The sequence below is a fragment of the Zootoca vivipara genome, chromosome 8 (genome assembly GCF_965207765.1).
Source record: "Zootoca vivipara chromosome 8, rZooViv2.hap1.1, whole genome shotgun sequence".
NCBI classification, from domain to species: Eukaryota; Metazoa; Chordata; class Lepidosauria; order Squamata; family Lacertidae; genus Zootoca; species Zootoca vivipara.
In genome coordinates, this window is record NC_142591.1 from 51,997,001 (window position 1) to 52,285,358 (window position 288,358).

General features: G+C 40.1%; 1 protein-coding gene across 4 annotated transcripts; it reads right to left on the reverse strand.

Moving 5' to 3' along the window:
* Positions 1-11,309: 11,309 nt before the first annotated feature.
* On the reverse strand, positions 11,310-208,323 carry TOX (thymocyte selection associated high mobility group box). Of its 4 annotated transcripts, XM_088675561.1 has the most exons (11): positions 207,427-207,548; positions 106,480-106,622; positions 103,322-103,387; positions 86,360-86,602; positions 56,986-57,024; positions 52,758-53,036; positions 46,594-46,824; positions 29,449-29,529; positions 22,414-22,800; positions 15,539-15,690; positions 11,310-14,317 (listed from the first exon to the last, which is right to left on the reverse strand). In XM_088675561.1, exons 2-11 carry the CDS (start codon positions 106,483-106,485, stop codon positions 14,281-14,283), a joined length of 1,521 nt encoding a protein of 506 aa, XP_088531687.1. In that variant the 5' UTR covers positions 106,486-106,622; positions 207,427-207,548; the 3' UTR covers positions 11,310-14,280. The 4 variants fall into 4 exon arrangements, with proteins under 4 accessions (XP_088531687.1, XP_034981529.2, XP_034981531.2 ...); XM_035125638.3 differs by lacking the exon at positions 106,480-106,622 and having other exon boundaries at positions 207,427-208,307; XM_035125640.3 differs by lacking the exons at positions 106,480-106,622; positions 207,427-207,548 and adding an exon at positions 196,560-201,190.
* Positions 208,324-288,358: the final 80,035 nt, after the last annotated feature.

The window sequence follows — 288,358 nt, forward strand, 5'->3', positions numbered from 1 at the left end:
CTACTTTCCTGCTCCATGTATGGAAGCTGACCAGATTGGTGCTGCCACAGTACCTGCGGGCAACAGGCAAGCTTAGAGGGCGCAAGCCCAGACCACATGACACACACTCCAAGATCTTGTCACCCCTCAGCAGCTGCTGCCTGAGGCACCTGCATCACACTGCCTAATGGAAGGATTTGTATGAGAAGCCTATGGGTTAAGTTTCATATGAAGGGTACTGGGTGAGAGTGGAAAACTTCCATTTCCCAAACATAGCCCTAAGCTCCACTGCATTAGAACAGATTTGATTTTAGCTTCATGCCTATAGGCTGCTTAAATACTCATGAACTAAATAAGAACATAGCTCAGGCAGAATAGAAGAGAGTGTCGTGGCAATAAGTCAGCACACCTGCTACCTCTGATTCAAAATCTACTTACCCTGGGAATAAGGCACAATGAATTCGATAGAACTTACTTCTGAGTAGACATGGTTGGGATAAAAGCTGAATTCCGTGTTTCACTTGCTTGTCTTCCAAGGCACAGCCTTGATCTGTTTGCCTGGTTTTTCCTGAGAAAGCAAACTTCTGAAATCAAACATCCATTGGTATTGAGAGGATTCTAACTTTGAAGTGACTTCTCATATATAATTGTGGGGTGTGGTTTCTGTCCTATAAGCCAGATCAGTGACAGAGTTGACCCTTGCTTGCTTGACCCAACATAGTTACTCTTAATGGAATAAATGTAACACCCTCTCCAGTTTTAATGTAACACACATTAAAATCAAGATTAGAGTTATCTACTCTACTATCTAGACTACTAATTCACCATATGAAACACAGTTTAAATCAGAAATTACTTAGGAGCTGCATAATTTATGTTGATCGGTTTTCAAATATATCCTTTTTCATAATACAAAACGAAGCATAACTAATATGAAGACAATCCACATGACTGAACATAAGTGATATTGATTGTAATAATAATGTACAGCAAAAGGAAACTGCCCTGGTGCGTATCTATTCTATTTCCCCACCAGATGCTTTAGTTTATTCCAACCAAGTTTTGTCTAGCATAGGTTCCATCAAACAAAAAAGTTTCCACACACCTGCATCACTTAAGAGTTGATATCCAGGCTGTAATGCCATTAGGCAGGGTGAAGTGATTCACTTCCTGGCATTAAATTGGGTTGAAAATAAAGGGCAGCAAATATCAGTTGTGAAACATCAGGCATGCACATGCTAGTGCCCATTTTGATCTACCAACTCCCACAGTGCAATCCAGTGCATGTGGACTCAGAAGTAAGCTGCACTGATTTCAGTGGGACCATCCCTGGCTATTGGCCATGCTTGCTAAGTGATGCTTGCTGGAGTTGTAGTTCAGCAGCATCTGGAGGGCTAAAAGTTCCCCACATCTGGGCAAGAGGCTTTCTAGCCCTGTACTAACTTAGTAAGTAAAGCTATGTTATGTGGGATGAAGCATTTTGTCTTGGTACAGTAACAAATCTATCCTATTTTGTTTTTTTGTTTTAAAATGCCGGTTTCCTTGTAAGTTTTTGGGACTCCTAGGATATCTGTTGCAGAGCAGGATTTAGAGTCAGCTTACAGAGCCTCTTAAGTTATTAAATTCTAGGATACAAAGGCAGATACAGAGGAAGCCACTAGGAGGCATCTGGTTTTAAAAATAGCAGCCCCTTCTAGGAAACTGATAGCCAGCTATGATATCCAAATAACCTAACATTCATATTTGAAATATTGTAAAAGTCCTGGCACATCCATGCACAGAGCACCAACAATGTCTTCTGTATTTTGAGTGCAGGCAGCAGGAAATGTTGCTACTCTATTCCCACATTGCTTGTTTCCTTTTGGCATTTAGAGTTCTGTTGTTGTTGTTGTTTAGTCATTTAGTTGTGTCTGACTCTTCGTGACCCCATGGACCAGAGCACGCCAGGCACTCCTGTCTTCCACCGCCTCCCGCAGTTTGGTCAAACTCATGTTCATAGCTTCAAGAACACTGTCCAACCATCTCGTCCTCTGTCGTCCCCTTCTCCTAGTGCCCTCAATCTTTCCCAACATCAGGGTCTTTTCCAAGGATTCTTCTCTTCTCATGAGGTGGCCAAAGTATTGGAGCCTCAGCTTCCATCTTTCCCAGCATCAGAGTTCTGTAGTTGCAGCTATTAAAATCCCAACTATAAAGTTCTAAATCACTGCCATGGCTTTTGTTAGTTCTTTCTACTGATGAACTTTGAAATTTAGTAATAGCAACCTCATCATGATCATTTTTCCCTTTGGAGAATTTAATACAAAAAAGCATGCTGATGCAGGGGACTTGGCTGGTGGTCATGGGGATTTTCTTCTCAGAGGCTCCTGTTCTAAGCCCATTGAGAAAACCCAGTTTCCCCTATAACCTACTCAAAGCCCTGGGAACAGTTCAATTTAGAAAATGAATAAATGCAATTTGCCGATTTCCCAAAGAAAACTGGCACCATCATGCATGCACAAGTTGTCATTGGGGCTAGCCTGGAAAATGTGCATATGTGGCACATTCTGGCAGGGTCTGAGTTGCCGCTCACTTGGTGATGCTCCTGCCATAGCTTTGACTGCACACATCACAGTTACTACCATTCTGTCTGCGAGGAGACAGATCCCTATGGCAGTTGCCTTTCAGACCTGTACATCTGAAATCCACTTTAATCCGAAGGCACCTCTGATGGTGGAGAGAGAGGTGAGACTCCCAATAATGCTTACCAGAATCGGGAAGCAGTTGCACATGTATTCATTGTACTCTATCTGATTTTAAAACATTTAATTGCATCTGTAATCACATCCGTAATGACAAATTCAGCCTGTGTGTGTGTGTGTGTGTGTGTGTGTGTGTGTGTGAAGACTGTTGAGTTATAACAGCTACAGTAGTGTAATATCACCAGGAATAGAAAAGTTGGTCCCATGTGGTGAATCCTCTGGCCTTGGTGTTTTTGAGCTCCTGCAGAACACAGTTGAACACCCATAAAAGCCATACTTTTGCTTTTCATGGCAGCTACCCAATAGGCTACCTTGTCAAGAAAGGACTCAGAGATGTTAGAAGTTCCCTTAGGAGTAATTAGGTTTCCCCAAGCAGTCTTTCCCCCAGCTTTCATTCACTGATCAAATCCTTCCCAGAAATGACACATTTTTATTATTATTATAGCAACAAATGAAGAACTTGCCTCATTATGCTTGACAGAGCAGATACTAACTTATTCTGAAGCAGAAATGATCATAACAAAACTGCAAACATGTAAGAGAGAGAGAGAGAGAGAGAGAGAGAGAGAGAGAGAGAGAGAGAGAGAGAGAGAGGAGTGTAAGACACATAAATCAAAATGTACAAAGACATTTTAATGCCCTTTTAAAAAGCATAAATTTCCTTTTAGAGTCCCCGTCTGTTACAGAAGCCTATTATCTGATGACAGGTATGATGATTAACATAATAGACACTAGTAAAATTTTCTCCAACTTCTTTGAAAATGTTAACTTACAGCTTCAAGCAAAATGTGTTTTTTAAAAACTGGATTTTGTTTCTGGTATGGGACCATTTGCCCAAATGAAGTTAACAGATTTGTATCTAAACCATCTGTTGGTGCAAACGTATTAGAATGTGAAGTCACGTATAGGAAGCCTCAGAGACATCTTCTGACTGCTATACATAAAAGAAAAAGAAAAAGGATGCTCTGTCTTTCCCCTTGTCTGTCTAAGGTCCAGCTCACCAGAGAGCCAATTCAGACCAATTACCTTGTCTTTGTCAACAAAGATACTCTAGTTTCCAGAGTTCTCTGGGCATAGAGGTTAAGGTCCCAGAAAGACAAAATAATAAACAAATTCATTTCGAGAATCAGAGTTGTGTGCTTTGCTGGGAGGATATGTTTGAGAAAGGTTATTTCCTTTTAGATAAACCTCCACAGGGAATTACACTCACAGCAACATCCACTTTTGCTTTCTTTTTAAATGCAAAATCCAAATGGAACACTCTAAAAATAAAGAAGCTAAAGCAAATAAGGTAATGACCCGCAACTACAATTCTTTGAGTTGCAGGGTGTCCACTTTGGATATAAAAATCTTGAATATATAGTCCAACTTTGGACTAAAGTAGATGTGATGTTTTGTCATGATAGTTTGGTCTTGCATAGTTGCTTTTTCATTAACCAATGGCTGGCATGGTGCGGGGGGTGAGGAGGGTGGGCGGGCATCACCAACAAACTGGATTGCTCCATGGTCCTGACTGGAATCAGATTCCCCCCTCCTCCCTCCCTGTACAGACACACTTGCAACTTGTAATCAAAAGAAATCTCCCATTGCAAACAATATGGATGGGAAGTGAGGGGTTGATTCCATTTGGGACTATAGCAAGGGCAAAAGTTCAAAGCTTTCTGCCTCCAACTCATAGTCCAGATCCAGCGATTGGCTCTGCATCACTGTTTTGCTTTAACCAAACTATGTGACCAATCACATAGCATGTCCAGAAGCATGTTGGGTGAATGTGGAAGGGGAAGTGAGCTGTGCAGTCTTGTTTTGTCTCTGACATCTTGTACAGCAACTACTGCCATCCACTAGTGTTCATGCATAGGTAAAAGGTAAAGGGACCCCTCCAATAGGTCCAGTCGTGACCGGCTCTGGGGTTGCAGCACTCCTCTCGCTCTATTGGCTGAGGGAGCCAGCATACAGCTTCCAGGTCATGTGGCCAGCATGACAAAGCCACTTCTGGTGAACCAGAGCAGCGCACGGAAACGCCGTTTACCTTCCCGCCGGAGCGATACCTATTTATCTACTTGCACTATTTATCTACTTGCACTGGGACCGAGCAACGGGAGCTCACCCCGTCACAGGGATTCGAACCACTGACCTTCTGATCAGCAAGCCCTAGGCTCTGTGGTTTAACCCACAGCACCACCTGCGTCCCAGTGTTCATGCATACATACAGCAAATACTTATCATAGGATCATTAGTGGTCAGTTTGGATTTCTTACTTTGTGAATTGTTGCACAGAGACAGTGTTTGAATTATGGGGTGCAAGGTATGGTGAGGGGCTTTAGTGAAAGCCATAATTTCCACCCAATTGAGTCTAATGAATGGGACACCGTAGACTTCCAAAACAATGTAGTAGGTAAAAGATCTCGTAACAGGGCCAGGGTACCCCCCCAAAAAATAATAATTCATGGAGACATGATAATGCTTGGGTGTTGATATCTCAGCTATATTACAAATATATACAAGGGGAAATGTCTCAGTGCTGCAGAAGCAGTCATCCAAGGTAAACACATCAACTGTACATCTTTCTTTTATGAAAATTAAAATCATTATCATCTTTTGACATGAAAGGATTTTGCTCCATGACTGCAATTATCAAAATGTCCATGTCTGATGCATTCATCTGCCAGGCAATCTGGAGAACATTGGCCCTCTAAGGGTTACAACATTACAATTGTTCTTTGCAAATAAAATTCACATCTGTTCTGACAACTTATTTCAGCCTGATGCAACTTGAAAAGGTCGAGATTAATCCCAGAAAATCAGACTTCTATTGGAAAGGCCAAATCAACTTTAATTGTAGCACATTGCTATTTATATTGACATTTAGCCACAGTGGAGCATTATTCTTTTCATTGCTAATGTTTGTTTTACTCCAGAATCTCTGTGATTGCTTATATTTGATGCTAAACTGTGCTTTATGTTGCATAACTTAAGCAGCTTATATAGTTTAAGGTTAGTTTTACTGACCGAGGATATTCCATGCATATGTTTAAGAAAGATCTGTGCCTGGCTTTTATATGCTGTGTGCTGGCAATACATTACCCACCTGTGTTTAACTTTGCCAATAGAGTGTACAGCAGATCAGTATGTTCTGAGAAAGCACAAGGTATATATGAATAGGAGTCCAAATACCATGAAACTAGTTCCATAAGTCTAAGGGGCTTTAGATTTGTTTTCCCCCCCCTTGTCCGTGGGCAATCTGCTTTAGAAACTGGGGAGCAGTATGATCCTATTTACTTGGAAGTACCATAAGTCCCCAAATTGGTGAGGCTTAATTGCAGGTAATAAGGCTGCACAATAGGGACGCAGGTGGCGCTGCGGTCTAAATCACAGAACGTAAGGCTTCCCATTCAGAAGGTCGGCAGTTTGAATCCCCACGATGGGGTGAGCTCCCGTTGCTTGGTCCCTGCTCCTGCCAACCTAGCAGTTCGAAAGCACATCAAGTGCAAGTAGATAAATAGGTACCGCTCCGGCGGGAAGGTAAACGGCGTTTCTGTGTGCTGCTCTGGTTCGCCAGAAGTGGCTTAGTCATGCTGGCCACATGACCCGGAAAAACTTTCTGCAGACAAATGTCAGCTCTCTCGGCCAGTAAAGTGAGATGAGCGCCGCAACCCCAGAGTCATCTGCGACTGGACCTAATGGTCAGGGGTCCCTTTACCTTTAAGGCTGCACAGGATTGCAGTCTGAATTTCAAAAGCAGATTGTGAGTGTGCCAAAAAGAACAAAGAAAGTGTCAAAAAATTCACTAGGTTTTCTCAAGTCCATTGCATGAATATAAGCAGCTCCCTGAATCTCAAACTATATGTTGTTATTGCTTTAAGCCCTTTGCATGAAACAGTTACTCGCTGTGGTTTTTCTGACTTTTTAAGGAAAGAAACAGCACAACCACATTCAGCAGAGGGAACCTGAGTTTCAAATACCATCCTAACCACCTACTGGCTTCCGGTACTTGTTATCAGCTTAGCCATGAACTGAAAGTTAAACTTTCGGTCAAATAAAAGACTCTCAGTTGGCTATACCTTGCTGTTTAGCCTGGAGAACAAGAATACTCAAAATGGTGTAAGGGTGCTTTAAGTAACAGCTGGCAAGCAACCACGTCTGAGCCTTATACTCTGATATGACATGCACTTGCAGGAATGTTGCCAAATGCAGTTGCTAGACAGCCTTAACAAATCAATTCTAATCTTAGCAAGTCAATATTAATCTTTGCCAAATTAATATTTGCGTTGACAGCCCACCAGGACAATTATGCTTGGTTTCAATGTAAATTTGAATTAAACGATGAACCTTTTGTTCTGGAATAGACTGGAGCTACATACATTTGGGAGCCAATGTGGTGTAATGGCTTGAGTGTCGGACTAGGACCTGGGAGACCAGGATTCAAATCCTCATTGAACCATGAAACTTACTGGGTGACCTTGGGCCAGATACTGCCTCTGAGCCTAACCTACCTCACAGGGTCACTGTGGAGATTAAATGAGGAGGAGAAACCATGTACACCAAACTGAGCTTCTTAAAGAAAAAGATGAGCTATAAACATAACAAATACATAATAAATGCATGTTCCTTTATGCTCTGCCTCACGTTTGCTGGTTCATCTTTTAATTTTCTAAACCACTTTTAAAATGTAGCATATCATGAATGAATTGATGTTCCAAGTATGAAATCCTTAGCAAAATGTGATCACCAGTTAATATCAATTTGTATGAACATAAAAAGTGTGACGCGGGTGGTGCTGTGGGTTAAGCCACAGAACCTAGGGCTTGCCGATCAGAAGGTCGGCGGTTCGAATCCCCATGATGGGGTGAGCTCCTGTTGCTCGGTTCCTGCTCTTGCCAACCTAGCAGTTTGAAAGCATGAAGTGCAAGTAGATAAATAGGTACCGCTCTGGCAGGAAGGTAAACGGTGTTTACGTGCGCTGCTCTGGTTGGCCAGAAGCGGCTTAGTCATGCTGGCCACATGACCCGGAAGCTGTACACTGGCTCCCTCGGCCAGTAAAGCGAGATGAGCACCGCAACCCCAGAGTCATCCACGACTGGACCTAATGATCAGGGGTCATAGAATCATAGAATCGTAGAGTTGGAAGAGACCACAAGGGCCATCCAGTCCAACCCCCTACCAAGCAGGAAACACCATCAAAGCATTCTTGACATATGGCTGTCAAGCCTCTGCTTAAAGACCTCCAAAGAAGGAGACTCCACCACACTCCTTGGTAGCAAATTCCACTGTCAAACAGCTCTTACTGTCAGGAAGTTCTTTCTAATGTTTAGGTGGAATCTTCTTTCTTGAAGTTTGAATCCATTGCTCCGTATCCGCTTCTCTGGAGCAGCAGAAAACAATCTTTCTCCCTCCTCCATATGACATCCTTTCATATATTTGAACATGGCTATCATATCACCCCTTAACCTTCTCTTCTCCAGGCTAAACATACCCAGCTCCCTAAGCCGTTCCTCATAAGGCATCGTTTCCAGGCCTTTGACCATTTTGGTTGCCCTCTTCTGGACACGTTCCAGCTTGTCAGTATCCTTCTTGAACTGTGGTGCCCAGAACTGGACTGTGGTGCCCAGAACTTGAATAATAATAATAATAATAATAATAATAATAATAATAATAATTTATTATTTATACCCCGCCCATCTGGCCGGGTTCCCCCAGCCACTCTGGGCGGCTTCCAAAAAAACAGAAATTCTAAAATACAGAAATCCATCAGACATTAAAAGCTTCCCTAAACAGGGCTGCCTTGAGATTCCTTCTAAAGGTCTGGTAATTGTTCTCTTTGACCTCTAGTGGGAGGGCATTCCACAGGGTGGGTGCCACTACCGAGAAGGCCCTCTGCCTGGTTCCCTGTAACTTGGCTTCTCGTAATGAGGGAACCGCCAGAAGGCCCTCGGAGCTGGACCTCAGTGTCCAGGCAGAACGATGGGGGTGGAGACGCTCCTTCAGGTATACCGGACCGAGGCCGTTTACCTTTACCTTTATCTAAAAAGTGGTGGGTTTCTTTTCATTTAGCAACAACCTTGACAGAATTCCAAAATGCCAACAGTAAAGTTTGGAATTTTTCTACTTGTATAAAAGGACTACATTTCACTTATGATTTAGCATGCCTGAAAATAGAAAAATAACCCTGCCAAGGAGGATACACTGTGCCATGTGTAGTGATAAGAGGATTACGTGTGTTTCTTTGCCAGAAGTCCTGTAACATTATACCAGTGCTCTAAGATAAGTGATGAACCTTGATGAAATCCTTTGCCAGCACTGGATAAATGTTTTCCTGGTTCCTATGCATTCCTGCCCATGTTTGCCTTTGGTGAAATCAACCACATGCGCTGCTTCACACCTAGCAGGATACTGCATGAAAAAACCCAAAGTCCCAAGTTGTCACTGTTGATGACAAACATTTTCATCTTTCCTTACAAATGTTCTGTTCTAGTGTCATTAATCTGGAAAGGCCATGCAAATTCAGTACCCAATGCTACACCTATAATGCATGTCAAAGAAAGAGACCCAACATGCAGTGGCGTAGCAAGGTCAGCTGGTACCCGGTACGGAAAATTTCTTGTCTGCCCCCCCTCCACATTGTTTTTTTTTTTGCCTGCAAAAATGGTTTGACTTAATTTCATATTCTCTTACAAAGGAATGTGGATTCTGCGCCTCTGATAACAAGTAGGCGACTGTGGACAGATACTTAAATCTATAGGATGGATTGTGTTTTGGCTTGTGTTATTTTATTTATATTTTTTGTTTATTTTATGTTTAAAAAATTATTTTAGAAAACAACCTGCAAAGTGGTTTACCAAAACAAAAAACACCACAGCAGTAAAATCAAGAAAAATTAACAACCCTACTTTAAAACATTTGTTATTGTTTAGTCGTGTCCGACTCTTCGTGACCCCATGGACCAGAGCACGCCAGGCACTCCTGTCTTCCACTGCCTCCCACATTACTTCAACTTCCTAAGCAGCTGGGTATGCTTGCCTAAACAAGAATGCTTTTAGCAGGTGCCTGAAAAGAGTACAGCAAAGGCACATGCTTTCTTGCAATAGGCGGGGAGTTCCAAAGTGCAGGTGCTGCTACACTAAACAAAGCAGTACAGATATTATGTGGAACCTGTAGTAGTGCTTGAAGCTACTGAAGGGGAGGTTTTATTTATTGTGATTACACCATGCTCTGTATTATCTGAAAAGGAAAACATTTATTTAAAAAGTAGGACTGCACAGCAGCAATCTACTTGCCTGCGAGTCTCATCGTGATCAGTGGGACTTATTCCCGAGCCACCGATGCATAATATTGGCTGCAATCCTATGCACCCCTTGCATCCAACTTGTACCTAAAAATCTGCACAAACCTGCACCACAGAATTGTAGAGTTGGAAGGGACCCCTGAGGGTCATCCAGCCTCTAAGACCTCCAAGGAAGGAGAGGTGACCTCCTCCCAAGGGAGTTCTTTCCACTGTCAAACAGCTCTGCCTGCCAGAAAGCTCTTCCTGATGTTTTGACAGCTCGGGGGAAGCTTGGGAGTTGCAGGCAGGTGGCGCCCCATTGCCCCACACTCCCAGGCTGCTTCCTGGGGTGGGGGAAAACCTCCCAAGCCTCCCTCGAGCTGTCCAAATGAAGGGGAAAGGCCTCTGGCAAAGCAGTGCGGCTCCCCACCTCTCATCAGGAAGCAGCACAGGAGCTGCCATTTTGTCAGCCCCCCTCAGTAAAGACACCCAGGGCGGCCTGCACCCCCTTCCTACGTCACTAACAACATGTGACTTAATACTTGCTCCATAATCTTTAACCTTTTCTATATGGTTAAAACAGACATGCAAGAAAGGTAGGGAATGATGCAGGCTGGGATTGGAGGCCTTAAAAATGAAAATGACTTCAAACGGGAAATCTGGAAAGGTTGCTAGCCTCTTGTATAATTTGTGGACATCTTTCATATAACTAAACTATTCTCAGAGTTGCATTTTGCAGTTTGAAATATATGTTTTAGTCTTCCACCTATCATTCAAAATATTTTACCAGTGATGCTATATTTAACATGCAAAATGCTTTAAATGTATGGTGCTTTCCAGAAAGGATATCCTGAGCTTGATAACATGGGTATGGCTGCAATCTTATACTCACCTCTGGCTACATAAACTTATACTTTGCTTCCAGGTACATAAACTCAGTTATGGGTAGATAAATATAAGATTGCACTGTATATAAATCATATTTAAAAGTGGTTGCTGTGCAAATATGCACTAAGTCGGACATTTAAGTGAGTTTTCAGGATCCTATTATAATTGCTCTAGGCAAGTAAATACTGTAGCTACTCTCATTTTCAAGACTGCAATTTTGATCTCTAGGCTGAACATTTGCCGGTACAGTAATAACGTGAAATAGCACATTGCACTAATCAGGCCAAGTTTCCACAGAATGTGTGTTAGGGAACAACCACTCATGCAGTTATGTAATGTGCATTTGCTCTGTGGAAACATGACTAAAATACCTCCAAGCAGTGCAAAGGGGTGAGGTTTTAACCTCCAGTGTATACTTGAACAGCAACACCACCACACAGAAGTTCTTTAATTATGACATACGTTTTATTGACATTAATATTTGCTTCTAGTTTGAACCTTGGTTGGCTACTGAAATTAATAAATGGTATTCTGTGACAGCACAGCCTCTCTAGCAAAGATATTGATAACACAGCACTCTCCCATCAAATCCTGGTAAAGCTGATTCCCGTAACTGCCAACTGCTTCTCTCTTTGTAGAATTATTCTGAGTGGGAAATGAAATTTTACTATAACAGAATTTAATAGGAAATATTATCTAATTGTTAGTGCTGGTTTATTTCTAAAACACTCAACATAAAGACAATAAAACCATGAATGTAATTGTGACTTCCTATATGGATTCAAGACAAGAAAATTAGAACTCAGCTATAGCCATTTGAATAATCACATCTGATCTGCATTATTTATTAGTTATTACATGCTCAAGTGATTCAAGTTTGTACATTGCCTAATTTCATTTCAAAGCAAACATAATGTCCTTTTCAGGCATTTTACATCTTTTTCTTTTGGATTGGATTAACACAATATCTCTATTTCATATATGAAATAGAAGCCAGATGAATCGCAATTTAACCAGTACAAGTTTGCCACCCTGAGCATCCCTTAAGATGAGAATACTAGATTTTCCCAAACAGGAGATATGAATTGCCTGGCAGAGCTTGTAGCCAAGAGTAAGTGGACAAAAGGAAACAGGAATTACACCAGCTTGCTCAAAACATAATTTGATCCTCTGTTTGGATGGGGAGAAGGAGAACTCTTAAGGAAACAAAGATAGGATCCAAAAAATTAAGAGTGCTACCTTCAATGTCAATTGGAGGCTGATTGGTTAACTCTGTCTCTGGCATAGTCAATATACAGATGGGAGAACTGGCCATAGCTGCCAAGTTATCCCTTTTTTACAGGGATTTTCCCTTATGCTGAATAGGCTTCCTCGCGAGAAAAGTGAAAACTTGGCAGCTATGGAACTGGCAGTGTTTGACACACCTACAACATCCCTTATTCATTATTCATCCCTTCCTAAGTAGGCCCATTTCCATTTGGAGGACCATGGATGGATTCATCTCAGAATGGGTTATTCATAACTATTCATGTTCTAAACCAAGGGGTAGCCAACGTGGTTCCTCCAGATAGTGTTGGACTACAACTTTCATCCTCCCCAATGTGACTAATAGTCAGGATTTATGGGAACTGTGGTCCAATATTATCTGGAGGGTACCATGTTGGACTTCCCTTAATCTAAGTGGTAAAAATACTCAGTTTTGGCCTCTCTTAATCACTATTCTACTCTTGGGCCATTCAGTGGTTACTGAAGAATTTAGCCCTGTTCTTGCTACTTCCTACTCATAAAAATTATGACATAGCCCTTTTTGCCTTCATAACTGAAGTATTTTTGGTAACTTTACATTTTGGTTTCTTTTTTCCATTATAATTCACCTTTGTTTTTTGGGGCAAATGTTCTCTGAATGCCAAAGGCATCCATTTAAAACAGTGGCACTGCTCCAGTTGCCCCAATACATTATATGGAGCTGCATTCATGTAGGGGCTTCTTTGCTGTCGTCTGTAGGCACAGGAATGAGCTGTGCATGTAACACCATTCCTACCTATGTGCAGAAAGCTTCCCTTCATAGAAGAGAATGGGGAAGTCCCTGTGCACATCAGACTTTTGACGTACTCTATATCACCTTATCTAGTCTTCACTAATGTGATCTAGGTAACTTGTGACTAGAGATACAGGGAAGTTTGTTAAGGATTTAGCTCCCCCTCCCTCTACTTATTTAAATTTTGGTCACAGATCAACTTAGGAAGTATAGAATAAATGTTGATTACCTTCATTTTCTGCCATGAAAAGCTGGTTTGGCTTTATTCATATCACTGTAAAAACTAAACTAAAAGTATTCACACCAGCAGCAAATACATTGATGCCAACAAAAGTAGTTTAAAAAAATCTTCTTTAAGATGCTAACAAATTTACTTACAAACACCTATATTTATTATTTCATAAATAGGCGCAACAGCTTCCATAAAAAAGATTAAATACAGACACAGTATGAAGAAACAATAATACATAGCCGTATGTAAAGGTTATAATTTAGATGTTTCCAATCTGTTTCAGCATCTAATAAAATATCAAGAAAGCATTTGGCCGTTTTATACATAAGAGGACGTAAATGACGTTTACTAACCATTACACATAAAGTGATAAAAAAGCAGTTTTAGGCAGTACAAAATAAATGTGTTTGCTCTTTTCCCAACACTAAACTTTTTTTTTTTGTATAACTAATGACAGAAAGCCAATTTCTGTTTAATTAAATTCATTTGGGAATAATTTCCCTTTTTTCTTTCAAAGAGTTTGAAAATATAGAACTATTAGTCAGTTGCTTAAAAATGAAGTAAAAATATGAATGTTTGCCAATTTAACCCCCTTTGTGAAATCAATAAACTGGAATGAGCCAGTTTCAAATTACAATTAGCTACAAAAACATTCACATTTTATACTCTAGGAGAGTGTAACATAGATGCTATTTACAAACTTGCTATGACTGCTACATCAAGCCATTTAAAAAGTCTTTAGTAGTTTCATATAAACACCCATTATGAAAACCAATGGAAAATCCAGGACTTTTATCCAAGACATCTACAGTTGCTAAGGCAGTTACTAGCGCAGCACTTCACAGCAAAAATAAAAACCAACATAAAATCTGAATGGTCCAAGCCTCCTTCCTAAATGAAAGAAGAAAAGCAACGTCCATTTAAAGGATGCTGAAGGAGAAAGAAAAAGAAACAAGGGGGTGGAGGAAGGAGCAAGACTATTTTCCCCCAGAGTGAATGACCCACCAGCTTAAATAGTCCTAAGTGCTTAGCAACTTATATTTTCTAAATAAATGCAGAACTGCCTTGACTGCATATAGCAATCTGGGATGAAAAGACTTCCCTGCATTCCTCAGTGGAAAGAAGAGGCGCTTTCCCAAACTGTTCAGGTAAGGTACAAAGCTTTGTCCCTCTGCATGGCCCTGTTGAGAAAGAATTTGGGGGGCGGGGAGAGAAAAGAGAATTACATTTAGTGTTGACATTCAAAACCACATGTTAAGCCTTGAGATCAGTGTTTTGATATCTTAAGCAGGCCAGAAGTGTTAGCAAAGTCCCCCAGTTCCGGGCCAAAGACAGGCATGCAATTCCAGCCAAGGCTCCAGGGAGCACCGCAGCCAAGCAGGGAGTAAGCCTATGCCCCTTTATAAACCAACGTATCTGACTGCCTCTTCCCACCAGAAGTCTTTGAACATAAATGCTCTGAACACAAAGCATCTTTGCTTGGCTGTGCACATGAAAACAGAAAAGCACAGGCTCTTTCTAATGCTGGGGAAACTGTGGCTCTCCACATGTTGTTTGGACTATCACTCCCATCACCCCTGACCAATGGCCACCCTGTCTGGGGTTGATGGGAAAAGCACCCTGGTCTGTATTTGGACCTGTGGGAGAGAGCATCGTCCAACAACTTCTAGAGGGCTACAGGTTCCCCATCACTGTATTAGACACATTTAATATTCTTCCTTATTTAAGCAAGCTGACCAATATCCCAGACACCCCATCACTTTAGAAGCAATGTGGTACAGAGGCAGGTGGCTGCTGAGAGGAGGAAAGGGCCATGAACCCCACCCTATTTGTAGATCTCCATTTATTGGATAAGGAGTGTGTAGTCTGTGACCACTAGGAGAAGTGCAGAGAGAAGAAACACTATGGTGCATCTGCAGCAGCACGACTGTATGCCTTCATCTGCCCCAGCTGCAACAAAACATGTCTCTCCCATATTGGTTTCTACAGCCACTGTAACCTTCCAACAGGTTGACTTCATCCCCAAATGTGCACTCCTTCATTGTCTCCTGAGACAGACAGCTGCCAACAAGGTAATATTCTCTTCTGTTTACTGTAGTGGTTGGACACAATTTTCCATTTCTCTCATTGATTTCAGTGGAGGGTGAGTTTTATTTGCAATTAATTATGTGCAGTACTGCAGCCCTTGTTCTCTTAAATAACAGTCTCCCTAATATTGGTCTGATGTAAAGCAAGCCACTGCTTGTTTATTATTATTTTCACTAGACATCTGTTAGTAACCAAAGGCATCAGAACCCTGTAATCTGAGCTAAATGATAAATATAAAAATAGATACCACAATTGTTGCCCAGCTTTTGTCATAAATATTACTCAACACAAGGTGGCATTCACTGGCTGCTCACCCATTACTGCAGTAATCATTATTCCAGTCCACACTCTGTGCTGGGGGATTTCTGCACCCTGAACGAACATACTCCATCGCTTGGGTAACAACTTGTGCAGCTGTAGATGTTGGGTTGATAATATTCTGGTAATCAGGCTGGAGAGTAAAACCCTAAAAAAAAAAGGGGGGGGGAGAATTCAAAATAAGGTTTGCAGATCGAAGTTAACCTCTTAACTGAAAGTTCTGACAAAGTACCATGTTGTACTTCTACATTTTCAAACTTGAAAAAAAAGAAAAGAAAATAGAAGGATGCTTGTGCTTTTCCAAAAGGAAAAAAAAACACACACATTCTTTTAATTGGTTGAGAAGAAATGCTAGATAACACACTGCAATAGTGCAGAACTCGGAGACAAAGAACAGAGACATTTTAAAGCCATGAAAAACAACTCATTCAACACGGGAAAATAAAAGAAAGGTCTGTGTGTTTCTTACAGCTCGTATTTCGATTCAACCCAAGGATACACTATTAGTTAATTCCAAGAATATGCAACAGAATCTTTTTGAAGGATGCAGGCAGCAGGTGGCTGAGTGTTTTATTAGACTACACCTATTCACAATTATTGTTCTCAAACCCCTTTTATTTGGTTCAGTCACAAAAGGACCATCTGCTCCTTCTTTTATTTGCACTTCTCTCTCAACTACACAAAAATTCAACTAAGGCTTTTTAACAGTTGTTGGACTAATGTAGCAAAAGCAGCATAAAAACCCAACTTGCTGTTGTTTTCAGCCAAGAGTGAGAATGCCTAAATGCTGTTTGCCAAAATCAGCAGAGTACATCAGATTTTCAAGAATGGTATGTATTGATTTGCAGTACAGTATTTAGCTTAAATATACAGAGAACATTGCTGAAAGGTCAGAAGCACTTTTTGCGCAGAAACACTATTATACACCCACCAATTCTGACTAGAAGAGAACAGAGATGAACCTCCTGATGACATCAGAAAGTGGCACACTAACTAAAATAAAGGTTTCATTTTGCTATGTAGAGCCTATCTGGTTGAAATGGTACTTTTTATGACCCTTGTTTGCATTTGGCAAATACAATAAATGCCTAGTTCAAACCGAGAGTTTAACATATAAATGGAGAGTTATTAGAACACTTTTTCTTTTTCTTTTGAAATCCTATTATTTAAGCCTGTGTGATGTAGTGGTTAGGGGAGATGGGAGACCAGGGCACAAATTCCCACTGGGTGACCTTGGGTCAGTCACTGTCTCTCACACTAGCCTACCTCACAGGGTGGTTGCGAGGATAAATTGGGAAGAATTATGTGCAGCCCTTTGAGCTCCTTGGAGACAAAGTTGAAATATAAATATAAACATAAATAAAAATGAGTTCATTATTAACAAACCTGTATCCACTTTTCTACCATAAGATGAAATCTAATGTTGCTACCTAAAATATAAGATTGGTGCAAATGTAATTGTGGCTCCTAAGTGATCTTCAGAAACCGTCGCTGAGAACTAGCACTCCCATTTCACAGGTCCTCAGTTCCCTTGAGCAAATTCTCTCTTAAATAGTTCACTGGCACTAAAGTCAAAGTAACATCATGGCTATTTATTTATTTAAATTATTTTTAGTTCCACCCTTCGTCCAATGATCTTAAGGCAGGTTATACTTCTGTTAAAATCACAGTCAATAAAACAGAAAGTGAAAAGAGCAGATGAAAGCAATGATAAAATCAGCATAACTGAAAACCCCAAAGGAACATCTCATTAGAAGCTCCCTTTTTGTCTGACCTGGGTGGCAGTGGCTCTCAAGGGTTTCAGACAGGGAATCTTTCTTAGCCCTACCTGCAGATGCTGGGGACTGAATCAGGGACCACCCGGATACAAAACAGATGTTCTACCACTGAGCTATGGCCCTTTTCACTGCAGTGCCAGACTAAAATGCCTGAAAGGATTTGTGAAACAGATATTTGTTTACTTGGCGCTGGAATGCTAACAAAACCAGCACCCGTTGTGCTTCCAGGAAGAGGGTATTTCACAACCATCGTGGAAAAGGCCCTATCTCATGTCACCACATGGTGTATCTTCCTTTGGTGGGACTCTAATGGTGGCACCTGATAAAGCAGGCTGATAGAGGGAGAAACATGCCTTCAGATATTTGGGTCCCAATGCATTTAGAGCTCTACATGTTAGCACCAGCAGCTTAAAATCAGCTCAGAAACGTATAGGCAGGCAATAAAGATCTTTCAGTATTGGTGTTACATGGTCACAGACCACACTCTGCCAGACGTATTCTGCCCTAATTGAAGTTTCCAGGTCATTTTTTAACGATATCCCCATGTAAAACACATTACATTAATCCAGATGGAAGGTTACCAGAGCATGAGTCACTGTGACTACGTTATCTATATTCAGGAAATACCATAGCTGTTAACCAGATTTTCCATTTGACCAGTCTTTGAGATTGCTATCTGAAGTGGGTCTCAGAAAACTATGTTTCTGAAGTTTTCAGAATACAAATCTGCCTATCTCATAATGCTCTAATGTCTTGCAAATTGAATGTAATTTGTCTGAGAAGTCCACTTGCAATTCAAAATGTAAAATGAAATTCTCCACATACACAAAAAACTGGTTACAGGTAGGTAGCCGTGTTGGTCTGGATCGAAGTAAAATAAAAAAATTCCTTCAGTAGCACCTTAAAGACCAACTAAGTTTTTATTTTGGTATGAGCTTTCGTGTGCATGCACACTTCTTCAGATACGAAAAAACTGCTTTCAGTTTATGTCTAAACCCTGAGCACTAAGTACTGCTCAGGCAGAGCTAAGCATCGTCTCTAAAGGATTATTTTTTAGGATTCAGCGTGGAGGGCTATGACCTCAACGAAGTACATGGAAGCTCCCCCAATCCTAATGACCTATAGATACCCCTTCTCTCTCTAGCCTCTATTTTCTCCATCTTTTAAGCTTATGGTGAGACCAACAGGTCCTTGCTGGTCCAGAACCCTGTTTCTCACAATAGCCAAGCAGAGGACTCAGCACATATAATCTGATTGCAACACTTGCCTTTCACCCAAAGCTCCAGTACTTCCCCATGATTGCCCATAGTACAGGAAAAAACACCCTTTGCTCGCTTTGTCTAAAATGTCACTAGTGCACAGGATTTCAATTAGGACTTACACATGCAGAAGATACAGCCTAAATCAGAATACTATGCTGTGCCTGCTTTGTTGACTTGTCTACAAGCTTCTCCATGCTCATTTATAAGCTTCAACCCTCAAACAAACAACTGTCTCACTAAATTGTGATTTTAGTATTCTTAAGTCAAAGCATGTACTAAAGCTGACAATGCAAATGGAGCCTATATTTCGTATAGTATAGCTCCTTCAGCTGTCAAGTGTGTGATTTGATGTTTATATTGGAAGTGCTTTGGAACTGTCTAATTTGAGGCTTATATTGGAACTGTCAGCTCTGATTAGTGGCTTTTATTGAATTTCGACTAATGGCTCTTACTTTCGTTTGTTTTTCCTATGTACAAAAGCAGTCACAGTTATGGATACTGATTGAAAACAACAAGGAACAAAATATGTCATACCATAATTAATAGTTCTTTGAACCTTGGGTTATCAGGATTCCTTATTAATGAAGGCTCCCTTCTCCCCTGTTACAAGCCAACAGAACAGATGTAGGAGCTTCCCACAACCCAGGAAATCATGTTGCTGTTCTAATATTTGCCCAAAAGGTTTAAGCCAAAGCTAACAAAATATAACTGAAGAGTTTTAGAATTGCAAAGCTAACAAAAGGCCAAGTTTCTTGGCTACTGTTTCAAGCAGTCTATAATATTCACTGGACGCTTGTGCCACTCTGATGCAGAATGGCTTAAATAGAATTTTATGTAAGGGTTTTGCAAACAACAATGCAATAAAAAATATCAGAAAATGGATGCTCTGTGGGCTAATGAGACAATGCCAAATGTTTTGCTTTGTAATGCTCAAGATAAAATCAGCAACTGTTTTGCAACATGCCTCAAATTTTAAGTTTTATTTTCTTGCGCCAGATTGAAATAAAAATAGGGGACTTGATAAAGATTAATTTGATGTCAGACGGGACATTTGCTCTTTAATTAGATTTCTGTATCCCTAGCTGGGTTTTTTGTGTGCGACTGTAGCAAGTACTAAAAAGCCTGCAGCAGAACCTAAAGTGCGATCCTCATCTCTACACTTTACCGGGAACTAATTTCATTTCCTGCCTGTCTGGAGAGGTATTTTCAACAGGCATCAATGTTTTTGTCTTCACAACTGATTTATTCATCAATCTCAATGTGATGTTTTTTAAAACCTTTAAATTGCATCCAAATCCTAAAGCATCTGTTTATTACACAAGGAAATTGAAAATATGTCTGTGTGATATCATACAAAGATTTCCCCTTAAGGTTATAAGGACAGTTGACAGATATTAATGATTCCCTCTCCCCATGCCTGTTAGCCACATTCAGAAACATGGTACGTGGGGGAAATAGAGGGCGGGGGAAAGAAAGAGTGGCCAAAAAAAAAAAGCATGCCAGAGAACTGACGGGATAAAAACAGTTCGGAAGAAGTAAAGCTGCAATGTCTGAAAAGGCTACCCATGTGATCACATTGCAACGGAAGTGATAAAAATAAAGAACGGCATTGTAGGCCTTCTATCGTGGCAACATAGAAAAACAATAGATTAGTAGGTCAGTACTCCTATCTCTAGTTCAACACAGCCTTCCCCAAGCTGGTGACTTCTAGATGGTTTGAAACCACACGTTCCCTCATCCCTGACCAAGCTGGCTGGGGCTAATGGTGGAAGTTACGGACCAAAAAATATCTAGAGGCCACCAGCTTGGGGAAGGCTGGTGTGACAGAACAGGAGAGTGAACATCACACTAGCACTATGAGGATAGAGGTATGTATATGTGATAGTTACCTCTCATGTAATAAATGACAAAAAACCTGTATGAAACAAGTCTTTCACATGACAGGCAGGCAGTCAATATTCTAGGAAGTTAATCAGAGTGCTCGCAAATCTTTGCAAACACACAGTAGACATTCAGTAGGTAGACTTTGGGTTCCTTATACATGACTTTTGTTCTGTTTTATTGAAAACAGCAATGGAATTTCATTGGGGCTGTTGATTCATTTTACGTATCTCTCTCTCATTTTAGGAGTATCTGCGTTACCAAAAACCAGACAGTTTTACACACATAATGGCAACAATGTTTCTGTTACCATGTTCTCTGGAAGATGTGGGGAAATGGTGTGGGTTGTTGTTTTTTAATTAAAAAAAAGAATTGTAGTGCTTTTTGTTTTCAGTGTGAACACAAAATTCCTGTATAAATGTCTTGTTAGCCCATGAAAATCAAAAGAAATGTGACTAATTTAGCTAGACTTTATTTAGGTCGCATTTTTCTAATGAAGCTCATGATTTAGAAGGTAATATCTGACAGGTGACCTGTGCGAAACTTCTGAGAGGGGCAATGAATCTAAGTGAATGAGCAACATAATGGATTCATTATAACATACATAAGTTAAAGCACATTGGGGGAAAATAATTGGGGAAACTTTCATATGTTGAGAATCTAAATTAACTGACACCGCTTAGGAAAAAGCTCTGGTCACCTGAGTGCACACTAAATGAAAACATCTGAATAATGCCTAGCACTGAGGGCAGGGTCACAAAAGTCCACAAACAAGATGCTACTGATTTCATATTGCAATATAAATTGATGGTATGCCTCTTATAACCTGTCTTTTAATGTTCCAAAAACAGTATCTCAGAAAGAAGAGACTAAGAGAATATCAAGTGTGGTTCTTTCATTTTGGGGCTGAGGAACAAGTACTTTGATATTCTGGTTGACATAACACAATGTAGAATAAGGCCCATCTGAACTCTGCTATTCATTTCCCTCTGACTTGATGCTTTCCAGAAGTTTTGAATTTCAGCTCCCATCAGCCTCAGCTTGCACAGCCAATGGTCAGAGATATGGGAGTTGTAAGCTTAGGGGAAGACTCCTCTTAAGTGCTGTTGATGAATAAAAAGAATAAAACACAGTACTGGGATTCAGAATGATTAATGGTATGAATTATGGCTCTAATTGCCACAACATTTCTCTCCTTTGTTTGCATAAGTTCTAATAGCATTCACACACACACCAGAAATGGACAGGGGGAGCAAGTGCTCAGAACCTCCTGGCATCTCCCTACTTCTATATGGAATGAACTACAGTGGTACCTCGGTTTAAGTACACAATTGGTTCCGGAAGTCTGTACTTAACCTGAAGCGTACTTAACCTGAAGCGAATTTTTCCACTGAAAGTAAAGGAAAGTGAATTAATCCGTTCCAGACGGGTCCGCAGAGTACTTAAACTGAAAGTACTCAAACCAAAGCGTACTTAAACCGAGGTATGACTGTAGTTCACTTGTTGCTATCACAAAGGAAGTAGCATAGTTGTGGGACATCAGAAAGTCCCAGGTTCTTGGCATCTCCAGCCAAGGAACTGCTAGTCACAGTGAGCAATATTTGGGTAGACAAACCTTAAACCTATGGTCTGACTCAGGCTAAAGCAGCTTCCTGTGTTCAACAAGGCTACGAAGTGGCCTCAAGCTTGGAAGAAGATAGGTTCACATATAATAACCAGCTGAGCTTCTGCTTTGCTCATGCTAGCCTGCAAGTTGTCTACACACGTGTGACTTTTTATATGGTTAGAGAACAGGAACCACCTGGTTTTCCTCCATAGGAAGAAGCAGATTTCTGGGGATCATAACTCGCAGCTGCAATATGAAACCTGGAACTCTGAGCCAATGCAAAAATGGGAAGTAACACAAATATTAATGCATCATCAGAGATTAAAAACATAAGTAGGACTTACTTGTTGCATTGTAGGTGAATGTAAAGCAGACTGGACCTGCATTGGTAGCTGGTTCCCAATGGACTGCTGCATTGTAAGTGGCTGGTGTTGTTGTATACTGAGGTGCGGGTGAAGAGGAGGACTCATCTGAAGGGATGGAGGTGGAGACACAGCCATATTGGCTATGGAAACAGTCACTGGCATTTGGCTGTTAGGCTTAGGTGCTATATTCCTAGGAATATTGGGATGTATGGCTGTTATGTGATGATTCATTCCTCCTTGTTGGTGGTAATGGGAATTTAGATACAATGCCGAATGAGGCTGTGTAGATCCATGGAATACTGACTGCTTTGTGTTCATCATCTGAGGTTGCTGGGATACCTTAACATCCACAGGTTCATTGTAGCTCTGTTCAGAAAAAAAAAAAACACCAGACAATACTTAAAGGCTGTTAGTGCTGTTAGCATGATAGCCAAAGTGACTGAATGCATGACATGGTTACGAATGTACAAAGGCCCCTGCTGAATCAGAGCAAAGGGCTGTTTAGTCCATCATTCTGTTCTCACAGAGGCTAAGCAGATGCTTATGGAAAGACTAAAGCAGGGCATGTCTGCAACAAGCTCTTAGTTTGTTCTGCTCGCCCAAATATAAATAATAAAAGACACAGCATTGGAAACCTAAAGGCAAGTCAAAACAAGAAGTTGTACATGACCTTGAAAATAAGAGCCAGGAATTAGAGAAACATTTTCCTGTCATGAATATGTCCAGCTATGTAACATACCACTTACTGACTTGCATCCTTAATATTTTCTCTCTCCCCCTGACCTCACTGGTTTCCTCCTACTATCTCTTGCCTCTGCATTCACTTTCATTCTCATTGAGTTGAAGTCTTTGGGCTCACCCACATTTCTGCTTGTGCCAAGCCTAGAAAGCGCAGGTCCGAGCAGTTTTATGCTTGAGCCACACCTTCTAGACATGGTTCTGAGCAGCTTCCCCCTCTCAAACCCCCTCTTTAGTGATAGATCAAACAAATGGCAATATGGGGAAAACTGGAATTGCTGTTTGCTCTGACTGATCACTAAAGAACAGTTTTCCCTGGGAGAAAGCAGTGGGATAGGAGGCATGGCCAAGTCCTTACTGTTGTTTCTACAGTTCTATAGCTGTTTTGCATATGATTCCTTGCTCATTCCAGATGCCCATTGAGAGGTATTGAGTGGTAGATGGAAATGAGAGAAAGGGTGGGACAAGAGCAGATGAAGTGCCTAGGTGAGCATCTCCTCCAAAGTATGGCCAAGGACACTGAGCAAGGAGGGGCACATGGCTTTTATTATTATTACTTCAAAAAGAAAAGTAATGAACAGCTGTTCAGTAACTATCACATCACTATTTGTGAATGACATTGTGATACTGACAACACTACTGTTTGTAGACCACTTAGAGGTTCTACTTACAATCAAGCGATATATAAATTTTGTTAAATAAAACAACCGAGTCTTGTGTTTAGAGGCTTTTCTGCAGCTACACAGAAGATCCTTCTATAGCAGTGTTTCTCAACCGCTGTTACGCGGCACACTAGTGTGCCGTGAGACGCTGGCTGGTGTGCCGCGACGTGCGGTGACGAGAAGGGCGATTTGCATTGTCTCGTGCCTGGCGGCCGCCAATAAGCAGCACTGACCCGCCGGAAAGCAATATTTCTCCTCCTCTTTCCCAAAGCTCAGTGCAAACGAGCCTGGCGGCCGCCAATGCACAGCACTGACCCACCGGAAAGCAATATTTGGCAAGTGTTTCTTACAGTCATAATTATAATATAGGGCGGCACAGAGTTAATTTTTTAAACTTTTTTAATGGTGGTGTGCCTCGTGATTTTTTTCACGGAACAAGTGTGCCGTGGCCCAAAAAAGGTTGAGAAACACTGTTCTATAGATCTCAAGCAGGATGAAGCAGACTCATGACCGAATGCATGTGAAACTTATATGGGACGTGGGACCTGTGGCCTTCCAGGTGTTGTGAGACTCCAACTCCATTGAGCCCAAGAAGATGGGAGTTGCACTCCTCATCTCTGCCCTGGAGAGAAGTCTATGCAAGGTCTCAGAAATTACCTGCAGCAGGCTCAGCTCTACTAATTCTAGGTCATCAACCCAATATACATTCTCCAGCAACATTTTTTAAATGAAACTTTTTGGAACAATCAGTGGATAACTGTGTTTCCTAATAACTTCCATATAACATATATATATATTTAAAAGTTTATTTACATCAGTTTTCCCCACAGTCATTTCATCAGAGCTGACTTATAAACTAGATGTGCTCACATAAATGCAGCAAAGAGCAAGAGATTAACTCCCCCAGGGCTTGCCAGTGGATATGTACCTGAATAATAATTCATCTCTTAGGGAGAAGTTGAATGAATAACTAGTGGAAGGTGAAACATGCCAGGAAAAAAAGAGAGAGAGATAAAATGTTCCTTTGAAAGAAGGCAGTACTATGTCAAAACAAGAGTTGGAAGATGCATATATGCCCTTATTCTATAACCTCCATGTCACATTTCTTCCATTTACAAGTCAAAATAAGTTTAACGTTACTCCAGGCACTCTGGGGTCACTGGAGCCTGTGAAGAACCATTTGTATTCCTTTTGATGTATGCACCATCACCACCAATCAGCCAATATGCACATTACAGAAATTGGTTCATTATGCGCAATGATATACAATGAAAAAGATGATAACTTCATTTGCCCAAGTCAAGCTGTAGTAATGATGGCAACAAAAATGTATTTTCTCCAGTAAACTGAGCAAAATTAAATGGAAATGATAAAGGGAATTCAATTCTCGGCGCATAGGTAAGAATATGCGTTCCACCTGCACCCAATGTGAGATACTACTCCACTTGCACACAGAAAACCCAAACACAAGGCAATAGGTTTAAAATGTAGCTCTCTCTTTTATTATTATTATTATAGTGCCATAAAAGAAATGTTGAACCTTACTGAGGGGGAGTCATTTTCTTTCTCAATGTGAAGGGTTTTAACATTCTCTAAAGCTCTCTTAAACTGGGTGGGGATTGACTAATAGCAGGGGTCAGCAACCTTTTTCAGCCATGGGCCAGTCCACCGTCCCTCAAACCATGTAGTGGGACGGACTATATTTTGGAGAGGAAAGAAAGAACGAATTCCTATGCCCCACAAATAACCCAGAGATGCATTTTAAATAAAAGGACACATTCTACTCATGTAAAAACACGCGGATTCCCAGACTGTCCATGGGCCGGATTGAGAAGGCGATTGGGCCGCATCTGGCCCACAGGCCTTAGGTTGCCTACCCCTGACTAATAGCATTGTTTCACTGTTCTGGTGTTATGTACCCCACTAGGGTGGGGAACCATCTTCAGCCTTCAGCCTCAGAACTGCATTCCCTCAAATGCAACCTTATTGGTGGGGTGGGGGCATGCACTTGTGGTGGGTGTGGCAAAATAGGTGTGGTCAGACACACGCCACTCTCCATACAGGCAAGCACGAGTAATTATCACATTCTAGCCAGGTAAAAACACTAGAGGAGGAAACAGGTGAGGTTCAGTGAAGAGTGCGGTTTGGCAGAGGCATGGCCTGGGCAGAGTCTCAGGGGCTAGAGCAGGCACCCCCAAACTCAGCCCTCCAGATGTTTTGAGACTACAATTCCCATAATCCCTGACCACTGGTCCTGCAAGCTAGGGAACATGGGAGTTATAGGCCAAAAACATCTGGAGGGCTAAGGTTGAGGAAGCCTGGGCTAGAGATAGAGAATTACCAGCCTGCCTGGTTGGGTTGGAGGTTAATTGTTCCCTGTGTGTTGTGGGAAGTTGGACTAGATGACCCCTGGGGTCCCTTCTAATGCAACAATTCTATGATCCTAGACCCCTGCCTCTTTAGGCTGCAGCCAGCAGTGCAGGGTTGGAGAAAAAGCAGGGAGTGGTGGCAGAGAGGAGATGGGGCGAAGAATTCAGAGTACCAGAGCTGGGAAGTGACAGATTAAGGATGCTGGGACCCAGGCATTGGAAGTGCAACATCAGTGATGGTGTGAGGACGTTTGTTTGAAAGCTGAAAGGTTTTACCGGCTTAAGGGGAAAGACTTCAGTGATTTGGAAAGTGAGACTTGTTACTAAATTTGGAAAGAAAGACCTGTCTGATTTATTTGTTCTCTGTCTTCCAAAGACAGTCTAAAATTTGTAAAGTGTTTAAAACATCTATGCCAAGTCCTAGGATATTGGAATTGTAGACATGGACAAGCAGGCAGCTCTGGTGAAAGGGCAATCATAATAACAAAGTGCAAGACTTAATTAATTCATATTCTTTAGGGGACATATAATAATATTTGCTTATATTTTTAGCCATCTAAATACTGTTATGATAATACCCTTTATTCAGGTTTCAATGGGGATTTTTATGTGTCTGCACATTTGAATAATGATAGGGTTTTACAAGGAATGAAATTATCTCCATACATGCTTTTATAAACACTGGTTGAGTTATATTTTTACCTGTTTATATCTCAGATCATCTCATATATCTATTTTCTTTTATTCATAATAATATATGTAGTCTCTTATGTAAATATTTGAATAAACAGATTATAATATTTTTAAAAGAGACTTGATGCCAGATGAAGTATGGACTTAACCAGAACTATGGACTTAACATCATCCTGCACCTGAGTCCCAAAGTAGCCCCCTAACTAGGGTTGCCAGACTCAATAGAGGACAGGACTTCTGTGCCTTTAATTGCCCTGTCCTCTATTGAGTCTGGCAACCCTACCCCTAACAAATGTAGCTGTTCTCCAAAGGAGGAAAGGTACTGCCTAAATCGTTCATGAAATGAATGTTACATGTTAGATACTCTATTTGATTGCATATAGAAGGGGCCCCAGTTTGATCTAAATAGCACGTTATCTTTTGAAATAAAATAAGGCATGTTTTAGGGATGCGGGTGGCGCAGTGGTCTAAACCACAGAGCCTAGCCCTAGGGCTTGCTGATAGGAAGGTTGGCAGTTCGAATCCCCGCGACGGGGTGAGCTCCCGTTGTTCGGTCCCAGCTCCTGCCCACCTAGCAGTTCGAAAGCACGTCAAGTGCAAGTAGATAAATAGGTACCCCTCTGGTGGGAAGGTAAACAGCGTTTCTGTGCGCTGCTCTGGTTTGCCAGAAGCGGCTTAGTCATGCTGGCCACATGACCCGGAAGCTGTACGCCAGCTCTCTTGGCCAATAAAGCAAGATGTGCGCCGCAACCCCAGAGTCGTCTGTGACTGGACCTACCGGCAATGGTCAGTGGTACCTTTAAAGCATGTTTTATATGCTAAGCTTCTAGAGCTGCCTCCATAAAATACTTTATAAATATCGACTCATCAGGTAAACTAACATATCTACTATCAGCCTGAACACAAAAATGCCATGTTAAGCAATAAAAGTGCTTGCTTTTTAAAAATTCAAAATTGTAATTCACAGCATTTTAAATAAGGCTATACAATTTGCTATACAAACTACTAGCAAAAGTAGTAAAAGTTGCAACTAAGGGCAATGCAAAAGCTTAGTCAGTATTATAAATAATATCATAATCTGAATAGCATTATAAAAAAAAGCTTTGTAATGTGATTTTTTACTTTATATATTTATTTCCACACACATCAAACAGCTTGACTGTAGCCCCATTAATTTCAATAATTCTAAGGCAGGAGTGGGGAATAGGCTTTGAGAAAAGCTCTAGCAAACATTGTAATATATTTAATGGAGACTAATGTACATTTGTATCATCAATTCCAAGTGAAGAGTGGTCACCTTTTGGCAACTGGTAATCCTAACAAATAAAATAAAGTAAATCTAGAGTATTGAAACATCAAATTTTAGACTCATCAGCATGAAAACACTTCTCATTTCAAGCCACTGTAATTGAATACATAGGACTTTCAAATATGTTATTAAGACTTGCTGCACCAGCATACGGATGCTTACAATGGGTTTCAGAAACAGCTACATAAGTGCTCCATCACAAGTACACATTATTCCAATATTACCAGAAGATGCCATGTTGGTTTTAGGATCAGACTTGCATAGATAAAGGATAACATATAGGTACATTTATTGGGGGGGGGGGGAGAGAAAAAGAAGAGAGAGAGGAGAAAAATGGATTGGATCCAAACTGGAAACACAGCTTCTCTTCTACACCACTCCTCCTCTATATACCCTCTGTACCCCGACTCCTGAAGGTCAAAATAAAAATTCCTTCCAGTAGCACCTTAGAGACCAACTAAGTTTGTCATAGGTATGAGCTTTCATGTGCATGCACACTGTGTATCTGAAGAAGTGTGCATGCACATGAAAGCTCATACCTATGACAAACTTAGTTGATCTCTAAGGTGCTACTGGAAGGATTTTTTTATTTTTATTTTGACTGCGTCACACCAACACGGCTACCTTCCTGAAGGTCAAGGAACCCTTTGGAACAGCACTGGAAAAGGCACAGAGGGCTGCAGCAGGAGGGAGGTATTGGCAGAAACTGAAGGGTGGAAAAGCTACATTGCCTTTGCAAAAGTGGCTTTTCCATTAGTACAAGGCACTAATCCAAGCCCATGCCATGTACAACTAGTCCATATGTCACCTACAAGGTGGTGAGTATGTTGTGCAAGTACATACAAACTACTGGAAATCAAAACAGCCAGTTTCTGGTTGCGGTACAACTTTCCATTCGCAGACGTAAGATTTATCAGTAGTCAATTTTATCTTTCATTTGCGGTCCTGCTCATGCCTCTAAGCTATGGAAATGCAGGGTGAAATTGGGGTAGGGTTTGTCATCTAGCATAAACAAACAGCTGTTTGTGTTAAGCAGCAATTCCCAGAATTAACTTAAAAGCTTAGAGAAGCAATAATTGTTTTTTACATATTACGCAGATGGACAATAAAAAAATATGGCTGGAACACCTATAATCCATCCAATGCATATTTACTTACTTATTTATTATTAAGGTTTACACCCGACCGATAAAAAACAACTTATCAGGGTGACTTTCAATATTAAATATTAAAAAGATGTTACCTTGGATACAAGGCTTGCTCTGTATGCAGCTAACTGCTTCAGATATTCCTTCTTAGCAGCTTCAGTTTTCTTTTTATACACCTGAAAAAGAAGGAAGAGTGGCAAATCAGCAACTAGGCTTGTTGGGCTATAAATTCAAACATCATAACCTGCAATATTTACACAGCAGCAGCAAACTTCCCTATTCTCTCTATCTTTCTTACCTTGTAAACTTTTGCTTGTTTGTTAACTAAGCAAGCAAGATAGCAGTTGAAATGTGAAAAACATTGTTCAACACTATGAACATGACAAAAACACAATGATCCAATTAAAAAATAAAGCTAAAAAATGAATGGAGAGTGAATAATTGTAGTTGTTTTTAATGTGGTTGATCAAAGCTACTATGTTTTGAGAATCTTTTATTACATTAGGATGAACATAATGTTCTCATATATCTTTGATGTATATTACATTATATATGCTTTTGTAGTTCGCCTTGAGACGTTTTATATTGTAAATGACAAATAAATGCAGTAAGCATAATAATACACAATTAGGAGTAGTTTGGTTTACTCAAACTCCGCTTTTATGTTACTGCCATCTTGTAGAAGCTCCTGGAAATGTTTCCTGCATGGGAGGGGCTCTATGGAGTGGCAAGAATCACTTGAGCTGATCTACAGTTCACTCTGATCACTTGGGGCATGTATGTTTTCATGCCACAGATTCCTGGCAGTGGCTGGCACCGGTATATGGGCAAGACTTCCCCATATAACCTGCCACCGTGAAGTATTTCCAGCAATTACTATGTGGTGGTCATAATGAAAGAACCTGTCTTGGGTTGACCTAAATTAAACAAGTCAGATCCTGAGGATGTCATATAGAGGAGGGTGAAAGGTTGTTTTCTGCTGCTCCAGAGAAGCGGACACGGAGCAATGGATTCAAACTACAAGAAAGAAGATTCCACCTAAACATAAGGAAGAACTTCCTGACAGTAAGAGCTGTTTGACAGTGGAATTTGCTACCAAGGAGTGTGGTGGAGTCTCCTTCTTTGGGGGTGTTTAAGCAGAGGCTTGACAGCCATCTGTCAAGAATGCTTTGATGGTGTTTCCTGCTTGGCAGGGGGTTGGACTGGATGGCCTTTGTGGTCTCTTCCAACTCTATGATTCTATGATTCTATGAACCACACTTTTAGTCCTACATAAATTTCTGGGACAGATTAGTCATGACTAAATGAAGTCCTATTGATCTCAAGGGGACTAATGTGTGACCAACTTGGTCTGGATCCCATCCAATGAGATTGGGTATGAAATGTTGACTTGCAAAGGCATAGAGGGCAAAGTTCACTATATCTCTGCAAGTCAGAACAGAACTAGCTGCCCTAAGAAATAATTTGCATGGCCATTTTGAGATGCTAATTAAAAAGTGGCAAGATTATCACCTGAGGTACTCACTCATCTCCACAGAGTGAGTACTGCGCTCATGTAATAAGGAAGCCATGTCTGTTGATCTATGGTAGCTATTTTGCATCATAAGTCACCTGTCTTATAAAAATAGCAATAGGAGCTGCTAATGTTAGAATGAGAAATGTCTCCAATTTAATTACAAGCTTGCAAATCATAATACTGAAGTTATCTGTGCCAATTTATGTTGGAACTTAGTCATGGCTATCTCCTGGTTGATTTTCATTTATTGGCATTATCAATATGTAGGACCTACAACAAACTGTTACAGTGTACAGAGCTCCCAATCCGTGATTCAGCCAGCCAGCAATGCCCTCCACCAAACTCCATTCCACTCCTCCTCCCATCCATTCCTGTTTTTCTTCCACAACAGACAGACAGCATTCTACGGCCAATGAGCTTTTTATTGTACTTTTGTAAATGTTTGTGTTTCTCAGAAACTCCCTATAGTGTAAGGATGTTGCCATTTTGGCTATATGTTAGAACATTCACCTCTGAATGTCAGAAATAGAGTGAACTATTAATTATTATTAATATTTACTATTTCTACTAATATTACCATTTATGCATTACCTTCAGTGAACACAGATTCTTACAGTTACATGGGCAAAAAAGACAAACCCCTGTCCCTAAGAAGCTTACAATCCCAAAGAGATAATAGGGCAAAAAGCAGAATGAAGGAACAAGATGCAGGCATAGAGACAGAAGGATGTGGGCAAATGAAGCTACCTGTACTTTATTTCAGTTGGGAATGAGAATTAAAGGAACAGGATACTTCATGTGGAAAAGATGGAGTCGGACAAAGGATGTGGAAGAAGGGACGTTATCCTGCTTACCTCTACTGTATTTGTTACTGGAAATAAAGCAACAGAGCCCTTTCTACATCGTTTGGGGCAGGTATAAAAACCTACCTATTGACACTTCCAGCTACACATCTCAATATTCTCTAATTATTGCCAATTGTTTTGAATTTGATGGGAACAGTGAACTGTTGTTGGGATTCATCTATCTCATGAGACAATGGAGTGTGCCTATTGGGATGAAGGGAAACCACTGTGTTAGCAGCATCGAAGTGAGCTCCCTGGGATGCAAGCCTGAGAAATGTGTATGGAGGTCCTGGGCTGTTCAGATGCCAAGACACACATCCTCTTAGCCTCGCTGATGTGGTCCAAAGGAGCACAATCATTTTGTGTGTCCAAAATAAGCTCATTGGAAGAAGGGAGGCAGTTTCATGATCTCCACAAATATAGTGTTCCCTACTCATGTTTTAGAGTAAGCACAATTACTGTAATATTAAATTGATCCCTTCTGATATTCTTATTCCATATTAATTTAATCTAGTGCATGCATACACAGAACCAGAGAACTAAAGAACGTGGATAAAGAAAGCTCAAGAGATCCAGCACTTAGCAGACACTCATGATGCAGAGAGTTTCTTTAAAGCCACAAAGACCATCTATGGGTCAATAAATCATGGCATATGCCCCCTATGCTCAACAGATGGTACTACACTTCTAAAAGATAAGCTATTTCACAAGCTGGAAAAAACATTAACAGCACCTCCTTAACCGCAACTCCCCCATAGCTGCTGAAGTCCTCTCACAAATTCCGAAAAAACAAATTAGAGATGAGCTTGCAGTATCTCCAGATCTGGGAGAGTTGTGTACAGCTATTAACCAAATGAAAAACAACAAAGCTAGTGGCCCTGATGGGATGCTTGCCGAAGTGGGCAGAATTAAACGTACACAACAACTTCACAAGCTCATCAGAGAAATCTGGGAGAGAGTCAATCCCAGCAGACTTTAGGGATGCAAAAATTATCAATCTATTTTTTTGTTTTTTTTAAAGGTGATAGAACGGATTGTGGAAACTATTAAGGCATCTATTTATTAGCTGCAGACAGCAAAATTATTGCAAGGATCTTAGCAAACCATCTTCTAACAATATCTGAGGCTACCCTTCCTGAATCCCAAAATGATTTTCAACCTTCTAGGGGGAACAGTGGACATGATTTTCACCGCTCAACAGCTTCAAATAAAATGCAGAAAGCAAAACCACCCCCTGTATATGATGTTTATTGACCTGACTAGGGCCTTCAACACTAAATCATAATGCCCTGTGGACTGTCCTTCTGAAATTTGGCTGCCCAGATAAATTTGTGAACATCCTTCAGCTCCTCCATGATAATATGACAGCAACAATCAAAGATAACAATGGCTCTCAAAGCAAACCATTCACAGTGGGATCAGGTGTTAAACAGTGTTGTGTTATCACCTCAACTCTATTTATTATTTTCATTGCCATGATCCTATACTTTGTCGAAGGGAAACTCCCCACCAGACTAGAAATCATATATCAAACAGAAGGAAAGCTCTTTAATCTGCGTAGGCTGAAACCAAAGAGTAAGGTGACTATAACTTCCATCATAGAGCTTCAATATGTTGTTGACAACGTAGTGTGTGCACACTCAGAGGATGATCTCCAAACCATCCTAAATATCTTCACAGAAGCTTACGAAAAGCTTTGGCCTATCTCTCAACATCCCAAAAACCAAAGTGCTGCACCAACAAGCACAAAACAAGCCCTCTGCAGCATCACAAATCCAACTCAATGGTGTAACGTTGGAAAGTGTCAATCACTTCTCCTACCTGGGCAGTTATCTTTACACAAGGGCCAACATTGATGCTGAAATCCAGCATCGCCTGAGCTCTGAGAGTGCAGCTTTCTCCCAATTAAAATGCAGAGTGTTTGAGGACTGGGACATTTGCAGGGAAACCAAAATGCTTGTTTACAAAGCTATTGTACTACCAACCTTACTGTATGCTTCTGAAACATGGACCACTTATAAATGCCATCTCCAACTCCTCAAAAGATTCCATCAATGGTGTCTCCAAAAACTTTTTACATATCACTTGGGATGGCAGCCAAACTAATGTTAGTGTACTGGAAGAAGCAAAGATCACCAGTGTTGAAGCAATGCTTCTTCAACATCAACTTCATTGGACTGACCATGTTGTTCAGATGCCAGATTATTGTCTTCCAAAGCAACTACTATATTCCGAACTTAAAAAAGGAAACCGTAATGCTGGTGGTCAACAAAAATGGTACAAAGACTCTCTCAAGGCAAATAAACACTGACAATTGGGAAACACTGGCCTGTGAGCACTCCAATTGGAGAACAGCCTTTATAAAAGGTGTCATGGACTTTGAAAATGCTCAAACTAAGGACAAAAGGGAGAAACGTGCTAAGAGAAAGACATGTCTGGCAAACCGTGGAAGGACCTGCGGATCCAGAATTGGCTTCTACGGTCACTTACTGTTAAGGCCGTGTTCATGGAAGACAACCTTACTTGGCTACGAGTGATCACCAAAGAAGAACACATACATACTCCTAAGTACGGTAGATTTCTAAACTGCAAAATTATTTGTGAAGTGGTGCCACATTATTCCTATGAAATGTGCTTTATTTTATTCCATCAAAGCTGTGTTTTCAAGAGCATGCAGGTCCCTCTGATCTCTGCTGGGAAAACCCAGAGGTTGCTTAAAAGGATTAAAGATTTTGCATCCCAGGGAAACATAAGATCATAATGGAGAAACAGGCATCCTAGGATACTAAAGCTGTAAATATCAAGAGAGGAATAAATATAATAGATTGGTTCTAGCTGTGCAACGGCGTGTGTGCATTCTTTTGCAATTTCTTCAGATTACAAAGCTGAGCTCATTTTGTTTCAGAAAGGATTTATAACAAGTTGCGTTTCTGAGTTGATTGTTTGTGGTTATTGCTAAAACGTATTGTTTGTTTCAAGGAAATGAAACACCCGTTAGCTGACAGGTTTTTCCCCTCCCCAGCAGCTAAAATTAAATTTGCCTGACCTGAAAGAAGAGGCAAGAATGCAAATTGCACTCTCTGTTTGAATACATCTGCATAATTGTGTTATTTCATTTTCCAAACAAAAAATAGAGCCCAATAAGAATAAAAGATCACAGAGATTTATTCCTGGCATTTCTCATTTTGTAAGTCCAATTAATGGTATTTCTATAGAGCTTTTTATGCAAGCATGATTATGGCACCCTATCATACAAACATAGTGCCATTTCCCCTATCCAGTCATGCACAGTCTTAGGTGCTAAGCATTTCTAAGCACCTTCTGGGTTTCTTTTAAGATTGTGGTGCAATAAAACTAGTCTTATACTTTAAACAGTGCAACTATGACAGGAAAATACTATGACTAAAGTGGAATAATCCTGTAGACACATGGTAGGCTCAAGTCCCAAGATTCAAATATCATGTGAAAACTCACATTTCACCACACAGTGGCTTCTTTATTTTGATACTGGTGCAACATTCACAATAAAGGGCTATTGTATTAACTGTGCAGAGTTCAGTTTTGATTGTACTTCCATGTGGTTTTGAATTGAAGAAAGTTAAAAAAAACCTGTTGGGTATCAGGGGCCTGACAGTAACTGCATTAGAAATTAATCATGACAAGCCATCTCCATTTAGCTATATCCATGTACTGCAAGCATTAATAAAACATAAAGACAAGAGAATACCAAAGGCTGATCTAGTCCACAATCCCATTTCCCACAATGGCCACTCAGATACTCATGGAATGCCCAACAGCAGGACATGAGCACTATATCGCTTTGCAACTGCAGTTTCCCTGCAACTGGTATACATTGGCATACTGCCTCTAATGCTAATGGTAATATATAGCTGCCACATCACGTAGCCCTGTTTGAAAGCAGCTTAGTTTGGTGGCCATTACTTCATCTTCTGGAAGAAAATTAATAATGAGCTGTGTAGAGGAGTACTTCACTGTATACAGTTCTTTTAAAATGTGACTCGTGGTCTATCCTACTTCATTGATTTAGTTAGATCTTGCTACAGAACCATACAAATAATTGATTTCACAAGTGTTTTCTTGTCTTTAAGCAACTATGATGGACAGATCCAAACTAAGTTAGCTGAACTTAGATCCAACTAGTTTCAATGGGAATTACGACTTTCCCCATTGATTTCAGCTAACTTAGCCTGGATCAAACCTCAAATCTGTACAGCAAAAATGAATGTTAGAAGTTAGAAATGAATAGTTAATTTTTTTGGATTACGTTCTGAAAAGGCTCAATTTAAATATAAACTTGGGTGCTTTAATTAGTGTAACAACTAATTAGCTGTTAAAGTTGCTGAGGAAATACATGAACCAGAAGATTTAGATCACTAGTAGTTTGAATCATGATCCATACTGTTCTGATTTAATCCAATTCACCTTAACCCTCTCCAAACAATTCCTGTCTGGAGCATATTTCCTCTTGGCAGTATAAGCCATGTTATCCATGGATACAACTGTAGAATCAACTGCGTTTAGGGCTTACAAGCACTAGGCCATTTTCTAGCACCCAGGTAAAGGTGAATTGAAGAATTTCTAGTGTTATGTCTGAGCTGTAGGTGGGAACTGGTTGGGTTTATAGGCCCATCAAAGGGTAGGTTTGTACAACCAATATTGACTAGAATACAAGTCTGAATGGGAATGCAGTCTGTTGGCAGCAAAAGCCAGATCTTCACCTTTCTCACCAGCCTCAGCATGCCCCATACACTGCAGGCAGCTGGAGACACAAGATGGGTGGCAATTGCGGCACATAAAATACTTATGAAAGACAGCGTGTTCCACCCATATTCTTTTTGCAGATGCCAAATATTACAGCCCTTTAGGCATAAATTGTAGATTAAGAGACTTGCAGGTGAGAGATAATATTCACAACTGCATTTTATCAATGTGAGAATGCCTACTTCCACTTTTAGAGAGGCCAAGCACAACCATGCCCCATTAGGGTTGTAAAAAATAGAGAATTGGAAAGACAACTAGTTAAGGGCAACCCAAACACTTGTTGTTCTTTTCTTACTACATATGGAGTTCAAGCAGCCTCCTGTTTTTGTTTATCATATTACTCAGAAGCATGAAAGTGAACACATAAGTTATTTGTGTGCTAGGCTAGATGTTTTGCTTTTAATATTTAGTTGTAAGTCAGTTTGGGTTGCCTTGGGCAAGATAAAGTGACTAACTACTACACTACTATTGCTACTACTGTACTACTAATTTTAACTAATATAAAATGTAGCTCCTAGTCATTCCCCATGCTGCAAGTGAGAAGGATTGGGTTTTTTGGGTGTGTGTATATAAAATCATGAAGGAAAATCTGTTGAATCCTGTAGTTCTTCACTACAACTACTCAGGCTTTCTGGAAGGCCTAAAATCTCCCTGTCACTCCCTCTTGACCTTTCTCTGAGTTGTTTTTGTGGAGGAATTCTGTTATGTAGCTTCGGGCTAACACTCTTAAATCAAGGAGGTAGAACAGGCATCCCCAAACTGTGGCCCTCCAGATGTTTTAGCCTACAACTCCCATGATCCCTTGCTAACAGGACCAGTGGTCGGGGAAGATGGGAATTGTAGTCCAAAACATCTGGAGGGCCAAAGTTTGGGGATGCCTGAGGTAGAACCTGTGCTCCTCCAAATTTTGTTTCACTCTTAACTGTCATCAGCAGTAGCTGACATGGTCAATGGTCAGGGGTGAAGGGAGTGGTAGCCCAGCAACATCTGAAGGGCCACAGGTTTCCCATTAGTGTTGTTGATTGTTAGGATTTGATATCTATATTCTATTTCTTGGATAAACTGGGCGCTACATACAAACTATAACCACATGCACTGCAACCATATACACCATAATCACATGCTCACACATTATCTGCTGCCCCTCCCAGTAGATAATAAAAAAAACCTACTTTTGCTTCCCTCCCACCCCCAGCCTAATTTTTTTTGTGTGTGTTTAATTATTCTGGAAAGTTCAGCTAGGGAGGAAGAATTAATCCTTCCCATCTTTAATCTTCAAGGATATTGGTGGGGGGAGGGGGGCGCAGGCAGGGAAGCTTTCAACTGGAGCCAATGGAAGGCTTTTTGAAGCCTCACTGCAGCAGCAGAGAGACATTTTAAGGGGATATAGCTGAAAAGGGAAGGGTTAACACCCAGCAGCAACCCTGTGCTGATACGCCTCCACCCCCGAACCATAATAAGCTTTGTATTTTATTTTTTATTTTTTTAAGCCTCATTATGGTGAGCCTGAGAATTAAGGCCTGGTGAAATGGAATATGAAGGCTCTCCATGGGATCTCACCAGGACTCTCATGGGAAATTAAGCTGCAACAAACTTTTTAAAAAATTATATTGATGTTCATGGTAAGTATGTTAAGACAAATCACGTTTCACTTATTGGTTCATACAATTTAACCATGCTTACTGCACTCGGTGCAGCTACTAAAAGTAGAGTCAGTGGTGGTGCTTCAAATGTGAGTTGACTAATGAACCTGATGGAGATTGATGGAGAAATTGCACAGCAGTCTCATAAAGAGCTGAATTCTCCACACGTCTATTCAACACAGAAATTTAATGGGACAATTTGGCTCTTACTCGAGCAACAACATGACTTTTGGGCTTCTTAAATACAGAGACTGTGTTTAAGGAAAGTCATCCAGGACAATACTATCTTTCTTGTAACCTTTTACTCCACTACTACATTCAAATTCAGAGGGTTTGGGCAAGCTTTCAAAGACAGATAGCAGCCCCTCATGCCGTGGCATTCTTGAGGGTTGTCCAAGTGCTAAGAGTGGGTTTTCATGGGGCTGCAAAGGAAAGGGAGACATTTGGGGTAGGAAAGCCCATTCAATGAACTGAGCTCCATTCAGCTTATGGAACTGAAGATCTAGGCTAGAGTTTCCAGGCAGTGTCCCATCAAGGCAATGTTTAGATCCAGGCCAGCAATCTTGCTCAATCATGCTTTGAGACTTATGTAGATAATTAATATGCTCTATATTGGATATATTATGATCAATAAACTAGAAGGTATTGAGCCTAAATATTATACTTGCTGCATGATATTACCGTATTGAAGGAACATATTAAGAAGTCAATACATAATTTTAAAAGGGGGATAAATGCTCATTTTTTGGGACCCAGGTGGCGCTGTGGCTTGCTGATCAGAAGGTCGGCGGTTCGAATCCCTGTGACGGGGTGAGCTCCCGTTGCTTGGTCCCAGCTCCTGCCAACCTAGCAGTTCGAAAGCACATCAAAATGCAAGTAGATAAATAGGAACCGCTACAGCGGGAAGGTAAACGGCGTTTCCATGTGCTGCTCTGGTTTGCCAGAAGCGGCTTTGTCATGCTGGCCACATGACCTGGAAGCTATACGCCGGCTCCCTTGGCCAATAACGCGAGATGAGTGCGCAACCCCAGAGTCGGTCACGACTGGACCTAATGGTCAGGGGTCCCTTTACCTTTACCTTTAAATGCTCATTTTAATAAACACATTGCTTCATAGCAAGAATCAGCAAGTCGTTTGTTGATAGCACCAGGATTTTGCATCAATGGTGTTGGGGTGTAGGAAGTTTCAGACAGCCTAAACCAGGGGTCCCCAGACTTACCGGGCTTCGGGCCGGTGCCCGTCGCGCCGACCGCGCGGCGGGCCGGAGGGTAGGGGAGTGCGCGCCTGTGCGCATGCGCACGCGCACACGGTCGGAAGAAAATCGCCGAAAATCGCTTGTGCGCATGCGTATGGGCCTCCCCCGACCCGGAAGTGCATCGGAAATGACCTCTTCTGGGTCGGGAGAGGCCCCTACGCATGCACACAAAGGATTTTCGGCGATTTTTTGCCGATTTTGAAGATCGCCACCGCACCGCACACCGTAAGAGCGGGTGGCGGCAGCGGGCGGCGGGGGTCGTCGCGGGCCGGATTGGGAGGCCAATTGGGCCGCATCCGGCCCGGGGCCCGTAGTTTGGGGACCCCTGGCCTAAACATAACATACTTAATAATAATAGTTTATTATTTATACCCTACCCATCTGCCTGGGTTTCCCCAGCCACTCTGGGTGGCTCCCAACCAAATATTAAAAACACAAAACAGCATTAAACATTAAAAACTTCCCTAAACTTAAATGTGTCATCTTTCATGGAAACTTATTACAGGTGGAAAGAGTTTACTGTACTTTGATAGACACCTGAAAGAAATATGAAAACCAATCTCAAATGCAATTGTGCAAAATTGCTGATAATTTTCAGTCTATGAATCCTCTTGTAGATGTTGAAATCTGACTCCCACAGAAATTATTAGGAACATCACACAGGACCCAGTGGGAACCAATTAGTTTGCATAGAAGACTTCAGTGTTGTTATTTAGGTAAATATGCTAGTATCTCACCATCAGTTGACATATTTTATCAAGCTACTTGGGTTGCAGTTCATTAAGCACAGTTGCATCCAAAAGAATAGAAAGCAATGAAGGAACCAAATATCTAAAGCAAAGCAGTATGGCTGTTTTTGTATCTAAATGAATGGAATTTAAAAAGTGGTTTATTAAACTATTTTATCAGAAAGAGTTCTTCTTGAAACAAAATATAAACAAATGATACAGCTTCCTCTTGCCCAATTTTCTGTGATTGCCTCTTCCCACTGCAACCTCTCATGCTAGGTACTTCCCAATGTATGGACAAGAGGGATGCAAGGCTTTCCAGGGCTGGGGTATGCTGGCTTGGGAGGGAGGGAGGGAGAAAACATATCGCTCAAACAGATTTCAATTCGCACGGTGTTTGGACACAACTCATTCTTATTTCCTGTGTGAGTGTCTGAAAAGATATATTGATTTCATTCTATGAGCAATAAAAATAATAATTAAACGTGTTGATGATGAATAAAAAATGAATAAATGTCCTGGAAATGAATATTCATAGTTAAAACTATGGCTGTTGTGTCAGTGTCTGGCAGGTTTTTACTAACACTATGTTTTACTGTAGTTTATTTTGGTGCTGGTTCTTAGGCTTTTAGTATTCTGACATTGGTATTCTTAAATGGTTTTGCTTACAACTTAGCCTCTGCACACCATTATATTTCCTTGGTCTTTCAGGCTCAATCCAGATGACAGTTTTCTTGGTCCTGTTTTGCTGTCTGAGCCTTAACGGTATTGCTTAGAGGAATCGTCCTGTGAATTTATGTATGTCTGAGCATCAGTAGCAAGCTTTGGGAAGCTTGATCCAACACAAGGTAGCCTTAGCTCTGGTCATAAACCTTAAGGTTGTTTTTTTAATAATTGAATTTCCATGATATTTAAAAATGAAATGGATTAAATATATTAACATTTTAAAGAATACTATAAAATACAATGGAATAATAATATATTAAAATATTAAAAACTATTTTAAAATAGTACTTAAAAATTCTGCTATATGTGTTATTTACCTGCATGTGTGGGAGCGGGGCTGCAGAGACAGGTGTTGTGAGGCAGGGAACAGATTGTTTGTGCCGAAAGACTGGTGACCCCTCATCTAACCAATGCACCACACTGTCATATCCCGAAACGAAAGGAGTAAGCAATACAGATAGCCTCCCCCAGAAGGTCAAAATATCTATTTTCAGCACTTTTAAAATAATGCTGTACCTCTGGCCACATTTGACACATTCATAGACCACATCAGGTAAACCATATGACAAATTTCAAGTCATTGACTCAACAGGTTATCATTGTTACAAAATATAGAATAATATATAGAAAACCAATGAATGGGGTTTACCCACCCCCCCTACTGTACTTGCTTCAACTAAAGGTGCATCCCTGTACCCCTTAATTACCATCCATCAATATGAGCATGTTTCCAGGTTGCATGTGTTTACGCAATATGAGAAATGTTTAGTAGCCATGTTTCAGACCCTTGTAAGCTTTTAGTTAGTTTGGTAAAGAAGAAGCAGACAGCAATACAAACGTTGACGGTATCATCAAAATGCTTTTGATTTCCTTAAGTATTGGCAGGATAAAATCTGAGTTTCATCCAATGATACAGAATAAGCTGCAGCATTTGTCTAGTGGGTGTTTGAACACCAGCGAGGAGTAAATGATTTGATTTTGTGGGCTCAGAGGATTTGTCAGCTGCCTCAGAAGTATAATTCCAGCTCTTCATATCCCTGCTGCTTCTAATTTAGCAGGACAGGCTCATAATTGAAGCAAATTAACTATTTACACTTGCCACTTCTACCAGGGGGAAAGAGGACATATCAGCAGGAAAGACTGAGTGGGAAATTAAATCCTTCCCACTTGTGTCAGATCTGCCCTTATATAAACACATTAACAGTAATTTCATGAGGCGTCAAACATAGGAATAAATACTGAGGGATAAAATAATGAGGTGTTGCTATTGAGCTGAACTGTTGCAGCTAATATTACTGAGAACAAATTATGCAGCCTGTAAGAAAGCATATGTTACAGCACTCCCAACAGTTCCCTGGCATGTCTTATCTGATCATTAAGCAGTGGGTCCCTAGGAACACAGACTGGTCTTTCTCCTACAAGGTCCAAGTACAAGGTTTAAATAAACATACACGTGCAAATGCACATATATTGGGGACCAGGCCATTCCTGCTTTGACTCAACTGACAACAGTGGCATTACAAATAAGAGGTGAACTTTGCACAGCATACTTTGGAGTGGCCATGCAGTTCCATTTTTAGCATAATGGCATGTTTTAGTGAGCTCTTTTGGCTGAAGCCATGAAGTCAGTTATATTAATGTAAACAAGAACATTTTGTTTGTAATTTGTTCATTCTATTATAGCTTCACTGGGTCTCCAATTAGGAATTTAAGTTTCATTTTACATTTACATCTGGTTTGGATTTAAGTTGTTGATTTTTTTCTTAGACTCCAAGAATGGGGAAGAAAAATTACCTACACTGCCTTTTAACTCAGATTTCTGTCTGAAAGCCAAGGAAAGCTCCATTTATCACAATACTTTTAACTCTTAATTGCCACGTGCATGTTTTGCACGAGCAGAGAAAAATGGCCAGTGTAAGTTTATTTACAAAGAAACCAAAGGGGCACGCCAAGTGATGTGGAGGGGGAACAGAAGGCAACATTCCTAACCCAAACCACAAGTGGCTAAAAGATTCAGTGGCAGAGCTTAGTACCAATGTCATAAATATTTGAAGGCACAGCTGAAAAGAAAGATAGGGATAAAGTGGTGGCAAGATGCCCTAAGCCAGCCTTGTCTTGCTCAGAGATGTAAATGGAAGATGCTAACACCATAAGAGTTGCAAGCAATATTTCTTTCACAAATAATGTGGGAAGTTTTTATTTTATTTCATTTGTTTAAAGTATCTTTAGGCAACTTTCCTGGGGAAAATGCCTGTCTGAACCAGTGTATAAATAAAACAAAAGATTAAAAACCATAGAAAATGTCAAACACTGCAAATCAACACTTGAGTTTAAAAAATACAGAACTGGGGAGAACATAACTAAGTCAGACTGTCACTCAGCTAACAAACACCATGCCTGGAAGGCCAGTTGGAAAAGATTCCTCTTCAGGGCCTTCAGAAAAGCCTGTGGCATAGAGATTTGGTGCAGGTCCAATAAGGAGGAGTTCCATAGTCATGGTGCCACCACAGAACCTTTCTCTTGTGGCCACCCACTTTACTGACCATGGGGATGGGCACAGCAGGATAGTCTACCAAACAGGTCATAAGATGTGGACAAGGAAATATGAGTGCAGGCAGTCAAATAAACAGCTTGCAAGGAAACAGCTTAGGCCCTTAAAGGTCAAAGCCCATTGAATTGGTTTAGAAACCCACTAGTAACTAGTGCAGCTGATATAATAAAGTTGTCGAATAGTACTCAGGCAGCTACATTCTGGACAAGCCGAAGTTTCTGAACCACTTTCAAAGGCAGCCCCCAAGTACTGTAGAGCACTATGCAGTAGTCTAGCCTGGACAGGACCAAAACATGGATTGTGGTGACAAGTAATTATTGCCATATGGAAGCCCATCCAAAGGACCTGCAGTGCCCCTTTGTTCAATCCTAGACTGGCCCATTAACAAAAATACTGCTGATCAACTTTGTATATTCCATGCTTAAATGATATAAGATTCTTCCCAGATCCTACATCCAGCAAGGATATACAAAGGCCACTCACATCTTAGTCTTGACAGATTGTCTATTCCGAAGGAACATATATTTCTGGAAAAGTTTTGAGGCTTCTTGAAGTTCCATGATTCTATCATTTTAATGTTGGCCTTGGAGGCCACAATTTATTTTGCACCTGAGCTTGTCTGAACACAGCATGTACTTTAGAACCCTGAAGCAAGCAGCCACTCACATGATGCTGAAATATAATATATTCACATATTGTAGAAGAATTCCTGTATTGAAATGGACAAATAGTCCATTCAACCCAGCATGTTACTTCAAGCAATAGACATTGCTGTATACATTAGAGTATTGAAGGGGGGGGGGAATCCCTCCTTAATGCACCTGGACAAGCTATCCATTGTCCCAGTGTTTGGCCCACTAGCCAATTTAGTTGTCCTTATAAGCCACACATAAATAATAAAGATGGCTAGAAGAAGAATAACCTTTCTTGACAGATTCCTAGGGCAACATCTTGTTTTGTTGAAGATAATGCCAAAGTGGTCACTGTCTTGAATTAGGCTTGAAGGTTTAAGACTTACATGACAATAGGTAGCAACTTTTCAGAGGGTTGTACTATGTGTTCTTTAATGGAATACACATTGGTTTCTCTGCAATTCACAAAGAGAAACTGCCAAAGCCAAGTGATTAACACAGCTTTCCTTTAATAATTTGCATGCTCCCATATGCTAGTCAAATAAACACAGCTGGAAAATGAGAAACCCCTGGATGTTTCCGTCAATTAATGTAACATGCCTGGCAAATACTCAAAAGAAAATAATTGTATGCAACCATTTCTGTGTAAATTCTAAACAAGGGACAAATTTGTTCATCTCAGCTGACTGGCTGCTTGTTGTGAATTCCCTATAATGGGACAGGAGAAGGGGTTTTTTGTTTTGTTTTTAAGGGGTGGGGGGGGGAGTGTATTCCTAGTAGTTATTGGGCTTCCACCACCTTCTGTCTTTTCAGATTGCAAGATCTCTGTTAACTCTCCCTAGGGGAACTAATGTGGGGGGTAGCCATGGCCTGAGGATGGGGCAGCACTGTATGGTGGTGGTAGTGGAGGGGAATTAATTATTTCTGTGCATGGTAACAGGGCCCTTCTCTTGTTGCATTGGGAAGTTCTCAGGAACCTGTGGCCCTATGAGTGGTGCTGGATTACAGCTCCCATCATCCCTGACCGATGGGTCAAGCTGGCTGGGTCTCATGGAAATTGGCATCCAACAACATTTACAATCATTTATAGGCTGCCCTTCACCATGCATCCTCAAGTCGGGTTCCATTCAGCTTAAAACAACAAGCAAGCCACACAGTACACAGCAAAACTCAACTAAAATTTAAACCAGGCACCCCCAAACTGTGGCCCTCCAGATGTTTTGGCCTACAACTCCCATGATCCCTAGCTAACAGGGCCAGTGGTCAGGGATGATAGGAATTGTAGTCCAAAACATCTGGAGGGCCGAAGTTTGGGGTGCCTGATTTAAACTGTGCCAAAAAGCAAGCAGAACCAACAGCAACAGTGCAGAGGGAATACTGTAGTTAAATAGCAGACATGTGGTCAAGAAATGCATTTTTCTTCTGTATATGGAAGATATTGTATGTGTATATATATATATATATTAGGAGTCTAGAAATTGTTGTATTCCTTATCATTTGATTTCACAGGTCTCATTTATAGATTCCCCTCACCATTCACTTGACGAAAGCCCCACAGTGGTTGGAAGAGACAATCAGGAGGAATATAAAGAAGTGCTGAGAGTTCCTTTTTGCATTTGCGTTAAAATAATGCACCCCCCCATCTGAAATCGCAGACTTTCACTTCTCTTTTCCACAGAAGGGCTGCATTACAAAGGTAGCTGCTAATTCTTTCAAGCCCAAGACATGTCCTGGGCCCTTCTAGACATCTTTTTATTATACAATAATTCCACAGTTATTGCAAAGTAATCCAGATATCTTTTATTAAAGGTTTCCTTTGTGATGAGGAAATCACACTTTCCTACCACTTAAACAGAAACACATTGTCATTTGGGAAATGCAATTTTCTCAAACAATAGCCATTCCAAATACTGTCTGGAATGGGGCTGCATGTGTATCATGGGTGCCTATTACTTCTCTCACACAACATATAGGTATGTTAAAAACAGAATAACATTTTGCACATCAGTGTGCTACAGCAATCATATTCTGCTGGAGCCAGAAGAATATCAGATACTACTGGGAAGGGCTTCCTTTGATGGACCACTGGCACTGGCTAAAAGGGAATACTGTACAGGCTCTCCTATAAAAGAGTAAAGTGCATGGCCAGTCATATGGAAGGAACGCACAGGCACTCCTTTGGTATGATCCTGCGGGAATTTTCAAACCAGCAAAGAAGGATACGCTAGAAGAGGCAAGTCCTGAAAAGATCAACAGATCAGAATCAACTTCTAAGGTGGAATGTGCCTGGGATGAGCACCAAAATTCCAGCTGTTTGGTAATATCTGTGCCAAAGCTCTCCTAATATAACAGCAACTGAATCTAGGCCCAGAGCTTGTGCAACCACAACAACACTGTCAAGATATAGGCAAGGATGCTAATGCAGCTGATCCAGTTTTCCTCTAGCAAGTTTTCCTCTTGTGACTCATATTCTGATGTGGAATCAAAGAAATACAGTAGCCATTAGACCCATCTCTAATGGAAAGTTAAACCAACAATATATGTATATGTGTATTGCTGTACCTGTTTTTGTTCTTCTCCCAAGCCATCCCACATGGAAGCGACAATTTTAGAAACTTCGCCAAAGGTAGCATTTGGGTTTTGGCCTTTGATGGCAGCTTGAGTATCTCGGAAAAATAATGCATAGGCAGAAACAGGTTTCTGTGGCTCATTAGGGTCCTTCTTCTTCTTCTTTTTGGGAGTTTTGGGCTTCTTTCCCATATCGGAGGCAGGTCTTTTTTCTGCCCCATTGATCTGCAAAGAAAGCAAAGACTATATTACAATACAAACTATCACGATCGTAGAGCAAACTACCCGTAAACCCCCATTTCTCAACCAATATGCAATTGGGGTTCTGCTGCTTGAAATTATATTTTAATTATAGTGCTTTTCATAATCCAGATTGTTGGCATCTTACATGATTTCATCTATAAAATGCATTTTAGATACGTTTGGTTATGTAATCTTATTTTCATAATTTTATTATACATTTACAGTTTGCTTTCATTTCATTGGTGCATCTAAGTTCTGGCTAAACTTTTCATCTTTTTCAAGTCTTACTGCTAATGGCATGACATCACTGTAAAGTGTTTCATAACACATTATATACTGGCTTATAGTTCAACCACTGGGGCAATCCATGTGCAGTAAAAGTTACATTCTCTCTTATGGAGATTTCTTCCTTCCCTCTTTAGTACTGGCAGCAATTGTATGCATGCTTAAAAAAAAACCCTAATAAATCAATGTGTCTTCCTCCTGATGGGATTGGACATGAATTGTATATGATTGCAATTCAGCTGTATCAAAAAAGATGAAACCTAGACAAGAATTTCAAAAAGAATGGGGGAAATGCAGATAATACTTTACCAAACAGTGACCCAAAATATACACCTGGACTTGTTTCGATTAATTTCTACAGGAGACTTTGCAGTTTTTTAAGTCATAATTAGGAAAAATTGTAATAATCATATATAAAAGAAACAGTATACAAGAAGTAAATAAGGAGGTCATTTACAGGTTAAAGGAAGTCTTTTATTTTTATGTTATGTTTTCTTTGTGTAAGGGGATAGGAGTTTAATTTCGATAATTAAATTGTCAACGGTGGTAGGTTTGTTTGTATGTATGAGTTGTTGTGGACTATGTTGTAAATAAAGTTAAAAAACAAAAAACAAAAAAACATGAAACTATTATTGAAATCTTGTTTGTGTAACAGTATCTGAAGTTGGATACTTAAAAGAATCTCTATTACGTGGCTGCTGATCAACATAACTGTATGGCCAGGGGTATCATTTTTTATCACTTTGCCTTTCAAGGTCAAATGTCTATTGTGCTTTCCCCTGGAGGTTCAGTTGCCAGACAAGAGAACAGAAAACAGCTTTATTAAAACTTTGATACTGGTGCTGGGGTAAGATAATTCCAACAATTCATTAAGAAGCACAATGTTATTTATGTTCTAAATGCCACCACCACTGAAGCCAAGAAAGAATCACAGAACAAGTATAAAGATGGTATTGCTGACAAATAGGAGAAATCTTCCATATAATTCTTCTTCAGATCTTCAAATATCAAAGGTTTAGTGAGAAGCTTTTGAATTTTCCAAAAACATTTCATCAGACTGGATATTAAGGGAAGTAATGTGTGGGGTCGAGGGGGAATGGGAGAGAGAGAAAAAGAAAGAAAGCAAAAAGCTGACTTAGACCATAAAGTCTGCAATGGCTGCAGTCTTAAAATGGTTGTCACTGTAGCCAATATTAAGCAGGCCCTGTGAACTGCAAGCTAAGAAGCTGGGGCACACAGTTTTGTTGCTTCCAGTTTGCTTCACTCTGGGGGAGGCATCATATCTGAACCTGGGATTGTGGTTTGTTGCTGTCTAAAAAAGCAATAACCATAAACTGTCAACAAATATGAGTTAAGTTTGGCGGGCGATCATGACTGGATAGAAGCAAGTCATGATCCTGAGTTTGGACTAAGCGCTCCCCCCCCCTGGTTTGTTTACCTGCTTGCATCAGAGGGGGAATGAAATGGAAGTGAGCAAGCTGCACTGTATGCACAATATGGATTATTAAACCAAATCTGTTTGCCTACCATTACCAAAAAGTGGGAGAAACCTGAGGAAAAAGAGCAAGGCTCATTAAGCTTAAAATTTGTGGTTTAAATCTTCCGTCTTATGCTGCAAATTGATTACTTATGTAATAGCTGTTTCTGGTCTAATAGCAGCATTGTAGTGGAAAATATGCAAGCCTGACAATCTATCTGATGTGGTAGCTTTTCACTTGCTGGAACGTTTTGGCCTGGGTAAGTACCTTTTTCAGCCCTTAGACTCATAAGAACATGAGAAACCTGTTGCCTAAGGCTCATCTAATCCAACATTCTGTTCCTACACTGGCCAAACAGATGTCCATAGGAAGCCCCATAAGCAGGTCATGAGTGCAACAGCACTCTCTGCACTTGTGCTCACCAGCAACTGATATTCAGAGGCATGCTGCCATCCAGAGTGCAGGTAGAACATAGCCGCCTTACCTAGTTGTCACTGACAGCTTTATCTTCCATGAATTTGTCTAATCCTTTTGGTCAGTCCAAATTGGTGGCCATTACTACACCTTGGGGTTGCATATTCCATAGACATTGTCTGTCCCCACCTTATCCTCTAGCACTGTGGGAAGCAGCATTGGTGATGTAGTGGTGGCCTCACTAGGCTGGAGCGAGTTGGGGTTGCTCCCTAAATACCAAAGCACTAGAGTGCTTTCACAGTTGTCAGGCTGCCATTTCCCCATGCACAGCTCTGAAGCGTTTCCCCTGCTGGACTGGTCATGTTCACACGGCAACACATTATCATGCCAGAAATACAGCACTAAGGGGAAATTCAACTTCTTCAAAAGTATTGGGCTACAGTTATAACTTACTGCTTAGCCTTGTGAGTAACTTTTAATGTTCACAAAAGGTTAAGTATGGAAACTGTTATTTGGCAAATTGAACATCTCTGAAGGAGTTTAAATGATCCATTGGCTCTGACTTGTTTCTCTACCACGCTGCAGAGTGAATATTCCTTGGGGAAATTCTCTTCTTTCTTTTCTTTTTTCTTTTTACAACGTGGAAATTAAAAAGAATTCCACAACTAATAACCTTGAAAATAATGGGGATGATGTTCAACCTTATGCTTACAACCATCTAGCAGTTACACAGACTTTTCTGCTAACCACCAAAACAGAGACAGATGGGAAATAATTAAAAAAAATCCTCATACTTATTCTGCTAAGCATAGACTTGTGCTTCAAAATCCCTAGAGGTGTAGTTAGCTCATGGTAATCCACCTCCTGTCAGGCCTTATTGCTTAATTATAGTGATGTATTTAACTTATTTATCACAAGAAAGCAATAGTCTCTCATTTTAAAAATGTGTGTATTAACCATGTTGCACAAATAATAGATCACAAGGATATATCGTAGAGGATTTAAGACTATCAAATAAGGCACATTGTTGATATCTAAATGTCCCCTGAGAAGTTAAGGAACGCCTATAAGCATATTTAAAATAAACTGCAATAGTTCCAAGGCCTTTAATGGCAGTAAGAGAGCTGTTTCGTTCACACTATCTCGCAGTAATCACCATAGTTTAAAATAGATTTTAATCAAGTACCATCTGCATAATAGACTGAACAAACAACATAAAATTCTACTTATAACTTACCATATAAAGTAAAAATGGTAAAGCCTCTGCTACATAAACAGAATAGGCTGCAGTAGTACTTTAGTGATCATGTTTCAGTTAGTTAACATTTGCTGTTTACAGTCCTCTCATTATTCTCTGTTCTCTAAATTCCATGAAATCCTTTCATAAGTGAAATTCAAACAACCATGCAACACACAGTCATCTGTCTAGTTAGGAATACGGATAATTGTGTCACAATTATAAATAGCAAAACCAGAAATATACATGTTTAATGAACCAATAGGATGAATTGTTACATTTAACTGGGAGGCAGTACTCATTCAGAACACTTAAGTGCTCAAAATAAATGGGAAGGAAATGGGAAAAGTAACATTAAATAACCGCAAAGGTACATGGAAATGGCAACTGCAAAGTTCTAGTTATTGCCAAGTCCTAAAGCAGGGGTCAGCAACGTTTTTCAGCAGGGGGCTGGTCCACTGTTCCTCATACCTTGTGGGGGAATATATTTTGAAAAAAAGAAGAAGAATGAATCCCTATGCCGCACAATTAACTCAGAGATGCATTTTAAATAAAAGCACACATTCTACTCATGTAAAACACCAGGCAGATCCCACAAATAACCCAGAGATGCATTTTAAATAAAAGGACACATTCTACTCATGTAAAAGCATGCTGATTCCTGGACAGTCTGCGGGCCGGATTTAGAAGGCGATTGAGCCGGATCTGGCCCCAGGGCCTTAGGTTGCCTACCCATGTCCTAAAACTTCATCCATCACTAACGAAAATGAATGCGGCAGAATTCTTTCTTCTAAGCTAAGGACTGTGCTTCTAGGGAAAATCACCCAAAAGGGAAATTTGCACAAAATTGGGCTTGTATCCAGCCTTCCATAATTATCAGCATTTGAGTCTCTCTTTATGTGTGTGAAATTTAATTTGTGAAAAAGTTACAATTCTTTGTTTCAGACATTGATCCAGAGATCCTTCCCTGCAACTGGCTCCATGTTTTCTTCTTAGCATGATTCAAGGGTTTGGCTTTTATCTATCTATTCCTACATAAGCGCTACTTACTCCTATTTTTGCTTATAGGCATTTTGTGGTGAGTCAAGCAGGCCTGCCTGAGCAGGGCATTCCATAAGCTTAGTGCCATGACTGTGAAGGCCTTTCCCCCTTGTGATCTAAAACATAAACCAGGCATTGGTTTATTGCTGGTCCCTACAGCAAGAGAAGCACTCTCACTATGTGCCACATGTCTGCCACATTTCCATTTCACACTCAAAGTTTGAATCTTTATATTTTCCTTAAAAATACTATTTTGTTGTTTGAGTTGTGGCTCCTGCAGCTAATCAGAAGCCGTGGAAGCCCCGTTTGGGTTCCAAAAGAACATTTGCAAACCGGAACAATCACTTCTCGGTTTGCGGCATTCGGGAGCCAAAACGTCTGAGTTGCAGGGCATTTGGGATCCAAGGTACGACTGTACTAGTTCTACTTGGGCACCATTTGTGGATGTGATCTCTTTAGTGCAAGGATGTTTGCGAGGTGACCAGCATGATTACTAGTATTTCAGTACTAGAATGGCGTCTTTCATGTTTTACTTTATGTGCACTGCATCAAATAGCTTCAAATGTCCCTCCTTTCCATGCTAACTGGAGTAGAATGACTGTCAACTATTAGCAGGGCCATCTCAGTAGTGGCACCATCCTAATGGAATGGGGGTCCACGAAGTGCCCAACACTGTTTGCCTTCAGCATTAGTCAACAGCCCAGCTTTTCAAGAAGGACCCTGGAACCAGAAAGTTTTTATTTGTAATGGCTTTCTGCTGCTGCAATGGTGGTTATTCACCTTTTAAATAATTTTGGCTGTTTTCTTCTGCTTCTATTCTGTTTATCAGACTATTCTCTTTTGCTTTTGTGTGTTTTTTGATTTATTGGTTTGCAGTTTCATATTTACTGTTTTAATGCTTTAATTATTTCTTGTAAGCTTAAGATAAAGTGCTGTGCATATGTGTATCTATATCTATATATTTAACCAGTGAATTAACTCTACTAGATTATAAGAAAACAAATTATTATTACCATAGTATGAAATAATCAATCTCAAAGAAAAGAAAAAAATAAGTGAAGATGTTTCATTATTAAACAAAACTAAGAAATTATTCAGCAGAAGTAGAGGGAGCTCAACATAAAGCAGAATCCGGCCCAACATGCAAACATTTTGGCAGAAACTACATATAAAGCATTGAACTGGCTTCTGCTTATGGATTTAACTTGCAAATTACCTTTCCCATGTTAAAATGAATACTAAAAAAATTCAAAGGCATAAAATATGAAAGAAAACATGATTTCTGTGGAAATTATGTCCTGTGCATACTTCTCTGTTTAGGCAGAATTATTCAGAGTGCAGTGAAACTTAATTTCTTAAATACCTGATTATTTTGCAGCTTCAATAATTCACTTGACCTTACACTGTGATGTTCTGCAAGTTGCAAACCTTGAAAAACAAAACTATGTTGCTAGTCATACCTTTGAAGTATCATCTCCTTCATCTTCATGAACTGAACTGGATGGTGAAGGAGTTGCAGACTTGCTTCCAGGAGGAGATGGGGAGTTATGTGGAACATTGTTTCCACCCATGTTCAAACCAAGCTGAGCACTTAGTTGTGACTGGTTAATGGTTGTCAGCTGACCATGTTGCAGCATTCCAGGCTGCCTCATATCTCCAGGTTGAAGCCTTGGTCTCATGGCTGCTATCTGGGGGTGGGAACTATACTGAGCTCCTTCTGTATTCCGTAATTCTTGCATCTAAAAGAAAAAGGAGAATTTGTAAAGTGAGAGTGTATCATCATTATACCACTGTTGAAAGTGTTCTGTCTCATTAGGAGTTTGAAAATATTTTGCTTAACCTTTAAAACAACATTGCAGCATTTAAGAACAACAGTGTTTAACAGCTCAGTGCTTAAGGAAATTCTAATGACTTCAGTGAAGAATATCCCTTCACCTATCATGCCTTGAAAAACACTCCAAGCACAGAAAAATTATGAGCTGCAATTGTATAATTAGATTTAAATATTAACATTTCCTAAATCAATGGGGTTTCAATATGAGGCCAGCAGAATTCTTCAGTAGATGGGGTTGTAGTTCTAATATACCTAAAAACTGCCTGAGGAACTATTGTGATTTCAGAAATGCTATCATTGAACTGATAAACCATAAATGAATGCAAAGAGCTTTAAAGTTCTGAACCCAACAAATTAATCCATTGCGTTATTTGTGTCGCTGCTTTTAATCTTAATGGACTTCTGATTTTGTTTTTTAATTCAAGCAATGATTCCAAACTTTACTGAGATGAGGAGTAATCAATGAAAAATGAAGTGCTTTACTTCTCCAAAAGACAAATATACTTGTCCATGGATATCCCACAATGTCCTACTGTAATTCGCTGGCACAACTGACTTCTGAGCATACAGCAGGCCCTCCTCTCCTGTCACCTCCAGAGCAGATTGGGGGCACGCAGGGGAAGAAAGGAAACAAGTCCTGTTGTACCAGTGAAGCCCTGCTGGCACAGCACTGGAGGAGATCAAATGATCAAATTGGTGATGTAAGTGATGATAGATGTGCTTCTGTGTTTGACTATATGAGGATGAAAGACTGTAAATTGTAGACGTATTTTCAAGTGTTGCACAATACAGAACAGTTAATGAAGGGGCACAGTCTGGAAGTCTGCCCAACATATATAGCAGAAAGTAGTAATGTCAGTCTAATTGGTGCAAATAATTAAATTTTCTCTCAGATTTATTTTTATCATAACATTTAAATTCCAGGAAGTTTACATATTTGGTTATGAAAACACAGGCCCAGTTAAGCTGTGAAAGAACCACATTTCCTGCATGAGAATGAGGCATGGAGAGCTTTGGGCTTGTTTACTCCCCTCTGTTTATTTATGCACCAGAAGCTAACCACAGTTCCCTATGATGTCTGAGTTTGGGAAAGTGAGTTTTGTTTAAAACATGAATTGAGAACAAGCCAGGGTCTATAACCATGATTTTACCTTTGTTTGACCTTAGCTCATAGATCTAGCAAATCACAGTTCCCCAAGTTTGAACATCATGAGGAAATGTGGATAGTTTAAAAACAAAAGCATTAAATTTCATCTGAAAGAAAGGATGAGGGAAGGAAGACGGAATAAAGAGGGTGAAATAGGGAGCCTGAGGTTCACTGTGGTTCAGCATCCAAGCAGGAAACATTTCTTCCAGCTACGTCTGAACTAGGTTGGACACAAACATGCTTGCATCTCTTACAAACCATACAACCCTTAGAGATCATTATATAACTATTGACAACAGGTAGGGTATTTATTATAATATTGTAATATTTCCATCAAGAACCAAGGACTTGACTATCATTTATGAAATGCTATGGAGATTAGGTTTTGATCTGCTTTATTTAAATTTTTTTTTGGCATGCACATAGATTGCAACACATTCATGCCAGCTGTATCTAGAAGTAACAGAACATGCACTGTTGTTTTATTTTTCACCCAAACATTTTAATGTGGAATATTGCAGTACGAATTATCTCTTTCAACAGGCTTTGTACAGATTTGTGTAATAAAATTTCTGGCACGTGTAGAATTTATACTTAGGGAGGGGGGAAGGAAAGAGGAGAGGGGGAAATCAATGTATACTGTCAACCAATGGCTTACATTTGAATCTTGAAAAACATTTTGTGATTGTTACTGGCACTTTAATCTCTTCTTTCAAACACCAGCTCCATCCTAGTCAAACATATTAGCCTTGAAAGCTATCATTATCTCTGCCTCTAGCAGACAATCTATATCTGAACAGTTGTACACATAAAACTCTAACTACTTCTTGGCTGTATCGCTTCTGATCCAGCTGTTTTGCTGAATAGCAGTTGGTGAATGAAGAACTAGAATATGGGCAGCCCTGAGGCCTTATTTGCTAATGTTAGTCACCAGCTGCTGCTTTCTGTGGTGTTAGCAGGAAAGGCCTGGAAGTGTGCCAGATGCAGCAAGAACAAGGAGAAGTGAGGCATCTCTGAAGCCCTTCCATTTAGCCCTGCCTGTTATCGTTTGACCCTGAATGCTGGAGAGAGTTTTCCTCAAGGCTACTGAAATGCATTGCATGAGTTAAAGTGTGACTAGAGCTTATACTGTACAATTACTCAACAAAGTATTCCCTCCCTCCAGCACTTATCTACAGGGCCTTTCCGATACATTGCAGTGGTACATTATCTTAGCATTTTTTTAAAAAATGAAATGAGGCAAAGTTAGAGCTGAGTATTGTTAAAATGGATAGCTGAAATTGTAATCTACACATTAATATCACCATATCCTGTTTCCTGCAGTTCCAAAACAATACAGGTAGAGAATGTGTTTGTGTGGAACTTCAGGCCCCAGGCATCTCTATCTGGCCACCTCTCCAGCCACAACTCCTTCTCTCAGGCCATTCTCCCTGTGGGCCCTGCCTTGCATTCTTACGTGGCATTTCTGGCTGGCTGGAATGTGTCTATGAACACTGATAATACTTCTTCTTTTCCTGGGTGAAGGGCAGTCTGTGTGCAGGTAGAAAGAAGCCTACTGTACAAAGGTAAAATTAGCAGTCTTTTATCCAGCCACTTTCGCTTATTGCCCTACCCACCACTAGCACCTAGTCTGAAAACTAACCATGGCTGGTATCTGTGCAGTTGAAACACAGCACCATAGTGAACTAGAAGGAAAAAGGAGCTTGCATGTACAAAGGCAGAAGAAGAGGAAGACCACATTGTGCAAGAAATGAGTAAGACAGCTATTGGGGCAGCGAGTGAGGCAGTTTGTTAATAGGTTCAACCTAGTGATCAAATATGGAAATAAATACTGGCAGCAAATTTCTATGGCAGAATTTGTTTGGGGCTGCAGCCAGCTGTTATTAATTTACAGAAATATGTGAAAATGTCTTATACGGAGTTGGGTCAATGGTCAACCTAATTCAGTATAGTCAACACTGACCTATCTACCACTGGGCCTTTGCCCGACCAATTGTTCCCATTGCACAAACTGACTGAATCAAGAAAGCACAGAACTACACAAGGATCCATTTCAGATAAGTATGAATGGTGAATAACTATGGCTTTAATGACACTAGTTATTAGCGCACAGAACAACCAAATTTGTTCTTTTGATTTAGATCACAGTAATCATGCTTACATGAATAATAATACCTTGATTCCAAAGAAAATGGCTTTCCCACCCCTTCTTCCTTACTGCACATCTCTGCAAATGCTCAAATGCAACTGCCAATTGTTGGGAGACATTCTTGAACAATGTGAGATGTAGTGTTGAGCTTCAATGGAAGGAGAAAATTGGTGGAAATTTGGGAGTACATCTTGTGTGAATTCAGGTACCTTTCCATTTCCACAAGGCATCCGAGTTAGAGGTGGGTAATGTTTGGGGCAATTTGTCAGGAACCTCACATCAATTGTGTGTGGGACAAAAATGGCTGTTGGTGAGGCTACAACTAAAAATGGGCAGAGCAACACTTTTTCAACACCTTCTTTCTAACTTTTCTTCTCTACCCAGCAGCTGCCAGGGAGGAACACTTGCAGAGGGCTTCTGAATTTGGTCAAGGACCACATAAAATAAGGCTGAGGGCCACAGGTTGACCACCCCTGCTATACATGCTAGCTGAAGCAAGATGAAAATTAACCCCAAAGCCAAAGGAAAAGACAGATGTAATATAAAAACAGAGCTCACAGCAAATTCTTCAGCTGCCATGTTAGTCCAGTTTCGCAGCTGAAATAAAAGACATGCCTGTGATTAGTTTTGCCCCTCTGTATTCTCCAGGTGAGCTATCCATCCTTTAAAGTTTTTAAGTGCTACATAAGCATTCCTTTAAAAATCCATTTGTCCACTCCTTATTAACTTTTAAAAGTTGCATGAATGGCTAGTGGCAGGATGTGGCAGGACAGTTTTCAGTAATAACAACAGGGAATCTCACTGTTCAGCACTGAGCACAGCAAGCTTCTTAAAACAGGCATCCCTACCTCCCACCCAGACCTTGACAAAGAGGTCATATGGGCCAAATGCAACAAAGGAACTTCCACTGCTCTAAGAATGTCATGTTTTCACCCAAGGCTTGAAATATTTTTCCAGATCAACAGTCCCCTTGTATCAAGGAAACACTTTTTGAAGGACTGTCACAAACCTGCCTGTGCATTTTAATCACAGCAGTAATGGTTGAAATCTGTAGCTGAATTTTTGCAATTTGGTCACTTGTTACAATGGACTGGAATAGAATAATTCAAAAGGATGAAATAAAAAAAGTGATCTGAATTTGATAATTAAAGATGCCCATGACAGGTGCAAAATATACCCTTAATATAGGAAATATTCATATATTTGTTAAAGGAGTTAGTGATTTACTGATAAAGTTTAAGTAACAAAAGATGTACATTGCCAGGATCTCTGGTTTACAGCATGCTGCAGTTTAAATAACCTCATCTGCTTCAGGCTAGAATCAAAATATAATTCTAACTTCTCATTTAATGAGAAACTAATCTTATTCTTAAGTAACTGAAATTATAAGGCTTAAAATAAATTTCACAGTAATAAAAAACAAGAAAAAAAATAACATTCAATTATTGGTTTCTACTATTAACATTGGGTAATGCTCTTCTGATGGAAGCCATCTTGTCTTTCACCATATCAGCTCTTGTAAGTGACCGTAAGCTTCTTTAAAACAATTAAATACTCAAATGTTAACGGCAGGTTTTTAGAGCATGATCATGTAATGACACAAATGTACTAGCGTAACATTTCTTGGTACACACTTAATTTTGTGAATATTAACATTCTCTTCTACTTGATGTGTTAATAACCTTTTGAATCACACAGGGCCAAGGTCTCAAAACTAATCATAAAAAACACACTGACTGCTATTCACTCTAATATAATAACCCTTTATTTAAAACAACCTGCAATAAATTTCATTATAAGAAGTTATTAAAAGGGTTAAAACCTATTAAATGTCAAAGAATTTGCCTGACTCAAACTTCCAATAAAGGAAGAGAATAGGCTTTCTTTCTGAATTATTTAAATCTTTACTGACTGTGCACTGAACCATTAAATTAGAAAAGTGTTATTAGAAGTGTTCTCTGGTTTTTATAAAAGTTGCAGCCTGGAATGTATCAAGCCACAGCCTTTAACCTGACTAGTTAAAGAAATAGGTTTTTAATCCCAAATACATGGTTTTCCTTGATATATAAAAAGAGGTCATAATTAAAAGTCTGGCCTGCAAGCTGAAGATAATAAAAGTATTATTACAGGAGCATACATGTTCATTTAGTATATTCCTCATGCATGCTTCCATTTTAATTTGGACAGATGCCTTTAATTTAGTTTCATCTTTCAGGGTCCACTCATTTGGACCCTCTTAGCAATCAATAAAACTTCTAATTGTGACTCATTTTGAAGAATTAATGGGGAATCTTAAAAAAAACCCAAACCCAGTGCATCCTAATTCTAATAGGTTAATATTTTAATACGTGAGCCTATATACTAGCATACTTGCCTTTATTGTCACTTTATGCTTAATTATGACTTAAGCCTGAATCACAGGTGAAAAAGGAACTCCTTATTTCATATTTTAAAATCACTTTCCTAGAACTCCTAAGCCAGCACCATATTGCATTATGACACCAAATCAGGTATCCTTCATATATGCTAGAGCTGTAATGTGGGAGATAATTATCCATGCCTTCATTTGGCAGTCAAAGTATTTAAAGGCTTGGCACCATGTCAGGACCAGTCATGCAGCCCCATTCAACACCACCATCACCTATGGTTCAATATGGCAATACAATGGAAAAGACATTGGTCCTGCCCCATAGTGCCAGGCCTTTAAATGTTACTGCAACAATAGGGATTGAAACCAAAGAGAAGTAGCTCTGAAGCACCTCCTATAGTATGAAGATGCATTTCATTAAATACTTGAGAAGAAAACATATGCAAGACCATTTTGCTTTTTATTTTAAGCAAGTTATCAAACAATTTAAAGCTAAATGGCCTAGTAACTGAAGTTTCTTTCTTATATGTATCGGTTTAGGAGTACAGTACTGGTTATTTCATTCATCAACATTCCACTGTCCAGTGAGGTGGTGGGAAATTATGGGCACTATAAGACTCTTCAGAGTCACCAAGGGGGTTTATGATTAACTATATAACATTCTATAATTAAACTACATAATAAATTACAGCTATTATTACATGTAACAATACTAAGGTAATTACATTTCCTCCCAGAATTATTAACTGAAAACAGTGCTCAAATACTTATGAGCAATAACAATACCCTAAATGTCTTGAGTTGCAATCCTATACTTGCTTACCTAGTAGTAATTCCCTCTGAATTCGACGGAACTTGCTTCTGAGTAGACACACATATGAACAGTCTGATATTAATAAGAATAGCAGCAATTTAAATATTCTGGACTATGTCTTTTTATGGCAAAAGGAACAAGCTACCCAGCACCACAGTCAAATGTTGTGCCTTTGTCAATTTCATATATGTATAATTATAAGGCAAGACACTTCTAGTAAGTGATAAAAATGGGTTTTGCTCTGGGGACTAAAGTGGTTTAATGATATGCTAATAAGTCTCTCTTTCTCCTGTATTGTATTATTTACAACTTTGTCTTATTAATATCTGCAGGATAATAATGCGACTGCAGTTTGCCACCCCAAGCACTGTATATTTAAAAACAGGAAAATATAATGATTTGGTTTTGCTGCATTTGGAAAAGAAATGGCCAGTCTTCAAAGAATAGAGGGAAATCATGGCATATCTCATTAAACAAGACGATATGAAGACATTAGGTTATTTCATACGCTATTCACAAATATATATATTATTATATTATATTTATATTTATATTAAATTATGAGGCAAATAGAGATTCTTCTTATCATTGTCATCTTGCTGACATTTTACAAATGACCCAACATCTCAGAAAGAATGTACCCATTTGCAATTAACTGGTATTGTGTTGAAACCAGTTTTGTAGCACTTCCTTCATCCTCTTGCACCCCCTACAGTAAAATCAACCACTCTTAAGATAAAACACATCTTCTCTTTATATGTACTGCCAAAGCCTAGCCTTGTGAACTACAACTGGAGAAATCTAACAAAAACTAGCAGAAATATTCTACCCATCATGTGGATAAGATGTGCAATTCCTTTAATTTAAAAGTGAGACTGGGGTATTGACAATGAGTTCTGAAAGCGGGGCAAGAAAAATAAGAGGTTGCAGAATAAAATAATTTGAAGCTTCAATGGCTGGGGACAGAACAAAGAGGGAATAAAAGACAAGTAGTTTGAAACACGAGAGTAAGCCAATGTGAAAAGGTCTGATTTCAGAATGAAGCACTGAAAGATCTGCATTATTAAAATAAAAACAGCTATTAGTTACATAATTGACAAAAATCAATACACAAGGCCCAACACAGATTACTTATTCATTATGTGAGAGGAAAACCAGGATTAATCTTGCAAAGCGGCCCCATACCTCAATGAATATGAAATAAATAAATAAATCTGGCTTTTTTAGCCAGTTTTGGATATTGTAATGAGCAAATGGTATCACCAGAGCACCTTGTTTACAGCTAGCAATGTCTAATTATCACCACCACTACCGATGTGTTTCAATGTAAGTCTCAAGTATCAACAGGACACATAGACCAATATTCCCCGCAATGACCACTCCACACATCAATGGGGGGCGACTTTTGCATGGTCGCGCACAGCCCCCCACTTACTTATCACCCCCACTTTTATGCAAATCAAGCCCCATCATTCACCAAAACCTTCACCAAAAATGGTAAAATTTCTTGCCAGAGCAATAAGGCTTCAACCAATGGGGCTTACTTCTGAGCAGATATGTATTGGATCACATTGTAAAACAGCCCATGGGAATCTAAAACAACTTATCTAATCTCAAGTGACATTTATGCCTGTCTTAAGAAAAAAATATACTTGGCTCATTCAATGGCTCTCTGATAGAAAATGTATCAAAGCAATTCAGAGTGAAAAGAAAGCAAGGAATGACTGTCAACCTTGGGTAAGCTATTTAAGAACAACACTAGAATTGAATATATAGGTTAAAATAATAAAACAAAGAATACACTAACATACTTAGAAAACACACTTCAGTCTAGAGTGCCTTTTATACTGTATACATGGCTCTGCTTCTAAATCTTAAATGCAAGATTACACTGTAAAAGTTTTTCCGAAGCGTTCAAGCTAAGCCTTTAAAGTAACATAAGGGTAGTATGGAAAGAAAAATCTGATGCTAAAAAATAAATGCTAAAATCCCATCATTTATTTACAGCAGCCGATCCACATGGCATTTGAAAGGTGAATTCATTTGAACATGAGTTTGACCAAACTGCGGGAGGCAGTGGAAGACAGGAGTGCCTGGCGTGCTATGGTCCATGGGGTCACGAAGTGTCGGGCATGACTAAACAACAACAACAAGTGCAAGTACCATATACACCTTGTTATGCACACTAATGTTGGATAGGCATTTATGGGTCTGTTTCGCCTTTTTGTCAATTTTTGCTTCAGAAACAATACAGTTCTACTTCAAAAATGTCCCACCTACATATGTTAAGCATCTTAAATGTGGAAGGGTGGGCGGCACCAATACAATTCTCTTTGGCCTCACCCATGTCCTTTAAAATAAATAAATAAAATTCCAGCCTTATGGTCACAGAGAACGCTAACTTAAATTTGGCAATATTGTGGATGGTATTCTCAATTTTGAAAAGCTGCTCGCTTCTGGGCTTATCGATATGGAAAGGTATCCCTGTTTTCAGGGCACAATACCTAGCCAGCAATGCACAGTAATGTTGCGTGGTGATTCTCTTCACACCACACTGCACTCAGTTCAACACAACCAATGTTTCCTAGGTGACAGTGTAGGGAATCTAAACTGGGATCATATAATACATGCTTCCTGGCAAGAAGCTCTCAGAAGCCCCAAATGAGAATTCTGAAAAAATCAGCATGTCAGAAAGAAAGAGAGAGAAATATCTTCATCTCATGTGTCTATTTATTCAATCACTGATGCTTAGTCTTCTTGCATGATAGGTAAAGGTCTTAATCCCTTCTTGACATCCCTTGCTGTAGCTTCCTTGCTTGGCTACTTCTTCTGCTCCAATATTTATGCAGCAGCTCCTTTCCTGCAATCCTTCTTCAACCTCTTTCTTTCACTTATTTTTTTCTAATAAGTCCAGCCATGTAATTTGATACCTGTCAATGACAAGCAGTAATTGCAGCGTAATATGCGGTTCTAGCCCCGTTCCAGGAGTGACAATTCCCATCACTGCAGTATCTCATTTTACTCTTGCTATGCTAAGTCAGAATCTGAAAGAATCTTTCCCCACCCATGCTCTGCCCTCAGGTGCAGTTTCTAAGGGGAAATGCAGTGATGTGCCATTTCAGATGAATGCATCACTCACTCCCCTTTTGCTTTAGAAAGCTTATACAGTATCTAGTGTTTCCAAAAAAAAAATTAAAACCTTAAAATTTTCTGCATGTCCATTCTCTTCAGACTGAACTTGCCACCTGGTACTCTGCAATGGTTTGTTAATGCAGATCTTCAATGCCACATCATCCTCAGCTTGGGCCCCTAAGAATCACTAGAAATAATAAATTTGTGTTGCTGTGCAACAAAAGCAAGGCAAGAAATTTGTCTTTCATTCAGGGGTTGGACCCCTGAACCCTTGACAATTCTATGTCATTTAAAAAGAACATTGTATAGTTCAGCAAGAAGCCATCACTGATACATTATTAGTATACAGGTCTTAGTATCAATGGGGTTCCAGGTTGATGTAAAACTGAAACAGTTGTATTAAAACTTCTATAGTTGCTTACTGATCAAAAAGATTAAATTATTATGCTTCAATTTTCCTGAAGAAGGGTCACAGAATATATGATATGCATGCAGAAGATCCCTCGTTCACTGTGACAGTTGCAAGATGTCAGGTTGGTAGCACAAATAAGAATGGCGTCTGCTTGAGACTTGGAGAACTGCTGAACATTTTACTCTGAAACAAGAGTAGAAATGTTCTAGAATGCTTTCAGTCTGATGCCCAATTTGCTGCTTCACCCTGCAACAATGAATTTGTCTCACAATTGCTCTAGTATACCACATTTTGTAGCATTTTGTGTACACATTATATAGTATAACTGCAAGTTGTTTTCTTCCATAGCATCTGTGAAACTGTAGCACCAGCTAATTAACTTGTGAACACTTGCCAAATCTGATCTTGCTCTTCATGTTATATATCAAAAGTCTAACATCACTGAACTGCACACTGATTAAGAAATCAAATTATTTTTTCTTTTCTACTTCCCAACGTTATTGTGCTTTTTGAAGCTGTATCATTCTGGTATTTCCTCCGCATGACAGATGATGTGATACTATAAGTAAAGCTTTTGTAGTTGTGGAAGAGTCATAGTAACAGATACGAAACAAAGAAAGTAATACTTATTCCACTTATCTCAAAGGTCAGAGCTGGAGAAATGTAACCCACAAGTTATCTACAAGACACAATGGGCCAGTTTCAACTAATCAGTCCCACTGGCAGAAGCCAGTGCAAGGACTTCTGCTAGCGCAACGGGACTTTCCCCTCTCTCCTTCCCCATGCCCCCATCTTCCACAAATTGTCTCAGGGTGGTTGGGAAAACCTCCAGAACAGAATGTAGGGAGAGGAGACTATTCCATCTAGCAAGCTGAAATGTTTCACTGGCAGAACAATTTCTATAGCACTATGTTGAATTCCTCCCAATAGGTCTGATGTGCATAATGAGTGGTTTATTATTATTATTATTTCGCTGGGCAGATCCATAAATCCAGGAAATATACTTTTGTAAGCTAACACATTTTATTCCCTCTGAGCATGAACACTGCATCAACTTATGATGTTTCCTTACATCTCTCAGCTGAATAATAGCAGCAGACCATTTCTCTAACAAGTCTTGGCCTATGGAGCAGTTCATAAATGGCACTGCCTCTGCTGTACAAATAACATTAAGTCACACAAACATCTTAATGTGTGGTAAGTACTGGGTGCATCTGCAACTACCATGGCCCAAGACAGCCACATAACAGGATGGATCAACTTTCTGCATGCCATGGTCAGAAAATGTCATTTGCACATGGACATAAGAAGAGCCCTGATGGATCAGACTAAAAGTCTATCTAGTCTAGCATTCAGTTTTCACAGGGGTCAACCAGATCCCTATAGGAAGCCCCTATGGCAGCACATGAACAGTACTCCCCATTCATGTTCCTGAGCAACTTATATTCAGTGGCCTCTGTTGCTGGACTGCAGATGGTGACAGCAGTCACGAAATTAAAAGACGCCTGCTTCTTGGGAGAAAAGCAATGACAAACCTAGACAGCATCTTAAAAAGCAGAGACATCACCTTGCCGACAAAGGTCCGTATAGTTAAAGCTATGGTTTTCCCAGTAGTGATGTATGGAAGTGAGAGCTGGACCATAAAGAAGGCTGATCGCCGAAGAATTGATGCTTTTGAATTATGGTGCTGGAGGAGACTCTTGAGAGTCCCATGGACTGCAAGAAGATCAAACCTATCCATTCTTAAGGAAATCAGCCCTGAGTGCTCCCTGGAAGGACAGATCGTGAAGCTGAGGCTCCAATACTTTGGCCACCTCATGAGAAGAGAAGAATCCTTGGAAAAGACCCTGATGTTGGGAAAGATTGAGGGCACTAGGAGAAGGGGACGACAGAGGACAAGATGGTTGGACAGTGTTCTCGAAGCTACGAACATGAGTTTGACCAAACTACGGGAGGCAGTGCAAGACAGGAGTGCCTGGCGTGCTATGGTCCATGGGGTCACGAAGAGTCGGACACGACTAAACGACTAAACAACAACAGTTGCTGGAGGCAATGCTAGCAGCTGCTAATAATCCTACCACCTATGAAGCTGTCTAACCCTTTTAAAGCTGTTTAGATTGGTGGCCACCATGATATCTTGTGGTAGCTAATCCCAAAGTTTTACTATTCACTGTTGCAAAAAACACTTCTTATTATCTGTGTTGAATCTCCCAGTGTTCAAGTTACTTGGATGACCCTTTTTTTTAGTATTAAGAGAGAGATGGCCAAAAACGTATGTCTATTTCCTCCACACCATGCATGATCTCCCTTTACAGAATTTCAAAAATACTAGGGCTGTGCATGATTCTACCAACTAACTTCACTGGGCTTTTGTTCTCTGGTGGTCTCTGGGTGATGCTAGAGAAAATCACAGCAGTTTGGAGTAAGTGCATGTGTCTGAAATGTGATGAGGTGGCTGAGTGGGCTATCCATCCACTCCCTACCATTTTTAAAGCTTCAAACAGAGAGAAGTTACTGTGCTTAGCATCTGGCTGCTCACTGCTTTCAAAGTGTTAGGAATGTTGCTGGGAACCACAGTAAACCACAACTGTCTCCTGTTCAGGTTGGTCCAGGTCCCTTGCTCATCAGAATGGAAATTCCATTCCTTTCAGTGTCTGTGTGGATTTTTTAAAGGAAAAATCCCAAGCAATTTGCATGCCTTTAACAGGTTTTGCTTTGGGAGAGTAGACCTTAAAAGGTGGTTTGAGGGCTTTTCTGGTGTGTGTGTGTGTGTGTGTGTGTGTGTGTGTGTGTGTGTGTGTGTATTCTATCTCACTGTTCTAAAGATTATTATGACCTGAAGAGAAAGCAGAGTATCACCATTATAGTGCAAAAACCACAGATGAAACAAGACCTTTACAGCTCATACTTTGCCTACCAAAGCTAAGAAGAAGAAACATGTCTTTAACAACCAATGAAATACAGCTAGAAGGGGGCCACCCATACTTTGTGCAACAAGGTTTTCCACATTATTGGTGCAGCCACTTATCTTGTTACTGTCACTGTATCTCCAACATAGGTGGGACACAAAGAAGGTCTTCTGATCTTAGGGTGCAGGCAGGATGGTGATCCCGCATGTATCCTTTAGACCTTTATTGGTAATATGCAATGCTTCACATTATGCCTGGAAGCAAATGAGCAGCCACTGCATAACATGATTCCATAAATTTAAGAGGGACTGATATAGTGGATGGCACCAAGTAACAAACAAAAATAATAATGTGGAATCCATGCAGAGTAATATGTCCACAACCACAGTCACACAATCACTTGCTACTAGTGGGTACAGACAGAAATTACAATTCTGCAGGTGGCTGTAGGGTTCATATCCATCTGTATTCACATCCCATATCTAGGTGTGATCGCTTTCAAGTAGTAAACAAAATAATCAAATGGAGCACACAGAAAAGTTCTAGAATGCTGGTCCAATACCACTTTTTTATCTTTAGTAGATTACAAATCTGTTTCCTTGAGGGAAACAAGCCACCCAAACACTGACTGATTTCCCACCCACCAAAGATGTAGGTTATTCTGTAAGTCTCAGAGGCAGAACTAATGTTTTTATTTGTTTCCAGAGGCACTGTTCACATACAGAGCTGAGAACATTTTATTATCGACTGCATAAAAGACAAGTCTGATATATTTATTAATTTAATTGGAGAAAGCATGAATTTTGCATAATTAAATCTCAGAACTCTACTGCAGAATACATTCTAATTGCTAACTATAACTTGGAAAGTAGTCTGAGTTGTTCATCTTTGAAGTGCTATAAAGGGCCAGAAATTGTAATCATGGGAATAAGAAAACTGATGGAGTCTTAAAATGACAAGATTGGCATGATTTATAATTGGTTTGTTTCTACTTAATCTACATTAATGTAAACAATAAATCTTCACTCATACCAAGATTGTGTGAATCTTCATTTATCTTTTATGACAAGAGAGCAAAAGGGGATACCTTAATGAATGGAAAGCAGCAATGAGGTCATGTTTAAAAGCTATGCAGGTCAAATGTCTGACATTTTGGAACACTGGAAAGCAAGCAACATGGTAATAACTATTTTGGTCTAGTCACTGAGGTTTATTTGTGACATTCCAAAGGGAAGAAGAAGAAGAAGAAGAAGAAGAAGAAGAAGAAGAAGAAGAAGAAGAAGAAGAAGAAGAAGGAGAAGAAGAAGGAGAAGAAGAAGAAGAAGAAGAAGAAGAAGAAGAAGAAGAAGAAGAAGAAGAAGAAGAAGTTGAATAGGTAGTTAACTGTATTCTGAACAGTAGGTAAGGACAACTGAAAGGAACTTTTGACAATCCATTTATTCCAACAGCTACAGAAAACACAGTCCATGGGTAAACTCGCACTAAACATTGGGAAAATACCACAGAAGATTTCATACATTAGAAGTACTTACTTTAATGTCTTTGTTTGAAATTACAAATCTATATGATCAACAGCATTGATAGGAAACAAAATGCTAGGAAACAAAATGCTTTTATTTTGTGTCTGCATTGATTCTTTCTCTCTCTCTCTTTTTCCTGCCCAAATGGAAGACCTCTGTCATCTAACAGTATTGCTCATAGATCAAGAAAGCTGGCCAGAGTCATTAATAACAAAAGTAAACTGATCAGGCAGTCCAACAAGATTTGACAATGGCTTTTTGTCAAAGTAGATACTAATCTGTTGATGCCTGTGAAGTTCATTACAGCAGTAATAAATCAACCACTGGTAGCTTCATAAATGTTCAGACATAATGGGGGAGCCTTGCTGCAGGCGAGAAAGTTAGTTCATTTTTTTCTAGTTTCTAATTGTAGTTGTTTCTTTTAGTCCCAAGCACCTCACTGGAGTGGTGAAATCTGACCAAACCAGAGATGGAAACTGTTCTGTTCTATCAATTTCACACGTAAAGGAAATCTTCTATACATACACTCTAATCAAATCTGCTGAGGGAAGGCCACCTTGCATTTCATAGAATCATAGAGTTGGAAGAGACCACAAGGGCCATCCAGTCCAACCCCCTGCCAAGCAGGAAACACCACCAAAGCATTCCTGACAGATGGCTGTCAAGCCTCCGCTTAAAGACCTCCAAAGAAGGAGACTCCACCACACTCCTTGGCAGCAAATTCCACTGTCAAACAGCTCTTACTGTCAGGAAGTTCTTCCTAATGTTTATGTGGAATCAATTTCTTGTAGCTTGAATTTATTGCTCCACGTCTGCTTCTCTAGAGCAGCAGAAAACAACCTTTCACCCTCTTCCATATCACATCCTTTTATATATTTGAACATGGCTATCATATCACCCCTTAATCTTCTCTTCTCCAGGTTAAACATACCCAGCTCCCTAAGCCGTTCCTCATAAGGCATCATTTCCAGGCCTTTAACCATTTCGGTTGCCCTCCTCTGGACACGTTCCAGCTCGTCAGTATCCTTCTTGAACTGTGGTGCCCAGAACTGGACATAGTACTCCAGGTGAGGTCTGACCAGAGCCAAATACAGTGGTACTATTACTTCCCTTGATCTAGATGCTATACTCCTATGGATGCAGCCCAGAATTGCATTGGCTTTTTTAGCTGCCACATCACACTGTTGACTCATGTCAAGTTTGTGGTCTACCAAGACTCCTAGATCTTTTTCACATGTACTGCTCTCAAGCCAGGTGTCACCCATCCTGTATTTGTGCCTTTCATTATTATTATTTTTGCCCAAGTGTAGTACTTTACATTTCTCCCTGTTAAAATTCATCTTGTTTGCTTTGGCCCAGTTGTCTAATCCAGTGTTTCTCAACCTTTTTTGGGCCACGGCACACTTGTTCCGTGAAAAAAATCACGAGGCACACCACCATTAAAAAAGTTTAAAAAATTAACTCTGTGCCGCCCTATATTATAATTATGACTGTAAGAAACACTTGCCAAATATTGCTTTCCGGCGGGTCAGCGCTGCCGAGTTCTTAAAAGATCCGGGTTTCTGATCCACCCCACCCGACCCCGCCGTCCCATATCTTACCCTGTGCGTGTTCTCGGACTTGTGAGAGGACGATTTGGTCTTCATGCCTCCGTGAATTAGCAACAAACTACCTTTTGAATGATGGAGATTGAATATTTTAAAAGTAGCTACTTGAAGTCCGCTCGATTTTCCAAAAAAGAGACACACGTGTGGCACTATTAGCTGGGGGCTGCCATCTTGGCTAAAGGATTCTGGGATGATCCTGTCACGTGAGGCATGGGGAAAATGGAAATAATGAAAGCTGATTGGTCTGTGGAAACTAGAAGGGGTGAAGAAATAGGACGCCCAGGGAGGTGGAGTTTGCAGCTGCAAAATCGCCCTTCTCGTCGCCGCACGTCACGGCACACCAGCCAGCGTCTCTAGTGTGCCGCGGAACAGCGGTTGAGAAACGCTGGTCTAATCTGTTAAGGTCATTTTGAAGTATGATCCTGTCCTCTGGGGTATTAGCCACCCCTCCCAATTTGGTGTCATCTGCAAACTTGATCAGGATGCCCTCAAGCCTATCATCCAAGTCATTGATAAAGATGTTGAATAAGACTGGGCCCAAGACAGAACCCTGTGGCATCCCACTAGTCACTTCTCTTCAGGATGAAGAGGAGCCATTGATGAGCACCCTTTGGGTTCGGTCGGTCAGCCAGTTACAAATCCATTGAATGGTAGCATTGTTTAGCCCACATTTTACCAGCTTCTTTACAAGAATGTCACGGGGCACCTTGTCAAAGGCCTTGCTGAAATCAAGAAAGGCTATATCCACAGCATTCCCTTCATCTACCAGGCTTGTAATAATTTTTCCCTTCTCCATGCCTCTCTCTTTGCTTCCATTACTCTCTGAATGTTGAAGGTACTGTATTAATGTAAATGGATAGCAGACCATTGCTCCATCTAGCTCAGTACTGTCTACACTGACCCTTGATTGTCAGTAGCTCTTTATGGTTTCAGACAGAGAGCTCCTCCCAGCCCTACCTGGAGATGCTGGGGGTTGAACCTGTGGCCTTCTGCTTACAAGGCAGCTGCTCTACCACTAAGCTACAATCCTCAATAAAGAATGTTACTAGTATACATTCATTTCTAAATATACCCAAGTACAAGGGATTCCATAAGAACATAGGAAACCATCTAGTAACAGGTTAGGCAAATGTCCCTTAACCTTGAGCCCCCAGATGTTGTTAAGACTGCAATTCCCATCAGTCCTGCCTATTGGCTAAGCTGTATGGAGATGGTTGGAGTTGTATCCCAACATCTGGAGAACCAAGATTGAAGAACACTGGGCTAGTTGTTAGAACACCAGTACTATCTGCTCTGACTTGTAATAGCTCTCCAGGATTATTGAACCTGGAGCCTTGTGTGTGCAAATATGTGCCACTGGGTTATGATCCCTCCTCCTAAAGTGGGACTCCTTTGCTGGATGAGAGGGGTGTTTCCCTTGCCATCGGAAGCCTTGCAAGTGGCTCCAGGAGAGGGACATCATGAGAGGGGTATTTCTAGAACTAAGGTGAAAACTGTGAAGTTCCCTTGTTATTTTTGCTATTGGATGCTGCATATTATTTAATTAATCTTGTTATATTTATAGAATTGAAATGTGGGGATTTTGTATATTATTATATTTTTGTTATGCTATGTCATTATTAATTGTTTTAAACTATGTTTCTGTTTTATTAAGAAATTATTTTCATGGTGTTTGTTTGAAATGCATGTTTCTTTGTTATAGGCCACATTGAATAATAATAATAATAATAATAATAATAATAATAATAATAACAACAATAATAATAATTTATTTGTACCCCGCCCATCTGGCTGGGTTTCCCCACCCTCTCTGGGCAGCTTCCAACAAAGATTTAAAATACATTAAAATGTCACACATTAAAAACTTCCCAGATGTCTTCTAAATGTCAGGTAGTTATTTATATCTTTGACATCTGATGGGAGGGCGTTCCACAGGGCGGGTGCCACTACCGAGTAGGCATTCTGCCTGGTTCCCTGTAGCTTTGCTTCTCGCAGTGAGAGAACCGCCAGAAGGCCCTCGGCACTGGACCTCAGTGTCCGGGCAGAACAATGGGGGTGGAGACGCTCCTTCAGGTATACTGGGCCGGGGCCGTTTAGGGCTTTAAAGATCAACACCAACACTTTGAATTGTCCTTGGAAACGTGCTGGGAGCCAATGTAGGTCTTTCAGGATGGTGTTATATGGTCTCGGCGGTCGCTCCCAGTCACCAGTCTAGCTGTCGCATTCTGGATTAGTTGTAGTTTCCGGGTCACCTTCAAAGGTAGCCCCACGTAGAGCACATTGCGGCAGTCCAAGCAAGAGATAACTAGAGCATACACCACTCTGGTGAGACAATCCTCAGGCAGGTAGGGTCTCAGCCTGCATACCAGATGGAGCTGATAAACAGCTGCCCTGGATACAGAATTAACCTGTGCCTCCATGGACAGCTGTGAGTCCAAAATGACTCCAAGGCTGCGCACCTGGTCCTTCAGGAGCACAGTTACCCCATTCAGGACCAGGGAGTCCTCCACACCAGCCCACCCCCTCTCACCCAAGAACAGTATTTTTGTCTTGTCAGGATTCAAGCTCAACATGATTTTGTTGTGTATAGGAGGTATACACATAAAATGAATGAATGATGAATGGATGAACAGTATCTGCGTTATTATCTATGGGAGACTTAGAACATGAAAGAGGACCATGCTTTCTGCTTTAAGTGCTATACATTTACCTGGGAATAAAGGTAACTGGTTTCAGTGAAATTTACTTCTCTCAAAGTGTGGTTTGGTTCCGAGGCTAGAATTCAGTCCTGCATCCAATTATGAATTTTTCAGTCTTAAAGGGTGAAAAACAGCAGGGTCTCTGCCCTTGAATACTTTGTTTCTTTTCCTGGTGATGTAGTTATGCCAACCAGATGCTGCAAGGTATGCTCCCTTAAGTTCCTGCTACATAATGAGCATTTCTCCCAACATTATTTATAAAGTTTATTTCCTGACCTGCCTTATTTGGCACACAACTCCCATGTCTTTGCAATACAACTGAATAGTGTAGATTCTATTGCAACTCCTTTAGTTACAGTGCATGGTAATTAACAGCACAAGAGACAAATAAAGATTTGGTTCCACAGCATGCTGCATACTGTCATGTTGTTACTATATTATCTGTTTTGGCAGACCCATTGTTTAAATTTGGCTGTGGGTAGTGTTTATGTATCTTTGATTCCATCTATTAGGATGAATGTTTGAAAAATACTTACAGCCACATTTAGCTATTTCTTTACACATTTTTATCTACCATATGTCTCATTCTGACTGTACACTCCAGAATGGTATTTCTAGCCAATTTTTTAAAAGACTTGGCTTTGATAAATAGAATAAATGAAACAAAAGGCATAAAACGTTTTGCTGAAATCAAAGCATTGAAACAGCTTGGTCAGTTGGTTTGTGAACAGCAACAATAAATAACCATGTGGGGGGGAAAAATCCCAGCGATTTCTGATGTTGTATTCATGGTTTCTAAGTCATGTAGAAGTCAAAGCAACCCAAAGAGCCCCTAGACCCATATCTATGAATCAAAACCGTATGCAACCAGGAAGAGCTTTAAAAGGTACTCTTCAGAAGAACATACCCATCATATTATATATATGCATTGTCAAATGGCAAAGTACTGGAAAACAAGCCACATCATTTTAAATGAGATGTTCTAATTTAAACTTAGTTTTTGCTATGCAGGTTTTCCCATACAAAGTCTTATGCCTTTCCAAAAAAGATTCAAGAATGCAATGAAACACAACAAGTAATAAATAATGTTATGGTTAGCAAAGCATTGGAATCTTCAGAAAAAATGTTATGAACATCTGTCTTCTGTAAGGGGAAAAACAATGAAACAGCAAATTAGTGTGAAATGAATTCATCTAGAAGCAGTATTATTAATAAACTAGAGCTGACAGAATAATCTTCTTGTAACACCTTAAATACTAATAACATAATAAATTATCTGTTTAAATGGAATATTTTGTTTGCAATCAGTATCAATCTGTTGCATTGATCCACAAAGTTAATAAAAGGTTCAGTACTAAATTACAACACCTCAGCATGTAACCTAATGAAGAACTGTTTCAAAATGGTTTAAAATAAACCACACACACTTTACCTGTCCTTTATAATGTGACATACCGGTAAGACTAAACAATTTCCACTATTAAAGACTGCAATCCTATTCCTTTTCCCTTCCAGCTGAATTCAGTGGGACTTAATTCTGAATGAATATGCATAGGAAAGCACAGTAAAGAACTTAAAAAAATTAGAAACAGGATCTGCCAGCAATTAAAGTGTGTTACAGTTATCTGTTAAAAGTAAAAGTTTATTGAATATTGTTAACCAAACTGTCCAGTAAGACAATCCAAGCCCCCTCCAGACAACAATAGGATGTGACAGACTGGTGGAGCCACCACCTCATTCACAGCCCCATTGCTCATGTCAGCCAGGTTGGAAGCTTGGGAAAGGCAAACCACTGTGTCTGCCTGGAGGTGGTGCAGTGATTTGGGATCCGGCCTACTTGCCCCTGATGGTCAGGGGTCCCTTTACCTTTACCTTATGCCACTTGCTAAGAGCTGCTAGACCCCTGACCGTTAGGTCCAGTCGTGGATGACCCTGGGGTTGCAGCGCTCATCTTGCATTACTGGCCGAGGAAGCCGGTGTACAGCTTCCAGGTCATGTGGCCAGCATGACTAATCTGCTTCTGGCAAACCAGAGCAGCGTACAGAAACACCGTTTACCTTCCCGCCAGAGTGGTACCTATTTATCTACTTGCACTTTGACATGCTTTCGAACTGCTAGGTTGGCAGGAGCAGGGACCAAGCAACGGGAGCTCACCCTATCGCGGGGATTCGAACCGCCGACCTTCTGATCGGCAAGCCCTAGGCTCTGTACAGTCCCAACCAGGGACCACAGGAAGAATACTTCTTCCCTATTCTAGGCCAACACTGCCCACTTGCCACACACAGGATGGCTCTATGGCTATTACAGAGAAAGTTTCTGTTTGTGCCATGACTGCTACAGATGTTAGATAAACCAGATACAGGAAGGGAAAACAATACAATTTAGAGATTATCCTTACATACTATAGGCGTAGCCAATGATGTTGAACTACAACTCCCTCATCCCTGCCTACTGGCCACTGGGGATTGGGAATTGTACTGCAACATCCAACAACATATGGGGGGCACTAGATTGGCTACTTGTATCCTAATAAAATGCTTAAAATAAAGCTGTTATCTTTTATATGCTATGATTTACTAGCAATAGCTAAAACAAAGCCTACCTTCCAGATGTCATATCCTCTCTCTCTTTCTCTCTAACACACATTTATCCAATGCTTATGGAAATTTAAGATAAAAATAAGCATTAAAGTAAACTGTAGACATGAATAATAGTTACAGCTGTTTCTGTATTTCAGGCTGAGAATGATGTACCGTGTAACGAAGCAAAATCTGATTTTTCTCATGTCAAACCTACAACAGAACTGTTTGCCTTATTCACCATATATTGTCTACTATGTCAAACTTTGTCCCTCAAAGAAAAATCTAAAAGTTTACTTCTGTTGCTACTTAATGTCACTCTTAATTAGAAATAAGTAATTGCACGCCCGATATAAGATTTTATTTCTTACTTCAAAGAAGCTACCTAGAATTGTGTGGTGTCTTTACTTTGAAGAAAATGTCTTTTATCACTTATTTTAGTACAACACATTAAAATCAAATATCTCCTGTAGCAAAATGATTCAAGTCTCTGGAACTCAAATAATTTTCTAATAAAAAATGCATGAGACAAATAAATGCACTTTATGTTCCACAAGAAAAGGCAGTTTCAACAGGCTAATGCTCAGAGAAAATTCATTTTATCAACCAGCCATTTCATTCTGTGGTGCTGTTACAAGCTCTTTCCTGTTGCTAGGCAACCATAATTCATAGTACCTTTTAATGGATACTCTGCTTCTGCTGAGAACATTAAGGTGAAGAGAATAAATGCCTTGGGTGAATCTTGAAATCTTTCATTATGCATGTCATTCTATTTTTGTAATGCTATAATGCTGAAATGTTTCTGTGGCAGGCAACTGAGTTGTGGTAATTGCATATTCCACTCATATATGTTTTGTAAGCAGAGCAGCACGTACTTGTCTAAAATGAGGTATTTCAAATATGATTGAAATAGGACTTTTCTACTACTAAGGGTAGTAAATAAGCCCCCACAAAAGGGGAGGGGAGAGTATGTCTAGAGTAAGTCTTCAAATTTCCAGTAAGGATCATATAACATAAACTGAAAATAATCAGAAGTTGAGGATTTATTACAAGGATGCAAGAAAGTATGAAATGTAACATGGAAACACAAAACTATTCTACTTGGCTGTTTGGTCATTTCTCTTCCTGTGTCTCTTTCCTGGCTAGATTTAGTAATGCTCAGACTAATAAATGGTACAGTAAGATCAGCCATATCATTGCCTATTTGGACCGGTGTAAATCTGTCAAATTCAAAGCCAGGATCCAAAGATCTGTTTATCTAGTTCACAGCACATTGATGCATGCTAAACAGCTTGTGATATGGCAACAAGGAGGGGGTAGCTGTTGTTTAAAGAAAAAGGTGAAGCCAAGAATCCTAGTGACTAAACTCAAGGCCTTTCATAAGCCTAAAGTAGCTTTATGTTGTTGGTTAGACGTGTCTGACTTTTCGTGACCCCATGGACCAGAGCATGCCAGGGCTGGCACTCCTGTCTTCCACTGCCTCCCACAGTTTGGTCAAACTCATGTTGGTAGCTTCGAGAACATTGTCCAACCATCCTGTCCTCTCTTGTCCCCTTCTCCTTGTGCCCTCCATCTTTCCCAACATCAGGGTCTTTTCCAGGGAGTCTTCTCTTCTCATGAGGTGGCCAAAGTATTGGAGCCTCAGCTTCAGGATCTGTCCTTCCAGTGAGCACTCAGGGCTGATTTCCTTCAGAATAGTTAAGTTTGATCTTCTTGCCGTCCATTGGACTCTCAAGAGTCTCCTCCAGCACCATAATTCAAAAGCATCAATTCTTTGGCGATCGGCCTTCTTTATGGTCCAGTTCTCACTTCCATACATCACTACTGGGAAAACCATAGCTTTAACCTTCCGGACCTGTTGGCAAGGTGATATCTCTGCTTTTTAACATGCTGTCTAGGTTTGACATCACTTTTCTCCCAAGAAGCAGGCGTATTTTAATTTCATGACTGTTGTCACCATCTGCAGTGATCATGGAGCCCAAGAAAGTAAAATATCTCACTGCCTCCATTTCTTCCCCTTCTATTTGCCAGGAGGTGATGGGACCAGTGGCCTTTATGTATCACTGCCTTGTCGTGGTGAAGAGGCTTGAATAATTCAGAGAAGCTATGAGCTATGCTGTGCAGGGCCACTAGGGTGATGACTTTTTCAAAAAATTTTCTCAAAAATTATTTCCTGTAGCACAAATGGATGAACTTTTGCCTATTAATGACTAAAATGAAGTATATTCCATTGAAATATTAAAAAAAAGGTTACGCACAAACCGTTTTTAATTTTTTTGTATGTATGCCGTTTTACCATTTCATAAAATTGTATTAACAATTCTATATATATTTCGTATCAAATTTGGACACAACACCACATTCCACAATGGGCAGTGTTCTTAGCAACATAGGGTATATAAATGTCACACCTGTGCAAGGTAAAAGCCCCTTTTTGGGACCTCAAAACTCAGCCAGCAGACCCTGCCGGACATACTGGGAAAAGAACCAGAGGAGAGGTAGCAAAACATCATCCTCTAGCGGCGTCTATACTGTTACCGCAGCTAAAAAAAAGCTTCCTTGTGTGTTTGATAACCCTATATAACGTTGTATACATATGACTCCAAAGCTTGGGTTCAATTTTATATCTGCTTACAGTGACTTCAAAAGTGGTCAAAAAACTGATAAATAAAAATTTTAAAATCATTTTGTGCGTGAGGTTTTTTTTAATCAAATCTTTTTGAAAGTAAGATTTTATCTAATCTTTAATGAAAGCTCATCAAATTATTATACAGGGAAATGAGGTTGTAAAAAAGTCATCACCCTAAGGGCCACCCAAGATGGACAGGTCATAGTAGAGAGTTTTGACTAAACATGATCCACCTGGGCAGTGGATAATGACTGAAATTGAATAGGGAAAATATTTCCAGCTCACATACATGGAGCTGCCTCATACCAAATTGCTGGTTTATCACAGCTTGGTACACAGACTGTCAATGGCTTTTGAGTCCTTCCCACTTAAACATGGAGATGTCAGGGACTGAACCTGGGGCCTTCTCTATCATTGAGTCATAAAATCATGACATTGTAGAATTGAAAGTTACCCCAAGGGTCATCTAGTCCAACCTCCTGAAATGCAGGAATCTCAGCTAATGCAAAGTCCTTTTCCTTACTCCTCAATGCTCCAATCTGTGGGTCTTGGGTTAATAGAACCAACAGGAACAGGTAGTCCAAGCAAAGTCAATAAGCTGTTGGGAGTTGTCAGGGTTGCAAGCTGGAAGTCTTTGGTTGTGTTTATGTTTGGTTGCCCATATCAAAACTGCTGCCTGCCACATCTCCTTGTCTGTATAGTAGTCTAAGGGAGCCAGCACTGCATCTGCAGCCCTGCCATTCACAGGTGGATGGCAGGACAATCAGGCCTGATGTTATTGTGCAGCGACAGTGGGACCAGCTTTGGATCCAGTGGATCCTGCACTGGCTGTCATAACACTCTGTTACAAGACTTTCTACTTGCACCTGCCAGTGTGGAACTGGTCAGTGGGTCTGCCATCCATTTGCCAGGAAGTCAGCTTAGCCAGGAGAGTTGGGCAGAAGTACTCCTCTGCCTAATCCACCCCCTGGACTTGTTGGGATGGTGGTGGTTGGATCACCATGTGGTGAAGCTCTACACAACTAGGCTGGCGATTGGACACTCATTGACAAGAGGACTGTAAAGATATTTCTGTTTGTGCTGGGACCTTTTTGGAGCAACAGTGTCTTCCCCTCTATGACATGTTTCCATGCATTCTTTAGCTCTGACTATTGGCTTGTTCCCTTTCCTCTGGAATCCCTGGTGCAACTCCTGCTCCTGGTTTGTGGCTCCTGGCTGAACTTCGATTGTTGTGTATGGCTCAGCTATGGCATAAACACATGCAACATGAGCCATAGTCTCCCTGGTAACCTGTGATTCAATGGAACTGCCAACACTTCATTTCAGATCTCCTTTCACCAAGGAGTAGTAACTAGTTACCCTTTCACGAGCTATTTTATGCCTCAACATTGCAGGTCCTGTTACATGACCCATGGTGAATGCAAAGCCAGAGAAAGCAGGGCACATAAATTAAATACCTGCCTTCATTTTAATTCTTTTTATATATGCTAAAAGCAAACAACAGGTGGCTCATCTTGCCAAACATTATGGCTGCACCATAGATCATTTAAATATGCCTCAAAATCATGAATCTTGCAGAATGGGGTGGCTTGACATGTTGTTTTCAGTCTCAACTCTCCATATGTACATTGTGGGTGCTTGCTTGATGAGAATGCTTGTTTGAAGTGGATGAAATAAAATAACTGACTAGGATCCAAAGAACTGAACAACTACCTCTATATGTTGAAGAATGAACTACAGGCAACTCCCCATTACACTGCATATATTTCAAGCACCATTGAAAATGTCTGCAAACACTCCATTCCGCCCCCGCCACTCCCTACCCTTGCCCTACTCCACCCCTTTTCCAGATATTTTTGTGATATTTTTGGGTCACGTCTGGGTTTGGTGTGATGCACATATGCACCGTCATGCACATATTGAAGACACATAAATAGGGGGTTGCCTGTATTCTCTACATGGTTTTAATTGATTTTTATTATTATTATTGTAACTGATCCCGGGACTTCACAGTGAAGGACAGGTAAGAATACTGACAATCCAGCATCCTGTTCTCATTGTGGCCAACCAGCTGCCTATGGCAGGCATGTCCAAAGTCCATTTCGGGGGGGGGGCCTAATCCGGCCCACCGATTGATTTAATCCGGCCCCCATGGCAGTATATGTCTTTGGACAAAATCCTTTAAAAAAGCTCACGCCCTCATGCATGTTCACTTCATCAAATCTGGCCCTCTTTGAAAAAAGTTTGGGCACCCCTGGCCTATGGGAAGCCTACTAGCAGGACATTTGTGCAGCGGCAATCTCCCTACTTTGCTCCTCAGCAACTAATATTCAAAGGCACAGTGCTTAGTGCTGGTCTTTCATAGGTAGCAGTTCCCCATCTGATGTGTGCAGAGGGCGGGGGGAAAGGAGGGACAAAGAAGCTGAAGCTGGCGAAAAGACTAAGCCAGTTAAGGATGCAGACCGATGAATAAAGCATGTGTGGCTAAAACATGTGTGAATTCTATATTCCCCCCACCCCCCGCTTTGGATGTATCCGCTCAGAATTAAGATTGAAATGCCATTCCAGTTGGCTTCTACATGTGGAATCATGGGGTACCATCTTATCCTTCATCCCAGGCAGCAAAATGTATTATACTGGGCCTGCTCTCTCTTCTTCACACATATACTATTCTTAAGAAATGTATGTCTGTGGCAATCCAGAAATGAGATGTCTATATCAGTACTTTGGATCAAATACTCCACTGTATAGTCTCTATAACACAAACCCACAGAAAAAAATAGATTTGTATTTATTCAGAAGGCAGGATATAGAGCTACAGCTCAATCAGTTCTTTTCTATAAAGAACATTAGTAAAGAACAGGAATATAAGTAAAAAGGGGAACCCTGCAAGAGACATTGCCTTAACATTTCTGAAATGTGAGCTCTCTCGCTGTGTGTGTGTGTGTGCGTGTTCTCCACAGTACTCTTCACTGAGTGATATTAAATTATTTCCTAAGTTGAGCCCTAACTGCTATTTTTCCTTTAAAGGAATCCTATTACTCTTGAGTGAAACAGATTTAATAGCAAATTGGATAGAACCTACTATTTGCAAAATAAATCCAGAACATTAATTCTACATCAAGAGAATTCAACATTTCATTTCGTTTGTTTTGCATGTTCCACTGTAAGGGTCAAAAGGATCTAATGTAGACATGCTGTATTTTCAAGTGCATTGTGAGGCAGGGAGAGAGGGAGAGGCAGGATGCTCAATATCATTTATCAAAGAATGAAAAGAGCAGCAAACAGAGACCTATCCAGTGGAAGGTCACAGCCAATAACATTTCTGCAAATAGAAAGGGGCTGCAGAAGCATCAAATGCAAATTACTGTTTGCTGGAGAATTTTAATGGAGTTCTACGTCACATTATAAAATGTTTAATTGTAACCCCCTTTTTAATAACACCATCTGATTAAATGAAAAGATGCCCTGCTGATGGCAATTACAATCTGTCAAATAGCATATTTATTTACAGTTTAGTTTCTAAAGCTGCAAGATAAAAAGGGAACTCTCTTCAGCTTGTCAACGAACTATAATTATTGTGTATCCTTCTGTCAGTTTGCTACATAAAACTTTTGGTCCTAAAATGGATCTAATTATATCTACAGCAACAATTTTATAAATGTTTGGTTTCTCTTTTCCTTCAACCTCTATGGAATCTCTGTTAAGAGGGGAACAAAGCACCATATTGCATCAACATCAGGCATTTCTTAGATTATTTCATGATATTTCACTGCAAGCTTTGGGGGAGACAATCGGATGGGTGCTTTTTTCAGTTTTCAAAAACTGAAGATATTTTGCATCTACATATTCTTCCTAATATTGCTGCTTGAATGAAGTCAATATTATCTAGGCAGTATCATCCCATTTTACCCAGTTGTGCTCCTCCATTACTGAATGAGAAACTGTGAGTGTGTATATACCTGCACATGCATGTATTTTTGAGAAGGCAACTTTGTTTGTTACTTTTTGGTGGGTTTAATATAAGTGTGTGTGTGTGTGTGTGTGTGTGTGTGGACTTTCTATGGACTCTCATATAGTGCTATCTCAGCATAGAGAAATGCCGTAGCTTCCGAATCAAGCCATCTGGGGTAGACAGTTAAGCTGGGAATGTGCATTATATATAGAAAGTGCCTTTTGTATCATTTGGTGGTTTTGGTAGTATTTTTAGGGTGCAATCCTATACACCCTTATCTCTAAACACACTTACCTGGAGATATATTCCACTGAAATCAGTTGAGCTTCCTTCAGAATAGATATGTATAGGGTTGTGCCATTGGGCAGAAATTAAGTCTAAGTATGGTCAATTGAATTCTCTTTCACATATTATTTACATTATACTTGTGTAACTATTTTTTTGCTCCCTCTATCTACGGTGCACCCACTCTGTTAGAGTTTAGACTATAAGCTTTCAGTGTACAACTGAGTAATGTTCTAATTCTGGAAGAATGCAGATTGTCAGTGGGTCACAGCAAGATCTTCATGTGGGAAATTGCAGTCAAACATAACTATGTATGAGTACTAGTTAGTGTATGATGGGGTTAAGACAAAAAAACTGGATTCCTAGGCTCGACTAGGTCACCCCCCCTCTTCTCTGATGAGGCAGGAGGTGAAGCCTTCTCTTTCTGTTCCTTCTCTCTCTCCACCATGTCAATGATCAAGGAAGACGTGTCTAAGCAAGATCCAAGCTTAGATCACTTGTTTGAAACTATCTTTATTTTCTACCCAGGCGTATTCTGCCTGTGTTCTCCTTGCTGCTGCTTGGATAAATGCATGAATCTGACCTTTCGAACATTTTGTAAGTAAAGCTTTTAAAACTTACTTTACATTGTGTGGTCCTGTTGATGCTAAGAGGGGTAGAAAGAGGGGGTGGGTGCTGTTTGCAAGCAGACTAAATGAGATAAAAGTGTCTAACAAACTGTATTCCTAACGTTATACTGCTGCTTGACTTTTATGAGTTTAAGCTCTGCTACTGGGTGCTCTCCCCTGCTGTAGAGTGAGTTTAGCTCTGTGTTTTGAATCCAGGCACCCAGCTGATTATTTTGTTATTTACTCCCCACATTTGGGTCACAGGGATGCTGTTTTCTATCACACTGCAAGCCCTGGTTTTCAGCATGACATAGCAATCAAATGTAATCAGCCAATCAGCCAACACCAGGTGAAGGTATAAAGCACTCAGAGTTCAGCTCACACTTATGGGACACAGAGATGAAGTGGTGGAAGATGAGAGAGAAAGAGAAAGAGAGAGAGAGAGAGAGAGAGAGAGAGAGAGAGAGAGAGAGAGAGAGAGATGGTCAGAAGTTTCTGATGTGTTAAAGGGAAAGTGGTACCGAGAAGGGAGAAAGTCAGAAATCCTTCTGAGTACATGCAAGCCGAGATCCACAAGTAACTTGAGCTTAGCTCAAACTATAACAAAATGCTGCTGTTGTTACACACAGCAGGCATTTCTTACATAAGGTTCACTACCACCAGTTACAAAAAATAAAGAATTTTATGTTACATGAGACAGAAAAATAAAGTAGAGGTGTTCCATTTCCTCCAGTGTTTTGTAAGATGCTTTCTTTAGTCCCCTCATGAAAATAAAAAATAGGCATCAGCTATTGGTGCAGAAATGTTATATAACTGTTTGCAGCCTTTATTGCAGCCAATATGATGGAACACTAATGCTGTGATATTGAGTTTCTGTATGAAGAAACTGAATCCCTATGATATTTATTTTATTTTAAATAAATGATTTCATTATTCTGAATCTGGTAACTTTATCTGATCTTTGGTGCTTTTAAAAAAATCAAATAACATTCTGACATACTGAAAAATTTATATAAAATAAAATAATGCAAACATTTAAGAATATTTCAGAAATGGAAACAACAATGGTCCTCTTTGAAAGTGGTATTATTCAATATGTCATTCTTTCCTGTAAGCAGCAAATTGGAAATGCTACAGTGAAAGCATCTGAATGTATTGATATGCTGCTTTGCTACAAACTTATAGAAACATTTCTACTTTAGTTTCATGTGTCCTCTGTTCTACCTATTGATGTAATCATTGTCAAAACACTTGTTCAGTAGCCTTTAGAATGCAAAGGGAGCTTTGAATATATGCTAAGCTAGATAATAAACCCGCATTATCCCAGCTTTTGTTGCTAGTACAAAAAAGAGCATTTCAGAAATAAATCCATCACTTTTACTGCCTTTTACTGTCTTTTTTCACTTTAAACATCACAATTTAAAAATTTAAACCACTCAGATAAAGTGAAATCCATCTTATCTTCTCCTTCTTTAGTTTCCAAAATATGTCATAATGTTGAAAGAATATGTGCTCTATTTTAACTGCCATGCAGATAATAGACCTTTAAAAGAACGTAGATGTTCTTTGGTACAAAAAAAAAAAAGAATCTTCGTTCCTTACTTTACAATAAAAACCCCCAAAACCAACCTTTTCCAAAACAACCATTGTCTGTGAATGAGGTCTTATCTCAATACAATCTAGTAAGTGCTACGGTATATTGAATTGCTTTGGACTGATGAGCTCCCAAGAACGAGCTCAGACTGCTAAAGAAAAAGGAAAGGTGTGATGGATGATGGATTCGGGACTTAGGCAGGGAAAATGAGGTTTAGTTTTAGGCAGGATAAAAGAATTTTAAGATATAGAAGGAGCACTTGCTGAAGAGGTCAGCTAGGTCATTGGGGACTGTGAAGAAAAAGTGGGAAAGAAAAAAGTTCCACTGCAAGTTTGGCCAGGATACAAGAAAAAGAGTAGTGACAGAATTGGGGCTATAATAGCTATTATGACTCAGTAGTTGGCAGCTAATTGCCTACTTCATCTTTGGATCCCTACCCCACATAATCAATCACATGATGTGGGGCACACAGACCACTTGAATGGCAATACCCATCAACTTGGGGTGTGTGTGCTCAGTTATTTTATGGGGGGAGGGACAAAGGAACCTTGGCCCCTAGGAGTTGGTTCCATACAGTTTTGTGTGTTATAATTGGAAAGAAAGTTGCTTGTGTGAATCACGGATGATTCTGCCTGTACCCTTTCCTGTAATATCTGTCACTAGTTCCAGGGGGCTAGCCCCCTATCAATTGCTCCACTGCTTGATTCCTGCCTGGATGACATTCTTGACGACGTCCACTGGCCGAGACTGAGGTTTTAGCCTTCTGAGAAGTGTTAAGGCGGGGCTCTGATGAACTCAGAGAAAGAATGAATTAAACAAAGATTTCGCTGTGCTACATTTTATTTATTGTACACCGCCTAGAGAATGCTTTGATATGGATTTTTCCAAAGGGAAATTATCCAAAGGGAATGGAAATTATTAGAGGAATATTTAAGGAAAGAGGGATTAAATTCGGAATTGGTGGTATGCTTAAACTAAGATCCGTACAAAGAGATAATATATGTTAGGTTAAAGTAAGAAAGACTATCCGGAATTGGGAACGTAACAAGTAAGAGTATATTGTAAAATAACAGTGGACAGACAATCGGAAGCATTTTTTATATTCTCTATACTTTTATTTTTATTTTTATTTTTATCTGTGTTTCTATTTGTATCTTTAATTTTTCATTGTTTTTTTCGGTATGCATTTATATTTTATACTGTACGTGTGGAAGTATTAGTTTTGTATGCATGATTAGTATAAGATATGATTTATGTAAATTTGTGAATGAGGGATTTTCGAATCCTTTTCCCCCCCTTTTTTCTTTCTTTTTTCTTTTTCTTATTTGAGGACTTTTTGTTGGTTCTTATTTTTGTATTTGTTTCTTTCTGGTTTTGTTATTATGTAATCTTAATTTTTTTGAAATAAAAGTATTTTTAAACAAAAAAAGAGAGAATGCTTTGATATGAATGATTTTATACATTTCCTAAAATAAAACAAATAAATAAAAACCCTGTGATTAAATAACAATGATCACACATAATTCAAGGGAAAACAAACTATTTGAGTCTTATTAAATCATTTTTCTCCCCTTATGTTTTGAGTTTCTATTTGCCTGCCTTACTTTAAGATCTCAAAAGAAGGTTGGCTATTTGCATCCCTTGGCCTCCCTTTCCTTTCCCTTGCTCCAGTTGCTCAGTGCAATGATCTATAAGCTCTCAAAGTTCTATTGTTCCCATTTCTTTGCAAGAATCAGATATGAAGCTTCAATACTTAAGGGAACACTCAGCTTCCAAACTCTAACTTCAATACAGAAGGGGTCACGTCCACGAAGCACTGCTGGAGCACTTTGTTGAAGTGCCAGATGTTTGCCCTTACCTTCTCCGGGTACTTTTACTATTTTTTATTGTTAAGACCCTCCATATCATTCAGATCACTTTCCTTTATGTAAAGCTGGGATAGCTTATTTTATATGTAAGTTGAAACTGAAGCAAATTTGAAGTAGTTCCCAAAATTACTAAAAATAACCTTTCACCCAGTAAAATAGAAGGACTATGGTCAAGCTCTGACCTCAAAAGAGAATTGAAAATCCAGTGGACTGTCTAGTCTCAACTATTTTCCAACACTGGAATGAACAACATGTGTGATAATAAGAAGCAAGAAAAAGCAGGGCCAGCTGTGGATTTCTTGCCACAGGTACAAATGTGATCTATGGTTTTCTACTGTGGATAACTACTTTGGACCATATCCAGTCAAACTGAAAGAACTCTACTTGTGTCTCAATGTAGGTTTAAATCTAAGCAGGTGATGTAACCAAAAAATTTACCAGCCTGGTTTGGAAACTATAAATATTTCCAGCTCACAATGCTTAGCTTAATTATGAATCAAATACATTTACCTTCTAAGTTTCCACTATGAAGCCTAAACCAGGGTTTTCCCTTCCTCTCTCCCTTGTGTTACAGGTACCAGGAAGCCTAAGGAATAGCTCTCTACCATATATCCAGTACATTTGAGGGAAGGAGTGGGATGCCTGATATCTGGGCCCCATTCTTCTCATCAGGAGAGCAACACATGCTAAATGTTTCTGGACTCAGGAAGAGAAACAAATATTTTCTGATTCTTGGCGGGGGGTGGGGGCAGTTTTGTTTGCCGAGTCCAATTGTTAATTGTATCAAGAAGAGTTCACCAGCCACTATCTCAAACCACTGCATATCAGACATAATCTATTAAGAAAGCTACATATGCAAACCACAAAGCAGTACTAGATGCGTAAATTCAATTACAGAAGGATATAAGGGCACTTGAAACATGCTTTGAAAAATATGTAGATAAAAGTCTTACCACCGACAGTGAGTTTGAAAGGAGTGTTCCATCTTGGCCAAGCATATTGGAGACTGTGATTTCAGGTAGGTCCATGTTTTGTGGATGGAATGGAAGCAGGCCATTATGGTTGATAGGGTGACACAGTGAAGGATAACCAGATTCTGTGTCATTCAAATGTACCAGTGAATGGTCAGGTAATGAAGGTGGAGTGATGGGAGGTATGTTAAAATCTTCACTTTCTAGACTCGGGCCAGGAAAAGACTGTGGAAAGATGAAAAAGCAGAGTTTCAGTTAAAATGTCATGAACCCTAAGCCTTAAGATAGGGTAGGATAAAAGGCAGCAGATAAATAAGAACACCGCAAACCTTAAACAAAATGACCAGATTCCCTTTTCAAATCCCATAGAGTATTAAGCAGTCATTTCTGCATTGGAAAAGAGACCATTTTAAACACCCTTACACTGTAATAAAGCAATTGCACTACTGTGTGTAGAATAAAAATTGCCTCAAAGGCATAAAACCTTTGATATTTTCACAGCTTCTATTAGATAGAAACCCCCCTCCCAAGCAGCTGAATTCAAGAGCCCCATTACAATTTTCTCAGAGTCTTGATTGGGTTGAATACCCTTTTCATGGGAACTTTGGAAGTGGAATGCAATTTATGAAATTAACATTGGATCAAAAAGACCTCATAAGATTCTCTGCCACTCAAGAACAAAAATAATAGAAGTGGGGGGAGGAAGAAATGTTGTGCTTCAATGTTGCTCTGAGGTGTACAGGAGAAGAATACATTATTCAGCTGTACTAGAAGAACCAAATTAACCTAGAAACAGAATGTAAGTCTGTTTACGATACAGTTATATGGGTATCTACAAGTGGATTCAGCTCTATGCACATTTGCAGGTTCAAATGTTAACCTTACACACATACTGTATACACCAATCAAGACTGTTAGTGATATCAACTTGGTCACCCAGGACCTACAATCTGTGAACCGTCCTGAGATATTATGATGAAGGGTGCATATAAATCAATCAATCAAACAAATAAACAGTTTTGGGAGAGAATGTGAATGGTGTTGACAGTATCACCCACTGTCCACCCAACAAATTAATGGTACTGACAACTCCTACCCATAGCTGCCAAGTATTCCCTTTTCTCGCGAGGAAGCCTATTCAGCATAAGGGAAAATCCCTTTAAAAAAGGGATAACTTGGCAGCTATGCTCCTACCATCTGTTTGCAGCAGTAGCTCTCATGACTTTCAGTCCAACAACAGGAGTTGGATGCAGCCTGGATCCATGTACATAGTACTGCTTCCAGGCCTGCACTATCCAGCTGGATCAAGTTGTATATTTGTAACCACATTCCAAATTACAATTATTATTATTTTTACATACAAATTAATGTAAAGTCATCCACCTAAATGATAATTTGATTGCTTAAGGTCCCCGTCCCCCCTTCCTGCTGGCTGGTGGTGTTAATTAGGCAGATGGTAAATATCCAACAGAAGCAGAGTAATAATTTTCTAAATAACAGTGAACCAAGTGAATTATGCTGGATGTCAGCAAGACAAAAGAAAACTTGTTTCTTTTCTTCTTCAAACGTTCAGAATTATGCTGTGTTTGTTTTCATCAGCACAAAGTCCTGTAAGTGTATTCTTATAATTGGACTACCGTATTTTGTGAAAGGGGCTTGGGCATGAGAAAGAGAGAGAGTTGGGTAATACAGTAGCCTTTAAAACTGTTGTAGCAGCATTAGAACACCTGAAATTATTCTGCCTTCAGGTGCATGTTTACTGAAGCACTGTTTAAAGCAAGCTTCCCCAACCTAGGCCCTCCAGATGTTTTTGGACTGCAACTCCCATGATCCCTAGCTAGCAGGACCAGTGGTCAGGGATGATGGGAATTGTAGTCTCAAAACATCTGGAGGGTCAAGGTTGAGGAAGCCTGGTTTAAAGCCACAGCAACGTGGCTTATAATGCTCAAGTATTCCTGAATGACTTGAAGAACATACACAGGTATAATTTGCTTTCTCCCGAATTCTATCTCCTTTCAAACTCTTGCTTCCACTCTGCCTACTTTGCTTCCATTCTGGCCATATTGTGGCCAAGGGGAAACTGCAATGGGCAATGCACTCGGATACCCCACAAAGGGTTGTTGTTATAATTGCTCTCCTTTACTTGCTTAGCCAGAAATATGACTTAGATCAGGGGTTAGAAAACTTTTTCAGCAGGGGCCTGGTCCACTGTCCCTCAGACCTTGTGGAGGGCCGGACTATATTTTGAAAAGAAAAGAAAAGAAAAGAAAATGAATGAATGAATTCTTATGCCCCACAAATAACCCAGAGATGCATTTTAAGTGTTGTTGTTGTTGTTTAGTCGTTTAGTCGTGTCCGACTCTTCGTGACCCCATGGACCATAGCACGCCAGGCACTCCTGTCTTGCACTGCCTCCCGTAGTTTGGTCAAACTCATGTTCGTAGCTTCGAGAACACTGTCCAACCATCTTGTCCTCTGTCGTCCCCTTCTCCTTGTGCCCTCCATCTTTCCCAACATCAGGGTCTTTTCCAAGGATTCTTCTCTTCTCATGAGGTGGCCAAAGTATTGGAGCCTCAGCTTCACGATCTGTCCTTCCAGGGAGCACTCAGGGCTGATTTCCTTAAGAATGGATAGGTTTGATCTTCTAGCAGTCCATGGGACTCTCAAGAGTCTCCTCCAGCACCATAATTCAAAAGCATCAATTCTTCGGCGATCAGCCTTCTTTATGGTCCAGCTCTCACTTCCATACATCACTACTGGGAAAACCATAGCTTTAACTATACGGACCTTTGTCGGCAAGGTGATGTCTCTGCTTTTTAAGATGCTGTCTAGGTTTGTCATTGCTTTTCTCCCAAGAAGCAGGCGTCTTTTAATTTCGTGACTGCTGTCACCATCTGCAGTGATCAAGGAGCCCAAGAAAATAAAATCTCTCACTGCCTCCATTTCTTCCCCTTCTATTTGCCAGGAGGTGATGGGACCAGTGGCCATGATCTTGGTTTTTTTGATGTTGAGCTTCAGACCATATTTTGCGCTCTCCTCTTTCACCCTCATTAAAAGGTTCTTTAATTCCTCCTCACTTTCTGCCATCAAGGTTGTGTCATCTGCATATCTGAGGTTGTTGATATTTCTTCCGGCAATCTTAATTCCTGCTTGGGATTCATCTAGTCCAGCCTTTCGCATGATGAATTCTGCATATAAGTTAAATAAGCAGGGAGACAATATACAACCTTGTCGTACTCCTTTCCCAATTTTGAACCAATCAGTTGTTCCATATCCAGTTCTAACTGTAGCTTCTTGTCCCACATAGAGATTTCTCAGGAGACAGATGAGGTGATCAGGCACTCCCATTTCTTTAAGAACTTGCCATAGTTTGCTGTGGTCGACACAGTCAAAGGCTTTTGCATAGTCAATGAAGCAGAAGTAGACGTTTTTCTGGAACTCTCTAGCTTTCTCCATAATCCAGCGCATGTTTGCTATCTGGTCTCTGGTTCCTCTGCCCTTTCGAAATCCAGCTTGCACTTCTGGGAGTTCTCGGTCCACATACTGCCTAAGCCTGCCTTGTAGAATTTTAAGCATAACCTTGCTAGCGTGTGAAATGAGCGCAATTGTGCGGTAGTTGGAGCATTCTTTGGCACTGCCCTTCTTTGGAATTGGGATGTAGACTGATCTTCTCCAATCCTCTGGCCATTGCTGAGTTTTCCAAACTTGCTGGCATATTGGGTGTAGCACCTTAACAGCATCATCTTTTAAAATTTTAAATAGTTCAGCTGGAATATCATCACTTCCACTGGCTTTGTTATTAGCAGTGCTTTCTAAGGCCCATTTGACTTCACTCTCCAAGATGTCTGGCTCAAGGTCAGCAACCACACTACCTGGGGTGTACGAGACCTCCATATCTTTCTGGTATAATTCCTCTGTGTATTCTTGCCACCTCTTCTTGATGTCTTCTGCTTCTGTTAGGTCCTTACCACCTTTGTCCTTGATTATGGTAATCTTTGTACGAAATGTTCTTTTCATATCTCCAATTTTCTTGAACAGATCTCTGGTTTTCCCCATTCTATTGTTTTCCTCTATTTCTTTGCATTGCTCATTTAAGAAGACCCTCTTATCTCTCCTTGCTATTTTTTGGAAATCTGCATTCAGTTTCCTGTATCTTTCCCTATCTCCCTTGCATTTTGCTTGCCTCCTCTCCTCCGCTATTCGTAAGGCCTCGTTGGACAGCCATTTTGCCTTCTTGCATTTCCTTTTCCTTGGGATGGTTTTCGTTGCTGCCTCCTGTATAATGTTACGAGCCTCCATCCATAGTTCTTCAGGCACTCTGTCCACCAAATCTAAATCCTTAAACCTGTTCCTCACTTCCACTGTGTATTCATAAGGGATTTGATTCAGATTGTATCTTACTGGCCCAGTGGTTTTTCCTACTTTCTTCAGTTTAAGCTGGAATTTTGCTATAAGAAGCAAAAAAGGGATAACTTGGCAGCTATGTGTATAGAGCTTCTCCATCTTTGGCTGCAGAGAATATAATCAATCTGATTTCGATGCTGCCCATTTGGTGATATCCATGTGTAGAGTCGTCTCTTGTGTTGTTGGAAAAGAGTGTTTGTGATGACCAGCTTGTTCTCTTGACAGAACTCTATTAGCCTTTGCCCTGCTTCGTTTTGAACTCCAAGGCCAAACTTGCCAGTTGTTCCTTTTATCTCTTGATTCCCTACTTTAGCATTCCAATCCCCTGTAATGAGAAGAACATCCTTCTTTGGTGTCATTTCTAGAAGGTGTTGTAGGTCTTCATAGAATTGGTCAATTTCACTTTCTTCAGCACCGGTAGTTGGTGCATAAACTTGGATTACTGTGATGTTAAAAGGTCTGCCTTGGATTCGTATCGAGATCATTCTGTCATTTTTGAGATTGCATCCCATTACAGCTTTTGCCACTCTTTTGTTGACTATGAGGGCCACTCCATTTCTTCTACAGGATTCTTGCCCACAGTAGTAGATATGATAGTCACCCGAACTGAATTCACCCATTCCCTTCCATTTTAGTTCACTGATGCCCAGGATGTCGATATTTATTCTTGTCATCTCATTTTTGACCACATCCAGCTTACCTCTATTCATGGTTCTTACATTCCAGGTTCCTATGCAATATTTTTCTTTACAGCATCGGACTTTCCTTTCGCTTCCATTTTAAGTAAAAGGGCACATTCTACTCATGTATGATTCATGCTGATTCCTGGACTGTCTGAGGGCCAGATTTAGAAGGCGATTGGGAAGTTACTCTGAAAGTTAACCCTGCCCGGGGGGGGGGGGGCACCACTGAGCTGCTCTCCATAAATTTGTAAGCAATACTGTCAAAGTTGCAATGGGAGAAGGAAAAGACATGTGTGTCAAGTTCTGTGAATTCATGTATTCCAATCAAATAAGAAGAACTTCTTAGGAAGGGCCTCTCCTAACAGAATCTAGGATATCAATGAAAGACTGAGAATGCCTTGGGAAAGTCCCAAGATCCCTACATTCTGGACAAGGGAATTGGTCTTCTGTGGGTCAACAGGAGAAGCCCATCAATCCCACCTACCTTCAGTATAAGGTATGGCTGCCAGGTTTGACTCAGATACTTGCTAGTAAGTTTGGAGCTGAATCATCAGGGTATTCTACCGAAAATCTGTTCTACATGCCTTGGATGACTGAGTGGCTTGGAGATTCTAACCCAAACATCCATTTACCAAGATAAGAACAAGCAAAACATACAATCAGTTTGCTTCTTACTGAAAAAACAGCAGGGAAGCACAAGGAATTATTAGCAACTTGCGCTGTATATCAAGGAGAAAGTGCAAAAAGACAACCTTAACATGGTATCCTTTTTAGAGCTGCCTTATGGCAATGTAGAACAAACTAAACCACAAGTTTTAATGTTCTCAGCAAGCTACCTGTGACTAACTCACCTTCACCTTGCTACATGTCACACAGGGCTGGATCCTGAGAATGAGACTCATTATTGGAATGTAGAAAATGAGGGGTATAACCTATTCAAAAGGAATAGACCAAACAGGAAGGGAGGAGTAGCAGCATTATATGTAAAGGATGTGTACACCTGTGAGGATATCCATGATTTGAGGAATGGAGGGCAGGTTAAGAGCATCTGCATAATACATAAAGCAGAGTGAAATGATGGTGACTTCACTGTGGGAGTCTCACACGCTCACTTATTATATGGAAATCAACCTATGTTTTTCTGGAGATAGTTTAGACATAGTGGAACTGTGTTATAAATACTGGTAGGCAGCCGTGTTGGTCTGGCATAGTCAAAACAAAATAAAAAAAATCCTTCCAGTAGTACCTTAGAGACCAACTAAGTTTGTCATTGGTATGAGCTTTTGTGTACATGCACACTTCTTCAGATACACTGAAACAGAAGTCCTATAAATATTTCTCTCACAACATAATAGTAAAGAAATGCACACTATGTGGAAACTAACAAATTAGATAATTTCTATTTTTTCAACTGTATCAATGAACTTATAAAAGCAAGAACCTCACATCCCACCACTAATCTAAAACACAACTGAGATGTGTCAGTGTATCTGCCTACAATATCAGGTCTTGTGACACAACAGTATGCTATATCCTATAGGATCCAGTCATTCACATTCTAACAAATTATCAGGTTCCAGTATGTATCAAAGGTCAGCAATGTGAGTGAATTGCCTGACACAATACCAGCTAAGTGAGTCTAAACTATTGTCTCTTAACTGGACTGTAAAATATGCCCAGTAACACTTCATGGCAAAGCACAGAGCATGACTTAATAAGTGAAGCTAATATATAATAATTATAATGACATCCTGACTATCATCAAAGTATTTGAAAATGAAAAGATAGTAATTAAGTATAAATATATGCCACCTTTCTCCTCTGGGTTACATAGAAATGGCTTTGTTTCCTGATGCTTGTTCAATGACTAATTCTACCGTAGCTTGAATTCAATCACTAAAATTTGACTGCTTTCCAGCAGTTGCGATCCACCTCTCTTTCCCCATAAATCTATTAGATACTAATATTATTGACCATACTTTACTGAAAGAATGATATCAGTGTGGTAGCAAAATGCAACCTAATCATTAATAAGCTCTTTAGCATCTTCAGCGGGTCAAGCCTTGCAGCTTATACCCAATTCACATGCTTACATCATAGTGACTTCAATGGAAATGAGTATTTTTGTAGCTAGGAATAGACACTGTAGACATGATTTGTTAAAACAGGGAAAGCCACAGCATTATTCTTTCTGAAAATTAGGAGTATTGAAGAACCAAGCAGTGGTCAACGTTTTTCAACTACGCATAAAGAAACTAAGATAGTGTGAAACTAAAAAATCAGGGTTGGGGAATCTTTGGCTCACCAGATGTTATTGGACTCCAGCTCCCATCAACATGGCCAATGGTCAGGGATGATGGGAGTTGTAGTCCAGCAACATCTAGAAGGTGACAGCTTCTCTTCCCCTGACAATAATACATTACTGTACAACACTTCAATCTACTTTATAAATCATCTTAACACTCAGCAAAAAATGTCCAACCGCATCACTGATATGTCTAAGTCAATGATCCTGTAAAGAATTTCTTCTACAGTGGTACCTCGGTTTAAGGACACAATTGGTTCCAGAAGTCTGTACATAACCTGAAGCAAACTTAACCTGAAGCAAACTTTCCCATTGAAAGTACCGGTAATGGAAAGTGGATTAATCCATTCCAGAAGGGTCTGTGGAGTACTTAACTTGAAGCGTACTTAAACTGAAGTGAACTTTCCCATTGAAAGTAATGGAAAGTGGATTAATCCATTCCAGACAGGTCCGTGGAGTACTCAACATGAAGTGTACTTAACCTGAAGCGAACTTTCCCATTGAAAGTAATGGAAAGTGGATCAATCCATTCCAGACGGGTCCGCGGAGTACTTAAACTGAAAGTACTCAAACCAAAGCATACTTAAACCAAGGTATGACTGTATTTCTTTATTGGACAGACAACAGCAATAAGTCACAATCATTTAAAAAAAAAAAACCACACACAATAAATTAAGTCAAGCAGAAGTCATCAAGAGCATATTGCTGCAGAAGGTACATTTTCCCTGTGAAGTGTTCATCAGTTTCTTTAATTCACATTAGACAAAGAGCAGTGCTTCAAGCAAAACATTATTTTTCCACTTCAAGACCAGGAGAATGTTGAGTGCTGCATAACCGATTTTTGAAGCAGCAAATTCAGAGTCCCCTAAAAGGAAATAGATGTTTATTAATTAAACATGCCATTTGAATAGCTTCCCCAACTATTTTAATATAGGTAGTGACCCAACCTTAAACAGGTTCATCACAATCCTATGCATGCCTACTTACAACTAAGTCCCATTCAATTCAATGGCGGCTACTCCTGGCAGCAAATAGGATCATCTTATAAGATGGTCCTGGTTGCAGGCAGGCCCTCAAGCCAGTCCCCACCCCCTTCCTGGCATGGGTGGAGTAATACCCTCATGCCAGGGTGGCACCACAATCAGCCCAGGCCTCTTGGCCAATCATTTTGAATGCCAAATAGCCAATACCGCTAACATTTGCTATAATCAATAAAGTTGTGGCCTAAATTTTGCCCATTAACCTTAAATCAAAATTCTGTGTCAGTGTGAATTTCTTTATTCCAACAGGGGGGCTGGCTTGGTGGCCTTGACATGCAAAAGGAAAAAGCCATTCCAACAGACAGAACCCCATTTCCATGGAAATTTAAGGCAGCTAAATGGCTGCAGATGCAATAATCTATTCACTGATTGTACTAGGTAATTAGTAACTGTTACTCAGAAAGTAACCAAGCAGCATTAGCTCCTTGCGGTCACTGTTACAAACCATATGAACTGGACCCCTCACCATGCCCGCATCTTTTCAGTCTGATGAAATACCAGTATGGTCCTATTGCTGCATACATGCTACCTCTCTCCAAACAGTGGAAAATGCACACTGTTGACAAAGATACTAAAAGGCATGCTTGAGTCTTGTGGCACCTTAAAAAACTATCAAATGTCTTAAGCAATATATACATATTAATAACAGATTTGTATCCATTTACTCCTTTGTGCAGAGACTGGCCTGTTTGTCCAAGACAGAATGCAGAAGGACATTGCTGCCAGATGATGATATATATCACATTGGAAGATGAACAGGTGAATGAATCCTTGAAGTTGTGGCTGACATTATTAGGTTCTGTAGTATTTTTGCCCAAGTAGGTAAAAGCAGTAATGGCCAATGGGGAGCACTGGGCCCACAAAGCTGCCTAATAGCAGTAGTGTCACTGCCAGACACCAGGACTGTGAGGACAGGGTGGTGGTGAGATTGGGGGAGTCTAACCTTACTGCCACTGTGCCCTGCCCCTCACTACCCAGTATATGTCAGCAACACAACGTCAGGAGATTAGGTCTGTGGCACTTGTCCTCTACGCCAGCCACTCGTGGATACAGGGACAGAGTTGGTATCTGGGTTTGTTGCAGGGTTTGGTTTTTCATAGTTCGTTTCCAAAGTTGTACATATACGTAGGCCCACATATTTTTAGATAGCAATCTGATCTTTGCTTGCAACAATATACAGCACTACCAGGGACTAAGTCTTGTCCTTCCCTAATAAAGCTATCCAAAAGTAATAATTGAGTCCTGTCATATGATACATGCTTTTTTCTTTGCTTCTTCTTACTGTGATTTTTGGTTGTCTTTTATTCTATATTTAAAGAGATCAAACTGCACCTTGTTAGAACATGTGAGGTTCATGATGTTCCATTCCATTCCGAATGTACTTTTTTTGCATTTTAGAGTATTTTCCCCTTTCCCCCTTTTCTTTAAAATCTTTACTTCACTTTCAGCTATCAAAGTGGCACATACTGTATAGATAAAACAAGATTTTAAAAACCCATTGAAAATTATTTCCTTCTGCTCATTCTTCTTCTTTCCTTACATCAGCCATGCAGTCTGCCACCCATTACTTTTATATTTTAGTGTTTGTGAAGCATAGAGCTTTAGTATGAAAATAAATGTCCAAGTGATAATTTTCATCCCTCAACCCTGAAAGGACTTGAAAGGACCGGTAGGTTTTGCTGGAATCAATGATGCTTGCTTGCAAGTACTGTTTTATAGACCCGGTTTGTCAGATAGCCTAAGTTATACTGGAAAGAAACGCAGTAGAATTAATCAACGCCACACCATTAAAAACAATGTAGCAATCAAACTGCAGCATAAAAATATGTCTTAATATTAACATTGCTGCTACACAAAAATGTATATTATACACCACATTTAACCTGTCAGATGCTTCATTAGCATCTTTGACTTTAAAACTAGCAATGAAGAGGCTGTGCTTTTCATATGTTCTCATTACTGTGGTAGTCTTAGGCTGAAAACCTAAAGTCGCTTACTATGAAAACATTCCATACTAATGCATATCAGAACACATGATACTGTACTATGCAGAAAGAAAGGAAATTGGGTTTCCTGGGGTGAAATCCAGAATTATTCTTACTAATTCTCTATTAATTTTTACAGAACCGATTTTCTAGCTGAATTAATCTGATGGGGGGAGGGGGGGCAATGCACTCCAATATGTGAATAGGTGACTCCCTAATATGACAAAGACAGCTATATTTTAACACAGTCAATTTTTGCTTAGTATTATTTCCCTTTTGAATTCACCTCTATTATGCTATACAGTAAGCCTGAAAAGTACACACATTTAATTTGTGCGCATTCAGCTTTATGAGAGTAGCAAAAAACAACAACAACACACCAACAACAACAACCCGGGGGGGGGGGAGTTATAAAGGGTAAGGAAAGAGACTGGGATTCTGGAGAAATGACTTTGGTAAACCTACTCCCCATTTAACCCAATGTGTTTTGACAACACACAGTTTTAGCTTTAGGCATGGTACCATATGTAAGTTGGGGCTTTAAAAGGTAAAGGAAAAGGGACCCCTGACCATTAGGTCCAGTCGTGTCTGACTCTGGGGTTGCGCGCTCATCTCGCATTATTGGCCAAGGGAGCCGGTGTATAGCTTCCAGGTCATGTGGCCAGCATGACAAAGCCACTTCTGGCAAACCAGAGCAGCACATGGAAACACCGTTTACCTTCCCGCTGTAGCGGTTCCTATTTATCTACTTGCACTTTGACATGCTTTCGAACAGCTAGGTTGGCAGGAGCTGGGACCGAGCAACGGGAGCTCACCCCATCACAGGGATTCGAACCGCTGACCTTCTGATCAGCAAGCCCTAGGCTCAGTGGTTTAACCACAGCGCCACCTGGGTCCTTACTGGACATTAAAACACACACACACACACACACAGTGTTGGATCTAAAGGTGACTTTCCACTCACAAACAGTCCTTTCCTACCAAAAGGGGCATCTGAATGGAAAGAGAGGGGGCAACTGTATCCAGTTCCATCTTCCTTTGTAATCCCCCATGTCACCTCTTATGCTGTTTTTCGGGGTGAGGGTGATATGAGCTGCAAGCAGGAAAGTAAATCAGTAAAAATCTCTTTCCATCTTAGGATGCAACCAATTAATTCAGAATTAGAGGTAAAACTGAGCAAAAAAAATTCCATTCTGCTATTGTCAAAAGAACTTCCATTTTCTGATTTTGACTGCTCTATACAGTTTTGTTGCATTGCTTCTCCACTGAGAACCACACAAAGGGAGCTGAAAAGACTACTTAAAAAAACAAAAACCCTTTATAGTCCCAAGTATCTCTTGGAGGAGAAGGAATCTGGTCTTGGGAACACAGTTATTGGAAGGAGTATTCTATTTAATCTGTAAAATTAGGGTGGATGAGAAAAAATTAAATCATTAAAGACTCGCAGGATGGGTAAGCCTAGTGTAAGAGTCCAGCACAGCATCTAACAGCTGAGACTGAGGACTGGATATGCAATCATTTGTACTTACAGTATATAGACTATTATGAGTACTACTGGTAGCTCTTAAGACATTTTTATAAACTGCAAGAAATATGCGAGCTATTAAAAGATATAATTCTGAAAAACAGACTGCCGTGTGAGCCGCCAATTTAAGGCAACAACATAAACAATAGTAACTTGTGTGCTCAAGTGAAGCATCTTTTTAATTTTGAGTAATGAAGATGTCAAGCCAAATGCTAGAGTAGTTTAACTTAATTAGGTGTCCTATTTTTCCAGGCAGCCTTTCATTTCCCATTGAAAACTCAGCTTGTATGCAAGGCAGCAAGAGCAATTTTGTCTGTAATGAATACCTCTGGGATTGCACAGAGTAATCATTTGAATGCTATGCTGAAGACGGGTTTGAGTAACTAGTTTGGGCTTGTTGAGATGCCAGACATTGTGAGATTAACTAGATTAATTTGTAGCCTCCTATCATTATTGTTTCACTGGGTCAAGGGTCAACAGGTCAAGCTCACTTTACAGAGGGAGCCTTTGCAGCAAGGAACAGGTCCATAGTCGTTTGCCTAATAAGTTGTTCAAAATACTTTAATACCCACAGATAGACCTAGATGGTCATCTTATTCATGAAGTTCATTCAATATTCCCCATGGTTGTTTATCTTTAAACTGCTGCCCTAGAAAGTTACCTAGAAAGGAGCCTACATTTTATGATACCTGCAGGGTACTTTTTACACCTGAACAAAAGCACAGAAGAACATACAGTGCATATTTTAAGGGGCATTTTATACTGGGTATGAACCATCCAAGGGTATGTTATCTCACGCAGAAAATAAAAGCAAGCATTATGAGCTGGGAGGAAATAACCCGAGCACTTCCCTGAAAATGTATCATTGGATGATTGATTTTCTGTTTGCCTTCTGCAAGATAAAATAATAGCTTTTGTTATTTTTGTTTTATTGATTAACAGAGAAGCCAGCTACTGCAGCTGATAAAAGTTGTATAACACATTATAGATAGCATACGGTGTTTAAATTAACATATCATTTTAATGAGGTATAGCCTTGCACAAAAAATAATAACTGTAATCCAGGTTTATATTGAACCATAAAGGGAAGGCATCAGACTGTCAATATCAAAGCTGTTTAGGATAACAAAAAAGTGTGAAAAATAAAGGGGTGCAATGTCAGGTCCGGAAGACCAATTCATTAACAAAAAAATTAGAAAGCAAAATCCTATCACATGCAGTGGTAAAAATTAGAAGGGAATTTGCCACATCTTATCAAGTAATTATAGAGCCTTTCAGATGTGTTATAAAGTAATTATAGAGCCTTTCACTGATTTAGAAGCTGGAATTGGTGAAAATTAATTCATAATCTCAAATATAACAATCATTATATGTTAATCTTAGATACTTAGGGAAACAGGCAATGCCCATTCCATAGGGCATCATGCCTGATGTATTCTCCAGGTTGGTGTTACCTATTCCACAATCACAACCAAGGGACTCTTGATAAAATACTATGGTCATCTTTTCAAATTTCTAGAAAATATTCAACTTTAAAAAGTTCCATGATATGTCACATGGAAAATACTATCAGGAGGTACACACAGATGACCATGAAAGATTACCATGAGGCAAAGGCAAGAGAGTCCCTAACGGGTGCACATTCCATGCTGTTTTAAATATCATCACACTGAAGTTCAATTATTAATGAAAACGTCACCATTTACTGTGTGATAATGAATATCTGAGCGGCGAGAATATTTTGAAAGCTGCCTGAGATGCATAACATTACAGCAGATATTTGTCACCAAGAATACAATATTTACATAGTATAAAATATACACAAGCTTAGCAGCATCAAACAGTCTTTTGGGACAAACTAAAAGAATATCATTATTTTTTATGGTATAGTTATACTTCTGGCTCATTTCCAAGAACAGCTTTCTGTGGAAATCATTTCAAGTCTGGAATTATGCTGTTTGCTTGCAGCAACATCACAGGAACTGTAGTGAGCCATATGTTGCTACTTAGCAACTTAGTACATAAGTCCCAAAGCATGTACTGATTTGAAAATTGAACAGAAATGATAATTGTCAAGTGATGCTGTGAGGCAAGTTGTCTTGGATTACCAAGCTATGCAGATGTTTGATGTTATACTTTTTTTCCTGATTGACAGTTGAGTTTTTACTTATGTTAGCCTAAAGGTGATGAATTGACTTTTAAGCCTTAGAATAAGGCCCTAAGATGACTCCATGAATATGAACACATTCTAGTAAACATAAGGAATTTGAAGTTCAGCTTTCTTAGTACATTCATCTTATTTCTCATTGTGAAGTATAAATTCATGAGAAGCAGCATGAACATTTTTCATCTGTGGAATTTTCCTTTCTTGTCATATTTTGAATACATGTATTTAAAGTTTAAAAGTACAGTGGTACCTCTACTTACGAATAACTCTACTTACGAATGTTTCTACTTACGAATGGAGCTCCGTCCGCCATCTTGGATGCGGTTTAGATAGGATTTTTTCTACTTATGAATTTTTAGATAGGGTTGCTTCTACTTACAAATTTTTTCTCCCAATGCATTCCTATGGGATTCGACTTACAATTTTTTTCGACTTACAAATGTGCGTTCGGAACGCATTAAATTTGTAAGTAGAGGTACCACTGTACTCTGAAAATGATTTACTGTTGTCTACAGCCTATACAGTGGTTTAATGCGTTCCGAACACACATTTGTAAGTCGAATAAAATTGTAAGTCGAATCTGTATCCACCTAGTATCAGTATCATTTGGTACAGAAAAGTCAACCTGGGGAGCACATACATCTTTATAATGGATATCCTCCCTAACATTGATAGCCTGCTCCAAATATCGGGGTTTCTTTTTTTATCTCTAGCCATACTTTGGAATAGTTGTCCTGAAATATATTTATATTTTTAGGGGTATCCATATACCTAAGTACTTTGCTTTATTACATATCCTCAGGCCTGTTATTTTTTCTAGATCTTAGATCTTTTTCCTGTGAAGATATATTTTTAACCAATAATTTTGTTTTGGTGGTATTCAATTTGAAACCAGCAACTTCTCCAAAGTTCTTAATCAGTTCCATTGCTCTCTTTAAACATTCTTTGGGAGTTTCGGTCATTATCAAAAGGTCATCAAAAGGTCTTAAGTTTATAGGATTTATTTCCCAAGGTTATTCCTTTAACCAACTGGTCTCCTTGAATCCAATTATTTAGGACCTCCATTATCAAAATGAAAATCAAGGGAGACAGTGTGCAGCCTTGGCGAGTCCCTTTACTTATTTTACATTCATCTGTGATTTCGTCATTAATTTCAGATCTGGCCTTTCAGATCTGGCAAAGAGATAGAAACTGTGACACTAAGAAAAAAACCTATGCCAACACTAAGGCTGCGGTTCAAAGAAGAACAAGAGAACTAAAAAACACCTGGTGGATAAAAAAAGCCCACGGACTTGAGCTTCTTGGCAGCAGGGGATCGCTGGTTCTAGCACCATTGAAGTTCTCCCTCTGCCTGCTCGCATCTTGCGAGCGGTGTCAGGGTCCTCTTCTCTGCAACCCAGCAATTCCATATTGTCTCGGGATACCCCCCCAAGACTTTGGGGTTCACTTAGCCCTGTTCCCCCCTTTTTTGACCTCGCTGCCGAACGGGTACACCCCGACTGCACGGGGAAAACGTGTCCATTCGTGAGTAACAACCTACCAGAAGTCCTCTAAATGTATAACCAACTTTTAAAAGTACCTTAAAATATCTCAAGGAAGTGATACCTGGTGTTTTAATATGCATGGTATAGAGCGTATCAGCAGAAGGAAAATGGCTCAGTTGGAAAATGTGGAGGTACATTCTTTGTTCAAAACTATTTAAGACAGACATAATGATTCTCTGAAAGGTAGCAGCTGCTTTGTAACAGCAATCATTCAGAGAGTTTGTACTTCTACAGTTTCAAACAAATTCAATTAGCCCTTGTGCTTCAAAGCCCTTAAGGCATGAACAAGATGATGCCTGGTTGCTTTAATCTAACACAGTACTGCTAAACTTGTCAAGACAGTTTTTTGGATGTAAAGGTTAAAAAAGAATATCCCACCCCCAATTTTTAATCAAACAGTTCTATTCAAAACTACGTGCAGAGTTTATAGCAGTCTTAGCCAAGCAAGTTCAATCATAGAAGTTCCAAAAGGCACTCTAAAATAAATTCAGCAGGCAATTGGGAAGTAATCTTTTGGGAACACATTCTTTTTAAACACAGCTTTAAAAAAGAAAATATTTAACATCATGGCCCAGTCATGTTAAAGTTTGTTTAATTACAGAATGAAGGGTATGTGGGTGTGTGGTATAATATATATATATATATTGAGAAAGAGAGAGAGAGAGAGAGAGAGAGAGAGTCCATAATATGAAAGTTGTAACATACTATGGATTATTACCTGCCAGGATCAGAAACAAATGTCTGGACAAGCCAGACATGATTCAGCACGAGCTTTCATTTGCTTTTTAGTATTTTATTGTCTGGTCTGTTTTGTAACTCTGAAGGTCTAAACAGGCCATGTGGCGGGTTTGAATTTATTGGGGGGAATAGGGTGCCCTTGCAATTGAATACACCAGTTCTTTAGACCAAACAGAGCTGAACGTGATAAGTTAAGCAATTTGTGGCACCTGTGGCTTATAATGATTAAGTTGTCTGTAGTCAGATAAACAAATAGCATGCACCTGTAAAGAGGATTTCCTAAAGGTAAAACAACTGCTTGGGAATGATCATGCTGGCAAAACAGCTGCTTGCATTCTGGAGAGCAAACGAAGTAGTGTCTTCAACAACTGCCAACTCTGGCGTTTTATCAGTGCTATCTCATTAGCTGGAAACAAGGCTTAAATGCTTTGTTTATAAATTATGATTATTTCTGATTGCAGCAGTTACTGATAGTGCCACTCATTTGCAATGCAACTCTTTGAATTTGTTTAATTACAATTTGAAACAAGGCAGAGAAGATTAATTAACCCACCTGGCTGGCTGGCACGTACTCCTGGGTCGGCTCTGACATACTCATATACATGTTCTCACCGTCAAACTGCAAATGAAAAAGAAATAAATATACATTTATTTATCTATCTATATGTGGATTAAAAATTAGCAACTTTGAATGCTTCTAGCGTCAAGTGACAAACGGTCGCTATTAAAAAAATTATAGCCTGGTTTAAAAGACATGTAACTGCAAGTGCACGTCTTGTCTTTAATGTTCCTGTTGTCATCCTTATTGACCCTGGATGCCAGTGATTAGGAGTAATTAGTGCTCTAGTAATTACAGCAGGCAATGAATGGTTCATTTTGTGGCTCATTTTGTGCACCATGTATACTTATTGCAGTAAGCAGTAGTGAATGGATTTTTTATATATATAAGAAAAGCAGAATAATGGAAAAGTTAAAAAATGGCTCTTTACAGAATATGTTTCAGTACTGATAAATAACAACTTATAATCAGTTAAATATTAACTTTATTAAATTCCCATTTAAAAATAAGGAGAAAGCTTTAGAAATTTGAGGTGGTAAATATATGTAGCTAAACAAAGACATGTTAAGGCAAGAGTTGATAGAGTGAAAATAAATTACTCTCTGCTACCATAACTGAAATTACCACCCCAAAACTGATAGAATAGATATACATTTCATGTTATTCAATACAGTTGTGTGATAAATCTCTGTCAGTGTAACATTACATAATCTATTATATAAATACCATCAAGTACACAGAACTATGAAATGAAGAGACGTTTTATCGCCAAGTGTTGTTTATTTCATACTTCGTATTCCACTCTTTAGTATGCATCTAAATGTGCAAGTAATTCTTAGTGTTTTCCTTCTTACCTTTAGAAGAAGGTTAAGGGAGAAATCCTGAGAATTGTACTATGCTTGTTAAAATTGTTTCTCCATGGTATTGGTGAGTATATTTTGTGCAATTTGTTCACAGGTGTAAGAGATCATATAAAGTTAGAGCAAGGAAGTAATGAAGTTTTTGTTTTGTTTTTTAAGTATGTAACAAGGAGCCAGGATTTTATCCCAACAGCATTCAAGTTACAAAACCTACCTTTTGTACCAAATCACTTTCCTGTATCATGTTATTTTAGAGTACTAAACAATGCAATCCTATACAGCCTAATTAGCATTAAGCTCCATTGAGTTGAATGGATCACAGTTCCAGGTGAATGTGGGTAGGATTACAGTTTTAATTAAACTAGTTTTTTTGGAAGCCTATCTGGCTTGTTGTATCCAGTGTTTGACTTGTGCAAAGCTAGCCTTTTTAGATTGCAATCTTATACCCACTGACCTGGGAAACACCACTGGACTCAATGGGATTTGCTTCTGTGTAGACATATATAGGATTGCACTGTTATCATCCTTGACAAAAATTAAAATGACAGGAGTTAAAATTGAACTCTTTCCCAGCTTCCTCTCCATCCTTGTTCACTCACACTTTTCCTGGAAACCATTTGCAGTAGGAGAAAGTAAAATCATTTTAATCTGCTGTACCTACAAGACAACAAACTGCCTATTACAAAACACAGCCCTAGACAGCCCAGAGAAAGTCCACTGACTCTGGAGTGAGGTTTTCTGAGTCACAATTGTTTCACATTAGCAACAATGTCTTTTTCCTACCTAATCTATTCTAGACCAGGCACCCCCAAACTTCGGCCCTCCAGATGTTTTGGACTACAATTCCCATCATCCCTGACCACTGGTCCTGCTAGCTAGGGATCATGGGAGTTGTAGGCCAAAACATCTGGAGGGCCGCAGTTTGGGGATGCCTGTTCTAGACTGTTGAAATAAAGGTAGCCAGGAGATAACTTTTGTGTGAGAGAGCTGTGGACTCAGTTCTAATACTGAATAAAATAATAATCTCTGGATTTGGAATGTGTTCAGAGGCACCCAGTTCTTCACTTCTAGCTGTATGTCTTTTGCACCACACTCTGGTTGGTAGATCCTGGATTTATAAAAACAAAAACAAAACCCCCTGTATTTCTAAAAACAAAAATCTAACAAGCCTGAAGTCTGCCCATATATAAATGTTCAAATTCAGATTCTTATGTGACATTCTTATGTGACATTCTTAAGCCATAAACCATTCCATTGCATTTAATGGAATCTACCTCTCAGTATGGGACTGTGCTGTTAATTTACTAGAATCAACTCATCAGCCAGACTGATGTCAATCCAAGAATACTTAACTGGTTTGACTATGCTTTCTTTAGCTATATGATACTTAGTCTGAGCTTATATAGCTGGGCTTCCAAGTGCCATGCTAATGCTAGTTGAAACCCATTGTTATATGAAAATTAATATGATACTTCAAACATGATAAATTACTTCTGACAAATTTTCCTTTCACATTAAATTGGTACTGCATGAGCAGTTGGGTGAAACCAACAAGAAGAGAAAGAAGACTATCAGGATTCTGCAGCATGATTCCTAGTATGACTTGAAATGAATGAAGGATTCTATACACCTTGTAAATGAAAAAGGTAGTATGCGGTTTGGTCAGACTCATGTTGGTGTGAGTTTGGTCAGACTCATGTTGGTGGCTTCGAGAACACTATCCAACCATCTCGTCCTCTGTCGTCCCCTTCTCCTTGTGCCCTCCATCTTTCCCAGCATCAGGGTCTTTTCCAGGGAGTCTTCTCTTCTCATGAGGTGGCCAAAGTATTGGAGCCTCAGCTTCACGATCTGTCCTTCCAGTGAGCACTCAGGGCTGATTTCCTTCAGGATTGATAGGTTTAATTTTCTTGCAGTCCATGGGACTCTCAAGAGTCTCCTCCAGCACCATAATTCAAAAGCATCAATTCTTCAGCGATCAGCCTTCTTTATGGTCTAGCTCTCACTTCCATACTGGGAAAACCATAGCTTTAACTATACGGACCTTTGTCGGCAAGGTGATGTCTCTGCTTTTTAAGATGCTGTCTAGGTTTGTCATTCCTTTTCTCCCAAGAAGCAGGCGTCTTTTAATTTCGTGCCTGCTGTCACCATTTGCAGTGATCAAGGAGCCCAAGAAAGTAAAATCTCTCACTGCCTCCATTTCTTCCCCTTCTATTTGCCAGGAGGTTATGGGACCAGTGGCCATGATCTTAGTTTATTTGACGTTAAGCTTCAGACCGTATTTTGTGCTCTCACCCTCATTAAAATGTTCTTTAATTCCTCCTCACTTTCTGCTATCAAGGTTGTGTCATCAGCATATCTGAGGTTGTTGATATTTCTTCCGGCAATCTTAATTCCGGTTTAGAATTCATCCAGTCCAGCCTTTCTCATGATGATTTCTGCATTCAAGTTAAATAAGCAGGGAGACAATATACAGCCTTGTCGTACTCCTTTCCCAATTTTGAACCAATCAGTTATTCCATATCCAGTTCTAGCTGTCCCCATATCCAGCTTCTTGTCCCACATAGTTTTTTCCCCAAAAAAGTCTCTGCTATTTCTCCCACATCATTAAATTTTATTTCACTTCCTTGATGAAAAGGTCTAAAATGCTCGATTTGGGCTGCTGACCGTTTTGCCAAACTGCAATATGCAATATTCTGTATTAATGCTCTACATTCACTGCCAGCTAAGGGATCTGAAAAGCGTCAGTGAAAACAAAGTGTGCCCATTTGTATTACATGCGTGTTACTAGGTCACCAAACAAAGGATTTACGTTTTGGACATGTAATTAAAGCAGGGAAGTTTACCGCCTACGTTATGCAAGTCCCAACTGTTGAATATACCCTTGTGTTCTTTGGCTGACCAACATAGGCAGACTAGTACTTACCCAACACAAACATTACCTAAAGGATGCAAGTATCATACCAAATAACTTGCAGTGCTATAATGTTCCAAATGCCTTTTCAGTGGCAGCCCAGTTGTAGAATGAAAGGAGCATCAAAGTTGTCAGCTTTTCAGCGCCAAGCAAAATTTTTGTTATTTACCCAGGCATTTGAATCTTTGTGTAGTTTTTTTTTGGGGGGGGGTTGAGCTATTCTTGATATTCCTCTAGTTGGGTGGGGCGTGTTATTTTTCTTATTCTTGATTTAAGATAATAAATAAATAATATATTACCCTTGGTTGCAGTGCCAAATGGGAGAGCAAAGCCAACATTAACTCTCAAAGAATACAATGTGACCTGCTCCTGCATCAACAGATGAAATAATATTTCAATTCTACCTGAGCTAGAATTATCATGGTCACATATCTCACCAAGACTTTTCCCTTTTCGCTGGCCATGACAGTTGAAAACTATTTTTGTGAGCTACCTGAAAACTATTAATTAATGTAATTATGGTGTTCCATTTGTGTTTGTTTGTATTATTTGTGTTGTTGCAACCTGTCCTGGGACCTTCGAGTGAAGGACGAGTAACAACCTAATACAAATAATGAAACAAATACATTGTTACCAAGGGTACAGGGAATGTCAGGTCCATTAAACAGATGTTTCTCGGCACTGTGATAGATAGGATAGAGATAGTTTCTAGGATGCTATGATAAGGGCTGTGTATTTCCATAAGCTGAGTAAGGTAAAAAGAAAATAAATAAGGGTAATTGCCGGATCATTGTCAGGAGGAAACATCAACTGTGATGGCTTTCACCTCTCTGAGGAAGAATGTTATAACACAGCAGCAGGAATTCAAAGGTTTGTGAATGGTATTAAGGATGGGAGGGGGAGATAAACCTGTGACACAAGAAGTATGGATGTGGAAAACATAAGCAGTATAAGAATTAAGGGAAGGTGCACAGTTGGGTTGAGATATGTTCCTGGGTTCTGACGCTTAAGACTGGAATGGCCTATAAGTGAGACTCCTCACAATGCTAGTGATGGTATGGAACCAACAGGTGCTGCAAGAAGGTCTTCCCACAGGAGAAACTGGCAATTTATTTGATGCAATTTCACTGTGAACAAAGCTATAGTGGATGACATCTCATTTGGCTGTCCATACCACTGAGATAAATACAGTTGTATTCTTATGTTATTTTAGACCCTGAGCTTAACAAGGCTCCTATTGAAATGGTAATATCTCTTACTTCACTTACTTAAAAATGTGTTAAGGGAGCCCTGCTCTTTATGCTGAGTGGGACCCTAAATGTCAGCCAGGGCACTTACCCTGCTGGAACTAATGGGCTAAGAAGATATGGAAGCAACCCCAATTTTATGTGTGTTCCTATTCACTGGAAGTAGGGCAAGAGAGGTGTGAATTGGGAAGGTTCTCCTCCTAAATTCTTGTTAGGTGGGATTAACTATTTTCTTGTGTATTCAAGCGAAGTTTACCATCTGACTTGCTTTGCTATCATGAAAGGGTCTTTGGGCAGAGTTAACAATTCTTAAAGAGACAGAAGGGTATGAGCTGCCTCTCCTTTGCACATATTGTCAAGTGATTAATACTGATGTGACAAATGGCCCCCAAGCGCACAGCTTTCTTCTAAAAGGTCACATTTTCTTCTCAACATAAAGTGATCAACTTCTATTCTGCAAAGTTGCTATAGACATAGAGCAAGCAACCAGGGTTGGCTCTAAGGCAAGGCTGGGTGGTGCAGGGCACCGGGCCACCACAGCCACGGTGGGAAATGGGGCGGGGGGGGGAGCGCTGGAGCGATCTTCGCACTACGGCGCCAGGGCACCAGATATGCTTAAGACAGCCCTGCAAGCAACTCAAATAAACCTATTTCCTGGAACATGATTCTTTTCCTTTTATTTTATTCCTGCTAGGATATTCTTCTTCAAATGGCTTAAGAATTCTAAACAGTCAACACATTTTGCTTGCTTATGCTGACTAAAAGTAGCCATTTTCACAAGTTTTAGATGCAACTACAATTTTTGGCCTTCTAGCCAATATTATAATTTGATTTATTAGCTGCATAGAATTTTCTTTTTTTAAAAAAAGAAAATATTTTGCTCTATAGTGCAGTTTGTTAAGAAGCACAGCATTACAAAATTCAACACACACACACACACACACACACACACACACTTAGAGAGAGAGAGAGAATATGAACCATAACCACTTAGTGATCCTCTGTATTTTAATGCGTTGGGGGAGGGTTACTAATGTTTTTAACCTGTATTTTCTGTAAAACACTAATCCCAAAAAAGCTTTCAAAGTGCAGTCATTTAAAAAACAAACCCAAAGCCCAGATACAGAAAGAGCAATTTCTAGGGTTTGCTAGTCAGAAATGGAAAAATATGGATGAAGCAAAGATAGATTACAGAAGCAAATCTAAATCATCTACTGATTAGGCTAAAGGGGAAAAATTGATCTTGTTACAGAAACCATTATAGCTAAAAACAGAACGGCTCTGTAAATGATATGTCATTATGAAATTGAAACAGAATCTTCTCCTAACTTGGCATGTGATTTACACAGCAGCCTGAAATTTCCAAGTGAAGGTAAACAAAACAAACAGAAAAACCCTAAAAGGCGTGAGCCCTTGTTTCTGACAATACATCTATCTATCTATCTATCTATCTATCTATCTCTCCTAGGGTTCATCTTAAAGTGCCAATGTACACAAGTCTATGTGCTTGGCTTTTGTGCCGTATGGAACCCTGATCATGCAAGGTTCAGATGTCTGTGCTCACTGTGTGGTATGCCATGGGCAAGGCCAGTAGTGTAGGCTCTATTCCCCTTCTATTCATGGAATGCTCTTCTCCTATAACACACCCTAGCCTACCTCATGGTGCTGCTATTGTAAGGATGAACTGAAGTGGGGGAGAAATATGTTCACCACCTTCAGCTCCCTGAAGGAAAGGTGAGACATAGATGCAATTAATAAATCAATAAGCCATGACTGCTGCGTTTCCCGTGTCTCATGACTGAGGCATGTGTGATTGGGATTTTTTCTTTTGCTTAAAGCATTTATCAATTTTTAGAAGTTCAGAAAATGACTCCAGAACAAATGTAATTGTCCTTTCTCAGGAGTACGCTTGTGAAAAATAATATGCAGATTAAGAACCCAATCTCATGTTCAGCTGCTCCACAAAAGTAAAGATGTATATTTAATAATTTTACATGAGTTAAGAAGCACATATACATTTTGATCAGTAAGCAAATTGTAATGCTGACAAAATTCTCCAGATCTAAACAACATTATCCAATTTATGGACTATTGATACTATTGCTTCACCATACTTCCATTTTTATTGTCGCTGCTTTTCTAAATTAAAGATCTAGACTTCTGAGCAAATACAAATTATATTCAGAGCATACAATTTACATATTTTTTCTTACAGATTACCATTATGTATGATCATGTATGTGCATTAATTAAAAACAATCAGAAAAAGGAATCCTGATTCAATATTAAAATCATACCAACATTCCTTTTTGCCTTGCAATTTAATCACTTGATTATGTATACATAGCACACAAAAAGAAGAATAATCTCCTGAACTGAAAGTGATCCCCAGTGGGATTTCACCATTGGTGCCAGCTATATGGAAAATGCCATAGAAGCTGCTTCCAATCAACCACAAAGATCATATTATAGCACTGGTGGTGAAAACAATCCTTAGGAAACATAAATATTATTAAAATTATGAGTGTTTACTTCTCACTTAATTTGTTCTTAAGCTTCCCGAGTCCTTCCAAATAGACAAGCAAAAAAGAATTTGGAAATATAGAGGAGTTGAATGTTTGGTTAAATGTGCAATACAAGCAGAATGAATTTTGAAGCCATAGAACAGAGATCAAGCCTCAATTTCATTCATTTCTTGTACTTCTGACAGAAGTTAATGCAACACTTTAAGAGAGGTTGTAAGTCTGTTTAGCTTTCTGCCTTGAGCTGCATGTGTCAGTGCCTGGCTGAGTCTCAAAATTATTGTCATCTCTCTCTGCAATGAATGAAGTTGCAGCACTGAGCACAGCAGGCTAGCGAAAGGAGAGTCCAGACAGAGACATGGTGAATATATCAGACACCACAGGGTGAGTTACCATATTGCTTAGTGTAAGGCTGTGGGCATGCGGTGGTGAACTATGCACCCTCTCTGTGGGATTTCATCTTCCTTTGACCTTGTGGGTTAAATTTTTTAAAAGACCACTGAAATCCTGAAACACTGAATAAACTGTTTATTGAATATAGAGACGAAAGCAATCAGACACCTCTGAAGAGGACAGGCAACACTGAAGCTGCCTCCCAATTCTGGCAGATGTGCTCGACCTTTCAAGGATAGATTAGTTTTGTAGAATCCTAAAAGCACCTTGTTGTAAACATCTTAGAGCAATAAATATGATTATTCATTTAAAAACAGAATTCACGGGAAGAGAAACTACTGTATTTTAAATGAACAGCTTTTTTTTTAGGTCTGTAAGTTGTGAAAATAAATGACAAGGACTTTTCTTCCATCTATGCTCGTAAAACTAGAATCTGCTTCATGGTACCAGCCATCTGTGTAATGACAATCGGCTGCTAGAAGGAGAACCTTTTCTGCTATGGAACAACCTCATCCTGGAGCTGAGCAAGAATTCTTCTTTGCTTGTCTATTTGGAAGGACTGGGGAAGCTTCTGGGTCTCTCTCTCTCTCTCTCTCTCTCTCTCTCTCTCTCTCTCTCTCTCTCTCTCTCTCTCTCTCTCTCTCTGTGTGTGTGTGTGTGTGTGTTTCAATAGGGTCATATACTGTATTAGTTCTTTCATTTACCTTAGTATCTTAGAACATAATCACAATGATGATTCTAGTGTTATCCCCTTCCCCTAGTTGTGAGCCATTTAGAATACAGTACATGGTGGGAAAAGTAGATATGCACTTAAAGCAAATAAAAAAGAAGTCAGTGATCGATTAATTAAATGCTCTGCATCTTGGACCAACTTCTAATTTTATTCTATTAGCTCCTTTTGTGGGAGATATCACCATACAGGAAAAATGTGGGTGTCAAAGAGGGAGAGAGGGAGCCACTAGCCTCCCATTCATCCAGAAGCAGATGCCCATTACAGCACCACTGCAAAGAAAGCCTGCTTGCAGAGCACTGAGCACTGTGGTAGAGACAGCCATTAGCTTACCAGCTGCACTAGCTTGCAAGCAGATATACCTAGTTAGCAGTGGTCATTTTGCAATGGGCCACTGCCATTAGATGTCAACTCACAAGTATGCAAGTAGGGAGAGACCTAAGTTATGGCAGGCACCTGGGTGCCATCATAAAGGGCAGCCTGCCTAAGTTCCCCCATGCCAGAGCCAAGTCTGTGTTAATACAGCCAGATACAAGACCTTTCCCTTCTGTGTACAGTATCGAATTAATAGAAGGATTTCTTACAGACCTATAGTTGTGGGGCTTCACCAGGAACCCCTTTCAGACTACTATACTACACGCACTGGGAACAACTCAGAAAAAGATAGAAATCCACAGTGGCCCAATATTCTCTTACACATTTGCAAGCAATAAAGTAAAGTAAAGCAGAAGCAACAGATTAAGCTGCTGTGTCCTGACCAACAACAGGCGGCCGTTTTAACTGCAGCATTTCACTTTTTCCAGGTCAAGGCATTCTGAATCATTTTTATTTTTTTAAAAATGCTGCAAGCATCTCCCCACTAACCAAAGTGTTCAAGCTTAGCATAAAGAACTCTCATTGTATCTCATTCCCACAAAAGTCTAAGTATTTAACCAGAGTCAATAACCGTGTGTGTGTGTGTGTGTGTGTGTGTGTGTGTGTGTGTATAAGCACAAAGCTTTACTTTGCCAGTTATCCATATATCACTTCTGTCATTTTAATCCAGAGTTTCAGGTTTCTGTGCCATCTGCTGATTATATTCATATTGATTTGGAAACGGCCATAACACAGTAGCAGTGCACATGCAGAAGATCCAAGGCTGAATCTCTGGCATCTCAAGTTAAGAATAAATAAATGATGATCGGATAATGAGAAGGAACTCTGCCTAAGACTCTGGAGAGCTGCTGCCAGTTTGAGTAGACGGTACTGGGATAGATGGAGAAATAACCAGACATGGTATAAAGCATGCCAGATTATCTGAAATGTGAGAAAGAGAATATGATCTACAGAACATCACCAAGCTACTCCACTTTCCTGAATAATTATGCAAATCTGGTACCTCATTAAAAGAAGGACAAGCTTGTTCAATAGTTTAGGATAGGTGTCTAAGCAGAGTCTTCATGTGGGACATTAGCTTGTCCAACATCCTTCATTAACAGAGTTAGCTTCTTTCCTTTTACTGTGAATCTGTACCACATTTACACAACATGCACCTAGATGTCTAGCAAATTTTGCACACTTATTTACTTTAGCAGAAGCTGAACTGTCACTTTCTAATCCGCCAAAAGTCACAAGATCCTGGCACCAAGCATCCTCTCTCAGCACTTTGCATTATGTTTTAGGGGGGAAAGAAGTTCAGTGGTCACATGACAGATGAGAACACATGAAGAGTGAGAACTTCTTCATGCTGCCTGTACTACAGTCTGGGATTTAATGAATCAAAGAAAAATAAGGAATTTAAGAAACGCCAAAGGAAGAGCAGGCAATGCTTTGTTGAGAATAGCTGAACTATGTCTTTCTTCTTTTCTAGATTTTTATCTCCTCACAGTCCAAACTATGGGAGAGGCCACAGCCAGCAGAGTTCTCCCTTCTGTGCAAAAATATATTGGGGGGAGGAGTGTTTTTGGTGTGTTCATATATTTTAATTAATGTTATGTATTTTGGTATTTTTACACAATGATAAAACCTATCTATGTTTATGTTTTTAAATGTGTTGCAGGTTGCTTGGAGTCATTTGGGTAACCAGAAACTAACAAGTCTAATAAATAATAATACTTCACTATTATGGAACCTACATTCTCCACAAACTCAAGTTTCTCCACTGCTACATTTCCCCCCAGAAGAGTGAACACAATGTACAGGTGCATTATGCCACACTAAAATTCATGGGTGCACTGATATTTATTTCATACATTTATATTCTGCCTTCTGAATCTGCAAATTCAGGGTGGCATACATAGGATTCTCAAGCAAGCATCTATTTTCTCACCAGACTTGGCTTTTCAGTTGAACCCGTCATATACAAATTTAACAATTTTATCTTTTGTATGCAAAATTGTGATGTAGTGGTTAGAATGTCAGACTAGGTCTGGGAGACCAGAGTTCAAATCCCCACTTGGCCAGGAAACTCGATGAGGGACCTTTGGTCAGTAATTGTTCAACCTACCTCACAGGGCAGTTGTGGGAATTTTATGAGTAAGGACAACATTTGGGCCACTAATCCCAACATACACTTCCCCCTGTCATTTAAAATGTAATAAACACAGTGATATATTGATTAAAAAGCTACAGTATCATAAAGCAACCATTAACGCAATATATAAATTGTGCAGCAGCACTACCATTATAACCAGGAAAACTAATGTAATAATCCTGTATGAATGCACCTTCTCTTGGGTAGATTCCTTGAATTTGGCATTCCATTAATATCTTTTACTTACTCACCATGAAAGTGAGTTTGTTTTTGTTAGAGGATGAGAAATGAGAAAAGGCTGAGGAAGGATACAGTTCAAATGACCTGCTTTTCCCAGTATCTATGTGGATAGTTAGTAACACAGAATCCATCTCACTAATTAAAACTTAACCACATACATGTATCTAGTTTCCTAACTTTGGGTTTTTCAGACACTTGAGTTAGCCACAATGAGCAGGATTTCTTGCAGACTGGCCAATATGCAGGGTAGCAGCCTAAGAAAGCGACAGCAACAAAAGTTCATATTTTGACTTATTTTCCTTTGGAAAATCTTTCTCATCCTCAGTTATGAACCAAGAATGGTGCAAAGTCCTTTTTTTCTATTTTCCCAGAGGGTGTGATTACTTCACCTAGAAAAATAAGACTGTTCTCTAGCATTGTCCTACAGCTTCATTCAATGTGACCTTCAATGTGCGAGGAAAATTTATATCTGAAAACAATACACATTTTTCCATTCACAGAATTAGAATACTGTACTGTATATAAGTACTTGACCTCCATACAAAAAACTACAGAACCTGCATGGTTCTATCTAGGAAACAGTAGTTTAGCAGTCACTTTTATCTCTGCAAACATGAACCAAGCCTGGCAAAGATTCCTCATGTGCAGGGCCGTCTTAAGCATATCTGGTGCCCTGGCGCCGTGGTGCGAAGATCCCTCCCGTGCCCTCCCACCATGTTTCCCAGCGCCCGCCATGCGGCCGCAGTGGACATAGCCGCGCGGCACCCCCCTGGCGCCCTGCGCCACCCAGCCTTGCCGTAGGGCTGGCCCTGCTCATGTGACAAGTATATGTGACAAGTTCAGTTTCCCTGTTGCTTTCCTCTCATAAATTTTGACCTGGCAATACATCACAAATCATGATGTGTGTGAGTGCTATGCAAAAATCACAATGTGGGAAAAACTGTGAAGCCAGTCAATGCCTCTACATAGCTCTATCCTTATTTCAGATATTGTGTATATTGGTGTATCACAATGTTTAGCTGATGATATATTGCAATGTTGGAAACCAGATATGACCCAGCTCTATCCATCACCAAGAAAGCTCTACCATATACCATCATAAATCTTACACGGTTCCATAGGGGAATCTAAAGCAGGGTCCTCTTCTGAATACCTCAAAGGATCTTCTTCTCCCCTTTCCAATTACAAAGAGAAGACATGATCAAGTCCCCCTCTCACTACACTTCCTTAGCAGACAGTTAAGTCACACACTCTTTTTTTTACTACTTTTATCGGAGAAGATGTGAGGCTGTGGCTCCCAGCAAGGTATAGTTCCACTTACAAAGACCCATCAAGTTGTGTGAGACAGATTTCACAGATAGGTACGTAAGAACAGAACCCATCATGTGCTACTTCAGTACAGTCTCTAAGTAAATGGGGCTTACGCATTTGGCAAAGTGTCTTCAGTTTGAAGTCATAAAACTTGGAAAATTCAATAAGGGTTCCTTACTTAAGCCTACCAGAGGCAGTTCACTACCTAATTCTGCCTTAGAAACATCCCAGAAAGATAATTCACAACTTTATTGGTAACTTATTCTATACTAATGGCCATTCTTTATATTTTGAAAGCTAACCTAAATTTTCTTTATTACAAATTGAGCCCTCTAATCTCCATTTCCTCAGGTACTGTGATAAACTGTCACCTTTTCTTTCTTCATAAGAACCCTCTGGATACTCAAACTGCCTTCTTTCTTCCAGGCTAAAAACACCTGTTTCCTTTGCCTCACTCAAATAGCTTTCAGTAGGGTGACCCTTTACAAGCCAGAACAGCCAGAATACTGATTTTAAAAGCTAAACAGATATTCCCCACATTACAGGGCATCACAGTGGAACTCTAGGTAATGCAGAAAGCAGTGTGAATTATGTATCTGATTTTATTTCATGCTGCCAGACACAGCCCACTGAAAATGTGCAACCAGGTTTCTTTCAGGAATACAAAGTAAAAGCAATGTCATGTATTATGCTACAGCAGGAAATTCTGTGTCTTACACAGGATTAGCTGACAGATTTATCAAGCAGCCTCCAAGGAACATGGAGTTCAAGACTGAGCTCATCAATAAAACATAAATAAACTGAGCAATTAGGTACAAAGTGGCTATCTTGTCAGACAACTTATTAACCAATAAATGGTTCATACAGAGTTCTGAGTATGAAGAGAGGTGAGCAAAGACCTAGAAGGAAGTCCACAGGAAAGAGTTGCACAAGAACATAGGAATGTATGAAGAACTCTCCTGGATCAGGCCATTTAGTCCAGCATCCTGTTCACAGTGACCAATCAGATATCTGTGTAAAGTCCAAAAGCAGGACCTGAGCACAATTTCCAGAAACTGACGAACACATCCTTTCTCAAGGCTTTACCCCCCTGACCATCAAAACAATGTCCAATCAGCACACATGAGGATTTTTTTTTCCAGGAGGCAACTGTAAAGCTTGCTTGGCAGTCATTGCCAAAACAAAAAGCTTAGCAAGAGTCAACTAGGAGGAGGCTTTGAGCTCTCTTAGCACATTTGAGAGGAAGATGGATAAGACACAAACTCACAACAAAGACCTGACTTCTATATCCTTGCAGGATGACCCCTCAGTATCATCCCAGCTGAACAGGAGCACCAAGAACCATCTGATCATAGTATCAAGATCATAGTATTTTGCTCCCTGAACAAGATGTACATGTGGGTGGTCTATGTATATATCTTCCCTGAGTTGACCTAGAAGTTGAAACAAGATGTGTCAAAGCCACCCTCCCATCTCCCCTTTGCCTGCCCATTTCTAGGATTCCAAAAACAGCAGACTGAGGACAAATACAGGGTTATGTACAAATATGGTGGGGAGACAGGGAGAGGAGGACGATGGCAAACAACTTCAATTCTCATATTATTTCTTTACTTAAACCATTATTTACAAAACTTAATTCGGTTATTAGTAGTCCACAAAGCAAATGTGAAAAGATAGATGACCTGAATTTTCACCAAAAAGAATGTTTCAAGCTTACAGAATCTAAACAAAAAAGAATGTCACCCAGTTTCAGATTCACTTAAGCTTTTTCCTTATTAAAATATGGTAATAATAAACACTTAAAGACTAAGTTGAATACGAAAGTGGCAGAGTATTATTAATTAATTAATTATGTTTCTGTACCGCCCTTCTTCTGAGGCTCACAAGGCAGTTTAAAAAATAAAAACACAAAAATACATAACACAGAAACAAATAAAAACAATGCTCTTTTAGTATGCATGAGTAGCAAAACAGAAACAAAAACCTACCATAATAAGCTTCAAAATTCTATAGATTATAAAAATAGCACCCATTGAGTTAACTTAAAACTATATAGACTTGTACCTGATGGGGTCCATGAATGTGCCAGATTTCAAACCCATCCAATAAAAGTTAACACAGATAGAACAAGTTAAATAGTGCTTAAAACTGACATGTTGGTTCCCAGTTTACTCTTTTTTTTAAACTGGCACATTACATATTTATTTTTAATTATGGGAGAAACTACTGATGTAATTCTTTGTTCAGTCTTTGAAAGCAAGACAATTCTTTATTGGTTTAGTAAAGGTCTGAGCAGTTGTTTGAACATTATTAAGATTTTCCTACCCCATTAAAGTCTGTGGCAGCAACTTCTGGCAAAATATGGTAGTGCATGCATAGACACTGATTTTTGAAGCAAAAATGTTGCCAGAACTACAATACTGACAGAGGAAGCCACCTAGTGGATGACATACATAATGCCTATTCCTTTAATTATTGAATATAGCAGTATGGTACAGTCGTTAGATGTGGGGTGGGGTCTGTGACAATTTTAAAACAAATAAAAAACTGTCATGGGCACCCTGCCACCATAGAATCACACGCACCAGAACCATACTACTACACACAAAACCCACCGACTGCAAAAGAAATATTGCAGGGGTCAGATTTGCTGCCAGCTCTGAATCTGAACACTAAATCTACAGTGTTCCTCTTCAAAGTTCAATGGGAAACAACTGCAGCAAGTAATTGTGCTTTAGTACCATTGCACCGTATAGGGACATGGGTGGCGCTGTGGGTTAAACCACAGAGCCTAGGGCTTGCTGATCAGAAGGTCAGCAATTCGAATCCCTGCGACGGGGTGAGCTCCCGTTGCTCGGTCCCAGCTCCTGCCAACCTGGCAGTTCAAAAGCACATCAAAGTGCAAGTAGATAAATAGGTACGGCTACAGCGGGAAGGTAAGCAGCATTTCCGTGTGCTGCTCTGGTTTGCCAGAAGCGGCTTACGTCATGCTGGCCACATCACCTGGAAGCTCCCTCGGCCAATTACGCGAGATGAGCACCGCAACCCAAGAGTCGGTCACGACTGAACTTAATGGTCAGGGGTCCCTTTACCTTTACCTTTACCATTGCACTGTAGCACTAAGTTCTGCTGCGATCCCTTTATTTCTACGGCACTCAAACTGGTAAAGCACTGCTACATCCTCTTGTAAGTTATACTCTGTTTATAAAAACAAGGTCAAATCCTTCAACTCTTGAGAGCTTCCCATCAACATCTGATTGACCACTGGGAGAACAGGATGCTGGACTAGATAGAGGGACCACTGGCCTGATCCACCAGGGCTCTTCTGACATTCTTGCTAGGAATTGTAAGCTCTAAGAAGGAACACTTACTCATCTAACTTTTTCTTCTCTTTATAGAAAGAAATATGGGACTGAATCTTGTGAAAGCACAAATCTTTCACTTTTTTCCCCTAGCAGTGACTGGAGAAACTCCTTTGCTTAAGCCTATACCTATACTGTGCACGATGTTGTTGCATATTCAGATCTTTGAAGGATGCTTTGCTCCTTGATACCTGGGGACCTTTTCCCTTGTTTAATGCCTTGGGCAGGGATATCCCTGACCCTAGGATTTCAAATTTGTACCCTTTCGCTATCATCTTCTATGCACAAACTAAGGTAAAATTGGGTCCACTATAGCAGAACCCAAACTGAATCCTAAAACCAATGCAAAATGTAAATAGCATAAACCCAAAGAATTTTGGTGCAGTGAAGCTAAAGGAAATTGCTTCATACAGAACTAAGAATGCGATAAAAAGAAAATTAAGCATTGGCCCTGAAGCTCAAAAACAGAGTAAATCACTTAGCTCCTCAAGCAGAAAGGAAGTCTATTTTTTTTTTCTGAATAAACTCACATAAATGTTAAAGCCTTCAAAGTACTGGCATGGAAGTACAAAAATGAAAAACCCAACAGGAAAGGCACTTTAAAAAAATAGAAACAAATATAATCCAGGCTATGGAAAACTCAGATGCAAAATTGCACTTCATAAAAACCTGATTAAACAAAACCTGAATTCATGCAATTATTTGAAGCTTCCACATAACCTGCTCTACTTTCTCTACTCTACTTTTCCCCCATGTGATATCCTCCGATGGTTTCAACTGCAACTCCAGTCATTCCCATGCTGACTGGAACTGATGGGTGTTGCAGTGTAAAACATCTGGAGGGCACCCCATTGGGAAAGGCTGCTTTACATAGCTGATGGATTTATTATTTTAATATGGAATGTTTCAAAGCTGATTTGAAATTTCACCATTGTATACATGCAAATGAAATTTTCTCTCTCTTTTTTTTAACAAGCTGTAAATACACATAGAGATGGGAAAGTAATCGATACATCTGATACATATTTACATCCTGCAGTCAGGTATGTGTCCATGTACATTTATCTGTGTGTATTTATCTCGCATCAACAAATGTATTTTCATAAAGCTTGCCTGAACAGCTGTACACATCACTAGTATTTACTAAAGTGGTGCCTGGAGCCTTAAGGAGCGTTAATGCACTTTGAAATTGCAATCAATGAAAGGAACATGATTTACAGAATCTGTGCTCTTCCACCAGTGTTTTCACTGCACAGGATCTGTTTGCTAGAAGCAGCTTGCTGCATGATGGAGATGCTGGAGTGCTTGTTACACTAGTTGTACCTGGCAGGCCTTGCTGTGTCTGAACAATGATAAAATGAAAACTCTCAGGACAACCTCAGGCTATCTTTCTGGTCTGCTCAAGAAACTAGCTTGTAGCTTATTTAGAAAGACTTGTTTTCAAACAGAACATAAAAGGCTGAAATGTGACAGGTATAAAAGTGCAAGAAGTTAAAATAAAAATCGTTACAGGAAACATGGAAGGAAACCGCAGGAAACAGAAGTTTGAGCGGAAGAAATCAAAGTAACTTTTTATTGTCTCAGCTTTGCATTCTGTTTTCACGCACACACACACACACACACACACACAACTTATTTTTTTAAAAAAATGTTACAAGAACACCCTAACAAACCTAATCCTAGATATGTAAACCATAAATTAATGTTAATTTTTAGAGTCTAAACTTATAGAATAGGTCAACTCAAATTACCATGACATAGGTGGCACTGTGGTTAAACCACTGAGCCTAGGGCTTGCTGATCAGAAGGTTGGCGGTTCGAATCCCTGTGATGGGGTGAGCTCCCGTTGCTTGGTCCCAGCTCCTGCCAACCTAGCAGTTCGAAAGCACTTCAAAATGCAAGTAGATAAATAGGAACTGCTACAGCGGGAAGGTAAACGGCGTTTCCATGTGCTGCTCTGGTTTGCCAGAAGCGGCTTTGTCATGCTGGCCACATGACCTGGAAGCTATACGCCGGCTCCCTTGGCCAATAATGCGAGATGAGCGCGCAACCCCAGAGTCGGTCACGACTGGACCTAATGGTCAGGGGTCCCTTTACCTTTATATATTACACTTATATTTTGAAGACAAGACAGCACAATTCCCATCAGAATCCTCAGCACTAAAGTTCCAAATTGATTTCGCCACAATGATATGTTTGAATACAGGTTGTCAACAGGTTTAATGCCATTTCAGTTCAAGTGACTCACTTTATAAGAAACAGATATAAGAAGCAGATATGTCTTTTCTCATATAATTTAATTCTTACGACACCATGCATTATAGTAGTATGAACTACCAATAAAATATATGCCAATCAGGGCCGTCTTAAGTGTATCGGGCACTGTGGCGTGACGATCCCTCCGGCGCCCCTTGCACTCCGCCGGGCAGGGCCAGGCGCAACGGGCAGCCGGAGGACGTGGCGCAACCGGCAGGGATGCTGCCAGCTCTGCGCCACCTCCACCTGCTCGGCCGAATAGCTAGCTGCCGCCCCGACAGAAGGTTTGCCGACAGAGCATTGTGGGGCAGCGCCTGCCCACACTCCTTCAAGTCACAGCGAGCACAGACAGCGCTGCCCCACAATGCTCCGTGGTGACTTGAAGGAAAGGCGGACAAGGATCAGCCCATGGGGCAGAGTAAGCAAAGAGCTTTCAAAGCAGTCGGGCTGCACTCGCGTCGGATCTGTTGTCTGCAGACTGTATTTCTCGGCTATTTTGGGGGCGTTGTCCTTCTCTTTTGTTAAATACAGGCAGCCCTGTTCCTCTTCCCTGCTGTCCCTCAATGGAGACAGCTCCACCGCTGCTGCAACCGCCTTGCTTTAGCCACCGCTGCTGGAAAAGGAGCGAAGCGGGCAAGGCAGAGGCAAGCCGTGTGCCTCCTTGATGTGCCCCCTGCTGGGCGGGCACCCTGGCGCACCGAGCCAGTCAACCCAATGGGAAGGACGGCCCTGAGGCCAATCTACATTCCGTATCATAATCATAAGCCATGTATTATTATTTTTTAAATAGACATAACATACCTTCCATACAAAAAGGACAAATATATTTTACATCTGTTTCTAGCACCATAAGTCACTATAAGGCAGATAGGAGCCAACTCCTAGGGGATGTAGGGGGCTTCAGCCCCACTATAAAATATTTGAGGGGCCGGGCCTCCACAAAGTTGATGGCCATTGCCATTCAAATGGTGTGTGCGCGCACTGTGTCATGTGATCAATTATGCAGGGTGGGGCTGACCAGGGCCCCCACAACATTTTATTCAAGTTGACATCCCTGATAAGACACTAGAATTTAAATGGTGATAAAGCCCACTGGGTTGTAGCGAAGCAAAATAAAAAAATTCCTTCAGTAGCACCTTAAAGATCAACTAAGTTTATATTTTGGTATGAGCTTTCGTGTGCATGCACACTTCTTCAGATATAAACTTAGTTGGTCTTTAAGGTGCTACTGAAGGAATTTTTTTATTTTGCTTCGACTCAGACCAACACGGCTACCTACCTGTAACTAGAACTATGGGTTGTAGCGAGTTATGTCCCTCCAGTGACAGAAGGCTGTGGTTCAAGCAGAGGCTTCTATGAACAGAAAGAGGGAGCTTTTCAAAAAAAAAAAGCTGCTCCTGAATTAAGATTAAAAAATTTCCTAAGGTTCGCTCATTGCAGATTGCAGAGAGGTCATCCAGACAACCACTTTCTGAATCCCACATTTTCAATACCAGAACTACAGGAATCTAGTGACATACCATATACAAAGCCACTAACAAAGTCATGCCCATTTCTCATGCCCATTTCCAAGACAGAATGGTATCACAAGTGGTTCTTCTCACCTTGTTCATCTTGTTCTCTTTCATGCAGTGTGTAGAGCTGGAGCTAGACTGGATGTGAAGGTTCAAAGCTTCACAGCTGTGAAGCATGATGGATGATCTTCAAAAACTGTTATCTCTCAACCTAATCTACAGGTTGTTGTACAACTATAACATATACAATCATAGGTATGTATCCTTAGAAGTCTCATTAAATTCAACAGGACTCAATATATATACTATATATATATACTGCCCATCTGACTGGGTTGTCCCAGCCAGGTAAATGTGTATAGCATTATAGCCTCAATTTTGGAGGAAGGGCATTTAATAAAGATCTGATATCTAGGAAAGCCCAAATTTCATTTTAATTATGCAGTGTGCTTATACAGAGAACTTCCAAGTTCCATGGGGATTGCCATCCTGGTTCCACACAAGATGGTGCAGCACACATAAGCCCACCCTGCTCCACTCCTGTTCTGGCCTCTTCTGGGTCCAAAACAACCTGTGCATCAGAGGCCATGCATCAATTGAACACGGACAAAATGGTTGCCACCTGTACTTAGAACCAGTGCTTTTTTTCTAATTAAAAAAATAAGGTTAAGGGGTACTCTCATTTTGACTCAAGAAAACCACCATTTTATAGTTCAAATCAGGAAAAATAAATACAGTACAGTAAATGAACAAAAGTACAAAGATGCACGAAATGTATGTGTACCCCTGCATACCTCCAGAAGAAAGCACTGCTTAGAACAATCTAGCACTGTTGTTCTTAACCTTGGTTCCCCAGATATTGCTGGATTGCAACTACCACCATCCCTGAGCACTGGTCCAGATAATTGGGGATGGGTTGCAGTCCAACAACATTGGGGAGTCAAGGTTGAGGAAGGCTTATCTAATTTATTACCAGGACATCATTCTAGCTGTTCCCATCCACCGCCAAATATGTTGTAGATGTCCAAACATTTAAAGGAAATGTTCTCTGGGTGTGTTCAAAGGTGTTATGTTAAACCATAGCTAATGCTTAACTATGGTTTAAATTAAACAAGCAGCATGCTTGGCACTCTGTTCAAAAGTCCCTGATTTGCTCTTTTTCTGCTCCTGGGTATACTATAGTAGCGACAGCAAACAATAAGCCTTGACTTAACATGTTGTCCAAACCCAGACTCATGGTTTGTTTCCAGCATAACAATGGGTACAAATAATGTTAGTTGATACTTAGTAGAGTATCAGAAGAGTATTAGTAGAGTATTAGAAGAGTCCTTTCCTATCTTCTAACGATGCCTTAATATAATTGAAAACTAGCGTTCTGAAGGTTATCTGGAGGTAAAAACAGAGAAAGTCTCCAGGCCTGATGTGTTTCAAAGAAATCATTCCTTGGGGGCCACTATAAATGTACCAGTGCGTACATAGCAGATGAGACAGTAAAATGCAGAATATAATACATTCTTAAAATACTAAATGAATACAAATTAAAATAACCGAGGACTTTTTTTGTAAACAATTTTTAACAAAAACTTAGTAAGAAAAAACATATCCAGCTAAACCAAATGAAAAATGGAATCTGACTATTTAAAAAGTAACCTATTCCCATTTTGTCACTTATGGGTTCATCTTTCAGTAGTTGTGAGGTTATAAGCATTTCAGTGGCCTGCTATTGGCTTCTGTGGAGTAAGAAATCTACAATCCAATCTATTCTACTTTCTCTTTACCCCCAAGATCAATTTCACCTATTAATCAGTTAAATTCAGGTGCAATAAATCAACACCTAGAAATATACCAGTTTTGTGTCATTCATGTTCCACTGAAACATGACTAAACACAAGTGACCATGCTGTACTACAAATGATGCATTAAGCCATTAAGGCATAATGATCAACTTTAAAACACACACCCCCACACACACACCCAAACCCTTGTAATGTTCTACATTTAATTGCTTAGTTCAACTCTTAAAAATCCCCACAGCTACTCATGATGACAGGCTTACAGCAAATGATCTACTTTCTCAACAGAAAAAAGCAGCTCCTGAATTAAGATTGACAAATCCAGCAGAGTTTCTTCCTTCCTGATAAAAGCACATCCTTAAAGAACTTATTTCTCAGAGAGATAATAAGCTTGTCCCCCACTCCATTATTTATAGACAGGAAAGCATTCTAAAGAGGTCTCTTCTACTGGTCAGTGAATGGCACCTCCAAATGAAAAGAGGAGGCACAAACACACTTTTATTGCAGTGCATAAAGCAATATGGAAGTTGCCTTTCTGGAAGCATGTAAAAACAGAGAAGAATGCTAATAAAAGCAAAGCAACCAAAGCCTCCATATTATGTTATTTCTAAAGACGAATGATGTAACTTGCACAAACTACTGTACTGTATTGTAAATGTAAACCAATTAGGCTACCCAAATGCTACTGCTTTTAACCTGCTCAACTAGTTGAGTTAAACTCAAATAATCTCCAAGATTAGGGTCACATTAAAACTGTACCAATGTGATTCATAAATTGTTTCCACTCAAGTTTAATTCAAAATTAGCTTTCCCTGCATGATAAGGATCAGAATCATAGCTGCCAAGTTATCCCTTTTTTAAAGGGATTTTCCCTTATGCTGAATAGGCTTCCTCGCGCGAAAAGGGAAAACTTGGCAGCTATGATCAGAATTGCATTTTATGCCATGTTATTTATTATTTTCTACAGTGGCTGCACCATAGATCTAGACCTATTCAGATTGACATTCAAGTTTTCATGCACTAAAACAATGCCGCATGTGTCTAGGAAGTTTATTTTCATGCTGAAAAAAATAAATATTAGAGGTAATTAAACTGTCTCAGCCAGAGGCCAGAAAACTCTAAATCTACAATATAGGAGCAGAATGAAAATTAAAACACACATTTAGTTCCATACAGAAAGCTGAGAATAAACTCATTTTATATCTCAAATATGATAGGTAAATTAATTGACTATTACAAGAACAATCAACTAGTAATTAAAACTCATGGTAAATTATATTCTTATAGTGCTTTGCGCCTGTCAGTTAACAGATGCTTCTGATGAAATGCAGGAAATCAAGATTGAAGGATAAAAGAAGAGTGAAAAACAGATTATTTAACCATGGGTTCAAATAATAGATATTAATACGTTTGAATATTCACATACAAAAACAGCTGATTTTTACATGCTACCCTTAAACTGACAAACATGCATCTTCATTTGTCGGGCTTTCCATTTACATCACTGAATTGGGAGTCATTAATGCTTTGATCAAAGTTTCTCCACATATTTTTGTTCCACAGTGATAAATTAACAGGAAAAGCTCAGTGCAACTCAAAGCACTAAACCTGATAAGAATAGGGGTAAAAGTCCCCTACTTATTTACATTATAAAGCCATTCTAACTGCTGAAAATAATGAAGCCACTATACACTGGTTTGACTTGAAAACAAATGCAACTCCCCCCCCCCAAATACTTTCTGCTCAATTTAAAAGATATGAAGTCAAGTTTTCATCCCTATCCACATCAAGCTAATCTTGAATTTAAGTAATCCAATTTAACTGATTTATATATCACCGGGAGTGGGAGCTCTCCCCTGTGTTTAAGGTAGCTAACACCACCAAAAAATATCGACCACATACATATGTAAGAACAGGACATGTGTCCTGGTAGATTGCTATATGTAAATCTTACAGAATATATCAGTAAAGATCAGTCTACATCTGTGAATGACAATTTCCCAAGAATTTGCTGTCCTGCTCATTTTTGCTCCTCATAAATAAACACAACTCTCTTCTACTTACATTCGTTCCCCATTTCCATTTCATCTTAATATCTGGTTATAATTCTGTTGAAATCCTGCTACATTTACAACATAGCTTACTGCATCAACCCAGAGGACTATCAACATTGCTAAAATAGCAACTGGTTTGGTACCAGGGGGTTATTTGTGTGTGTGTGTGTGTGTGTGTGTGTGTGTGTGTGTGTGTGTTATAACAAAATAAAAATGTCAAACCATATTGATACAGAATGGAAAGAAATACGGTACCTTCCCTTCAAATGGATCAAGCTTCTGACAGTTCTCTAGAGGCGTCAGGAGAAGGGAAACCAGTTACAAGATCATGGGTTTGATAACAGCCAACACTCTTCAAGGGTTAGGGAGCCAAGGGCTTTACAAACATAAAAGAAAACCACCTAGATCATCAAACACATTCAACAGAGTTTAGGCTAACCACACAAAATCCAAGAGGATTATTTTTAGCTCCTCAGAAATGAATGTGCTGCCTTCAAGAGACCTCATCAACTGAGCAAGATGATGGGGATGTGATAATGGCAAGCAATGTAACTTGTATCTAATGTGACTGGACAAGTTAATAGGAAAAAAAAAAGTTTGTGAGTCTAAAACTTCAGACTCACAAAAAAACAGAAGGGCTCAACTGACAGCAATAATCTAGTAGTGCTTACTCATATCCAGAATTTGCCAACAAATTCTGACAATGGGTGTGAATTGGTAATGTTGTTTTAGCTTTTGGCCCCCTTTTGGGCTGTAGAGCCACATTTAATTTAAATTACAAATGAACTCTCCTTCTTCTAAATCAGACAATTTGTCCATCTTGCCCAGAATAGTCTATTTTGATTGGCAGTAGCTCTCCAGGGTCTTTATCAGAAATATTTCATTTAAAAAAAAAAACTATAGATACCAAATATAGATACAGCAGTCACAAAATTAAAAGACGCCTGTTTCTTGGGAGAAAAGCAATGACAAACCTAGACAACATCTTAAAAAGCAGAGACATCTCCTTGCCAACAAAGGTCCGTATAGTTAAAGCTATGGTTTTCCCAGTAGTGATGTATGGAAGTGAGAGCTGGACCATAAAGAAGGCTGATCGCCGAAGAATTGATGCTTTTGAATTATGGTGCTGGAGGAGACTCTTGAGAGTCCCATGGACTGCAAGAAGATCAAACCTATCCATCCTGAAGGAAATCAGCCCCGAGTGCTCCCTGGAAGGACAGATCCTGAAGCTGAGGCTCCAATACTTTGGCCACCTCATGAGAAGAGAAGACTCCCTGGAAAAGACCCTGATGTTGGGAAAGATGGAGGGCACAAGGAGAAGGGGATGACAAAGGACGAGATGGTTGGACAGTGTTCTCGAAGCTACGAACATGAGTTTGACCAAACTGCGGGAGGCAGTGGAAGACAGGAGTGCCTGGCGTGCTATGGTCCATGGGGTCACAAAGAGTCGGACACGACTAAATGACTAAACAACAACAAAACAATAGATACCAAAGGCAGAATCTGGAGCCTCCTACAGACAAAGCAGATATTCTACCATTGAACTATGTTCCATCCCCATAAACAATTCACAAACATTCACATATTCCCAGGAAAGTGCAGCTTTTACTAACAAGTAATGTAATCAACATCTTTGCAAGATCTACAGCACTATTTCTTCTATAGCTGGGGAACATTTATATATTCTTTCACATGTGTGTATCTGAGAAATGGGAGTGGTGACTCCTCACCCCCCCCCCCTTTTCCCTGTCACATAGTTGAGCTTTCTATATCTTGTGATATGGCCATTTCTCAGATGCACACATGTGAAAAGAAATATAAAAGAACAGAAGAAAAGCAGCATAAGATAAGACACTTGCTCTACTTTGTACTCATTGGAGTGAGCTGCTCTTGAAAAGCACTTGCCAGTTTCGAAAAATGATGTGGGCTCTGTACTGGAAATAGGGCAATTCCAGCAATTCTGACTGTGCACACAGGATACTTCCTTATAATGGCCCTAAAGTGGGCAGATCAAAAAGAAGATTGAGTCCAACGTCATTGGGATCAATGATGGATTTATGCATAGGTTGGTGGAAACTATCAAAGCCTTCTGCAGGCTAGCCTTCATTATTCTAGTTTTATACCAATTCTACAGGGCTAAGGGACTTGCAGTAGCATGCCTACTGACAGATGTGAGGCCTAAAAATGTGTTGCTTGGGCACAGCAACAGCAAATCATTAAAAATTCCTGTTATGGCAGGCCATGACATGCAAGAGTTGTGCATCAAATAAAAACTGACAGAATGTTAGCTACGTTTGCACTCAATAAAAATAGGTATTGTGTGCTTAATCCTGTGGCCCACAAATTTCAATTTCAATTTATTTATTCAGGCAGGTGTAAATCTTGAGGAAAAATCTATACCCACTCTCTTGTAGGAGAACAAACGGCTGAGGAGTAAGCTCTACACCAGGCTTCCTCAAACTCGGCCCTCCAGATGTTTTGAGACTACAATTCCCAACATCCCTGACCACTGGTTCTGCTAGCTAGGGATCATGGGAGTTGTAGGCCAAAAACATCTGGAGGGCCGAGTTTGAGGAAGCCTGCCCTACACAATAAGGAATGGAGTCCCTAAGATGGCTGGATGACATCCTGTACACCTCCTTCTGGCAACTCCTACAGCTAAGCCAGTGCAAAATGTATTGTTCTGCTTTCCTTCAGACCATATCAGTGAGGCCAAGAGGGGCAACTTGTCGACTGGACAACCCAGGACCTTCATACACACTGCCCAGACTCGTGCCCCAGGGGAGATGACTTTGGTACTGCTAACACAGCAAGAACAGCATAGGAGGCAGCAATTACGGGTAATCAGTCTCAGCAGCTACAGCTGGCACTGTGACTCTCCAGTGGTTTTACTTCACCCCCAGAGGAGCACTCCATTGTCTCAGGAGATAGATGGATGCCAACAATATTTTTGCACAAATAATAATAAATTACCAAACTAAAAGCAGCATCAAGGGCAAAAAAACCCCTCAATAATAATTAAATCAAATTAAGGAAGGAAAGGATCCAAAGCTTGTTTTTTTTTTAAAAAAAGGTCTTCTAGTGCCAGCAGAACACAAATATAGAAGGCAGTAACCTGACAAACAGAAAGCCCTCATGCACTCAGGCAGCGTTGCTGTCTACAACTGGGAACATTCTGCAGTACCAGGAAAAATATAAAACATGGGGACTGCTGAACTAGAATGAATGGCTGAAATTGAAGGGAAATGTATTTCTGTTAAGCATTAGGAGAAACTTTTTAATAGTATGAGTTGCTCTGCATTGGGAGCTGGTGGAACATATCTATTTTCATTGGAGGTATTTAATCAGAGACTGGACAGCCATGTGTGAGCAGTGGTTTAGTTGTATTCTGCATTAAGATCCTGCATTATTGGACTAGATTATTTCCAAGGTCTGTTACAGTTCTATAATTCTATTGTTTTGCATTGACTTCAGCTAAGACGGTGTTTTGTTTTGTTTTTTAAAAAATATGTTATAATGTGAATACATGGGCTCGGTAGGACTTCAGTTGTGGTCATTCATTTTCAAGTTCTTCAGCAGTAGTAAGTATACTTATATATGTGGAATTTATTCTCAAAATGCATGCACAGGAGGTACGAGACTGCATTCCTTGTGGGTCTTTACTTCATTACTTGTCCAACTGTTTTGATCTCTCTCTCTCTCCCAGCCCTCCAACATCTCTCTCTCTCTCTCTCTCTCTCTCTCTCTCTCACACACACACACACAGAGAGAGAGAGAGAGAGGGCGAGAAGGAAGGAGGGAAAGAGAGAGAGAAGTTTCAGGCTCAAAGCATTTTCCATTTAAATGCAAATTTGTGTTTTTGTTCATTTAAGAGACTCAGTAACTTGACCTAAAATGCTCAGATAAAATCAATCTGAAAAAGGGGAGGGAACCAGAAGAAATAATTCTATGTATATTATTTAAAGGGAAGTCCTGTGCATGTTTACTCAAAAGTAAGTTTCACTGTGTTAAATGGAGCCTACAACATTGAGTTCAGTCCTGCAGCTTTAGCTTCTAATCCTATGCACGCTTACATGGAAGCAAGTCCCTTTAAAATAAAAAAGCCTCCTCTTTGAGTAAACTTGTTTAGGTTACACTGTCTACTTTTAACATTGTAACAACCTTAATGTAGCCCTTTGCTCAGTTTGTATTGCATTTTATCACTCATATTTGTAAATGAGTGACAGCATGTATTTAATGCCCCTAACATAAGCAAAGCCAAGGGTAAAAATAGAGATTGTTATTAGTGAAACTGGGGTGGGAAGTGAAAGTGCCTAAGCCTGCCTTGTAGAATTTTAAGCATAACCTTGCTAGCGTGTGAAATGAGCGCAATTGTGCGGTAGTTGGAGCATTCTTTGGCACTGCCCTTCTTTGGAATTGGGATGTAGACTGATCTTCTCCAGAAGTGCAAGCTGGATTTCGAAAGGGCAGAGGAACCAGAGACCAAATAGCAAACATGCGCTGGATTATGGAGAAAGCTAGAGAGTTCCAGAAAAACGTCTACTTCTGCTTCATTGACTATGCAAAAGCCTTTGACTGTGTCGACCACAGCAAACTATGGCAAGTTCTTAAAGAAATGGGTGTGCCTGATCACCTCATCTGTCTCCTGAGAAATCTCTATGTGGGACAAGAAGCTACAGTTAGAACTGGATATGGAACAACTGATTGGTTCAAAATTGGGAAAGGAGTACGACAAGGTTGTATATTGTCTCCCTGCTTATTTAACTTATATGCAGAATTCATCATGCGAAAGGCTGGACTAGATGAATCCCAAGCCGGAATTAAGATTGCCGGAAGAAATATCAACAACCTCAGATATGCAGATGACACAACCTTGATGGCAGAAAGCGAGGAGGAATTAAAGAACCTTTTAATGAGGGTGAAAGAGGAGAGCGCAAAATATGGTCTGAAGCTCAACATCAAAAAAACCAAGATCATGGCCACTGGTCCCATCACCTCCTGGCAAATAGAAGGGGAAGAAATGGAGGCAGTGAGAGATTTTACTTTCTTGGGCTCCTTGATCACTGCAGATGGTGACAGCAGTCACGAAATTAAAAGACGCCTGCTTCTTGGGAGAAAAGCAATGACAAACCTAGACAGCATCTTAAAAAGCAGAGACATCACTTTGCCGACAAAGGTCCGTATAGTTAAAGCTATGGTTTTCCCAGTAGTGATGTATGGAAGTGAGAGCTGGACCATAAAGAAGGCTGATCGCCGAAGAATTGATGCTTTTGAATTATGGTGCTGGAGGAGACTCTTGAGAGTCCCATGGACTGCAAGAAGATCAAACCTATCCATTCTTAAGGAAATCAGCCCTGAGTGCTCCCTGGAAGGACAGATCGTGAAGCTGAGGCTCCAATACTTTGGCCACCTCATGAGAAGAGAAGAATCCTTGGAAAAGACCCTGATGTTGGGAAAGATTGAGGGCACTAGGAGAAGGGGACGACAGAGGACAAGATGGTTGGACAGTGTTCTCGAAGCTACGAACATGAGTTTGACCAAACTGCGGGAGGCAGTGCAAGACAGGAGTGCCTGGCGTGCTATGGTCCATGGGGTCACGAAGAGTCGGACACGACTAAACGACTAAACAAATTCCCTGTGTGCATAGTTTATTATGGTTCCCCCCCCGGGGGGGGGATCTAAGAAATTGAAATTGCTACGTTATATTGACTCAAGCTCAAAATCTTCAAGCATAACTCATCAGTGTTGATACTTTCAAATACATAAAATGTGATATCTGTTACTTCCAATGCACTCTACAGGCTGTAAATCACCAAAAGAGAAAAACAGTTCAATGTCATTTCAGCCACTGTAAGCTATGGTTTACAACAGAAAGATAAAAATAGCTATACTGTTGCTGACATCTAGACCACTTTTCTATTGCAGTATTTCTGTGTTCTAATTTATCTTTGTGGTTGAAGAACATACAATCAATTGTAAGCAACAAGTGTAGTTTGATTCCAGTCAACAGCAATTTTCTTCAGCCCTCTCTTTTCTTTAACAGCGCTAACATTAACAGCACACCCTTTCAAAGTGCAACAGCTTCCTGGAAAAGATCTAAAGATTTCAATTCAGAGCTAAGAAAATAGGTTGAAAAAATAGTTGGCATTTATTATTTTAGCGGGTCATTTGCAAATCTTTATGAACCAGTAGAATTCAAACCACAAGGATATTTTGTGAAACATTATTTTAAAGTCAGGGGAATTATCTTATGTATAGAAACAAATATTCACATTCTAGTTTTGTGTATAGTGTGTACATAGGCAGAAGCAAACCAGGTGGAAAATAGAAGGCCTTCTCAGTGGTAGAAACACCAACTATGTAATGCTCTCTCCAAAGAGGTCCACCAGAGGTCCTCCTGTGTTGTCCTTTCAGATACTGTCCTTTTCAATTTTCCCAGGCCTTTTAAACATGGGCTGGATCTAGACACATCAAAGAAGTGTTGTAAATTTAAAAAGCAAAAACAGGTACAGAAAAATGGGACTCCATGTCACCATCTGGTGGCACAATGTTATATCGCACATACAACACATATGAATCTCTTTTTCTTTACTGGTCTAGCTGAGGGGATAATTGTACCCCTCTGATAGTTTTTATCTGGATCTGAAGGTCTTTCTGCTATTTGATTTATATTTTAATTGTGTATTTTCTTCTTATGTAACGTGCCCTGAGAACATTTAATGAAGGATGGTATAGAAAGATACATAATGAACAAATAAAGATTTCAAGCATCTTTGCTAAATTTAATTGTTTATATGAACATGGCCATAATTATTATGTTATGGCTTGGTTCATATATATATATATATATATATATATATATATATATATATATATATATATATAGAGAGAGAGAGAGAGAGAGAGAGAGAGAGAGAGAGAGAAAATAGAGTTTGACACTACCTGTACATAAATGAACTTGATTTAGTGCACTCCCTTCCCCCTATCATGATCTGACTTCTTTCTTTGTTTGTGGCAAACCATAGTATGTTGCAGAACAGAGCTGACAAACAATGGGTCGGCTTGCCTTGCTGGTTCAAATGTAATTTGCAAGCTATAGCTTGCCATAAACCAGAATGACAATAAGGACACTGCAGCACATGAAAAGAAACTCATGATCCAAGGTTCATTCATGTAGTGGCAAAGCATAGTTTGGTGTTACCTAGCATTCTAAACTTTATTTAAGTGGTAAAAACAGTGCAACATCTTTAATAGTCGCCAAAAATTGATTATGTATAAATTGAAAAATGGAAGTTCACTACCACACAATATATTTTAAGGTACAGAAAGCATCTTAAATTTCAAATTACGTTTTTTAAAAAAATATAAAGGAAAGGCTGCTGAGTTAAAGATACTTATTTGTAATATTCCTGTTTGCTTTACTGGTCAACTGTGCAAGTAATGGCAATGACAAGAATAGAATCATGTGCACAACTACTACAGAGGAGCGCTGTTAATTGTCCCCCATGTTACAGAGGCCCAACTGGCCTCATCCAGAAGTTGGGCATTTAGTGCCACTGGTACCATCCTGTGGAACACTATTCTAGTATGGATTTGGCAGGCATTCTCACTTTGGGCTTTCAGGGGTGTCTTTAATACATTTTCTGCCAACACATTTTCTTGAGTTGCCAGTCATTTTAATCATTGTTTTATGTTGCCGTGAAAGGCTGTTGTGCAAAGCCCTGATATTTAGTGAAATTTTGTATGATATTTGTGGGCATTCCACTGACTTCAGTCAGGCTATGCATAGGGAAAGAAGAGAAGCAACAACCTTTCCTATTCTAGTCACAGGTTTGTCTAGCACACCATAGCAAGCCTTTCCCCCCAAACATAAACACTTCTCCTTGCTTAATCACAGCACAAGAGTACATAACTTCTATACAAGAACAAGGAAGTCATCCAAAAACTGCCAAACGGAATATTTACATATCAGGCAACCACAGATGTGAACTGACAGAGACATATTCATTGATTATTCACTTCAAGAGCAGTGCTGGAAATATGCCCATAGAACTGTGCAGTGTGAGCGGCAGTGCATGCCCAGATACGTTGTCTGGAGTGTTCAGGGCAAGATAAATCCTGCTGTTAGCACAGGATGATACACTTCGGGCCGTCTCAGGCTACTGGCATTGTTAAATGCTTCAAGGAGCAAAACATGCAAATATGTTGGTACTACTGTGTGCTGTCTGTAGATGGCAGCATGGGTGCTCCCAATACATGGGGTTTAACCTTCCAGCCACATGCCCCAAACCTTAGCTCCATTAGGTTTGATTATCTATGGTACTACTAAACCCCCTATGTACAGCACACCTTATATGGTTTCAGCAAGAACACTGTGCTGATGAATCTTCATTTAGCAGAAATTCATGAGACGTTTTTCCTTGTTTCTTTTAAGGATTGAAGTCCTGACAATCTATTTTTAAGAGAACTGAACTGAAAGCTTTCCATTTAAATTGTACCACCTCACTTAGTTATACATTCAATACCCACTTATCCTCTACACAGTTAGCAAGTGGTAGTATACAAACAAACAAGATTTCTTCCTTTCCCCAGATGTTTAGCTTTCTCCGCAATATGGCCGATCCACTTATTTGCCCAGAAACTACCGTGCATCCCCCCCTAGCCTTATGGATACTAGTCTACAGGTTAATACCCAGAACCACAAAGGTCACTTGTAATAATAATAAAAAGCACAAGGTGTCTATAAATAGTTGCTACAGATTGAATATAAACATCCTGAGCAAAAGCAATCTTTCATTTTAATAGTCTGCATGAAGATGTGAATGAGGAGGCCAGCTCAGGGTTGCTTTTTAACCATTTAACATTTTGTGAAGACTTCAGGCAATAGCTTTCTGATCTGTTTATCTGCTTTGTGCCAATTACTGAGATTAAGCAAATAAAACAAACCCAATGTTTACACAAATTTCCATAGGAAAATAGCCTATTAGGAAAATAGGTTAAAGGTATAAGAATGGTGATCAGAACAGAGACAATAGGGCAGGGCGAACCAAACTGTACCAACACACCCTGTGGAAGAAGAATAGCCTTCAAATGATGACCCATAGCATAATAGTACTCAGCATTTTGGAATTTAAGTAATTAGAAAGCCATTGAACTAAAAAAAAACCATTATGGAATTTATTAAGTATGTGAGTTTTTTCAAATGCTTATGAGACCTTGCTGTTCACACTTGCAATTTAGTCATTTTCTCTTGAGCTGTGATCTCTAGAAATAAAGAACAGTCCAAAATGTGTCAGTGGACTGACCTCCAGTAATGATTCCCCATTAGACTACATTTTAACAGTGCAAAATATGATGAGAGTGCTTCATCAATTCATTTTCTGATCAATTATTTTATTCTAAAAACCCTTGTATTTAAATATTACCACACTACCCATGCTGCTTTTAACTAACTTTGTTTGTGAGGTTATCTGTGTAGATACCTTACCTAGATATTTGAATGGACATGCAAAAAAGCAGGAAAACAAACACATTTGAAGGAAATTTCCATTCACTTTAGAAGAAAATATTTGCACCTGCAACTAGTTACCATTTGAAATTATGATATAGGTACTCAACTCTATGTCCTTAGTGACCTAACCACATTTGTTTTTCACCCTGTTCCTTTACTGCTCCATCTACAAATGAAAATAAAAAGCCGGGGCCAAAAAGTGGGCCATTTATATTGAATGCTAACTTTGCCCTCTTCAATTTGATCTACACTTTAATTTTGGAACTCACTTCAAACTCTGTTCTGATATTTGGTTTGTTTGGTAACCCCATCTTTTTAACACAATGAGTCCAGTTGGCTAACAATATAACATAGCATAAATAACTTACAATACAAAATAAAACAAATTAAATTAAAAACAAAAAATTAAAGTGAACTTCACAGAAGCAAGAGTTACTATCAGCAGCATAATGCTAAAAAATCATTGTTCAAACCCCAAATCCTCAACAACAAAATAGTGTTTAACTTATATTTAAATACTTTTAAAGTGAAGGCTAAATGAATATTCCCCTGGGAGGGAGTTCCATAAGTAGGGCACCACCATTGAGAAAGCCCATCTTACTCACCATTGAAGCTAACCCATTGCAATGCATGGGTTTGAAGGTACAAGAAGGGGCTCCTTCACATACATCTGTCCAAATCCTTGAATGGGGCTGAGTGGTTCTCAGGCAGTTCTTTCAAAAATCAGAACCATGTGATCCCTTCTTGTTGCTCCCCATAGCAATCAAGCTGTGGCATTCCATTCCAACTGCAGCTCCTAAGCTATCTTCAAGGGTTGTTGTTGTTTATTCAGTCGTTTCCGACTCTTTGTGACCCCATGGACCAGAGCACACCAGGCACTCCTGTCTTCCACTGCCTCCTGCAGTTTGGTCAGACTCATGTTTGTAGCTTTGAGAACACTGTCCAACCATCTCGTCCTCTGTCATACCCTACTCCTTGTGCCATCAATCTTTCCCAACACCAGGGTCTTTTCCAGGGAGTCTTCTCTTCTCATGAGGTGGCCAAAGTATTGGAGCCTCAGTTTCAGGATCTGTCCTTCCAGTGAGCACTCAGGCTTGATTTCCTTCAGAATGGATAGGTTCCAGAATCTTCAAGGGTAGACCTTTGAATAGATACTGCTCGAATCTATCCAAGAGGTTATCAGAGCAGTATCTTTCAATTCTGGAACAGCCGGAGCTGTCATTGGTGTACCTTGTTGCAAATACTTCTGTATGCTATTGCAATAGCTTCAAAAAGTGGTCTGATTACTGCTATTTCACAAACGGAGAAGTGAAAAGAAATCAAGGTCTTATTGCAAGTCCATCGTACAGGTGGAACTAAAATGTTCATGCACCATAATTATGATTTAACAATTCTATCCAACCGCCCCTCCCTCCACCATATTGATCACTGGGAGGTTAGAATGGCATATTGGTGCCTCTCTGCTGGCCTCCATTGGCAGAGAGGAGTTCCACTGGTGGAGACAAAGAGAAAATCTGTCACAATGCAGGTGCACTCCAGAAGACTAAAGCTAATCACCAGCAATAGTCAGTTTTCTCACCAGCAATAGCAAGCAACAAGCCTTGACATGTGACATTTTGAGGTAGAACAACAGCAGCTTTGAATCCTCTCTATACCTCAAGTTGTCAGATTCTTGGGCCTCTCAGCTATGCCGTAATAACATAACAAGAGCCTGCTGGATTAGGCCAAAGGCCCATCCAGTCCAGCATCTTGTTCTCACAGTGACCAACCAGATGACTATGGAGAAACCCACAAGCAAGACCTAAGCACAAGACCACTCTCCCTTCCTGTGGTTTCCAGCAACTGGTATTCAGAAGCAATACTGCAGGGGTCAGCAAACTTTTTCAGCAGGGGGCCGGTCCACTGTCCCTCAGACCTTGTGGGGGGCCGGACTATATTTTGAAAAAAATAATGAACGAATTCCTATGGCCCACAAATAACCCAGAGATGCATTTTAAATAAAAGGACACATTCTACTCATGTATAAACACCAGGCAGGCCCCACAAATAACCCAGAGATGCATTTTAAATAAAATGACACATTCTATTCATGTAAAAACATGCTGATTCCCGGACTGTCCGCGGGCCGGATTTAGAAGGCGATTGGGCCGCATCTGGCCCCCGGGCCTTAGTTTGGGGACCCCTGCAATACTGCCTCTAGCCAGGGAGGCAGAGCATAGCCAGCAATGGCTAGTAGCCAATGATAGCCTTATTCTCCACGAATTTGTCCAATCTTCTTTAAAGCTATCTAGTGCAGCTATAGTGTAGTGATTAAAAAAAAGCAAGTCCCTAAATTTCTCCCTTGACTGCTGGGTTGGCAAGGCTCGGGCTCTTGTGCCACCTCTCACAACATAATCCCCCTCCAACCATGTTAGGATTGCTCTTTTGCCTTTAATAGTAGTATAAATTTAAAATGAAGAATAATATATGACCTCAATGTTGGGAAAGATTGGGGACACAAGGAGAAGGCGACAACAGAGGACGAGATGGTTGGACAGTGTTCCTGAAGCTACCATCATGAGTTTGACCAAACTGCTGGAGGCAGTGGAAGACAGGCGTGCCTGGCGTGCTCTGGTCCATGGGGTCACAGAGAGTCAGACACAACTAAACGACTAAACAACAACAACAGCAACGTGTGACCTCATCGTCATCTTCTATGAGATGAAACATTTGTAGTGGCAGATGATAATATGAGAAATAAAGTTATGTCTTAGTCTTGGATAACTACAGTATTGCCTTCCCTGTTTTGTTTTTAACCCTGGCTATCACAGGAAATCAGAAAGATATGGAGGTCTCGTACACCCCAGGTAGTGTGGTTGCTGACCTTGAGCCAGACATCTTGGAGAGTGAAGTCAAATGGGCCTTAGAAAGCACTGCTAATAACAAGGCCAGTGGAAGTGATGATATTCCAGCTGAACTATTTAAAATTTTAAAAGATGATGCTGTTAAGGTGCTACACCCAATATGCCAGCAAGTTTGGAAAACTCAGCAATGGCCAGAGGATTGGAGAAGATCAGTCTACATCCCAATTCCAAAGAAGGGTAGTGCCAAAGAATGCTCCAACTACCGCACAATTGCCCTCATTTCACACGCTAGCAAGGTTATGCTTAAAATTCTACAAGGCAGGCTTAGGCAGTATGTGGACCGAGAACTCCCAGAAGTGCAAGCTGGATTTCGAAAGGGCAGAGGAACCAGAGACCAAATAGCAAACATGCGCTGGATTATGGAGAAAGCTAGAGAGTTCCAGAAAAACGTCTACTTCTGCTTCATTGACTATGCAAAAGCCTTTGACTGTGTCGACCACAGCAAACTATGGCAAGTTCTTAAAGAAATGGGAGTGCCTGATCACCTCATCTGTCTCCTGAGAAATCTCTATGTGGGACAAGAAGCTACAGTTAGAACTGGATATGGAACAACGGATTGGTTCAAAATTGGGAAAGGAGTACGACAAGGTTGTATATTGTCTCCCTGCTTATTTAACTTATATGCAGAATTCATCATGCGAAAGGCTGGACTAGATGAATCCCAAGCAGGAATTAAGATTGCCGGAAGAAATATCAACAACCTCAGATATGCAGAAGACACAACCTTGATGGCAGAAAGTGAGGAGGAATTAAAGAACCTTTTAATGAGGGTGAAAGAGGAGAGCGCAAAATATGGTCTGAAGCTCAACATCAAAAAAACCAAGATCATGGCCACTGGTCCCATCACCTCCTGGCAAATAGAAGGGGAAGAAATGGAGGCAGTGAGAGATTTTACTTTCTTGGGCTCCTTGATCACTGCAGATGGTGACAGCAGTCACGAAATTAAAAGACGCCTGCTTCTTGGGAGAAAAGCAATGACAAACCTAGACAGCATCTTAAAAAGCAGAGACATCACCTTGCCGACAAAGGTCCGTATAGTTAAAGCTATGGTTTTCCCAGTAGTGATGTATGGAAGTGAGAGCTGGACCATAAAGAAGGCTGATCGCCGAAGAATTGATGCTTTTGAATTATGGTGCTGGAGGAGACTCTTGAGAGTCCCATGGACTGCTAGAAGATCAAACCTATCCATTCTTAAGGAAATCAGCCCTGAGTGCTCCCTGGAAGGACAGATCGTGAAGCTGAGGCTCCAATACTTTGGCCACCTCATGAGAAGAGAAGAATCCTTGGAAAAGACCCTGATGTTGGGAAAGATTGAGGGCACTAGGAGAAGGGGACGACAGAGGACAAGATGGTTGGACAGTGTTCTCGAAGCTACGAACATGAGTTTGACCAAACTACGGGAGGCAGTGGAAGACAGGAGTGCCTGGCGTGCTATGGTCCATGGGGTCACGAAGAGTCGGACACGACTAAACGACTAAACAACAACAACAAATCACAGGAAATGCCATACCTTCTCGGCATGTCCATTGTTTATGTTTATGTATTGTCTTGACAACTAAGCTTTCCCATTATTAACACATTCCTAATTGTTTTTTCTTTCCTTCTCTAAGTAGGATTAGAAAGCAGAACAACAGATTGTTAGCCAGACAAAAATAAAGTAAATCACAACTTAATTGGCAATATGTGGGCAAAGAAATTACAAATTAATATCAGACTCATTGGATGTACTGTAGCTCAAATTATTAATTGGGCAAAAATAGTAAGACACACTGGAATGAAGATGTTATCTGCCCTGCATGGTTTGATGATAGGAAGAATATTGCTCAAAATTTAAGCCATTCGAGTCTTGTCTTTTGTATTTCATTACCATTCAGTGCATGTCTGGGGGGAAAAGATTCTGTTATTAAACATTATATTGCAAGGCATGGATGAATAGTGCTACAGTGCTTCTGATTACATATTCACAAGTATTATAAAAATTAGTACTACTATAGTTACCAAGGGGGGGGGGAACCAATTAAAGAAATAACTGCAACAAAATCATACGCAATCCAAAACAAAAAGGCAATTCTGTAATCTAATGAATCCTTTTATTATTAATTACAGATTTTCTAACAATACACTGGCACAGCACTCTCAGAGATTTCAGCTTACTGTTTAACAGTTTCTGACTAATTTTATTAACCTGTACATCTGAGAGGATCAACCCCCTCTGGGTTTAATTAGAAGAAAATTCAATTTAAATCTAAATGTCAACAGTGGTTACTAATTATGGCAGGGCCTGGACGAGACATTCAGTCTGTAATCAGGCAGTTCTCTGGTAACAATTAAAGAATTTCTTTTTCGAGTTATGAATGTGTTAGGTTTTTTAAAAAACAAAACACAAATGTGATTTTGGACGGGACATAGCAGTAGGTGCTCTTGGTATGAGCTCAGAGCAGACATGCAGAAAAAGTTGCCAAATTAAATTACAGAAAGAGCTGAAATATATAGCTGAATAATAAGCAGCTACAAAACTAGGTCAGGGTCGCAGCAACAGACCACTACCCCTCCCCCCAGCATGCAAAATAAATATTCCCCCTATCTCTGAATAGAAATCATTCTTTTGTTATGCCCTTTGTCAAGAACACATTATTGCAGGGGATATTTATTTCCACAGTCTTCACAGCTGTGAGCAGGACTAAATTAATCTTTCTAGACCAGACTTCATTTGCAATTTCATCATTATAAAACAAATTCATTGATTAGAAAGAAAGAAAGAAAGAAAGAAGAAAGCAAGCTACAAGAAAATGAAACTAGGTTTGTTATGTGTATACACTGTTAGTCCTTGGCTTTCCTTTGGTGGGGAAATCAAGAATAAAATTGGAAGAGCCCCAATAAAATATATTTTAGAATAGTATCCCTGATAGTTTTTGTTGGAGAGGACCCAACAAAAGGGCGAATCTAATCAATTCAACATACATAGCAATGTTTGTACACAACCCTGAACATAACTGCTGCTCTCCACATTTTACTGACCAGACCACTACCACATGACCACCCAACTACTGGTACAAGTTAGTGGGGATGGGAGGTTAGACTTGTGAGCGTGGGAAGAATGTGGCTGTGCAAGTGTTCAGCCATTCTGCAAACACTTTTGATGCTGAAGAATTGCCCGAAGGGGGTCGATATTTTCACCAGCTGTAAACAGTCTCCATGCAATATGCTACTTACAGGGCTACTGATAGCAGCAGCCAAATCCAACTTAATATTTCTGCTCAATATCCAAGGATGCTGCACATTTCCAAGGAAAGAAAATATCACTTGATGGCATATTTTGAAAGTGAAAATAAACCCCAAACCACCCACAAATATGGTGGGTAGAGCAGTGGTATTCGAAATACCACTGCTATGCCAGTGCCTTATATCGATCACCCTCACTGTCCATCCGTAAGTGCCTTCTTTCATCTTCATAAGTCCCCCCCCCCAGGAAAAGCCATACCTCAAATTAGTACTATTATCTGTTCTTCCAGCCAATAAGCATCTTAGGAAAGGTAATTTTCAGCAGAAAAACAACCAGTGGGGATTGAGTCTCTTCTTCCCTGCAGGTTTCCCATTGCAAACGGCAACCTCTGCGGATGGGGGCAAAGCTTGTAAACAATAAATGATGGTCACCCACAGATTGGTCCCTATCATAAAAGGCTTGGAAGATATGGAGGACACACCAGTTAGGAAGCTAGACAATAGCATTACTCTTTCTCCAATAAGCCACAGGAAACACCTGACTTCACTCAGATACAACTAAACTCGGTGCCATCTTGTGAATAAATTATGTACTGACACTATCTACAGTGCCTTAGCATGAACTTCACACAATGCTGTTATGATTTCATAAATGGAAAATGTGGTTTAATTAAATTAAATGTTATGATCCAACCCATTAAAGCTTTATTTTCATCAGTTTAAGTTAGTACAGTGGTGTGGTGTTGAGGTCACAATGACCTTTACCAATAAAATCATTTGAAGCCTATTACCAACACAGTATTCTGGAGCAGGATTTCTGCCAAGTCAGCCAAGTTAAATGCTATTTGACATGCTGAAGAGGCTTTGGAAGGTTAGACTCAGTCAGAATTTCTGATTTTAGGTTTATTATGTCAGATCAATGTCTTCCTTTCCAGTCAAATTCCTTTTTGTATTATTAAGATTTTTTTCTGTTATTGCAACAATACACCTTATAAGGCAATTATTTCAGGGCAATTATCAGACCTTCCCGAGTGGCAAAGTTCATCCATCCTGTGGCACTTGTCTTCTTTCTCCATCTGAGGCAATACAGTCTTGTAATTATAGTGCGATAATCCAGCTAAGGCATACTTAGAACAGATCCACTGAAATCAATGGATTTATGTCCAATGGGTGGGAATCAAGTAAATTTCACTCAGAGTCAACCCAATGTAATCAATGGAGCTAACTTAGTCATGTTAATTAATTTCAGTGGGTCTACTCTGAGTAAAACTTAGTTGAATGCCACCCAGTGCTTTCAGTAGATGTACTAACATTGGTATCACCCATACAGCTTGTGCGGTTATGCAGTTTTACTACATTTACAATGAAATTCTGTACCTGCCAGTTCAGAAGTAAGTCCTATTCAGTTCAATGGAGCTTACTCCCAGGCCAATGGATAACAGCCTTAATCTCTTGAACAGCACTACTTTGCTATGTCATAATGCGCCATAGCAACACACTTTCAGTTTTACAAAGTAATCCACTTTAAAGACCAGAGCATTTATTTATTTTTACTATTGTTTGAAACACTTTTTTTCAAATGGAAAATATTTTTTTATAAATGTTTCAACTATTTTATTAACTAAAAGAGCAATGCAAAGTGTGCTAGTCACTACACTTTACATGTATGTCTTGGCCTTCCATAATCAATCAAGCACAGGTACCTTGACATTGTTTCTTTGCCCCTGAAACAGTTTGGTTATTTACCATATTTAACTGACATTTAGCTGAGAGGTTTTGATAACAGAAAAAAGGAAGTTCATGTAACCACAGCTCAATAATAAGGTGAATGGAAAAAAACACTTGGTTTCCTTCTACTTCAGCTTTCGATAACTTTATTTTATTTTTCATTTTGACCACCACAAAATAAAAGAGCAAGCAGAAACAGAAGTTGTTTTTACACTTGTGCTTTAGGTGCTATGTTACTAAAATGTCTAATTAAGCCGGTTATTAACCCCTTTTACACACACACACACACACACACACACACACCATGCACTAAGTAGTTCATAGGCTACCTACCAGGCATAGACTGGCATTTCAACCTACTAGTTTTATTTTGCTAAAATGCTTGCTCTATAGATTAGAGCTTTGCCTGAAGCAAAGTAACTTCCACACATAGTTTAAACTGACACTCACCTACTTTTGAGTTTTGTCCCATAAGAGTACACACTCCAGCCCACCCAATTTTGCAGAAAACGTCAACAGCTGAATAGGACAAAGCAACCTATTTTCACCTCAAATTACTGTTACTGTTAAATGCATAATCTTACTGCTCTGTATCCTTTATTCCACTTAACAATTACACACTGCTAGGGTTTCCAGCTTGTTTTTCCTGGCAAAGCTCCTGTGACAACAGATGGATGGGAGGGAGAGTGACAAGAGCAACAAGGGGGTAAAGAAGAAATGTGTACTTTCAGTTGAGGATGGAGAACTTCAACCAACAAATGTAGAAAGGCCTTGCTGTCAGCCAAAAAGTGGCCATCATCAACTCTCTTCCCCCTCCCAAAGTCCCCATCACTGATTATATGCTCTTGAGACTTATCCTGCAGTTAAATATATAAGAGCCCTTCTGAATCAGGCCAAAGCCCCATCTAATTTAGCACTTTGTTCTTATAGTGGCCAACCAGATTTTCAAGGGAAGTCTGTAAGTAGAACAGCAACAGCATTCTCCACTTGTGGATTATACTTTGAAGGAATTCCAAAAGAGGTTTTTCCTGGTGCCTCTAAAATTCAGCACAACTGAAAGAACAACCCCACCCTCCTCTTCTCTTAGTTTCAGGATGAGGGCAAGAAGATCACACCTGCAGCCACTAGAAGAGTTGAAGACACTTAGAAGTCCTGTCCCATTTGATTTGTAACTGTTGCCTGCTTGTTTCTGGGTTCCCAGGCCGTTAAGTTTAGCTTGGAACTGGGAATTCGGGAATTCCTCTCTGTATGTTCCCTTTATCCTTGGAGGCTCTACTTCAGATTCTTAGAAGCTGGCAGCTACCAGAGGCAAACTTTACCGGTAGTGGTGCCTGCTCTCTGTCAGCTTTACTCTTCTCTGTCAGCTTTACTCTTCACTGTTTTGGTAAAAACTTGGTTATTTAAAGAGGGCTTTGGCTGAACATTTTTCCTGTTTAATTTGAAAGGGTTAAAAAAACCTTTCCCTAGGTATTGTTTCCTGCTAACTATATTGTGTTAATATGTTTTTTTTTAATATGGTTTATAGCCTTTCTTGATTTGTTAGGTGCCTTCAATTCCTTTTGGAGGTAAGATGAAGCCTGGATGGAGGGATAATATTTTTAAAATAAAAATAAAGACATTGCAGAGAGACACCTCCTTTGCTCTGGTAGAAAGACAGAGGTTCTTCAGCCTTGCATAACAGCTCAGTTTCAGAGGTACCCCAAAGCAGTGACAAATCTCACTGTTTCTAGGTGCTTCAAAGTCTAGCATATGGTCAGTGATTAACCCCCCCACATTTCTCACCTTGTGCTTGCCACAAGATGGAAAGTGAATTTGTGGACCCTGTTCACAGATACAGTAATGGTAGATTTATGCACAAGGAAATGAGAAAAAAGAGGCAAATAGCACAACTAAGACCTCTAGGAGGGTGTCCAAGGTACAATGGGTAGGGTTGCCAGACTCAATTGTGGACAGGACTTCTGTGCCTTTAATTGCCCTGCTCTCTCTCTTTTGAGTCTGGAAACCTTAAAGAGAAACCAGCAGACCCTTTGTTTAGCAAAGGGTCTGCTGGTTTCTCTTTAAGGTTTCCAGACTCAAAAGAGAGAGAGCAGGGCAATTAAAGGCACAGAAGTCCTGTCCACAATTGAGTCTGGCAACCCTAACAATGGGCACTGAGGAGAACAAATAAGAGCTGTTTAATAAAAGATGGGGCCTTTGGGCTGATGAAGTTGTAGAAGCAAGGTCAAAAGCAGAGATGTATATGACTATAGACAGGCGGGAGGCAATGTTGCAAATAACTTTCAAAATAAGGAAGTAGTGCCTTCTGCAAAAACAAGAGTTTTAATGAAGGGTAGCCAACATGTATCCTCTTGAAGTTGCTGATCCATGCCTTCCATGTTCCCTGAGTCACCCTGACCACTGGGAGTGCTGGCTGGGGCTAATGGAAGTTGGAGTCCAACAACACATGGAGGATACCATGCCTACAACCTACATATAAACTATGTGGAGACGTGAAGCGACAGGCTTGCTTTCCACATCTTCTCATGGATTTTGGGAAATAGTTTTAAATCTTTTCTGAAAGTTAAGTTTGATGTCAATGTCTGCTAAAAACAAAAGACAGAGAGAAACGAGCTTGTATAGTTTTACTCAATTTTCAAGCTCAATTGCCTTTGCACTCCAGTCAGAGGTAGCACAATTCCACAGTTAGTCTTAAAACGATATCTGTGTACATTAGTACCCAATGTGTAAACATTTAAGGCTTGATCAAAAACAGTAATGCAGTTTTTATCCAGGTGTCAGTTTGCTTCTTCTTCTTCTTCTTCTTCTTCTTCTTCTTCTTCTTCTTCTTCTTCTTCACAAAGCTATGGTATTATTTAGCAGAATCAATATAAACTATGCTTTTTAAATGTCAACGTGAATTATATCAATCTATTACAGTGCACAATTACTGTCCCAAATAATGTAAATCTGAGGTGATAAAAATCTTTCAACACCATGTAGCCTATATCAAAACTAGAATCTGTTATAATAATTACTTTGAACTACCATGGGACAACGGGAGAGGGACAAGATAGCTGACGTTTAGCACATGTATTACATGTCCCTAAAGTCAATCCCAATCTCATGTACTTAAAATAATCTCAAGGCAGAAGACCTTTCAAATGCAATGGAGCAGTCATCAAGATTATTATTTTTTTACACTGCATATATGTTATGATTGTAAGGATTTCCTAGTGAAGCTTGCAGCAGCAGATAATATGGTGGGTTGGAGGGTGCTCAGCTGGCCTCCCATCAGTCATTTCGATGTTGCTTACTAGCAGGTAGAGGGGACAGGGGGGCAGTGAGTTGGCTGTGGTGCAAATGCACTGGTGGAGCCAATCTGGTGCCCCACAGTGTGTTTGCCATGCGTGAATGACACTGTTACCTTATTCCCTCTAGCTGCCCGGTAAGCAACAATGATGCAACTAACCAGAGGTTAGTCAGCCCCAATACCATCTGCCTCTGGGTGGTTGTAGTCTACAGGTGGCCTACAAAGCCCAAACTAAGATGTTATCTATGTGTTGTTGCCGTGGTTTAGCTAGGTAAGGCTATCCAGTGTGTATATGTTGTGTCATCATTCATATCTGATGAAGTCCTGAAGGCATAATCATGTATATGAATCACTGTCTTTGGCCTTGGGAGAGCAAGACTAGGCAGACAGGTTGAATTTACCGGAGGGTTCCGCAGTCAGCCACCATCCTAACGTGGTATCATAAGTGCAATGAAATCCATGCATGTTGAGCCAAATCTTCAATCAAGGCAGGAACTAATGAGATCCAAATTATGCAGAAGCCCTTGGTGGCTGGTGCAAAAATAAATGTAAGCTATAATAAATGAGTGTATGAAATAGTTTTGAAGGTCGTATGCTGCCTATTCCAGTCCTAATCCATCTTCACTATTATTTATAAGGGAATATGCTTATAAAAAAACTTTATTATGAAAAGCAAGAAAATCAGTTAGCTGAACACCAAAACTGCAATACTTACTAGCTTTTAGAACAAATGAGGCTCTTGTTTTAACAGGAAAGAAAAACTACATGTGATATAATTTTGGCCTTTAAATATATACTCTAATATATTTTACTTAAAAGTGGCTGTTTGTGTTTTGTTTTGTTTTTAAATAACTTTGTTGGCTTTCAGCACAGAGCCAGGTTTTATTAGGGAACAAGCAAATGATACCCTAAAAATCGATAACCCCTGATCTTATTGAAATAATTAGAGAAAGTTTAATATCCCACAAGGCATAGAGAGTAAAAAAGATGGAACAGCACAGAGAAATAATGGAGTAATGAAAACAGACAGAAGTAGGCCATTCATCCTACCTTACTTCATGCATAAAAGTCACTGTCGAAAGTATGAAAATTTTAAAATGATTGCTTGGCTAAAATATATTTCAGCTCATTCTCTTTCATTGTGCCAAAGGTATAAAATCCTTACACCCTAAAAAGTGGGGGGGGGGAAATATGTTTAGAAAAACATATTATAATATTAGGGTGATAATAACTAAGTCATATTCAGGGCTCATTTCAATGTGTGCACTCTGAATATGACAACCTGATATCACTCTTGGTTTATATATATGGTAAAGTTTTTGCAAGCTACAAAATCATTAAAATCTAAAGACATGGTTGTGCTGCTGAGAAGGGAAGAGGAATAAAAAAAGTTTTTAGCCTTTTCTTGCTATTCCCCCCCCCCCCAAAAAAAACTTTCCCAAGAGTATTTGGCAGGAGGAGAAAGTACTGCTGCATGGAGGTTTACAGCAGGAAGAGGTAAGCCTATCCATAATGCAGGAAGCCCCCTTGCCTTCGTCTGCTGCCCCCACCAAATACAGTCTCCAATAGTTCTGGCAGCTTTAAGCACCTTCTCCACACCATAAACTGCATAGAGGGATCCCATTACATGTCACAGAGTGTCATGTATGCTTCCATTCTCATTGCTTGCCTAACCCTTTGAGAAGGAGCGGCACATAAACATACATACATACATACATACATACATACATACATACATACATACATACATTTCATTTCAGATTTAGTAATAACATCTAGTTAGTTACATGTTTTTGCAGCATAAATGTATTATCTCCAACTGCAACCTCTTATCCAACAAGTAATGCATCAAAAACTTTTAGACATCTTCTATGAACCCATGAATCCACAGAGCTGTTTTTAATCGTACACTCTCTCAACACATTCTGTAGGAGAATTTTAGTCTCATTATTTTGACCACACAGGGAAATAAGAAAGCAAGAGACAAGGTTGGATGAATTGGCTCACATTTATTGCTCACGAAAGCTCATACCAATGACAAACTTAGTTGGTCTATAAGGTGCTACTGGAAGGAATTTTTTTAGGTTGATGGAGAGGCAGGGCAGACTTAAACCGCCTCATGCTTCCTCTGCCGAACATCTGCACAGTGTGCATTTGCACACTGAAGCTCAACATCTAGTCACCTATTCCCCAGGACCACAAACACCTTCTATCAACTCAAGAACTCTACACTCTCTCAACATGTATGCTATTAGAGATTTTTAGTCCCATTCTTTACTGTGTTGGAATCCACCCAAGCTAATAGCTTCTTAAGCACTTACATCTAAATCCCAAAGCTGAAATAAAATTAAAGATACTCTGCCAACTTCAAAGATGTCTTGAAGAGAGTAGGCCATAATCCTACTACTTTTGTTGCTATAAACCCATAGTATCAGAGAGGTTATTTTGTGACAAACAACTTCAACAAGACAGGGTCAAGTAACTTGGTGTCTGGGCTTATTTTGTGAGGAATTACAGTGGTACCTCAGTTTGCAACCGCAATCCGTTCCACGGAGGCGTTTGCTCATCAAAGGCACACTTCTGCGCATGCATGCACTGCGCAGATTGCTTCTGCGCATCTGACACCATGGAATCCGGATGTAAACACTTCTGGGTCCGTGGTGTTCGCTCGCTGAAGCGTTCGTAAATGGAGGTAGTCGTAAACCGAGGTTCCACTGTATGTACTTTCACACTGAAAGAAAAATCTACAGAATGTTATTCATATAGTTTCAACATGTTTTTCTGGCCAACCAGATCTTCCTTTCATACATCGCTCCTGGTATCCGACACAGGACCTGTCACACAAATATAAGAACCGCTATAATAAACCAAGATTAAAGGTCCATTTAAAACAGTGAACTTTCTCCAAAACTGTCAGCTATTTCAGCAGAAGTGTTGAATTAAACATTTATGGAGTCAACCCCTCAAAAATATAAATTCTATGGCACAATTTATAGGTTACTTAGTATATGTTGGAGGTAAACATGGAGAACAACTGCATTTGTCACATGATGCACATGGTTCTAGTTTATAGGTGTAACTTTTATAGCATGGGACCAAACAATGCAAGAGTGACTTAATACCCCCAAGCAATTCACTGTTGAAAATCAACATTGTGAGAAGTAAATGAAGAGCATATGTACATTTCTGACCAATGTGACCAACAAGGATCGTTAATAAGCATAATGACTTTTTAGATTGATGGTTTTATTTATAGTTTTAAATATTATATTAACTTTTTTTTAAAAAGTTACCTTTTATCGGTGTGCTTTAATGAATCTTTTGGATTGCCCTTTGTAAACAGCTTAGAGATCTTCTGACTAATTAGTATGTAAGTTTTGCAAAATATTCAGTAATTTGTATACTTTGGAGCATTTGGAGCAGCGGGGGAGCTACGCCAGACTGCTTTTTGTAGATTTCAGCTCGGCATTCAATACCATTCTACCGCGACGTCTGATAACTAAATTGGGAAATCTGGGGCTCCCGCTATCACTCTGTGGGTGGATACTGGACTTTCTCTCAGATCGCTCCCAGAGGGTCCGGTTGGGCCCTTATATGTCTAACATGCTTAGGACTAACACAGGAACACCACAAGGATGCGTGCTTAGTCCGCTCCTTTATACTCTTTATACATATGATTGTGTCGCTGCCCACCCTAGAAATAGGGTTGTCAAATTTGCAGATGACACAACCGTGATCGGGCTCATCTCTGATAAGGAGGGTGAAACTGAGTATAGAGATGAGGTGGAGCGGCTGACAGAGTGGTGCAGAGTCAACAACTTGCTCATAAACACAAAGAAAACTAAGGAGCTTGTGGTGGACTTTAGGAGACAGAAGAACGAGGTCCAGCCACTCTTGATTGACGGAATTTGTGTGGAGAGGGTAACAACGTTTAGATTTCTAGGCATTGAGTTACAGGAGGATCTGTCCTGGAGTGTTAATACAAGAGGGCTTGTGAAGAAGGCGCAGCAGAGACTGTATTTTTTGAGAATTTTAAGGAAAAACCATCTTCCACAAAAGCTGCTGCTTGCCTTCTATCACTGTGCCATACAGAGCGTGCTCACGTACGGTTTATGTGTGTGGTACGGAAGCTGTACTTCCCAGGACAGAGCAGGGCTGTGTAGAATTATTAAAACAGCAGAGAGCATTATTGGCTGCTCACTCACCACCTTAGAACAAATTTACACCACCAGGTGCCATAGAAAAGCACTAGATATATCAAGAGATCCAACGCACCCTGGTCACCATTTCTTTCAGCTCCTGCCATCGGGACGGAGATATAGAACAATGCAGGCAAGAACGAGCCGTCTCAGGAACAGTTTCTTCTCTAGAGCAATTTTGGCCTTAAATGGAAAGCCCGGACTTTGAAGTCATCTTATTTTACTTGTTATTTTGTAGTATATTTACTGTTTTTAATTAGCTTTTGTAATTTTGGATTATGCGGAATGCTTTATCTGAGTGGATGTAGCAACCGAGTAATTTCGTTGTTCCCGCAAGGGGACAATGACAATAAAGATATCTCTCTCTCTATACTTCCTTCATAGATCCGTTGTTATTCTTACCTCTACTGATTCTCTTCAAACCCAAAGAAAAATCTGTAATTTACACAACACTTGCCTAATTCACTTACTTTCTTTTTTTATTTGTAAAGAAACAGGAGAGTTGCCTTAAAACTAAGAGCAAGATCAGACTGACACCCACACACCCACACACATGCTTCTTTAGAGGTTAAAGGTCATTTCCAACTGAAAGCAAGGATTAAAAAATACTGAAAGGGTGCACTGCCTTTCTTGGGGTTTAGGAAACAAGCCTAAGAAATAGTTCCACAGGTAATGGCCAACATACGTCTTTAAAGATCAGTCTAAATAACATGAATTTGACCTGGAAGTAACCATGTCAGTGAAGTTTTTGAAGAACTGGGGTAACCTGTTCCCTATGGCTAATGCTTCCTAACAAGATTAAGAGACTCGGTTTTACCATATGTACTTTTCCAAGCTATCTTACAAGATAGCTACAACTAAAATGCACTGCAATAATCTAAACCGAAAGTCAAGGTGGAATAAATTACAGGAATCAAACTGATGTATTAAAGAACAGACAGACCACCAAACAAATCACTTGTGTCTCTGTGCTGGGTAATCTGTAGTCACTCAGTGCAATTATATTTGCTGAAGTTAACAATAAACATACATTAATTTTAAAGGTTTCTCATTGCTTCCTGTGATTTAAATGGAAATGGGAAGGCCACCTAAACTACATTAAATGCAATGCTGTGAATACTCTAGATATCTGCCAGAAATTTCAGTAACCTGTGTCTGATCGTTCCTATGGCCAGCAAATTTATCGCCTATAACTTTTTTAAGGGGTCCGAGTTTGTGAACAATGCTAATCATCTAGGATTAGAAATTAAACAAGGATGATACAATTTACCATGCTATAAGAATTTACAGAGCGCACAGAAGAACTAGAATAAACAATACAACTTTGCATCTGCAGTCCCTAATTTTAACAATAAGCTCTTTGTAATAACTGTTTCATTTTCAGATAACCACAGATACTATTGACTGTGCATTAAAAGCTGTTCACGAAATAAATGTTCTAATTACATCTTTCAACAAATGTGAAGATAAGCAAATCATCAGGCATTACAAAGAAAAGGGGGGGGGATTCTCAGAGTTAGGCAGCTGTTCATAACCATGGTTTGGAACAGTGAATCTTTGTCTTTGTCTTTTAGTAGAGACATTGTACATTATGGTCTTCAATTCTATTAGACAAATACAAGATACAGACAATGACATATATTTTGGCAGTCATTCTGCTATGAAATGCTTAGTCAGACAACCCCCCCCCTCCTACATCCATCCACATGTGTTAACATGCTACAATATTGTCCCTGATAACCCTAGTTTTAAGTGGCAGGCCCATTTTAACATGGAACGTTAAAACTGTACAGTACATGCAAAGTACAGGGTGATTCATAATGACGTATAGTGTTTCCATTTATACTGAATGGAACCTGTATACTTCATTATGAATCACCCTGTACACTATGAGGAGATGTGTTCCTGGATGCACTGTACCATTAGTCTTTCTTAACCATCCACACTGGCTCTGGGTGGTCTCTTCTCAGTCCATATTCTTAGGAGAATTTCTATATGCATGGTTGCTACAACATCAAATTAAAGCTTATATGTGTAAATAGCCTCCAGAGATCAAATGCCAAAGGCACATTCTTCTTCTGAATTTGAAACATAATATTTTTTCAATGGGAGGCAACTTCAATTTTCAGCTGCATGTCATCAGGAGCTGAAGTAATTTAGTTATGAATAGGCTTGTGAGAATCAGCTCTTGCATTAAATGATGAATTGTCTATGAATGAACTTCAGTTCGTAATTGTCAACAGATTCATCCTTAGATAAATTTTGCCATTTCTTTTCCAGAAGGAGAGCTAGAATAAGTGGGATCCCTAGTTACAGATTATGGTGCAATAGCAGAGCACATACTCTGGTCGCATATTAGCTTCCATATATAATACTGTAGTTAAAATAACATTAATAATCAGTATGTTGAAATATAAATAATAATTAGTTAAAAAAAGCGGTCTCAATTATTTTTTATAATATAAATCTGTACTACTATAATTAACCACCATGACTTTCAAGTGAAAAACCACAGGGCAATCCAAGCACAGTACTGCCTGAATATTAAGTTGCAACCACTGACCCTTTTAAAGGTCCTTTTAGTGAATTGTTTTGAAGTGTCTGTCAATGTGGCACTTTGCTACTTAGGCCGCTGTGGATTTTTTTGAATTTTAAAGTGGTTCTGGGTTTCTGTATTGCTGGTTTTTTGCCCTCATGTATTTGTTTATCCCATAGATACTTTAGCCTGCGCATGCTGTATTGTCGTGCTTTATAGACCAAGGTTGCAGCTTAATACAGGCTAAACTAACAGACTTGTTTAACATTTAATAGTGAGGAAAGGGCAGGCACTGTCAGGAGAAGGCAAAAAAGGACAGGAGTTTCTCCTCTTCTACCAACTGAAGGGGAAAGCTAGCCAACATAGCGAAAACCAATGGGTTTTAATTGTAGAATCAGGGCTAGTCCAAACAAGCCACAAGGGTCATTATGCACATGTCATCCCCATTCACATATAAAGCAAAGGTGAGGTGGCTTACTTCTTCCATTCAATGAAGATTTGGCAAAGAGTTACTGATGCATCTTGCCTGCCTCTTGCACTTTACATCCCCCTCCATCCCTTGCCCCAGGTTCTTTTTTTTCTGCCCAATGAAAAAAATACCTCAAGCAACAGGTTGAGGTGAACGATGTAGATGTGGACCACAAGTTAACAGATCAGCCAATAGCCACCTATTTCTTGCTAAGTCAGTCAGTCAGACAGTTGATTTTATTCCAGTTTACAAACTTTCCTTATGGTTAGGTGTATTGAATTTATGTATCGCTTCCCACAAAAAGGGGTCCTGATGCAATTTAAAACAAGAATAAAATCCAATAATAAAAATACCAGTAAATCATCCATATGAAGTCACAAATACAACAGTGCTGGTGGCAGTGTACCTCTCTAATTTCATCATGGTGTCATTTATTTAATACGGTGGGAATGGGGGCTGCTTTATTTTATTTATTTATTAAATTTCAATACCCTTGTCCCCCCACCCCAAAAAAGTGTTTGATCGTTTCACAACTGTTAACTAATTCATTTTTTGGGGTAATTAATATAGGTACCGAAAGATAAAAGTATTTTTTTTAGACTTCTAGTAAAGTTACCGTAACACTTTAAAAAAAATAGTGTTTGGGAAAAAAATAACAGTATACATTTTCTACCAGCCCTAGAGGGGAAGCATGGGAAGCCCCATGCTCTTGCAGCAGCTGAAAGAAAACAACAACAACCGCCAATCATTTCCAGCACTCTGAGCCTAGGGCTTGCCAATCAGAAGGTTGGCAGTTTGAATCCCCGCGATGGGGTGAGCTCCCGTTGCTCAGTCCCTGCTCCTGCCAGCCTAGCAGTTCAAAAGCACGTCAAAGTGCAAGTAGATAAATAGGTACCACTCCGGCAGGAAGGTAAACGGACTTTCTGTGCGCTGATCTGGTTCGCCAGAAGCCACTTAGTCATGCTGGCCACATGACCTGGAAGCTGTACGCCGGCTCCCTTGGCCAGTAAAGCGAGATGAGCACCGCAACCCCAGAGTCATCCGCGACTGGACCATAGCTGTCAAGTTTTCCCTTTTTAAAGGGAAATTCCCTTATGCGAAATAGGCTACCTCATGAGAAAAGGGAAAACTTGACAGCTATGGACTGGACCTAATGGTCAGGGGTCCCTTTACCTTTAATCAACAACCAGTCTATTCCCCATTGTAAGACAAACCTGTCTTAGATCACACACTCTAGCCAAAATTCAGGCGTTTTACAAACCCAAGGTGGGAAAAGGATCCAAAGAGTCCCTATTATTTCAATCCCACTAACCATGAGCGGTAGCCAAACTTCGTTGGTGGTAATTGAGGAGAGTTTAGCCATGAGTTCAGTTGGCATGCGGTGCAGCAGTAAAGGAAACTGGGGAGCAGCAAAGTAGCTATGAGCTTCTGTCTCTGGGAGCCACACATTTACACAGTCCTGGCAAGCCATAGTGTGGCTTACAGTGTCATGCCAACCAGGCCATTATCTCAATCATGAAATAGTAATTGGGTTAGATAAAGTGCAGCAACAGAAATAATAGGTGGGGCACATTCAACAAAGTTATGCTGATGCCCAATCCAACTAGCAGTTGCATACATCAGAGGAAGAGGAACCAGTTTCTTCCTCAGTTGCCAGGCCCATGTTTTTTGATACCAATGGGTACTGAGTTGCTGGAGATTTGCACCCTTGCTCCTCACATGTTTAATAGCTTGCAAAAAAGAAAAAGCACAGAAAAACCATTCTCAGCTAGAGAGAAGACATAACCTGAACTTAATTGGATGACCTCATACTGATTCTGATGAATTGCAAAACAGGAAATAGAACTGTTCACAGATAAGATGACCCATAACAAGTGTGTGTTAACTTATTAAACAGCTGGTTAGATTTTCTACAGCTCACAGTCTGTGTTTAGCTGGGCAAGGTATCTGTAAAATTGCTGGAAAAGCCCCCCTCCCAGCTTTATAAATGATGCATGCAAAGAACAGTTTCCTTACATAATCATAATATTGCATATTTTGTGCCCAAAGCTATTTTCAAAATACAGACAGAAAATGAAATGTGTTCATGATAAGGAATTTCTATGGACAACTCCACAAGTAATAGAAATGTTAGACTACAATGTGAAAGAAAGATACTACTTTAGGATAAATGTTAGCTCCCCTCATTTCCATTTTACAAAAATGAAGGGCAGAAAAAGATCCTTTATCTCCATAGTGCTCATATAACTTGCTAAAACAATAATATTTTTTATTCTGCTAATAGAGTAACATGATCTATGTGACTCCATGTTAAATATATTTAGTTGGTCAGTGGTATTTCTTATGGCTACTTGCCAAGGTTAAGCTGTGTAACTATATCAACCAACATTTGCTAATTCCCCACCCCCATCCCATCCCTTGTACTGAGGGATGAAAATTAATTTTCTAATGTAAGTTCAACAATGTTCAGAGAACTTGGCTATACAGTACACTTAAAAGAAATGATAGATATGTTATATGCACAATTTTCCTGAGTTATCACTTGTATGCAATTTGATAAGCAAACAGTATCATAGCAAACCCTGAACTTTACAAAGATGTGAGACTCTGAAATAAAGCTTTAGAGAAGATCTTTTTTTCTTATCGCTAAACAAATAGATAATGGCTTGTTTTTGGCAGGGATTCTTTAAAGCTAAAGTACTCTCCCCCTTAGGGAGCTGTACTGTCATTTGTTTTTATATTCAACATGAAAACAAATCACATTGTATCTCCTAAGGGTGAAAATGACTTCAGTGTAATTTTCTGCTGCCCCCCTGCACTCTCACCTAGCCATTTTTTAGTAAAACAGACTATGGATACAGAGTTCCTCTCCTCCTCTACCCCCCCTTCTATTGCCACAAAATGTATTCACGAGCTGTACAGTAATTAACAGCTCTTGACTGGAAAACTGCCAACATGTACAATGTGACACTCTCTCTTTGAACACTAACAAAGTGCATAAGTAATTTATGTTGGATTAAATATCCCTAACAGGGACCCTTAAGTAACCCAATCACTTTAAACAGGCTCCACATGTATGCTCCTGTACATGAAAATGTCAGACAGTGATAACCCACTAATAGCACAATTCTAACTAAATTCCAGCCATTAGCATTTTATGTCATCAATCCTCATTAAATGTGGAACAGAGGGGTGGGGGAAAAGAAAGAAAGATACTGATGTTTCCTAGTTTTGCAGCTAACATGGAAGAGAAATGGACAAAATGTAGACAGGTGTTTTCTCCCCTCCCTCCATTTTCCCCTAAAAAGGGGGAGGATTAACATTTTTTTAAAAAAAATGTAGTTGCAATTTTCTGTTAGTACCTTTGTTTGCATTGAAAGAGGGACAACAAAGAGGTAAGGGCTACAAGGACCTTGATGGAATCCAGCCAAGAGTGGAAGAAAAGACGGGTATTTCAGCCATTGTGTTCCTTGCTAAAGCACTGTGCCAACTCATCTTCCAACCCGTTATATGAAATTTAATTTAACCTGCTATGCAATTAATTCAGATGTTCAGCCTATTTTTCTCATGGCAGAATCCCTCACACAATGCCTTATTTAAATATTAATCAGTCTTCTTTCAATTAGGACTAATTTGCTTCACAGGGTTTCTCTCATCTTCTGATTGCAGGAAAATGGAGGTAACTTGCAACGTTTGAGGATAATTAACATGGTATTTTTATAATACTGATACATCAAACGGGACCTTAATGAACCCCGCTGATTCCATTTAGTAAAGCATGCCTCAAAGTTATAATCAAGAGGAAAGCCACTGCCATCTGCTTAAATTGTTGCTCCTTTAGTATTTTAAACACAGAATAGTTATTTCTCTAAATTGTCTATTGTAGGGGTCTTGCAAAGTCATTTTGTCATGCAAACTAATTGTACAGCATTTTAATTTGAACCTTTTATAACACATTTACAAACAGTGACATTCTACATTGCAGAGACCCTCCTTAATTAAACACTGACAACTGTGGCTATGTATAATGTCTGTTAATGTTCATTTTAAAAACATGCTGTGCAGTTGTTGCAAAGGCAATACAGGGAAATGTTCCTCCATTCTAATGAACATAATATTTCATGTTACAACTGTATAGTGCTTGGAGGATGCAATTTTAATAACATCTACTTCCAGCCTGTGCAAAACTGAAGAACAGGGCATATGTTGTCCCTTTGTTAGTTGCTAAGAGTTAACATTACACATGACCAGTTGCTCACTAAATGTTCCATCTGCTATGAAGGAGGTCAAAGTTTGCCATTCTAGTGTTTAGAATCAATCCAGTGTTTCTAGGTAACCTATAGTTAAAATCCATGCGACCAAAGATAGCAGGCCCTGCCTCCATCCCAAAGGGGGGGGGATTTAGGATGAAGAAACTTGCATAAAGCATACCACTGGAAATTCTTTTTTTAAAAAAACCACTGGAAATTCTACAAACATCTGTAGATAATTCCAGAAAAAAATTATAGGCAATTTCAGCTTAGATAGATAGATATAGTATATATACAGTAACATAATTATGGATCTAGTTTATGGTAGAAATTATTCAATCATATTATTCTGCTACCTCGCTGAAATGAGTACTCAGGTTATTAATGTGAAGCTATGGAAACAAAAACATGTCAAAAAAGCCTGCATAAAAGAATAATGTAGTATGGTTTAAATAAAGGGAAATAAACTTTTTCATCATGTACTACGCAAGTTCCTGGAGCATAATCTTTCAAACAGATAAAAGACTAATATGGCTGTAGGGATGACTTGGTTTCTCAGCTTTCCACTGGAGGGATATATGGCTATGGGCAGCAGATGGCACACCTGGTAAAGGATATATTCCAACAATCTTGCTAATGTAAAATGGTCCAAAGGGGATAATTTCAGTCAATTTAAGTCAAATAGTATGTAAATGCACAACAGATACCCGCTGGATTGGGAAATAACTGATGGCAAGAGTAGCACAAGTTCAGTCTATCAAGTGAACTGCACTTATGTGAATAATGTAACATGTGAACTCAGCAGCTGTGACTCTTAGCGCATTGGCCTCAAATATCTAGAGGCAAATTGAAACAAGGATGGGTAGGTGCCTTGTATAAATAATTTAATCAAAATCATTCCTTTAAAAACATACCAGTTCTCAAAAGCCTAGCAAAAGCCTCCATTTTCTGCACTGTACCTTAAATATGAGGAACCTGCTATCATTCTGTTTGTATGGAGACAAAACTGAAGATTCCTCAATTTCTGGTCAATTGAGCCAAGCCTGGACACCTGCCAAGGTCCCAAGGGACTTGAGGATCCCCTCACTGGCACAACTCCTGCCAGACCCCAGGATGCTTTTAAGGGGCAGGTGCTGGTGCTGGTTTTAAATGGAAGTGAAGTGAAGTGAAGTGAAGCTCCTATCTGTGGTGGCCTCCCACAATGCTGAGTTACCCAAAATGTGAAGATCTAGCCCATACATCTATGAAATTTATTGGTTTCATAGATCTATAGTCTGGCTAAGGGCTCATCATCAGCTCATCATGTCATGTCCCACCCCCCAAGGTCTGGTGCAGACCCTGATTCAAGCACAAAAGTTTTGCCACCTATGATAATAATGGATGGGAAACGATTATTTGTAAGTCATTCTACATATTAAAATAATAGCTTGTTTGGAACCAAGAGATCCAGTTCAACTTCCAAAGCTGATATAATAACTTAATGAACACAGTTACAGAATTAATTATTGTAATGGAGCCAGGATAAGTGAGAAAGCAGCATCACCACCTATTTCACAGTGTAATTTTTCCCCCTTCCAGTAGCACCTTGTTGTTTAGTCGTTTAGTCGTGTCCGACTCTTCGTGACCCCATGGACCATAGCACGCCAGGCACTCCTGTCTTCCACTGCCTTCCACTGCCTCCTGCAGTTTGGTCAAACTCCTGTTCGTAGCTTCAGGAACACTGTCCAGCCATCTCGTCCTCTGCCGTCCCCTTCTCCTTGTACCCTCCATCTTTCCCAACATCAGGGTCTTTTCCAGGGAGTCTTCTCTTCTCATGAGGTGGCCAAAGTATTGGAGCCTCAGCTTCAGAATCTGTCCTTCCAGTGAGCACTCGGGGCTGATTTCCTTCAGAATGGATAAGTTTGATCTTCTTGCAGTCCATGGGACTCTCAAGAGTCTCCTCCAGCACCATAATTCAAAAGCATCCATTCTTCGGCGATCAGCCTTCTTTATAGTCCAGCTTTCACTAGCACCTTAGAGACCAACTAAGTTTGTCATTGATATGAGCTTTTGTGTGCATGCACACTTCTTCAGTTGGTCTCTAAGGTGCTACTGGAAGGAATTTTTTTATTTTGTTTCGACTACGTCAGACCAACATGGCTACATATTTCACAGTATGGTTGATTATTAGTATATTTATATTTAATATATTTATTTAAACTATCATTGAAAACCAATTAAACATTGATAGAATTAAAACGATATACATATATAACATCTATTAAAATCATACAAATAATTACAATAAGATGTTAATGATTTCATGTCTTGGGGTGTTATTTATTGCCTAATCCTCTGCATGCCAAATAAATAAGCTTTCTTCACAAGCCAATGAAATAAGCTAAGCATAGGAAGAGGCAGGTTGCATTAGCAGGCAAGGCTAAGGGTTAAACTGCCCATTATTTTGGAATATTCCAAGGCCTCTTTATTGTGACCAACCAAGTACCATAAAATACTGAATCCAACAGAACTTTTCATCAAGTTGGATGTTAGACAGAGCAGAGGTTGAGGGGGAAAGCTGGCTTGTTCCTGAAGAAATAACGTCTGCACTGATCAAAAATGCATTTTTGTTATATAGTATTACAAAGGGGCATGGCTAAGGGTACCTGGCTATGGGGTGGTCAGGAAGAATCCCTGTACTTCAGAATTTGCCACTACACCACAAGCTTGTACAAAGCCCAAGCAAGAAATTGCAGTTATGGATGGAGTGTACCTTTCTATCGTCTTTGTTTAGTCATAAACACACATGATATATATGTTATGCTCTCATCCTTAAACTCCTTCTGCCCTACAAATATTTTTCTGTGTAATATTTTTTTGCTGAACCACAGTACTTAACTTTTAATGTCCTAAAGAGCACTCTCAATGTATCATTATTCATGAACTTGCATAACTTACATTTATGAGCACCTAGTGAAAGGAGGTAGACATGGTAAATTGTGTGTTTCAGTTTCTGGCTTTAGGCATTGTAAGAAACATGCTTTAATTGTGATGGAGAAGCATACCCACCCGCAAGGCACCAGAAAACAAAACAAATAAAAAACACCACCCTAATAATGTTATAAGCAGCTCATCAAAATGGTCATCACAGCCACCAATCATGTGTGAAGGAAAACAATTCTGCAGAAACTGTGAATAATTAACACATTTTGAAATAAGCAGCTTATGCCAATCACTCACATTTGGCAGCCAAGAAGTGTAGCTTATGTTTGATAGCTGCAACATTTGCCTTCCAATAAACCTGCCCCATTTCAACAGTACATGTAACCAATATTTGGGGAACAGAAAAAAAATGTTTCCAATCTTCATCGTGCCCTCCCCATCTATAGCAAAAAAAAATCTTACATGGTCATTGGCCGTTTAAATGAACAGAAGGGCAGGATTTCCTATGTACAGTACCTTGAGCACTGTGAGAAAGAAAGAACGCTGGCATACAAAGCTATTTCAGTATGTATGTAGATAACAATAGTTCTCCATTTTAAAGAGAGACACAAGTCTACTGGTAGGAATGATTCTGAAACGGACATTATCAGTTAACACCAATTTGAAAGATCAGGCCATGAAGCTATTTTTCATAAGTGTAATGAGGCAGAGAAAAACAAGATAATGCCCAGTGAAATAAAATGGAGAAATGGTATAAACAATTAAGAGGAAGGGTTGGAGTGTTAAAACTGCAAATTTTAAAACTGTGTGTATATTACACTTGTGGGAGGCAAGGCAAACACACATTATCAAAATACTATTCTTTATCTTCTCTGGGTAGCTGACCTACTGATGACCCTTGGGAAGTTCTAAAGCTCTTTTGTTAAGGTGGGAATACATTCTATTTGTTGAAAATTCTTTTTGTTCCTTTATACTCTGGGTTGTTTTACTGTTTCTTTTGACTCACTAAATATATACACACATCTTGTGCAACATTACAGCAATTTATTGTGAAATAAACATAGTGTAAACCAAGGGCATGTCTTAATAGTTAGGCATTTCCAAAAAATATAGTATGCATGGGATGAAATTATTATTACTTTACTTTAGTTCTGTAACTACATTTTTAGAACTTTAATTTTTTTAAAAAAGTTGAAAATGTGATATTCAAAAGAATGTGTAAATGATTCTGCTTAACCTCACAGTATTTAAAAGACCTCACAGTATTTGGCAAATCCACACCGTGATCAACACCCGCCTGGAAACCAATGTACCCACTGTAGAAGGACGTGTGGATCCAGAATTGGCCTCCACAGTCACTTATGGACCCATTGTTAAAACCATGTTTATGGAAGACAATCTTACTCGGATACGAGTGATCACGAAAGAAGAAGAGAAGAATATTTAAAAGAATGTATAAATGATTCCGCTTAACCCCACAATGGGGCAAAAAACCACAATGAATTTTCCCTAACACCTTCCAACCTGGCCAGTACAAGCTCTGGATGTTGTGGTGGATCCAACACTCTGTAACACACCACTAATTCCAGTTGTGTATTTGGACTACTTCACCCCCCAAACAGGCCCACAATCTATGGTCAATACGAACAAGACAAGCCTGTTTCTCTGAAAAGTGGGCAAATTAAATGTTATAGCAAGACCACTCTTTCACCCCAGCTATACCACTGTATCTCTGACCCCAGCCATCAGCTAAGACCTATGTTTCCCCCAGTGAAAGTCTCCCAGTCATCCATGTGTAATTATGATACTTATGGGAGTAACATGGTCTGATTCATCATAATTTGCTAGGTTTCTAGGTAACACCTATACAGGCACCTCTTCAACCAGACCTTTGGCTGCTTAACATCTTATTTATACCCCTTTAAAAATCTGTTAGGAGGAGAAGGAAGAGTGGGAGAAGGGAGGCTTGGCAGACTTCACCACAAAACAAAAGGCATGCCTAAATCTTCACGGGTCCAATAACTTAAATCTTTGAAACAGATACTGACTTCAAGGTCAGAAAAATAGATGGACTATGGCAGACCTGAGAGTGAACTATTGGAACCGCATTTGTCTTTTTTCCTAATAGCAAGAGCCTGAGCCAAAGGTTCCAATGACATTCAGCGCCTTAAACTCTTGATTCTCAGAAGTCAATGGCAATCCCAAAGAGCCTCCCTGTCATGTTCAACTGGGCTTTCATCTTTGACAGAGACTCCTCTGCCCAACCACACTGCATCCTGGGATGTTAACATTAGAACCTGATAGGAAATACTGTGTTCCTCACAAAATAAGACACCGTCTTATATTTATTTTTCCTCCAAAAAACACACCACAGTTTATTTTCAGGGGATGTCTTTTTTGTGTTAAGCTTTTTTATTTTTTACCGGTATTAGCTTTCAGAGAGTTTTGCTGGGTCCCTTCACACATGATTGGTGGCTGTGATGACCATTTTGATGAGCTGCTTATAACATTATTAGGGTGGTTTTTTTAAATTTGTTTTGCTTTCTGGTGCCTTGCGGGTGGGTATGCTTCTCCATCACAATTAAAGCATGTCTCTTACAATGCCTAAAGCCAGCGTGCACAGCACCGAGCCCCGACTGAGCGGGACCCGGCAAAGACAGCACCACGCACCACGGCGAGTCCCGACCCAGCAGGACCCAGGAGAGACAGCAGCGCTCAGTCGGGATTCGGCGAGGCGCGCGCTGCAGAAGCGCCATGCAGACCTGCTCCCACCACTAACAATACCCCAGTACGTCTTATTTTTGGGGTATGTCTTATATTTTATTGCCTCCAGAAAATCGTGCCATGGCTTATGTTATAGGCACGGTATTTGACAAGAAGATGACAAGAAACACGGTATTTGACAAGAAGATGCCCTGAACATAGAAACACATATTTCACCATAGAATGGATCGTGTAGCAGGATTTGAACAAAAAACATGGTGGATTGTTAACATAGGTATAATGAAAAGTTAATAAACTGCCATTGTCAGGACTTTCATATTTTAGCAAAGGTTCATAATTATTAATATTTTGTTTACTTATTATTTATTAAATTTGTATTTCTACATAGATCTCAGGGCGAATCACAGCATAATCAAATCAGAACACTGAAATGCTGTATGTATTTAATACTGTAATATATGTGTTTATCTCCATATTTTTTCACACAGAAAACCTACTTTTATAAACCATGGATCCTCAGCACAATCTCAGAACGTTTATGCTCTTAAACAGATTTTAATCAACATTTATATGGATTGGAATTCAATAACACTGACCACAAATCTGCAAAAAGATTTGCCATTTTTCATAAGTGACGGCAGTTATTCAAAAAATCCCAGCTGTTAGGAAACATGTTGCCCAAAAAGGAAAGCAAAATGATTTTATACATTTACACACAGGGAGAGTATGATGTTAAATTGTTCTTAGCAACTGTTACTCTAGCTATGCCATGAGATTATGGAGAATCAATGGTAATTACCGGTAAGTAGCTGATCAATGACAGTAACTTGTTAAAGTGTAAAAGTCTAAAAATGCTAATCCAGTTCCTAAGTAAGATGGGAAAAAATCCAACATGTTTACTAAAACCTGTAAACCTTTCTAGATAAATGTTTTAAAGGGTATTTGCATTTGTAATACATAATAGATATGCTAAGAAATATATGGTAAGAAATATAAAAGGTATTTTTAGATGAGTCCTTCTACAAGATGTGCCCTACTACATCTACATTCGTAGGGAAAGAAAATTACTTTATCTTGAGTAAAGTAAGTGAACAGAAACAGATTTAGAGCCAGGCAATTCTAGAATTAACTGCAAGTAACAGCAGAACAGAGCTCACCTGGGAACCAGGTACCATAATCTACAAATTACTTTAGATATCAATCACTTCTGTAGTGTTTCAACAGTAGCCTGAAACAGTTTAGGAAAAACTCTACTGCATCTCAAGATGAAATTGAAAAGTATCTCTTACACATTTCCTCAATATTTTCTTTGTCTGTTGCCAAATAATTCCTGAATGTATTTTAGCTTCATAATATTTCCTGCAGATCTTTTCCATGCTTCTTTTGTACCCTTCCCAGAAATAAGGAAAGGTAATACAGGAAGTTTTTATTTATTTATTAAATAAAAGAAAAGAAATTTAATACATTTTTTTAAAAAAAATAATTTACACTTACCTACATATTTGAGAGGCCCATTTAACATCTACAGAGGACTTCTTGGTAGTGCCCGTATTGTTGTTGCGCTATTACATACCTTAACAACACAATGACTATTCAAAAAGTAGGTACAGGATTGCAGTCTAAAGGTTGGTATGAAAAGTGCTTGTAACTTATCTTGATCTTCAAATATTTTAAGCAAACTACCTTGGTGCCCGGTTTCATTGCTTTGGTCACAACATACTAATAGATTCAGAAGAACCAAACATGCAACTCACAGTCATAGTGGATTGTCTGTGTTGGGAATACAGCCAAGGTAACCAGAAAACAGAAGCACAACACTTCAACATTTTTATTTTTAAAAAATGTTTTCCCCTGGATTCCAAATGCACATGTGTGAAAACAACAAGGTGGATCCTCTTAACAGAGGGGCCATGTTGTGCTCGGCCCCAGAACGTCATTCCCCAACTGGCCTGGGGACGGGGCTGGCCCGCCCTCAGCCGGTGGAGTCATATTTGCTAATGGCTTTAGCCAATAGGCAGTGTGGCAAGGCCTGGGGGTTGGGGGTTAAAATACATGGCAGCGCGACGTGGGGATCTTCTCTTGATTCGAACTACCAAACACCCACCAGCCCACCCATTATTTAGGAATTCTTTGGCCTTGCTTTGGACTTCGGTTGGTCATCTGTTTTGGAACAGGCGCGGGTAGGAATTTTGTCCATTCTGGCAGATTGGCTGTAGCCACTTGGTTTTTGCCTACTCCTTAGCAATCGTCACAACTTTGTAAGGTTTGGCGGTTAGGCATTGGTCAAAAAGAATCTGCAGGGATGGGAGGTCCGGCCATCGCCTGCCCCTCCAATTTTAGAAGGTATTCTGTTAAAGGAATCCGGGTTCTGGGTTGTCCGAAACCCGACAGAGGGTTGAGGGCCATATCAGAACCTGGGAACCCCAGGGGTGCTGCCCAGTCAATACACCTTGATGGAGCTCCCTCTGTTGGATGTTTACCTTTTCTGGCTCCCTGCTTTGGGTCAGGGGCCAGATAGAGCTTAATACCAATGCCTAAGCCAATACCAGTCACACTTGGTGTATTTTAATAAAGTTGTGGCCAAAATTATGCCCAAAAACATTTAAATTTAATTCTTTGTCACTTTGTGTTTTTTTTTATATTGGGGAGGGTGTTTGGGGGCTCTAAGCACAATATAGGCTGCACTGTTTAAAACCTGTTGCTAACATTAACCTGTACAGCTACATACACTTACACAATATAATCTGGTTTTAGTCACTTCTCAATGTGCTACATTAATAAGAGCAGTGTTTGCAAATCATCTTTTATTACAGTTAATTTATGGGGAGTAAAGGATCACTTGGCATTCATTTGCACCCATTCTTAAGAAACCCTTCATGCTGCTGTACTGTCTAAGAAATGTAACTGTCCTTCACTGCCAACGAAAAACATAATCCGTTAACCATTCTGGAAAGTATGTTCAATAGTAGTATGGCTTATTATGTTCAATATCATTATTATTTATTAAACTTGTTACACAATCTTTTAAGGATTGTGTATCTCAGGCTACTTTACAGGAGAATCATTGCATCAAACAACTAGTTTGCTTGTATGTTATGGAGGACAGGAAGTAATCTGTGGGTGGAATGGTAAAAGGAACATGACCATGTATGTAGATGGATTAACTTTTAAAGTCAGTATTCACGGCTGAACAACTTTCGGCTGAGAATAAGGTGGACAAGAGCCCAGTTTAACAGATAATATGAACAGTATCTAATAGTGTAGCAACTGTAGCATCTTATTTATCTTGATCAAAAACCTCTCTAGCTCAGCTGCATAAATGTCAGAAAGTGCTCTGGTTGTGAACAGTACTGCCAGAACACTTAAAGCACAAAACATAGAATTGTAGAGTTGGAAGGGACCCCAAAGCTCATCTAGTTCAACCCCCCCCCTGCAATGCAGGAATCTCAACTAAAGCATCCATGGCAGACAGCCATTCAACCTCCACTTAAAAACTTCCAAGGAAGGATTGCTACCACCAGGGAGTTTGTTCCACTGTCAAATAGCTCTTACTGTCAGAAAATTCATTCCGATGTTTAGTTGGTATTTCCTTTATTGTAACTTGAAACCATTGGTTCGGGTCCTACCCTCCAAAGCCAGAGAGAACAAGCTTGCTCCCTCTTCCACGTGACAACCCTTGAGATATTGGAATGGCTATCACATATCTTCTCAGTCTCGTTTTTCTAGGCAAAACATACCCAGCTCCTTCAACTGTTCTTCATAATGCTTGGTTTCCGGACCCTTGATCATCTTGGTTGCCCTCCTTTCCATATGTTCCAAATTGTCAACATCCTTTTTAAATTGTGGTGCCCAGAATTGGACAGAGACTTCCAGGTGTGGTCTGACCAAGGCAGAATAGAGTGCTACTATTACTTCCCTTGGATGCTATACTTCTGTTGATGCAAGCCTAGAATAGCATTAGCCATTTTTGCTGCTGCATCGTAGATCAGGACCTAGACTGTATAGTCAGTCCTTTAAAAAGCATAGAAAGCTTGGCCTTTAAATAAATTTGTATAGAGTAAATTTTCAAATATTTACTCATTACACTTACATTTCCTTTTTTTTTCCGACCTCAGAAACGATGCAAACCACTGTTTGATCAAAGAGCTGGGGCTTCTGTGTTTCCTTTGTCCTTTAAATAACCTAAAGCCCTTCATGGCTTTATTATTCAAGCAAGCCATAATTTGCCATTACTTCTTAATCAGCACACTTATCTTCATGCTTGCCCTCCAAACTATGATTTCTAGTTTTGGTTTGAAAGGCAACTGTAAACCATAATCTGCTGATTTAGATATAACAATAAGCCATGCTTTGCCCAAACAGCAGATCAGAGGTGAAATCAGACCTCATGGAGGGAGGGGAAAGAGTGGAATGAAGCATAAAAGTTAGAAGTCTGATCCAGCCCAGAAACTATGACAAGCTCTGAAGGAATATTCTTCATTCAAGAGATTGGACAAAACTGTTGGAAATGGAAATACTAGATGTACTGTATAGTGTTATTGCTTGATTTAATATTACCTCATCCCTTAGTCAGTGTGTTTACAACTTACCATGTAAAAATTAAATAACAAAATGCTCAAATATGATGATGATGATGATGATTAAAGTGGACTTACATTTCTGGTGCACAGAACTGGAACACCTTGTTATAGTTCAACACACAGCCTTGTTTCATTCTACTCCCTTTAGAAAATCAACCACAGAGATTTTTGAAAGCCACTGACTAGAGCCCTGCAAACACTGCTGATGCCACCTTGTTCCCAGGTGTAAATGTGGATCCATTCACTCATCTCTACCTGCCTGTGGGATTTCTGCCTGGATGCTTCATTGTCCTCTAAAACTCACCATGTACAAAGACTGAGCTTCTCATCTTTCCTCCCAAGCCCGGCATCCTGCTTTCCTCACTCCTCTCCATAGCTATTGATAATAGCAGGACACCATGGATTAGCAAACATGAAGAAGATTTGACTCCTTTCTCTCCTTTGCTCCCCACATTCAGAATGTTGCCAAGTCACATCACTTCTGACCCTTACGATCTCTTGTTCCCATCTGTTCTATACCATAAAAGGTAAAGGTAAATGACCCCTGGATGGTTAAGTCCAGTCAAATGTGACTATGGGGTGTTCCACACAATAGTTACCTCTGGCCTTTCCAATTGTAAGCTTTTCCTGCCTGGTGTTCCAGTATCTCCACCCACAGCTGTCCAATACTCTGCTGCCTAAACTGTTCACTTCTCTCATCCTTCTAATCATGCAGGACACCTCACATGAGGAGAGGGGTAACTGAACATTGGGGAGGAGTAGAGAATATGCCTTACATGCAGAAACCCCCAGGTTCAATTGCTAGCATCTCCGCAGGCTTGGGGAGACCCCTGCCTGAAAGTGTAGATAATACTGAGCTACCGGTAGATAGACTAATGGTCTGACCCAGAATAAGGCAGCTTCTTATGTTCTATGTTCTTACCTCCTTAAATCCATGTTCATTTCCATATACTACATAAGCTTATTGTGTTTATCTTAAAAGCTTGCCATAGCTTTGTCCTCTTTTATCTCTCTGCTCTCATATCCCAATACTGTACATCTTTGCTCATGAACTCTGCTCCACCAGCCCTTTTATTTGCTGCTGTCAAAAGCTCTCCTTCTCCCTCCAACTTTTCTCCCACCCTGCCTCTTCTGTTTGAAACCCCCTCACTTATGTGATTCTACCTCCTTTGCTTCTTTCAAACCCTTTCTCAAAACTCATATTTGATATGAAGCCTTCCACACAAGCTGTACATCTCCACGTACTATTGTAAATAAGCTTAAGTGTGTAATTGAAACTAATATTATTGTTGTTTTTATTTATCCTCTGAACTTGCGCTTGACTATGGTTTGTTCTTGATATATGCTTTGAAATAATATATGTTTGGGCTTTTAATAAACTTGACGATAAAAATAGCTAAGCATGAAGTTTCAAGCTTTAAAGACCTACAATTATTGGATGTTATGATGCTACTTTCTGACATAGTGCTTATTTACCGTATAGAAGCAAAACTATAAGCTTAGTTGATGGAATTATACACATTTCAGGCATAACTTTGGATGATTACACACAGCAGTAGAACACATCAATTTTTAAATTTTTAAAATCAATTTTAATTTATTGAGTGAATGTATGTATTAAGTAATACAAAGTCTTTAAATGTTTTAAGGCCAAATAACAATAATTTAAGTAAAGTAAGATATATTCTATGATAATTCCTAAAGGCTAAAAAGATCTCCCCATTATAGATCAGATCTGATGTTCTTTGAACATTGCTTTTCATATGATCAGTTGAACACAGAAGTTAACATAGTTTTCTCAGTTTCCACATGGTTCCCCCCCCCCAAATCGTTACATGTTACCAACACACAACTAGATCTTATGAAGGATACAACTATATCCTTGCTTCCCAGGTAACCTGCACTGTGCACTGTGGAAGTGAAGAGACTTGGGTGGAAATAACAAAGGAACTGAAAGAACTGTGGAAATGGCTGCCCACTTTCTTTAAGCAGCAACCTGAACATGCTCTAACATGTGTGCACATGCACATGTGTGCATTTATGTGTGTGTTCATGTGTGTACATGGCCACATACACGCATGCATTTGGGGGCTAAAAATGTTTTATGCAATATTGGTTTGTTTCCTAAATAATGCCACCTAAATAACGCACAAAGCCATTCTACCATGGTGCGATAAAAACAGATTGATATTTTGATGAAAATGGAAGGTTCTGAAATGTTGTCCAAACATTAAACATTATCTGCTTCAAATATTGCACTTAAGAGTATAAGCCAGAAGGAAGTGATTGACATTTATACGAGCCTTTTGTGCAGATGCCTTCATTATGTACCTTTTTTTTGACAGTAATAGCATTTTATTATACTCTACAGCGCCTTAACATACTCTTACAGGCATTTAAAAACCCCGTTGAGCAAAAGGAAAATTAACTCTCTTTATTCAGAGGGATTTCAAACCCTGTTAGTTTAGTATAGTAGGTTTTTTGTTTTGTTTTTACAATTCTTTGTATATATAAAAGTTGAAAGGAAGTATTCTGATGTTAATTTGGATCAACCTCACAAACATATGAATCCAGGTCTCTAAAAGGAGGCCCACTTGAAGGAGTTTTAAAGCTGAACAACAAAAAAAAGAGCCCCGGGGCTCTACAACTCACATTTAACCTACTTTCTTCAAAAAGGAACTGCTTTGGTTAAGAATAAACTTCCACAAGCTCAGGTTCAAACCAAACATGCCAACATATTAGTAAGGAAATTAAAGAGCAAATAGTAAGCCCTTTCATACCTTTAATAACACAGCATTTTAAACTGTGACAAGAAATAAACTGCATTCTCAGAAACATTTTCGTAAGAGAGGAAAAGAAAATCACAGCAGTTTGAAACACAAAATGAGAACATAGTTTATTTGTTATATTTCCATTCTGCTCTCATTTGAAGGAATTCAGAATATGATTCTGGCTATAAGAAATGTCTTCTATGTAATGAGCCAAAAGAAACCTGGTCAATTAACTTTTTATGTACATGGGAAGATTGGCGGGCGGGCGGGGGGGGGAGGTCACATGTCAATAGAGTCAACATGCATCACTGGTATAGTGCAATTATCCTCGCTTTTGTCTATCTGTTGTACTTCCAAAACAATATTATTAAGCAGCTATGACAAAAGAGTATGCTTAATCAACAATACAAGTAAATACAGATTAGGGGTCATGATTCAGAAGCACAGCATCACATTCACAATCATAGTAGTACTTCTTAGACCCAGTTCACACAAGCAGCCCCTTGACTAGAAGATTGCCTTAAACAAAACCACATGAGCCCAGCTCCACACACAGTTAACTCTAAGCAACATTTATCCAACAGGGACATCCTTATAAAAATCCCTATTCTCATACCAAGGACTCCATCAGACATTGCTGAAGACTCTAGTTCAATTATTCTCACACCAGTGATGGTCAAAGATGGACATTCAGGTAGTCCGCAAAGGTTGAGGATTCCTATATTGGGCCTACATTTCATTTCTTTGTTCCTGACAACAGTTTCATGGTCATTCTGACCAGGACAGGATTTTATCAAGTAGGTTAATAATTAACCAGAGCTGATGATGATGATGATGATGATGATGATGATGATGATGATGATAATAATAATAATACAGTACTAGTGCAATCTACAAATTCTTCCCTAAAATGTTGTAAGCAAAGGGAGTCCTCCTCACTACCAGAGAGATTGATTCCAGCTTCAGACTGACACATTCTGATACAAAAGAGTGATTTAAATATTTTGCCCTATAATTGTGTGCTTTAATTGTTCTGATGGCTGCTCACCCCACTTTGGACCCAACCCAATTAATTAGATTCAACTTTCATTCTAGGGTTTTTTAAAAAAATTAAAAAACCAAAACATATCCCTTGTTAAAATTCTTTGTTTGTAAAAATAAACCCCATAATAGATACAAAACTAAATTTTAAAATGCTCAGTTTACCAAAAAAAAGGAAAGAAAAGAAAAATAATATTTTCCCCTCCCACAATAGAGGCAATTCTCTCTGTAATAAGATCATGCTCCAAGTTACTTTTATATGTAAACACAGGCGGAAATCATTATTTCACAACTTTTACACTGCCATCTCCTTTTTTTAAAGCATCTTCTGTACAACAGTAATGTTACTCTAAAAATAATAGTCATTAAATCATCTGAGGAATAAGAGTAGTATTAGAACAGCACTCTTAAACCATAGCACCTATAGAGCTAAGTGCATCAGTTCAGCACCACACTTTTAAAGCCCTCAAATCCAATTAAATTTGTGTTCCTAAAACACAACAATGGTATGCATATCTGTACCATATATTCAGAAAGCAGCCAACAGGAGTGTGCCCTATTTAAACAGGGTTTATAGCTCCCCTGTACATGACACTTTCCCCCCACCCCTAGGAGGTTGATACACTATTGTCTTCCATTTACCTGGCTAAATAACACTACTTTACCTTCATGATTCAGGTCTAAGAATCTTTAAAGTTTTGTGCCTTACCAAGGCAAGGCCCACACTATTTCACTACTCTTTCTTCTCTGCTCAAGAGTTTGCATCCTTATTCCACAATAAAAATGAAACTATCCACTTTGATTTTCCCCTTCTCTCTTTTTCCTGACCCTTTTCTTCTCCTTTAGCTTTCCTCCCACTTACATACCCTCAACCCTCCTCCTGCCATCTCATTCAGTGATGTCCTTGTGTAATCCCTTACATGCTCCCTTGACCCTGTCTGCTCCCAACTCCCTGTCACTATCTCCCATGGCAGTATCCCTCCTCTCAAGCACATAATCACTCATCTGCACTCATCTCTTCTTTCCTACTACATTCAAAAACATCTTATATTACATAAAATCCATTGATCCATTCTCCCTCTCCTGTCTGATTTTCCAAACCTTTGCCACCAGACTCCTGAAATATGATGACTCAACTTTCTGACTTTCAATTCATCTCTTAATCCCTGCGATTAGGCTTCTTCGTACTGCCCTCCAAATCACTGACAATCTCTTCGTGTGAAGAAAGACAAACACAGGTTAAATTCTTTAAGTGCAACATCTAGACCAGCCCTCCTAAAGAAGATTTTGTGAACTTCACTGAGGATCTCCAGATCCACATTAGTGAGAACTAAGCCTGTATTTATCTGTCAAAACTACACCATAGCCAAGTCAAGATACTGTATATTGCTAGGAAGACCCATTCCTAAGGCCTCACTGTAGGGATTACGCATAAGAACCCCCTCTTTAAGGCACTTAGATATGCCTTCATATCTTAAATAAGAGAATGATCTGACCTTTGCTTTGTTAGATCCTGCAGCATGGAACTTTGTTTCTTCCAAATGTTTATCTTGGTTTTCATTCTCACATTTAAAAATCACTTTAAAACTGAATCTATACTAGTTGTGCATGCCAAAGGCCTGCATATCCTTGATGGGTGTAGAGCAGGAGTGGCAAACTCCCAAGAGACTGTGATCTACTCACAGAGTTAAAAAAAAAAGTGGCAGTGATCTACCCCGCTTTTTGGGGTTTGGGTCAAAGTTGTTGAGTTTTTTCAGGGAGGAGGTAAAATGTTGAGCTTTGGGGGGGGGGGAGCCACAGTTGTTCAGCTTCTTTGGGGGGAGACAATGATCTACCTGCAGGAGGCATTGGAAGACAGCTGTGCCTGGCGTGCTCTGGTCCATGGGGTCACAAAGAGTCAGACACGACTAAACGACAACAGTGATCTACCAGTGATCTACCACAGACGTCCAGTGATCTACCGGTAGATCACGATCTACCTGTTGGACATGCCTGGTGTAGAGGAAGGGACTGTTTAATTTGTGCTGATAACTACAGCAATGTTATTATAAGATACACAAAGTAACAACAACAAATGCTCCTATGAACTTTTTTGGGGAGTAGTTTAAAACTTTGTGATTCTCCACGCTCCCCCTAAAAACAGTTACTGAAATCTGAATTTGTAGTGCTTGCTCTTGACCTCACTCTTTTGTCACAGATTTCCATTTTAAAATTTTCTGTTCTGTTTCAGGGTCACAGGAAACCACCTCTCAAGTCGTAAAATTGGACCATCTAGCTGTATTGCCTACACTGACTGGAAGCCACATTCCAGGGTTTCAGGCAGAAGAGATTCCCTGTCCGACCTGATAATGAGGGGGATTGAACCTGGGATGTTCTGCATACAAAGCAGATGCTCTACCACTAAGCTAAAGCCCTTCCCCAAAATGTGTGTGTGTGTGTATCTCCATACTTTTCTCCATAATAACAGTCACATGATATGTAAATATTATTATATAATGTAAGCACTGTGTTTTGAAAAGCACCTAGAGGACTAGGTAGTGAGCAAATGCTATATAAATATTGATATTCACTTCTACTGAGCTCCAAACCCTCACAAAGGCACTTCGTTAAATATCTGAAAGAAACACATTCAGCTTTGTTCTTTTCTTCCAATGAAACTTCATGTCTTTTCCCTCTCCTCCTCAAGTAATAAATATTCTCTCTCTTTCACCGGTACTGACAATAATGTGGGTGAACACAATATACATCTGTCATTATTAATGACTACAGCAGAAAGGAGCAATAGCTCACTTCTAAGAATGCTTCAAAATATATCATTCACGTTTTCTTATTTAAATATATTTTGCTAATGTCTCTCCAAAAGGCACAGAGATGACTCAAAGGATAAAACTCTGTGCTTAACCTAGGCATAGAAAAATTATTTATTAGAAGACAGGGGAGATGTTACTTCAAAGGTCTGATTTGTTCATTGCAATGCAACTAGTACAAATGGAGAAAGATTTTTGTTGAAAGAAATGTAGGCATTTAAAAATGAGTGTAGGATTGCTCAAACTAGGGAGAGTAATTGGGGCTTCTCCAAATCCTGTGTGCACTGGGGAAGCCCACTGCACTAACAACCTTTCCATGTTGAGCAAAGCTACTAAGTTTGTTCTGTTGTATACACTTATATGCCTCCTGCAATCAAGAACACTCCATTAGCAGAAAGGGAAATTCCTAAGTGTGTTCAGCTATGCTCCTGTTCCTGCAGAAGTCTGAAAGGTTGGAGTGGAGTGGATGCAACACTTGCTGCATCGCCAATGTTCTTTGTGACCACCTGAAATGGGCTGCCCTCTCTATGCTTCAAGTACAGTGGTACCTCGGGTTACAAACGCTTCGGGTTATAAATGCTCCAGGTTAGCAGAGTCTGTAACCTGAGGTGTCTGTAACCTGAAGCGTCTGTAACCCGAGGTACCACTGTACCAACATGAGTCTGACCAAACTGCGGGAGGCAGTGGAAGACAGGAGTGCCTGGCGTGCTCTGGTCCATGGGGTCACAAAGAGTCGGGCACAACTAAATGACTAAACAATAACATTAGACCTAAAACTGTGAACACTTTCTGTCTAAATTATCTCCCCTCTAGCTTTAGCCGCATCAGCCTCTTACACTTAACCTTTTTCTTGAACGTTCATCCTGATTTGTTCGTGCAGAGGTTATATGAAGGTACATGAAGCAACTATTTCCTCATACTTTCCATGACGTTTTGCCTTGGATAGTGTAACATATTCTAAATGTAATTAACATATCCAAACAGTTGCATCATAATAGTTTGCCACAGCATCAGAGAGGAGTGGCTTCACAAAAATATCACTGCCCTTGAAGGTATTTCTTTACACAGCATAGCCAAATCAATTGCCCACTCTACAGATGTTTCATTTCCTTCCATATTTCCTTCCATCAGCAGCAGAAAAACTGCAGAAAGTTATGTTTTCTCTGGAATCTAATAGGCAGTTGGTTGTTTTAACAAGATGTATTTAATCCACAAGAGTACTTAAAAGCAAAGGACTACTGTAGTGTTGATAATGGCAAATGCCCACAAAGGGCCCATAAACGTTAGTCACTTATGAGGTGGCAAAGACATTACACTCTGTGCTTTCCCAAGTCTGTAGTACTTCATGGGCATATTATTCTATTTCTAACCAGTTCATAGGTTATAACTTTATGTTCACACTCTACATAAGCTATAACTGTCACTAACTGTAAATAACTGTCACTTTTCTATAGCATTTTATGTTTATAAAAGTTGTCACAAAGGTTATTTTGACTTACTAGAAATTGGATTTTCCACAACATAAATTTTAAGCCTTAACTAGATCGGGAGGCCTCTGTTAAAACCACTAATATGTTCTGCTAAGTCTCTCTTGTCTTCACTCAGACTCCCTACAATGTTTTAAACAGTTTTATTGACATGTGAAATTCTGGAAATGTCAGCTCTTGGCAGCACTGCAGCCTACTACTGTTATATTAGCAGACTAAGATGAAGCATAATATCAGTTGACGTAGGAAGTGCAAAATAATATTTTATACAGCTTTTTCCTTCATCAAATCTTTCAGAATGGGTATATTCACAATCTATGGTCAGGATACAATCTCAGTGGCTTCCCAGTCGTACCCTATTGTAAAAATGTTAACAAGTTGGGGATTGTTGCAATCCATTCCACATACTTCCACCTGTTCATGATAAAACCCACAAGAGATATGACACTGGTGATGATACAGAGACATTGTTTATGAGTATGCAAGCATCAGGTCCAATAATTTCTAATCTACATTTTCCCCCAAGTGCCCTTTAGTAGATCCTGTACTCTGCTGGTGGGTGATGAAAATGGACAGCAGTACCCGAAATAACACAAACCAGTTGGGTCTAATTTACATTTTTAGTGCCCCAGAGCAACTCTGTACCAGACAAGTCTTTTTTCCCTAGAGGGGGCTCCAGGTCAGACATAATAGTTGGCCCTACTAGGACCTTGCCAACTCCTCTAGGACATGCAGTCAAAAAAAGAATTCTCATCCTGCACATTTTTAAAGCCTTCTTCTAAATCTGCAAGCTCTAAAGCAGAGGGCTACTAGTATGCTGTTCAACAACAGTGGACTCATTAGAAATAAAATGCAAGTCAAAGGGCTGCAGCTATATATTGCATGTCACATATTTGAATATTATTGCCATTACCATGGTGGATTCCCTAATCTAGTTTGTATGACACATATCTTGCAACACTCTTCTGAAATTCTTACACTCAAGTCAGAAAAACTAGAATTTGAGGGTTTTCCATCCTCTTAATACAGGCATCCCCAAACTTCGGCCCTCCAGATGTTTTGGACTACAATTCCATAGCTGCCAAGTTTTCGCTTTTCTCGCGAGGAAGCCTATTCAGCATAAGGGAAAATCCCTGTAAAAAAGGGATAACTTGGCAGCTATGCAATTCCCATCTTCCCCAGCCACTGGTCCTGTTAGCTAGGGATCATGGGATTAGTAGGCCAAAACATCTGGAGGACCGCAGTTTGGGGATGCCTGCTCTAATATATACTGCTCCTTTGTGTTTCCTTATGTATTGGCTACTGGCATGTATTGTTGTAACAGAAGGTACAACCAATACTTACTCTTACCTACCAAACATTGTTTTGGGCAATGCTATAATCAAACAGGCAAAAAACTAGATAGTACATTTCATCCAGGATTGTACCACTTCAGACTGCAGGTGATGATCACATGTTTGGAGCACAAGTAGCACAATATATGAGGGTTTTAGCCTTCGCTCTCATGTACTAGCTTTCCATGTGCAGCAGGTTTTAAAAATATGCTCTGGGTATGACTTACTAAGAAATGCCAACTAAGCCTGTAAGTATAATGCTTTACTAGTTCATGACGCTTCCTTCCCAAATACAAGAATACTGTTTGTTTTTAACTGAAGGTAGACCCAATCAAGAGGGTCAACTGCATTTCATAAACTGCTTGGCAGGCTTCCCCTACACCAGGCATCCCCAAACTGTGGCCCTCCAGATGTTTTGGCCTACAACTCCCATGATCCCTAGCTAGCAGGACCAGTGGTCAGGGAGGATGGGAATTGTAGTCCAAAACATCTGGAGGGCCGAAGTTTGGGGATGCCTGCCCTACACCAACACACTATTTTATTTGCCCTAATTCTGAAACCACATATAGGTGCTGTGAGTGTTTGCAGTATTTTGATAACAAAAGTTATAAGCTGTATTTCTAAACAGTGAAGGCATATCTTGCTTGCTAGCATCTCCCACAATGTGCTAACTTCCCACGTACTGTACAGTAGGCTTCTGACATAGCAGAGTACTCAAACATGGAACACGTGGAAAGGATGCTTTCAGATACACATATAGTAATACAAAACAGACTAAGCAAGAAGTTTTATAAAAATAGCTATATATTTTTATAAAACAAACTTCAGAACTAAACTTCACAACTTATCCATTTAACAAACATTGTATTCTTGTCACCTGATAGTTGGCATGCAAGAACTGCTACGTTTTATTATTAACAAAATATGACACAGTAATCATGAAAAGGCTCTAAGCCAAATTTACTTAAAAGTTGTTTAAAGTTGTTTTTTTTAAAGAACCCCACTGTGAGATCTTTAAATAGTCAATAACCTCGGCCAAGCAAATTAGTTTGGTTCAAATGGCAAATCTGAAAAAATGAGATCACTAAATTCTTGGCTTGATAGTTTAGTAATAAATAATGTGCACCTATTCAATCTGTACATTAAGTATTTTATGTGCCTTTAAGGCATTCTCTTATGGCTGTGCCCATTATAGTGTAGCCATAGAAACTGACGCATTTATATCTTGGACTGAAAATATTAATATAATGCAGCAAATGGGAATTTAATCTAATCTACTGATGGTTGGCTGAAATCAGGAGAAGGTTGTGGTGCTTTTATAGCAAAAGACATATTATATCTGTTGAGTACAGCTTGTTATTATTGATTAGAAAGTTCAGTTAACAGCTCAGGCATTTTATGTGCTTTCCACCTCTAAGTAGACTCACTGGCAAGTGTCAGCTTTATATCTTGTTTTCTTTCACTAATCGCATAAAATTACAGAATCTGGAGTAAACGGAATTCATTAAATGCACTTAATGTCCAACAAATTAAATCATTGCTGAACTTGGCAAATAGATGCATAGTCTAGTTGCAATAGTTTGCAACAATTAAATTTACATCCACAGGCCACTGTTCTGTCCTCATTAATAGTGTACAAGGTGCAGATAAAGATTCTATAAATGTACACACATGAAGACTGAATATTTTTATGAGCCTTATCCAGATTTTGGAGGTGGTGGTGCACAGATGAAAGTCTCCATGCTATATGACAACTGTGATTGTGAAAAATGCATAGAAAACAGAGTCTCCCTGGCACTTCCCAGATGCACATATGGTAGCCCCAATGGCCAATGCACATAGGTTCCACGATCTCAGTCTTGGATTTCCAATGTGAAGAACTGCCCCCCACCTTAGGGTGTGTACTGTAACTGTTCTGGTTAGTGGAACCAAGAAGCATTTTTGCCTTCTTTCATCTTTTTTTAGCCTCAATGTAGCAATACAGCAAAGCCCAGGTAAAGGCTTATTGCCACACTGTAGCTAAGAGCCAGACAACACATTACATTAATCTCATAGTTTGTCTTTCAGCGCAGGAGTTTTCTTCCAGACAGGACCTAGATTGGAAAGACGGTGTGGGTATGGGGTATGGGGGCTTTAGCCCTTTGTGCCCCACTGCATTCCCAATCCTTCTCACAACCCAATGGGAGCTTACACCTCCTGCAGAGGCAGGAGCAATACAATCCTGATATGGAACAAAGCAAAGGACAGTGGACAAAGCTCTAGAGCAGGCATCCCCAAACTGTGGCCCTCCAGATGTTTTGGCCTACAACTCCCATGATCCCTAGCTAGCAAGACCAGTGGTCGGGGAAGATGGGAATTATAGTCCAAAACATCTGGAGGGCCGAAGTTTGGGGATGCCTGCTCTAGAGCCCTTTACCCCCCCCCCCAGTGTCACTCCCTAAGTTGCCACACACACAAATGTTGCTAAACAGATTACATTACATTATATTATATTATTTATTATACATTAAAATACCCACCCAACATGAGCTAGAGCTGGCGTAGGGCTCAGGCACTGTGCCAGGGCATGGCTGGAGATCACATGATGAAGCCACCTTGCTGAAACTAAGCAGGTTTAGGTCAGGGTCAGTGCCTGTATAGCAGACTGCATGGAAACCCCTTCTACAGTTGCCTTGAGTTCCATTGTGAAAGAAAGGTGGGATATAAAGGTACAAAAAGACTACTATGCTGAGGGCAGGGGACAGGATTATTGTTATATACTAAATTTGTAAAAAATGATACACAACATCAGTACACAACTCTATACAATAAAATCTCCATGCTATACTGACATAATGGGGAACAACCATATAAAGGTTGTGTGAACTGCAAGAAGCAGGAGAGATCTGCACTTTTTGCTAATTTTCAGGCCCAAATAAAGTGTTCATAAATATTCGTTTCTATTCCAGGAGATCAAATTTTACTAAGGCTCCTAATAATAATTCATAGTAGTCAAGACCTGACTATCCTTTACAGTGTGGTATACTGCATAAATTCACAAGATATATTCTGACAGATGAAGCATTGTTGAAAAGCAAGTAAAGCACTTTGTCCTTGAAATGTTAACATGTAATGCCATAAAGTATTCAAATAATAATTTACTCTATCTTTCAGGGTAATTAATTAAAATGCTGTGGGTGTTAGGGGAAAATCACCTTGAGCTACCGGTAAAAAAATTGGAAACTCTTCTATTTTCCTCTCTGCACGCAAGCTGCTCCAATGGACTTGCCACATGCTTTTCCAGTTATGGTTTTTGATTTCAGCAGATAATTAATAGCCAGGATCTAATTTTGCTATGTCAAAAGCGATTATGTTTCACAAGAAAAGGTGGAGTGCTTACCTACCAGATGAAGGTGAAATGTAAAACCACTTTTATTTATGCGATGTGTCCAAATTCAACTCAAGCTGGCACTCGGTACTGGGAGTGCATAGACTTTAACTGCCATGTGGATTTATGTACCCCAGGAAAATGTCAAATATGAACATAAATTTAATCAACGGAATGAAACCTTTATTATCCAAGAAACAAACACAGTTTTTGACAAGTAATGTAAATTATCTTAATATATTTTTCATGAGCTTTTGTTTTTGCCAGAAGGTCAAAGGAGGCAACAAAAATGCACTGCTGATGAAATTGCTTTAAGCAAAATGCTGTTACTGATATATTCCAAAAAGAAAAAAGGGGGGGGGGAAGAAATCTCTGTAGCAATTGTACTACAACTCAAATATCATTCTGGTCTCATTCATTTCAGTGGCATAAAACTGAAAGCTTACAACAACAGATCATTGAGAGCTATGTATTATTCTGTGGTTCTCCTCAGTTGGGTCATTTCTGGATGGTATTTTAATGGTTACAAAGAAAATTGAACATGATGAATAAGGATGCCATTCTCAATTAATACAGACAAAAGATCACAGCCGTATTTGGCAAATGAGGTAGTTTTTGATGTATGCAAAGCAAGACAATTCAGAGTCATTGTCACATACATCACTGCCTAGAGATATAAACAAGTTAATGACATTTTTGTGCATTTGCCCAACTACATGACTGCACATTTGTCTGGCAAGCATTTATTAACCCCAAATTAAATAGCATGGCTGCATCATATATTTACTTTAAAAATGTTATTAATTCATGCAGCACTGAATATTGATACTCCCAGTATATGGAAACTATTAAATAACTGTGCATTCCTTCTAAAATAAAAGACTAGGCAGTATTTATATTCAATCTACAGTCAATTGAGATCAATGTAAACATTTTCATTTACTGTATTTCATACAACCACAAACAAACCACATCACCTATAAAACCTGTTGCATGAATATAGGCAATGGACCAAGCACAACTACTATAGGGCTCTGCTGTTGGACCAAAATGTATTTACGGTAGTGACTAAAAGACCAGGAGACCTATAAATTTAAAGGTTAGTCATTTAGCTAACATGGAGCACACAACAATATGAATGTGATTTGGGAAAATGCATGTTGTGCTAAAAACATGCAGAGGAGTAGCTGTGTTAGACAGCAGAGGGACCTTCCAGACAACCTGTTCATTCTGATTTGTCTCTAAGAAGGTTAGATTACAATGTGTTATCCCACACTGCCCAGCAAATCTTCCAAAACTCACTCTCTCTCTCTCTCTCTCTCTCTCTCTCTCTCTCTCTCTCTCTCTCTCTCTCTCTCTTTGCAGGACGCAGGTTTGTTGTGCAAGGTTTCTTAATCAACAATGACTGCATAATAATAATAATAATAATAATAATAATAATAATAATAATAATTTATTATTTATACCCCGCCCATCTGGCCGGGTTCCCCCAGCCACTCTGGGCGGCTTCCAAAAAAACAAAGACTGCATAACCTGAATTTGCCACTACAGTATGTGACTGAATTGCACCATAAAATACGTGTGACTAACTCATGTGCAACCGCGTATACGGGCAGTGCTGGGAAATAAATGAATAGAATCATACCAGGAAATTGCAGGAGAGCCCGCAACCCTTGCGGGCTCATGAGGAGTCCTTGTGGCTCATGAGGAGATCTTCCCCAGAGCCAGAAGAGGACGTGAGCGTGGAAGAAGCCCCAAAGAGACTGGAGGTGCAGCAGTTTTGTTTAAGCTACTCAGACTCCCTGCCTGATAGGTGACATGCAGGGTAGATTTTTTTGGTCTGGATTGAAGAGTGAGCTGGACAGCCAGAAACAAGCGAGCATTTAGAGGCATTTTAGAGGCTGCTCCTCACTTAAAAGGTAGGAACCCCTGACAGTTAAGTCCAGTTGCAGATGACTCTGGGGTTGCGGCGCTCATCTCGCTTTATGCCTGTAGTGACAGCCAGAAGGTGCCCAGAGAATGCTGTAGTGCTTTCAAGACCAGCAATTTTGCATGACATAAACTTTCATAGGCTTAAATTCCAGGCCACAAGGTTTATGCCATAATAATTTTGTAGTGGAACCTCGGGTTATGTTACCTTTGGGTAACGTAACTTTTGGGTTGCGAATGCGGCAAACCCAGAAGTGTTTACTTTCGAGTTTTGCCGTCATGCATGCGCAGAAGTGCTCTGCGCGCCATGCTTATTGCAGAAGCACTCTATCACACCGCGCACATGCGCAGAAGCGGCGCCTCTAGATGCGGACTTTTCGGTGTACGTGCAGACCCCCAGAACGAATTAAGTTCATATCCGGAGGGTCCACTGTATTATTATTTATTGATATGCTAAAAGACTGTTTCAGTGGAATTATGGAGATTTCTTCATAGATAAATTCATTCATTCATTTTAAAAAAAATACTACCTTTACACTTTTAGTCTTAACAGCAGCTGTCAAGAAATGAAAACAAAAATTTCAAAAGAACAAAGAACAAAAAGTAACAACAGAAACTATCAAGGAAATTCAAACAAAAGTCATTAAGTGGCATGGTCATTAATACCATAACAACAAAAGCAGTTACTGTATTTATGATCCAATAAAAACAGCTGTAATAAAATAAACCCCTAAATTGTAAGAACTGGAGAAGGAACAACCTATTTAGATATAAAGGCCTTATAAAACAAATAATTGGACTGAAATAAGAAGGCATTCAGAAGATTTTCCGTGATTTGAGAATTTTCAGATAAGAGGGTTACTACTAGAGTATCTGAAAGCAAATCATTCGTTAATGGAATTAACTGAATTTGAGAAAGTTATTTCAAAGACTAAAAAATATGAACTATCATTCTAAGATATATAAATTGCTGTTGAAATATGAAAGCTAAAATGAGGAAGTGAAAGAATTAAATGGTAAAATGAGCACAAGATGGTGGATGTAATATTTCCAAGGGAGTCTGGGAAAAACTCTGAAATAAAGCCCTTAGGTTCTCATTATATATTAAGGTGTTGTCAAGCTGGTAACTAACTCCAGCAACAATCAATAGAATAAAATGTACTATTCAAAAACATGTTGGAGGTGTAGGAAACAACTAGGCTAGCATTGTATGTGTTGGAAATGTAGTACAGCAGTGGTTCCGAAACTGCCCCCCCCCCCAAAAAAATGGACCAGTTGAAAATTGCTGATGGTCTTAAAGAACCACTTAATGATTTCTCTGCCTTTTGTTGCAATTGTAATGCACTGTGCTAGATGCTGTTTGGTTTGTATTGTATTTTTATTGCTTCTTTTTTTTGTATCTTGTATTTTATTGAATTACAATGTGTAATCCGTAGAATTCAAACTGTAATACAGTAAGATACAAGATAAAAGAAGCAATAAAAATACAATTAAAAATCAATATTAATATTTGACGCCACATGCCATGAAGCATGTGAATGACACTCATGGACCACTGGTGGTCTATAAACCACAGTTTGGGAACTCCTGCTGTATAGTGCACAAATACTGTGGGAAAGCTACAAATTTAATATCTAACATATTACCACTTCCCCTATTATTATTATTATATTATTATTATTACTATCATTATCATCAATACAGAACATCTAGATTTGACTTTGCATTTGATAATTGCCATATGAGTTTTGCTCATACAGGAATAGAGGTCCCCAGTTGAATTAAACATCAGACAACTGGTTTGATGCTTTGGGATTTTGCTATAAGGTCAAAATCAAATAGATTATATTTTTATTTTTAATCCAAGGAAATAGGACAGGGGCACAACAATTTTATTTACTTTCAGAAGAACTTATGCTTCCTTAAAATACAGCATAGTTTTGAGTTTTCATTTTCTTTGTTCTTTCTACTCTTAATTCTTTATTGCATTAATTGCCCAAAAAATATGATACAGTACAGCATAATCAAGCAGCTTAAGAAGTTATGCTAGGTTAATTTTAATACTTTGAAATCTGCTTGATATTTTCTGTATTTTTTTGTTTTATTTACAAAATTTTATCTTCTGGATGATAACCTTTATGTAAATAATACTGAATAAAAACATTATTAAAGTTATAAATAATAAACATTTTAATTTAATTTATTTGTACAAATAGATTCCCCCCTTTTTTTAGAGCAACAGACAGATATTTTCTCTAACAAACCAAAAATGAATTCATAGTTTATCATGAATGCCTCCCTAAGGCTTTCAGAACTACAAAAACTGACAACCTATTTCATTGACTCATAGTTCTGGACAGATATTTTGATGGATACAAGTATTTTGAGGAACCTGCCTTGGGCCTGACAGTGGGATTAGTTGATCACTGTCTGCTCACGGCATCCATGTTTTGGTGCATTATTCATTTCATGTCTGCACACACACAAGCAGAACCTTTATATTAAAACCACTACACACAGCAGAAGCTCCTTTCTAAAGTTTTACTGGCAACTCCAAGAAATGCCTATTAAGAGATATGAAGAAATCATAAATTAATGGGAAGGCTTTCCATCCTCTGCTGCTAATACAGGTAAGACAGAGTTGGTTTTCTTGATCATGCAAATTGATCCATCCTCTAGGACTAAGTCAAGCTGACAATGGCAATCCAATGATGGGTGGTTTTCAACTATGTCATGCTCAGAGTGGGCTCACTGAAGTTGATTGGGTTGTGTTAGGATTAAGTTGAATCCATTTGTTTCAATGGATCTAGTCTGACTTAATCAAATACCACCCAGTGCCTATCACCAGCTTCTGGTCCTCAGAATTATACCGCCTCTGAATATGCTTTAGTAGTACCGGTAGTCACTGGTAACACTGTTTAGGGTCCTCTTTGCTTGTAACTGCAGGCATGTGTTTATTGGCTTCATGGACCTGCTACTAGTTGACTATGGAAAAATTGTGGTTGAACTCAAGTGGTGCAATTCATCTCACTGTAGCATGAGAAACTAGATGCCCAACAAAACTAGAACCTGCATAACAGGCATGGGAATTCTGGGGAAATATTTTAAAGAAAAACACAACATTGGTCAAACCTCCCTAGAGGAAAGCTACAAACTCTTTGCAGCTTCCAATAAAGCATCTATTTGCCAATAACACTTTGGTCACAGGTTCAAAATACGACATTAAAAAAAATTGCAGTATTTAATTATTTAATAGAATCCTTAATAAGATGTGATTTACATGTTACATTAAATGTGAGAATGTATGTTAGGACATTATGTCTGCTCCTGAATAAAATTAAATTCTGACAAAATAAAGGAGCTTGTAGACAAAATTTCCTTTAATATTTATGAATAAGGTCTTCAGGAAGAAACTTGTGACATTAAGATATACTATTAGTGCTAAGTTTTCTAAAATCCCAAAGCTATGGATGAAGCCAAGGAAATGGCCAATATAAAAACATGACATATATTCTGCATGTGTTGTTGCATTTAAACATATTGCAATACAGTGGTATCTCGGGTTACAAATGCTTCAGGTTACAAACTCCGCTAACCCAGAAATAGTACCTCAGCTTAAGAACTTTGCTTCAGGATGAGAACAGAAATCGTGCTCTGGCGGCGCGGCGGCAGCAGGAGGCCCCATTAGCTAAAGTGATGCTTCAGGTTAAGAACAGTTTCAGGTTAAGAATGTACCTCTGGAACAAATTAAGTTCTTAACCAGAGGTACCACTGTAGTGCAATCTGTCCATCTCAGCAACACACTATCTCATCTAAACAACTAAGTGGACATAACCCAGAGCAGAGAGCTTTACACTAAATGCAATTATAAGGAAGGAACAAACACCACCAGCACTTTGGAATGACTCACCCAAAGATTGCCCTGCATATGAAAGGCAAATTTTTAACCAGTGAAGTAAGAAAGATGTTAAAGGGGTAATTCTTAATTCAGAGATGAATATTAAAAACAAGAAAAGGGCACACGCTGTACTGAAACCATCCTCTCCCCCTTTCTTTTTGACATGAAAAGTAGTTTCATTTTTTTTACTGAGCCAACAACTCTAAAGACATACATAGCCTACCAAACTGTGGCTAGCATTGTGTCATTTTCAGCTATTTTAAGTGCTGGAACATTAAAAATTCAAAAACAAAGAGAAGAAAGCATTTTATTGGCACTGAACTCAATTTAAAACACATGAAGGTAAAAATGGAGAGATGAGATTGTATTAAGGAAGAGCTACTGACAGCCATCAGTGGTCCCAAGCAAACAGTGTGTTTAAAATGTAATAAGAGCTCCCGGAGTGTATTTCAATTCTTACAATAAACCATTGTGAAGGTGTAATCATAATCTAATTGCATACCATGTTAAGAAAATATAGGGTTTGTTGAACTATTGTAAGCAAGGTTGGCCATAATTACTTGCAAATATGTTTTGTCAGGTAATTGCTTTTTAAGTGGACTTCATCTTTTCAAATCAAGACATAAACTACTACTAAATTAGCCAGGCTACTGTGAACAGAGCTTCTTCTAAAAATATACATATTTTAAAAATAAAAATAATAAATTATCATAAATGATCTATAGATGAAATAAAAAATATGTGTTAAAACAGATACTTCATCAATGAGGTATAAATAAATGTTACCTTCCAGTTGTATTCAATTGGGCAAGGGCTTTTGATTTAGTGGAGAAGGAGATGTTTTTCCAGATTCCCCCTGTGGTGCCCTGGACTCACAAAAAATCTGGTAGGTTGGGAAACCCTCTAGAACAGATTTTTGAGACCATGGAGGGAGAAGTATTGCAAAAATAATAATAATAATAATGTCACCATTAGGGGACACCTCTACTGGCATAAAAACCCTAGGACAATGAAGTGGATTTCACTACTAGTGAGCTATCTACAAGGTGTTACAGAAGACATAAGGCATTCCAAGGATACTGTATTTACTGTTGGAATTCTTGGAAAGGTCAGTGTAGTATGGCATCTCACAATAAAGAATGAACGTCTTCTTATTCAGTGGCTCTGCCCTATAGACTGGATCCCTGAATGCATTAGGCTTTTATGATTGGATACCACTAGAGGTAGGAGGAGAAACAATTCACAGCATACCATGCATGGCATGGCACTGATTTTGACACACATGTTGCAGTTTTTAAAAGAATGATGGAGCACTGGCGGTTGGTGTTGGGAGTAAGGTCGCTCACTTGCATTGTTTTGGGCAAATGGCATCTCAAATCCTAGCCAAATGTACAAGTAGGGAAAGAAAGCAACTGCATTCCTGAGATAATTACCCCTGAATCTAGTACTGTATTCAGAAGTACAAGTGTGAACTGCAACAGAATGCTACAACACAGAGTGCTGCCATTCAGTGTTCCAGTCAGAAGGCTTCACATGAAACACATTTCCACACACTTTCTTTTGGAAGGTGCTTTCCCATGCTGTAATTTCCACCACCCACTTACAATAGTATATCCAACTATATACTTGCAAGTATAAACAGTTTACAAGCACTGATTTATGAAAGTCAAATTTCCTCCCAGCAGGCCCAAAATGACTTGTATGAAATTATTAGTGTTGTACTGCATCCAACTCTTCTGGTTCAAAACCTTGACTCTCTGGCCAATAAACAAAACTATACTGTTGTATTAACTGGATAAATATGAGACTGGAGCAGCGTTGTGCTAAAAGAAATATGGGCTAACTTCAGCTTGCAACTAGATGGCTGCAGTTTTCAGCATACACTAACTGTCACACTGAAAAGCATTAAAGATGAGCCCTTTCCCCACCAAAGTCAGGGGGTGTCATGAAAGAAAGTGAAGACAATGAGAGTATGCTGTAAAAAGCAACACACATTTAGCTGAATCATAGAGTTGGAAGAGACCACAAGGGCCATCCAGTCCAACCCCATGCCAAGCAGGAAACAAAGCTGAAGTTTCTTCACAAATGGTAATTTTACCTTCTGTATATTTACCTCAGTTTGGTGAGAACACAGAGCAAGTTAATCTGACAGCATTCTCCTGAATGAATCACCCAGGATTATTCCCAGGAACACAGATACACTGCAGAATGATACAGTGATTCAATGGGTTTCATGTTTTGTTTTGCTTTTTAACAATTTGTGATGTGCTGTGAGCAAACAGTGTCATACGCTTGTTTCAGTTTTTCCTGCTGGGGATTATACACAAGCAGAGTATAGACCAAACGTTTTCATCACAGAGAAATAAACAATGTTAGCAATGGGATGTGACATCCCCCTTTCCTTGCTCCTGTATATGTAAACAAAATTTCTATTTTTACACTTGGTATATAAAAAAGAAAAAAGCCAAATAATAATTGGTTCATTCACTGGCAAAGGCTACATTCCTTAGTCAGAAGTAGAACTAGAACACATTCCTAGAGTCCAGGACTGGTCAAATATCAACAAAAACTTTATTACCCTCTTCAGGTGTTCCAATTACATGTTAAGTTACTGTGTGAGAGGAAGCAGTGTGGAAAGCATGCTGGTTCCTCCACCACCCCATACATTCTAGTTGCCCTCTGACTTGCATAATTCTTGAAAAAGTTCTTTCTGGATCTAGTAGTTCTTACTTTTCTGAACTGTCTGCTGACATTCCCCAGCATCTCCCAACACCCATTTCCCTGGCCTCAGTATCAAATCTCACTTCCCAAAAACAGAGTCAAGATACAACAAATTAAATTACAGACATGTTAAGACTATTTCTAAATTTGTACCTGTAATTTGTTTCATCAAGAAATCTACCTGTTTTCCTAATGGAAAGTACATGTTGCTCACTAAGGCCCATTATCCTAAGCAGGCCTCAATTTCTTAGGCAGGGTCCTATACAGCTACAACCAGGTCTTAAGGGTCTTCCAGTGGAGCTAGCTTGCTATGTTCCCTGTAGTCCTTGCAGCATCTTCTGCTACATGCGCAGAAATAAAGACTTTGAATTCATTCCTACCACCTGGTACTATGGACCTCCTGGTGCTATGTAAGATATTTATTCAGTAAATAAAGCTATTTTTAATCCAATTGATATATCATATCCATTTAAGGGCAAGGTACAGTAGATAAATTCCATCTGAAACACAGTGTCATAACAAAACAAAAGCACAGATAAAACCCATGAATAACACCAACAATCTTAAAACACCAGTGTCTAACAACTGCAAACCATGCTGAACTATTACAAATCTCTAAAGGCTTAAGAAAAACAATCAGATCTTACACTATACTGAAATAAGGACAGGGTTGGCCTACCTGCCTAATTAACAGCCAAGGCAAGCAGAGATCACTTTTTCTCCACATTTCACCCGACTGCAAGTCAATGTTCAATGCATTTAAAAAAAAAAAAAACTGCTTTCACAGATAACATATATAGGAGTGTCTGATCCAAATAAATGCTTTTCTCTGGTCTGTGATGATGTTGTGCTGCTCATGAGCAAGTTTCAGAGACAGTGTGCCAACCCTGTAGGAGGTACTGTATTAGGGTCAGCCTTGAAGATTGGAACCTAAGCATCCTAATGAGATTTCTACTACCTCATAGTATACTGTTCACAGCAAGTGGTATCACCTATTAATTCCTCGAATATCTGAGGGAAGATCTAATCTTGAGGTAAGTCCAGTTGACTTTCTGGGATGCTAAGAACAGAACTGGGGTAAAGATGATAAAGGCTACAGAGATGTCACAAATTCCTTTGACTTCTGCCCTGTCTACTCAAGGACAAACTGCACTTTACATGAAACATTGTGATTTGATTCTCTGACTTCTTTTCCTAAACTGAGCTGTTGGAAACTGCCAATCTTTTTGGAGTGGGGGCAAGTTTCCCTTTTTCAAAGGGCAACTGCTGTTTGTCCTGTGGGGTATTCACTTCATGAGGCAAACCACAGCTCGAAGTGGGCAATTTGAGTAAAAACAATTGAGAGAGGGAGGGCAACTTCAAGACCACCATTGCAAACTAGTTGGCAGACCCTCTCCCAATAATAGCTTCATTTCAATTTTATAATAATGTTCAGGAAACCATAGTACTCTGCTGATTTTCAATGTAATATGTAGTTTAACACTTAGGCTTTATGCTTCCTGGTTAGAATGTCACTTTCCACACTGTTATAATGCTTAGTACCCTTGTGGCATAAAACGAACATTAATCATCACAGAAAGAGCAGCTAACTCTGGATGTTTGAAACTTTAGGGAGAAACAGGAAGTGGAGTAATTCAAGCTTTCTGCTTCCTAATCCAAACCAGAACTTTCAGATCTCCTCCCATGCAAGCGGCTTGCACTACCTTCACATTTGTAGGCATCTCAGCTGGGAGTGCACATTGGTTCTAGAACTTTGTGCATTTTTATTCAAAGTCATCCTCACTTTGTGCAATCCTAGGTAAAGTATCAGCCTTAGATTTAGGCCATGTCAGGTCCCATTCAATCATATGCATTCCTATTTATTGATTTGTGAATCAAGGCTGTAGAAACCACGTTACTAAAGGAGAGTTGGCCTCAGCTAAAAATTTCACTGGCTTAGAAAATAAACCTAGTTTTGTGATAACTATAAATTTTTGCTGAGCAAAGGCTATATATATTTTTTAAAAAACACACATCCTGGCATTCTCTGGTCATTTTATAATGAAAATGAAGGTACTGTACATAATACTGTGAGCAACCCAGTGGCTGGCAGAATCTTTAAGCTATATATATATATATATATATATATATATATATATATATATACACACACACAATAAAATAAAATAAATTATACAGTATTTTTTTTTGCATGTTTGACCTGTGAAGATTTAGCTAAGTAGAGTCAGTGAATCCACTCACTCTGATATACACACATGATATACAATTAAAATCTCTATTCACATTCCTACAAGGCTATCGCTCAAGAGAAAAGCCTTTTTGACAACATTCACTGAAGCGTACCAACTAACTGCTAAATGAGAACTTAAACAGTAACAGTTTTGTTATCAGCAGGAAGAGATTTTATCAACATTAGGTTCAGATTCTTCTTCTTTTTTTAAGTATCAAATGTAGGGGACTTTTTATTAAAATTAAGAATACACCATGAAGCTTGTGTCTTTCACAGGAGCAACATCTATGTGTAAAAAACATCTAACAGAAATAAAGTAACCTCTTTTAGAACCATGAGTACAAGGGAGTTTGCAGGGGTTGGGTGAACATTTAAAGTTTTTCTAATTAGATCTTGATCATATTGCTATATACAATAATAGTTTTTTTCTTTTTAATTTAAAGGAAGATTTTGGCTCTAAAATATCAAGTGAATATAAAATCAGTGAAGCACTCCAAATAAATAATCACTGGCAGACTATATACTTGCTGCTATTATTTTAATATATATATTCATGCATTTTAATATATGATACTCTCTAAATAGTGTTATTCTCAGAATATAGATAATACCACACCCATAACTTACAATTCCTGCTTAACATCTAATCAAAGAATGCCTACCCTTTAATGCCTTTAATATACTTAATAGAAACAAACCCATAAAAAGCAAAGTTGGGGAAACATAGTCCTATTGATGTGCTGCTGGTGCATGCATCTTGAAGTAGTTAACCATAGATTACAATTCAGTAGAAGTTAAGTTCAGAAATGGAAATATTTGCCTTTGTACCTATCATGGTCAGTGACTGAGGAGGAGAACAGATGTATTCTGACTATTAACAGTCATGACAAATTGCCTTGCTAATGAATGTTACACACTGGAAATGCCACAACTGATTAAACTACAATTTCGCACTACCAGATACTTGGGAACCCCAGCAGTGGACAACTCTAATGTTCTTCCAACAGGCCTTCAGGGCACAGTGCAGTACTTAGAAAAACACACTGTGAATTCCACACAGATATATTCTAAAAGACTGGGCAGACACACAAGTTCTGCAAGACATTAAATGTAACAGCTTATGTCCAAAACTGTTGAGCCACATGAAATGAATATAATTTAACCATTTTGGTATCATTTAAATTATACGCTGCCTTAAAGAATATTTCTTTTGGAGTTTTGCTACTCCTCTCCCTCCAAAACATTTCTTGCGCTTTGCATTTCACATAAAATCTTTCTTTTGTCAGTTTCTTTGTTGGTGCAAAATTGGCAGCAGTTCAAATTCAAAGTACTCCTATTCATTTACTGACCATTAAACCAATGTCATTCTAGTTCACATCAGCCAGGGAGCTAAGCTCTAAAAAACATAAAAGACTTGCTTCACCACTGACGAATAATGTGTACATTTTTACAGAGCTTAAACCTTAATGCTTTGCCTGAAACTAACAATACAGTATATCTTATCATTCCTTTTTCACAAGCAAGCAGCTGCTGAAACGCTTGCCACTTCAAAATATCAATTGCTTGCCAGAGTTGTCCTCAACACACCCTGTCAAACTCATGTATATTGTGCAATGAAAATGCTGCAGCACTGAAAGCTAGAAATTGTGTCAAAGTAAGGGGATGATGTGCAAAGAACAATGTATGACAACCGTAGAGACCACGAACAATAGCAATGGGGCCAGACACTACATATATCACAACTGTGCCTGCACACATTTTATTGTCTGTATTATATATTTAAACCATGACAAATGAACTGTTGTGTGCTATGTACGGCACAAATAAAACTCCTTCAGTTAGTCAGGCTTTTCTCATTTCTCTTGATGATAGAAACACAGTTGAATCACTCTGCTCTCTGAACATTTGTTTCCAAATCAAAACAGGAGGGGAGAAATGCAAGGTTATCAAAATGAGTAACAGAAAACATGAGACAATAGCACATGATATGAAAATGAGATTTGTTCAGTTGCTTCTCTCCAAGGAGACATAACCAGGGTTACCTTAAAGAATGTTAGGCTATGGAACACGGAGGAAAAAATATTGCTATGCCCATAAATTACAGTATACCTAATTTCAATGCAGATAAGTGCTGGCCTATTGATTTGCATGTTTCCTTGGCAAAATGGAAATCCCATGTGAATCCTCTTTGTCTGGAGAAAGTATATTTTATAAAGCCTTTATGAATACAGCAATCCCTGCCTTTTAAAAGGGAATATGTGAGTAATAAATAGGCCACAGACATACAGCACAGAGCACTAAGCTAAAATTTAAATAAGTGTACTGCACAAACAGATGCAAGAAACTAATCCACACCCTACTCATGTGTGCATGGCCACACACACAAATTAACATCACTACATTTTAACTATGATTACTGTCAACCAGTCCTCAAGACTGTGTATTCATTTATTTTTACTTATTTAATACTTTTACTAGGTGCCATTCAAAATACAGTATTTCCCCCGGCGGCTGGCAGCTTTTTAAACAATTTAAAACCATATAAAATGTAAACATCACCATCATAACATTTCATATCTTTATAGGTGATTGGATTTCTGTCCCTATAATACAGCCACCCAGAAGACTAAAAACAGGGGCTACTGCCTATTAAAACCCCTCATTAAAAGCAATCCTAAACAAAAATGTTTTCAGAGGCCACCTAAACACTCTCAGGGAGGAGGCACCTTCAGCAAGGGGGTTCCATAGCTATAGGGCAACGGTAGAAAAGCCCCTGTCCCTCATACCCACCAGCCTGAACTCTTATCCTATGATCTTCAACTAAGCCACCTAAAAACTTAGCATTACTACTAAGCAGCATATCAAGTTAATTGTACAATGCCAGACCAGTCTTCACATACTGCACAGCTTGCTAAAATGGGCAGGGGTGGGGGCAGGGAACATAGTAGTAAGAGATTATCATACCTACAACACTAACATATGTCCACAGTACAACAGAGGAGTCAAAAGCTTTGATACACAAGAAGCTATGAGTGTCATTAACTCACATACAGTTAACTAAAATGAATAGATATGCTTTTAAGGTGTTAATAAATATTTTGGATAGAAAATAGGTATTTTAGGTGCTTAGGGTGATGACCTTTGCTGTGTTTATTAGTGGGACAATGATGCATTATTAACACACAGCAGCTGTACCTGAACTGCTGCCACAAACATAATAGCCTTTTATAGCCATCAGGGGAGTGAGAGAGGAGGCCTTTATTAACCACTAGACATGATTAGCACATTATGCAAACTTCAGTAGGCAAATTATCTGTTATTGAAATATAGTGTTGGTTGTAACCAATTATCAACATTCTTTTAAAAAAAGAACCCACAAACATCCCAGTCCAAAATGAAAAAATGGTTTCACTGCTGGTCAGTTAGTTATGGGTTGGAAAATTCTAAAAAGCTTTATATTCCAACCCCTTCACTTAAGCAATCCGCTAGAACATCTACAGCTTCAGCACAGAACCTAACGCCACATTTAAGACTTCCACTTCATGAATATTAATCTCTAGAATATAAAACTAAACATAAAATGAAACATTTCCAACATAATTAACTGACCTGGTTAACGAGCAAGGAACCTGATGTTTCTAAAACACATTTCCATTAAGGATACAAGTAGGTCTTGAAAGATTAGTGCTGCAATAAATTTTGAAGAGTTAACTTGAAAAATAACAGCATAATATACTTCAAAAAAAGCTTAATTTTGGGGAAGATTATCCCATTATCCTTGGCAACTGAATAGAGCATTGAGAGTCCATTATGAGCAGTCTTTTATGCCCTAGCAGAAAGTCATTAACATAAAATAAATCATTAACTATGATGCTAAGCTCTACTATCTGTAGGTTTCTATGACTAATTTTAATTACTGCATTTGCCAAATGTAAAATGTGCTTTGTTGAAAGTTTTTCTTGCCATTTTACATTTACTTCCTTTTTTAAAGCATGCTACTTGAGGCTGATATGCACAATGTGTATCAGCTTAATTTTATTCTTTGCCAAAGGGACTTTGTAACATTGGAAGCCTCTTCCATGGAAAGCAAGTCTTGTAAACAACACAAACTGGACTGATCCAGAAATAAATTGACAAGCTTTACAATACATGTATCTTGGGGGGGGGGGGGGCAGAAATACAACACATTAAACATTTATTGTCAGATGTAAGGATGGCCTTGCCCAAAGTGGAAGAATTATAGCCCATTCAAAAAATTTGATTGCATTCGCAAAGGGTGGCGGTGATGGAATATAATACTGAAGTATCACAATGCTAGAACTTGAAAGAAGGAGAACTATAGTGTCATTTATTATGTTCATGGCCGAAAACCACAGAACTGGTAGTTTATTTACTGCTATTAAATGGGCAAGGGATGTGGATTTTTAGGGAAACAACTTCAGTAGTTATAACATCATATACTAACGGGGTGAGGAGACATACAGATATAAAGATTTGTTTTCTTGTGGAGATGGGCAGAAGATAGACTGGTCAGTTTCTGGAGGAATACTAGTGTGTGAGTGTTTTTAGGATTCTTCCAAAGCATAGGCAAGTAACTTCTTATTAGTTACATTCTTAACCCAGAGAGGATTGCTCAGTATAGATTTTCCTGCTTGGCAGGGGGTTGGACTGGATGGCCCTTGTGGTCTCTTCCAACTCTATGATTCTATTATTCCAGATCAGGAGTAATCAATCCGTATACATCTCTTGGACTACATCTCTTATCATCCTTGGCCATTGGCCAGCTGGCTAGAGCCAATGAGAGCTATAGTCCAATATCATCTGTACGGCATTATGTTGGCTACCCCACACAGATTAACTATCCCCAAACTGTTAAGAGACCTTGAGTATGAAATCTTAAGCTTACAAAGTGAAACTAACTAGTGAATGAGAGGACACGCCAATAGACGAGAACACACAGGATACAACTCAGCCTAACCACAATATATAACACAAAAACCTGTAAAATGATAGTACTTTTCTCTCTTTACTATAAATGAAATTTTACATGGATTAGACAAAGTGATCCTCCTCTGTGTGTACGTAGGGCAAGAAAGCAATAGCCTGCTCCAAAGGAATAACCAAGAACATGGAGCCTCCCTCTGAGCAGCTACTGAGCACAAGGATTTGCTTTGAGTACCAGAAATAAGCTGAACTCACAGTCCTTTCACATAAAAATCCATTCCTGGTTACTCAAAGCTTCTTCTTTTTTTCACTTCAGCAGTCTAATTTGGAGAAGGATCATTTCGGTGTATTGCTCTTGTTTAGCAATTAGGGGGCAGAAATCCTTCCATTCTATTGCAAATCACCCAAAGTTCTGCCCTAGATGACACACCATTGGATTACCTCAGCACTGTCCACAGCAGAAAAAAGAAAAGAAATTCATGTTCTTGTACTAAATCCCTTTCCCCATCTAATGACAGCAGGGACATCAACTTCCCTTTGAGCATAGCAGGCAGACTAGCATCCTAAAGAATCAAGTAGGCATGCTAGATATGGATAGTGTCCTATGCTCCCCTATTGTGGAAAACAGTGAGAAAGTGAGCACAAGTAGAGAGAAAGCTGGAATGAAAGAGGTGAAGCCTTTGATCCTTAGTACAGACAGAGCCACCATAGGCAGGATGCCTATACCCTGGTATTGCTGTTTCCACACAAACACTGTATCCCTCTTTTGATAGTATCAGTTTCAATAAGTCCATCACATGCGCGATGGAGGCATTTCCTCCAAATGTTGAGAAACCCATCACATGAACCACAGTATGCACTGGCCCACCTTGGACACAAGTTACACATAAATCCCTGTATGTTGCCAGTACCTTATATACCTTTGAAAACAATGCTGAATTGGATATAATTGACTTCAATAAATGGTACACAGGTTTTTTTGGTTGTTCTTGTTTTGCCTGTCCTACAGTATTTCCCTCCTACCATCTGTGCCCCAGAGAGGTTGGGATTGTGTGGAGGGGGGCATTTTCTAGGATGTTAGGTTTAGCTGAGGAAATACATAGCTTATACAGGATAAGAATACTAGGGAGAAGATAGGAAAATAGAAAAACCTTCCAGTGATGTGGGCTTCTTTTTTGAAAAATTGGATCCCCCCCAATGCATCAGAAAAGAATCAAGTTAGTTATCTAATTTAGCATATTTATTGTAGTTCTAGTTAGTTAACAAAGTTAAAAGCTTCCAAGCTTGCCCAATATGGTATTAGATGTTGACATCATTACTAATGAATTTAAGAAATGGAAAATTTCCCATGGAAAATAAAAGTACTAGAAAATTATCTGGCTCGCAGCATTGAAACCTTTGCACAAGGCTCACTGCAGGAAAAGTTAATGCCAGTGCAAGCTGCCTGTGCGCCCCCCCCCCAGATGTTGTTAGATGACAACTCTCTTCATCCCTGATTATACCACCTGGGGCTGATAGGCATTAGAGTCCAGTGACATCTGGACCAGTTGCCCATCCATAGCTTATGCAGCTTTGAGGGATAAGATAGGAAGGAAGGACAGAAGTACTGGGCAATGTCAAAGCAGAGGGCTAAGAAGGAGGTTTAAAGTCAGGCTGTGGTTGCTGAGAGATGGAAGACAATTAACTGAAAAGTAGAGAATGATGGTTGAAGGAGAAAGTGGTTGTGTAAGCACCACACATTTAAAGCACATGACTTTCCCAAAGAACCCTTGGAATTAAAGGTTGTTAAGGGTGCTGGGCACTGTAGCACTGTGAAAGATAAGCTACAGCTCCCAGTGGTTTTAAACGTATGATGTGTACAGTCCTGAGAAAGGCCTATGTACTGAATAAACAAGGTGGCAGTATTGGGGAGGGGGACTGATACAGGGCTTCTCGTGACAAGTTGCTGTTGTCTTCAGTGGCATTATGGTCTATGGGACAAGCCAGCCAAAGAAGTGATAGCGGCAGGAATGACTGATACTTTTATTCACTTATTCCAAAAATTGCCTCTCCTGCTGTTCTGTCAAAAGGATTTCAGATTAATTCATGCTACGTAGTTAAACTGCTGACCAAAAAAATTCAATACAATATGAACAACAACCAGTTGTACCTTATCACAACCACCAAATGTAAAAGGCCTGAGCAAATAAAACTGTCTTCACTCAATGCTAAAACAAAAAAAGCACAAAGAAGCTGCCCTGGGGATAGAGGTAAAGGGAACCCTGACCATTAGGTCCAGTCGTAACCGACTCTGGGGTTGCGGCTCTCATCTCACGTTATTGGCCGAGGGAGCCGGCGTACAGCTTCCAGGTCATGTGGCCAGCATGACAAAGCCGCTTCTGGCGAACCAGAGCAGTGCACAGAAACACTGTTTACCTTCTCGCTTGGAGCAGTACCTATTTATCTACTTGCACTTTGACGTGTTTTTGGACTGCTAGGTTGGCAGGAGCTGGGACCGAGCAACAGGAGCTCACCCGGTCGCAGGGATTCGAACCACCGGCCTTCTGATCAGCAAGCCCTAGGTTCTGTGGTTAACCCACAGCGTCACCTGCATCCCTGGGGATACTGTTCCATAATTGAGTCACCACCATAGAAAAGGCCTTTCCACAGCAAAGGCCAGACCATCCACCTCACCTTCAAAGGCTGGGGACTCAGAGAACAAAGCCAGTCCCAAATATTTTGCTGTCTGAGACAGAACTCAGGACATGGCATGCTCAAAGGTGCAAAGTACCCACAGCCACTTATTTTGGCAAGCATCTCTCCCCCTCTTAAAAAAGAAGTTTGCTGCCCTTTCGTGACAGCCAAAATCAGATGCCTGAGGCAGCTTAATGTCACTTTGCCTAATGGCAGGGCCAGCTCTGTGGGCAAAGAAACTCCAATGAGAATTTCACCATTCAGGCGGTCCATGAGGAAGAAAGCAGTCCTTCAGTACCATCACGCCAAGTTGTTTGTTTAATGGCAGTAAATAATTTGTACTCAGAAATAGACCTGGAGACAATGCAGTTGTTTAAACACAGCCAATAGCTACAATATATATGTATAGTGTGTGCAACAATTTAAAGAAAATTAGCTAATCATTTGCTACTGGTGTCTAGTGTAAAGGTAATCCAACATGTTTCATACACAAATATGGGTATGCAAGCTATTCAGAATCATCAAGACTGGTGACCCAACAACCAACAAAATCAAATGGTTGGACAAGCAGTTGGGGGCGCAGCAGTTATACAAAAACAAACTTCACTTGGATTATGCACTAAAGTAGATTTGAAGAAAGTAACTATATACAGTATATATATATATATATATATATATATATATATATATATATATATATATATACACACACACACACACACACACACACACACACACACACACATAATTGCATATACTGTATATGCAAAAGAACATCAAAGGACTACATACATACAAACAGACATTTAAAATGCAAATAGAAAAGATGTATCTTCAGCCCAGATCATTTATCCACCGAACAGTACACTGAACATTGCAGCACAGACAAGAAACTGAATAGAATATTTTGTCTAATCTGTTGCCAAACTGGAATGTACTTTTCATTGCAGAGTATATTACAAGGTTGCCATTTTCAAGCCCAATGTTGTAGGGGGGGGATGTTACCTACCACCAGAAAAATCTCATTTGGGTTAAGCAAATTCCTTATCTCACTGTCTATAATTAACTGTCTATTGGCACATGCATTGAGAACCTCATTTACTGATCAGCTTATAACAGGTTTCTTAATGAATAACAATTCCTTAATGAAAACATCCACATAGAGCAAGCACCACTTTCACTTAAAAAAAAAAGTCAGACATTGCCACCGTTTTGACACAAAGAGCATGGATAGAAGAGAATGGATGCCTACTTTCTATTAAAAGTTTGTGAAACCCTGATTGAAAGGGGAAAGCTTGTGCTAGGAGTATTCAGTATGTGCTATTGTGTCAGCCTTGGATATAGAGTTTCAGGAATTCTGGTCTCTCACCTAATGCAAGTATTCAGACCCTAATCCTAAACAGACATGCCTCTGAGCAAAGTCTATTGGAATCAATGGCATTTCATTTACTAGGTTTGTATCCTTGGTAGGGAGCCTAAATATATTTTATTATGTTATATTTTTATTAGGTTATGTTATTATCAAAACTTCTGTGGTTTGTTTGTTAAAAAATGTAACTGTGAAAATAGTTCTATGCTATCTAATACTTTTTGGTATCAAAGGACACAAGACTTTCAAGATCAGGACCTAAGAGCTGAAAATTTCAAACTGTGACAGGTCAAGCTGAACAATATATCCTGATTTCCCCACACCAGGGTTTGGGAAACCTGTGAGACTCCGGATGTTGCTGGACTACAATTCCCATAACTGCTGACCACAGACTGGCTGGAGCTAATGGGAACTTGAGTTCAACAGCATCTGAAGGGCCTCATCCATGTCCCAGTTCAACGTGGTCAGCAAATATTTCAGCTGCATAAGAATTGCAATGAATAGGAATCTAGGGCTCCTGCTGAATCCATTCATGAAAGTATGTTTTGTGCAGGCCTTTCCCAAGAGAGGACTGGCAGAAGTCACTGCTTATAGGTAAAGTGATGGTCTGAGCCACTCATTATTACACACAGATTAGAGAATCTAATTCACTATGTGATGCTGAACTACAACTCCCATCATCCCTGATGGCTGGGGTTGATGGTACCCAATGTCTGAAGGGTACCATATTGGCTGCTGCAATCTAATTTGTCCACAAAAAGTAGTGGCCATTAACTGGTACCATAAAATGTACCAAAGCTTATTAAAAACATCAACACGACAAATCAGTAATACAAGCAGTTTCTCTCTCTTTAAGAGGAACTCACAAATATGGAGTAAAAATGTTTTGTGAGCACCCTAAACTACCCTTTCAAGAAAACAATAAAGAACAAAATAAATTCAATACCCAATTGATCCCACACAGATGTTGAATTTTTTCAAAATATTAGCTACATAAGCACTTAAGAGTTTTCCTGAGGGAATCTCCTAGAATTCAATGGGGAGTAGGAGTTAGACTACCAAGCATCAGAAACAAAGCATGCTTGTGAAAGAGATACACTTCTGGGACATTTTATAAAGAGCTCAATTTTAGTTTTGGTTTGGCATGATAAAGATACAATAGTAAAATAAACACTATAAACATTTTCCAAGGGGTAGTTGTTTTGCATTGTGTTGTAGATTGCAACATAGATAAAGTATCAAAGAGTCTTATAGCTCCTTAAAGACTAACAAGAATCTTTGTTGAAAATACCATGGTTTTCTGACTATGGAGTCACAAAGAAGTTTTAAAATACTACTTGCCCACTAAGTTGTTTTATGTACTCATTTCCTTATTGCTCCCTGCCCCCATTTTGTTTAGTCTACGTTTTTCTCTCTATCTAATCAGCTTGTATTTTTCCACTGGATTGACAAGTATAAAGAATTAAACAGCAAATGAGCCATAGGCATATATATATTTACCAGTAAATCTCAGGGGGTGGGAGAAAATCCGTACATAATTTTGCAATGCTAGCTACTGGGAGCCATAAAGGCCATTATGCCCCTCCTGTTGTTGGCATAAGTCAGCATCTCTGTTATTACAAGTGTCAAAACAAAATTATATTAAAGCAGATACTTAAACAGTTCAGCTGTGCTCAAAATAACAGCAACTTTAGAAAAATTATAAGCAACCGTCTACTCACAGTACTTAAGAAATCAGTGTATGTAAGGAGTATATACTGGTTTTCATGGGCATATCTTCAAACTAAAGGCATGACATCTCTAAACAGCAGAAGGCTAGTGGATTATTTTACTGCTGTGCTCACACCCTGTGCATATAACACCATAATTGTTTCCAGGGAAATTTAAGTTATGAGGATCTAGGCTGCCATCCCTAAACAGCTCTCCTGGAAGTTTCAGAGCTAAACCATATTACCTCAAGTCTAAATCTGCCTGCCCAGCCTATGAGCTTCACTATGTTATTTCAAAGGCTGACCTATATACAGCAGCATACCATCCATTCTCTCTGTTTGTACAAGAGATACCTCACACAGTTGCCATAACCAACATTGTTTGCATTGTTCTTTCACTTTTCTCCCTCTGAGGTTTTGATGGGAAAGAAACATGATCCAATACAATACGTACAAAGCACACTATGCAGAAAGGCAAAACATGGCAATGGCCAACTAAAATGTTTCGGGACATTATTTTTAAGTTTATAAAGACCTCAGTCATCTTTTGAAACAAAGACAGCCAACAGAAAAATCAGCTGAGCAGAAATGTCTGTGCTAATTGTATGTTATTTAAAGCATGGTCAAGGGTGATTCATTTTAACTTGCAGCACGGACATGTGTAGATACGGCCAACTCTTATACTACACATGAACTATGACATTGTATGTCAGAAGACCTGCACCTGAGGATCACTGATTGATTGCCAATCATTTCAAACAAGTTTAAGACTGTGATCCACTCTACTGGCTTAAAGGGGATCACTCTGAAGTAAATGCAGCTTATAGTACAATTTATACAAAGCAAACAAGTTTGCCCTGCAATGTCTAATCAGCTTGAAAGTTCTGAGGAAACTGTGAACACAAGCATACGTCTGCTATTAGTGTTCTAGGTTATAGGGCTTCTCATTGCATCTGTACTCATAAAATCTGCTGAAGATGATGCAGCATTTGGGGGGGGGGGAATTCTCCAACACTGTTCATAAAAATGTTCTTTGTACCCAAGAACAACAGCACACATAAAGTTAAGGCTTTATAACAATGTTAAATCAGCCTGGATAGATGGGGCTGAGGGACTGGAGGAAAATGAGATGATCAGTCAACACATGCCTCATAGGGGCCCAGCCAGCAAAGCTACTCTAATTCCATTTTCTATAATCAATGGTCGTTGGCAGGGCTGTTTGACAGAGATATACATTGCTTCAAGAATCTTGTTTTACAAGAAACATTCCTGGTATGTCATTCCTAAGCTTAGAAAGAGAAAAAGAGAGAAAGAAACAAGAACAGAGCAAGTCTTACAACTGAGCATTTCTGAAATCCATTATCAGTCCTGACTAAGTTGAATAGGGTGCCTCATTTTCAAAGTCAAAAAAAGTTTGCTTCTTTATGCTTGGACTTAACCAGGTTTTTTCGGGGGGGGGGTGGTGGCAAATAAAAAACTGACTAGGAACATAGGGCAAACAGAGAAGGGGGGAAGCTTTCTAAATTAATTTATTCAATCAGAAATGATAGCCACCCAAAATGATTTAAAGCACTTAATTGGAAAATGATTTAATATATTAACGTAATTCCTGATTTTCCAAAGCATTTAACTTTTAAATTAAATCTGGCTCACCATCTTGAGTATGATGAGCGAAATGTGTATTCAAGTCATTACCTTCTTTTTGAAGCTTTAAATCACTGATAGATTTAATAACCGTTCGTCCAGTTTTCATTGCCAAATGGCTCTTCAGGCACTTTGGCGCTTATGTCATTAATTCTACCCAATGCTTCTTTACTTTTCAGCATGGCAGGCTTACAATTCACAATAAAAGATAATCGAGATTATATTTTATAGTGGCAAGTCACAGAGTGAAAGTAGTTCTATAATCATCATTGCTCAGTACACTTAAGAAGCCTTAGCACATGAACAGCCTGGCACATATACAGGGCTCATTCCTGCTATCCAAACTTAAATCCTTTTTTTCTTTCTTTAAAAAAGAGGTAACTTTTCCAAAGGAAGGGTTTTACTTGATTGTAACAATTAAAAGCCCAAGTGCTGCAGCCCAGATGATCACTGTACACAAATCAACCTAATGAATTTCTGCCATCAAGCTCCAAGTTTAAGATGTTAGGACACTCTTAAGTCTTGTCCTCATCAGTGTTCCACAAATAATGAATGACAGATGATATCATGCAGGAAATATTTCCTGAAAAGTGAATGGGTCTTTATCACAGTGCAACAGTTTGTGTTTTTAAACAAGCAGCAAAACAGAAGTGTGTATTTACAGCACTATGTCTAGGTGCATTTTGCCTTAGACAAACACTTGAAATAGCTCCTACCGTAAACACAAACACACTGGTGACGACAGAAAAAAAACCCCAGGGCTTATGCCCACACTCCACTTTCGAACATAAAGTGAACACACTCCCCTTTTGTAAAAGGCATCTTTAACTCCTTCTCTGTTGCAAATCAATAACCAAGCACAGAATCACCAACAAGCAAGGAATAGCCAGGTGCTGATTAGTCAGATGAGGCGTTTATATGGCACATACACAAAAAGATCTGGTGCTGCCTGCAAAAGCTCCAGCCTTCCAGGCTATCCGCTTAAACAAAAGCTTAACAGGCACCCAGGTTTAAACAAATCTTACTACCAATGCTTGCTCACAGTTCTGTTCCTCTCCCCTCCTGGGGGAGTGTTTTGGAAAGCTTACACTTCCTGATTATTTCCTATGGCCAGCACTGCCCATTCTACAACAGAGGAGTGGAGGGGGAGCGTTGCACATCATGCATAGTAGGCTTAGCAGCTGGCTGAAGCCAGGGAGAAAAAAGAATGTGGAAAATAAGGAATCAGTGGCCCTGAAGTTCTGGGGCAGAAGCCTTAAGCGTAGCACAAAACCAGACAGAAGACGACCCGGACTGCAACCCTACGCACACATACTTGGAATAAGTCCCGCGAAACTCTTGAGCAGTACACTCCACTCTCTTTCTGTCCTGCACCGGGCGTTGCAAATTCCGCCTCGTCTTTCCTACCTAGGAGAAAACTTGCTCTGATGGCGCTGAATCAAGTTATAAAGGGAATGGATGCAGTTTGATTCTGGGCTTCGTTCTATTCAATACAAAACGTGCCACGCTTCTGCAATTTGGAACACCCCCCCCCCAGTACCCCACCCACCCCAACCGTGGCCAGGCTACGATCTGACCACGCTTTGTCCTTCGAGTCTCCCTCCCCTAAAGTAACACCCAAAAGAGGAGTGAATTTAAATCTCCCGCATGAGCATCCCAAGCGTGGGAAGAGAGAGCACTTGAGAAAAGACTTTGCGCTTAGGCAGGGCTGCAGTCCCGGGAACATTTCCCTACGTTAGATTCTCCATAAATTGCCATGGGACTTACTCACGAGTAAGGGCTGCGAGCCCGAGGCGGCTTTCTCTCCCCCCCCCTCCCTCCCTCCCTCGGCCAATTCATGGATTTGCATTTTGAAGGCGCCCAAGGCCACCCCACACAAGAGGCCGAGAGGGGCTTCGCAAAAGCGCCCAGTTGCCTCCCCCGTCGTCGCGCACAACACAAACATTGCACAACGCCAAGGCAAGCAGACACACACACACACACACGACGCTGGTGGTGCCTTTGGCTCCAGCCTGCAACCTGCCCCGCTCCAAGTCTCGCTCAAGCTGCCCAGCCATCTACCAACCAAGCCAAACTCCCTTCGAGGAAAGAGAGAGGGTGGGGGGGGGTAGCTAGGGCCCCCCTCACGCCGAATCACCTTGTTGCAGTAGTAGGGGTCCAAGCAAGGAGAAGGTCCCAGGCAAGGGGTCTCCGGAGCGGTGGCGGACTGCGAGGGCGGCGGCGGCTGCTGCTGAGGCGGCGGCGAGTAAAATCGTACGTCCATCGCACTAAAACATCAAGCAAACTCCTCGTCTTCCCGCTTCGCGTCGGCGTTCAGGCAAAACAAAACAAAACAAAACGAGAGAGAGAGAAAGCGGGGGGCGGGGAAACCCCTGAAAACTGAGGTGCCTGAGGAGAAGCAGGCAGGAGGGGGGCTGGGAAAGAAACACCTTCCCTGCCTCACATCCGTTTGCGGTTCGTAAAAGAGAAGAAGGGCTGGTGGGAGGGGAGAGAAACTCTTCCAAAAAGCACCGGGCTCGCCTGGCGCGGCGACGGCTACCTGAGGCAAAAGCGTCCTCCCCTCTCTCTCTCTCTCTCTCTCACGGCCGGGCAGGTAACTTCGAGGAGTTCCGTTGTCCCCCCACGCGCCGCTCGCCGAAGCAGCCCAGGACCGCGCTGCGCCTGAAGAGAGTTGGCGCCCTCGCCTCTCCCTGCCCAGCCCGCGCCCTCTCGCTCGCTCTCTCCGCTCTCTGTTCAGCGGCTTTATTTCGGAGGTCTTTATTTCCCCGCCTCGAGAGGAGTCAAGGGAGAGAGCCGGGGGAAAAAGCACCAGCCCCCGCAAGCTACCGTCGAGCCGCTGGGCTACGGACTGAGGCGGATCCCCAGCTCCGGCAGGGCTGCCCCGCGTCGCTGGCGGCAGGGCGGAGAGGAGGCAGCCGGCGTGCGCCTCGGCCGCTTCGCTGCGAGTGTGCTCCACACAAAGGAGCTCGCGAATCCAGAGCCATTTGCTGCTTTCGCCGCGGAGCGCGCGCGGAGCGCAGACAGGGGGCGCTGTGGCGCCCGCCAGCCAGGCCTCCCTTGCCAACTCTCCTCCTGCACTTCTCCCCTTACCCGGGCTAGTTACTATGGCATCTCCGCGCTTCTGTAGGAAGAAGGAAGGGAAAACGAGGCAAAAGGGGGTTGGGGGGGGGAGAGAGAGAGACAGGAGACAATGAAAAGAAGAGAGAAAATGTGGGTTGGTGGGTGCTAGGACTTTAAGAGCAAGGCTGAGCCCCCATTTCCTGCCTGTCCCCAGTAGTTTAGCTTTACTCTGTCTTGGGCCGTTTGAAGCAATGTGGAAGAGAGGGGAGAGCCTCTGAGCATGTGCAGAGTTGAACTTCAAGGCAGCTCCAGCCTGCAGCTTAGAAGTGTAGAATCGCCAAATTGCAGAGGTGAAAGGGACCCCGAGGATCAGTGAGTGCAAGCCCCAGCAATGCAGGAATATGCAGCTGTCACCTACACGGAGTGAACTTGAAACCTTGGCATTATCAGCGCCATGCTCGGAACAACGGATCTAACTGGGCTTGCAGTGAGCTGCTGGTTCGGGGCCGTGCCTCGCCAGGGAGCTGGTGATGTGAAACTCTCTGAGATCCTGAACGGGTCATGGTGAGTGCAAGGTAGAAATGGACTAGGTGGTTTGGTGGTCTGACATTGTATGAGGAAGCACCCTATGTCCAGAAGGCAAGATTGATGCTTCAAGGCATTTTGCACAAAAAGCTGCCTTATGTCGACCTTTCTCAAAATATTGTCAACACTGATCGGCACTGGCTGTCCTGGGTTTCAGGCAGCGAGTGCCTTCCAGCTCTACCTGGAGATACTGGGATTGAAGGCGAGGCCTTTTGCATGCAAAGCAGACACTCTACCACTGAAATGAGCAATTTTGAAATTAAGCAATAGTCAAGATGAAGATTGAGAGACGCAATTCAAAGCTTCACTGGCATGGCCTACCTACTGCACACCACAAAGAGATTTTGAATGCTCACAGAGCAGTAAGACAATACAGGGAACTTCCCCATGCACTTGGGAACTCCTAAGGCATGTGGCATCTTTCCCTCAGCAATTTGGGTCTCAGTTGTCCAACACAAAAAATGGGAATAATGACTTCATTTATTATCAGCCACCTGGATGCAGTGGCAGTGGCAGGACTTGAGAATGTACAATTCTAGATGACACATGCATCTTGAAAACATAGTCTTTTGGTTATGATTATTAAGGACAATGAAACTGGAAAGTGGCATAAGAAAGTAAAGCAAAGCTTTGAAAAGTAGTGTGCATGGGGGGTGGGGACAACAGCAGAGGCCAAAAAAAGGAGAAGAAAACACAAAACATTATTTTTACTATTGAATTAATTGCATTTGTATCCCACCTTTTTCTCTAGGGTACTCAAGGTGGTGTTTAGGGTTCCGCCCTCCCCCATTTAATCCCCACAACAAACCTGTTCTAGTTTTGTTGTCATGCAAATTTGGCCACTCAGGTTTGTTTAATTCAAGGATTGGTAAAAGTATGTGGTTCAGTTGTAGTCAACATTTATAAAAGTATTTTATAAAAGTAATTAAATTCATTTAACACTAAAGACAACTGAATGTGCATTAATTCATAGGATCTGATGATAATCATTTTGCTTAACTGATCTATAAAATCTTTTATTTTGGTATATATAGTGAAACAAATTTTTTCCATTTCCCTGCCTTTACAGATTATAATTTTAGTGCTCTAGATAGGAAAACAAGTACAGCATGTACAGGGCTATCACACAGGATGGTCCTGGTCCTATAATCTTAGTAATCACGTAGAAAAATCCCTACATGTAGAAAATTCGTCAGCATTTGTCAAGCTGAACTCCTTGCAGGCTTGGGCAAAATGGTTGATGAGTCTCTGCCCCTATAACCATACATACAAAAAACACATGTCCACAGTGGCAGATTTACATGTATGCATAGAGTGCATGGGATTAGAGCCCTTTACAGCTGAGCCCACTCCTAGTTACTAGTATATGTGGTTAACTGAGAGGGTGTCTCTGAAACACAGTTACAATGTATCACCATTGTTGCATTTTAGTATTTTAGTTTGTTGCATTGTTTCCATTCTTCATTTATGTTGCTTTTGGATTAAAGTCAGTGGAGTCTGGTCTGCTAGGGCAGCTAAGGCCCAGCCCTGTCCAGTAAAATATCAAGCATTTTTAAATGTTTTTCTCCAAAATCTCAAAGTTCTACTCTTTTCTGTCCCACACATCCTTCCACAATCCATTTGAATGCAAAAAGACTTGGGGAGCCGTTTCTGTCAATCTCCCATTCTGTTTGCCTCAATTGTTAGCACTGTCAAGGTGGTTTCCTGAACCCAGATGTATTTACATGGAAGTAAATCACATTGATTTAAATGGAAATTGAGTTACTTCCAAGTAAGTGTGCTTAAGTTTAAGGCTTAAGCTGGCTTTGCTCCAAATGCTTTCTTTCAAACAGCAGAAGCTGTGGCATTTCAGAATGTTTAACTCTGTTCTGCACATACCATATCTTCTTAATCAAACAACCCACCCATTTTGAATCACCTATGAGATAAAGTCTGGCTCCATACTGTTCTCTTTGCACATGCTGTCTTTCTTGAAATAGAAAGCTCAAGGTCAAGTTATCAAGCAAAGATAGAGGTGGTTAAATTGAAAATGAAATCAGGAAACCCTAAATGAACTTAGCAGGTTTTCTTACTGACAACCTACCAAGATGATTACTGTTTGTCACTAGTAACTGCAGAATAGAAAAGCAAAGGATTTGAAATTAAGCAGGTAGCTTGTAGAGCTTTGAAACCATAAGCAGTAAAACAGTTAACGAAACTGAACAACACAGGGGAAAGCAAAAAGCTCATAGCTTACAGGAGGGAGGGAGACAATAAATTAACTAGCAGTGGACCAACACTTCTTTTTTTCTTCAAATCCAACTGGCTTTCCTATAAACTCAAATGAGATATGTACATCAAGCAGACAGTACCTTCAGCTAGTGGGGATTCTACAAGCCTCACTTATGCTGCAAGGCTACTACCATCACACCTAAGTCCCACCCACCCAAAGTCTCTTCTACATACTACACCAATGGAAGCAGCTCCTATCAGTACAGGTAGCTGGATAACATCTCCATGTCAGAGACAGCATATCTCTAAATGCCAAGTTCTGGAGGCCAACAACAGGGCAACAAAGTGCTGGTCTAGATGGAGACAAGTGACTGAGCACAAAGTGAAAGTACATCACTAAGCTCCAAACTTTAAACCCCACATATCATTTCCCCTTCCAAAAATCACTTTCCCCAGTCCCCCCCCCCCAAAAATACATATTTATTTTATTCAACTTAAATACTGCTCTTTATACACAAAATGGAAAAATGCCCACTCAAAAGTAAAGCATGACAGTATATCCAATATACAGAAGATGAATGCTATAAAACAACATAATCCAGAAGCAGCAGAAGCTCCAGTGCAATATTAATTCACTGAATTGCCCACTAGGACCTGTGGGAATTGGTTTCCTGTTTACCCTGTGGCCCTCCTAAAAAAGAAAACTCCAGCTTTTCGTGCTCAGCCTTATAATGTATGAAAAAGAGAACAAGAAAATGCAAGAAAACTTCACGCAGAACAAGCATGTGGGAGTAGGAGGATCCTTTCCCTTAAACAGCTGACTTGTTGCACACAGTGCACACCCACATTAACTCATTAAGTATCTGGATTGATTTGCATGTCCTAATCCATAACAAAAGATGGACGCTACTAGTTCAATGGGTCTGGATTTTGGTAGTTTATATGCCACTCTATATTTCAAAGAAGTCTCTGAACGATCTACAAAATCATCACAAATAAATACAAAAAATATAAAATCCACATTTTAAAGTGTAGCAATTAGATAATATACCCAGAATAGAATAGAGATAAACTAAAACAGCCAATCTATGGGGGCCATAAACACTAGTAGCAGATCCAAAATAAAGAAACACAACAGAGGCAACCAACCCAACCTACCAAATATACAATCATGTATTTATCAGTGTCCTTTAAGGTAAATGGAGCACTGCCACCACCAACTTCAGTCAGCCCTGTGCCATCCCCCACTTGCCTGCTTTTCTACTTACACCAGTTCCGGGGGTGTCCCTGTCTGTCAGTTTCCTCCTTAGTCTGTTTTGTTCTTCTTTAACTCTGCAAAGGGGAATATAGTAGCAGAAGTAGAATTGGCTCTGGCTCCACCTACTGTTGGTCTCACTGACTTCCACCCTACCAGTCCCAATGGGTGCAACCCCCCATTGGCAGCAATGCACTCACTTTTGTTGGCTCCCCAACTCAAGCTCACACTCAGTGGTGGTGCAAAATTGCACACCCCCTGGAGCTCACTGCTGTCACTAGGGAGAAACCACAGCAATCCCTACCTCTGTTCTACTCTTGTCTGCAATGCAGATTCACATCTGTATTCCTGTTGGTTGTGCGCACAGGACTCCATGCAGAGACCTCTCTTTCTGGGGTTGGGTTTATTGGCCAAGGTGTTATAGCTTTATCTGAAATCATTTATAGCTGTAATTATTTTAAAGCCATTTTAAAGAAATAGATTCTTGGCAACTAAAATTTGTTTGCACCGGTAGCATTGTGAACAAGTCTATTCAGCCCCACTCTCTTGCATCCTAAGACATTTGTGGGTGGTGCTTTCTGGAAACAGCCAACAGCTAACAAAAGAAGACTTCCTGTCAACATGGGTTGATTGAAGTTGCTAGGAGTACCTTTACCAACTTTGGTTAGTAAGATAGTGGTGACCATTCCTGGCGCCGAACAGCTAGATTTCACTCAGCCCATGGTAGAAATAAGTTTTCGCTTGTTGGCAGCGAGCCGTTGGAGCCAGGGAGCAACCATTACTGATTTCTCCACAATACTAACAATCTGTTGACATGGTTTTTTCTGTACTCATTATGCATATGTAGACATATATATTCATGTGTTGTAAAAATGACTTCAAGATCTTTGGATAGTAAACAGCCTAGGAATTGAAGTAATAAATTAATAAAACTAATTTGTTTCATTTCTCGTTTGTTCAATGCACCGTTTTCTAATGGAACGTGGCAATCTCAACCACAATTCTCCTTCAGAATGTTTGGGCATCTGTTCTAAGCTTCAGCAGCTCAACAGAGAGGTCTGTCTACTTTTTAAAAAGCACATCAAAGATGACCTTGAAAATTGTGATTTCCTGAATCAGCATTTACAGAGCACATCAACAACCTTGACAGCAATGAGGAAATAAATTTTAACAGAATTGAGCTGTACTTGAACAATTTCTCTGTGAAAAATTAGGCAGAGACACATCGGCCCTCTTTCTTACAATATACAGTGATGTGCCAGTGATACATGATCTTTCCATTACTGTTTCGCTGGAAAATGTTAAAGCTTGATATGATACTCAATATTTTTATAGAGCACCGCAAATAAATACATTCCAAAGTTCAGCCTAGACATTCAGCTTCTTTTGAAACTGTATCAAAATTCGGGTGGTAGTATCACATGCCTTAATGCTTCTTGGGTTAATAATAATAAAACAATAACAACAACAACAAACCCTCCTGGTTCATGGAACCCTAACATGTGGGCTTTATTCCTGGCAAACACGTTTTCTAGGTTTGAATGGGGGTGTCTGTATTTATATGGGAGAAACATTCAGTCATGCAATCCTATTCTCTTAGAAATTTCATTATCAGGATTAATCCAATAATATTCAGTATTCATATTAGAATATTCACAATATTAGAGCCATTCTGAAGAACTTCTCCCTCCCACCTCCAGTTCAGATATGTGGACTGGCCTCAGTTCATAAGAATATAAGAGACACAGCTGGATTACACCAAAAGGTCCATCAGTATTCAGCTTCCCACAGTTACCAACTAAATGCTACTGGAAAGGGCAAATAAATAATAATAATAATAATAATAATAATAATAATATTTCCCCATTTTTGCCCACAGCAACTGTTAATGAGAGACATGCTTCCCATGAATATGAAGTTTCATCATGGCTAACAGACTTCTCTTACATTAATTTATCTAATTCCTGTTTGAAGCAATCTAAACCATTCTGTGAAGAAGCATTTAAGTTCATCCTGATTTACTGTCAATCAATTTCATGGGGCGATACCATGATCTGTTACTGTGGTAGAGGAAGAAAAACCCTGTCAACTTTCTCTACACCAAGCATAATTTCCTAAATCTCTACCATGATCTCTTTTGCTGTGTTTTTTCATAACTAGAGACAAGTCCCTCTTAGTAGAGATCTAAATTGTAGTGATGCCCAACTGGCAGATGACAATCTACTTGTGGACTAAGGGATGCTTCATTGGCCTACAAATGATGAGGACCTTCGACACCCAGATGTTACTCCCATCAGCCCCAGCCAGCAGGGCCAATGACCAGAGATAGTAGAATTGCAGTCTAGTAACATCTGGAGGGCCACAAGTCCCCCTCCCTGTCTTGTCTGCTTTGAATATTCAATTATGCGGGTTAGCAGTTTTTAGAAGTCATCAGCGGCAACAATAAATGAGTCTTAAATAAAGGCCTGCTTTGATGAGGATGTTTGTGACAAACCAACCAACCAGGTGACTCTCGAAGTACCCTCTTATTTATAGAGTGTCCAGTTTAAATAATGTTTTTATCCACTTTTCCAAATCTTTCCCACTTTTCTACTTTTTCAAAATCCCAAATACAAGAATATAGAAAGTCTTGCCTTGTATGCATAGTTTCATCTTCACACAATTTGCTCTGAACAGATCTCCCACCATTTCAAGTGATGCTGTGTACACTGCCTACATTAATAGAAATGGAATATAAATTGCTATACATTGAAAAATTAATATACATTGCATTGTTTGTGAAAAGAAAAACCAAAGGCCCCAATATGCCACCAATCCATTTCAAGTTCATTTCAAAGCAACTTGAATACCCACTGAAGTGCATGAAAGAACTGGTCACCTATGGTATTTTTCATAATAGCACTATGCGCAGGTGTGACTACCTCTGGAAAGCAGTAATTGTAGCTACACCATGTACTGAGCACTATTTATCATTTGATTACTGCAAGATCAGGTGATGACTTATATGTATAAGTGAGTCATTACATGTACCCACCCTGTTTGAAGATGAATGTGTGAACTAGGACAGTGCCAACCTTCTAGACACTTAACTATCAATCTACTTAAGAAGGGGTCAATGGTGCGTAGACATCTTGACAGCACACAATTGTTTCATCCCCCAGAATGATACACTAAGTACTATAAGAACCCAGAAAAGCCAATGGGTACAGAAGATCTGTTGACTGTGGCTCTAACTTCTTTCTTCCAACTCTTCTGGATGTAAAAAAAATTAAAGCTGAATAGATACACTGTGCTGAACCAAATAGCCACTAAGCAAACAGGGGGGTTTGGAAGGTGGACTGTTCTTCTATTTGGCAAACTCGCACAACTGGAAAAACCCACACAGTCCAGTTTCTTAGCAGTGGGTCAGGTATACCAGAGCTGAGAATGGACATTCTCCAAAGCCAGCAGCAAGTGTTCATGCAAAAGCCCAAAAGTTACATGAATGTCTTCTGTTGGAGCTTTCTACTTAAAAAAAAAACACACCAAAAAACCCAAGCGTTAAAGGCAATTAAAAGGAAACTGGGCATAAACTAAACTTTCTACTTAAACATTCTTGGCTTGAATCATTTTGACAGGATCCTGTTCACCTTCAAAAGAACAAATTTTCTCCCAAAATATTAAATGGAAAAAAGTATAACAAGGAAGAAGTGAAATGGAAAATTGCTAAAGCCTAAGAACATAGCATACAGAAAGACAGCTTTCCCCCCTGAAAGCTGTGAGATGATATGAAAGAAAGGGAAAAGGTGGAGGGGGGAGCTTTCAGTTTGAGGGTGGAAGAACTGAGGCAAGGCAAAGCAGAACTGAAACAGAATATGAAATAATTGATTTTCTTATGGAAAGATTGAAAAAGGAATTATATGTCGGAGAGAATCTAGAGAGGCAGTTGCAATACCATAAATACCTTTCTATAAACTAGATTTTCCATAAAGTGCTTAAACATAATTGGACTGGTCATCTGTTAGTGAGCTGGATTTTTTCCAGCTCATCTTTACCATGGGCCAGGGAGCTGCATATTTCCTTTTCTTTTGCCCTAAAGAGCATACCTTAGTTTTGTGAGGTTTAAATTCACGAGATGCTGTGCTATACTGGGATGGGGACAGGCCAGGAAGAACTTGGGTGCCTCATGTTTACCTGTACTGTAAATGATTTTGTTTAAAACTTTTTACAATTATGTTTGGAAATACAGTATTATTAAAAACAGTTACATGTGATCCCCCCTGATTTTAAATTAATCCGTTTGAATACCAGTTGTGCTCTAAAGAGTTCAGGAAAACACAATGTGCAACATAGGAAGCTGCCTTATAATGAGTCAGACAATGGGTCCATCTAGCTCAGTATTGTCTACACTGGTTGGCAGCAGCTCTTCAGGGTTCAATGCAGGGGTCTCTCCCAGCCCTACCTGAAGATGCTGGGGATTGAACCTGGGACCTTTTGCATGTTAAGGAGATGCTCTACCACTTAGCTATGGCCTTTCCCCAGTGGGTGATCCAGGATATCCTGATAACAATTCAGAGTTGAGTGGGGCATACAAGAATAACATTAGATGTCTCTTCCTTGTCTAGCTGGATTGCCTCTCCTGTGGAAAGGAACCCAGAGAGAAAGGGGTAGGAGAAGCAGGGAAAGACTATGGTCAGATGGCTGTTCCTGCTGGACCACTGCTTCGCAAAACACAGACAATCCAAGACCAGATGCCCAGTGGGAAGGACCAGGTGAAGACAAAAGCAGGCTGGACTCAGGCTGGACTGTCTCCTCTTCCCCCACCTGCCATCCATTGCCCTGTGGGAAGGATTCTGAGAGAAAAAGGGGGAGGCAAGAAAAGACAATGCCAGGCCTCTGCCCTGGTTCAGATAGGCTGGTGTTTGTATTGTTTGAAATTAATGGTTTGAAGTATACCCATCACAGTTTTTATATGTTGTGAGCCACAGTGAGGGCTTTCAGTTGAAAAGCAAGGTCAATAAAACAAAGAACTTTGTCCTGTGAGATAAGCTTGGCGTGAAACTTTGCATTTCCTCCTCCCGTGAGCACTATAAAGCTCTTGTTCCAGGCTAGCTAGGATACTGAACTGGAACACTCCTCAAAGAGGCTGGGAGTATACGGCAACACTTGTTGCAGATTGCATTTCCCCCGCATAAAACCACAACACTATCAAGCCCTGTTGATAATGGTTAGTCCTTGTCCTTGAGACGAAACCCTGCAAAACACTCTTCCTTCACCTGCACAGTGTATTTAAACTAATATTCATTTCCTCTTCTGTGCTGCACATTTAGATTACTTTCCACTCTGAATGCTCTGTTCGCAGGACTCCTACCTAATTAGCAGTGCTCAGTGGTATCATTCCTGTTCAAAGAGGAGATACCGTTTGAATGCCCTCTTTTCTCAGCACATGCTACACTTTTACCAGATGCAAAGCACAAGAGACTGTAGCAATATCATTTTACACTTCATTGGAATATTTTGCATCTGCTACTGTGACTGAATATTGTGGTCACAAATCCAATTCTGTGTCAGATCAATCTTTAACTTCCAGCAGGATGTTCTGCCCAGATACTGAAAGTCATCAGTGTGTTCCACTGTATCCTCAGATTTTGCAAATCTTCACCCTCCCAGCAGATTCAAATGTCACAATTTCCTTACATGTGCCATATATAAAGGCAACCCCCTTCCTTTCCCTACCAACTCCCCCCCCCCCACATGCTGCTCAGCCTCCTGCTACCATGACCACTGGGTGAAGACAGATTGCGGGCAGACCCTTAACCTACATTTAAGGCAAAGCCCACGCACATTTAAAACACATTACTTTCCATGAAGAATCCTGTGAATTGTAGTCCCCATGACCTACAATTCCCAGTACCCTCAACAAACTACATTTCCCAGGATCCTTTAGTGGAAGTGATGTGCTTTAAATGTGTGTTGCATAGCCTGCCCCGCTTCTTGACAGCTTCAAGGGGTACACAGCATGCATATCTCTCATCATGAATAAGGAACAACCTGCTTGTTTTGGGCCGAGTATGGATGTTTAAGATTGTGCAGTGAGCCTTTTGAGAAGATAAAAGCAATTGCTCTTAAGTAGACAGTTGGCTAGAGCTTGGAATTTGTCTTAAGGCTTGTGATTCCCTTTGTTTACATGAGCAGGGAAACAATCTGAAATATTAAAATCAGCAGCAGCCCATGTGATAGAGTGGAACCACCATCCTGACACTCATGTCCCTGTTGCTGATCTGGGCTGGGCTGGGCAGCAGTGGCAAACTTAGAGCTGTGTGGATGTACTGACGGAGGCATCCTGGCACTCTCAGTGCTGACCCCTGCCCATGCCACTGCCCTGCCCAAGCCTCTCCCCACACAGGTAATCTAACAGCATTGCTGGTGTCAAGAGAACAACTCTGCTCCATCCCATTGGCACAAAATACTAAATTTTATGTCTTCAAGAGCCTCAAAATTACATGTATGTCCACTAAAAAGCAGTGTTTTCTTCTGGGGGGACGCATACCCCTAAACATTTTGTGAATCTAAGTTTGGCCTCATTGAGGGGCAGTATTTCAATATGAATAGGAGAATGAGAGTACCCCTAAACATTTTTCTTCTGTGGTTTCCAGCAACCTTTAGTGTAAGGTTATGACACATATACTGTATTGAAGTCTAGGCATTTTGTGCTTCTGCTGCATATACTTATATTTGAATTAGAAGTCTTGACATATGGCTTGGTTTTCTATTAAGTATGACTAAATTAGTACACTGAAGAAAGGGTGACCACCCCAAACATAGTCTGCATGCCATTTTTACAATGTATAAAACATGTGGCCTGGAATATGCAGCTTAGTAAAGTCATACTCAGTCTTCATGGCTGAATGGCTTGAAAAGTTGCAAAACTCAGTAAGCGTGAAAATTCTGCCTCATAGTTGGGCAAGGCCAGTTACTTTATCCAATTTGTAGTCTATTTGATTGTGGGGAAGGATGAGCAATTTAGGAATAACAGCTTATACATCAGTCTCCTGAAATTGAGTAGAACTGTTGCAGACTCCTATGCGAAAGTGAAAATTCCCTTGTGTGGAAGACAACTCTGCTGGAGAAGAAATGATGGTAAAAAGAAATGCCAGAATTCTTTAGGATTACAGTTCTTTTTGGCCAGACTTCAGGATTTTAACAAAATAGAAAATGAGCCGTGGTACAGATACCAAACAGAGAAAACAAGGAACCACTGACAGGAAAGTTACTCATAGTTCTGGCACAGAATCTTATTTATCTTGTTTGTGTTTAATAGCATCTCTATCTTACTTACTGTTAAATGAAATCTCAAAGTGGTTCACAACAGGAAAAATACAAATGATGACAATTTGGAACAGAGAAACCAAATCACAGATAATAGCAATGCAGAAGAGTGCAGTGCTACTTACTGCTTAGGGGAAAGTCTGAGCAAATAAATAGATTTTCCCTATTTTTCTAATGATAATAGATAATATTGAATGAAATATCTAATGAAATATTATCTAATGAAAACAGATAATATTATATTACCTTAAGGTCCCAGGGGGATACATAGATAATATAGATAATAATATAATATAATATAATATAATATAATATAGAGATAGAGATAGAGATAGAGATAGAGATAGAGATAGAGATAGAGATAGAGATAGAGATAGAGATAGAGATAGAGATAGAGATAGAGATATAGAGATAATATAATATTACCTTAAGGTCCCAAGGGATTACAACAATTAAAACACAATATTCAAAACAGTTTGAAACAATTTAAAACCACAGAAATAAGGTAGGTCTTAAAAACAAAATGAACACTTGTAAGCCATTATTTTAAACCATGAACACACTTGAGAGCAATGGCAGAAAGGCAGTATCTAAACATAGCAAATACATAATAATTCCTAACACTACATAATTCCAAATTCTCTGTTACACTCAAGCCACTATAGCAGGCACCCCCAAACTGCGGCCCTCCAGATGTTTTGGCCTACAACTCCCATGATCCCTAGATAACAGGACCAGTGGTCAGGGAAGATGGGAATTGTGGTCCAAAACATCTGGAGGACCAAAGTTTGGGGATGCCTGCACTATAGTGTGACAAAACAGAACCTAGAATGAGGCTCTACTGATGAAAGGACAGGTCTATGAAGATAAACAACAGCTTGATGGGCACCAGAGACAGGGAACAGGTTAAGCCAGGCTTCTTGCTGGTGTACTCAAATACACCTCTTCATATGGATACAAGTGAATGGTTGCCATTCATTCCTTGGGAGGAAAGTGCAATGAAATATTCACCACAAAGTGACTAGTCCTTATGCATAAAGGAAAATATGCAACAAATATATGGCTTATTTATGGGAGTCTTCTCATGTTTAAAATACTTCGCACTCGCTGAACAGGCATGTAGTTTGATGCGCACACTTAAAGACAGCCTTTTACAACTTTGAGCAATGCTTCATGTAAAAATGTGTGCAAGTATTCTTCAGTAAAATAAAAATGGAACCAATTTGTACAAATTCAAACATTTTCCAGTATTAGAGCATACATTTATATGGTGCCAAAAAGTTATATTTATATAGCACATTCCTTCTGAGAAACATCAGTCAATTGCATAGCACACAGTATATAATTGCAATTAGTCTCTTCAAGCAAAAAAAAAAGAGTTATCCTTACCAATCAGATTGACACTGAGGATTTTTTTTTTCATAAGTGTGGCTTGGCTTACTTTTTCAGGGGAAATCCTTGTGGTTGTATCCATGTAAGGGTAGCAGACTTCTGCTCATACAACATGCTCCCCCAAATCAGTTCTGGGAGTTCCCCCAAACATATGGAACAGATTTGGGGGCACTGCGGTGTGTGTGTGTGTCTGTGAGAGAGAGAGAGAGAGAGAGAGAGTGAGTGAGTGAGTGAGTGAGAGAGAGAGCTGGAGAGATGAGTGTGAAGTGCTGTTGTTGTGGGAGTGGAATCCATCCTTGATGTATATTTCACACTTTAATGAACCTAGTGAGAAGAGAGAAAGAGGGGGGAACAATCAAGCTCTCAGGATGAGTGAGACTTCTATTTATTACAGTTAAGTATATCCCATTCTATTTCATAGTAGCCTGTGACTTTAGAATAGTTCTAAAAACAAAACTTAAAACGAAACACATAAAATATTTGAAAGCGTTAGTAAAATCAATTAAAACCACAATCAACTCTGGAAATGGGGGGTGGGGGTGGGAAACCTTAAGGATGAGACCAAAAGGCTGGGGCAAATGAATAGTTTTTCATTTGGTGCTAAAAAGACAGTAGGGCTGGTGCCAGCCAAAGCTCTCTAGGCAGAATATTTTACGAACAGCTGGGGAGACATAACAAGAAAACACCATTTCCTTGATCACCACCTGCATCAATTCAGATGGTGGGGAGAATCTGGAGAATAGCTAATGAGGATGATTTTAATGCTCATGCAGGGGAGCATGTTGCTTCAGAAGCCTGGTTCCTAAGCCATTTAGGACATTAAAGGTAAGGACCAGCACTTTGAATTTATGAGTCAGTGCTGTTGTGTTAGGCATAGCAGCCACCAGCATGCCCAGCTGCAGTTGTGTGGTGTTGAACAAAACTGTCACGGAGTGAAGAAGTGGGTAGGGGCATGTTATGGCAATGACAGATGGGACAGGACTAGGACTAGCTCTAAAGGACACACAAAACTGAAGGCCACACAGGGTAGCAACGAGAAAACAAAAACAAAGGGGAAGTATGGAGGAATGGGGATTCAAATGACAGACTTGTCTAATGTCCATGAACTAGAAGCAGCCATGGTAGTTTCAGTACAGCCAACATAACTCCATTTGGATGGGTTAGGCTTGAAAATGTATTTGAGATCAAATGACTAGAATATAGCCAGGAGTTTGGATAACCTTCTTTCCCTCAGATATGCCAACGAGAGGATTTGCTCTGATGATGTCCCTGACATGTTCAATTGGAGGGCTTGTTTTTGATGTTGTACTATCTAATACTATCTGAGTTGATGTTTGCTTCCTCCTTCTATGGTATGTGACTTTGTTTTTGTCAGCTGGAGATAGTAGGCTTTTTAAAGGCATGTTTTGGTGGCATATCTGTTCTCTGCCTTGTCACAGGATGGTTATGGTGGATGCTTCTGCCTTGTGGCAGAGCAATGAACTAAATGGGACTCATTTCAATTCTATTCTAAGTTTTTTGAACACCACCCCCCGCCCAAATGCACTTGCTTTTTGCATAAAGCGTTTATTTTAAGTGGCATGAGAGGGAGAACTAATTTCACATGCAAACAAACACTGACGCCTGCTGCAGAAAAAGTTAGATTTTATTAGGTCATGAAACAAATTGGGTAAACTGTGTACATGTCTGCATTTTAAAAGAGAGTGAGTGTAGAAAGGGAAGAAGAAAGGCTTGTCCTGAAAATGTACCAAAAGCAGTTCTCTGATGAAATATGAATTATTTCATCATCTGAAGCAATAATTGGTTGCTTGTGAGTGGCTCCTCAGAGAATCACATTCTAGCAACAATGTCAGAATAACATGGTTTGTCACATCAAAGAGACAGGTGGATATTTTGGTGGTTGATAAAAATGTCTACTACATATGTTTATATATTCTGGTGAAATCAGATACGGCTAGGTTTTTTTTAAAAAGTGTGAGAAGAAATAATGAAGTAAAGTAAAGAAAACAACAAAACTAGCTCAGTCAAAAGGGAGTATTGTAATTGTTTGTTGAAACAATCATATGGACTTTGTACAATTTATTTTCCTTTGGGAGGGGGCATTATGAGCATGACATTGCAAGTGATTCACATTGTCCTGAGAAGATGGAAAGAGTCAGGTCAGATTATTCTAATATGGAGATGATGCTGTGAAGATAAAATGCCCATCAGTAATCTGAAACGTGGCTAAAACCTCTAAATGTGCTCTTTTTTAGAAACACAAAATTAAGACAAAAGTTAAAAGACTGATTGGCATGTGAAATGTTATAGTTCATTGTTTAAAAAAAAGACACCCAGTTTGACCTAATCATTAAAGACGTGAATGAAAACATTAAAAATTACCCTTTTATGTAGCCTCGCCAGTTCATCCTTTCCAGTTATGTCAGGTAAAGAACATAGGAAGCCCTGCTCAGTCCCTGACTAGTTACATCAGCACTGCTATGTCCCATCAAGCCCCAAGACTCACAGAGGAATATGTCTGCAAGAGAGACACTTACCGGTATGACAGCCATGTGAAGCATGGAAGAGTCGCACCCAGTAGGGAAGAGTCACATGCTGCAAGGCAGAGGCTTTCGGGACCCTGGAAAGAGCACTTTGGAAGATGCTGTCTAGTGTATGTACAAGGAGAGCTGTTGTCTTAGCAAGGTTCAGCAGCCTTCAGGAGTCTGGCTGGTCTGATCCTGCTGTTGGACCTGCTTCCACTGCAGAGCTGTCTCTGCTCTTAAGGTGCCACTGACTAGTTCTGCAGTCAGATCCTTTGGCATAGAGGTGATGGTGATGTCACAAGGGTGTGTCTCAGGTACTCTGAGAGGCATGCCCTCCCTGGTGTCGCTGTCCACACTTGAGAAGGCCAGAGAACCTGACAGGAACCTGACCACTGGAATATCTGCTTTGAAGAATGCACAATACCCTTTATTTGGGGATGCCTTGCAAATCCGAGCCATTTCTAGCCAACTTAAACCTGATGCATGTGCTTGGGAACATGAGATATAGTACAGGGCACAGATACATTTATCTTGGGGTAGTATAACACACACACATCCCCTTCTGCATATATTTCATTATGTGTGCTCAGTTTGATGGGGTGGTTAAAGCGGTGGACAAGAACCGCAGAGACTCATATTTAAATCCCTACACCACCACGAAGCTCACTTCTCTATATTACTTTATGGAATTTTGGTTTTGAGTTTTAATATGCTACATTCCTTGATTAATCTGACCTGGAAATTCTGTTGTTGGGCAGCTATATATATATAGATGGAGAAGTTCAGAGAAAAGCCAATATATAATTTCACAGAAATTAAAATACACAAGGGGGTGTTTTGTATGCATGCTAATATGTAGGCAAGCAGACAAAATGGGGGAAATATGCTTAACACGGAACATTGTGATCAAACATTTTGTCCAGTCCAGCCATATATCTAGACACCTGCATTGGCATTAATGGAAAAGAGAAGTTAAGGTGATCTGGGCCCATTACACCCCCCCCCCCCAATTATCTGGCCCACTGTCATCTGTCACTTTCTGAATACCCAGCAATGTCAATCAGTCATTTTATTTGTATGCCACATCTCCAAAGTTAAAACCATGCTTAATGTGACTTACAACATATCTATCTATCTATAACCTTACAACATAAAAAAAATCAAACATAACAAAAATAGTTGGAAACAAGTACACAACCAAATTCATCAATTTCCACATAAAGATCCAAAATAAAGATTAAAAAAACCCAACAGCAACAAACCCCAGTAACAAAACAGAAACCAGTAGCATAAATGTCTGTTTGCAAAAACAAAAAACAAAATTTATATATTGTGAAGTGCAGTCCAAGGCCAATATCAGCAGCAGTGAGAACTTTACATTATCATTTAGGTTTAAGCATGACAATAAATCCTGATTTGTCAGATGAAGTGACAGACCCATCAGTAAAAATGCATCAGAAAATAATTATCTGCTGTGCTACAGCACACTATCAAGATGAAATTAAGTAAGTTATTTATTTTGGAGGAAAAGAGCTGCCATAAAAAGAAAAGAAGGGCTTCATTTTTAATCACACATCAAAATGAGATAGATTTTAACCTTTAGTATCCCGATTGTATCAGAGTGGGTAAAGATAGTAATAATGTTGACACACTGCTACTGGCAAACCCTTTGCTCCAGAGGGGTCTTCAGAAGCACTAGTCCAGGCATCCCCAAACTGTGTCCCTCCAGATGTTTTGGCCTACAACTCCCATGATCCCTAGCTAACAGGACCAGGGATCGGGGAAGATGGGAATTGTAGTCCAAAACATCTGGAGGGCCAAAGTTTGGGGATGCCTGCACTAGTCCATAATAAAGACCAGGTTCCAGCCTTTTTATATGCACACATATCATTTTATGCAAAGTAGGATGCACCCATTCCATTCTGAATTAAGATATGTACGTATTGAAGTGTGTCATGCAGGCAGGAAAAACCTTGGGGGGACTAAATGATGTTCATTACTACAAATGATACAAAAGGAAGACCTGGATTGCTCAAGGGAGCACAGTTCTCAACATATCACAGTGATCTTACACCATCTAGATTCATATTCAGGATCAATTTATGCTTCCACAAACCTTTGAAGCTTTAATTGGTATGAGACCACAACATTGTCAGGCCCACCTGATCCAGCCCCTGAGATTGGCTTTGAGGCTCTGCTCTCTAGACTGTCCCTAGGCTAGGTGTATTTCAATTGGGGTGTACCTGTAACAGGGCCTTGTAAGTAGTGGTGCCACCGAAAGGGAATTCCATTCCTGCTGAGATCCATCTGACAAGCATCTAACCCTGTATGTGATTTCAATATTCCTTTGTTCTAAATTATTATGCTAGTCTTCATAGTATTTTTTCTACTGCAGCAAATTATGCATCTATTTTGTTGCTTTAATGTGACGATTTTTATTTTATATGGTGCATTGCATTATTTTTCTTTAAACGAGATAGAAATAAATTGAAGTAGCGTCCAAGTTAAAGAATTGGTTGAAACTTCTGTTCAGATCAATCATGAGGAGGTTTGTACCAGTTTATTGAGCTTCAAGCTTTTACATCAATAACACAGGAAGTGGAGCACTAAGGAATGACAGATTTCAGGATATGATATGAACCGAGCCACTTTCATACATAATTATCAATAACAGATGCACTATATATTCAGGGGATTCCCCTCACCCCAGAATAAAAATGGGAATGTATAAAAGCTGCAAATAAACAGTTTCTCCATCCACCAGCTTGTGTAGGAATCTAAAAAAAAAAATGCTATTTGAGCTTGCTGGTATGGCAACTAGTAGGGACTTCATTTATTGTTTTAACCACCTGTCTTCTGGATTAATATTGGAAGCAAAATGCATGTATGAAAAATGAAAATAAATTACATTTTTCATTCCACATTACAAAATATATGGCAGAAACAATGCTATGTACCTGGACTTGGTGATCTGGGTGAGAAAATCTTCATCTTGTTCCTGGGAAAACAGTGATTCAAATACTGATCCTGGTTTTGTCAGATATAGTAGTTTATTCACCTTCTTTATTAATTTCATCACTGATGTAGGCTATCATTTAGCATGAAAATGTGGTACAGAAATATTTTATATAAATATTTATAAGACCTATGAAAGGAACATTTTTAATCATTCTATTTGGGGGGAAATGATTTAAAATGAGGTGTGGTTTCTTCATACTGTAGATATAGCAACCAATAATAACTCTGAATATTTTAGAAATAAAAATCTAATAAAAATCCAGAAGTGATATTTTAACATGAGAGAGCCTTGAGATATTTAATTTTCCTACCAGCACTCTAAAATGGGACAGTCCAGCAGCAGAATACATAAGTCTGCTGATTATGTAGTTAGGCCCCCCAATCCATCCTTATTTCTACCTTTGTCACCATATAGATAGCATGTGCATTATCGTAATGAACATAAAAATAAAAAGTAACTACAAACGTACTTTTCAAAACTTCCCAAAAATTCTGCTTGTAGTGTTGTGACTAGATCCAAAATTATATTGGGCACGCTCACTTGAGTACAAACCATTTTGAAAACCAGGAAGATAATAATTATATAAGAAAGCTGCTGGCACTTGTAGACAAAGTGCAAGGCAAAATCCATGGCAGGGAAGTTGCAAGCTTTCTTCCAGTTGCAGTGAGAATGGCAGTCATGTGGCATTGGAAGTCCCAATCAAGTCAGGATCAGCGAGGGGATTAAATGTAGTTGGAAACTGGATTTCTCTAACAACTTTGCCTGCATGGCTGACACACTGTAGCGGGCTGCTCCGGGGAGTCCCCACAAAGATGAACTAGTTACATTTTCAAAATCTGATCCACAGGAGGTTCTGTCACTTACACCATCTGAGGTGCAGGCCTTCTTTTGGAAGGACCTCAATGATGTTTTTGGAAGCATCTTTCTACCCGGGCACTCTGTGTAGTCGCAAATCTAAAAACATGTAGTACAGTAGAACCTCGGTTGTCGACCGCTTTGGAAGTCAAATGGTCTTCCGGAATGGATTATGTTCCACAATTGAGGTTCCACTGTATGTATATACGTACACCGACAACTGGGAAACAATGGCTGCAAGTGCTCCAATTGGAGAACAGCCTTTACGAAAAGTGTCATGGGTTTTGAAGACCCTTGAACCCAGGATGAAAGGGAGAAATGCGCTAAGGGGAAGGCACGCTTAGCAAACCCTTACTGTGACCAACTCCCACCTGGAAACCTATGTCCCCACTGTGGAAGGACGTGTGGATCCAGAATTGGCCTCCGCCGTCACTTACGGACTCAATTTTAAAACAGTGTTTATGGAAGAAAATCTTACTCGGCTACGAGTGATTGGACTGCAATAAATCAGCATATTGTAAGATCCCATGGGAATGAATTGTGTTGGTCCTGTTGGTGTTATTGTTGGTGCATGCTCTTTGAAAACTAATAGAGATGATTTAAACAGAAGAATTTAGTTCACTAATAAAAACTGCTTCCTTTAACTTGACATTTTCCTTTCAAACATTGGGTGACTTGTACTCAGCTTACTGAGACGGCCCATTTCACTTGTTCCCACCAGTCTCTTTACAAAGCCAGTTCTGCTCTGCTATTATTTATAGTCAAAGTGTAGAAGGCAGAAGCAGGCAAGCTGTTGCCTGAGTCATCCTTTACACTCTCATTCTGATTAAATAATTTACAAAAAAACCCTTTCATTTCTCAGGAAAATTGCAAAAGTATAAGGTTCCTCTAACTCTTCGGTTCTTGTGAGCCTTATAATAAAGTTTTTGTGAGGTTTTACATCCATTGTTGGCATCACACTCTGCTGAGACTGCAGAAGAAATGCACAGTCAGCACAATGACGCCTGTGGGGTTTCTAATGCAGAACCTTGTACTGCTTCCTATCTAATAATAGGGCAAAAATAGCACTTGTATGACAAAGATGCATATTATAGAAGACTGCCATTCGTTTGGGAGCATGTATCTGAAAAATACTTAGGCTGCACTGAAGAGGGAGATGTGAGGTTCCATCAGGCTCCTCCCTTTCTCAAGCAGCAGCCATTCCATCAGGCTACAGAGGAAGAGAAGGAAAGAAGGGCCATTTCATTGATTCTTCTGAGAGACCAAAGCTATGTACACATTAGTGACTTGAAACAGAGAGGTTGTTTCTCCCACCCACCACTGCATTTCAAGTCACTTTTTGATGTTGCTGCTCACATCAGAGAGGAGATGGAGATATCTTTATCCAATGCCCATTACCTGATTTTCTTCCCCACACTGAATGCCTATTAGCTGAAGCTGTCATGTGCACATGCTCAAGGGCTGCCCGAAATGTACACACCTCTGCTTAACTGTAGCTTCCATTTTCTAATTGGATGGCATCTGCTTTGAGGGAAAGCACATCAAACAAGATTATTTGTCAAGAAACTATGGGATACGCATGGATTTTGGCCAACATCAAGTATAGATCCGGGGACGCCGCCGACGTTGATTAAATTCAAACCTAGCAATTTTGCCCTTTCTGAAACAATATGAGGACCAAAAGACAGTCATCCTTCAAGATTCACACTATCTGAATTTTGTGATGCAGTTCTCCAACCAGAGTTTATAAAAATTAATATATTAGTGAAAATAACACAGAGAAGTGTATTATATTAGGAAAAGTACATTAAAAATGTGATCATTAGTCTAAACTGCATACAAAAATGGGTATATTATGGAAATTCATACTAAAAGGCTGAATAATTTTCATGATGATTTTAAAAAAATAGCAAATTGCTACAGAAATGTGAAGAACTGAATTTAAGACTGGAAAAATTAGAAACCAAGAGAACCAAAATTAGCAGGTCCCTCCAGCCTTATATGGAAGTGATGTGTTCAGCGCTCTGATGCCGCTGCTTATTGGGAGGTACAGGGGGGCGGATACAAGATTGCAATGAGGGTGGTGCAGTACAAACACACGGGTGGCACTTCTGCTGGTGCCTTTGCACCACACTGGCCTCTCTGCACCCCCTCCCTGTCTACCTCCCAGTTTGCAGTAGTGATGCAGTTGATCGGAGGTCAAGTGAGCACCTCTACCCCACGATCTACTACTGGCCAACAGGTAGGATAAGCAAGTGAGCATAGTGGGCAGCCTCTTCTCTACAAATAGGTGTATGAGGGGTGGGCACTACTGTATATATGTGAGGAAAGTCCATATTCGGGTCAAGGAGAAACATCCTCAAGGGATGAAGCAGCTGACAGTGTTCTAGGACTATAAGTGTGAGAACCATTCCTACCACTGAAACATTTTATCCCATTTCTCCTCTTCTCCTTCTCTTGACATGCATCTATCTGGCTGATTCAGAGATTTCATCCTGCAAAAGCCCTACAGCCAGAGCTTTGCAAAGCTGGTAATAGATCCAGACCAGATGGGAAATGAAGATCCCATTTCAATACTCTTTACTAAAGGGTCCCCCTTTGCTTCTACCAGGGGGACTCAGAGTAGGCCCCCTCAAAATCGTATGCCAATGACAATTGGCTCACCTGCCCCCACTCATCTCTTCTGGCCTGCCTGCAACCTCCACTTCAGAGCAGAGAAATCAGCAGCACTTTATGATTTTTCTGCTGTTGTCAAAAGAAATCCTGAACATATGGAGACAAGTGGAAACAGCTTGGGTGGATTATTTTGCAAAGCAGGGAGCACAACATTGTTTGAGCAACTATTAATTTCTTCTGGACAAGTTTATTATACTACGTGTTTCACAAGGTATTATTTCAAACATTTGCTGTGGACACTAAAAAAGGTTTGCTGTGCTTTAGAGATTATGCTCCTTTTGTCAGTATGGGTGTCTCTCAGAAGCTAAACAAATAAAAAGCAACCACCCACTCTTATTTACCTTGCAGCAGGTGAACAAATAAGGTGAACATGAAATAAAGAGGAGTGCAACAGTACTTCGTTTTTACTGTTTGCTTCTAATGTAGGAAGAAATTATAAAAGTGGATAATATGTCAATGGTGAGGCCAGCTGCATATGGAAAGTCTGATTCAAGTTCTTCAATGAAACATTGTGAGCTTCTGTTGATGTAAATACAGCTGCCGAATTAACCTTTCTTATAATAAGTTGTACAAAGGCCAAAGTTTCCTGGATCTAAGAAAACAACTGAGTGCCTCAAAGCAGAAAACATTAACAGCAATTGTGCTAAATGGATAAATACAGTAAGGGGTTATAGGCTCTGTAGCAACTGTCCATATCATGCTCACTGTATTTTCAACCACAAATGCAATAAATTTAAAGTGATATTTCTTTAAAAGATCAGTTAGAAGTCCGGATTAGAATCGCCCACCCTAAAAACAGTGATGAAGTGAAATGGAATAAGGTGAGGTCATGTATGGATGTTGCTCACTTAAATTATTTGCATAAGTTGATCAGCCATTGCAGATCGAAGCACAGTGATTTCACATAACTTAACATCATGTCATGATCATGCTTTTCATACCTTAAGGGTAATTAAGTAAGTGATTGTGATATAATATATAACTACATGCATCTGGGGGGAGGAGAAGGGAAAAGTCCCATTGCGCAAGCAGAAGTTGAATATCGCCCAGTGAGTCTAACCTGAATAGGACAAGCAATAGTTAAACTATAGTGTTCAAGATACAAGTCTCCCTTCTCTCATATTTCCTGTGCCACTACACATCCTCTGGGCTAAACTGTAATACATTCTTAAACATGACAGGAGTTTATGCAGGAGCAGGCTATGTTTTACTAAGAAGTTTTACTAGTACTGTACCCATTTTAATTATTGGAAAGCCTGATCACATTATGCCATTACTACCTGGCTGAGACTGGCAGGGCTGTGACAAGTGTGCAATGGAGGCAGGACCAGAGGCTGATGCGAGAGAGAGCCAGTGATTTATGGGGTTTGGTACCCTCATGATGTTGGGAACCCTCATGATGTTTGGACCCTGATGTTGGGAAAGATTGAGGGCACTAGGAGAAGGGGACGTCAGAGGACGAGATGGTTGGACAGTGTTCTCGAAGCTACGAACATGAGTTTGACCAAACTGCGGGAGGCAGTGCAAGACAGGAGTGCCTGGCGTGCTATGGTCCACGGGGTCACGAAGAATCGGACACGACTAAACGACTAAACAACAACCCTCATGAGCCAGGGCACCAGAAAGGGAAAGGGCCCAAGCAGTCTGAGACGGAGGTGAGGGCACAGGATGTGTTGGAAGCAGAGGAAGAGGCTGTTCAGGTGAGGGGTGGACCAGTTGAATTCCCTCTGTCCCCTGCCCCACTGTCTCCTGGGACTAGGAGGGGTTTGAAGAGGGAAACAAAGCAGTAACTTGCATGTCAGAGAAGACAGGCTGCATGTGTGTGCTCCATTAGACAAGGGTACAAAAGCTTGGGGAGGAGCATGGCCCCACTGTTACTTCAAGTGGTCCACTGGGCATGACCTGGAAAAGTTTGTGCCAGCTACATAGAAGTGCATGTGTGTATCTCATGCATCTCATCAATTTGCTTACCATGAAAACAATGCCAGCCTAAGATACTTTGCTGCCTATGGCACAGCAGGAAGTGGTTGCCCACCCAGTTTCTTTCCTACGCAATCACATACAGCCCTCTCTCATATGCAAATTAAAATTCTCCTTTTTTCTCACACCACATGCATAACTTAAAACACAGTTGGATATAGTATTAAAAATATTTTCATTATTTAAAACAAATGTAATTTTCACTTGCTAGATTATAGGAGAAAATGTGAGCCCATATCCACCAGGCTGAGCAATTTAGGATCCAGGTGATCTCTGGTTCAACCAGTCTATGCTGCCAACCCCATCTCAGATGGAGATACAGTATGCCAACCTAAGTCCCAAATCCCAGTTCAGCTGGCTAAGCCTGGCCCAGCAAAAGGAGCATTCCAGGGGAATGGCAGGCCAGGGGAAGGTAGAATTTATGCTGGATTCTAATCCTGCTCAGCTCGGTCATGTGACCTGGCAACCCAGTGTCAATTAAACCAGCAATGAGAATGATGTAACTGAAACCATACAAAATAAAAAAAAATCCTTCCAGTAGCATCTTAGAGACCAACTAAGTTTGTTATTGGTGTGAGCTTTCGTGTGCATGCACACTTCTTCAGATACATTGAAACAGAAGTCACCAGACCCTTATATACAGTGAGAGGGTTGGGACAGGGCATTCTATACAAGATCTCAAAGTGGCTGTCTTATTACAAAAGAATTTCAGAAATAGAGTGGAAAGAGAAGTTGCTGAATTGCAACTTATTACCAAATTTAAAACCATGGAGATACCTGGTCTGAATAGAGATATTGGATTCTTATCTTATTATACATGATAAAGCTATTTTTAGCCATCTCACCCCTTGCTTCTTCCTGTAAGACCAATTGCAGCCATTAACAGTCGTCCACAGGTTTACCACACCTATCAGTCAATCACCCATTCCCACAACCCTTTTGTGTAATACCCCTCCCCACCCTCTCACTATATATAAGGGTCTGGCGACTTCCATTTCAGTGTATCTGAAGAAGTGTACATGCACATGAAAACTCATATCAATGACAAACTTAGTTGGTCTCCAAGGTGCTACTGGAAGGAATTTTTAAATTTTGTTTCAACTACGGCAGACCAACACGGCTACCTACCTGTAACTGAAACCATACACTTAAAGAGCATATTTTATCTGAAAACAGCTAGCATTCCAAATCTCACAGCCACCCAGAGTGGCTGGAGCAACCCAGTAAGATATTATTAGTGAAAAGAACATAGAATTGGAAGGGATACAGAGGGTCATATTGTCCAACTCCCTGCAATGCTTCAGATTCCCCCCCCCCATTTTTACTGCCACCATCTATTTGGCAAAGCCTATAGCCCCTTGTGTCCTGGCCTACCTAGCAGGAAGTCAGTATGTCAAGTCCCCAGTCCAGGGTCAATCCATGTGTCCAGACCAAAGCACAGTCCCACAAAGATCCTGGAGTATCCAAGCTGAGATCCATCAACATGGGCATTTGAGCAGACACACCACCTCAGCTCCGCTTCCTTTTGGTGCTTTGTATGCTGATTGCAGCACCTGGACTTGACAAGGCATGTGACCCTCACCTGTTCCAAGCCTACTCCAGCTGAAGAATCACACCCTTCCTCCCAGAGTTAGTTATTATTTTTTTTTAATGGAGCTATTTTTAAAATATCAGATTTAATTTAGAAAGACTAAACCTTGGAGAAGTATTGATATGCAGTGCAAAATAGTACCAATAGGACCCATGGAAGGAGATTCAGAATTGATTTTGTTATATGTATATATTCTTGAAAATCAAATAGAAATTTATGTCAAGGGTAAGAGACCAATGCAAGCCTATCTGTGGTAAATGTGCCTTGTTGCATGGCTTATCTGACTGTAGGAAGATGAAGAAAACCAGTGCAGACTCTCTTTCTAGCTTATTTCAGCACTGTTCCATGGGAGGCAACACTTTTTAAAAAAAGAAAATCCCGTTCAGAGACATCACACATTTTGTTTCTGCTGCATATTATTTATCACCTTGAATACTATCCAACAATCACATTCCTGGATGATGGGTGCTTTATAGCATTTCTGTAGCTCTTCTCTATGACGCATGCTAAAATTAGAGACTAACCTCAAATATGGTGCTGTTAGCACCTAGCATCTTCGGCATAAATTTGAAACTGTACAGGGAAACACCACACGAGGAAAATAAAGTCTTCCACAACAACAATGAAAACATAAAATTGAAAGAAACGCAGTGTATATTTTCACTGTCTTGTTATATTGTAGCATTTGGATGCTCATAAACAGTTTTCAAAACCATGCCGCCCACACCGCAGGATCTTGCTCCTCTTTAATTTTCCCTAATTTGTGTAGTGAATAACCAAATACTCATAATGCAATTAGAAGATAATCAGGCTTGTAATTATGTTAATTGCTGGAGACTTACATCAATCCTCCAGCAAAGTGATAGGATTTCTGGGGAACTATTAACAAGGCGAGACAGAGAGAAAGAGAGAGAAGGCAAGTGAAAGAAAAATGGGGGAAGTGTGTAAATTGATGAATGGCTTATGCTTGTTTCATTGAACAACAATGGTAATACAATGGTACAACTGTTCCAAAGTGTCCCAAGGGGAGGAGATAAAAAATAAGTTTTCACACACCAGCACATCAACCTCCTTTGTATGCCTCCTGTTATAAATACTCAGGTTAAATCTCGATATGTATTGAAATATTCACATTACACACAAATCAGATCTTGAATTCTTTCCCTGAAAACCTTGAGGGGAGACTCTATGCCTGCCAACTAGCTGGCAAAACTATAATGTTGTGTTCTTTATTGATCTCTTAAACCAGGGATGGGAAACCCATCAGTCCCTGTCTGCATGGCAAAAACAATGTCCTCAGTTATGAAGGAAAGCCTAATTTAATTATGCCATGTACTATTATTGGGGGGCATGGTCTGGGAATTTCCATTCTTTGTATGCAGAAGGCTACAGATTCAATCCCCATCAATACTAGTTAAGGAATCAGGTAGCAGGTGATTATTCTAGATTCACTTCTTCCTCCTGTGACAGATTTCATCCTTATTCTTTCTTTATACTCCCTCTTTGCCCACCACCATCATCATCACCATCTTCATTATCATCTACTACTGTTGTTGTTTAGTCATTTAGTCGTGTCCGACTCTTTGTGACCCCATGGACCATAGCACGCCAGGCACTCCTGTCTTCCACTGCCTCCTGCAGTTTGGTCAAACTCATGTTTGTAGCTTCGAGAACACTGTCCAACCATCTCGTCCTCTGTCATCCCCTTCTCCTAGTGCCCTCCATCTTTCCCAACATCAGGGTCTTTTCCAGGGAGTCTTCTCTTCTCATGAGGTGGCCAAAGCATTGGAGCCTCAGCTTCAGGACCCGTCCTTCCAGTGAGCACTCAGGGCTGATTTCCTTAAGAATGGATAGGTTTGATCTTCTTGCAGTCCATGGGACTCCCAAGAGTCTCCTCCAGCACCATAATTCAAAAGCATCAATTCTTCGGCGATCAGCCTTCTTTATGGTCCAGTTCTCACTTCCATAGAATCATAGAATCATAGAGTTGGAAGAGACCACGAGGGCCATCCAGTCCAACCCCCTGCCAAGCAGGAAACACCATCAAAGCATTCTTGACATATGGCTGTCAAGCCTCTGCTTAAAGACCTCCAAAGAAGGAGACTCCACCACACTCCTTGGTAGCAAATTCCACTGCCGAACAGCTCTTACTGTCAGGAAGTTCTTCCTAATGTTTAGGTGGAATCTTCTTTCTTGAAGTTTTAATCCATTGCTCCGTGTCCGCTTCTCTGGAGCAACAGAAAACAATCCTTCTCCTTCCTCCATATGACATCCTTTCATATATTTGAACATGGCTATCATATCACCCCTTAACCTTCTCTTCTCCAGGCTAAACATACCCAGCTCCCTAAGCCGTTCCTCATAAGGCATCGTTTCCAGGCCTTTGACCATTTTGGTTGCCCTCTTCTGAACACGTTCCAGCTTTTCAGTATCCTTCTTGAACTGTGGTGCCCAGAACTGGACACAGTACTCCAGGTGAGCAGAATACAGTGGTACTATTACTTCCCTAGATCTAGATGCTATACTCCTATTGATGCAGCCCAGAATTGCATTGGCTTTTTTAGCTGCTGCATCACACTGCTGACTCATGTCAAGTCTGTGGTCTACCAAGACTCCTAGATCCTTTTCACATGTACTGCTCTCAAGCCAGGTGTCACCCATCCTGTATTTGTGCTTTTCATTTTTTTTTTGCCCAAGTGTAGTACCTTACATTTCTCCTAGTTAAAATTCATCTTGTTTGCTTTGGCCCAGTTGTCTAATCTGTTAAGGTCATTTTGAAGTGTGATCCTGTCCTCTGGGGTATTAGCCACCGCTCCCAATTTGGTGTCATCTGCAAACTTGCTCAGGATGCCCTCAAGCCCATCATCCAAGTCATTGATAAAGATGTTGAATAAGACTGGGCCCAAGACAGAACCCTGTGGCACCCCACTAGTCACTACTCTCCAGGATGAGGAGGAGCCATTGATGAGCACCCTTTGGGTTCGGTCAGTCAGCCAGTTACAAATCCACTGAATGGTAGCATTGTCTAGCCCGCATTTTACCAGCTTCTTTACAAGAATATCATGGGGCACCTTGTCAAAGGCCTTGCTGAAATCAAGATAGGCTACATCCACAGCGTTCCCTTCATCTAACAGGCTTGTAATTTTGTCAAAAAATGAGATCAGATTAGTCTGACATGACCTATTTTTCAGAAATCCATGCTGACTTTTAGTGATCACAGAGTTTCTTTCTAGGTGCTCACAGACTGTTGCTTGATGATCTGCTCTAGAATCTTTCCTGGTATTGATGTCAGGCTTACTGGGCGGTAATTGTTTGGGTCCTCTCTTTCCCCCTTTTTGAAAATAGGGACAACATTTGCCCTCCTCCAGAAATTATCAAAGATTATTGCCATACATCACGACTGGGAAAACCATAGCTTTAACTATACAGACCTTTGTTGGCAAGGTGATGTCTCTGCTTTTTAAGATGCTGTCTAGGTTTGTCATTGCTTTTCATTGCTTTTCTCCCAAGAACTCCCTTTTTATTTAATTTCTACTTTTCCTCTGGCCCTTTCACTTCCTTTGAAGGAAATCTTCCTTTCTTCCTGCCCGCTGCACTTCTCCCTCTTCCAGCATCCTTCAGTCAGAAGGCAAGGAGGTGCTGCTGGTGGCTCTGGTCCAGTGAAAAGGCTCTGGTATGGCTGGGAAGCAGGACCAGCAAGAGAGGATGTCCTAGGCAGGCTGTGGTGCTCAGGTGCACTTGAAAGTGGCTGAAGACTCTCTGGTGGGTTCTGACCCTTTGGTTGAGAAGCACTTTATATGGAAGGAAAAATAAAAATTGGCCTTGTTAATTCTCTTCTCTTTTGTCATTAACATTTTTTTTATAAAAAAGATCTTCAGTTTTGTTCTGCCAAACAGATGGCCAGGTGTGTATGTGGCTTCGTTGGAGAGACTGCTTCTGCTGGTGGGTGCTGGAGTCCAACAACATAAAGTGGGCCATAGGTTTCCATACATTATTTTTATTTATTTATTATGTATTAAATTTGCATCCCACGCTTCCTCTCAAATGAGCCCAAGGTGGATTAAACAACTCCCAGATATCTTTTAAAACGTTACAATCCAGCAAGACTGTTTATATTTCTTTTGTGACACAAGGACGCAACTACCAGAGTAGGTAATCTCCCATCCAAAGAACCTGAAGGTACCCCATTGAAACATGGGAGAGAGAATGCCTTTCCACAAAACTTTCACAGATCTTTGCTTCCATTTACTAGACCACAGAATTTGGCTCTACTTAAATAGACCCCCACTGATTTAATTTCACTCCCAGCCTCCAGATCACCATTGGGTGGATTTTGCCTGTACAGCTGGCACTTGTTCAGCAGACATTCAATATGCACAGACCCCAGGGCATCCAAAAGAAGACAGAGATCTCCTAGTATATATTTGCAGCAAAACTATGTCAAAAAATTAATAAATCATCAGCACTGATTTTTCTCTACACAGGGGATTATCCTGATAAAGAAAATTCAGACGATTCTCAGAGTGCTCAGATTATAGCCAGCTGTTTGCATGTGACCTGTCTGATAATCACTTTTCTTTCTTCCCCAAATCCTTGAAATAGTCTCCTCTGGATTTGTAGTGGTAGCAGATGCTGAAATAAAGAGAAAGCTGGGAACAACAGGAAACACAACAAGAATAATAATTTATTATCACAAATAAGGCCCACTGCCAAGCTTCAGTAGAATTATAATCAGATTATCTCAATGTTTTTGACAACATTCCCTATTAACTGTCTATTTGTCTGTAGTGCCAGATTTCCTCCTGTGCCAGCTTCTCACTCATGATGCTGGTTAATCTTTCCATGCATCAAATGATTCACACCTGATTTGCTCAGTTTTGCATTGCAAGAATGGAAGAGCACAACCAGCTTGCTGTGCCTACAAGCCAGTCTGCTCCCTAAAGGTTATTGGCTGAGCTTTGAAGTTCTCCTACTTACGCCTTGTACACAGTAATCCATTTGCATGCGGTTCAAATGCTTTTTTGTCTAGGTCTTGTGTCTGATTACAGCCACAATAAACTTAAAAACCAGACCTAATACATTACTACTTAAGACACCCACCCACCTTCTGCTCTAGACTGGTGCTAACTATCATGTTTCTCAGTGTTTCCATTGTGCATCTACCTTACTTCAAAATTATATTTAGTAGGGCTGCACATCAGATTCGGTCAAACCAAATCAGGCCAACTTGGAGAGAAACAGGCTTTGGTCAGTTTGGGTTGAGATAGCCCCAGATTGTCTCAGGCTGGAGCAATCTGTGGCTGTCAGAAGGCTGAGGGGTCAGGAAGGGGCAGACTTCAGTAATCTTTCATAATATGGCACCATGTGCAAGACCAAAATTTGGCATCCCCAAATGGATCTTCTCAGTTATGGATCTTCTCCATTTTGCACACCCTCGGCTCAGCACCCTATGCAGGGAAACCACTGACAGTGCCCTAAATCTGGCACTGGGGTCAGGTGGAAAAGGACAGGCAGGCAGCCTCCGCAAGCCGCATAGGGGGATTTGCAAAATGGCTTTCAAAGAGCCCCACACTGCTCTTGGGCTGCACATACATGTCCTCAGTGGGGGGAGGAGCATGCACAGCCAGAATGGCAGGAAGGAAAGATCCACTGATGCATAGAGGGTTCAGTCCTGTTGGCTGCAGGGGTCTGCTTCACACCACATTCCCCACAATCCTGCTGGCTGCAGTACAATCAGGCAGTGGGGAGATGCAGTATGCCCTCCCCTCACCCCTAAAGTGATCTGGGACCAGATTTGGGTTGGATCGGTCCCAGATTGGCCTGGTTCTGGACTGGGCCCCTGTGAAAGTCCTATTCTTTACACAGGGGCATGCTTTGTACTGAGTCAGACATTTGGGCCAGCTAGCTCAATGTCGTCTACACTGACTGGCAGCAACTCATGAGGGTTTTAGACTGGAGTCCCTCCCAGCTTGGCTTGGAGATGCTTGGGATTGAACCTGAGACCTTCTCAAATTGGTGAGCATTTCTGACAGATCTTTGCTTTTCTGTTGTAGCTGCAATCTTAAATAACTAGCACAATACTGTTGTTTTTTTATTAAATTTCTATACTGTTCTCCATCTGAGGATCGTAAGGCAGTTTGCAATATAAAAACACAAAAATACATAACATAGCAGCACGGGTGTGCATGCACACACAATTTTAAAATACCATAAATGGTTTTATTAGCCAAAGGTCAGTGAGAAGAGGAATGTTTTTCCCTGGTACCTAAAAATATGTAATGAAGGTGCCAGGTGAGCCTCCCTGGGGAGAACATCTCACAAGCAAGGAGCCACTGCAGAAAAGCCCACTCTCATGTTGCCATGCTCCGGACCTCTCCTGAAGAAGGCACATGAAAATCACAGGTCCGGGTTGGTTCATATAATCTGGGTCAGTTCAATATACCTGTAATTCACACATGGGTTTTTAATTCCATGCTTAGCAGCCTCATTCTAGGAATACTGTGACTTGTTCTCATGGAAGTTGCCACCCTGCTGTTCTTTTATAACTGATTTGGTTTCTGATAGCAAGAGATCCTTTGGGTACCCAGGATTTTCAGCTTGGAGCTTCATAGCACTCTATTGTTCTACAAGAAAATCAGAATAGATCCTGAAAGTCTGCCAGTCATAAAATAGTTGAGTTCAGATTTCAATCCTCATAAAATAGTTGGGGAGCAGATGGACATCTGAACCACTCACACAAGGAAATAATATTTGGGTTGTATTCAAGTAAGTTTTATTCAAAGCAAACTGATTGGAATTGAAATTAGTGAGCATAACTTAGTCATGTTCATTAATTTAAATGAATCTACTCTGCAGAAAGCATAGTTGAATAGTACCCCTTTTATTTGATCATATAAATTCTGGAATTACAGCAGTTCGAAAGCACGTCAAAGTGCAAGTAGATAAATAGGTACCGCTCCAAGTGGGAAGGTAATCAGCATTTCTGTGTGCTGCTCTGGTTCGCCAGAAGCGGCTTTGTCATGACCTGGAAGCTGTATGCTGGCTCCCTCGGCAAATAACGCGAGATGAGCACCGCAACCCCAGAGTCGATCACGACTGGACCTAATGGTCAGGGGTCCCTTTACCTTTTATGTATTTTACAAAGGAGTCCTCCTTCTTATTAGACCTATTTTGTCTCACGTGACTTTCACATAATATCAAGTTTTTTTAAATATATGAACCGCATATCCTGTGTAGATTGTAAGCCAACATTTTCCCACCTGGTCACAGATGTTTAAGACTCTTTAACTCCCACCATCTTCATGACCAATGGTCAGGGATGATGGCAGCTGTAGTCCAAAGTATGGGGAGGACACCATATTGGGAAAGGCTGGTGTAAGCCGATTGTGTGAAGACATTGTTCACATAGTATAAATGCAATCCATAACTTTATATATATTTATTGTGCTTGGTGTGCATGAAGATTTGAATACAGGTGGGTCACAATTGTAAGTCAGCACACATATTATGTGTTAGAAAATCAGCAGCTAAGATGGAATGGAATCTTGAGCTGTTTTTTACTGTTCAAGTTAACTTTACCACAATGTTAGGCTGCATTTTGGGTTTTGATGATATGAAAGACTAATAGGCCAGCAGGTTCTTCCTCTAAGCTTACACAGCAGGTGTGATCCCCCTTTCTTTAGGTATACGGCAGCTTCTGACAAAGCACACTGGAACTGACACTACTGTTCCTTATTACACTCAAGATCCAACTGATGTTCCTTTTCAGCGGAAATCTAATAGAAGATAATGACTTACCCATTACTATGAAATATTATGAAATATCAGAAATTACATCAAAGCTTCTAATTTTCAAATTCCCTTACATAGCTAGCGAACATTTATATAGTTAATTCTTCACAGGGCCATTCCACAGACAGATGTATTCAGCAAAGGTGTTACTGATTTTACTCTGCAAGAACAAAAGGCATTTTGTGTAAAATATGTGTTAATGCTTGCTGATAAATAGCCAATTGGAATTAGGGATATATATTATGATACACACTATTTTAGCCACAACAAAATGAAGCATTCTTCATGCTGACCTCCCAAGCCAAGATCTTTTTATATTGCAGAGCTGACATGTCTTTATCTAATGCTTGGTCCCTGAAATACGAGGTAAAATAATGTTTGAATGGTGTATTTAAAATATTTTACTGCTGCTTAATATCCAACATACACATTGTTCTAAATAACTAATTTCAACATTAAACACAGCTGGGCAACATAGCGCATGTGTTTCTTCAGCATTAAACAGCTGAAATGCTTATGCTGTTGAGCAATGGCTGAGATGGGAAGCGAACTTTTGTTCATCCAGATGTTGCTGTACTCCAGCTACCATGCTGGTTGGGACTGATGGGAATTGGAGTCTATAGACATCTGGAGGGCCACAAGTTCCCACTCAACAGCACTTGGGGTACAATCCTGTGGTGCCTGAAAGAATAGCCCAGGTCGCATAGGGTAGATTGGATCTACTTCTCTGAGGTCACAGACAGCTCCAACACCAGAGAGGGAGGTCCACTGTTGGTTGCTGCCTCCCTGCCAGATCTGCCCTAGCCTTGGCCCAACTGACATTGGAGCTCAGACTTTCATGGCCAAAAGGGGTGTGTGCAGGGAGTCTGGTGCAGCAGCTTGGGTCCAAAGCTGTTCAACATGCCTAACATAACCCAAGTTGAAGAGTGAATTTTTTTAAAAAAGAAAATGGACAGAGGAATACAAGATTGTTTTTCCATCCTTGCTTCATCCCTGCTGGCTTGAGCCTGGTAATAGAGCTGCCTTTGCATTTCACGCCCCTTCCGCCCGCCTAGGATTGCTGCATGATTTCCAGTGAACTACTTACCTGGGAGTAAGTCCTATCGAACAGCGTATAGGATTGCACTGCTAGCCTATTTACTTCCACCCTTCTACACTTCTCCTTAATACAGATCCACTGTTTATTGCCAAATGTGCCCATATGCATTTTTTTCTTTATTAGGTTAATGCAGTTATAATAATGCAATACAATAAATATGGTGTTCAAACTGCCTCTCATATTTACTGATTGAAAACAGACAGTTCCATTTTCCACAGTGGAAGAACAAGGCGCTTATTAAAAGGTCATAGGAAAACTGAAGAGAAATGTCAGGCCCACAGACTGACCTATTCAGAATACAATCAGCCCTTCTTTGAAAAGACAACATCTACATTATGAACAGTGTAGATCTTACTATATTCTTTGTATTTCATTAATGCTGTTAGTGTGAATAACATACTGAGAGAATCTTACCCTTCAAGAAATAGAGACGGCTTGGTGGTTTATTACGTACTGTGGCATTAAAATATAAAATATTATTCAGCTGCTATGTCTGAATAAGAGTTTGTGCACAAGAAGAAAACAAACAAATAGGTAACTTACTAGAAGTTAACATTTTTGTGTCGAAATATATATGACTGACAACATGAAATATATTTTCCACTTAATAGTTTTACATACCCTTTTCAAGCTCATGGATCTCCCTTCATATCCTAAACCATACAACCTTTACTTCTCCATTTCCAATTCCGATTTGAGTTTGCAAACATTTAAAATCTGAATGGGCTGCTTAATATTCTCAGCAAAATAAATATCGTCTATGCACAATTGGACATGGAGCTTGGGTGCATAGAAGTTGTCATGTGTGATCAATGGTCCTTGCCCATGAACACATGAGCCTCCCTCTTTTTTTAAGTAGGAAGGATTAAAAGTTAGAGGCAGGCACGTGACTTAGTTCAACAAAAGACATACTAGAATTAAAACAGGGCAGTGTTAGCTCCTCTTCCAGGATATTTTCAGTGCTGCCCATCAAAGGTATAATACTCATTTTAACAGCTGTGCACAAATCTTTGGACAGGCACAGCTGGAAAGAGGTACGGAATGTTAACACAGAGTCATATTAAGTATACAGAAGCAATTAGTGTGTGCATGTGTTTTTTAAAATGCTATTACAACATTGCTCCAGAAGCATTATGAGATTACATAGCAAGACATTCTTATGCAAAGAATACAGACACATGCGGTATATTGTAAGTAATTCATAAAATGCTACATAATGCTTTCATAAAGTCACTTGAATTGCACAAAGGAGTCACTAATATCCCCAAATACCAATAGTGTATGCTATGGACTATAGTTTGCAAAACCTTTCAGTTAGGGTCATTCCAGATTTTTCTTTTTCTTTTTTTGCAACATTGAATTCACAGTAATTTCTCGGTAGTTATGCTGATACAGATATCTTCCCTCAAGGAATCAATTCTGCTTTTAGGAAATTCCATTTCCCAGTGCACAAAATGCAAATACAGCTTGGAAAATGAGATTTCACCTCCTCTTTACTATAGTGATTCTAATATGCTACCCGGTAGTAAGTATTTTGCAGAATATAGTTATCCAAGGCCATGGGCCGTGTCTTTTCCCAGGAAATTTCCGATGACCTGCTGGCCCTGTAAGGTTCAGCAGGACCACAAAACAGTGCACAAGCTTTAACATCACACTCCCTCCTCCAATTGATCGTCTGTTGGATATTTGACCATTAAGTAATGAGCAAGGAGCCAGCATGCATAAGATGCCACACAGCCCTAGCGGTGCTTGCACCTGGTGTTACCAGGCAGTATATTTTGTACTTGTGAAGGGCATTTCTCTTGGGCCTATGGAAGGCCCCACTAGGAGAGCCAGAGGTAGGGTCAGGCACATCAGAGTGATCAGACCCTCCAAGTGTCCCTATTTTCCAGGGACGTCTCTGATTTAGAGAAGCTGTTCCAGTTTCCAATTTGATCCCAGAATGTCCCACTTTTCCTTAGGATGCCCCTATTTACATCGGAAAAATGTTAGACGGTATGGTAGGATGTCTCAATTTTCATTGGAGAAATGTTGGAGGGTATGGAGTTATTTGACTCTGAAGGCAATCCTGTACAGTATAGGGAAGTTTTTTTTAAAAAAAGTTTAATGTTTTATTGTGTCCCCCCCCCCAAATAATGAATGGGGGCAGATGAAGCCTTTTTTAATGAAGTGAAATTACACAAATCCCAAGTCAAATTGGGCAGCCTCTAAAGCACTTTTGACTGAGGCTGGCTATTTTCCAGACATTCCCTACATGATATTAAGTGGTATTTACAATCTGCATTTCTGCTATATCACATCCGTGCTGTAAATGAAAGCTATAATTTGCAAAGAAGGGCAGAGCAAGGCGCTGATGGAATAATTTATTCAAGGTTTTTTTTTGTTTTTTTTTACAAACTGAAAAGTTAGCATGGCTCAGGGTTAAAAAGGCACCAAATTTAAGAGAGGCTGCTCACATTTGTGAAACTAAATTAAGACATTTGATTAAAATTTAATGCAGAACCATTGTAGAAGCACCCAGATGTGGTTACCTAAACAGCCCTAAAACTATTTGTCCATCTTTATTTTTCCCCTTTCCCCCATTTAATTCCCTGTCATAATGTGATAAAAAAACTCATTGCAAATGGCTGTAAAACTGAAAGCATTTAAGATGCCCAATCATACTGTGCAGTCCTTGCAATATATTACACAATGCAGCACAACATATTCTCAGCAGATAACATTATCCAGTGGATGATGACAGCCACAAAATCTTTTCACTGTCTTGTCTAGGCATTCATCATATTATTCATGATGTCTTGACAACTAACACCCCTTCATGCTTGTAAAATATATATAAATAACCAACTTACAGAAACATTCCATCAAAGCAAAAGCTTTCAACATAATTGAAATTGGGAGTCACTGGAAGTAAATGTAGATGTTAATTAGAGAAATGTATATGTACCAAGAAGAATGTATATGTACCAAGAAGAAATATCAACAACCTCAGATATGCTGATGACACAACCTTGATGGCAGAAAGTGAGGAGGAATTAAAGAACATTTTAATGAGGGTGAAAGAGGAGAGCACAAAATATGGCCTGAAGCTTAACATCAAAAAAACTAAGATCATGGCCACTGGTCCCATCACCTCCTGGCAAATAGAAGGGGAAGAAATGGAGGCAGTGAGAGATTTTACTTTCTTGGGTTCCATGATCACTGCAGATGGTGACAGCAGTCACAAAATTAAAAGACTCCTGCTTCTTGGGAGAAAAGCAATGACAAACCTAGACAGCATCTTAAAAAGCAGAGACATCACCTTGCCAACAAAGGTCTGTATAGTTAAAGCTATGGTTTTCTTAGTAGTGATGTATGGAAGTGAGAGCTCGACCATAAAGAAGGCTGATTGCTGAAGAATTGATGCTTTTGAATTATGGTGCTGGAGGAGACTCTTGAGAGTCCCATGGACTGCAAGAAGATCAAACCTATCCATCCTGAAGGAAATCAGCCCTGAGTGCTCAGTGGAAGGACAGATCCTGAAGCTGAGGCTCCAATACTTTGGCCACCTCATGAGAAGAGAAGACTCCCTGGAAAAGACCCTGTTGTTGGGAAAGATTGAGGGCACAAGGGGATGACAGTGGACGAGATGGTTGGATAGTATTCTCGAAGCTACCAACATGAGTTTGACCAAACTGCGGGAGGCAGTGGAAGACAGGAGTGCCTGACGTGCTCTGGTCCATGGGGTCACGAAGAGTCAGACACGACTGAATGACTAAACAACAACAACAAATATGTTCCAAGGAAAAATAGGTTAATAATAATATTCCGTGCACAGTTTGGCATTTACAAAGATGTCTGTAAATGTGACATCAAGGCTGCCAACATTAACCCCCCTATATGGGAATCACTTGCAGATGATTGCAGGGCCTGGAGATAGACAGTCAGGTTCTGTATCCACACCAGTGACCACAGGAGGAATGACTGCTGGGAGGGTGCACCTGTAGCAGCAAAACCAGATGCCTCTGTCTGCCACACCTGCAAGAAAACATGTGCCCCTCTCTCTCTACAGCCACAGAAGGTGCTGTAATTCTCCAAAGGTTTGATGTTACACCTAAAGGCACACTCTTCCATTGACTCCCAAGAAGACATGGATGCCACCAAGGCCAATCCTATATACCAATTGGACTGGGCTGGATCTGGGAGATGCTGCAGTTGAATGACTGCTGAATTGCATACCCATTCTTTTGAGGAAACTGTGCCTGAGTCACCAACACCCTGGCACACACCCATGGAGGGAGTCAGTGAATTCACAATGAGTACACCAAGGATAGACTCCCCCAGCTAGGGATGGCAGAAAAAAAATAGATTCAGTTCACATTTAAGGTTGAATTCGTCAATTCTGCCCTTTCTGAAACAATGAGAACCAAATCAGAGCCACATTTGAAATTCTCAGTTATTCAAATTTTGTGATACCATTCTCCAACCAATGATTACGAAAATGCATATACTAGGTAAAGGTAAAGGTAAAGGGACCCCTGACCATTAGTTCCAGTCATCACCGACTCTGGGGTTGTGGCGCTTATCTCACATTATTGGCCGAGGGAGCTGGCGTACAGCTTCCAGGTCATGCGGCCAGCATGACAAAGCCACTTCTGGCGAACCAGAGCAGCACACGGAAACGCCGTTTATCTTCCTGCTGTAGGCATTTATTGTATTTATCTACTTGCACTTTGATGTGCTTCCGAACTGCTAGGTTGGCAGGAGCTGGGACCGAGCAATGGGAGCTATCCCCCCGTCACGGGGATTCGAACCGCCGATCTTCTGATCGGCAAGCCCTAAGCTCTGTGGTTTAACCCACAGCGCCACCCGCGTCCTTACTAGGTAAACGTGGGCATAAAAATGATATATCAAGGAAGGAATACATTAGAGAAGATAAAATACAAAATGCACTGTATTAAGAGACAGTGCTTGCAAAAATGTGTACTTCAGTCAATTGTGTATACAAACATGTGTTTATTCGATGTATTCTCATGAGGATTTGCAAAATTGCTGCAGAAATGTGGAGAACCAAATTTAAGATTGGAAAAATGGGAAATTGAGGGAATTGTGACAGATCCTTTCATCCCTACTCCCAGCACACCTCCCTGAATCAAAACACACTCAGCATTCAAAAGGACATCACAGCCCCAGTGAGCCATCAGCTCCAGGAGCTCAGGGAATGATGATTTTGGAGCTACCATTCTTCATGTATCCCTCGAGGTTGAAATCCCATTGTGCTCCTCACAAGCACCAGTTTGCAACAAAGCACAGAAAGGGCGGAAAGAGCCTGCAATACAACACTTATATAGCTCATCTAGAACACACACGTTTCTGGACAAGGGTTTGAGAGCCACTGAGGAAGAGAAAACGCATTTTGGGGGGCGGATGCAACAAGAGGCAGCCACAGCCACATGCCAACAACTGAATGACTGAATCCAGGGGCACCTCAGACAGGACAGAGACTGGGGTGCAGGAGGTGGAAGTTTGAGTCTTGGAATAACATGGTCCCATTCATATTTGCATGACTGGCCATAACAGAGGGTGCTCCCAGGGCTCCCAGATGATAAGCTCCACAGAGCTGCTCCCTAACCACTGCTCCCTAATCACACAAATGGAAAACTTCCTAGGATAGTTTTCTTTACTGCACTCACAGTCAAGGGTCCATAGACAGCAGGAGCACATGGGCTGTAAGTGGAATGTTTTACCTTGTTTCACTATGTGTTGTGTGTATGTATGTGTCTCGGGGGACCCCAAGCTTGAATCCAGGGTATAACACCATACTCATGAAGGAGGAGACAACCAGACTTATCTAGGTAAACCAGGAGGACTGTTGCAAGGACCATTTGACTGATCCCAGCAATGGCCAGGCAGCCCTTTTGTCCAACTCATCAGCACATGTGACCAGTCCCTCATCCATAGACCCAACCCAACCTTGAGGGGTAGCCTCCTGGCAGGTCTCATGCCCTATAGTCTTTCTCATTCTTCCCCCATTCTTCATCCCTTCCTCATCCCCCACCTTCTCCCCAACTGACTGCCTCATTCTGCTGCCTCCCAACCCCATTGATTGGGGTCCTTCCCTCCATAGAAGAGCTATACTCATGCACACCTGAATGCAGGTAGAATTCCTTCCCATGCCAGCTGGACATGAAGATGTCAAGGGATGGTGAGATGGAGCAGGGAGTGAGGCTAGTCCACGTGGCCCCACCACTTACTCCATGTTTTCTTTCAACATGTGTAGGAGTTTCTTTGAAGACCCAGAGAGTTCGGCCTGCTCCCAGAACCTGCTAGGTGAGCCCAGCAACTCTGACCCCGGAAAAAGTGGAGGAGAAGAGGAAGGCTGCACTCTGTTTAATTTCCTTTGAGCCCCGCTTCTCTGTGGGCTGCTTGGAGCCCCTTCCATCCTGCAGTATCCTAGTGGTAAATAATGAATAAGCATGTAAAATATTAAATATTAAATTCTCGTTGTCTGACATGAATGCAAATGAAACGTTATTATTATAGTTACTCAAAATACCCTTCCTAAGAATTTACTTGCTCTTTAATGGTACAAATTCAAATAGCAGAGTGCTTTTATTGAAGGAGCAGAGTGCTTTTCTTGGCATCTGGCAGTAAAACATGAATGCAGATTATTAATAACCTTTACAAAGTCTATCATTAATGTCTGTGGGTGCGGTTTAAGGACTTTTCTTTTGGCATGCCAAACATGTTAACATATTAACTGACTTCTCATATGGCGGCAGCAGGAAAACAAGCCAGAGAAGGCATTTCCTGCCAACACTGAAGACAAACCTTGTAAATGCCTCCCCCCCCCCCGAAGTGCTTAATCATCTGTTAATTTTTTTTGAAACGTGCATAAAATCAGAGACCCTGTGACTATTTTAAGTTTAATCATAGTATGAATGCAAATGTTATTTTCCCCAGAACGATTTCTTAAATTGCTGATTCTAATAGCAGCTACTGGACGTAGCAGAGAAGTGATAGAAGCAGTGGCCTTTCATAAACAAGTGAAATAGGTCAGTGAAATTATTTTCCTGTCTCCTTCAGTTTTGCCCATTTTGCAACCAGCATTTGATAGACTTTGATGTGTACCTGTCTAGTTTGAGGAAGTGATGCAAAGCTGGAGGTAGGGCAAGGGAACTATGGCAAGCTATATTGCTGTTTCTGCTTGCTAGTCAACATGGTGCTGTCTGGATGTGGGCCTATGAATCTTATCATCTCTGACCATTGACCAGGCTGACTAGGGGGGCTGTCTCTTTCTATGCATGAAACCTAAGCTATTTCTAGGCAAAACATGACCCAGCGGAAATTGCATGGCAGGACCTGGAGCATTGCTGCAATGTAATTTTTGTGGTACTCTCTCCCTTTAGATAAGGACATGCATGAGAAGTGCACTGCTGGATCGGACAAAAGACCCATCTAGTCCAGCGTCCTGTTCTCACAGTGGCCAACCAGATTCCTATGGGAAGCCTGCAAGCAGGACCTGAGCACAACAGCGTCTTTCCTACTTGTGGTTGCCAGCAGCTTGTGGTTGCCAGAGGTATACAGTGGAGGAAGAACACAGCTATTAGCCACAATTTTTGCATAGTTTTCATATGCTCTGGATGAGAAGTGATCGAGACAGAAGAAGAAGAAGAAGAAGAAGAAGAAGAAGAAGAAGAAGAAGAAGAAGAAGAAGAAGAAGAAGAAGAAGAAGAAGAAGAAGCCTTTCCTTGCCTGCTTGCAGTTTCCCCACTCCAAAGCACTTTCTCCTGTTGAGTTCCAAACATAGGCAGAGGTGCTAGCAAGGAAGGACTTTAGAACAGAATTCAAGGACTCCACTCAGCAGAACAAGCAAGACAGGCCCTCAAATGCAGCAGAGTAATCTTAGCACACATTGAAGGAATGCACAATCATCTAAAGGGCATAAACTAAGTCAAGCATCTAAAATACACCAATGAATGTGGGCAAATTTGCACCAGAAACGCCACAGATAAGTGCATAAATGGCTGAACACTGCACCAAACTCTTATCCTGAGTTTCTGTCCCGAAGCAATTCCCCTCCCTCACCCCTCACTGCCCCCCCCATTCTGTTAAAAGGAGCATTTAAAGGACCATTACTGCATGTAACCTTTAGTTTTGCCCTAAGGCAGACCCACAGGGAAGGAGTGCACTACAGTAGTCTAGCCTCAAGGTTAGGCAGACATGAATGACAGCTGCTACGTCCAGATTGGACAGCTTTATTATGAGATCGAGGTTGTGTAGTGCTTACCAGTCCTAACAGCACAGGCTGTAGTTAGGAGCTATGTATCCTGAAGCAACTCATGACTGCAGGTATAGTCCTTGTGTGTTTTCAGACACTGAAAGGAGATGTGATGGAGCTCTCATGGCCTTACGGCAGTGGTTTCCAAACTTCCTCCATCAGGGCCCAATTGAAAAAAGATTGTGATCTTGGCAGACCACATAATGATTTTTCCGCCTGCAGTAGCAATTGCAATCCACTGTGCTAGATGCTGTATGGTTTTTAATTGTATGTTTATTTTCAGAAAGGAGAGGTTCAGAAAGGATGCTCGCCTACAAAACTAAAGGACCTGTTTCCCTCTACCCGTTTTCACAAGCAGTATTATGCCAGCAATATCCTTGCAAGGGTGTACTCCACATCACTAAATTAAACAGTCATTGAGCAGTAGAAAATAGACCTGAAGGAACAAACTAGCTGTGACAAGGAAGCACACATTAGAGATTGCAACGTCTCTTTCTTCTCTCATGTCTTAATATTTATAGCAAGACTCAGATATGATAAATACGGATTGATTTAAGGAAGTGCATTCTTGAAGTCTCAATTTTAATACAACTGGAAGGAAGAACAGGGATGTAGAAAAAGATGTATAATTTTAATGTTACCTTAAATGTATAAAGAGTTAATCTTATCATATTACACTTGGCTGAGTTTATATAAGATAAAAATCACAAACAAGTAATGCACAGTTAGTTGTTACATATTCTTCCCATTACAGCTGACAGGTTCATTAATCACACAGCGTATTTTACTATTAGGAGCTGTAAGGGAGATCAAATCTCCGGTAATTTCTCTTCTTCTCTTTCATTTGATAAGTGTTTTTTTTCAGTATGCAGATAAAATATTGTGTCAGTCATAAACAATCCCATGAGGTTTACACTTCTTCAGTTTGAGAATTCAGAACTTGCAAAGTTGAATTCCATGGAAAATGCACCATTTCCTTGACCAATAGCTTTAAGTAAAATGCTTATGCTGGGATACAGAAGAGAGGTCACCCAGAATGAAGTGCCTGTGGATATGAGCGTGTTTTAGGAAGCGTCATTTTGACATGCTACATTTTGAAAGCACTAGCAGTGAATAACTCCTTTTAAAACATTGCACTGATTCATAATTAAGACCGCATGAAAATCACCAACATATCTGACAAACTCCGCAATATGACCAAACTACATGTGTCAGATTGTGCAGTGGTCATGAACTGCCTGTCAATAAGGAGAAGATCACATATGTTTGAAATCAGGGCTGTGAACTAATAATGATTCTGAAATTTTGAAACCAATGTGCCTATATAAAACTTGCATATTCCAACCAGGAAAGTCTAATGGTAACTCCCCCCCCCCCCCCCGGCAGATGCACCTTTTAATTTTCATGAATGATATTCAAACCGTTTGGCAGTTCTCCCCATTTTTATTTTCCCGGGTTGACCTTTAACACTCAGCTCAATAGATCTCACACTGGGGGCTGTGTACACCCTATACCTTTCGAGAATCCCCCCCCCCGTGAAGAATTCTGGGCTTTGTAGTTACATTTCCAGAAACTCTTAACAAACTACAGTACCCAGGATTCTTTGAGGGAATAATATGCTTTGAACATCCTTTAAAGGTATAGTGTGTACACAGCCTGGCTCTCAGCTGACGTAATCCCTAGGGCATTTTTTAAAAAAATGTGAACTCTTTCCCCCATCAATTTCTGGACCAGGGCTCTGAATACTGTGTGTTCAAGTAACAGATCCAGTTAAAACAGCAATTCCGATATATTATATTTCATTAAAAATTGCTGAAACAACTTGGGTGGGTATCTAACTTTCTGGATGGAAGTAACAGAGAACTGATGGGATAAAAACCCTATTGTTCAGAAGACAAAAGGAATAAGCTTCAACCCCTGCTAGGTCTTATACTTGGTTCAAATTCTATAGAGAAAAAGTGGAATGGGCTACAACTGTTATTGCAATTGATACTGCTGCTGCTTTCTCCTTATCTTGGATTTCCTTCTTTCAAACATAGCTTGCTCCTAACCAGTACCACCCACCACCATGTTTGAAAAGGCTTGTGAATTGAGCGCAGTAACAGCAACCTAAAATTCAACAGCAGAGGGGATGGGAGTCAGGAGTAAACAAGGGAGGAATATGAAGTTGGTTACATATGCTGAGGTTCAGTTGCATCTTATTTTTTATTGGGTTTGATTCCTTGCTTTTTTCAGTTCCAAAGAACTGAAGGGGATGACAATAAGGGGGACTTGCAACAATATGTGGTAGTGTGGCATAGTAATGTTCAGGATTTCAGGTGGTCCTTCCCATAGTTCCCCCACCACCCTCAGTAAGCCTTCCATGGGATTGAACACCCACAATTCCATACCATCCTGTGTCTTCTATGAGGCGTTCCTGGGCAAGTCACATGACCTGTGCCTTCCTCTCACCCTGAAAAAAGTGCTTTTTTGGCATGAGAGCGCACAGGATCATGGCATCCCAAATGGCCCCCCAGATCTTCTGTGAAAAAACAGGATGTCCCATTTTTCCTGGGGCACTTGGAAGGTGTACAGTTCTGGTTGGCTGTTTGGAAGTTTCCCTCCCCCCCCCTGCTCCATGTATGTTTATACTTCCACAAAGCTTGTGATTTCCTCCAAGTCTGCCGATATCACTCTCTCATACATAGGTGGTGCTGTTTTGGCGACATAACCAAAGCGTCAGAAACAGAATGAATGATGAAGCACCAGCTATTGAATTAATCTCCATTCCTTTCTATAGCTTGGTCTATCCGTCTGATCTCCGATTCCCTCAATGGCATAGGTTCAACCTATCCATGAGACAAATATTTCTATTTCTCATTTCAGTCTCTGTCAGGGGTGGCCAACTTGTGGTTCTCCAGATGTTGATGGATGGCAACTTCCATCAGCCCAAGCCAGCAGAGCCAATGGCTAGGGTATGATAGGAATTGTCTGGAGGGCCACAGGTCCCCACTTCTGCTCTAAGTTAATTCAAAAGCATCTAATTAACAATGTTACCTGTGCAAAACATTTTGAAAAGAGAGAAATACAAGCAGTTGCTCCATTACATACTTGAACATCTTGCACTGGAGAAAGTAGAATTTTCAGGGTCTGCAATAAGTGTGCACATGCCTGCTGAAAACTGTCTGTATTTATATTCATTATATTGTTCGTGTTTTATTAGGGTGTCATCATGATTTCAATAGAATGAAAACTCATGTTTGTGGTGCAGAGACTATGAGTATCTGAAAATGATAGACATACTGAAAGATGCAGTATATACCTAAATATAAGTAACATTTCAATGTATCTATTTAAGATGATAATATTATCTTGGTACCCCTTTTAAAATCCCAAATCACTGCACAGAATTGGATTGATCCTATCAATGAGATTTTTCTGTGACATGTACAAAAAAAAATTACGATCCTTTTCACCTATGGTATTTACTGAAATACATCATGATGGAAAAACATGCACCTTTCAGTAAGGCTAAAGTCCAGATGTTATATGGAAGAGAGGTTTGTCCACCAAGAAGTGTCCTTAAATGAACTCCTCCACCAGGAAGACTTGAAAAGGTTTCTCTTCGTTGCTGATGCTTAAGTTTGGTGAATAGTTTAATTAGTAATCCTTCCCTGGATAGAACCTCTTCCCACTGGGTTTGATGTTTTAAGCAAATTGGCTAATTACAAAACATTGAATAGTGTTCTACACAGGATCTCAGAGCTCGGTTGTAGTATTATGTTGAAACTGGGCGTAGCTATTACCCATTTCTCCTTCTTGCGAAAACAAATGAAATTCTACTCAATGAGTATTATGTCATAAAAAAAAATAAGTTAATCATTTGGAAACCTTTAAGTGGAATAAGCAATGAGAACAATTTCTCAGGTATCTAATGATGATAGGAGGGGTAAAACTTTTAAATGTGTAAAATTAATGAAGTGGAAACATTCAAGTTAGAGAGAGAGAGAGAGAGAGAAAATGAGAAAACAGAAAGAGAAGGCTTTACCTTTGCTGCAGCTTATGAGTTCTTCATTATCCATTTCCTCTGTACCTGGGCAGACTGAGGTTTTAAATAGGGGGATTAGGGCAGTACATTAAATCTGACTGAAGCCTGCCCAGCTCAGTAAGAAAGCTTTGTAGGAGCAAAATGTCACCTGCGGATGGTCAGCATTTTGCAAGAGGGATTCAAATGCATACTGGAAATTTAGGTTTGCACAACTAAAGCAGACTAAATCACTGTGTCACCCAAGTGCAACAATTCCACTTTACAATGGAAACACACTTTTTTGCAGCTAGTGATAAGGAATTTCACTGAACAAATGATTGATGGACTTTGCAAGCAAATCAGGGTGCATGCTGATTGTTAGATAATCTACCCACAGACCAATCAGAACAAACGCTAAATAAAGACTAGACATAGCCTAACCACCACATAAGCAAAGCAGGATGAATGTTCAATAATGCTCTAGATCAGCCATCCCCAAACTTTGGCCCTCCAGATGTTTTGGACTACAATTCCCATCATCCCTGACCACTGGTCCTGTTAGCTAGGGATCATGGGAGTTGTAGGCCAAAACATCTGGAGGGCAGCAGTTTGGGGATGCCTGCTCTAGATCATGAGAACTGCTGTCCCCATAGAGGATGAATGCATTTATTCCAATGGTTGGGGCAGGCCAGAGTGCCTATTGTTGGGGATGAAGTTATTAGGTGCAACTTTGTTCACTGTACATTCATTGATGGAACATGGCGTAATTTGAAAGAGGCTTATGTTTCGCAGCATTTAACATTTCTGTTTTCTGTATCTGAGCATCAACATGTCAGTCAGTATAAACCAATGTTTGCATCTGCTTTAGAGCAGTCATTGACATATTTAGTGAAAATAGTCTTTTCCCTATGTTGCCTGAAGAGACAATTAAGAGGTGACATGATAACCATCTTCAAATATCTGAAAGGCTGTCATATAGATGATGGAACAAATGCATTTTCTGTTTTTCCAGAGGGTAGCACCTGAGCCAATGGGTTCAAATTACTGAGGGGTGGGGTGGGATTTAGACTAGACCTAAGGAAGACCTTCTTGGTGATATGAGCTGCTCATTGGTAGAAAAATAGAAGAATGGTATGTGGTCCTCAGATGTAGGTTGGTAAATAAATTTTAATAATAATAATAATAGTGATAATAATTAGAATAATAGTAATGGTGATGATGATAATAATAATAATAATAATAATAATAATAATAATAATGCCTTTTAAATACTTAATGACACTTTTTCTTATTGTCCAGGCTAAGAATTTCTAATTCAGTATCTCCTCTTAGGATTTACTCTCTCATGTCCTGATTCTGAACACATAAACATGGAAATAAATTCCATCTGTATCAATAAAAGTTAAGTCCAAAATTATCTTTTTTTTAGGATTGCACCTTTAGGCTGTGATCTTCACACTACTGCACCACTGCCAGCTTCATTTAGTTCAATGTAGCATGAAAGATTGGACACTTAACCTTCTAATGGCTGGTCCATTTGTTGCTCTTAAAGTTGAAGAGGGAAAGATAACAGAAAACACAGCACATACCCTATGGAAATCAATGGGAAGGCTCCTGTGAAGTTTAATATTTCATTAGATGTGGCTTTAAATGCAACCCTGGCATTTTAAATGAATTTCAAACATTATATATTTACATTCTACATCTACCTATCAATCTACTGATCTATCAATATCTCTCTCTCCTACCTTTTCATGGGAAAATATTAAAGGTGGTTGAATTCATATGACTCACAATTTATTTGGTCTAGCCAAAATAATTGAAGAAGGACAAACTTTGGTGGTTTCATTATATTCTTTCCCAATCTCTATTCCTATATTTCAGATTTATGTTTTAATCTGAATCATATGTTTTCATGAGATACGTCGCTGAGCATTAGAAGTTAGATTTACGATGAGTTAGGGAATTGGCTTACCACAATTGTGTTACTGCTTTGCACTTCTCATGGCCTGCGTCGAAATGCAAATTCCACCCCGCATAGTGGTCATTTTCACTCCATCACGGCACACGCATTCACACTATCTTAAGATTCCATTCACTCGCATGACATTAGGAAGCATGGTACTTATCATAAAAGCCCCTGGCTTGTCAACATGGACTGAAAGCCAAATGCTATGCTTGGTGGCAGGTGTGCACAACTGGAATATCAAGGGCTTGGCTCTAGCGCGGTCAGGCTTCTCCTTTGACCATCATATGACCTCATTCAGTCATGCAGAAAGGCCTGAATGATGGTGCATGTTCAAAATTAGCTGTAGTGTTGTTGCTGTGATGCATCAAAGATCCAGGTAGGTCAAAATTATATGTGGGAACCAAAAAGGTCATGACTGCTCTGCCCTCCAAGCAGTGGCAGTCCTTGGGGTCTCAAATTTCAGCAGTGCCCTGTGCAACACCAAAAATACTTGCCTCTCAACCTCTCGCCTTCCATTCTACGTCATAGTTACAGCAACCCCTGCAGTGCCCCCAAGGCTCCATGCCCAGTCTGACCAAACTAGTTGTGCTCCTCTAAATCTGCCTCTGCTACAAACTATTCATTGTACATGCACACACAACCACCCCACCCTTTTACAGGAAGAGCAAATGTAAAATGAAATCTCTCACTATAAAACACAGACTTCCCGTTTCATCTATGCATTTGAGAGGTTCTAGGGTTTCTGTTTGTATTGGTTACAGGGAAGAGGAAGAAATCAGAACAAAATAACCAATCAGAGATTCCTTTTGGGGCTTCTATCCATGATGACTTTTATTGTCATCATAGATAAAAAGTGGAGATAGTGGAGCTGATGTCTGAACAACTGCCTTTGTGTGCAGCTAAACTTGGAACTAAACTTGTGATCAGACACGGCTCAAGGTATTTTGATGTTTGAGACAGAAAATCCACATGACATGTTCTTCCTCTAATGAGGAATGATATATATATATATATATATATATATATATATATATATATGTAAATTTTCAATACTTTGCTGCCCTCTAATAATACCTCAAAATCTGCAGCTTGGGGTGAGTCATCTGGCCTAATGGATGGGCCAGCCATGCTTGTGGTACAGTACTTAAGAGACCACTTGCTTCATCACCTTATTATTATTATTATTATTATTATTATTATTATTATTATTATTATTATTATTATTATGGTGCTTCATGATTCATCACTCTGGTGCAATCTGCTATTGAATCTTTTAGCCTGATTCTTGTCTCCTACACCCAGGGCAAAAGGGTGCTTTGCTTTAATAACTCTGTGAAGACTTCTCCCAATAATTTTTGTGTTCCTAGGAATAGCATTCCATCTCTATCACTCAGCAACATGAACCTGATCCCCCTAATAATTTATAACAGATGTAATTTTCGTTTGCTTCAGACCTCCTAGGGGCTGCTCAGGTGTTTAAGTTTAAACATACTCATAAGTAATTCCAGAATCAGGGCCAATACAAGCAAGACATGAGAAAGCAAACATCTGAAGTTTTCATTTCCTTTCACTAATTCTTTTTGCTTTTCCAGAGAGAGAGAATTATTTTTCCTGCCATGTTTCATTTGACTACCTATTAAATTTTATTTTTTTTAAAGAAACTCACACACCATTTCTTAAAAGATACAACAGCCACAGTTCTGGCTTCTGAAGACACTATGAAACCCAGAGATATGGTACCCATAATACACGACTGCAAAAAAAAAATATTCATCTGGAATTCATTGACATACTGAGAACTAAATTAAACCTCATATGCCCACTAAGTCAGACAGACAGTGTGGGTTGCTATTTATAAGTTGCGATTTCTTAAAAGAGACTTGTTCTATTTGTTTTGCCTTCCTGCCCAATTTAAATGAATGTCCTTTATTTCTTTACTTTCAAAGACCGATCCCTGTAATATAACATCAAGAAATATGGTTTATGTGTATATATGCATTTTAGACTGTGGTTTCCTCATCTGCCAAAATTTCAGCTAGACAATATGTATGTATAATTTCTGTCCATATAACTATTTGCGACTATGTTATTTGCTGGTTCCTTTGCCTGATCAAAGGATATAAAGATAGTGGGCTTCACTCTGTTTTGGGTGGGGGACAGCACTTATCAGAACACCACAAAAAAGTGACGCAACGATAAAGGCTAGTACAGTAGTGGCCCCAATCGACAAGAAACGAGATAGAGAGATTATGGTCACCTGACTGGCCTGTCAAAAGTGCTTACCCTTTCTCCTGGCAAACATCATGTCATGATGACATGAACACAGACCTGACACCTTTGTATCCAATGTCACAGAATGGAAGCGCCCATGGTAGATTCCACGTAGAAAGGCGCAATTTATGTATTGTGCTAAGTGTGTGGGTGCCATATGGATCTGTTGGAAGTATTTTCAGGTGCAAGGGAATCAGGCCTTTGAGTGTCAGTAAGAGAAACTTCATAGTTTTGGTGAGTTTGTTCAGTCGAAGAACCTATAAGAGTATTCTAGCACGTAGGTCAGGCATGTCAAACCTGCGGCGCTCCAGATGTTTTGGACTACAATTCCCATCTTCCCCAACCACTGGTCCTGCTAGCTAGGGATCATGGGAGTTGTAGGCCAAAACATCTGGAGGGCCGCAGGTTTGACATGCCTGACGTAAGTGGTGGTGTTGTTGTTTTTTTAAAAAAAATTCTCTTAACATTCAGCTCGTTTTAAGGACAATTTCTTTCTCATAGCAAATAAAAAATTTAAAAATTCTAGTCCTCAATAGTTGAAAGACATGTAAGCTTAACTGCTGAAATAACTCAAAATTAAGTGCTACTTAACATTTCGGAAATAAGTGAGTGAAAGTATGTAAGAGGCATGCCTGTTTCCCACTTTGGATTCCCCCCCCCTTATGCATTATATTTATAAATATTTATCTGAAGTAAGGTGGCCGCTTTCACATTGCCGAGGGCAAGCCAACCCAGCTTTAAGGTAAAAAACATCACTTTTAATTTCAAGTATTTCAGTCTGAAGCTGTCATGCTAGCTGCCTGGATTTAGGCAGGGAGAATATCCCAAGTTTAGGAAGGGTGACAGAAATGGCCTCAGAGGGTGAGCAGTTGTCTAGGGAGACAGTCTCTCTCCTGGGGGCTTGCTGTTTAAAGGGGCCTGTGAATTCTAACCAGCATTTGGAGGGGGAAAGCAACACATAGGAGTTTCATCTCTGTTTGGAAAAAAAAATCTCTAGGAATTTTCCTCAGTCAGAGCTGACAACACTAACCATATCCAACACTGGACATGCAGAGTTCTGTTTGGACAACAGGACACCCCTTCCCCTCCTCTCCCTGTGTACAGTCAGAATCTGTTCTGGAGGGTCTTCCTATCCTCTGGAAGAGATTTTGAGGGTGTGCAGAAGGCTACAGGGGATAAGAGAGAGGGGGGCAGATACATTATGCAAGTGAAATTCTGCTGCACTAGCAGAATAGCAGCATTGAATGCAACTCCCATGAATAAATGCAAATTTAGAAATAAGTGCTATAATTTAAACAGAAATATAATCCATTTTACCCGAGGAGGAAAGACTGTGAGCAGGTGATCTGGGAGCTGGCTCAGTCTCAGTTAATGAACAACTTCAAAGCTCTTGTTTGCCCTTGTTATGGTTCTCTATCTTAAACCAGACTTGAAATGGGACATGGAGGAAGCAGTTAATTTCCTTCATGAGCATAAATCATCCCATGTCATGAGATAAGCCAACAGGTGCAAGGTCAGTCAAGCCAGTTGCTATGGTAATGGCCCAGTGCCCCCTATACAGTGCCTGGTCTGTGCTTCTGTCCAAGAGCTGGACTCTGTGTTACATCTTGAAACTGAAGCAACAAAAATAATTTGTGCTTGTATATCTGTATCTTTATCTATAAAGTCTCTGTGTGTTTATAAACATCCAGAAGTGCATTACTGAAGCCTAACGTTCTATAGCAGTAAACTATTTAGGACCTTAAGCTGTTTCGGTGTAGTGATTGGATATGGGAGCAACTTCTTCTATGTGGATCTCTTACCTCAGATTCCCAGCAGTCCTTGAAATGTCGGATGCCTTCAAACAGAGAACTCTGTCCTGTAATGTAGAAGACATGTTCACCCAAATCTGACATCTGAATATCTTGTGTCCGACCAAGTCAAATGCAACTCACCAGCGTAGTATACAAAATTGTTTTTGCTTCCAGCCTGGGACTGTAAAACAGGAAATACTAAACACTTACGGTAGCAGGCTGTAATTTTCAAAAAAAAAAAATTAATGGAGGACTACCTCTGGTGTGATGGATCACAGGTTATTCAGGCCTGTTCAGGGCTAGGAATCAGCTCCTGAAGCTACAGCTGAAACACAATCTGATGCTTTGGAAGTGGGGCAGTTTTGGAACTCACCAGTTTTATTTCTCCTTTATTGTGTTGGTTATTTAAGTTTGTGCTAATCTCATAGATTGTGGGGGATGCACAACAGTGTGCCATTGCAGGGGACTGTGCATGTATGGCAGTGGTGATTTTAGGATAGTTAAATAATGGCTTTAAAGTTCCTCTGCTTTCTCCTAGCAGTACAGTAGCTCATTCAGGATCAGCTTGTTAGCTGATTTGTTTGATAAGGTGAAGGTGATTGCTTAGGGATGGCATCAGTTAAGTTATTCTCTAACACTACCAAGGCACTGGCTTTCCTTTGTGATTTTTGCTAGAGCTGTAAGTGGAAGTATGATGTTAAAATGGGTCATCTTCTCACACTGTACAAATTCTACTCTGTGCATGGCGGTAAGCGTGGTGAGAAGCCCTTTGATCCCTTCCAATTCTAAGGCTATATGATCTTCAGAAAAAAAAAAAAATTAAGAACCCAGTGAGGAAGTTCCTTGACATTTCCATTTCACATGTGGGGACCTAAAACTACCAATATCACTCGTTGACTTGTAGCTGAACATATAAAGTTCCTCTGTAAAATGGCACAGTAGGTACAGTGCTATCCAGTGATGTGAAAGCTCGCAATGCAGTACTTAGTCTATGATGGCTATTTCACACATGCATACAGCTGTGAATTCACCTTGACATTCAGAGCTATGATGTTCTGAAGACAAGCTGGAATGTGTGCAGAGGAGGGCAACCAACATGATAAAGGGTTGGAAACTGAGCCTAATGAGGAACGATTGAGGTATGCTTAGCCTGGTAAAGAGGAGACTGAGAGGACATGTGATAGCCATCTTCAAATACAGTGGATGCTCGGGTTGCGAACGTGATCCGTGTGGAAGGCACGTTTGCAACCCGCAGCATTTGCAACCCACAGCGCCGCATCTGCGCACACATGGGTCGCAATTCGGCGCTTCTGCGCATGCGTGAGTGCCGAAACCCAGAAGTAACCCGTTCGGGTAATTCCAGGTTTGGCGTGGGATGTGACCTGAAAAGATGGAGCCTGAAGCATCTGTAACCCAAGGTATGACTATGGAGCAAGCTTCTTTTCTCCTGCTCCAGAGGCTAGGACACAAACCAATGGCTCCAAGCTACAAGAAAGGAGATTACAACTAAACATCAGGAAGAACTTTCTGGCAGTATGAGCTATTCAACAGTGGAATGGACTCCCTCGGAAGGTAGTGGACTCTCCTTCCTTGGAAGTTTTTAAGTAAAGGATGGATCACCATCTGCCATGTATGATCTGGTTGAAATTCCGGCATTGCAGGGGATTGGACTAGATGACCCTCAAGGTCCTTCCCAGCTCTAGAATTCTATGATCCTTTGTCAACATTTTTCATTCCATTTATATCCTGTTCGTTTTCCAAGGATACTGGAAGCAGTTTATTTGGGGTCCATTTGATCTCCACAACATCCCTGTGAGGTTGGTTATACACAGCAGGTATTTGAACCTGTTTCCCCTATACTGTTGTCCTCAGATGAACCATGCAGTACTTTTTGTTGGGTACATGGAGCACAGTGAAGAGGTTACTTCATACAACAGTAGCTACTGGGCCTAAAATGTCAAAACAACATAGTAAAGAAAATCTAAGTGACTCTTGAAAGGTATTTTATTAAAAGATCTTATTTCTGTTTATTACTATTGACCTTACATCTGTTCAGATCAAACGAAAATTGAGGTCCTTTCCAATTCTATGATGTCTTTTTAAAACATACTCATCTACAAAGGGGGATGGATGCCTGAGTCTGTGTTAAGATCTACAAAGCCTAGAAGCAGCATTATTCATAAGCCATTTTAAAATATTTAAAATGAAAGTAAAAAAGGAGAACAAAGACCATAACTCATCGTAAAAAAATGAGCAACTCTCAATGATTTTGGTATGACAAGCCTGCTACCAATTTACACACCACTTGTAATATTAAAATTATTGCAGTTAAATAAATCACCCCCTGCACTTTTACATTTTTAATTACCTTTTACTGCACTTGTGCTTTTGTTTACAATTAACTAATAAAACATTTATTTTATCTTGCAAATATAACAAGGATTTTGTATTTTAATCAGATTTTACCCATAATCTTCCGTCCCTTTTTTAAGCATCTTTTTATGACCTGATACACTACAGGATGTTGTTTTGTAGAAAACCTCATTATTTTTTAATGCATGGCTATTTATTAGCGTATTGTGTATATAAACAGACTGTGCATTGCTTTGAATTGATGAATACATTTACATTCATTTGATATTACGAATTGCCTTATCGGTTAATCTCACATATTTCTGGCTGTGCAGCCAAAAGAATATGAAATTTGCCTGTTTTAAAGTTGGGAGTCTCAACATGAGAAAGTCAAAGGATCTGCGAAAGAAATGTTTATAAATGTATGGATTCATTTTCAGCTGGGGGAAAACGCAATCATGGAAGTGGTGTATCAGAGAGTCCTCAATCACTGACCTCTTATTATTACCCCGGCCCAGTACACTTTGCATTGCATTTTCCCCCTGAACCCTGCAGGACTCTAGATTAGTACTATGCCAGAATCAGTCCTCCAGTTTCTCAAAGGTTTTCTTCCTCTGTGAAAACAGGCTTCTGTTTTTTTGCCTCATTCTCAGGTCACTCGAGAATTGCTTGAGAATTTCTGTGGATGTGGGGTTTTCAGCTTACCTTGTTGTTGTGAGGTGGTGTGTGTGTGTGTGTGTGCGCTTCCATGCACTAACCATCTCCCCAGCACTCTGCAGCCTCCCCAGCTGCCCAGGCTTCTTAATCAGAAAAGGTCTGATGATAAGAGTTAGCTCACAAGGTCTTCCCCTGGGCTTTAATCAGAATGCAGGCACCTGAAAAGGCTGCAGAAGACACTGGTGAGAATATTTGCAAAATGGAAGGAAGAACACTAACAAAACACAACACAAACCCTGCACCAAACCCATGAGAATTTCACAAAGATTTCCCCCTTCCATTTGATAATTTCTGAATGCAATTTCTTTTCTCACTAATTGATAGAGGATCAAAGAGTAGGGTTGCCAGACTCAATAGAGGACAGGACTTCTGTGCCTTTAATTGCCTTGCTCTCTTTTGAGTCTGGAAACCTTAAAGAGAAACCAGCAGACCCTTTGTTTAATTTCCAAGCAAAGGGTCTGCTGGTTTCTCTTTAAGGTTTCCAGACTCAAAAGAGAGCAGGGCAATTAAAGGCACAGAAGTCCTGTCCTCTATTGAGTCTGGCAACCCTATCAAAGAGCTAGGGAAACCCATCTGATTAAGGAGACGTTGTAGGAATGGGTGACTTCAACTACCTTCACATAGACTGCCTACATACGGTATGTGTTCTAGTCATGACAACGAAGTAAATTTTCTTGATACCCTAAATGTCTGTGCCCTAGAGCAGTTGGTGTTGGAACCAACCAGAGGGGTTTCCTCAGGCAGAAACACAGTGGGAGATGACAAGAGAGAGGCCTTTTACATGGTGCCCCCTGCTTATGGAATGTGCCCCCAAAGTAGATCACGTTGGGGGTCCCCATCTTTTCAGAGCCAGGTGTAGTCAATTCCTTTTTCTTATACTTCTGTCTAATTTTAAACAACAAAATTCCTGTTGTTTTTAGTGGTGGGTTAATAGTCACTTTTAATGGTGATTGTATTTGTGTTAATATGGAGGTGGTTTCGGTTATTATGGTAACACTGTTTTAGTGCTTTGTCTGATTCTGTTGTTTTTATTTTTATATATATTCAGTATATTGTTACTGAAGTGAATTTGTTTTTTCTGTTAGGTGACCTGAAGACATAAGGCTATGAAATACTACTACTACAAAAAGCAAAAAATTCCATGATTAGTGACTGGGAATATAGAACACATCTGTAACGGTAATGTTTTGTTTTTAAAATAAACGTGGTTATTCGCAGTTTTTAATAGAACTGTCATTTATTGTTAATTATGACAATGTTTTCTTTTTGGCTCATATTTATTATAGCTAATAATGGATTTATCCTCTGTCCAAGGCTGTCAGGATGATTAAGTAACAAATGAGAAATTACACACGGGTAATCTCCAGTTTGCTATGAATCACAGTGGCAAAATATTCTGTTCTGAAAAGGGACCCATGATATTATGTAGTTGCACATCTGAAATGACAACAGCTGAAAATATGTGTATGAATTATGTAGATAATTTTGAAAGATATGATTAATCTCACACAATTGGTGCTGAGTCATTTAATCTCATCCCTAGTCCCATCAGTACCCTACAGAAGCTATTATTATGGTGCAATAGTCAAACTGAATTTTCAGTGATGACACTGTAGAAAACATTCTCTCTTCTCTTTCCTCTGCAGGGATAAATGTCCAGTCTTATTGCATGCTTCTTCATGATAAAAATTAATGTATTCACGACTTCCAGACTTTTGATACAGTGAGATGCACTAATATCCCCAAACGTTCCAATCTATTCAAATGCTGAAAGAATCAAAGTTCCATGTGGTCCATACACATTACATTTGTAAAGGCAAGAACGTAATTATGTGAAATGAATTATGTGAAATGAATCATCTCCATTTTCCATGTAAGAAAAGCAAGACAGAGAAGGTGTCTTTTAAAAAATGTAATTCATATCCCCATGTGCCTATTTTCAAAGGCTTGCAGGACATGATTCTTACTCACTATGCACATTTTCTATAGAAGTACATGACTCACCAACTATCTATGAAACTATGCTTATATTTCTGCTATTATAACTCCACAAGTATGATACCGAGGACAGTGTTTAAAGGCATGTGCCAGAACAGCTGTCATGTTAGTTTATAGCGGCAAAAAGAAAAAGAGAGGTGTGGGGCGTGAATTGATTTATTGTAGCATTGGCTTTTTTGGGCACAGCAGATTGATACATGAAGACGTCAGTTCCCATATGAGCAACTTTTTGAGATCTGCAACCAGGGGGAGGCTGTTCTGTGTGGTGAACTACTGATGAGTAATCACTTGCCATGTAGAGCCACAAATTCACAACTGCCTTCATAGCGATTTGCAACAGCATGCTGGAAACTGGTAGATTACGGTGTGAATGAGCAAACTTAATGAAAACTGCTAGTATATTAATATAAATAGACCACAGTCATAGCAGTTGCAAATCGGATACAGAGGCCCTGACTGGGGTGTGCGTGTATCGCAGTTGTGATATGGACGCACAGTATTTCTAGGGCTGCTGCTGATCTTTGGAATTGCAGGACACCTGTCTTTGTGCTGGAAATATGTTTATGCTCTTCTAGCAAATGGAGAATGTTCTGTGTAGAGCAAGTGACCAGAATACCTGAGCAGGAACTATGTCCAGTATAGCAGACAAGTCCTCCTTCATGGGTTTTACTTAGTCAAATAATTGTGTTTTGTCTTGTTTAGGGCTGGATCTAGACACATCAGTTAAACACATTGCTAACTTTGGTTGAGAAATCGGGTTAGCAAAAGCGGGATTCCACAGTGCCATCTGGTGTCACAGTGTTAAAAGGTGTAAACAACACATATAAAGTGCTTTTCTTTCCTTTGCCAATGTAGCTGAGTCCTAGGACTCATAAAGCTTGATGAACAGGGCACGGCAATGTAAATATAGCAGGGATATGGCCCAGCTGTCTGTCCAGGGATGGGGCGGAGCGTGGGAGACAGATAGACTACGGTATATGTCTGTTGTACAAATCATACTGGTTTGGCTTTCCCCCAGTCCAGAACAAGCAGCCTGGGGCTTCTAAAAGGAAAGATAGAAGCTTTTAATTACAATGGCATAGTGTCCTATTGCATATCACATGTATGCACCATCAGGTGTTGTTCATGTGCCACTATTGGCATGCACTCCCCTGCCAAGCTTCACTTTGTCACGTGTCTTATAACAACTGGGGAGGTGTGAATGTGTTTTCTTCTAACTGACTTTTGGATGCAAATGGTTCTCTTGACACAGTTGCTTCATTTTATGCAGAATGAAATTCGCAATCTGCAAAACCCATAAGGACATTTGGGTGGAGAAAAGCACACAGTAAATGGTGTAAATGCACTCTGCACCCAAGTCTGTGCAAGCTGTTCCAGAGAAATGCGGTGTGGGTGGAGAGAGGAGAGCCTTTATAAAAATTCTGTGACCCTGCTTTTTGCCATCTGAATGGTCATGGTTGATTGGAAAATCAATGAAGTGCTGTGAGAATTGCACCTCAATGTTGCAGACAAGCCACACAAAAATCCAACTTTTCACATGAGATGAAGATTGCCTTTGGTTCATTTACTCTCTTAAGACACATTAAAATCAAATCTATCACCCCATTTGGCCATCTGTCAATTCTCACTACACAGTAAACGGGGAGACTTTGTTCCTCCATCACCAGAATAGCAGAATGTTTTGTTGTTTTAATAAATGGTTTTAGGCCTTAGAGACAGAAATAAATCAAACCAATTTATAAAGTTGGGTCTGAAAATGTTAGATGCACTTTAAAAAAACTACTACAAAGGATTATGTATGGATGAATTGTAATAAAGAAAGCACGGCTTTAGCAGCTTGGTAAAAAAGAAGAAGAAATGGAGAAAAAGAAAATTAACACGTTGTCCTCTCTCCTTAAATACTGAATAAATGGAAGATTAAATTGCATGTCAAAGGTACAACTATTTTAAAGAGTTCATGATGTATTCGCACACAATAAACTGTCCGCGACAAGTATTTACCCAGTAAATTCATTCTATCACTGTAACCCAGGCTCTGAATCTGAAGAATCTTTTTCTGCTCATTGTTCAGATCTTTATTAGCAATATACCTGCAATATGCATCTTAGCTATTTATTCTTGTTGAATGTTAAGCCTCTGAATACTGCTTTCTGCTGAACACAACTGATAAAACTGTGTGAGTGACAATTACGCAGCCATGTCATTGTCACCAGTGTCTTTGCAGGCTCAAGATTCCTCCCTTCTCTTGCCCTCGAGCTCTAAATTAGTCATGGCAGCATGATCCTATTCTACCCTGTTACCTGCTGTGGTGCAGGCAGAGGCGTGCAGTGAGACAGAGCAAATGGTACCCCACACTAAACATGGGCAAAAGAAGCATGCAGGTCTGCTCCACCCCAAATGCATCTTTAAGCTCCTTTGCTGAAATGTTTTGCTAGTGCCAGGTTGGAGTCCAAAAATACCCGGAGGGCCACAGATTCCTCACTTGCAATTTGGACTATAATCCCCTTCATGTTTAATTTTAGCTACCCATGCAACTACTCCAGAATTAGTAGTTGGGCAATGTTGGTATAAGACACCCAGTAGCCAAAACAAACTAAAGCAACAACACAGGGATATGACAGTGATTATTCTTGACACAGTAAGGCATGTATGAATGACAGATGCTGAATGACAGATCATCTGTTTGGATCCCCGTTGATTCTGTAAATGCAATAGTAGGAAGAGAGTGTGCTCTTTAGATCAGGGGTTCCCAAACTGTTGTGTGTGTACCATTGGTGGACTACAAGCATCATCCGGGTGGTCCATATTTTGTCTGTGAAGAATAGCAGCTGGGGAGAGCAGGCACAGTGCATTAAATAAATTGATTTTTAATTGCATTTTTGTTGCTGCTTCTCAGAGAATTTTGCCCTTGATTCCTTGATCCCCAAAAGATTGCCCACCTCTGATTTACCCCCCTTCCATTCTCCCAATAGGAACCACCCTACCCCACCTGAAGCTGCTGTTTGCTGCTGTTCACCCTCTTAGGGTGAGACCGAAAGATTGATTCAGGTAACTTCCCTCCCTCCACAAAGCAACAAGATACTGATTAGCCAAGGATGTATTGCTACAGAACTGTTTTGATGATGTACAAAGTTTCACTTTCCTTGCATGCCACCCCCTACCCCCACCCCACTATATATATGGGTGGGGGAAGAGATAACATTTTGGAAACAATATATTGCAAGAAATAGTTTTTGACTATTTTGTTCATAGTTCTCCATCAACAATAGCATTTTGGAAAAAAGCAAGAGTAAAGAAGACAGAGAAATAGAGAGAAGGGGAAGAAAATGCCAGAGGTTCTATTTTATGAAGCGAGTACGTCTTTTTCCTGTGACACTTGACTCATATTTTTTAACATGATCTCTTTTCTGGTTAGTCTAGCATTGAGGCAGACGTAAGTGTCCTGCTGTTCAGTGAACTAGAACAAGCCGAGAAGATGTCGCGACCCCTTGCTATGGGTGGCTCTTTGTTGCCCATCCAAAAATTCTGTCATCTTCATACTCCGTATTTTGCTTTTAAGAAAAAGGAGCTGTCAATCCATCCACTTTCTTTTTCCCTACCTTCTTTTCATCCCTGCCCCACCTTTGTCCCATTTTATAAATCTTCCATTTGAAGTAAACAAAAAATAAAGACATAGAGAAGAGTTTCCCCAGAGACTAAAAGGGTGACCTGCACAAGAAACCTCTTTAGTATTTCTGAGCTCTTATTAGTCTCCTAGTAACCTCATCTTTCTTTCTTTCCTTCCTTCCTTCCTTCCTTCCTTCCTTCCTTCCTTCCTTCCTTCCTTCCTTCCTTCCTTCCTTCCAGCTTTCTGTCTGAGAACAAAATGAAGAATAAATAGTTGTAGTGGGTTTACTCTGAACACCAGTATCCACAGCAAACATGAATGTGTTGCCCATCTTTCTTCTTTGAAAGTTATTATTTACATTTTTATCCCACCTTTCCTCCAAGGAGCTCATGGTAGCATACTTAGCTCTCCACCCCACCCCCCATTTTGTCCTTACAACAAGCCTGAGTGAGTGAGTGAGAGAGAGGCTTCATTGCCAAGTGGGTATCTGAGCCCTGGTTTCCCATGTCCTAATCCAACACTCTAACCACTACAACACATTGGCTCTCACTGAAATTTGTGAGTACCATTCTTGGAATGTATGTGTGTGGCATTTATTTCAATCCCACCAGACACATGCCACCTGCTTTTTCTTTTTTGTGCAATTTTGCTCTGTTACTACCATAGACAAGGGGTGGGAGGATATTGCTGTGGATGTTTGTGGTCCACAGTCCATAGCACTTACAGTAAGAACCTGGATGGGTTGGAGAGTGGCGTTAAAAGGTGTTAAGTTGCTCAAAAGTCACTGAATGAGAATATTCTGCCCACTTTGCTTCCCTGATAGCCCCTCTTGCCACATGACTTGAATGACATTGACAGTTTATAATGTAGGGACTCTCATATAACTGGCTAGGCATGAAACATGGCAACCTTGCATTTTGGGGACCATAAATTCCACTGAGTTGTATCTGTGACATTTTCAAATGTCCCAAGAATTATTAGATGAAAATAAAATACCTTAAACTTCAATTTATTTTCAGAAGAAAATAACCTGTCGGGTTTGCAACCACATGTCCATGTGGTATTTTGGCCTCAGGCCAAAGATATTGAATAATGGTCAAACAATTTGAATATTTTGAACAGAGATTTTAAATGCCTTTCTCCTTCCCCATTAACTCTACTCTAACTCACTTGGCATCGCCTTCTCCTAACTCATCAAAACCTGCCAAGTTCTATCCCTCAGTCTTTAAAATCATGGCTGGCTCCAGCACTGGGCATTTGCCAGGGCATAGGGATAAACACCTGGCAGGGCCTATTGCAAGAAGCCTTCAGAATGGAGTTGCCACCATAGGCATTATGGGTATGTATCTTTTGATGAAACGAGTGGAAGCATATGAGTCATGGAGGTGGAGAGAGTGCTTAGTTTGCTTTTGGGTGTTTGTTAATCTTGTTAATATTCTTTTGTGGATTATGAGTGCTGTAACACTTAAGTTTATAATATGACATTTCTCGTGGTGATGCTGTTTAGTCTATAGTGTTTTATAGAAGGTGGTTGTTAGTAAGCGTAATGCTGGTGGTCAACAAAAGAGGTTTAAAGACAGACTGAAGGCAAATCTTAAAAATGTAGTATAAACACTGACAACTGGGAAACACTGGCCTGCGAACGCTCCAGTTGGAGCCTTTACCAAAGGTGTCATGGGCTTTGAAGAAACTCGATCTCAGGACACATGGGAGAAACAAGCTAAGAGAAAGGCACGCTTGGCAAATCTACACCGTGATCAACTCCCACCTGGAAACCAATGTCCCCACTGTGGAAGGACATGTGGATCCAGAATTGGCCTCCACAGATACTTACGGACCCATTGTTAAAATCGTGTTTATGGAAGACAATCTTACTCGGCTATGAGTGATCGCTGGAGAAGAAGAAGAAGAAGAAGAAGAAGAAGAAGAAGAAGAAGAAGAAGAAGAAGAAGAAGAAGATTTGTTAAATATTTTATATGATATATATTGTAAATGCAATGTGCTACTATGTTCTTATTTGTTGTATGTAACCTGCTTTGTGACTCAGGTGAGTGAAAAGTGGCATAGAAATATAATGAATGAATGAATGAATGAATGAATGAATGAATGAAATTGGGGGGCAGCCCTCTTAAATATTTTATTTGGGGGCCAAAGGGACATTGGCCCCTAGGAGTTACCTCCTATGGCCCCCAACCATTTGTCTTTGGGCAGGATTATTCTGGTGCTGAAGTTCCACTGGGAACAAAATTCAGTGGCAAGGAAGGCTAACTTTTGGGACAAGTGCATGATGGCGAAGTGTTCAGCATCCCTCACCTCCTCATCAAACACACATAGGAAATTGGTATTCTGACAGACATGTCTGCCAGCCTAACACCTCGTTTGACTTCTCTGAAAGGAGCTCAGAAGTGCCTGTCTTTAATTTATTGTTCTCTTCTCTTGCTTACCAGCTGAACTGTCTACTAATTAGTTATGCCTAGGTCCCAAACTGAGAGTGCAGAAAACTGCAACACATTTTGAAGATTACTTCTCCTGTTTCTTGTCGGTGACAAGTGCAATATTGCTGGCCATTTGTATCATTAAAAATAGCTTTCTAAAGTCCTAGGAGAGCATGTACAGTATGTGATTTTATAGATGCATAGAAGTGTTGGGCTCTAATAATTTGTATGCATTTGTATGATAATAAACTGAAGAAATAACCACTAGATGAGAATATGAAGCATGTATAAATGATAGCAGGGCAATAGATACTTTCAGAGGAACAGTAGTTCTATAATAACTGCAGCATATAACACTGAATGTAGAAACAATCGTTGCAGTATTCCTCTGCTTCTGAGTGTGCCTTTTGAGCTTTTAATAGCAGTAGTGAAATGATCACATATATCCAGAGGGGACTATCTTGCTGTTAGCCCATTAGTTCAGCAACATATTTAAAATAAATCTTCCTAAAATCTAGCAGTTTGGCTTCCAGATATAATATGGACTTCTTGTTGTTTGCATCCATCTGTCTCGGGAAACAATGGAAGAGGGGTGAAGTCAAACCATTGGAGAGTTACGGTACAATGCCTGCTGTGGCACTGTATTGGTAGAGACCGATACAGGAGAGACATGTTTTATTGCAGGTGGGGCAGATTCAAGCATCCCGTTTTGCTGCTACAGGTGCACCATGGCGTTTCTTCCCTCTGCACTCCTCCCAGCGGTCATTCTAGGGAGATAATTTCCCCACTTCAGCAAAGCTGCCTTTCAGCCATCACCTGAGATCCAAAGAACCATGGGATGAATCCTTAAGAATCCAAGCAACCCGCACCCTGAATACCAGGACACATGGCATAATTTCTAGAATAGTCTGCACAAAGGGAGGGAGGGAGGAGAATCAAGAAAGTCTGCTGTGTGCACAAGTGTTTGGTCATGCCTAAAGTAGCTCTTTGAATCCCTGCCACTGAAAGCACTTTTCAGCACTCTTAGTGGAGTACTATAAATGTGGCCAAGTTAAAGTTGTGGAAAGCCGCAGTCAAGTTCCCTATGGCACAATGATCTTTCCTGCTTTGAAGTATATAATGGAACCCTGTTTTTATTTTCCCTCTTTGCTTCTGATTAGTTCCTATGCTGTTGCTACTGTCTAATAATGGTTCTTCTTCTTCTTCTTCTTCTTCTTCTTCTTCTTCTTCTTCTTCTTCTTCTTCTTCTTCTTCTGTCATATTTCGGTTTAAGTACACTTTGGTTTGAGTACTTTCAGTTTAAGTACTCCGCAGACCCGTCTGGAATGGATTAATCAACTTTCCATTACTTTCAATGGGAAAGTTCGCTTCAGGTTAAGTACAGACTTCCGGAAGCAATTGTGTACTGAAACCGAGGTACCACTGTACTACTAAACCACCACCATCACCATCCTTTAAATTGGCTCTTCTTGTGCTTCTTTGATTGGGTGGTCTTCTCCACAGTTCCCAAGGTAAGTTTGTTTTGTCCTCATTATTATATTTTGGCCAATCATAAAGAGCTTTCATCTAGGTTTCATAACTGATTTCATATGATTCTGTGCTGCTCGTGTGAGTTTCTAACTGCAGTTATTGTTTGTCTTCTGCTACTGTTTCATATCACCTTCAGGCTCTTTAGGATTTTTAATTTTAATTTTAATTATTTTTATTGTTTTTAATAGCAAAGTTGATAGCCACCTTGGCCTATTTTCTTAAATGAAAGAAATTAACTATTGCATCTTTTTTTAAAAAAACCTGTTCCTATCTTTCTCTAATACTTATTCTTTATAACTTGTCCCCTTGCATGGATTATTGTAGTATGTTTTTACTGGTTTACTAAAAAAAATGTGTTCATTATTTATCTGCCTGTCTTATTTTTCTTTTCCACCTGAATATGTGACCATACTTTCTTCTTTCTCTAGTGACTACCCTATCTGTTCAACAGTGAAGTTTTTGTGGTATTATTTTCAAATCATTTGATCGCTCCACCTTATCTTTTATACTTTCACTAGTCATGAAGCCCGTTAAATTAACGGGTGCTAGAACAGACCTGTTGCTCTAGCAACCTCGGGGACATGTGCAGAGCTGACATTGCTCACCCGCCGCCACTTGTAACGGCTGCTGCCGCTTAGAAGTAAGTCCATGTGAGAAGTAAACGGCCTCACGAGTGCGCCTGCGTGGAGACAGAGCGCGCTCACTCGCGAGCACGGGGCTACCTCGCGCGCCCTCTGGATTCTCTCGCAAGAGCTGCTCCGAACACCGAGAGGCTGAGCTCCCTTACGTGCCGGCCAACGCGTTCCATCTCTGCGCTCCAAGTCCCAACGGCTGTCCGTGGGGCACATGCGCAGTAGCGCAATCCCACGGACACAGGGACTGAACGCAGAGACACTTGCACTTTATTATATAGGATTATGTTATCTTCCCCAATATTCAGGGAATTAGAATTAGATTTTTAAAAGAAAGAAAGAAAATAGATTAAAATGGCACCAAACAGCAATGAGTGCAATTCTCCATCCCTCTCCACCCTCTCCTCAGTTGATGAAAGGGGGATTTGAACCCAGGTCTCCCAGGTTCTAGTCTGACACTTTAACCACCACATTTTCCACCCACCCCCCTTGCAGTGGCAAAACCAACAATAAAACAAACCTTGCTGCTCTTGTATCTTTGAATGGCATTTAACCAATTGCATACTAATTACTTTCTCCATGTGCATCTATTCAGATATGGATGATTTTGTCTCCTGGTTAGCCCAAGAAAAAAAGAATCCCCTAAAATGGCTGAGGGGTATGTAGGAAAGTGACGCTCAGCATGCTGACTTTCCAATTCAGCTAAGCAAATTTGCCTCTGTGCTTCTTTTAAACTAAAGAGACACTTATCGCATCTCACTTGTTTAAATTAAGAAGGAATTTGAGCTATGGAGGGCATACATGAGGAAAGCATCTGGCTCTTGGCTGGTAATTTAAAGGGTAATTTGGTTAAAAAACTGAAAGACATTTAGGCCAAGGCATTATCGTACAATATCAATGCAGAGCAGATCTCTTCCCAGATAATCAGGTCTTGGGTTTTTTGAGATTTTTTTTTTTACACCCGATAATAATTTATTTTCTTCATACTTCTGTCTTTAAAATATTAAAGCTGTGTCTTAATTTCTTTATGCCAAAACATTAGACCGAATAGAAGTGGTGGAGCCTGTAGAAATAAACAGTGTTTTAATATACAAAGAGCCTTGATGGATAATAGCTCCTGAAAGAAAGATGATGCTAAGCTTGGTTTTTCTCTTTTTTAAAACTCAGACTGGTATTAATCAGGCAGCCCAGTCTGCTTTACCTCCTAGAGCAGCGCAAGCAAAGTATTTCACTTAAGCCAGTAAAAGCAGCAGCCTAAGCAAGGATGCCAACTTAAGCAATAAAGCACCCCGGTTTCCCATTGTCTCTACTTAAATAACCAGTGTTCCTGCAATCACATAAAATGACCTTGATACAAACCTTTAGAACATGGGTAGACAAACTAAGGGCCGTGGGCTGGATCAGGCCCAATTGCCTTCTGGATCCGGCTTGCGTGTGTGTTCTTTCCCTCTCCCTCACACGACGGCAGCGGCGGCGCCTCCTCCCTCCCTCCTCCTGGATTCTCCCCACCCTGCCTAGAGGAGGAAGGGGGCTGGGCTTTGCTGGTGCCAGCAGCAGCAGCAGCAGCACTCTAGCGACCGCCATTTTAAGCAACCCCTCTCCAGAGCCCTTTCATGCTCCGCTCATCGTCTCTCCACCACTGCCAGCCGCCAGCCCCTGCCGCTCGCAAGACACAGGTAAGCAGCCACCAGGGCTTGTGGCGCTCTCGCAACTTTTTCCCCTTCAAAATATAGTCCGGCCCCCCCACAAGGTCTGAGGGAGAGTGGACCAGCCCCCTGCTGAAGAGGTTTGCTGACCCCTGCTTTAGAACCACTGTAGGGTATGCTGTTATCCCCTTTTGGCCCTTCAGATCTCATATGTGTATTTACACATGGCACTCTGGAATTATTGCCACAATAAAGTGTGGGTAATATATGGTTTTTTTAAAAAAGAAACAAATATGTTAATGACTCATGTATTAAGCATTGGTTATACTTTTTTCTGGTTTGAAGCTTTGCTTTGTATTGTTTCGCACATCCCAGCAAGAGATTCCAGGGGTGCTGGCATTGACTTAGGCAGGCATCCCCAAACTTCGGCCCTCCAGATGTTTTGGACTACAATTCCCATCATCCCTGACCACTTGTCCTGCTAGCGAGGGATCATGGGAGTTGTAGGCCAAAACATCTGGAGGGCCGCAGTTTGGGGATGCCTGGACTAAGGGTTCAGTTTCCTTGGAATGAAGTCCAATGGAGACAGTGGCGACTTTAGGATATGTGGTGTTATTTATACATACATGCAATGTGAGCTTAGAATGGAGGGGTGCGCAGCATTAACACTGTAACAGATTTTGCCTTCCCATTAGGTTCCCAGGGAGATCCCTAAGCCGCGGCTTTGGGGTCCAGCATGCAGCAAGACAAGCCTCTGTGTCCCCAGCCAACCCCGCTGCCAGTTGGCAATTGTCCTCCTACATCACAAAGTGATAACACTTCAAACCAGATGAAGCAGAGGCAGAAAGAGGGTTACCTCAATTTGTCTCTGTGGCAACAGGGCTACCTCTTCAGACATGTAAATGGAGGTACTTAGCTGGCCAGCTTAGGCCATTATCTTTCAGTGAAGCTGGTCTGACCAGTTCAACAGCTTGTTCAAGTAGATTCAAAACTTCACTGTATGCAGGCTAGGAAGGAACTCACACATATCCAGACTGACACCCCCCCCAAAAAAAAAATCTGTAACAGAATATTAAAGTATGTTTTCATATGCTTTGTGAGGGTTTGTAGCATGAAAAATGCAGCGGAAATCTGTAAAACAAAATAACAATTAAGGTGATCATCAGGATTCCAGGATTCCAGCATTTTTGCTGCTGCTACTGCTGCTGTTTATTATTATTATGTTTTTCTAGAATATTTTTTGAGCCATTGCAGAACAAAAAGTTATACTGAGGTGGCTGAATTCTGGAATGTACCACTTCATGCAAATTATCATTAGAAATCCTGGTGAATCTTGCTGGATCCAGGTTGTCATACAAACAACAAAAAAGTGGGGGGAGATTTCCCTCCTCTTGAAAAAGAAAAACTTAAAGAGTGCAGCTTTTTTTCAGTGAGCAATGGAATATTCCTGGTCTCCCCCCAACCCTTGACTTCCTCTCATGGGAAAATGGTAAATTACTTAAGAGTTAAAAGGTATGGATCATGACCTTTCAAGCTCTCCCCAAAGCTGCACAGCCACTGATGGGGGTGACATGAAAAGCTATTTCCTTTATAATGAGATACCAAGCAGATCTGTCTTCTTTTAGGATCTGGCATTTAAAAATACATTTACTTCTATTATGGACTGGCCTAACCTGCACAGACTATTGCTTGTGACATATTACCACAGCAGATGTTTTAGACAACCTGCTGGCGTAACGACAAAAGAAGGAACAAAGTTTCTTTCATTATTGACTTAATCTCCACAAACAGTTGTAAAAGTTTTCTTATCTAAGTGATTTATTGCAGGATTTGCCAATGATTTACCCTAATGTAAATTGTCTATTATTTGCCCCACCCCACTGTGTAGTTGAGTAGAGTAATATGGAGAGGTCATGGGGGGGGGGGGAAGGGAGAGACACCTTGATTCTTGCCCCCAAAGGACATCTGTTCACCTTATTTGAATCTTTTGCAGCCAATTTGTCTGTCACCATATGGATAAGATCAAATTGGGGAAAGGGAACAGGAGAGGAAAGAAAGAATAAGAGGCCAAAAAGGCTAAGGACACCTCTCTCTGTGTGTGAGTGTGTGTTAAATAAACCAGAGGAATAAATACAACAAACAAGAAGAAAATTATAATGCTGTATTACAGGAACATGGGAAGCTGCCTTATACCTAGGAAGAAATTTGGTCTATCTAGAACAGTATTGTCTGCACGGGACAGCAATGGCTCTACAGGGATTCAGGATATTTTTCCAGCCCCACCTGCAAATGCCAGGGATTAAACCTGGGACATTCTGCATGCAAACCAGATGCTTTATATATAAAATTACATGCAATGAAAACTGCACAATTCACTTAGAGGTGGAAATAGTATGTAGTTAAATTCTGTAATTGTACTGAACTTTTATTTAATGTTTTGAGCAACTTATATTCACTTTTCTCCTCCTATTATGACCTTTCCCATAGTTTAATATCAGCAAGACAGCCCCAGTTTGTTTTAAATTCCATTAGTATGTTTAAAGTGGAAATATACAGCATTATGTTACATACAGCGTTTACACCCCTGTTGGAAACATTTCCATATTCTCCGTGGGCTTTCATATTGCCAAGGCAGATACGGTATCTGTTTTATTGACACATGGCATGGAAAACTCAATTTTACTTTATCATTCTTATGGTGAAATCCTATATGTGTCTACTCAGGACTTAAGTCATCCTGAGTATGGAGCTTGCTCCCATGTATGTGGATATGGAATTGCAGCCTGAGTGAATCGGGGGGGGGGGGACAACCTGGCACAAATAAACTCTGGTGACCTCCGCCCTGGAGAATGCAACATTTCAAAGTTCAATGCCATTTATCGTTTATTTATGGTATTTGTGCCTATTTGCCACTAATTCTCCAACTACTTATGCAATGCTTGATGTCTAGAAAAAGGGAATGGTTCCATTCACTGCTCACATTTTTATAGAACTTTGCAAGACCTGGGCTGTTAGATCAAACTAAGAGTTTTGTAAGTAAAGACAATTAGATTCTTAAAAAGAAAATAGCACACAAAGAACTCAGCTGCAAGCAAGGGTGCCAACTTGAATAAAATATTGTAGAGGCCCAGGTAAGCCCTGCCGCACATAATTGATCACATGATGCAGTACACACACACACCATTTGAATGGGAATGCCCATCAACTTTGCAGGGGCCCAGCACCCTCAAATATTTTATGGGGGCGTAGCCCCCACGGCCCCTAGGAGTTGGCTCCTATGGCTGCAATCAACAGTGTTGAAATACATATAATACTAGATATTGCAGGGAAAGGCAGAGGGCCTTCTCGGTAGTGGCGCCCGCCCTGTGGAACGCCCACCCATCAGATGTCAAAGAGAAAAACAACTACCAGACTTTTAGAAGACATCTGAAGGCAGCCCTGTTTAGGGAGGCTTTTAATGTTTAATAGATTACAGTGTTTTATTTTTCTGTTGGAAGCTGCCCAGAGTGGCTGGGCGGGGTATAAATAAATATATTATTATTATTATTATTATTATTATTATTATTATTATTATTATCCATAATAACAATTGATTCAGGGCAGCAATGTCAAGAGGGGCTATTTAATAAATAAGAATGCTGTGTGTGGAGGGGTTATTGTTTTTGTGTGTTATTATGGTATGTATTTCTGTGTTTTTTATTGTCAACCACCCTGTGATCTTTGGATGAAGGGAAGTATAGAAATTTAATAAATTATAATAAATTATCCTCCCCTCACACTATTTCCCTAAGCTGCCCTAAACCTAGCAGGAAAGTCACGGCAGAAAATGCACAAACAATGTGCAGGAACCTTTTCCCTCTGCTTCACGTCTAATAGCTTTCGAGAGCAAGTGATTTTGTTTGGGGAAATAGCTCATGAGGTCTGGATTACAGTACTCCTGCCTCCACCATCTTCTTGGAAGGAAGAAGAAAGCTAGGGAGGCAGGGAGGCAAAGACATCAAGACTTGCTCCAGTTGGACTGGTCTCCCTCCAGCCCCTGTCCAAATTTTCATTTTATATCATTCATTTGCTTTACTATTTTAGAATTGTAAACTGCCTGGACAGGTAGGTGGTGAATTAATGCAATCAATAGGGTGGCCAGATGTAAAAGAGATGGGGTTCCTTCCTTTAAAAGGTTGTGTAGAAGAGGGGATTTTCAGAGGTGTCGTTTGCATGATAAATTAAATCTGAAAATCCTGCAACTTTGCCCTCTTTTGTATCTGACCATTCTAGCCACACAGTACCACTCCCATTTGTGTTTGGAAGCTGCATGGCTGCTTTTGGTTTCCTTTTCCTTTTCTGAAGCAGCTATGAGTGCAAATCTCCGTTACATCTGATTCATCCCCAAGAATGTTTTTATATACATCCTGTTTTCCAATCTTGTCTCAAAAATGGCTCAGAAGGAGGAAGCCTCACACAAGGAGCACGCAACAGCAATACTCCCGGGGCGTGTTTGATGTAATCCTTTCAGTAGGAGAGGATGACTGGGATCTGTCAGATGGCAACATGGAAAATAAGACATTGCCCTCTCTCTGACCCCAAATTAATGCTAATCATAAGAGACCGAGGACGAAACTGTTGTGGGTTGCTCACCTGGGGAACTTCGTATGAAACCATTTTCAGGCCTTACAGTGTGGTGTGGTGCGCAGTGCAGCTCGAAAGATGCAGGGGCTGTTGCAATAACACAAATAACTATCCCCCCCCCTCCAGATTACGAGGGCTGCAGTCCTATGCATGCTTACCTTGGAGTAGCTCCCATCGAACCCAATGGAGCTTACTTGGACCTGCATAGGATTGTGCTGCCAGGTTGCAATCCTCTGCACACTGTTTTGGGGTTAAGCCAGTGGGACTTACTTCCAAGTCAGCATGAATGGATTGCACAGATGGTCATAACAGAATCAACTCACATCCCAAATAATAAAACATTCATTTGCCATTAAACTGTCTATTACATGGATGCCTTGATAATTATCTCAATCTAGGGCAAATGAGGCCAAATTCCCCATTATTGATCTCCTCCCATTTGCAACACGGATTCAATTTGCTGTTGGTTTGCACCTGAGAAATCCATAGTTATTTCTTCTTTATAACTCAAACGTATAGATGGTCCTTATTACATCTTTATTAGTTATTAATTGGAAAAGTATATAAATTACCCTAGGTGTTTTATTGTAGGGGTGACTAATCCTTCATTAAGGAACCTCATTCGGACCCTTGTGAAGCTGGTAGCAGCAGTAGCAGCAAAACGGAGGGGGGGGGGAAACTAGGATAGAGCCCATAACTCCTTTGGAAATGCAAATTGCTCCTGTAGGACACCTGATGATCAAAGAGATGGCAATAACACCCCCTCCTTAGCATGGATCAGCTGGGGAAGGGACACTATGTTGGTAGCTTCGAGAACACTATCCAACCATCTCGTCCTCTGTCGTCCCCTTCTCCTAGTGCCCTCAATCTTTCCCAACATCAGGGTCTTTTGCATGGAGTCTTCTCTTCCCATGAGGTGGCCAAAGTAATGGAGCCTCAGCTTCAGCTCTGTCCTTCCAGTGAGCACTCAGGGCTGATTTCCTTAAGAATGGATAGGTTTGATCTTCTTGCAGTCCATGGGACTCTCAAGAGTCTCCTCCAGCACCATAATTCAAAAGCATCAATTCTACGGCGATCAGCCTTCTTTATGGTCCAGCTCTCACTTCCATACATCACTACTGGGAAAACCATAGCTTTAACTATACGGACCTCTGTTGGCAAGGTGATGTCTCTGCTTTTAAGATGTTGTCTAGGTTTGTCAGTGCTTTTCTCCCAAGAAGCAGGCATCTTTTAATTTCGGGACTGCTGTCACCATCTGCAGTGATCATGAAACCCAAGAAAGTAAAATCTCTGACTGCATTTCTTCCCCTTCTATTTTGCCAGGAGGTGATGGGACCAGTGGCCATGATCTTAGTTTTTTTTATGTTGAGCTTCAGACCATATTTTGTGCTCTCCTCTTTCACCCTCATTAAAAGGTTCTTTAAGTATGTACTACTTAAATATAAATATAAAAAATAAAGGACTATGCAATGTAGGAGTTAAATCAGCAATGTTTCTGTCCCCTTATTGAATTTTTTAAAATGTCCACTATTTTGCATGTTTGATTTGATTCATACTCAACAAAATATTAGCTGTTGGGCATAAGAACTGCTTCCCCTGATTAAGTGCCCTTCTGCTCAGTGGTAATGAATAGATTTTCCTGTCTTTCCTAACTAGTTCCTTTAAATACTGCAGGACATAGGTTAGGAAAGGTAAAAGAAAGGCATTATTTTTGCTAAAATATTGGAAATACATAGCCTGGCAACATGGGAATTGGTTTTTTGATTTCAGGCAAAGTGAGTAGACAGCGAACAAATTAAAAATAAATAAAATTTGCTTAACATTGAGACAATTTAGCTTGACATTTCTTGCATCCTGGAACAGCTGGGGCCCCGAAGTCCTTTGTTTTAAACCCTTTTACTCTGAGTACGGTGATCTTTCTGATACTTCCTGTCAAACACTGCTTTCTAGAGAGAAAACACATTTAGGAATGCACTGGGAAACAGAATTTCTGATTGACTGAATTTCAGCAGAGTGCTCCGTAACTTGTAAAGACATTTGATTTGTATGCTTTTCATTCTACATGAATACTAGCGACCTTGGAGGCAAAAATAGAACAATTTCTTTATGGGCAAGTTGTTTTTCTTCATTAACTAATAGGCAGTTTCATAACTCCTTGTAATGGCACAGATTGCTTTTGGCAGGAGATACCATTTCAAAAACCCATCTCAGCCAAGACAAAAATGGGGACAAGAGCAAAGACTCAAGAGTCAGTTTCTCTCTTAAATCTGTACTCCATTAATTCACATAGTAGATGTACCGTATTAAAAACATGCTTATGGTTTTCTGCTTCCCACTTCCACAAGCTCATGACAAGCTTATACTTTGTCAGTTTCATTGTGCAAAAGAAAGGAGTGGAAAATTATACTGTTATTTATAATAGCTTACAACCAGGGTATAGTTGGTGGAGAAAGGGCAGTCACCAGGAGCAGCCACTGTTCATACGACTGACACAAGAGGTGAGAATTTTAAAGGGAGAGAAGACGAGGGATTAGGTAACTTCTAGCCACCCAGCTGTTCCTGGACTATAGCTTCTACCATCCTTTTTCTTCAAGGAGCTCAGGGTAGTGTATTTGGTCCTTCTCCTCCTCATTTAATACTGACAACAACCCTGTGAGGTATGTTAGGCTGGCTGGCAGATCAGGTAAGCACCTCAGCCCACTGACCACCACTGAGGTATCTGCTGTCCACCACCAGGTGCCAGTGATTAACAACAACAACAACAACAACAACAACAACAACAACAACAACAACAACAACAACAACAACAACAACAACAACAAATCCTGACATGACTGAGAGCTCCTTGTTCACATACCACAATGTATCTTCCATTCCATTAGAATTTTCTTTCCAGATCTTCAGTTGAAAGGGCCACATAGTCACATCTAGGATAAGTACCCAAATTTTTCTGAATGTTGTCCTGCTCTGACAGGTGTAGTCTGGGTAGATCCCAAGCCTATAGAGTCTAAGGATTAATCAGTTATTTGATTGATTAATGAATTAACATTAATAAGGATGATAAGGATGATAGAGGTTGCCACCTTTTCCATATATTTGACATTGCGATATGGATGTAAATGAGTTAGCCTGACCGCTTAGGCTGCAGTCTTATCCCCGCTTATCTAGGACTAAGTTCCATTGAATTCAGTAGGACTTCTTTCTGAGGAGACATGGTTTGGGCTGCATTGTTACTTTCTTCAGAGTAAAAACATGCACATTCAAAGGGTGTGCGTTATTTTGCATGGTCATGAGTTTGCTTAGACTAAGCTGTCATACTGATTACCAGACTTGTTTTTGTTATGTGCTTGCAGATGAAATACTTGCACTTGTGGTGTATGAAAACTAAATATACTATTAAACTGATGGAATTTCTGACAGATTTGGGAGGAAATCAACACAGCAGTTGCGGTTTCAACACAGAACTGATCAAGTCCAAAATAACAGCAATTCTCCTTGGAATACTTTGCACTGATCAAAGCAGGCTTTTAAGAAGACCCGCGTGTAAGCTTGCAACCCTGGTAATTTCAGCCTTATTCGTCCTCTTTCATAATGTTTGGTTCCCATTATAAAGTTCTCTAAAATATAAAAGGGCTCATGGATACATGGTTGAAGAGTACATACACTAGAGCTTTCACCAAGGCAGATTCTAAAGCCCAGTAGCCCAATTTATTAGTATATGGCAGTGCAGTCCATATAGGTGTTTGCTGGATCCAGTTCAGTTTGCAAACTGATCAGCTAAAGACAATGGTCTTGTTTCAGCCCACCAAGAAGTATTCTTAGCAGAATGCTTTTAGAATTAATTGGCGGAATGCAACGGTTTACAGTACACAATATGTATGTTATTGAAACAATGCAATCTCAACAATTTTATCATTGTATTCATCTGGAATCTGTCAACTGCGGGCAAAGCCCTTTGGCCCATCCTAGCAAGAGAAAAGGGTAGGTGCTACAAAAATGAAAGCTTAATTCTAGATATGTGGGCAACTAAATATGCATTAGAAAAATGTATATTAAAAACAATTGTTTTCATAACCCAGCCTCATTACTACAAACAGTATCATGCTGCAAACTAGATAATCCAATCTGACTCCTATGGGCTCAGTGTGGGGCTGATGGAACAGAATATTTTCAGCAGTAGAAATGCCACAGTAACAGAAGATCAGGAATAGGAATTCCTTTATGACAGGGGATTCTGATGACAATGACGCTACTAAATTTGCCTCTTCCTCAGCTGGAAGAGACTCAGGTGGTGTATGTCAAAGGGAGAGGTTATTTGGGTCACATGGGCAAGAGTGCCCAATAAGAGGAGGTAAACCAGCCTGGTGTATAAGCTTTCTCTGTCCCCTCTTTGTGCTCCATTTTTGGTTGCAGCACTCACCCTTCCCCCCTCTACAGTGAAGGTTTCTACTAAGTGCCTTTTAAGGGGCCCAGCTGAAATTTTGGGGGCATCCCTGATTGACTCTCTTCCGTTTTTGTATATTCACACTGTAGATTTCCATTTGTTGATTTGGCTTTTTTGACTGTTCAGCATTCAGTGGGGGCAGATTAGGAGAGTAAAAGACCTTATGTGTTGAATGATGCACTTGCCTGCACTTTATGACTTGGTTTAATTTGCAGATCCTTTATTATAGTTAATAAATATAACTCTTTCCCTCTATATGAATAGTGTGATAGTCTTCTTTCAGGGTGTGGAGGACAATGGTTTGATCTGTTAGATTAACAATTGAATTCATGATCCAAAAAAGAAAAATAATATTCTTGTTGGTTGACACATGATGATTTGACATATTTAACTGGGATGTTTGTGCTTGAGGAATAAGAAAAATACATAGCTGGTTCCTCATTTTACTGATCATAGAAATACATAGAATTGCATGTGTTTTAAATGTAAATCATTTTACTTTAAAAAAATGTACTTTTGTGAAAGCTGTCAGTGCTACATCTTGTAATCATGTTCTAAATGCTAAATGAATTCCCATTTTCTTCATATATTTTCACTGACAGTCTATATTATCTGAATTTTAGCACATAGTCAAATATCAGCCTTGACATATGGTGACTTGAAGAAAATCTGGTACATGTTTCAGCCGACCACATGGTAAGTTTTCTCTCCCTCTTTCACTCTGTCACCCATCCAGAGCGCTTTTCGGTGGGTGATGGCCCGAGGATTTTGTTTCTCTTGTATGCTGAGCATATGATGGAACAGTCAAATGACTGCTTAGCTACACAGCCAGTTGTAATCCTCATTGGCATTGTTGTACAATGTGTTGTTGATTGTGAGGTCTGGCCCCAGAAGCCTGAAACAACCATTGAAGTCAATGACAATTTTGCACATACCTTGAAGATCACAGAAAACTTCCTTTAGAGGCAATTGTTTCATAATCTTTTTTTTTAGGAGGTCAACTGTGGTCAAACACTCATTAAGAAAGCCAAATGCCAATTCAAAGTTTTGACTCCATCAGCTAAAATGGTACTAATACTGTTGCATATCCAACAGGTGCTATCTGATTATTGTTTGGGGACCTATTGAAGACCTTCCTTTTACAACAAGCCTTTTATGTGGATATTTTTCTTTCGAGCATCTATCTGTTTTTATATATGTTGATACTGTTGATATTTTTTATTGTTAAATCACTTGTGGGAAAGTTATTCATTTATTCATTGATCAATCAATCAGTCAATGAAATAATACTTATTGCTGCAAAATTCAGCTTTCAGTGCTCAGATTAGGGATGCACAATCATCCCTCTCCATTATCTGAAAATTAAGCAGGGCCATCAAACATCCTGCTTGAACCTCAAAACCCTTTGCTACAAAGTACATTAGAAACCCCAGTGGGGTCCATTTACCAGTGGCTGACTGAGAAAGAATACAGTGCTCCCTCCTTTGTTTAACAGCCTGCTACATTTTATTCTTCTACTACTAGCGGAAAAATGCTAGTGTAGTTGAGTTTATTTGCTGCATTCTGTGTTAGGAAGCTTCCCCTGCAGCCAGAGCAGGGAAAAGCAAAGTGCCTTTCCTGGGCACAGCACCCTGTCTTCTGCTGCTCCACAGGGAGGAAGTCCTATGCAGAGTGGTAAAAGACGAATGGTGTGTGCATGTGTGAATATTCAATGTGGTTATGCACACTTAAGGTTATGCACACTTGTGGTTAGCTTTGTTTTCCAACCCAGTTCAGCTCATAGATATCAAACAGAGCTGTTCAACTATTCAGAGCAGGCCTGTTTGGTTTCTTGTGACATTCTTAATTCAGATGTGAGCATGCAGACCACAGAACTGTCCTTGGCAGATTCAGAAAGGTCTTAATTATGCTTTCCTTTCCAAACTTGTGGTTTCAGTTTTAAATAATAAATAAATAAATAAATAAATAATGTCCTTTATCTGCGCAACAACCATTTGAGGTAGGTTAGTCAGAGATGGTAACTGGCCTAAGGTCACCCAATGAGCTTCATGAATGATTGGAAACTTAAACCCTGGTCTACGTGGTCCTAGTCCAATAGTTTAACCACCATGCCAAACTGGCTAAAATGAAGTGATATTTATTTTGGTTCCTTCTTGTCAGGAGGACTCAGCAAGTGTGCACATCTCTAAGCCCTCAAGAAATACAAGTAAAAATCTACTAAAACTTAAAAAAAAACCATTCCTTTGACTGATGGCTAGTAACCTTTCTGAGTTGAGAATCTGCTTCCCTTGTTTGAAGTAGATATGGGCCGTGGTGGTCTACTTCTTTCCTCTGACATAAATGTTTCTAGTTCAGATTGCAGATCTGATCATATTACTCAAAATACAAATATTTTTTTCCTCAAATCCCTGACCTTTAGTGCGCTCTTTTAAAAGATAAATATGCTTTCCTCTGTTTGCGGTGTTCTAGCGAACATATTGTTTGACAATCCATATGGAAGTTAACATGTTCTTTCTTAAACAAATGTGTAATACAATCCCTTAAACTTCCCTTTGTTGAGGAGAGAAAAGCTGCATGTTAACTTGCTATCACCAAGAGACTTTCTGCTCCAGGCTGTGCTAGTCCTTGTCATTGAATCATCCTTACGGACCTTTTCATAACCCAACTCTACCGTCTCCTGGAGATTTATAGACACAATTCTATTGTGCCTTAAAAAAAATAATCTCATGTGGATATAGTCAAGAGTAACAAAACTGGAAGAAGATGCTGTACTCTACACTGGGTTCAAACCATTTGTCTGGTACTTTATGAACATCAACATCATAGCTCTCTAAAAATGATAATTCTGCATACCTGTTTATACTCGAGTATAAGCCGACCCGAATATAAGTCGAGGCACCTAATTTTACCCAAAAAAACTGGGGAAACTTATTGACTCGAGTATAAGCTGGTTGACCACACCACAAACCTGTGGAGGAGAAAGGAGCAGCTGAAAAGGGCTGCTTTTGGGCTGCTCGTTCTTCCTCCTCTGCCTTTGCCACTGTCGGAAATGCGCTCGGGTGGGACCCTCACTTGAGTATAAGCCGAGGGGGGCTTTATGTGCTTAAAAAGTCAGCTTATACTTGAGTATATACGGTATATTATGGATACCTAAAATATCTGTTGCAGCCTGTGCATTTAAATGTTCTTATATAATGCTTTCCAATATTCATTTAAGAACACTAGGTCCTGCCAGTGATTAGAAGATGAAATCAGTGACCACTTGAAATCAGTGTTTCACATTGGCTAGGTTGTATTCTCACTCCTGAGACAAGCTCAGCCAGTTGGTTAGAAAGTCCATGGGATGACATATTGTCTGATATACTACGGTTGCCATATTTCAAACATTGAAACAGTGAGGGTTTGTTTTGTTTTGGCCAAAGTTGATGAGCTGCAGGGG

Excerpts from the sequence above, each read along its gene's own strand:
- TOX (XM_035125638.3), bottom strand. The coding sequence starts at position 207,552 with ATGGACGTACGATTTTACTCGCCGCCGCCTCAGCAGCAGCCGCCGCCG. Across the intron at positions 103,388-207,426 it reads ACCCCTACTACTGCAACAAG|TTTGACGGTGAGAACATGTA; the intron begins GTGATTCGGCGT and ends TTTCATTTGCAG. Across the intron at positions 22,801-29,448 it reads GAGCAAGCCTTGTATCCAAG|AGCTACAATGAACCTGTGGA; the intron begins GTAACATCTTTT and ends TTTTCTGAACAG.